This window comes from Gallinula chloropus (genome assembly GCF_964237585.1).
Source record: "Gallinula chloropus genome assembly, chromosome: 2".
NCBI lineage: Eukaryota > Metazoa > Chordata > Aves > Gruiformes > Rallidae > Gallinula > Gallinula chloropus.
In genome coordinates, this window is record NC_140086.1 from 69,048,498 (window position 1) to 69,335,746 (window position 287,249).

General features: G+C 42.7%; 10 protein-coding genes across 10 annotated transcripts in view; 6 read left to right on the plus strand and 4 right to left on the minus strand.

Annotated features, from left to right (window-relative positions):
- Window positions 1-8,593: 8,593 nt before the first annotated feature.
- On the plus strand, window positions 8,594-40,313 carry TERT (telomerase reverse transcriptase; the record flags this gene model as incomplete). Its single annotated transcript, XM_084279747.1, has 16 exons — window positions 8,594-8,821; window positions 10,031-11,930; window positions 14,448-14,643; window positions 17,791-17,980; window positions 21,263-21,445; window positions 22,713-22,874; window positions 23,269-23,364; window positions 25,346-25,431; window positions 28,217-28,330; window positions 30,106-30,177; window positions 31,459-31,644; window positions 32,837-32,963; window positions 33,282-33,343; window positions 35,201-35,325; window positions 35,692-35,829; window positions 40,210-40,313. 16 exons carry the CDS (start codon window positions 8,594-8,596, stop codon window positions 40,311-40,313), a joined length of 3,969 nt encoding a protein of 1,322 aa, XP_084135873.1.
- Window positions 40,314-45,194: 4,881 nt separating this feature from the next.
- LOC311205418 (sodium-dependent neutral amino acid transporter B(0)AT3-like) lies at window positions 45,195-73,558 on the minus strand (the record flags this gene model as incomplete). The annotated part of the gene is made up of 12 exons (XM_084279846.1): window positions 45,195-45,407; window positions 46,473-46,635; window positions 48,484-48,643; window positions 50,240-50,444; window positions 51,385-51,541; window positions 52,151-52,279; window positions 52,569-52,681; window positions 59,037-59,147; window positions 59,382-59,563; window positions 63,480-63,617; window positions 64,868-65,008; window positions 73,402-73,558. 12 exons carry the CDS (start codon window positions 73,556-73,558, stop codon window positions 45,195-45,197), a joined length of 1,869 nt encoding a protein of 622 aa, XP_084135972.1.
- A 2,670-nt stretch (window positions 73,559-76,228) lies between these two features.
- LOC311205416 (sodium-dependent neutral amino acid transporter B(0)AT1-like) lies at window positions 76,229-98,755 on the minus strand (the record flags this gene model as incomplete). The annotated part of the gene is made up of 12 exons (XM_084279844.1): window positions 76,229-76,438; window positions 77,600-77,762; window positions 79,467-79,626; window positions 80,199-80,403; window positions 81,120-81,276; window positions 83,287-83,415; window positions 85,383-85,495; window positions 86,085-86,195; window positions 86,941-87,122; window positions 88,349-88,486; window positions 89,921-90,061; window positions 98,554-98,755. The coding sequence occupies 12 exons, from the start codon at window positions 98,753-98,755 to the stop codon at window positions 76,229-76,231; spliced, it is 1,911 nt and encodes a 636-aa protein (XP_084135970.1).
- Window positions 98,756-113,538: 14,783 nt separating this feature from the next.
- Window positions 113,539-115,530, minus strand: CCDC127 (coiled-coil domain containing 127). Its single transcript, XM_084260089.1, has 3 exons — window positions 115,514-115,530; window positions 114,978-115,106; window positions 113,539-114,335 (listed from the first exon to the last, which is right to left on the minus strand). The coding sequence occupies exons 2-3, from the start codon at window positions 115,096-115,098 to the stop codon at window positions 113,662-113,664; spliced, it is 795 nt and encodes a 264-aa protein (XP_084116215.1). The 5' UTR covers window positions 115,099-115,106; window positions 115,514-115,530; the 3' UTR covers window positions 113,539-113,661.
- A 356-nt stretch (window positions 115,531-115,886) lies between these two features.
- SDHA (succinate dehydrogenase complex flavoprotein subunit A) lies at window positions 115,887-131,066 on the plus strand. The gene is made up of 15 exons (XM_084279934.1): window positions 115,887-115,953; window positions 118,891-118,977; window positions 120,004-120,165; window positions 120,595-120,738; window positions 120,879-121,043; window positions 122,097-122,245; window positions 123,473-123,597; window positions 124,836-125,004; window positions 125,659-125,854; window positions 126,625-126,796; window positions 128,138-128,256; window positions 128,581-128,692; window positions 129,574-129,704; window positions 130,223-130,336; window positions 130,723-131,066. The coding sequence occupies exons 1-15, from the start codon at window positions 115,888-115,890 to the stop codon at window positions 130,807-130,809; spliced, it is 1,998 nt and encodes a 665-aa protein (XP_084136060.1). The 5' UTR covers window position 115,887; the 3' UTR covers window positions 130,810-131,066.
- Window positions 131,067-132,293: 1,227 nt separating this feature from the next.
- Window positions 132,294-150,004, plus strand: FH (fumarate hydratase). The gene is made up of 10 exons (XM_084280189.1): window positions 132,294-132,438; window positions 137,820-137,954; window positions 139,218-139,328; window positions 141,843-142,019; window positions 142,967-143,149; window positions 144,102-144,267; window positions 145,959-146,162; window positions 147,577-147,704; window positions 149,085-149,238; window positions 149,804-150,004. The coding sequence occupies exons 1-10, from the start codon at window positions 132,319-132,321 to the stop codon at window positions 149,944-149,946; spliced, it is 1,521 nt and encodes a 506-aa protein (XP_084136315.1). The 5' UTR covers window positions 132,294-132,318; the 3' UTR covers window positions 149,947-150,004.
- A 1,163-nt stretch (window positions 150,005-151,167) lies between these two features.
- CHMP5 (charged multivesicular body protein 5) lies at window positions 151,168-161,018 on the plus strand. The gene is made up of 8 exons (XM_084280310.1): window positions 151,168-151,292; window positions 155,852-155,956; window positions 156,272-156,318; window positions 157,929-158,022; window positions 158,103-158,174; window positions 159,360-159,468; window positions 159,846-159,958; window positions 160,420-161,018. Exons 1-8 carry the CDS (start codon window positions 151,224-151,226, stop codon window positions 160,468-160,470), a joined length of 660 nt encoding a protein of 219 aa, XP_084136436.1. The 5' UTR covers window positions 151,168-151,223; the 3' UTR covers window positions 160,471-161,018.
- A 635-nt stretch (window positions 161,019-161,653) lies between these two features.
- Window positions 161,654-177,150, plus strand: BAG1 (BAG cochaperone 1). The gene is made up of 7 exons (XM_084280467.1): window positions 161,654-161,702; window positions 164,854-164,982; window positions 165,134-165,216; window positions 165,953-166,066; window positions 166,621-166,728; window positions 174,210-174,272; window positions 176,623-177,150. Exons 1-7 carry the CDS (start codon window positions 161,660-161,662, stop codon window positions 176,710-176,712), a joined length of 630 nt encoding a protein of 209 aa, XP_084136593.1. The 5' UTR covers window positions 161,654-161,659; the 3' UTR covers window positions 176,713-177,150.
- Window positions 177,151-180,514: 3,364 nt separating this feature from the next.
- ZNF830 (zinc finger protein 830) lies at window positions 180,515-191,776 on the plus strand (the record flags this gene model as incomplete). Its single annotated transcript, XM_084280416.1, has 10 exons — window positions 180,515-180,636; window positions 180,774-180,873; window positions 182,015-182,135; window positions 182,683-182,716; window positions 184,038-184,270; window positions 184,613-184,703; window positions 185,346-185,409; window positions 187,744-187,824; window positions 189,194-189,270; window positions 191,123-191,776. The coding sequence occupies 10 exons, from the start codon at window positions 180,515-180,517 to the stop codon at window positions 191,304-191,306; spliced, it is 1,107 nt and encodes a 368-aa protein (XP_084136542.1). The 3' UTR covers window positions 191,307-191,776.
- A 6,896-nt stretch (window positions 191,777-198,672) lies between these two features.
- LOC311205889 (poly(rC)-binding protein 3-like) overlaps window positions 198,673-287,249 on the minus strand; it is a gene marked incomplete at its 3' end in the record, with an annotated part of 138,321 nt that continues 49,744 nt past the window's right edge. Inside the window, exons 2-13 of the mRNA XM_084280415.1 lie at window positions 252,961-253,113; window positions 238,574-238,597; window positions 238,446-238,478; window positions 235,012-235,128; window positions 227,965-228,096; window positions 223,359-223,487; window positions 221,071-221,214; window positions 216,346-216,387; window positions 215,762-215,837; window positions 213,881-213,933; window positions 204,680-204,849; window positions 198,673-199,021 (exon numbers count right to left, since the gene is read on the minus strand). Of these exons, the coding sequence (XP_084136541.1) occupies window positions 198,673-199,021; window positions 204,680-204,849; window positions 213,881-213,933; window positions 215,762-215,837; window positions 216,346-216,387; window positions 221,071-221,214; window positions 223,359-223,487; window positions 227,965-228,096; window positions 235,012-235,128; window positions 238,446-238,478; window positions 238,574-238,597; window positions 252,961-253,038 (1,347 nt within the window). The 5' untranslated portion in view covers window positions 253,039-253,113. The remainder of the gene's footprint in view (window positions 199,022-204,679; window positions 204,850-213,880; window positions 213,934-215,761; window positions 215,838-216,345; window positions 216,388-221,070; window positions 221,215-223,358; window positions 223,488-227,964; window positions 228,097-235,011; window positions 235,129-238,445; window positions 238,479-238,573; window positions 238,598-252,960; window positions 253,114-287,249) is intronic.

Genomic DNA, 287,249 nt, shown 5'->3' on the forward strand with positions numbered 1-287,249 from the left:
GCAAGTCTATGCAAAACCCTGGCTGCGTTTGCTCTGCCTTGTACCTGTTCTGAATTTGTTTGGAAGGAGCTCTTTGCTGGCAGGCAAACTAATTTGGGACTCGTATTTCTTCATGATAGATAAATGTTAAGTGTGTGAAGATTTTTCTTGGTATACATAATGCACATAGCAAACTCCCTTTTTTGTGCCATTTCAAAACAATCAAGTTATTGGTTCTTCTAGAATAGCTTCTGAAAGTCCAGAATACCACATTCAGGTATTTCTAATGTCTCGTCACTCATTTTTGTATGTAGCTGTTGAAGAATCACTCTTGCACCTTTACATACTGTGAGTTTATTGGCCTCCTGTCTTGCTTTTCTGATGACAGTGACCTCATACTGTCATATATGGTAGTCATAAAGAATACAAAATAGAACATTTTAAGTCTTTAAAATGAGCAAGACTTTCCTGTTGGAGTCATTGTTTTATGCATTCCATTTCCAAATAAACGACTTGGCATATGAGATAGAGAGTTACTTTTTATTGTTGGGAAGGTGGTGAAAAGCTACATGAGCAGTGTAACTTTGGAGGTACTAAATGAGGTGGTTTAACTTTCTACTGGTGGAAGAGACATCAGCTGGTTAACACAGAAGAAAAACTTCCTACCTGTCAGATGCTGTTCAGTATTGCAGCTCGTGCAGGATTAGGAGTTCAAGAGCAACTTAAACACTTCCTCACTTCTGCTCTGTACTCCTGAGCGGTTCTTCCAGTTCCAGGCCGTGCTATTTCCTGCTCATCCTCACTTGCTGCCAGCGCTTCTCTGTGACTTTCTGCCCTTACAGCTCGTTTCCCTGGAGTCATAATGCTGAGTGGATCACAGACTGGGCGGCAGCGCCGTTTTTCCGTTACCAGCAGGGTAAGAAGTCTGTTGTGCTCCTGTCGCTGCTAGAGCAGGTGCTGGACGTGTTGCTGATACGGGGGGGGGCTCAGCGCAAATAATGTTCCCTTTCACAGATACATTCCATTGCACTTCAGTAACTGCCAGCCCCAGCACCTACACCTCAGCCCCAGAAGCATTAAGACAGGTAATTCTGTAATTTGTCTGCTTTTCCATTTTTTTTCCAATCAGGGGACGAATCTCATGTTGAGGGAGTGAAGCATCATCATGTGCTAGTGAAGTCAGTCCTCTTTATGACTTCGGGCTTTTCAATACCGTAAGATCAAAAGTAATACAGGTGGGAAGGGACCTCTCAGCATCCTCCCCTGCCCCTTAGGGACTAACCAGGCTTTCCTGATGGTCCTGTGTAGAACCATTTGAGCGAATAGCTCCAGCTGTAGGAGACAGCCAGAAAGAGCCCAACTTTCCCAGATGCCCGATGGTCTGAGTCTGCATCCCCTCTTACCCTAGGAGAGGCTTTCTCTGTACCCATGGGGATCCATGTGCTTTTCCTACAGCTGTGCTCAGTCTGCAATGATCCATTTTTTATAAAATTGTTCATTTCTGTTGGCCTCTGTGTTTCTAGAGGAAGCACAGTCCTTGACCAAAAGTCTCCCTGTGACACACAGAACAGGTACTTCATTCTGCTGAAGCTGTGACAAACGAAAGGAACTGTTCTTAGGTTCAGCTGCCAGCAAGATCATGTATTTTGCTTCTTTCAGATTACCCTTCCCCAGCATCTTTTTGCCAGGTTAAATGTAGTCACATGATTCTTTCTTGGGACCGTATCCCAGCAGTGCTGGAGCAGAGCTCCAGTGGGCTTGGACAAGAAGTGAAGTCTCTAATGAAGTTTCCAGATGATAACTATTTTTTTTAGTCAGGCTGAAAAATTATCTTCAAAATGACCTGTGTTTGAAGTGAGGTAGTAAGACCTAGGTTCTCCAAGGCCAAGAGTAAATGCTGAGCAAGGGGCTTTCTTTATAGGAGCAGAATTAAGACTTTTTAGCACACAGGGCTCCTCTACCACGGGACGATCTCTGGGTACCGTTAAAAAAACCACAGCCCTATGCCAGCTACTATGAAGAAAATTGACTCCACCTCAGCAGCACACACAGAAAATGAGTCTCCTCTCAAACTAATGCTGAAAGGCAGCGTGAAAAAACAAGGAAGAGTGTGCCTGAAGAAGAGCGATGTATGAGGCCCTTGGGCATGGCTGGCTGTTAGCCAAGACACTGAGGAAAGGATCAAAGAGTTTGTGGAGGAAATGCTGGGACTGAGGTGGGAAAAGCAGCACTCAACATTGATTAAACAGAATTGAAAAGTTCAAAGGTCGACTAGCACATGGTGAGTCTGATGCAATGAACACCACGAGCCTGAGGAGGCAAATGGAGAGGGAGAAGGAAGGGGAAACATTTAAGGAGCAACAGGCAAGCCAGGAGAAGATGAATCAAATAGAAGACTTTGGACATGTGTAGGAACAGATACGGCATTTAGGTACCATCAGACACAGCGTGAGAGACACATGGTGGCCTGGAAAAAGCAGTTAAAAGGTGAAGGGACCACTACCACTCTCAGGGAGAGTCCCAGCCCAGAGGATTAGGATGAGGAGAAACAGGAAGAGCCAGACCCATGTAAGTCTGGTAACTGTAATAATAACGGTGCTAGAAAGGGCTTGTTCCCACACACCTCAGAAGATGAGCTCTGTAACTCAGGAAGCTGGCCAGAGAGGCACATGGCACCTCCAGTTGCCAAGACCATTGTAAAGACAACCAAGACTGAAGATGAAGCCTGACAGAGAGGAGAGCAAGTCACAGTCATGGAAGGCTTCATTCCACAGCAGGTGAAAGCCACAACAGGGATGGGTGCCCTAGAAAGGGATTACACTGAGGAGATGGGTAATCTGACTGAGGGATGTCCTTGATTAACAGCGTGTGACTGAATGGATGTAGCCCAGGCAGCAGCTTCCAGCTGAGACTCGAACCAAGATCAGCCAAATCATTGGCTGAAGATGCCTTCTCCAGTCAGGGATGACTCAGGCTGATGGATGTGTCGGAGAGTCTTCAGCCTTACTGTGTGGTAGTACCCGTGATCTCCGTTTGGATCCTTGGTATCACATCAACTATTTTCATGGCCTCTGTGTGTGTAATATTAGAACAGACTTGCATATAGGAGTTGTTCCGTCAGTGAGTCTCCTGGTAAATGCCATCTGATCACAGCGACTCACTAATTTCTGAAAATTTGTTTCCTCTCTAATGAACAAGATAATTTGTAGCACTTAAACATAAGACAGGTCATGCTGTGCACAGTTTTGATACAGGACCTCCCTCGAGTGCCTCACACAATATCCTCAGTGCTGACACAGCTGCCTGAAGCGTTCCTTTTCTGCTGTTAGAGCATGGACTTACTGGCAAGCTGTCCTGCTTCTGATATTTGATGTTTCTTTCAGCTTGGGAAACTTACTCATTAAACTATTCTAATTTTGATTTATTAGGGTTGTTTTTTTACTTTTCTGTTTGAATACAGCCTCAGGTTTTTGAAAGACACCTGTCATCTTCTTATGGTAATTCTTGTAACAGTTTCCTTTCAGAATTCTCAAAGGGAGAGACACAACTGCAGCAAGTTTGCATCTCTGAATAGTCATTACTGAAGCTGGACTGAAACATCTCACTTTCACTTCACTGTTGGATTGCAAAAATGGTCTTTCTTTTTATCACTGCACTATCATCATCCATTCCCAGGGCAACCCCCTTTCACAGGAGCCAGTTGTAAAGCAGGATGGGGTAAGATTACGTCTGCCATGAAGGATAAATTTGGTTGAGGAGAACTATGACCTCATTATTCTTCCAGATCTGGGTTCCCAGTACAACGATGACGTGGATACACTAGAGTTGAGCCCAGTGAACTTACCACAGAGGTTCGCTAAGACGATTAAGGAGCTGGAGCATCTGACATACAAGTGGATGCCGAGAGAGCTGAGACCATTTAACCCCAAGAAGGGAAGGCTCCATGAGGATTGCATCAAACTATATAAATAATGGATGTAAACAAGACAGATCTAACCTCTTCCCTGTATGGAGCTGAGGTTTTGCAGACTCAACTCAGACCAATGTGATCAAATGCTGAGCTTGTTTATTGAAACACACACACAGCTCATATAGGTTTCTGTATCGGTGCACAAGTTACATTACATTGCTATTGGTTAGATGCTCCATTCACCTGCCTTACGTGCGTCTCACTATTGCTAATAGTTGGTTGAGGCTACACAGGCACATTGTTCCTTTTCAAGGCAGTTGTTAACATTCTTGCAGTTTCTTATCTTGTTCTCAGACTTCTGCTCTTCTCCTACTGCATTCCAACTGTGCCTTAACATATCTTCGCTCGACCCCCAGGCCTGAGTTTATGGGAGTCAGAAATAAATCTGGATGGGCCAAAACCCCCATTCCTCTCAAAATGCATTGCTACACTTCCCAGTGGTACCCACTGGCAGGATGAGAGGCAGTGGGCACAAGTTAAAATACAGGAAATTCCACTTAAATGTGGAAAAAACTTTGTATGCTGAAGGTGATAAAACACAGGATCAGGTTGCCCAGGAAGGTGGTGGAGTCTCCGTTCTTGGGGATGTTCAAAACCTGATTCGACTGGGACTGAGCAATCTGCTTTAAGTGACACTGCTGTCAGCAGGGGAGCGGAATAGACACCACCACAGATCTCTTCCAGCCTCTGCTATTTATGACTCTCTGATTCTAATTTTTTCCTAATTAATAAAATTAATAAAAATTATCTTATTCATAAAAAAGTAACCTTACACTTTTTCCATGTCATTTCATTCCCCTATTCCCTCCTGAATTCTCTCCCCAGACCAATGGTAGACACACAGAAAACCATATGGTACCTGTGAAAACCAAAACAAAACAGGAGGAAATAGACCCCCTTACTCTGGCCATAGCAGCCCTTCTCTCCTCCTCCACTGCTGCTGTAGTCATTGCCACCAAGAAGACATCAGCAAGAGGCACAGGTAGGGACTTACTGGGGAACTTTCCGATAGCTGGTGGAAAGGGTCAAGACACCTCTTCAGAAGCAGCAACACCTACAACCCATCTGTGATGAGCATGTCAATCGGCTTTGAGAATATGGATCTGCCACTACCAGAGCTAGGGCCAAGTACCTGCAACCCCACCTGCAACCAGTATGTTCTCAGCTGTGGACAGTTCCTTTGCTACGGCCATAACCCCATGACTTCCTTCTCCACTGGTCCTGAGGCTGCACCTGAGGAAGACCCACTGAGAGAAAGGCATCAACCAATGTCCACCTCTTCAAGGAGACCCTAAGCATCAAGATCTCACTGATGGCACTCCTCACCCTCATGCCCTTGCCTTCTCCAGTGTCAATCCACTGGCTGCTGAGGAGGACTCCTTTGTGGCAGTCTGGTCAGGCTGTCATTTTCAAGATCAATTAACCCCTTTCTCTTCCTCCTCCTCTTTCTTCCTTCCTGGAGACGTTACTCACAGGAAATGGTGAACCTTGTCTTTTCCACACTCCTAGCTGCATTAGTCATCACGGTTGTACTCTTGCCTTGTGGGTGCCATCACCTTTGGAGAAATGGGGGAGGGGAGAAATGCGTGCAAAATAGACCCATCAGAGGTCAGACCAAGGTCATCAACCTTACACTCCCCTAGAAGCAGCTGCTGCTGAATCCATCCCCAACTCCGAAGCCCCTGCCCTTTGGTATGCAGTGGCAGTGCAATATTTCAGTTACAGCTGAGGTCCCATGATGCCTTCTGGCATTATCACGCTTCCTCCTTTGGAAGTGCCATCTGGTGCCTATCACCTGTATCAAGGGGTAAAGGAGTCTGGCAAGCAGGCAGTGCTGAACTGTGAGTGATGTAGGAATGCCTCCACATCAAGGCAAGCCATGACTCCAGCCATGCTGATGTCAGGAGCTCCTTAGCTCCCTGAAAGAGATTAATTGCTTTAGAGGGAAAGTAAGCAAGTTCTCAGTCAGCAGTGGGAGGCTGACCTCACTCCCTAGTCTGTAAAGGCTTCACATGAAGAAGTAAATATTCTACACCTGCTATTGGTGAGAATTACTTGTTGCATGGCATCACTACTACCAGGGACGGGACTGTCCAACGTCTCCCTTCACCTAGTGACACACCAAAAAAAACAGCCAAACCCTTCTCTACGCTGGGAGACATTGGATGATTCCTCACAAAGATGAGGTATTCTCTAATCTTTGGGAAGAAAACTCTGTCATATTCCTGAAGGAGACTCACAACAATCCAGCCAGTAAGCATTGCTAGAAGACACCAATATCCCTGGTAGAGTGATGATTCCATCTTGCCTGGACCTTCACTTAAAGGTCCTGGGTTTGTTTATGCCATGTGACAAGCCACCCTTCTCTGTTCTTAATCATTAGCACATAGAGCCCTCTGGGCCACGAGTGCAGCCTTACAAACAGACACACTTTGCTATTAAGAGCCCCAGAGTCTTCTGCTGCATGAGAGAGATCAGCATGACAGAGCAGCTGGAGCAAGAGTCAGGTTTGGAGAGGAATTTGGGGACCCATGCCTTTGCAGCAAGTTTTGAGTAAGCTGGCCATGCCAGGCCCCAGGGCACCTACCCAACCGCTTCAGGACATGGAGTGTCATGGAGTGCTGCATTTCCCATTCTCCACCCAGTCATCCCTTCTCCAGCTCCAGCCTACCATGTGGGTTCTCATACAGGACTGTCCCACACAGCTGATCGTCCCTCTCTGAATCTCTTCTAATTCCAGTGTACCCTTTTTGAAATAAGGAGACCAGAACTGCTCTCAAAGGTGTAGGCAAACCATGCAATGGCATAATGATGTCCTTTTTATTCTTTCCCAATTGTTCCTAATATGTGATTGCTGCTGAGCACAGTGCCTCTTTGTTTTGTGTAAACTTAGGATCTCACTCCTGAGTGGTACTAATAGCTCAGAACCCAACATTTTATATATGAAGCTAGGAATGCATCTCACCTCTGTGCCATACTTGATTTATCAGCATTAAATTTCCTCTGCCATGTAGTTGCTCACTCAGTCTTTTAAAGTTCTTCTGCAATTTCCTAGTCTGTGTCCTTGCTGCTTCAAGTAATTTAAACCCATCAGCAAGTCTTGCCACTTGATGCTTATTTAGAGTGCTTCAGGTTCATCTGTGAAAGTTACACAGTGCAGACTAATGTGGGACTCTGGTGGGGATCTTCCTCAGTTGAAAGAACTGACCATTTATCCCGACCTCCATCGCTTAAAAATAATATACCTGTACCAGCACCTTCCAATATAGTTTTATTTGTATTGAAAACATTTCCTTGCAAAGGTTTTTGGCAATTCAAATAGAATAGATCAACCAGATCACCATAACTTTCATGTCTTCCCAACCCTTCATAGAACTCAAAGAGTTTTCTAAGGCAGGACTCCCTGTTATGGGAACAGTGTTGAAAAAGCAACTCGTATTTCTCCTGGGATCTACTAAACCCATCTTCTGCTATTTCTACTACTTTACCTGAAATAATCATCAGGCTTAGAGACCTGAATTACCCCAGAATTACACCGAAATCCCTTTTACAGCCTGGAATCACGTTTGCTTCCATGAAGACGTCAGATACCAAGAAAAAAAAATGACTAGGATGTTATACACTACTAAGGGGGGGACCTAATTAAAGTGTATAATTATCTGAAGCAGGGCATGCAGGAGGAATCAGCCAGCCCCTTTTCAGTGGTCTGTGGAGACAGGACAAGGGGCAATGGCTGCAAGCTGGAGCACAGGAAGTTCTGCACCAACATGTGGAAAAACTTTTTCCCAGTGAAGGTGACAGAGCCCTGGCACAGGCTGCCCAGGGAGGTGGTGGAGTCTCCTTCTCTGGAGATATTCAAGACCCGTCTGGACGCCTATCTGAGTGATATGTCCTAGAGAGATGCTTTGGCAGGGGGGTTGGACCCTTCCAACCCCTACGATTCTATGATGATTCTATGATTCTATGATATGCAATTTGGTTTCTTCATTCATGAGTTTCATGAGAAACCCAGGACAGGTCAGTTGGTTATTTTAAGGGTTCATCTCCACCATAACCTCTTCTACGGTTACTCTTATTTCGGACAGATCCTCTATGGAGCACTGATCCTAAGAGGCGTTCCTTGAAAAGGAATCTTCACAGCTTCTTCCAGAGGAAATCTGCCTTAAAAAAACCCAACAACACAACCTAGCAAGATTCACTTAAACACTTCCTTCAAAACGTCCTTCAACACCTTTCTTGACCGCGGTTCCCGCCACCCCGGGTATCCTGAATATACAGAGCATCATCAATCCTGCCACACACACGCTGTGCCCAGCGCTACCGCCCCTCCTCACAGGCCGCCTCGACGGGCGCCCGTAGGAGTGCTGGAGCTGGACAGCGGCCTCCAGCCCCGCCCCGCCCCGCCTCGCTCACCTTCCCGTCGCGGCCGCGCAGAGGTACTGCAGCCAGGGGACGATGTTCTGAGGGCATTTTCTTAATATATATATATATTCTTAAATAGCACTTTTAAAAAGTATATATATATATATACAAAGGTCACCAGCTGCCGGTTGCTCGGCGGTGGCGCGGAGCTTAGCGGTGTGGGACGGAGGGGAGAGCAGCCCGGGGCGGCTCCAGGTGCCGGCGTGCTCCATGCCCGCAAACATGGCGGGCGCGGAGCCCTTTGCGGCAGTGCTGGCTACGCTGCGCGGGTGCTATGCTGAGGCCGCCTCGCTGGAAACCTTCGTCCGGGGGCTGCGGGAAAGCGGCGCCGGGGAGGTTGAGGTGCTGCGGGGCGACGACGCTCCCTGCTACCGGACCTTCGTGGGGCAGTGCCTAGTGTGCGTCCCCCGCGGGGCCCGCGCCATCCCCCGACCCGTCTCCTTCCAGCAGGTAGGAGGCAGGGAGCGAGTGATAGCCCGCTCGCACCTGCATCGGGCCCGGGGCGGCCCCGGCAGCGCAGCCCTCGCCGAACGGCGAGCCCTGCCGGGCGCTCGGGCGAGCGAGCTGCCCCCTCCACGCACCCCCATCCCCGCCGTCCGGGGCTGCAGCTGGCGGCGTGGGGCTTCCCTGGCGGATAGTGCGGGCGGTAACGGCCGCCGCCGGCCCGCGGGGGCTGCGGGGACGGCGTTGTTGCCGGCCGCCCGCCGCGGCCGGCAGCCGTTTCCTGTCCTCCGCGTGGGGTGGGGGTGGTCGGCGGCCCTTCACCCCTCATGGCTGAGGCGGGCCGGACCTCCCCGCCGCGGCTCACCCGTCCCCTCGCTCGGCTATCGGCCGTAGCCAGCGGGGAGAGAGCATCTCCCCTTCCTCCTCTGGGGTTCGGTGCCCGCGGGTGGGTGGTGGGCAACGCAAGTGGTCTGAGCGCCTGGGGCTGGCCGGCTCTCTGCTCGCCTCCCTGCGAGGCAGGAGTGAGCCCAGCACAATGTGCCGGGAGAGCAACTGGGAAGGAAACCGCCGGTTTCCCCTCTCTGAAGGGGACAGAGAAGAGGTGGGGGGAGCTGCTTCAGGGTCGTTGTTCCAGCAGAAGAAACTTTTTCTCGGAGAGAAAAGAGAGAGAGAGAGAGAGAAAAGGCTGCTTTTGGTCAAGCCACGTGTGTGACTAAAACTGCTGCGGTAGGAAAGTTTGAGTTTCCAGGCACCTTGAGTGGGTTGTTGAACTCTGAGCTGGCTTTCAGTGGAACTTCACGTGAAAGGAAATGGAGGCCTCAAGAAAATCAGTGTTATTTCCTGGGAGGTTAGTGCCTGTGCAAGCATGTACCTGTGGGCAGAGCGACCTGGGGGCCTTGGGTTCTGTGTTCCTGAGGGAGCCAAGGGAAGTAGTGTAGGGTGTTCCCTGGGCATGAAAATTGGGATGAAATGTGCAGGCTTTTAAAAAAATATGCTTAAAGTCATAGGCCCCTGTTGCAGTATGTAAACATCTTGTGGTACACTCAGAAAGCTTTCTTTTTGGGTATGGCGCTTGTGAATCATTAGAACTTGAGAGAAATTTGATCAAAAGCTGATGTCTGGGACTGTATGTTGCATGTCTGTTTATTTGAAGCATATATTGTGTTTTATGGTAGAGTCGGTGATAAAAGCTAATTTTCTTCTTTCTTTTTCCAGTTATCTAGTCAGAGTGAAGTCATCACGAGAGTGGTTCAGAGACTGTGTGAAAAAAGAAAGAAGAATGTCCTTGCATACGGGTATTCCTTACTGGATGAGAAGAGTTCTGATTTCCAAATCATGCCATCTTCAAATATATACAGCTACCTGCCCAACACTGCAACAGAAACTATTCGCATCAGCGGCCTCTGGGAAATGCTGCTGAGCAGGATAGGGGATGATGTGATGATGTATTTATTGGAACACTGTGCAGTCTTTATGCTGGTCCCCCCGAATAATTGTTACCAGGTCTGTGGACAACCAGTTTATGAACTTACTTCATATCATGTAGACTCCTCTCCGGTGTTTGTTAAACAAAGGTATGCAAAGCATAAACGTAGTAGCTTGCTTGATTATATGCAAAAAAGGCCTGTGCTTCATAGGCAGTATCTTTCAAGGTCACAATGGTGGAAATACAGACAAAGGCTTGAAGCTAATGACTCCAGCATGGGAAATAAGGTTAACAAGATCCAAAGCTTAGTGCCCAGTTACCGCTGTTCTGCAAAAGCGCTGCCTAAAGCAAGCAAACAGATCGGAATGGTTGCAGTACATGTGGAGAAACGGAGTAGCTCCGGTTTGCGTTTGTCAGCTACAGCACCAGCTTTAAAAAGGAAACTTGATAGGGAACAATGTGAGATTCCAGCTAAGAGAGCAAAAGCAGAGGAGAAGGTGGGAGAGGAAAAGGCTTGTAATCTCGCTCCTGATGTAAACCGAAGTAGTGCCAAGCGATACGACACCGGGCATGTAGCATCGCATTCTGTAAGTCTCATTAAAAAGCACATTTCTCAAAGAAGCAACAGTGATATGTCTCGTCCTTCTTTAATTCACACAGCTGGTAACAGGAAGAAGTTTGTGGCAGGTGAAAGTTCTCTCGTGCAAGGAGTTCAGAGTAGTAAACCCTTAAAGTCCAGCATTGAAATGCAAGCAGAATCCCATAGGAAAAGAGTGGAGATGCATATGTACCACTCTCAGTTGGATTCTGTACAGATCAAACCCGTGGAGGGTGTTTCTTCAAAATGCAGAAGAGGAGAAAGTCCCCTAGCTCATTTGACAAAGAAGATACCAAACACACTCTTGCGTTCTGGGGTGTATGTTAACAGGAAGCTGCTTCTGTATTCCCGCAGGAGTTTCCAAGAATGTTTTCCTAAGTCCTTCATACTGAATCGCTTGCAGGGCTGTGAGGCAGGTGGAAGACGGCTTATAGAAACCATATTCTTAAGCCAAACCCTGTTTGAGCAAAAGCACAGCCACAGTCTGCCACATCACAACTGGAGAAAGAAGAGGTTGCCCAAACGCTACTGGCAAATGAGACACACCTTTCAGAAACTGGTAAAGAACCACGGGAAGTGCCCTTACTTAGTCCTCTTGAAAAAAAATTGCCCTGTCTGGATATCTGAAGCCAGTGTGAGAAAAACTGATCTGCCTTGTCAGGTAGCCTTGCCTGGGGAAGCAGAGGCTCATGAGCGAGCAGAATTGCTTAGGAAAGAGCCTGCTAAGTGTGTGACAAGCAGCAGATGTGAATCTGGTCACACTGACGTACCAGCCATCTTCCGCACTCCTCTTGCAAACCCTGTGAGTGGGGAGTCGCAGAGTGAGGAGCAAAGCCCCGGAGAGGTGTGCGATTCGGCCCTTGGGGAGCTCCTCAAGCAACACAGCAGCCACTGGCAGGTGTACATCTTTGTGAGGGAGTGCCTGGAGCGGGTCATCCCTGCTGAGCTTTGGGGTTCAAACCATAATAAGTGCCGGTTCCTAAAAAATGTGAAAGCATTCATTTCCATGGGGAAGTTTGCTAAGTTTTCATTGCAGGAGTTGATGTGGAAGATGAGAGTGAATGACTGCATGTGGCTTCGTCTAGTCAAAGGTATTTTCTATGAAGTGGTGGGGATGTCAGATGATTGGTGTTCATTTTTAAGGTGGGAAGGGAAGGGTATTGAATTTTGGTTCATGGGTAACAATAATAGGTGAGAGAGCAAGCCTGGCAATGTTTGTAATCGATGGTGGAAGAATACTTAAGCCGGTCTTCCTTCCAGAACTGAAGTTTTCATTGTTTGCATTCACACTTTTTGTGTTTTGTGGGATGACATTTTCACAAACGTCGATTCAGAACCTGGTCTCTTCAACAAAACTCTTTCCCTTCTACCCTTACCCTCCAAATTGCAGCAGCTCTGCAAATCGATTGAAGTATGACCTAAGCATATAAGGAACGAATGCAGCCTGCCTCTTGGTTGCTGTAAGCCTTCACAGGGAATTAAATCAAGGCAGCTGTAGTGGGCACGTGTTCCTCTGCTGTGGCACTGAAGTTACATCCCACAGTGTGGGTTCTCCCCCCCTGCCCCATCAGCCCTGTGAGGAAGAATGTGGGACCCATGCAATACAGGGTACCCCCCACACCATCTGCTGCCTTCCCAGAGCCCTTCTCTAGGAGCAGCAGACCCTTACTGAGCATGGCATCAGGCTGGGTAGCTGGTGGTGCAGAGGTCACCAGACAGAATGGTCCCTGGCTGAAAGCTCTGTGAAGACATCAGCTGACTGCTTCAAATTCCATTCAGATCCCTTCTGTTTGCTCCTCTCTTCAGATTATAATGGGTAAACCTTGCTTTCTTGAAGAAGTCTTTCTTTAGACATTCTCCTGGGACTTAAGTCTAGGCTGATGCTGTGGTCCTCTGGTTGATTGCTGTAGGATCATATTGTCATTTTCCTGTGCTTCCATTTGTACAGTGTGGATTGCACTTCCTTACCTGCTGTGGTTGCAATATTTATTTGTACCTGGTAACGTACTTGGAGCCTACAGTAATGTGAGCTGAAAATGGTATTTGTTTTTAAAAGGTGTGATAAGGTTCTGAAACCACCGAGAGCCGCTTTGTCATGTGGGAGGAAAATATAAAGTCTGATGTCAAAAATACGGGAGGTTGGACTTCTGTAAGGAACTGTTAGTTCTAGCAAGTATATTGATCCTTTGTTCAGAAACTATGGCTCAAACATACACTTTTCAAAATGCTGAGGAGTTACATACTTTAAAAAGCTTTTATTGTTAAATGCACATTTGGTTCATAGACATTTGGAACATCTTATCTTAAAAAAAAAAAAGTAATAACCTCTTATACTCTGGCCTTATTCCAGGCAAAGCAACACATAGGCTTGATTTAAAATTTCCTGAAACTACTACTCCCTTGTGCTTGAAGTTTAAACACACATTTAATTGCTTTGCTCCACTGTAGATGTTTTGTTTGTTTGTTTGTTTGTTTTTCCTAAAAGCAGTAGTAATGGTTTGGTGTCAGTTTTCTGTATTGTAGTCATCATATACAGCTGCTGCCAGGAACTTAAAAAAACAAATTATCTAGTTCCAGGACAGCTGTTTAATAACATTCTAATTTTAATTTGTGTCTTACAACTGCATATTGCAACTCTTCAAGTCAGAGAATTTTCTGACAATCCTTGGGGGTTTTTTTCATTGATGTTATGATGGCTTCTGTTGAAGTGCATACTGGTTTATTTCTTTATGATAGTCTTTTCCTAGGTGCTGTAAATACCTGAAAGTCTCCCTGCCCTGAAGCGCTCAAAAACCAAGTGGGGTAGAGAACTGGAAATGTATTTTTACTTTATAAGCCTCAGCTCTGTGTCAAAACTAAGCTGTTGCTAACATACTTGTGCCATAATCATGCAGCTAAACTAATATTTCTGCATAATTTCTTTAAATTGTCCTGTTTCATTTTGCTAAATTCTACACTTAAATTTAATTGGAAAACGTGTCATTGGAAGGTGGTGAAAATTCAGTATTGGAGCACAGGGCTTCATGCTCTTCTCACTGTCTGAACCAAAGTCTAACCCTGAAATTAATTTTCATGTAATTGGGAAATGTATTATTCTCATCACCAAGTCAGCCCAGTTTAGTTCTGCTACTTTTGCAGTACAACAAAGTATTTTTGGGTTTTTGCTGCCTTTTTAAAATATATATATATATATATATTTATTATAGTAAGCTTATTTCCATTTTAACTTTCCCTTCACAATAATATTGCCGTTGTGCATTGAAGATCTTGCACTACCAACCAATTTTGGAAGAAGTAAGTAAGTCTTTGAGCTACTAATGACATGTATTTGTACCCTGTACGTCAGTCAGTTTGTCACTGCAAATTGATTTCTGTCTTTGTACTTCATGCTTACGTAATGCCAGTGACAACTTGGAGCAGCATCTGTGCAATTGTTTCTATTTGCTTTTGGTTTTAATTTCTCATTTCCATTATCCTCAAGCTAAGAAAAGAGCCTGATGTGTGTGTGTGGGGGGGGGGGGGGGAGGGTTTGCGTTTGCATGGTCTGTTTCTTTACTAACGCAAATAGCTGATGTTTACTGTAACTACCTCTGAATTGTTTATTGAAGGTGATCACTTTGTTCCTGCCTATGAACACTGTTTCCGTGAAGAGCTTTTGGCTAAATTCCTATACTGGCTGATGGATACCTATGTTGTGGAGTTGCTCAGATCATTTTTCTATATCACCGAGACCATGTTCCAGAAAAACATGCTTTTCTACTACCGAAAGTTTATCTGGGGCAAGTTACAGAACATTGGAATTAGGTAACATTAGAAAACTAATCAAACATTATTGGGGTATGTGGAAATCTCATGTTTTCTAGTAGAAAGTTGTAATTCTGATTTCATTTATTGCCCGTTTATCCTCCTTTTTGTTTGCTTAATTTCCCAAAAGAAAATTCAGCCTGTGATTGGAGTATGCACAGCTTGTAAATTCAGAAATATTTTGTGTGAGAGAACTGATTCAAGTTTAGAATTCTTTGCTAGGAGAAGAGAAACCTTTGCACAAATAAAACCCATTATGAAGAAGAATTTGTTTTGATAAGTCTATTTTTTTACACCTCTTAACAATGAAGCATAGTGAGAGAATCCCAAAGTAACCTCAGGAAAGTGGATTTTAAAAATACTCAGTTTGCTTCAGCTGCTTTAATTTTAAAAAGCAGACCTCTGCTAAAATGCTGTAATACTCCATTCATAAATTCAAACAGTAGCACTGTGGGATGGGTTGGGTTTTGGTTTTTTTTTAAAGATGAGGGATTTAAGAGCTGCAGCTTCTTTTCCAGTGTGGCTGTGGAATTCCATGCTGCTTTTGTCTTAAAAAGTGCATGCATGTATTTAAGTTATGGCATTTTTGTTAAGATCAATTTTTAAGCAATTAAGTGAGATAACAGGAAAGATCTGAATGCAATTTTAATGAACAGTGTTGTGCGCACATCTCCACAGTTGCCATCTTTTGGGTTTTCAGTATAAATTGTGTCTGAGAGACTTCTGTAACTGTGTAAAATGAACATTCTTGATGTCTTGTGTTTTCATGGTGAACCTTTTGCTTTCATAGTGGTCTGTTGGTCTAAGATGTTACATATGTGCTTTTTCTCCCCTCCTGCCCTACCTCTCCCTGATTGCAGCATTGGTGTCTCAGGTGCAACTCTTCTGTGTATCTCTTCACACTTCATGGGGGCTTGATCTTCTCTGCAGTTGTAGCACAGAACCTGCAATTTAAATAGTGGTGTAAGGATGTCATTTTCAGTCCTGAGTACTCTGTCTTGTCTTCAAACTAACAGCCTTTGGGTTGCAGTTGGTGTTTTATGTAGTTTTAATGTACTTCAAAGGCTACTTTTTGGCTTAGAGTATCATCAAGTACTAATTTTGACAAATTGGATACATTGGTGGTTTTAGTGGGGTACATGATTCTTTTGTTTGTTTTGTTTTAGCTCTTTTGTCTCTTTTCCCAGTTTCTCAGAAAATCCCAGTGTGTAAGGACAAGGTGCTCTGAACTTGAAAGACCCTAGTCTGGGCTGATCCCATTTCTTTCTGATTCCCTTGCCACATATTTCCCCACCCTGCAGGAAGCCCCCTCCCAATTTGCCTGAGGAAGTCCCTGAACTGCAGATTACTGGACGCTGGGAAGCACCCTGAGGAAGCACTGCTGCGTGCTCGCCAAGGGTGTGCTCTGAGGACAGCTTGTTTGCTCTTGGCTGAGCGATACGTAGCTACGTGTCCGAGCCCAGCAGCTGCACTTCAGCTTCCCTCACAAGCCTAGGGCTTTCAGTACTCTGCTTTTTCGAGTGTACTGTGCAATGTGAGGTCTCATGCTTATCCAGTTTACTGCATTTGTACAGGTGGCAAGCTGTCTGCTTCACATGGGAGGAGTGAAATTGGAATTTAGAGATATTGTGAAGCAGCTGTTTAGGACTTCCTGTGCTTCCTTGGCCATTTCAAGCCTCTCCAGGCACCATTCCCTCTTACCCAGGCAGTGTTTGCAGCTGCTGCTGGTGAATTGGCACCAGAGGCCGTTGAGTTCCTTCCATCTTCCCTGAAGGAAGAGTATCTGGTGGCTTCAGTTGTTGTCCTATTGGTTTTCTGTGGCTGTCCTGGTTCTTCCTCCTCTTCAGCTGGAGCTGCTTATGGCAACCACTCAGAGCTGGCTCGCAAGAAGGCTTTCACAGCCAAGTGTAGCCACTGATGCCTTTCCAGTTCTTTTACATCCTCCTTTGGGAGGAAGAGGATGGATGAAATGGGCAAGACAGAGTGGACCTGCACTTCCCTCATGAGCTAGCCTTTGCACTGTGTTGTCATTAGGGAGTAAATCCCCTCTTGAAGGGCTGTCTGTATGAGCAGGTCTTCCTGTGCGGAATCCCAAGGGTACAGACCACGTGACAGTATAGCCTCCTTTTGCTAAACCAGCCTGTTGGTTGGTGTGGGATGGGAAGAATGTGCATGCAAATTTAGGCTTGCACTCCCTCTTCTGAAGGGATTTATATCGTCTTGCTTCACTTCCCAGGGGAGTATCCTAGCCACTAGGCTCTAGGACATTTTGGAAAGGTACATTTGGTCCTTCTGAAGCAGTGCAGAAGAGTCATCCAGGTCTTTTGTATTGCAAGTAGACCAGTTCAATAATACAATCTTAAGTAAAAGCAAGGGCTTTTAGCACTGCCTCCTTTTCTAGCCTTCCTGCATGAGAAAGTATGGATTTGGACTAAGCTACACCAAGTGGTAAATCCTGACAGGGGGGTATCTGAGGGGAAAACACATTTCCCGGTAAGACGGACTTAGAGAGCTCAGGACCTGTGACTCAGGACCCTTACGTTCTTCATTATTCTCTGCAGTTTGCTTTAGCTGATGCCTGCTCAGCAGATAGGTTCTTTGGAATCATGTTACTGGATACCTAAATGCTCTTTTGTGCTATATGCATCCTAGTATCTCAGTTCACAGCCTTTTGTACGTAGTAGGTCCCCTAAATGTTGGGAGTAGACAGCCCTTTACAGTGCAGAAGTCCTTCCCCCTTTCTTAACATAGTTTTCCAAAGGTTCTTTTCAACTTTTTTAATGCCCTTCAAGCTTTTGAAACAATGAGAAATATCCAAATTCCTTTTGTCTTGCGTAAAAAGTATTTCATAATGTTGAAATATAGTTGGCTGATCTGTGTTTGAATTTTCATTTGTGTTAATTAAGACTTTTTTATTACCTTAATTTGCATCAAGCAGATGTGTGCACTCTTATTATTGTATTACACTGTCGTTAAGATACTGTGAAATTGTTCTGAAATTCAGATTTCCAGGTCGCTTTCTACAGAAATTAGTATTTGTAATTCTCTTCTTAGTAAAATACTTGGCTTCAATTATCGTAAAGATATTAAATGTTTTAACTTACTGTCTTTGCTATCACTTACACTAAGTGTGTGTTTTTGTTTTAGAAACCATTTTGCCAAAGTACATCTACGTGCTTTATCTTCAGAAGAGATCGAAGCTGTCCGTCAGAAAAATTATATTCCTGTGGTGTCAAAGCTCCGGTTCATTCCCAAAGCAAATGGTTTAAGACCCATAGTAAAAGTGAGCGGTGTTGTTGAAGCACGAGCCTCCAGCAGGGAAAGCAGAGAAAAGAAGGTTTTTATTTTCTTTATTGTTTTATGTGGGTTTGATTTGATGTAGGCAGCTAATAAAGTGAGTGTTGGGTTATTTTAATATTCTATAAAACTAGTTTTAACATGGTGAGATGGAACGTTCAGATCAGAGTGTCTGAATGGGTCTACTGTTGCAACTTAGCTTCTCCCTCCCCGGTGCTAAGCCTCTAGTTCCAGAGTCACGTACTTCTGTTTGCAAGTCTGTCTTGAGGAAATGAGTCTAACAGAATGGCATGGACTGTCAGTCAATCTTTCTCTTCAATTTCCATCCCTTTCCCTCAGGCTTGCTCACTCCAGTGTGGTAGGCATTGGCTGTCTGTAGAAGAAGGACAGAAATCTCAAGGATGCTTAACAGGATAGACAATGGGGAATGGACTAAAGCTAAAGGAGGGAAGGTTTAGATTTGATATTAGGGAGAAGTTTTTTTACAGAGAGAGTGGTGAGGTGCTGGAACAGGCTGCCCAGAGAGGTGGTGGATGCCCCGTCCCTGGTGGTGTTCAGGGCCTGGTTGGATGGGGCCCTGGGCAACCTTGTGTAGATCCAGGCCTGGAGGTTGGTGGCCCTGCCTGTGGCAGGGGGGTTGGAACTCTGTGATCCTTGGGGTCTCTTCCAACCCAGACCATTCAATGATTCTATGTTCTGAACTAACATGTCTTACTTGTTCAGCACGTGAGAGGTGAGGAGATGGATGAGTCCAAACTGTTGGGATTTACCTGAATTGCGGCCTTACAGGTTAGATGGGCCAGTCAGCGGTGGTGGGAGGCCAACCTAGGGGCCTGCACAGCGGTGAATTGGGTGTGTTACAGAGGAAGGTCTGAGAAGGGCGAGGAAGCTGGATCAGGCATAGCAGGCAGATAGGAAGGAAGCTGGGAATTACTGCAGTGTGGGAACAGAGACAGAATGCACTGCACAGGATAATCCATTTGACAGGCCAGTTAACCTCAAGACATAGTGGGAACCCAGCTTCCCTGTCTTGCATGACTACATTAATTGTTTTTCCGTACGGCTGAGTCCCATTTAGTGCACAAGATTAAATGTTCCTTAAATGGGTGAGAGGTCAATGGCTTCTTACTACTGTTTGCTATGTAGTCCCAGACCAGATTTATAGGGCATCAACTAAAAGCTGTTCTGAAGTGGTTTTTCATGTGTTTTTCATGTTTTTTTTTCTGTGACAGTCAGACTGTCAGATCCAAGAGTGTGCACAGAGCTAACTGGGAGATAGCTGCAGTGCTTTAAAGGTGCTATTGCCACTGTTACAGATCTGGCATAAAGAATGTCATAAACATACTGAAGAAGATGAAGGTTCAAAGTCAGCTATGGTAGCTGGACAAGTGGTTTGAACTAACCTGGCTGCTTGGGAGTTGAGAGGGAACATCTGTATCTGCTGAAAAGTGCAAGCAACAGACTCCTGCTGGAGAGGCTGACAGGCACCTGAGGACACTAAGTTCTTCATCTCTTAGACCTCATCTGTCTAAATCACAAAGCATAGGTAGTAACTTCCATAATTCCATGAAGCAAAAGGTGATGGTAGTGTTACCTCTCTTCTGAGATAGTAGTCTGAAACAGGGAAGTGCTAGTGCAAAGTGATCATCTTGCTAATGAATTAATGAAAAATACATGGTGGAGTGAGCCCAGTTCTGTGAATTTACCCTCAAATCACTGTAGATTTTACTTTGTTTCAAAGTTTTTATGTATTTGCTTTACATGTTTCTTCTTTTTTCATTTAAACCCTTTTTAATTTTATTCTTTTTTTTATTTGTAATGGGAGGCTGAAAGCACTGGGAGGGAGCAGGGTTCTAAAAGGTAAAGATCTGATTTGCCTGGGAGCTTGTAGTCTTTTACTGCATTCTTCAGTCATTCTAGCAGACCTTTAGGCTTTGCAAAAATGTTAACAACTCTGTGGGTTACACTTGTGTGGGTGATTAAGAGGCTTGAGGGAATTCCTCACAAGGTGAAAATGAGCTATGGTGAATGCTGCAACTCCAGGTCTCTGGGGTTTAGTTCAGACTGGGTTTGAAACCAGTCTAAATTTTCTTGTTATTGACTCACGTTGGCTTTGTGTGCACGTCTCGTGAAAAAGCAACCATCCTAGGGATAGGCTCATTATGAAGGAAAGCAGGAACTTTTCCACGGATGATACTTTGATCTCACTGCTTCTGTTTACCTTTGATCTACATCTCTATACTTTTGACTTTTTCTTAGGAACTTGACCTGTAACAGGGAAGATACCACTGCAGTAATTCAGGAAATCACCTTGATTTTCAGAAATCTTTGTGTTACGAACTGATCAAAACTATTTTGCAGTATGAGCCAACCAATGAACATAATTGCTTACCTCATGTAGAAGTGAAGCTGCATCAAGTTGTTCTGGAGGCAGGAGCCTAAATGTTTTTGGTGTGGTTTAGTTTTGCCAGTTTTTCACTGAAGCCTGTAGTTGATTTTTTTTTTTTTTTTCAGTGCATAAGTAAATGTGCTGAGATTAATTGGAATGCTTCCATAAGTAGCAGTCTCAGTGTATCCGTATCATGATCACAATACTACCGTTGGGAGTAAGAAACCTTTCATGTCCCGTGCATGCTTTCGGGAGGATTTCTCTGAAGTTCTAAACTGATTCATAAGTATGCTACGTGTGGAGTTGGTTTGTTTTATTCGGAAGCATGGCTTGCCCTTTCAACATTCTTTTACTGCCAGGTCTGTCAATATTTATTTTACCTTAAGGTGTTTACAGAGCTAATCAACCTGCACGACTTCGCTGCCACTCTCATGTAATTTGCTGTTCCCATAGCTGAGAGGTAAATCTTTGCTAATGTGTTACATAAAGCACCTCCAGAGACTGATCTGATGGTGCAGCTAGAGTTAGCCTGAAGCCTCGGGGGCACGTGTTCTCTTTGCGGTTCTTGTCCTGGTCAGTATCCAGCAGAGAGTATGAATGATTTTTAAGAAGTTACTTTCTAATTGGTGTCAGTTTTATTTGCTGGAATCAATCTGTTTATCTCCTTAACTATTAAACTTTGATTTCCAAGAATCAAGTGCAGAAAAACACGTTTTCCATAGGATTTAAATGTTAAAAAACCAAATAAATAAAGGCTGTTTTGACGGTTCCAAGTAGCTGCTGCAGCTAGATTAGGGCTTTCTGAAAACCACAGTTGACAAAAATAATACTGTAAATATATAAATTCTGTCTCGTATTTCATCTGAATGCGAAGTCTGTGTAATGAATATGTTTCAGCATACTTCAAGGTGATTCTCTTTGGTCTCTTTTTAGATGCATCACTATAACACTCGACTAAAAAATCTATTTAGTGTATTAAATTATGAACGGACTGTAAACACCAGTTTTATTGGCTCTTCGGTGTTTGGGAAAGATGATATCTACAAGGCATGGAAGAAGTTTGTTATAAAGGTTCTTGAATCAGGTGGAGAAATTCCTCATTTCTACTATGTAAAGGTATCTCTTTTTAATGACATAATCAAACTAACTTTTCAAAGTCAGCCTGTGCAGATACTTTCGTAGCTGTAATAGTTGTGATCTGAGGGCATAATTATTTCTTTCTTAAACATTTGTGCATACCTGACACAAACTGATTTTTCTTGGGGGGGGGGCAGCAGTAGTCCTTCTTTAATGTCCATATTTTTCTGTTGATCTTTCTGTCATGTATCAACTCTTCCTTCTGCTCACACACTGGATTTCTGCAGTTACATTGACTTGGGTATAAAAAATGGGGCAAGAATATAAACTCATATCTGCTTTTAAGGCTGTCTCCCCAAAGGAAAACTTTGCCGTGCATATTTGGATAAAATCATCATCTATTTAAAAATAGGTCTCTTCTATCTCATCATTAGTTTCTGATGGAAACGAATACCTGAACTCTAGTGTCTCCCCAAGAAGCTTCTTCTCCTACCTGAAACAAATGAGTTCTTGTCATATCCCATTCTGTGAAGGAATTTCTTGTTACTGCTTTTGTTTTTCAGTTATGTCAAGCAGGCAACCTTTTGTGTTTGAGCTCAATTCATGGTTTTGAATTGGGGCAATTTATACAGGTGTATATACATTACGTGGGTTCGTATATATTGTACTAAGGCTCATATCCCATGCTCTCATATGTCAGTTGTCATCCTGTTCTGAATGATTTGGGATTTCAGTGATGGTCAGTGATTGTTACCCTGTCTTTCGAGTCAAAGAATCACGTAATTGACGTACTCAAAATTCAACACCTTCTGAAGAAACAATCTTAAAAGAACTATGACAAGTAAAAGCAGCATTAAAATTGCAATATGAGGTCTACAAAAGATAAAACATCTGGGTTTGCTGCTTTCTGGAAGCCTAAGTTGCCACCTGCATGATCATGGAAGGTTTCTTAAAATATTTAAACATATAAATATATCAGCAATAAAATTTACTTAAATGATTGGAGGTTCAGTGTTAGACTTAAGGTTGCATATGGTACTGTCTTCTGTTAGTAACAAAAATTGTGCTAAAATTGGTGGTGTGATTGTCTCTGATAAGGGAAAACTCAATGAGTGAGGAAAGGTTTTGCAAATAATCAAGGGGGGGGTTGTTGTTACAAATGAGGACTGACTGATGCAGTAACTTCATTCTGGTGTGACTCACCCTTCAGCCTTGTTTGCAAATACAACCATATTTTTTTCGTACTACCACAGTGTTTACAGTAGTGCTGATGAATACATAATGGGAGAGATTTCTTCTGTTCCAGGCTGATGTGTCCAGGGCTTATGACACCATTCCTCACAATAAGCTTGTGGAGGTGATTTCACGGATCTTAAACCCTGAGAAAAGAACTGTCTACTGCATACGGCGCTATGCTGTGATTATGACCACCACAAGTGGAAAAGCAAGGAAGTTCTATAGGAGACACGTATGACTTGCTGATTTCTTCTGTTCGCTGTTGTGTATATATATTTTGGTCCAAAGAAATCTTTATGATAGCTTTTTTATTTAAAATCACAATTTAGTAATTGCCTAAATCAGTTTGAATTGGGCAATTACTTCATAAACCCTTTTTTAATAGTGTTGGATATTTTTCAGAGGTGGCAAAGCTGCTTTTTACTCTTTACTCAACATTAGTAAGAATACAAATGAATGGGTTGTGGAAACAGAGATATGTGAGGGAGATATTTCATTTTAACAGTAGCAGAATTGTTGGACTAAAATAATGCAATAAAGCTGGACCTTTGATCTTCACTGAATAAGAGCCTGGTACTGAATTATCTGTTGCTTTTGCCATTTATTTCTTTGCACTCAATATACAGGTGTCTACTTTCAAGGATTTTATGCCAGACATGAAGCAGTTTGTGTCTCACCTTCAGGAGAATTCTTCATTGCAAAATGCAATAATAGTTGAACAGGTAAATATTGGGGGGGGGGAGGGGGAAGAAAGAAATGTTGGCAGGAGGAAAGCTACAGAAAAATTGGAGGAAAATTGAGATTTTTAATTGAATGTGTGTATTACATGGTGACACCACCTCCCTTCTAGTTATCCAGCATCTTCAATAGAAAGATTTTTATCATTCAGTGTGCACCAGGCAAGAAAACTGACAAACTGTCCTTCTGGACTTTCCCCAGATTTTCTCAATGTTGCCTCAGACTTTCATATTAATCAGGTGGATTTTTTCCCAATTCCATTGTTTGTATCAACAGTTCTAAAGTGAGAAATTAACTGTCTAGCAAAGCAGGTCTTCAACACTTGCTATCTCCAAAACGTAAGTAAGAATAAGGAAAATGTATTCTGAGTATCTGAGGGAATAGATGTGGCATCTTGAGTAAAAAATGGCACAGAATAAAAAAATGACTTAAAAAGTTCATTTTAATGATAACTTGTCAAGGTTGCTAGGAACAAACTCTTATTTAGAAGAAATAAAATGCAGCACAAAACAAGATCAGCTCTTGAGTGGTGGGCTTTTGGTTGGTTGGTTGGTTGGTTTGGTTTGAAGTCTCGTTTTGAGTGAATCCAAACGTGGTTACAAGTGGTAGGCATTTTAATTTTACTCCAACTGACACTTCGTTACAAGAAGCAACCGTCATTCTGTTGTTTTAATTCTGATGCTGCAGAGAACAAGTAATTCCAAATGTTTGTTCTCAAGACTTCCTTCTGTGCAAGGGGCATGACAGAGGAAGGCACAGGAGTAAACGACAGGCTCAGTCATTTTTTAAAATACATTTTAGTGCTGAGCATTGTGGTGACCCCTGATAACAGCTTACAAGGTTCCCAGGCATCAGCTGCCCAGACAGGTGTTTCTTCACAGGCTGCTTCCTCTATAACTAAACTTGCTGGTGGAAAATTGTGCTTCTGACATACAAGTAAAATGATCTTGCTGTGTATCTGTGGACAGAGCAGTACACTATACAGTGTGAGTGGTGCACAAATCCGTGATCCCACAAAGAGCCTAATGCGTACATGGATGAAAACGAAAACTAGCTGGATCTCTGATGATGTCTATGGAGGTTTTGTTGAGTTCTTTTTGTTCTTCTATCTGATTTAGATAACTACACAAGACATTATATTAACAGAGGCATGCTGTTTCAAAATATTTTGCATCTGAGGACAATCTGTGTGTGTCATTAATTTAAAAAAAATATTCTGAGAAAAATAACATTCCAGCCTGGGTATCTGTGCCACAAGTGCCTCATTTTAGCTTTTTGGTACAAACAACTATGATGTCTCAGCTCTCTATCAAATGCTGGGTGTATTTGTCTGATGTCTAACCTAAGCAAATTGGAAGTAACTTCGCTTTAGCTCTCACAAAGTCATTGCTAAAGGGATTTAAAACAGTTCTAAATTAATTTTTATTGAGCAGTTTTTAACACAAGAAGCTTCATAAATACTGGGTGAACAGCTGTGCAGGGAAATGGTGGTAATAAGTGGTAAAGAAGGTGTTTTGCAGCAGAACTGGCAAGTGAGTGTATCTATGCTTGAGGAATTATAAAGAACATGACAGTTACAGAAGTTGTCCTGCAGGGAAGAAAGTGGTGAAAAGAGCAAGGTCTCGTACCTGGTAATAATCCAGTATATATACCAGCACTTTAAAAAGTGGTTTTAGGTATTATATTTGACTGTTTTCTCATGTAATGTCAATCAAAACTGCTTTTCTCCCAAAGCAGAACAAAAGACCCAAACAACTGCATAATTCAGTTGTTGGATGTGAGCAGCTTTTTAGTGTGTGTATTCAGATCTTGGTGTTGTGAGTATTGTTTCTACCTTAGGGGGTTTGAATTGCTACAGTCTTAATTTTCCGTAAAGGTTTCTGTGTATCTTTTAAGCTTATATCACATTTTTAGTTTCAGACATCACTAAATTAAAAACCCTGTTTTGTTTTATCCCATTTCTAGAGCTTAACTTTTAATGAGACGAGTTCTAGCCTGTTTAATTTTTTTCTTCAAATGATACATAACAACATCCTGGAGATCGGGAGCAGGTAAAAAAAGAAGTTGGCTTTTCTTTGTATGGTATGTGTAGGGTTTTTTGGTTGGGTTTTGATGGTTTTTTTTTCTGTTAAGCAGGATGCTTTTAATTTGATCAGGGGATTTTGGATAGTTGTCTTTCAAGGACTTTTATTACATGGTAGTTTGAAATCTGTTCTATCAGTTTAAGCTTCATAACAGCATGAAGAGATTGGAATCAAATTTATAGTTGAATAAGATGTCTCTTTGCCACCTGGATCATATGAACTATAGGCAGAATGCATTATTCTGGAGTATGTAACCTTCTTCATTTAAAACTGTGGATGTATTTCAGAAGAAAAATACTTTAACATGTTGGAATGCACAGTGGTGAACAAAAGCAAGGTAACGTCCAAGCAATCATGGGGAAGCCTTGTTAGTCATTTCCCTGTAGTGCAAAATTAAACCTTTTTTGCATGTTCTTGCTCTTTGGCAAGTTGCAATAACTATAACAGGCAATAACAACAGGAATTAAAATTACTGGCAACTCCAAAACTAGGGAGGGTAGTAATGCAGGTTTCTTCTTGTGTTGCTAGAAGTGCTGATCTGGTATTTGCATTTTGCCCTCAGGTGGCAAAAGTGTGTACCATATCTGGAAATGAAGTACTTCTGTGATCTTTCTTTGTAAATTCAGAGTGAGGTATATTGGAATGGACATCTACCTGCTTTTGATAAAATACTTTAATTTGAGAATGCTTAATCTTATGGAGTTGAGAGGGGCGTGGAGGAAAGCCTTCAAGGAGGCAAGTAGAGGAGTGTTTCTAGGTTTTTTCTAGCATTGATGCTTACACTTCCTTTGGCAGGATCATAAGAATGGTGATGTGGCATGTCCTTAATAAGGACTAACCCACTTCAGCATGTTTAATGAAAGTTTAATGTTTTTAAAGAAAACACTCCCTGACAAAGGCAACTTCACACTTGCTTATATTCAGTAACAGCTTCGCTGAAAAATCACTGCTTGTCCTGGAAGGAATTTGCCCTTTTTAAAGAGCTACTTTTCATTAATTAAAAAAAAAAAACCCAAACCAAAACCCAAAGACCCCAAACTGGAAGTAAACTTAGTAAATGAAGACAGTTTTTAACTGATGGTTCTCAAAAAGCCGTCACAGTCAATATTCACTCAATGTTTTGAGAAAAAAATTGATTGTAGAGCTGGGGACCTACCTAGGAGGTGTCTTTTAATGCCATTTGATATATTTACCAGTTGTATGGGAAAGTGTAAAATTACTGCTAGAAAAATTTGCAGATGACTGAAAACATGGATAAGAATACGGCTAGGATGTTGAATGTGGCTCTGACGTCCAGTTGCATAACTTCATCCTCTACAGTTTCACCAAGCCATGCACATAATAATGGTAAAATGGACATTATAATACCACATCTCACTACTTCAAAGGCATGTTCTGAAAATAATTCCCTTGACTTTTGTGGGGGACACTGATTTTGTCACTGCTAGCATAGAGAGGTCCACAGGGAAATGGAGAACTCTGCCTTCAGTAGCCTATCTAGATGTGATACTATTACTATGTGTGGTCTCATTGGCTTTGTACAAATAATAAGGTGGGAGAAGTAGTAATGAACTTTCCCCTGGCCATGTTCATAGGAATTTTTTGAAGCCATGAGAAACAAATTGAGATTTACTCTTTTACAAGCAACAGCTGGCAACTTCAGTGAACTTTTCAAGGGCCAGGACACGGGAGGTTGAGTATAATTACAAATAATAATACAGAAGTAAGACAGCTTCATGCCTCAGCAGTTAAATGAGGAAATAAAATCATAGAATGCTTTGGGTTGGAAGGGACCTCAAAGACCATCTAGTTCCAACCCCCTTTCCATGTCCATCATGGACACCATTCTAAACCTTGTCTATTCAAATGAAGGTTGTAGAAACTTTCACTGGCGGCAAAATAGTAATCTATGATCAAGTGTACACATGGGGTTTTATTTGTGATTTACAGTATAGCTGGGATGTATGGAACCAGATTACGTGCTCTATTTGGTCTGAAGTTTCCCTAAAATTAAAGTGATATTTATTTGTAGAAGACAAATCCCCAAGAAATTATTTCCCTTTGCTAGATTGTGCTGTACATGAAGAATAAACACCTCCATTTAAATGATTTAATAGTTAAATATTCTTACTTTGACCTGGGCAGTCAAAAGAGTTCGGGGTGGGTTTTTTTTTTCCCCAGATTTAATAGTAGTGTCTATATTTGATGTGGATGTCTGCTGTTTCTGATAAAAGTTGGAAGTGTTCAATCTCAAAATGCTCCTGAGTTTAATCCCTGGTGCAGATGTACAATTTGAGCTTCAATCTACAGCTGTTTGGATAATAATTAAAAATAAATAAATTATAGTATGACAGATTTGTCCAGTGCACTTTTTTTTTTTGTACAACACTTGTTTTGAAGCTAAGGAAAATGTAACATAAAGAATTACAAATCTTAAATGAAGGGTGGCTCTGCAGCTGAAGGAGAAAGGAGGCAGTGCCATTTGGGAGCAGTTACAAAATTTCTCTTAATGGCCCTTGTCTACTTAGCTTTTTATTAAGAAAGGAGTATGTGTACTAGTGGGCTTTTTTTCACTGTTAAAACTTTAGGAGCCATATGTAGATTCCTAGTGAAAAGAACAAATTTAAGGCTAAGTAGCAAGCATGTAGTGTATTTCTTAGTGAAACATATGTTATACTTAAAAATTTTTTAAAATTACTTTTGGAGTCTTTTTGTTGCATGTTCTGATTTTTTTCTTCTTCTTCTTTACTAGGTACTACTTACAGTGCTGTGGAATTCCCCAGGGCTCCATTTTGTCAACCTTACTTTGCAGCTTATGCTACGGAGACATGGAAAACAAATTGCTCTGTGGAGTACAGCAGGATGGGTAGGGATGCTTTGTTCTGTGCTTTGTTATAGTAATGCATAATATATATTGTGCATGGTTTTAGCATATACATAATACATGTATTATAGCGTATATAGTTAGTATATATATAACATTTTTTTCTCTGAAGTTAAATTTTGTGTTTCAAGGATTTCCAGCTGTTCATTAGGAAGTGTGGTGCACACAAAGTCCTCTACAACTTCAATGTTACTGTGCTTGTTTTGTGAGGGAATTTCCGTTTGTCATAAGACTGGGAAGAAAATTGCTGAAAAGAAGCAGTCCCAGATCTGTGGGTGGCAGACATGTTCTCACAGAGAGCACAGTATTTAGGGGTGCTGTAAAGAGTATGACAAGCTCTTGTACATGTAAGAAGTTAATGGTTCTCTCACACTCATTACCACAGAATTTGTGGTCTTTGTCTTCAAAAGTGATGTTCGTTACAGGCTTTCTGATACTCCTAGCTTCTGCCTGCGGGATTTCCATTCCATCATCTGTAAACCCTAACATTTTATCAAGGTCACAGCTTTACTGCAGGTTTTTTTTACAAGGCATGTTGGTTCTTATTTGAAGCACTGTGTGGCTCTTTGTACATCTTCTGAGTGTTTGTCTCCTGTACATGCTTGCCTCTTGGGAGCCTGACCAAAAGCTAGCCTGGTAAAAACTCGTACCACGTTATTGGACATGAAAACTTTAGGGTCCCTGTATGAACTGATCCCCAGCAGAGTCCCAGATAAGGGTCTTTAAGCAAGAGCTAGATAGTGGTGAGCACCTTGAAGCTTGTCCGTGTTCCCACATCTTCCTCCATTGCTGTGAATTCTGTCCTAAAAAGGAAGCAAGAGGAGAAGTGTGTAGGAGTACTCCCGATGAGTGCACCTCACTGCTGTCTGCTCTTGGGAGGCTCATGAGGTGATGGATAGTCTTAGAATTTTCAGCATTTCCCTACAAGTAGTAGACAACTTTCTCATCATGCTGTGATGATAGGAATATAAACAACTACCTTTTTGCTGAAATTATGAACCTGATTCAGAAGAATCCACTTTTTTTATGTAGCAGCTAGTTGTATATAGAGCAGATTTTACAGTGTTATGAATTATTTCAATAGCTTCATTTGAACTTTTAGTCAAAAAAATGACCTATTGACTTGGCTAGGCAAGGATGCAGCTGATCTGATCATAGTGATAGCAGTACTTTGAAAAAGGACACGGGGCAGGATAATCTTCAGAACTGCTTCTCTGTGACCTACTAGGCAGGTTTTATCAGAAAAATATGGGCAGGGCCAGAATTCTGTTGAAAAAGAAAATGCCAGCCTTTACAGTGGTAGACTGTAGTCTGTGCAACATTCAAGTTACAGCTTCACAAGCAAGTTATTATATGGTGAAAAAGATAAAGAATTAGAACACATCTGGAATCTGAGATCTGCATGTGTGTCTGGTATTACACCTCCATTCCTTGTGTTGTTTATTAAGATGCTACAAATTCTCCCTTGGAAAAGTGTAAAACCCTGCATCCAAGAAGCTACTGTGGAGTAGTTTGTGTGTTGTAAATTCCTGTCACATTTCAGTAGCAAGTCCCTTTGCTTTCTTATTTTTATTTTTCATTTACTTTTGGGAAAGAAGCAGAACTTAGAATTTCTTCACAAGACTTGATTTGGAGATCATACTGGCCTCTACCTTCTTGTGAATTAAAATGGGCACAATGATGCTCTGAAGAGTATGCCAAAAATATGAAAGAATTACATATCCAAAGATCTAACATCAGTTTCTTCTTGACTACAGAGTCCTAATCCGTCTCATTGACGACTTTTTGCTGGTTACGCCACATTTAACGCAGGCAAGAGCTTTTCTAAGGTATGCTATTGAAGACATGGTCTTCAGAGTAAGGGGCATTAACACCTTTTAGGTCATTCTTCATCTTCATATGTGGCTGTACATATAGGTGTATTTGTCTTATGGGTTAGTAATCAGGGGCTGTTTTGGAGTCATTGCTGGTAGCATGTGGCTGGGAAGAATCCTAATAGCTACATTCTTGATGGCCAGCTAACAATCCTCTGCAGCTCAGATGGTAGGGGATTCCTGCTGAGCTTTAAATTAGGTACCTAGCTACTGAAGCTGATGGAGCTTCTAGCAGCACTTAGTAGTGCACACTTAGTAAAGCAGCTGACAGTTGTCTTTTAAGACCATTAGTCCCTCAAACTTTTGAGGTGATTTAGTTATATTCTTAAAATGTTTTTATCAGGCAGGCATGGTGCTACCTTCTCTTTTTTCTGATCCAGTTTTGCTAAAAATGTTCTGGTCAGTAACACTCTGGGGTGAGTGCTTGAACATACTGGTAGCACAGCAGCATGCAGCCCACACAGAAGTTTTCAAACAGAATTTCTTTAGAATGTTTCAGAACCACCCGTTTTTATTATTTAATTTTAAAATTGGGCCCCAAAAGAGGTTCCTGATTACCGTGGATGTGAATGTGCAGTCAGTCTCCACGAAGAGTCCTGCTGATGGAAAAGCCAGTTGGAAGAATCCAAAGGAGAGATCTTGAAGAAAAGCTTATTGCCTGCAATGCAGTCAGTTGGATCATGTTTTTCAGTAGGCAAAAAGATGCAGCTCTGTAACCCTGGAAGGTGATGGGGAAAGCAATTAAGTACAGTTTGAAGTATAAATTGTACTAAATAGTGGATAGTGTCCATTGAAGACTTCATTTGTTCATTAATTTGGAGGAGACAGCATTATGACTATTACTCCCCAGCAAAATGACCCTACCTTTTCCTCTCCTGGATGAAGCCTGCACATAAATACATGGCCAAGTAAGAGAAACTGCTGCTTGTCCACAAAATGACTCTGCTGATCCAATGAGTAGTGGTGATCAGCAGACGTTCTGGTGATGAAAACATCCTTAGGCAAAAGTTTGTGGAGAAAGTTCAAAGCTTATTAATTTGTTTATTGTAATTATTTTCCTCTAATATCTTCAGTTTTGTTCATTTCTACCTGTGTTCCTTAACCTGAAGAGTTGGCTGTGGTTCCCTCTATGTGGTTTCTGTCCTTTTATGCACAATCTGGTGTGTCTCGTACCATTGGGGGGGTTTGGTTTGCTTTTGGGGGGAGCATTAGGCTAACTGTTTATGTCTGTTTTAGGACTCTAGCAACAGGTATTCCTGAGTATGGCTTTTTAATAAACCCCAACAAGACAGTGGTGAATTTTCCTGTTGATGATATCCCAGGATGTTCCGAATTCAAACAGCTGCCAGATTGTCGTTTGATCCCGTGGTGTGGTTTATTGTTAGATATACAGACGCTGGAGGTTTACTGCGATTACTCCAGGTAAATAGAGTTGTATATTCCAGTGTCAGTTCACAGTGTATCACACACAACGTGAGAAGCACAAGGGTGTCTTGTAAATGGTGTAGTTGAATCAACTGCAAAATAGGTTTTACAGTTCTGTTTGTTACACTGTAATTTAATCATTTTATTCTACTGTTCAGCCAGCTATTTTCTTAACACTCTGCAGTGTGGCACAGGTCACTAGCGATGAGAAACCATACACCATGTGGTGACTACGTGGTTCTGAGAAAGTTTATTCAACCACCTCAGTTCAGCTTCTTTCATCATTCTGCACTTATTGTACCTGATACCACATAACTGCATTTATTGTTCTGAAATGATTAATTGTTTTTGTGCCTTCCCTGAAGAAGCAGTAAGTATTACATGAACTACAGGCTGGGATTAATTTTGTGTAGCCTAGAGGGACTAGTAATCATTTCAACATCAGGGGCGTTCCCTCTGGTACACTTCAGATGGTAGTGTATATATGCCAAGTGTACGTACGCAAAGTCTGAAGCGGGATAGAACTCAGGGCAGGGCAATGTATCCTGCGGGAAAACTCTGCAGACTTTTTACATGGACCTCTAAGATGACATTTGACATTTGCTTAAGGTTAGCAAGAAAGAACTGTGTAAACTGGAGGATGATATTGCTGTGATATTGACCCTATTTAGTATAAACAGCCCATGCACATGATTAAGTGGGAAATTAGGAGGTGGTTTTCCATCACCAGAGTGGCCTTCCAGAACAGAAAAGCTTGGTCATTTTAGGAAAGGAACTTATATTACATGATTTTCTGTAACAACAGAGGACTCAAATAGCCAGCCAAAGGGTTTTATTCACTAGCTCTGTTTCTAAAAGAAACAGTTTAGATTGGTGCGGGCATCAATGCTCCTGGTCTGGGAGACACTAATCAAAACTCTGAGGGGTGGCTTGTTTATTTTTTTAGCAGGATGAATTACTCAGCTCTGAGATACTGAAGTTGTTCCTCAGCTGATTGCCTTAATGCCACAATGTCTGTCTGGTTTTAAATTGAATTTAGTTATAGTCAACTTTTAGCTAGTGGCTCATTGATTAGCAGGCAGTCTCTGTAACATGAGCAGTTAAATGAGGCTTGCATTACAGAATTTAATTAGTCTGATGGCCCATGGGCTTTGTTTAACTACTTTTCTTTTTCTTTTTTTTCCCCTAGCTATACCTGTACGTCTATCAGATCAAGTCTTTCCTTCAATTCGAGTAGAACAGCTGGGAAAAATATGAAATACAAATTGATTACAGTCCTCAAACTGAAATGCCATCATTTATTTCTTGATTTACAGGTGGGAATATGGAAATTAACAGTTGGAAATACTGCAGTTAGTGATAAAGACCACTAACGTTGCTTTGAGTTCTAACGTAAGAGTCGATTTTGAGAGGTGATACACAGAACTTGGAAATATCAACACCAACTAAAACGTGGTGTCTCAGCAGCATCCAGAACTGAGGCTTCACAGTGTCATTGCTTAGGCACGTAATAGAAGTCTTTGAAGTTTAAAGTCAAATATTTTTTCTCGAAATCATCTTATGTTGTTGAACTTGAACAAATTGTATTATGACACTAAAAATATTCCTATAGCTATATTTCTGTTCTGTTGTAGATCAACAGCCTCAGAACAGTTTCCATTAACATCTACAAAATATTTTTACTTCAGGCTTACAGGTAGGTCACCAACTTCTGCAGTAACTGAGTATTTCATTACTCTTTCTTAACACATGGAGGAGCTACAGATAAGGGAAAAGTGTGCCATAAAAATGTGCAGTGTTAAATGTCAAGAATAACTCGGTTTTGTTTCAAAGCTGTTTTTACATAGTACTGTTAGATTTGGGATGTGGGATTGTGTGGATGTGTGTGCTTAAGTGACGCTTCACTAAATAGATTTTCATTTTCTCTGGTATTGACAGCTGACCTCAAGAAAAGCAGTCTGTTTTGCTGCAGGAGGATGACAAGAAGCCTTATCACTCATTAACCAGTTTATATTTAGAACTTTGCATCTATTAAAATCCTATAGAACTTTGACCTGTATAACTTTGCCTTAAGTGAGGTGATCTTCAGAGGTCTTTTCCAACCTTGTGATTCTGTGATTCATTTTACCAAGTTAATTGCAGTTTCTTAGCTGCTGATAATGCTTTAATTGTGCCTTGGCTGGTAATATTTTCCTGTATTTTTGTGAGCTGTTCTTGACCAGCAGAAGTGGAGAATGTTTTAAACAAGGGTAAAGGGAAAGAAATCAAAACTGATAAGCAAGTTGGGAGAAAAATACTAATCTTTGTGCATTGAAAGCTTTGAATGTTTGGCAGCACTGAGTAATTATCTATCATTTCAATGCAAAAAACCAATAAGGTGTAAGAGATGCTTTGCTCTTTACATAAATGAGCTGTTGCTATTTTTTTAGAGTTATATTAGTTAGTAAGTGATATTTTAATTCCTGAAATTCATCTCTGTCCACATTCACCCTGCATCATCCTTGTGTCCAGGAAGTGTAACTGGGTTTATTTGGTACAACACTGACGTGTCCAGCTCAAACTGTGTGTTGCACCTGACTCTACAGTTTTTCTCTGGTGTTGGACATGACTATTAGGTTACTTCTGTATGCTTTTCTAATAACACTCTAACAAAGGTCTTGATGTTAAAGTACCTTTAAAAAACTGTCCACCGTGCTAACAGCATGTCAGGTTAATTCAGCCAGGGCTCTGTAATGTAGTGTGGTAGTCATGTTTATCTGTTAAATATTTCAAAATTTCAATTTCCTGAGGTGATTGTGCTTGTGCTGGGTTAATTTAATAAGTGTATACATTGTTGAGTAATTAAAAATCAGCATTGTAATTGTTGACTATATCCAGCATAAGCAGGATTATGCCAGAGCCTGAAGGAAAAAACTAGGGGTGGAGTAAAGCCAACAGTTTTAAAATATGTGCAGACAGACTTGTGAGGAAGCATACAATGCAAGTAATTTCCATAGAATTGGCTTGCAAATAGACAAAAGAGTGGGCATCCTGGTCTGTTGTCATTTGGAGGTCTCTTCTCTTGAACCACAGAGTTTGTTGTGGGCTTTTCTTTTCAATTTCTCTCGTGCTGTTTCACGTTGGCATTTTCTGGCCACATGGTCTGTGGTATATAATTGTTGAAGATGTGTAGTTTAACTTCCTCTACACATAAGACAGTCATTGCTCTCAGAAGACGATTCTGTTACCATGGCAGATGACTTCAAGATCTTTTTGTAAACTTTGTGCTGCAAGTAAACATCATATATGGCTGATGCTCATCGCTGGTGCTCTAGGAATGTGTATATATAGGAGATGTGGTGTATGGTAACAGTGTTAATACAGCTAAAGGCTGTTGGGTGCTTTCAAATGTTTTATATATATATATAAAAAACATATAACAGCCTTTTATATATATATGTGTGTGTGTCTATGTGTGTCCATACATATATATATATAAACATAGGGTATGAAATCATAGTTTCACTTCAAATTGCAAAATACTTGTGATTAAATAAGCTGATTTTATGAACAGGTTCCATGCCTGTGTTCTCCAACTTCCATTCAACCAGCAAGTTAGAAACAACCCTTATTTCTTCCTAAGGATCATCTCTGATACTGCATCATGCTGCTATGCTATCCTGAAAGCAAAAAATGCAGGTATGGTATGTTGATGGCAGTGTGGAAGTGAGTTTGAGTTCGGTTTGGTTGGTTGTTTTTTTGTTTGGTTGGGGTTTTTTTGACTAATGTCTTGAATGTGCAGTCAGATTGTGTAATTTTGAGGTAAAGATTAAGCATGAAAAATATGGAATACATGATAAAAATCACAATGTGCTTTTTTTTTCTTAAAATCAACTTTCTGAAGATAGTAAAATGTTTCAGGCTTTAGTTTTAGTTCTCTGCTGACATAGGAGACTTCGTTGACTATGTAAATTTTGAGTAAAAGATCATGGAGTGATTTTAGAGAGGTGAGATATACTCCTTAATGCTCATCATTTTTGATGTTATTTTCTGTTCTGTCTTTAGGGATTGCTTTAGGTAACAAAGGTGCATCTGGCCTGTTCCCTTTGGAGGCAGCAGAATGGCTCTGCTACCATGCCTTTACTGTCAAACTAGCAAACCACAAAGTTGTTTACAAATGCCTGCTTAAGCCCCTAAAAATCTGTAAGTATTTGATTATTTTTACAGTTTGAAATATGGTTAATTGTAAATAAACTTGGAATATAATGGAATTTTTTAAGTTCTCTTATCATTAAATGTTATTCTAAAATGTATTTTAATGAGCTTTCTGATTTTAATAGAATTTACTAAGTGTAAGTAGGGAACTTAAAACAGTACATTTTTCAGCATGGCATGTTCTAGAGCTTTGTTCCTATGGGGCAGTTGTTGATACTTGGCACTCAGGAAGTCTGTACAGGTCAGAAACCTCAATAAGATTGAGTTAATCGTGTTGGCTGGCTTCCCCAGCAGGTTTTAACTAAATGAGATAGGAATGATCAGTTTTCTGGTTTTAAAAATGTAGATCAACTGGCAACTAAGTAAGTTCCTGCTGCGATGTAAACTCTTACCAAAAATGTGTCAGGAGGGTCACTGTGAAGCAGAAGCACCTGCTGCGCTGCCTGTGCTGTATTGTAATTGAGTGGTGTTGGCAAATCCCTGACCCTGGTACTCAGTGAAAGAAGCTGGCTGCATACCTGGCCTCTGGGGAGCTCTCTCTTGGACCAGTGCTGTGGTCTGTCCCCAGGCCAGCCACAAAAACAATATCATTTTCAGTTCTAAGATACTGAAAGTGAGCAGCAGTAGGTTTTTCTGGAGCAGTCGGTACCACTGTTGAATTTATCGTCAGCGAAGGCCAGCCTCTCAAAACTGACTCTGTAATTTGCACTGCAAATGAATCATTGCTTGGGCGGTTTTATTATATGGTGCTGAGAAATCCTTCAGTCTAGTTCCAGAATAACCCCTCTTTAATTTGGAATGTACAGCAAGTTTCCTTTGATATCTGTGCTGAGGCCTAATGCCCCAAACAGAGTCATTGTGCTTTTAGAAATATTTTCTTCCCATATCAAAGGCTTGCAGCAACACCTGAGTGCAAACACTTTTTTGATAGTGTGGTCTGAATGTGTCCAAGAAGACACTTAAACATTTACAGGAAACAAGCTTATGGTTGGGATTGCATCAGCCACCTACCTGACAGCCATGGACCTTCTGTGTGGAGCAGCCTTTCCCAGAGAAACTCCTCTTGGTTTCTCACTGACACCAAAACCAGAGTGTGTCAAACCACCACACAGAGGCACCATGTCTGATTGCTGCTGCTGAGAAGCCAGTTCTGCTCTGCCCTCCTGGAAGTACCAGGGGAAGCAGGCCTGCCCTGGGAAGGGAAGAGATGGCTGCTTGCTTCACTTGGAGAGGACAGAAATTGAAGAACTGAGCAGAGAATGCAGTAGTCACACCCAGTAGAATAAAACCTTCTCTGGGAGCTGTGTCACTTCTCTAAGATCCATATGGAGCACATCTGAGTCTTCTTCTGTAATGCTCAAGGTTTTGCTCTTAAGATTTTTGACTGGCAGACCACAGTCCAAACCAAAGGTCTCACATCCTTCTCTGTGCGTGCTTTGCTTTTGAGTCCATCAGTACGTTCAGGGTGGAGGCAGCTTTATTGTTCAGCAGAATCTCACCTTCCATGGGTGTGTCCATCTGTTGTAAAAATGGCCTCTGCTGTCTGCAAAAATCACACTGCCACAGGTACCAGGGAAAATGGGCTACAACGTAGAGGTGGAATTGTTCTGGCCTGAATACTGGCTGTCAGTAGGTTCCTCTTATGTACACATACAGCCCCTTGCCTAACCACAGTACTGACCCGAAACTTGCCCGTGGTCCAGGCTTAACCATAGGCACGGTTTCTGACCCAAGAAGGAAAACTGGCCAGCTATCAGTTACCTTCCTGACAGTGAGATTTGCCCTTGCAGAACTGGAATAACCTTGCTTCCCACATTCCTGGGGAGAACTCTTACTGTGGTGTTGTCTGAGTATTGTTGGGGTAGAGCAGGCAAAGTCCAAAGAAAAACAGAAAATTAGTGTTGACGTTCTCTTGAAAAGAGCAATTTCAGCTCTTCTTTCATAAATCTTACCTTCCCTGAGGCAGAATCTGTTCTTTTGATCCATAACATCAAAACAACTTGGTCTACAGGGCCCGATTAATTTTGAAAATACCTGAGACTTCAGGCACACTGCTGAAAGAGCAAGGGTTGAGACACTTTTGCTTAGTGCCTGCCTAAACAATTAGCAGGCTGCAACTTGGTTTTACTGTGAAACTGATATATCAACAGATCACTGGGGCCCAAATAACTTGAATGCCACCTCTGAGAGATCTCCATTTGCTTATAGCCCCCTGAAATCTCACCTGTGCTTCCACTAGCCCTGTTCCACCTGTGCTACAGGAGTTGATGCAATACATGGTGGAGCACTTCTGTAGTAGCTGTTTTTACAAAAAGCTCCCAGAACATCTTCTAGGTAGTTTGTCAGGAGAGCAGCTGTTTGGGGTTGGCTTGTTATGCTTTAAGATGTGCTTTGACTGCATGTATATTTGCTTCCCACCTGCCTTTCACCTTCCTTTAGGAGTTAGATGAGGTTTTAAAAATCATTTCAGGGTGTTTTTGAAAAGGAACTGAGAAGGCACCAGGTGCCCCAGCTAGGGGCTGAGCAGGAGGGACAGTGAGGCATTGGCGTGCTCGTACTTACAAAGCTGTGTAAGGACATCTTGTCATCTGTAGTGCTAAGTCATAGGCATACCCTTGGTGTCATTGTACATTGGTACCTCCACCAATCACCCCTTCAGTCACCAGGTTGTAAGTGGTGTTTATGTTTGTATTTTCTTCCAAATTTAGTAAGATACTAAGTCTCCCAGTCCTGCGGGAATGCACTAAGATCCATTTGAGGCAACACTGACAGATAGATTTCTATTCAGGCTCATTAGTTTTGTTTCGCCTCCATCAGACTTGTGCCTGGGCAGTGTTCTTGTAAGCCAGACACCCTGCCATAGAGGTGACTGTAGAGCTAAGCATTTTCTAGAGACACCACAGCTAATATTAAACCCTGTCTTTTAAGTTATCTCCTGCTTCTGGAAATCAGGTAGCATGAGTGGATGGATGTCAGAGCAGCTGTGGCAGGGAAGTTGCTGGTTCTCAGGCGCGTTCCTGTCAGGTTGGCTCAGGGTCTCTCTGTGGCACAGCAATCTGTAGCACAGAGGTAACCAAGGCGGGTAATACCGCCTGTGTTGACTTATCGACCACAGTTTTGTTGCTTTGGAGTTTGCATCTGCTGTATAAAACCTATTACCCCTCTAAGATCAAGTTGTTGACAGGAACTGATAGAAACTTGGGTTTTTTCTTGTGTCTCTGCACATGCCTTTCCATTACTCTCCGTGGGAATCGATATCAAGCCCATAGGTTTTGGGGAGGAGGCTCTTCCCACTATCCCAAAACCTGTTAAATATCAACATCAGGGGCTTGTCAGCAGGAGTTGTCGTCATTCTTCGGGGTTAAGTATTTAAAACATAGTTACTGTTTAACACACCCCTATTATTACCAGTGGGGAAAGGAGCAGGAGTCTTTCCTTATCACGATAAGATATAAATACATCATCTGCCTCCTTTTCAAATACAGAGCAAATATTTACTGAGCACTTCTGCCTTTCTGCATCATTGACAACTTTGCCAACTCTGTTTAGGTAACGGACTTAAACTGTTGCTAGGATTTCACATGTTCTTCATAATCTTTAAAAAGTCCTTTTTATTGTCTGTCATTCTGTTGACAATGGACTCTGTGAGCTTCTGTGTTTCAAAACTGTTATGTCCTCCTATAGATACTGAATTCCTGATTTAAGAGCCTCATTTAGCCTCCAAAATTTTCCACCAGCTTTCCAGTTATCCTCTCTTCCCTTACAAGCAAACACAGCAGGGAGAATTGCTGTTGCCAGTTGTTAAAGATGCATTTTCCACATGATTTTTATGTCTTTTTAAATCGTTTTGTAATATGTCAGTTCCAAGCATAGGCTACTTTGATGTCCAACCTGGAGGCAGAGGGGATACCTTCCTGCTCTAGGCACACAATAGCAACCAGAAAAGGACCTGTCCCGGGTCCTTAGCATTGTTTAAACATTGGTCTTTCAAAGGACTTGTGCTTTGACAGAATGCCTCTTTTTGGTGGATATAGATACTGAATAAGTGTTCTTACAATTTAAAAAAAAAAATTAAAATTTTAAAATCCAAAGAAGTGCTATGAGGATGCAGGAGGAGGAATTTGCTCCTTGGATTTCTTAGTTGGTTAATATTTTAACATACCCTTTTTAACCTTTTTGTTTATCAGTCTCATTTAAGGGTGGAAGAATAGAAGCATAATTTATTACAGCTTTTCTATCCCTGTATTCCAGGTGTTCCAACATTTTAATTTGATCCAGTTAGTATGGATTTCATTACCTTATTATTGTTTTCCCTAAACTAGAACTGGTAGTTGCAGTAATAATGAATTGTTTCTGGTATTTTGGTAGGTAAGATGCAGCTATTCAAGAAGATCCCCAAGGATACTATGGCACTACTGAAGACAGTGACAGAACCGTCTCTTTGTCAAGATTTCAAAGCTATCCTGGACTGATAGAAGTTTATTTCATAATTTTTCCAGGTTTGAAAAAAAATAATTAAATGCTGTGCCTTCAGGTGACATTTCTCTGTAGCTTATTTTGGTAGAATGGAACCAAAACCAACTTTACTTGGAAGATTTCCATGTTTGTTTCTCAGATCCCACACAAGGACTTAAAAAGGGCAGAAAATTTTGTTAATACCTTCTTGTTCATGTTTTCATTCATAAATTCACAGGCCGTTTGAAGTAATTGACTTAGTTTTGTTTAGTAATCCCCATCTTTTTGATGGAGGCATCATTAAACTGTGTTCTGTGGGACAGATCTACTTGTTTCATTGTGTTGTTTCTGAAGAACTGTTCTTTGGTTCTCTGTGTTGCACTGTTTTATAATAAATTGTCTGGTTAATTGCAGTAACACGTATTTGTACTTTTATTTTATAGTAAATCTTTCACATCCTGCCCAGCTGGGTTTTGTCCTGAATGACAGCTGCCTGCACAGGGCAAGTGCATTTCAGGACACCGCCTAGTAAGATGTACAGGTTAGAAATGTTATGATTTGGAGACCACAACTGATATATGCCAAAACTTTGGCATCAAAGTTGGCTATGTTCAGTGTATGCTTTATGAATTTTGAATATTTGGTGATATTTTTAATATCGTGGAACGGTGGTGGTGCATTTATACCTACAAACCAAAAGTTCTTGATTAGATAATATGAGTAGATTACTCCTCTGTTTGCATTTCCTGTTCTTTATATAGGCTTTATTTAGGTTTAACTTTGGCTCTGTAATGTTACTGTCTAGCCCTGGTGCCTGCTTGTTGTGCACAGCTGAGTTTTTCCCTGCAGCTGCTCTGAAAAACCTGCCCCTATGGTTTGCTTTCTTTTCTCTTCGGACTTGTGTGTTGAATTGGAATTGCTCCAGTGTAGAGATCTTTTATTAGGATTTACTTAGGTTGCCCAGAAAGGTAGTGGAGGCCCCAGCCCTGCATATATTCAAGGTCAGGCTTGATGGTGCTCTGAGCAACCTGATCTAGTGAAGATGTCCCTGCTTACTGCAGGGGGGGTGGACTAGGTGACCTTTAAAGGTCCCTTCCCACCTAACACATTCTGTGATTCTATGATTTAAAACTGTGTTACTATTTAACTATGGGGTTTTATTAGATTTATTAGATTTTTGTGTCTCTGTTATAGGCTAAATAGCATCTGTTGGGAAGTATTCTCAAAGCAGATGGAGTGTATGTTGGAGAGTGAAACACAGTGTAGGCAGTGTTGCTGAGTGGATGTTCTCAAATGATTGACAGACCACCACCACACAGGGATTGGTAGCAGAGCTCCTAGAAGCAGGTTTGCAGTACTGTAGTCTGTCTGTTAGCATCACAACTCAGTTTAAACTGTCAGAATATACAGAGTCAGTCATACAGTTGTTTTTTCTTTCCTTCTGTGAAGTGGCACTGTTCAAATAATAAAAAATAATCCATAGAACAATTGCTGCTACTAGAGTAGAGAGCAGATGAAGAGCAGTCCAGTTACTCCCCAGCTAGTGGCTTGAACATGTAAACCCCCTGTCCCCACGATGTTCTGCTCTGAGGGAACACTATCACGGACAACATTGCCCAAGAGAGACCTGGTGATGTGGGAAGCTTTATTTTACTGGATCACGAGGCAGTAAGAGGCAGTGAGATGCTCCAACAAGGGCCTTGGTGGGGATGAGGACTTGGAGGACTTCCTACACTTCGGCTGGAGCTGTTCCTGCCTTTTCATCCTTCACCCAGGCTTTTTTTCATCTGTGTGTTCCTTCCTTCCTGCTTCACTTCCCGTCTCCTGCTGCAGAGGTTGTGACTGGTACAAATTCCGGCTCTTCACCACTTGCTGCACAGGCCCTGTGTATTTTGTGTGTCACGTTGAAGAAGGCTGTGCTGGAGGGCAGCTGCAGGGATGAATCTGTGCTTAGTTTGTCCTGGTGGTTGTGTTGTGTTGTGCATGCAGCCTGAAAGGATACCTTGTGAACTAGGAGTCTACACCCCAAATCCGTGCGGGGACGGTGGCTCTCTGGGAAGAGGAAGGACCCTTTCTCCAGCGAACAGCTGTCCCAAGGCAAATTTGCAGGGTGTTCAAAAGAGGGCCCAGGGTGAGTGGGGTAGATAACTGGAGCAAGAGCTGTGCTGAACCAATGGGTGTTTCAAAAAGCATTGCAGATTAGGTGGGCTTGGGATGACTAGAAGAAAACCTCTCTGCTCCCATCCAGGAACAAAGTAGTTATGGATAGATTTGCTTCTAACCCTGTGAGCTCAGATTTTTCCATGTTTTATTTTATAAAGTTTAATGTTAGACGATTTTAATGGCATTGAGCACGCTTGCTTCTAGAAAAGGATGGGGTGGTTTCCACATTAAGGCTCAGAACAATGGGTTCCCCTTCCAGCATCATTGCTTCTTTACGTGGCTTCCACGGGATGCTCTGACATGGAGAATGGAGGGAATGTAAACTTCACTGATGATTTTGGCTAACCTGGTTTTGCTGTGTGTCATACTGGATACTGTGATCCTGTAAACTGCCAATGTGGTCCCAGGTGAAGGTGTAAGCTTTTTAAAATGCACAGTATGTAATGCTTGCAGTTCTCTGAGCTGATGTTTGCCCTTCCCTGGAACTACTTGCCAAGTCATCAGCTTTAACCTAACTGCTGTTTCTGAAGGCTATTCGTAAATGGGTGCAAATACAACTCAGAAATGACTGGAGAAGATCTTGTCATTTTAAAACATCTTCGACTTAAGAAGGCAAGTGGTCGGTACTTGAGCTCCTTCTTTTAGGCCTGTGGAATCTGCTTAGGGCTCAGGATCACCATGCCTGTGTCTGCATCCTTTACAGATCCACCCCCAAAGAATGCAGGCTGTCCTTACAGCCTAGACAGGTCCAGAATTCTTGTCAGTCAGAACAGTATGAGCTCACAGCAGAGTACTACAACAAAGGTGATCTGATAGGGTATGCAATTAAATCATTGGGAGGAGAGTGAGCAGAAGTAGAAAGTGCTTAGTATGTGAGACACTGACACAGATTCAGTTTCATGTTTGCATGCAGATGCCTACCCAAGTAACAAAGTCAGTCGTGCTGTTCAAGTAGAAAAATGCCTGTAAGATGTTTGACATGAATAGGAAGGGGAAGACTGTAGCACTAAGTTTGGAATAAGGCTACAGTTTTGGCATGGGAATTTTAGTAGAGTCCCATCAGGAGTGCCCTGAGGACAGAAAAGAAGTGTTATTGCAGGAGCTGCTCAGTGTGTTTTCTACAGCCAAACAGTAACTTCAGCCAGTGCCTTTCCCTGCCACCAACTGTAGCTCCTGGAGCTGCAAACTGCCTTCCCCTTGAGTCCCGTCCCAGGCTGAACTGGGTGTCTGGTGATCCATGGAGCCTCCCGTCTGGTGAATGGGATGGGGCGGCTCAATAGTCAGGAGTCTGTGAGTGCCATGGCAGTGATCAGAGAAAGATTTATAGATTGAAAACCTTGTATATGTGGTTTTAAGTCTTCTCATCTTCTGCCTGTATTAGATTGTGCTTTTCTCTAAGAGCAGATCTCTGACCAAATGCTTAAACCTGCTGCATATACCTTGCCTATATGACTCCAACGAACCTGTAGCTACCTGTAATCAGACTTGAATATAGAGCATATGCTTCAGCAAATTAAAAAATCTTATCTGTTTACACTTTTATATGAATATATGCTCAGAAACATAATTATTTTTTAACTATTCATGTTTTATGGAATCCTTTTTTCACTTGTAAGCTTCCAAATTTATTTTGCAACAGGCAGAGTAGCAATTTAAATCCTCTGTGTTGTTGCCAAGAGCCTTTATGGCACACAGCTGCGGAACATGAAGAAGTTTCCTTGGACCTTTGTGACATGTGATGTTTCTGCTAACAGAAGTTGTGTGCCCATCCGGCGTACCTGCCCCTCTGTTGGCCTGAAGTGCTGAGGCTGTTGGCAGGCTTTCCACAGGAATGGGTAGGTATCACCAACCAGACCGTTGGCCAAGTCCACAGCTCTCAGAAATCATAGAATCATTAAGGTTGGAAAAGACCCCTAAGATCATCTAGTCCAATCCTCCCCTTACCAGCTGTATTACTCACTGGGTACCTCATCCAACCTTTCCTTACACACCCCGAGGGACGGTGACTCCACCACCTCCCTGAGCAACCTGTTCCAATGCCTGACCACTCTTTCTGAGAAGAAATTTCTCCTAATTTCTAACCTGAACCTCCTTGGCAATAGGGAAAATCTGCTAAGGTAAGAGATGCATGCAAAATTAATTACTGATATTTACTTAATGTGCATTCTTTTAACTGCTGATGCTTTATTTTTCTTCTTGGCAATGCTTGAGAATATGAAACAATCACAAAATAAGTGCTATCTAAATGTGTATGGAGATTAACAAAAAGTAGAGTGTAGTGGACAAGACCTTACTCTTCAAGAGCTTCCATTCTACATCTCTCAGTGGGGGTCAGTGAATGCACTGTAGGTACTCGTGTTTCAATGTTGATGTTGCTGATCCTTAGGAACAGACTGTTTCTTTTCCGAGAGAAGTGAAGGAAGACAGAGGGCACTTGGAATAGCTACCAGGTTTTCCAAGTCTGGCTGGAGAGAGACATGAAATCGGTACACTGGAAAAGGGCTAAAGCAATGGGGCTGGTGCTTGGTTGGTATGAAGGATTCAGGACAGGATGTAAGAGGGACAAGATTATTATAGTTGTTATGAAATTGGTTGAAAATATTTATATAGGGCTAGTGACTGTGAGCTCAGTGACTGCGGAAGCCAGGTCAGTTGGATGACACCATACTACAGCTAACCACGTCTAACAAAGGCTGCCTTATTTTTACTTACAGGCAGGTACAACAGGTATTTATTTATTCCTTTGTATGAGAAGAGTTGCTGTTAGGCCCCTGACATGAAAACACTCCTGGTGGTACAGAGCTGGGGTCCTTGCTTCTGCGCATTCGTTTGATCAGATGGAAGAGTGCTACCAGAGGTACAAACACGCACGGAAGGACAGCTAACAGCACACAGATGGCCAGTACCCAAGGTGGATAAACTTTGTCCTCTTTCATAGGGAAGCCTTCCTATGGTGAGAAAAAAGCAAGAAAAAGAAATAATTGGTAGGTATGCTTACATTTTGCTATGATATCCCTTTGCATTATCTTATGCTGCTACAGTAGGGATAGCAAAGTCTTACTCTTACTTTACAATAAGAATCAGTAGCCATGTCATCTGTCTACCCTTTGTCTGGGTCTAGAGATGGCTGTAAATATTTTACAGTTTCAGATCTCTATAGCTGGAGGTGTGACACATTCCTAGGGATGCATAGGCTGCCCAATGAATTCTCAAGCTTTCATCCTTGCTTGGGTAAAGTTTGTCTGATTTCAGTAATTACTGAGCATACTCTGCCGAATAGGGAAGACCTATATGAGAGCTGTCGAGGGGAAGGTTGATGAGCCGATTTCTGCAAGTCTGTGGCTTTGAGTTTTATTTTGGGATGATGGAGACTTAATGGCATTTGGAGGAGACACTGCTGCTGTGTAACCCTCATGCAGCTGAAGACCAGAATAAATCTTCAACGCCCTATGTGGTGTGTGTTTGAGAGGGACCAAAGAAACTGCAACTGACATGAGACAGTGGCATCCAGACCGGATCTTCTCAGGATGGACACATCTTTGGTGCTGAATTAACTAACGCTGTTCTCAGATCATTGCCTCCTCCCTACCTGCTTGTTACACACTGATACGTTCACCAGGGCAATAGTGACACTGGTAGTTCTCACTGAGAAAGGCTTTAATCTCCAGCTTCTGTTTGTTAGGCAGCTCTAAAGCTCTGCTCACGTTCCACCTCTGAACCCGCTGTTATAGAGTCTCTATGAGACATTTCTCTTCAGCAGTTCTCTGCCTTACACACACCCGTAAGAAATGCAGAGCACAGAGTACGTGGGACTCCTCAAGAAGAGGCTCTGTTTGCAGGGACACATTTCTGCATGTGTAACCTCTGTGTGTACTGGAGCCTTCTCGTTCTGAGCAGTGCATCCCTTCAGGCTACATTCCATAGGCAAGCCATGGATTTTAAGGTATCTGCTAAGGGAGAAAAATATCAACTCTAGCTTGTTTCAGGGGTTTGGGAAATACTCAGGAACATACGTATTCAGGGTTCCAGGCTGCATAGCTTGGTGGCTTCTGTATCTGAAGAATAACAAAGGCCACGAAGACAATTAGCAGGAGCAGAGGGCTAATAAACCTCCATGTGATCTGCCAGTAGAGATTGGGTTTCCGTCCAGTCATCATTTTCACATCTTTGCTGAACCTTTTAAGAGGAGGCATGTTTATGATGTCAGATCTAAGTTGTAACAGTTTCACTTTGTCATATTTTTCTAGAAGTTTTAAACACATGGCACAGCTCCCTAAATCTTTTATATTCCTTACACTTCTTTAATAATTTATTGTAGGCTTAAGTAAATAATAATATTGATAAAGCAGGTCTTTACTGATCCCCACCAGGGATAGGTGATCAGTTTACGTTGTCAGTTTACATTACCCAAGCACCTGGTCTGAGGCTCCTAAGCACAAATGAACGATTATAATATTACAGCAGTTCTGTAAAACTATTCAAACACTTTAAAAAAAAAAGAAAAAAAGGGACAAAATTGCCAAGGGTACAAATACAGATTGTTAGGAAGAAGTCTGAATTAATCAGCACCAAACCAACCAAATCAGGTCATGGACAAAAATATGGCAACCTCAGCCAGCTTCCTCTGCAGTTGGTGGTGACTGTTGTTTGGACATGGAGATGGTGGTTTTACATGTACCTCTCATGGTTTTGTACGTTGAATGGGCAGTGGATGCAAGGGTCTGGGTTTGATAGTTACATGATAACCTGTATCTTATCAAGTTGGAAAGAGTTTTGTGTGATTCGTGAGGGTGTTCAGACACCAGCTTTGTCATCAGTTCCATTAATCTCACTGAAGTTGTTAGAAATTCTCTTGAGAACTAGGAGAAAGCAATTTAACAGTGCTCATACCCCACAGTAACAAAAAGTATATGTATGCACAACAGAGACAGCACAGGTGCTGCAAAGTCCAGTGTTTGTTGCAGTGCATGAAACCAGATTTTATTGCTATTTCTGCATCATGGAAGAGTGGGGCTAGCTGCTTGGGCAGCAAGAGGGGTGTCTGAAATTGTGTATGATGATATAGCCTGGGACCTATCACCATTTAATGGTGTATTGAAACAAATTCAATACAGAGACTTAAGCTGTAATTGAGGAAATTTCTTTGAAATTTTTTTTTTCCAGTTTCTTGTTTTTAGAAGCATAGCCTATGGTAAGACTTAAGTTGGCATGATACTGAAACACTGTAATACACAACAGCACTAGCCAAACTTGAATTATTTGCCCATTCAGTATACAAAGTGGTCCACAAAAAGTCAGGACCTTCATCACCCCCGTGCCAGAGTAAGAATTGGAAAGATAAAGTCCTAACATGAACTCAGGAAATTGCAGAATGGAGAAAGATTAATCTTTATGGGGAATTGGAGAGATTTCTGGACTGGAAGAGCCTTATGTAGAGAAGGCAGGTTTATTCTCAATCAAAATGACATAAGGCTTCTGGCATTTACACTTGTGAAGGATGTAAGAGAGCTTTTAAACTTAAGATTGAATTTAGTTAGTGTCTGTGATTGCACGGAGATTCTCAGCATGCAGGTTGAGCCTTTTCACACGTGGGAGTTAGTGCATGTTGATTCCTGTAAAATCTGAGGTAAAAAAAGATAAAACCCACAAGAGTATACAAAACAAAAGGGCAGTAACAGGAGTATCATAGAATCACAGAATCATAGGGGTTGGAAGGGACCTCGAGAGATCGTCGGGTCCATCAGGTATATTTGAAAGATGGTGTAATTCCTCTTAGCCAAAGAACGACAACAACTGTTGACTTTCTAGTTTCAGATTTAGCAACCCCTCTTCCAGAAGTGCTCTGCAGACATTAGCCTTCCTGTTTTACACATATAAGAGACTTGAAGCAAAGAATGATAACTACATTCACAGGACTGGTAAATGCTACAGAAATAATGTGCACCTCGATGTAACACACATGGATCAAGAGGAAAATGCATTTGACTCTTAGGAGAAAAAAAAGTCTGTCTGTTTCCAACATACCTGTTAATTTTATAGACATAGACAACCCCCATCACTTCGAAGAAAGCGATGACTAGCAGAGGCACCGAGCCTGCATAGCTGTCAAAAATGTCGATCCAGTAACTCCCCGAACCCAGCGTGAAACACAGAGCAACAAGGAAGCAAATTAGACATATTATACCTGGAGAAGAACGTATCTTTGTTACTGGAGTGCTGAACAGAACTTGGTAAGTATATTTTTATTCTAAATTATCGTTGCTCTTGTTCTAGTGACATTCATTCCCTCTCCCTCTGCAGAGCTACCACAAGCTGTTTTTTTCCTTAGGGGGGGCTAACATCACTTCCCAAACTCAGTTTTCCCCTGTGTGTTGGCCCAGCGGCACCGCTGTGCTGCGGGAGGAATCCACTCGTGGGACTCAGCACATCCTTCAGTTGTTGGTGCTCCCAGCCCGTCGCTGGGGCTGTGCTATGCTATTGCCCTGTCTTAATTTGTGACTGACGTAGTGAGGTTCAAGTGGCCTCATTTCCATGCTGTCATAGGCTCAAAGCACAGGCAGCTGGCACCTGAGAAACGTAAGGCCTCGATGGATTTCTGTCCTCCATTTTCTCAAAGGGCCCAGAGCCTCAAATGCATATCTCCCTGATGTCCCAGAGTGTATGGTTTAGGTTTCATCACCTTTCAGTGCAGTCAGTTCCCCTTTAGCCAGCACTGGGATTTGGGGTAGTTAAGAGGAACAAGTGGGAAGGAGGGGAGGCATTGCTGGATGCAGACATGGGCTGCAAGTCAATTTGTATGTCCTTGTGCTGTGTTACCAATTGCTTCTGACAAAAAAAATACCCTAGCAACTCACAGTTGGAAAATCAATTTCATAATAATAATAATGCTACCTCATCAAGCTGTAATTAAATCTTTTTCTACATAAAAAATTGTTACATGAGAAGGATATGGTTTAGATGCCATGGGAAGACTCCGAAAAGGTATGACAGCAATATTCCCCATAAGAATTTAAAAGGGCAGATTGCAGAAGCGTTAATCAAAGAAGTGTTAATCTGGCACTTCAAATTGCCAGATTTTTTTTCTAGGCCAGTTTTTCTAGACTGACATCACAGCAGGATCTCTCAGACCCTCACCGAGTCTGGTTCTTCAGGAGCAGGTTGGGTGTGGTAACTGTCTCTGGTTGAAAACATTCCGGTTTTGGTGCAAGAGCACGATCACACACACTCATTCCTCAGTTTCCAAGTGGTAATTTCCTACTCTGGCATGTTCTCATTAATTGTGAAGTAGTCTATAGCAGCATAAACCTGACTTAAATAAGGGTGAATGACCTACTTTACAGTTGTGGCGATGTGGTAAGTTCACGCAAAGGGAGGTGGCCGTGGCAGACCAGCTGATGTCACCAGTTGCCTTACGGTCACTACTTTAGGTGCCAAAGGCTTACGTGAAGACAAGGATCTTCCTGATGCCTGCAACAGCTCAGAGGGAACCTGATTCCAGGAACAGCAATTTAACAAGCTTTCTCAGGTCAAAACCGCTCTTGTAAGCTAAGAAAAAAAAAACTGGCAAAGGCAATATAACACTGACAGCTTCTGCCATAACTCCTGCCTCATCTATGCACTTATCTTCTGCAAACAAATCCACTGCCTTTACTGACACTCCAAGATAACAAGGTTAATATTACAAATTCTTGATCCCTCTGTGATATTTATTAAGCAGTTGGTAGTTTGTGCATCTATAAAGAAGTTACCTTCTTTAAATGCAGCGAAGCAAATACCTTACCAGATAATAGCTCTTTGGGTATCGATTTAGATATAACTGGAAGTTCTAGAAGAGGAGTGAAGACTCCCTCGATGTTCCCAAACATAGAAGAAAGACCCAAGCAGAACAACATTATGAAAAACAGGATGGCCCAGGCCTGGGAGCCTGGCATTAGAATGATGGCTTGAGTGAAAATGATGAAAGCCAAGCCAGTTCCCGATACGCTCTGCAGAATTCACAAACAGATAAAAACACACGTCGTCAGGGTGCAAATGTGGCTTCTTTTGCATATAGAATTATAACAACCCTTCTGTCCTTTCCTTCAGTCAAGGGTGCTGGTCATCAGCCTGCGGGGCTCTGTGGCAACCAGCAGCTGAGACCGTGGGTAAGTGGGGAATGTTTGTGGGGATTTGAATTTTAAATGGTCTATGGTTGTTCTGTGGGTGATCACAGAGCAGAATTTTAGCTTGTGCAGAGAGATGGGTCCTGAGCATAGAGATCTGAGAGCTGTAATTGAAAGAGTGATTGTTTTGCTAATACCATCTTAAATACGTGTGGGGAAGGAAAGGAATAGGATCATGGTGTATTTTGGCAGGGGGGGAGGGCTGTGAGGAGAGGAGAAATATTGATGCAATCCAGTGCAGAGAGCAAGAAAAATAAAAGCGAGAGGACAAGAGGGAGATGAAGGTAAGAGAGAAGACAATGACAATATACATTCCTGGTGACTGAAGGCAAAAAAAGGAACATTTTAATAGATTCTTTTTCATATTCGCCTCAGTATGGATTTAGGAAACTCCCATTCAGCACCCTTTTTCTATAACCTTTTAGCTAGATGTGTTTCCTCTGCTGCACTTACTCCTGTGAACCAAAGTAGGACTGAGTTTAGTGTTAATGTCAAGCTCCAGGTAGGAGCACCTTGGAAGAACAGTTCTGTGATGATAATAACAACGTGTGATTTTGCATGCTGTACCAGATAGCTCTGAGTTCAGACTATCTTCTGGCAGTGTTGTTATCTCAAATTTAGTAAAATTATTCTGTTTCATGATTAGATGTAATCTATTCATCACAAGCAGAGTGAGGTACGAGTAGTTGTAAGAAAAAGGGAAGACACAGGTCCTTCTGCAGGTTTTCTTACAGGGTTACTCTGCTGAAAGCAGTTATGGTACCTGATCTAGAAATTCTTGAAGGTCACAGCTTTTCAGTTTGAGTCCAGCAATTTTTTCTGGATGTGATGTATTTAGGAAGCTCATCCAGGCTGTATAGTTCTGTCGCATGATGCTTTCTTCCGGCAGATCAAATTCATTGATGATACTGATAATGTTCCTGTCAGAGAAGCCAGCATATCTTTAGTTTAAATGTTTACAGATGATGTGCCATCTACTTAGATGTTCCTAGAAAGCTGTGTTTACTTTCTGTGCTGGTATTTACAGTATAAAGGAAAATACTAAATGAGGACTCACATATAAAATAGTTAGGAGAAGATGTTCAGACTATTTAATGTCCTCTCTTTCAGATACAAACTCTGAATACTTCACGCTGATGCAGTTTCTAAAACATTTCTGGTTTTATTTTTTTTTTCAGCTCTCCAGACCATTTCCACCACTTGTGTTTAATAACTTAGTGAATCTGGTGGAACAGCAAAAGGTGTTGGTGTTTTAGCTGCTTCTACGGTCAGTCTGAGATTTGAGAGTTGATCCTCGATGCATGGCTTGCAACAGATTGTTTTATAATTTGTCTTATTTCTTACAAACACTGCCCTGACCATTTTTCCCTCCATGCCGTAATACTTTCTATTTTTCTATTGGACTTTTCCATACAGATGTTCTTCCTTTTTAGTGAAAGTAAATTCTCTAAATGCACCATTTTTAAGTGACAGGTCACCTAGGTAGGAATTGAAACTGGAGTATAATGCAGGAAACCCAAGTTTCTCACCTGTCCAAGCAGTCCCAGTAGCCTGTGGTTGCTTTAAACCCCAAAACAGAAAAGACGGGGATGGAAGCGTAGAGGGATGTCATGCTGTTCACAAGTGCTACTGTCACAGTATCCTTCTCACAGTCATTTCTAGAAATAGCAGTCAAACATGTGAAGTGACTAAAAAAAGGCAGTATTTTATCCGTGATTCTCTTGGGTATTTCAGCAAACATTTTAGTTTTTTAGACTTTGTTTCTCTTTCACTGTTAGAAAATCTATTTGGCTCTATTTGGCCTTTCAGAAAGAGAACAGCTGTTATGATCCTTTGTGGAGGGGATCATTAATAAATATCCTAAAGAAAGAGTTTTGAAAATTGTAGAAAATTGCCCAAAATGCAGCAAGAATTTAGCCAATTTATAAAGGTTGTAGTTCTACTTACTTTGGTGGATTGTAGCTTGAAAATGCGATAAGCCCTCCAAAAGCCAAAGAGAGAGAGAAGAAAATCTGGGTAGCTGCATCAAGCCATACACGGGGATTTTTCAGAGTGCTCAGCTAAAGAATTGGAATAAATGCATGTATTAGGCTTCAGTTAAAGTTTCTTTTTCCCTCCCAGTGCTCACAGCTTCTCTCTTCTTTCATTTCTGAGAGCATGAGTCGTGTTGCCATCTAAATACGCTGAAAATAGAGATCAGTACAAACCAGGCCAGTAAAGTAGGTGTTTGTGAAGGCATAACTTGGTCTATTTAAATGTCTCTAGTAATTACAGGACCTCTTTCATTGTCCACCTCTTCTGTCTGATGATAAAAATGTGTTTCTAATCAGTAGGCAATACAGACAGTACCTTATGCTTTTCCTCAATTTATTTCTTTCTGTTAATCCATATACTGGGTAACATACAGTTTAAAAATATTATCTGCCTAAAACAAACAACAACAACAACAACAACAACAACAACAACAACAACAACAACAACAACAACAACAACAACAACAACAACAACAACAACAACAACAACAACAACAACAACAACAACAACAACAACAACAACAACAACAACAACAACAACAACAACAACAACAACAACAACAACAACAACAACAACAACAACAACAACAACAACAACAACAACAACAACAACAACAACAAACAACAAACAACAACAACAAACAACAAACAACAACCAACAAACAACAACAACAACAAACAACAAACAACAACAAACAACAACAACAACAACAACAACAACAACAACAACAACAACAACAACAACAACAACAACAACAACAACAACAACAAACAACAACAACAACAACAAACAACAAACAACAACAACAACAACAAACAACAAACAACAAACAACAACAACAACAAACAACAAACAACAACAAACAACAACAACAACAACAACAACAAACAACAAACAACAACAACAACAACAAACAACAACAACAACAACAACAACAACAACAACAACAACAACAACAACAACAAACAACAACAACTTTTTAAAAGCCCAAGCAGATAGGAACAGGGTATTTATTACAAAGAACATTTTGGTTTAAAGTACTGTGAAAACAGAAAAAAAAAGGCCCACAAAAAAGCAAAATAAGGAAAGAGGAGAAAATGTCAGAGTGGAATTGAATTTTGATGTAAGGGCAACATGAAATTGTCAGTGATTGTTGGATTACAGAGAATTTAAATAGTTGACTTTAAATAGCTGCACTAAGAAGGGATCTTACCATTAAAATCAGTCTAAAAGAAAAAGATAAATCATAGGCAAAATGTAAATGTGCTCAATAAGTACAAGTTTCCTGCAGAAACTAAGAAGTGGTGTGGACTGTATTCATGCCCTACCGGGTGAATTACTTCCCAATCTGTTACCAAAAGGAGGGAATAGAAACTGGTATTAGTTAGGAATGAGTGTTTCAGAAACCAGCCCCCCCCGATCGTAACACCCAGGCGGCGCGGTGTTTCGCTCTGTTTCACATCAGCCCAAGTCAAACCCACATCCCAGTCACACTGGGCAGATTGTCTTTTCTGTGTCACATCTTTGTGTCCATGCTGCTGATCCTCGGACGTGACTCGGGGCATTTCTGGGTGTGAGAGGTAAGTATGACAGAAGACCCTTCATAGCATTTTGGGTTTCTCAGAAGCAGGCCTGAGCTCAATGAGTGAGAATCTTAGGGAGGGTTTAGATTAGTTATTAGGGGGAAGCTTTTTTACGGAGAGAGTGGTGAGGTGCTGGAACAGGCTGCCCAGAGAGGTGGTGGATGCCCTGTCCCTGGAGGTGTTCAAGGCCAGGTTGGACGGGGCCCTGGGCAAGCTGATATAGATCGAGGCCTGGAGGTTGGTGGCCCTGCCTGTGGCAGGGGGTTGGAACTCTGATCTTTTGGGGTCCCTTCTAACTCAGGCCATATTATGATTCTATGTGTGAATGGGTGGGGTGAATGGCACTAGCACAGGTGATACCTCCACGGGTGTGCCAGTGCTCTGACCACAGCAGAACCAGTATAACGCTTTGTATGACATGGAGTAGTACGCAGATAAGTGTAACCAGTGCTGACAACAGTGCTTCAGCTCAGGCAAACCTTTCTAGATGTTCACTTTGCAAGATGATAACTGAACCTGCCAGTGCCAGAGTGCTCTGGTAGGACCTCGTGCAGGTCCAGAACTAGATCACTGCTGCAGTGCAGAAGCTGGGTGCTCGCATTGCTCCATGGCCTTCACACTTTGATTCAGTGCTGCCAATCCAGTTGTCAGCACTGATAGATGCAGCTGTCACACGCCTGGCTGGCGGGCTGGCTGGCTGGCTGGGGACTCTGTCAAATGACTCCTGAGATAGTTTAGTTTGACAAGGGATGCGATGCATTTGTTGATTCTAAATGATACTGATCAACCCCCAAACTTGACAAAATAGTGTACGAATCAGCATGCCATAGCAACGTTATTATCTGGTCTTCAGCCAATAATAATGGATCTAAGTGTTATATCTTCAGTAACCTGGCTCACAGACTTCATAAGCATGTCTTCAGAACCAATGAAAGAGCTGAAGCTAGAAACATTAGGATGAAGATACACAGTTAGTGAATGAACTCAGGAGTAACAGAGCATAATTGCTCCCCTCTGGGTGGTGAGATGTTTAGATACTTGAATACATGGAATACAGACAAAAACTTTCTTAAAACAGAATTTTTAAAACTCCTGGGATCTCTGTGATGTGTAATTTTGGTGTAAAAACAGCTATTGCTTTTCTCATAAGCAAGTGGCGAACAAGCAAGGCTGTGTTTAAAGACAGCAGTTCTTTAAGGTAATGCTTTCATTCTCCTTAGTACCAGGAACAACAACATGGACAGTATTCATCATTTCTGCCAGAGTTTAAGGTGTGAAAGCATGTCAGGTGGCAAAAAGCCAGATATGCATTTCTGCATGAAAGTAAAACCTCAGCCTGCCTATATTTGAAATCCAGATGCATGCAGTTATTATCTCTAATATTTATTAATAAGAACTAAAATACAGACTTGGAGAGTAAATAAGCTGAAACAATGGTGGTTTGGAACACAAAGAGGTAAATTCAGTTGGGTGATTATGATGTTGAAACTGGGCAAGACGTGGCTTTTAAGCATTAGGTACTATTTTCTTTCACAGATTTTCAAAAATAACAGGGGTGTAACAGCTACCAGAGGGTGGATGTGGCAGCTATTCCAGAGAAACTACAGCTTCTGCTGCACTTCAAAGTTGAGCAGAGAATGTCAAGAATGTTGAATTATTTTATTTTATTTTAAGCAAGCTGAAACAGGCAGTAGGTGGGGTAACTTAATTTTGCTAGTTTTACAAGCTTCTGGCAAAAAGAAAAAGAGGAAGAAAACAGCATGCACTTATATATTCTTTTGAAAGCTAATGTGGTCTGGGTAATTCTTGGGCCAGGTAAATCCTTGCCAAAAAACCCCCACAAACCAACAACCCCCCTGCAGAGCTTATGTTGGGACATCCCTTGTAAGAAAGCATAACAAGAAAAACTCATGTATTGACTGATGGCAGCAGTGGGAATAGTTCCTCATTCAACAGGCTAACAGGAATGGCAATTTTGATACAGCCCTGGTGGGTTGAGAAAGAAGCCACTGCAGCTCTGTATGCTCACTGCCTTTTTGAAGGCTCTGAAATGCCAAAATCCTCCACAGCAGTTGGTGTGTTAGTTTAACAAAGCCATCTGTCTATCCTACACTGTCACTTCCTACGTAATAGCAACACCCATAGAAGATACCACTTACCAGGCTGTGGCATCAACTTTTCCATGTTTGAAAGACACAGTTTCATCACCAAAAACATCTTCAGGTGACTCTTCGAGGATGTCCCTGGGATCTGCTTCCTCCAGCTGACTGATCACTAACCACAGGTTGATCACAGCTAGATTTTCATTCTGACTTCTGGCACCAGTCTCTACAAAACCATCCAGCTCTTCTTGTATGATGATCCACCCCCCCTCAGCACTGCAATCCCCCCAGGCTTTGTGAACATACACTCATCCAGTTCTTGCGTTAAAACCACCGTGCAGGGATCATCAGTCCTGAAGACACCTGAGCTCTTCCAGAGGAACCCAACAGCTGAGCTGAGGCCAAATGACAACAGGCCAGCAAGCCCCATTGTCCAATCTGTTCCCTTTGTTAAAACTTAGCACCAAGCATTTATTGTCCTGTCTGTGCTCTACAAAAATGCAAGCATGCATCCTGATCTCCTGTAATGACCAAGGTTGTCCATTTTGAGCTCTGACAGCATATAAATGGGTGCCCCTGTGTTGCTGGGCTTGCAGGGGCAGGGATAAAGAGGTGTCTCATCACAGTTTTCTCTTGCTCTTGTCCCTTTCTAGGTTGTCATGTAATGTATTTCTGGCCATCTTGGCTTATGTTTTCCTTAATTCCTGTGTTCCTGTTGTAGGAAGAGGAAGAGAAGTACCCAGTGCTTCTGTGGTGGGAGGTACTGCTGTGGCTGTGGAGGCAGAGGATGCTCTGAGACTATCTGTCAGTGGGTGCTGCTTTTCCTCCTCTGCATTTACCACTTTATGGAGCTTTTTGGCATGAAGGCAGAGCTGTGAGGAGCCTATGGTTATTGGCAACCATGTGGTGGGACAGTTTGGCTTTGTGTTTGGCAAGGCCATTAAGGACAGTGTGAAGAAGTCCTCCTGAAATGGCCATTTCATGGAGGGATCTGGGGCTTCTGACCTCTTGAGAAGGTGAGAAAAAATGGGAGAGGGGTGTTGTCCAGCAGTTCTGTCTTTTAGGGACAGCTATGTGGTAGGGAACACTGCAGATATGGAGAAACAGGGGTAGAAGAAAATTACTTTCAAGTTGTTTGTGAATTTTTAAAAGATTGAAGTTGTGTGAGTTCTGTGGTATTAGCAGGGAAATTCCATCTTCATCATGAGAAGATTCTGTTGGTGAGGTGCATCAGTCCTATTTACACGTCCAAGACTGAGGCACTCCCAACCTACTTGTACTCAATTTTCCAGTGTTTTCTGATTTGCTTATTACTGTACTTCTGTTGTGGTTCTGCATGGCGGGGTTCTGGTGCAGGAGGTGGGGCTGCAGGGGTGGCTTCTGCAAGAAGCAGCCAGAAGCTCTCTGCAGGCCCCACACAGCAAACACCAGCCGGCTCAAGGCCGGAGTCACTGCTGACCAAGGCCGAGCCCATCAGTGGCGGTCACAGTGCCTCTGGGAATCACATTTAGGAGAAAAAAACCAGAAGCAGCTGCTTTTTGCCACCAGAGAAGGGAGTGAGAAGATGTAAGAAACTGTGCAGGCACCAAGGCCAGGGAAGGGGGGCAAGGAGATGCCCCTGGTGCTAGAGAGAGAGATGCCCCTGCAGCCCGTGGAGAAACCCATGGTGGAGCAGGTGTCCCCCCGCAGCCCATGGAAAAGGCCAAGACCCCACCTGCAGCCCGCGGAGAGGCCCCAGGCTGGAGCAGGTGGAGACATACAGGAGATGCTGTGACCTGTGTTGGAGCAAGCCCCTGCCAGTACTTGCAGCCCATGGAGAGAGACAGAGAGAGAGAGACCCACGCCAGAGCAGGTTTTCTGGGGTAGCTTGTGCTCCCAGCTTGTGCTTGTGCTGGTCCTCCTCCATGGAGGACCAGGCTGGAGCAGTCTGGACTTGAGAGACTGAGAGACGTTCTGTGATTTATGACTGCACCCCATAGAAGTGACCCACACTGGGGCAGCTGGTGAAGAGCTGAAGCCCCATGGGAAAGGACTCAACCTGGAGAAGTTCATGAAGGACTGTCCCCAGTGGGTGGGACCCCATGGTGCAGCAGGGGAAGGGTGTGAGGAATGCCCCTCCCCAGCTAAGAAGGAAACCCACGTGTGAGGAACTAACAAGAAACCCTCATTCCCCCAGTTCCTGCTCCTCCCTGCGCCACAATAGGGGGGAAGAAGGGAGCAAAATCATGACTAAAGTGAAGTCTGATAAAGAAGGGAAGGGTGGGGGGAGGTACTTTTAGATCTGGTCACACTGCTCATTACCCTGGTGTCACTGTGTGTGCAGTGCAGTGTAATAAATTAGAGAGTTTTCTTTGCTTTATTCTGTGCTGAGTCTGTTTTGCCTGTGACACTGATTGCAGAATGATCTCTCCCTGTCCTTATCCCAACTCCTAAGCTTCTCAATCTAAATTTTCTGCCCTATCCAGCTGAAAAAGGGAGTGATAGAGCAGCTTTGGTGGGTGTCTGGCCTCCAGCCAGGGTCAAACCACCACAACTTCACTGCTCTTTTTTTTCGTAAAGTACATTAAAATACTAAATCACTTCATCTCAGGAAAAAGAGCTTAAATTAGGAGCTGCTGGAAAATGAACATACAGTATGAGATCTCTGAGGGAGAAAGAGGGAAAATAATATATGTGAGTACAGCAGCAGTGCTTACGTTTGGGGTGAAGAGGTAAGCCAGACCGTCGGTGGCTCCTGGTAGAGTGAGTCCATGAATAAGGAATATAGTTAGGACCAGGTAAGGAAATATTGCTGTGACGTAAATTGCCTGAAGAAAGAAGACAGACAGTAAAAATAACATCCATAAATCCTATTTTAAGATATTGCAACATACAGTCCTGATAATACTAGGTAAGACAGCTACAGATGAACGTGGCCATCCTTAAATGAAGCAGAATGTGCTATTGCAGAACATATTTGTAACAAAATTGCTCTTAAAACTCGTTGTCTGGAGAGGAAGGCCCAAAGTGTGGGGTAACGCACTTCTCTGTCCTTCCTTCACCTTTCCTGTGGTTTCAATTCCACGGATGGTGCAGAGATAGACAATTGCCCAGCAGGTTGCTAAGCACAAAATGAGCCACCACTGTAAGGCGCCAGTCTCGGTGACGTCGGGTGTTATGTTCAGAGTTTTCCTGTACCAAAAGTAATTCACCGCCGTGCTTTCGTAACATTCTTCATCGAGCCCTGGGGGGGAAATACAAATAAAGGCAAGTGCAAGAATAAATTTTAACATTGGTAATATTTTTTCCTGCTCACTGCGTGGTCCTGAGGCAATACTTTACCATAAAGAAGAGCAGGAGGATGGTCTCTTGCAGGCTGCCGAATCAAGCACAGAGATAAGCTGAACTGGCCTTGCTGTAATGTGCAGCAAGACAAACTCTGTCACAGCAGGCTGGGACTTACATGGGAACTTCACCAGAACATCACCAGCATCCTACAGGTGATAATTTTCTAGATAGAAAAGGTGTCCAGGTAAAATCTAAACAGTAATTACAGTGGAGACTGAAATTTTTGGCTGCATGCCTTCAAGTTGGTGGAGACGTAACAAAACCCAGGCACCTGAGGACATGTCTAAATCCAGGCTTCTCTGGTTCTCCCATAGCCCTGGAGTTTGGCATGACTCTTCAGATCACATTCCCACGACTTCTGTGAGCAGGAACCTCAGGCACCTGCTCCTGGGAGGAGTGGGCACTCCCCAGCCAGGGTCTGCTTCTGGAGAAGGAACCAGAAGCATGAGGTACACAATCACCCGTGCTCAGCCCTCTGCCTATGTGCAACCTAAATGCCTGAGGAGGTGGTTGACAGAGGATCTTGAGGAAACCCTCTGTCTTTAGCTAGAAACTGAACTTCTCTGGGTGCTACAGCTCCTACCTTTGCTCCCAGCCAGAACCAGGTGTCTCCCCAGTTTCGAGTCCTGTTAGCTTTGGCTATCGTCTCCCACTTGGATTGCCTAATGCCCTGAGCTGGGTAGCTCACACAGGGCAGTTTGCCACTCTCCTGCCGTGAACAGCAACAGCCCTGGCTATTGAGAAAGGATGGGGCTCATTCTGCTTGCATGGAAGGTAAGTAAGTCAGACATCCCATGAGCTGCCCCCATGCTGTGGTGCTCCCGGCTGGCAGCTGGTTCACTTTTTTGCCTCAATACATTCCTTCTAGGGAGCCTCTTGTTATGCAATAGATGTTAATTCAATTATTTTCATCTAGGGAGAAGAATGCTGTCGCTCTTCGATCCTTGCCTCACAGCCCTCCAGCCTCTGGAAGAGACAGTGGCTGAGGGCTCTTTTGCTGTGGTTTGAGACAAAGGGCTGACTGAGGAGCCTGGAGAGGTTTGTGGAGCAGTGCCTCAATGGCAGGAGACACCCCTCCCCACCACCTGACCCTGGGATGTAGAGCCATCATCCCCAGCTCAGTTAAAGAGAACAGGAAGCTCTTTTAAAACAGCAAAAGAAACCTTGACAGAGACATCATAAAATGGTTGTTTCTAATGTGAAAAAGGTAATATTGGCTTATCAACATTTTGCTCTTATTCTGGAAAATAGAGCCATAACAGGACTGCCAAGTAGTGAAAGTGGAGCAGAAAATGCAGATTACATTAGAAATAACCTACAAATGATGCATTTTGAAATGGACAGGAAATCCCAGCAGAGAGAGCAAAGGAGAATCCTGTTTTACAAGTCTTGAAATACTACAGAAATTCCAGCAAGGGGTGCCTACATTTGAACAGCAAGACAAAGGACCTGAATGGCAAGATCTTAACCTGAACTCCAGGCTAAATTTTGGGAAAGCTGGCTTAGCTGGCAAAGGAGTAATCACGGGGTGATCATGTGAAACTTCACAAACGAGACTTGCTGTGGTGAGATTGCAAGGTGTGTGATGTACTGAGTGAGCCAAGTGACTTTCCAGCTTCAAATTTATGCTTGGAAGTGTGGTTGACACTGAATTGTTATTGTACCTGGCAATCCAATCTTAGTGTATGAGGACGCTCATGCTCTTAGACTTGTTGGTGTCCTTTCCTCAGCACTGAATTAAAAGAATCAGGCATGGACCTCACCTGGAATGGTGTGTCCAGTTTTGGAGGCCTCAACACAAGGACATAGACCTGGTGGAATGTGTCCAGAGGAGGGCCACAAAAATGATCAAAGGGCTGGAGCACCTCTCCTATGAAGACAGGCTGAGACAGTTGAGGTGGTTCAGCCTGGAGAAGAGAAGGCTCTGGGGGGACCTTAGAGCAGGCCTCCAGTACCTGAAAGGTGCCTATATGAAAGCTGGGGTAGAACTGTTCACAAGGACATGTAGCAGCAGGATGAGGGGCAATGGTTTTGAACTAGAAAAGGGGAGATTTAGGTTGGGTATTAGGAAAAAGTTCTTTAATATGAGGCTGGTAGATCACTGGAATAGGTTGCCCAGAGAGGTGGTGGAGGCCCCATGCCTGGAGATATTACAGGTCAGGCTTGATGGGGCTCTGAGTGTCCTGATCTAGTGAAGATGTCCCTGCTTACTGCAGGGAGGCTGGACTAGATGACCTTTAAAGGTCCCTTACAACCTACACATGCTGTGATTCCAATTCCCAGACATAAATTGACTAGTATATCCCAGTTACCTCTGAAGACACGGTCTCTGGCTGTTGAATTAAAGCATGTGAGTTGTAGCAGGGTGTATGAGTAATGAGATATGTAGTAAAAAGCTTTGCTGCTCTTGTCCCTTTAGAATCAGCTTAGGTACTTGAGCCTGAGATAATGTCATGTCAGTCTATGTCCAGCTAAACTTGGTGGGTGGGAATAGCTGCTGCTTGCATCACTTAGGAAGCAGCTCTCTGGAGAGAGCACTGCAATCGTGATGGAGAAGTGCAGGTTCTTCCTATCTTGGCATTGGTACTGAAAAATCCATCCTTAAAGGATTACTTCAGCATTTTCTAAAAGATGCAGGCATTTGTGTACCAAACTAGTTGATTAAATTGCTGATCTCTAAAGTGTGCTTGGAAAACATTTCTTTAGCTCGTTAGTTGGGACATCTGTATCCTGAGAAATTAAAGAATCTTATTCCTTAAGCCCAAATAGTTTTCTCTACTTATGTAGCAAAGATGGGTGATGACTGATTGTCTTCCTACTCTGGAATTGTCCCAAGGTCTCCAAAAGAAAGTTGACTTCTGCCATGTTTTGCCTTTTTTCTTTGCTTCCTACTCAGACTATGTTTCTTACTCTGCCCTGGAAACTTGTTGTGTCTCATGCTATGAGTGAAAATGCAAAGCTGAAAAATAATGTTAGCAAGCTGAGAGCAGTCATCTTTATCCTGCTTTGGTACACTGCCTGTCTTTGGTTTTACTGAAATATTCTAATGGGTAGTGTGAATTTAGTCTGAGCCTCAAAGATTCCCTCTTAAGTAGTTTCTCTTTTTTGCTTGTTTAGTGTTTTGCTTATTGCTTTTTTTTTTTTTTTTTTTGCTTTCTTTTTGTTCCCCTTCATGTTCTTAAAGACTGTTATTTTGTTTCACATTTTGAAGTCAAGCAAAAGGGGTCATGGACTTCCTGGGTTTTGTAGTTTCTGTGAGGATGATGAGTTTGAGTAGGATATCATCACTCTCATAGCTTTTTACAGGAAAACAAACCAGGTCTTGTGCCCAACTGAGGGCCAAATCAAATGTGACTTCTCTTCTCAGGAGTTTCTTGGTTAGCTGCTCTGGAAAGTTGTCTTGTTGGATCTGTTAAAAGTAGCCTCAGCAATCTACAGGCAGAAACTAAAGTTCTGCAGTAGGGTTGTGTTTCCTGCTCTGGGAACTCAAATAGTCTTGCTCAACACATCATGGAAATGATCTGAAAAGTTTTTGTGTAAGAGCTTGTTCTGAGTCATAGCCATAAATTTGGTTCTTAATTATGTTAACAACCTCACGTGTCTTGATACCAAGTTTATAACAGCCACGTGTGTCCTGGTACAAGACTATTTCTCCATAGTCAAGAAGCAGAGGATGCACTTTCACACTGGTGTTTGGGTCATAGCACAGGCATAAAAAATAAACAAAACTTCCCTTTTCCCCTCACTAGCCCCTTGAATCTGACCTTTGTGATCACCCTTTAGCTAGTGGTGATGCTCAAAGTGGTACTTGCCTGTTCTGTTTTCGTTTAGAGGACAAACACTCCAAGGAAGAGGTTCTTGGAAGGAGTTTATGAAATACCACATCACCCAGGTTAAAACAGTGTTGTAGTATAAGCTCACCAGCACCGACACCATCCACGAACCAACCCCTGCAGAAAGCACAAGATCTTGGCTTAGAAAAATCACAGCACTTGTTCTCAGAAGCTCACGTTTCCTAATACCTTGGGATTTTCTGGTTCCTCCCCTGCCCCCCAGGATTTTAATCTGAAAGGTGAGCAGCCAAACACTGGTGTGCAGTCCCCCAGCTCACCAGCCTCCATGAAGGCTGACAGTTGCTACTTCCACAGAAGATTGGAGTTGAACTCTTTGCCTCAGAATACAATACATTGTTTTCTGAAACATGGAACAACTTTAGTAGTGGAGACCAAGAGTGACTGAAGCTTCACAACATGCTGTAGCTGCATGAGAGCACTCTTTCATCCCAAATCATACACTTGCACCCTGGTAACCTTTTGCTCCTTCGATAAGGAAGGCAGGCTAGCAGGACCATGGTTTCTGCATGCTTGCATTTTTGCAAAGGAAGGATGGACATGGCTAATTGTAGGAGACGGGTCTAGCTGGAGACACCACCCTGCTGCTTGGCATTTCTTCCTGGCTGCCCTCTGGCCCTTAGATATCTCCTCTTACCCACCCTTCAACTCCCACACACGCCCAGAGGCATGGCTGTCACTGTCCCATTTTCAGCATGCTACTTAAAGCAGGACATGACCCAGCAGTGCCGGATGGAGTGTCCAAGGGTTTCTCCTTTTCGCTGCAGACAGCAGCGTGCAATCTCAAACCCGGCAGAGCTTTCACTTTTGGCAGCCTAGCAGTGCACACCCAACACAAGGCCTTTCAGTCTGTGTGAAACTAAATTTAAACCAAAATGCTGGTACAGGACTGCACACCAGGCTGATGCACGCTGCCGTGTCCCTCCTGCCCAGACATGTTAATTAGCTCCCTGCAGTAGCCCTGCTGTGTCTCTCCTGAATGGGAACTCTCACGGGTGCTTTTAGGATCTCTAAGAGGTGCAAGGCGCCAGTTCCTGATTTTGTATCTTTCCATTCCCTCTCCAATCTGACTGTCTCTGGAAGGAGAGGGTTGACTCCTGGAGGGGCTGTAAGGTAGGAGGAAGAAGCTCTGTGGGTAGGTAGCTCTTGTGTAAGCTCCCAGATAGGGTAGGAACTGGGACCTGTTTTCTAGCAGGGCTCACAATTGTTACGCTTCCCATGGCAAAGGTTATGAGGTTATATGCCCAGGGAGTGATGACCTAGTGAGCATCAGGCATGGGTCTGTAGGAAGGGAGTGCTGGGTTGGAGTTCAGCTATGGTTCCTTGAGCTGGGATAAGGCAAGACATACCAACTCCTCCGAGGTAAGGTGAGATGCTGTTCCAGGCACCAATGCTGCCTTTCCTCAGGCATTGTCCTAGGGCCAGCTCGAGATGCAACAGTGGGATTCCTTCGCAGAGAAGAGCGATGGTGTATGGGATCAGGAATGCCCCTGAAAACACAATTAATTGCTACATGACTACCTGCATCTCACTGAAATTACTGTTCTGTAGTTTGTCCCTGTGGGAGAAGCTGAAGGAGCATGGTTAGGGGTACCTGCCAAGCAACACCTGTTACAGGTAGTTTTGTTGAAGATGGAGGAGGAAGGACTGGGATACTTAGTGCTGCAGAATGCTTCCCCTCAGGCACTGCTACAGCCTGTTATAAATAACCTCACTCTTTCCTCCATTTCCCTTTCTTTCAAGCACCTTTTCTTCTGCTCATAAAGCACAAGGATTTGCCTCTCTGCTTTACCATCTGTTTTCCTTCCAGACCATCGGTTTCTCCCCGCTAAAGCTCTTAGGCCTGTGCTCCTCCATCCTCCTGGTAAAGCAGGATGTTGTGCTGGAGACCCAAGAGACCAGGTTACTCTACTGCATGAAGTTCTGCTTAAAGCACACAGACTGGCTAAGGACAATCTGAAAGCAAGACTAAAATTGTTCTGTGGGAGGTGGAAACAATAAAACCTGATTTGCACAAATACTGAGACTAGAAGCTTCATCATTACGTTTAAATGTCCAGTTAAATTCAAATGGACCAAAGGATTGAAGTCTATTGTCATGACCAACCAACACTGACCATAAAGCCTCTTTTTTTGGGGGAAACAAAGACAGAAGTCCTGCCTCAGCCCTTTCCCAATCCTACCAAGTCATACCTACCCTACTCTCCTTATTGCATTCTCAGTAAATCTGTGCCGTATTATACCATTTTAATTTTGCCTCCAGATATCATATCTGAGTCTGCCCAGCTCTGCTCTTCCGGCTCTGGAAGCCTTCTCCCCTCCCTCCAGGCTGGCAGGAAGAGCAGCTCCACCAGCACCACCTGAAAGAGGAGAGCGGAGCAGCATAGCTCTCCTCTCCATCTTCAGCCCAGAGAGGGAGAAATGCTCAAGGATTTATGGTCTCTTCTTTGATTGGATCCTGTGTTTTGCAATCATTGACTGTTTAGAAAGGTTGGGCAGATAAATCAAATTGCTCAGGCTAGGTATTACAATAATAATAATTATTTTTTCTTTACCTATTGCTAGCTGCTGCAGTAACTACAAACAACACCCAGAGAAGGTGTATTGTTTAATAGTTTAGCCCTTGGCAAGAGATACATAGGAACAAAAAATGTCAAGTCTCTTCTCAATGAAGGACTGCTCATAATTTGCCATAGGTGGAAATAAATGTCTTTCCTTATAATCTGATTTCTTAAGAGGATTTTAGCTGCTAAGAAGCAGATTTGGAAAAGGAGTGTGGCAGTTAAATCCCGGTATGGGAAATTCTCAGTTTGGATCCTTGGTACCCCTGCTCAGTAGAGCCCTTGCTTGGAGGAAGCTCTGAAGTGGCTGCTATAGACAGCCCTGAGAGAGACCCTTACAGAGACAGTGAAGGACCACAATATTTTTATAGAATCACAAGGTTGGAAGAGACCTTTGAAGATCATCAAGTCCAACCATTCCCATCCTATGCTAAACCACATCCCTAAGTACTTCATCAACCCTTTCTTTGAACACATCCAGGGATGGTGACTCAACCACCTCCCTGGGCAGCCTGTTCCAGGCCCTGACAACTCTTTCAGTAAAAATTTTTTTTCTAATATGCAATCTAAACCTGCCCTGGCACAGCTTCATGACATTTCCCCTTGTCCTATCTCCTGTCACCTGGCTGAAGAGACCATCGCCCACCTCTCTACAACCTCCCTTCAGGTAGTTGTAGGTGGTGATAAGGTCTCCCCTCAGCCTCCTCTTCTCTTCTGATAGATGTTGGAAAGGGGTTTGGCTAGCACATCTGTCAGTTCTCTCTGCACCCTTGAGTGAATCTCATCTGGCCCCATTGACTTGTTAGTATCTAACTGGCCAAGTAGGTTGCTAATCATTTCCTCCTTAACCATGGGAATTTTGCTATTCCTCCTATTTAGCTATTTTGCTTATTTTGAAGTGTTTTACCACCTGATGAAATCTCACCTGGAGCTACTTATGGCAGCTCCCACATAAATACTAAGGGATGTGCAGGTCTCTGCCACGAGAACTCACTAACCTCTTCCCACGCTCAGTCCCGCGCTCAGTCCCTTCAAACCCGCTGCAATATCCCCTTCCACAGCACACCTGAGGGTGCCCACCCAGCCCTCCCTGCAGCCCAGTGCCTTGGGCTGACTCCTGGGAAGAGCAAGATCTTCAGGCCAGTGACCAGAGCACCGTGGTGTGGAGCGCTCCGCTACTTCACCTGGCTGCCAGGCCACACACCAGCTCCGGCAGCAGCTCTGTGCGATGCAGCGCTCTTGCTAGCAGAACACTTCCTAAGGGACCAACCAACCTATCTCCCATATCATATCTGCCTGGAAATAACTGTGTATTAATTAGTGCAAACTGTCCTCTGTTATCTCTCTCCCCTTTTCTGTTTGCCAGTCAAACCACTGACAGCAGAGAATGTTTAGATACTCTGCTGATAAAAGCCTTGTTTACCTTGTGCTGCTTTGGACGTATCTGCGGCCGTGTTCACAGCACAGCAGAACATAACGTCACACTTGGAGTGAGAACACTGGTTTCTCAGCAGAACGGCACCAGAACTATGCTGTCTGTGAATGCACAACCGTGGCAGAAGGCTGGGCTGAGAAGAAATAGTGTAGCTAACCTTTCTCCAACCTAATTCAAATAAATGGCTTATAGTATAAAAGTACTTCTGCAGTTACCCGTCCCTTTGCCTTACAGTATTTTTAGGCTTTTTTGACTAAAAATAGTTTGGAAAAGCCTTGTCAGTCTGCTCAAGCACTTGAAGCTTACTCTTTTCCACAATAAAATCCCCTCCCCGCAGAAAGATCATAGAATCATAGGGGTTGGAAGGGACCTCAAGAGATCATCCGGTTCAACTCCCCTGCCAAAGCAGCTCCCTAGCTCATATTGCACAGGTCGGCATCCAGATGACAGGTTGGCCATGAGCCAGCAGTGTGCCCTGGTCGCTAAGAGAGCCAATGGGATCCTGGGGTGCATCAGGAGGAGTGTGGCAAACAGGTCAAAGGAGGTGATCCTCCCCCTCTGCTCTGCCCTGGTCAGGCCCCATGTGGAGTGTTGTGTCCAGTTCTGGGCTCCCTGGTAAAAAAAGACAGGGATCTCCTGGAGAGAGTCCAGAAAAGGGCTACAAAGATGATTAAGGGCCTGGAGCATCTGCCCTACGAGGAAAGGCTGAGTGAGCTGGGACGGTTCAGCCTTGAGAAAAGAAGACTAAGGGGGGACCTTACTAATGTTTATAAATATCTTAAGAAGTATGGGATTCAGGGGGAGATGGCCAGCCTCTTCTCAGTGGTCTGTGGAGATAGGACAAGGGGCAGTGGCTGCAAGTTGGAGCACAGGAAGTTCCGCACTAACATGCAGAAGAATTTTTTCACAGGGAGGTGGTGGAGTCCCCATTTCTGGAGATATTCAAGACCCGTCTGGACGCCTATCTGTGCAATATGTGCTAGGGAGCTGCTTTGGCAGGGGGGTTGGACCCCATGATCTCTTGAGGTCCCTTCCAAAGATATCAGATACCTAATGGTGAGTAGGAATCCTCTAGCGCTAGCACTCTGCAGCCAAGGGCTCCATTTAATAGACAGAGGAGGATGTCTCAGAAGACAGAATTTAAATACTTGTTTGGTTTTTTGTTCTTTTTTCTTTTAAATGCCTTGAGAAACCTGACCGTGGGAAAGGCAAGAAGAAACTCAAAGAAGCAGGTACCTCACACACAGCACCTATTGCAGAAAGCCAATCACATCCTGCCATCAGCCAGGTGACCTCCTAGTCAAGAAGTACCAAGGCCAGCAGAAATTACTGACCCTTAGTGAGAAGCAGAGAAGAAAACCCATTGGCTGTGCTTGATGTTGGGGTGCCAGTGAAGGCTTCCTTGAAGGAGAATGACTTAGAGGAAGAAGAATGAAGGAGAAAAACTTAGAGGAACCAATCCACGTGCTCGGTATTGCATCTTACCAGCACCTGCAGATCAGCTAGCAGATGTAAGGCAAGTAACTCGAAATTATGATCTAAAGACAGAACCGTGTTTGAAGGGGCAGAACGTGAGCAATACATTTCCTCCAGATCAGAGATTTTGGAATGGGAAAAAAATATTTTAACGAAGACTGGAGTATTTATGATGACAGGACACGTTGCATGTCTTACAGACTGAAAATTCACAGGGTTGAGTTTCCCATGTAAATGACTAGATCTCCTCAAACAACCATGAAGGAGCTAAAGCTGTGCCCAGAAAAGCAAGGGGGCAATATCCATTTCAAACGAAGATGGGTAACACCCATTGGTAGACTTAAAAAATAACCTTGGTGGATTTCCCTGTGCGGTACTCGTGACTGCAAGTGATGCATTCACTGACCTAAGCTGTAAAGGGCATAAAATACAAGCAGTTATGAAAGGATCAACCCCAAATACCACAGCTTTTCACCAAGGACTTGAGCAGAACATGGTAAAGATCCAGAAAATTAAGTTTGTTGTTTGTTGTGATATAATGAATTTTTCTATCTGAGCGCGAACTGTTCTACTCCTGACAACATAGTGGTGTTGGGGTGGGGTTTTTTTTACAGTATCTTTCAGGGATTTCTGTTGTTCCTCTCGGATTTTATTTTCCTTCTGAGGACAGAATGAGCCAGGAAACTGAGTTTCATAGCAAGATGTGATTCAAATTCTTGCAAAAGGTCAGCTAGGCCACAGGTTATAAAAGTCTGTAAATCATTGCCCTGGGAGTAAACAGTTATCCCTTTTTAGCAGGACTGTAGTGTTTATGTGTATTTATTTTCCTAGAAAGAAATTGTGTTTGGCATTAAAGATATTTTTCTGTCATTCTATGGGCTCAGATACTATGCACAGTTTTAATACCCATGGGTTAGACAAGTGTACACATGCGAGCTGTAACCAAAAGTACAACACTGCAGTAAGTTCCAGCTAGAACTGGAGGGGTGGGGGGCTGAACTGCACTCAGATGAATGTACGTGTACATATACAGCTATATTACTTGTTTGAGTGTCGGTTTTAAGTGATAAACTATATACTGAGCCATTTAGAGACTTCTTTCCAATCCCAGTTGCCTGGGAACCTTTGCGTTTGCCTCCACTTACTGTGGCAAACAACCTTCATGTCCATTAGTCACGAAAAGTAAATAACTAACTTAACTCAGGCAATAAATCCAAATAATCAGTAACGACAGCAAGTGATAAATGTCAGCAAAACTGATATTATATTAGATCTGAGTTACTGAGTAACACTAATGTGCTATGAATAAGGTCCAGAGGTCTGATGAGAACAGCTGACATGAGACAAATATGCAAGCACTTATTTTTATCTCTTGTTTTTTAGAAGATCTAGAAATGAGGAAAAGTGTATTGCCTAACTGTTAAGTACTTGGGTATCACCTGAACCAGTTGTGAAACTGTGGTCTGTAGCCATCAATCCTCAGAGCAAATCTATTCCATTTCCCTACCAGGTTTCGTTGTGCCTGTGGCTGCAGGGACAGAGCCACTGTACCAGTTGGGGCACCTGGTTAACCACAGTGCTGCTGGTCTACTCCATGTTTACTTCTTCAGATGCACATGAGCAGCATTTATGCTTCGGTACCCCTGAAAAACCTACTGGGCTTTTGCATCCGAGCTGTTTGCTTTCAAAATGCAACAGCAAATCACACTACTGCCTCAAATCAGCAGAAGAAAAATGCAACTACATTATACTCTGGTGTAAACCCAGCAGTTCTGTGGTCTTGGTGGTCATCACGACTCAAACTCTGGCAATTTCAAGTTTCTGGGATAAATTGCACACAAATCCCACAGCACTTAGTTACGGAGCCCATCCTGCTGCTGAGGTCTCTGAGCCCTTTGTTAAAAAACGGTGACCAAACACTGGCTATACATCCATACATTGACCTTTACCCACCACTGTGTTGTGCTGCTTTTTGTAGTGACGTGAAGTAGCTGTACGCTGTTACTGAGTCCAGTAGCTATTTTAAATTGATTTTCCACTGGCAAAATTACAACTCATAGAGCAAAGGAACAACTCAACCTTTGTCCCTGCAGTATTTTTCTATTTTTATTGTCTTTAATCCTGCTCTAAGCCCTGTCTTTTCTGTTCCTAGCATCTCCTGTGGGATATATCAGTGCTTAGCAGCTGGATACACAAGCAAACAGACTTTCTGAGCACTGTGCTGTTTGTAAGACTGTTTGCCCTGGGTCTCCATGAACTTGGACTCATGCTTCTCCTGAGGTGCTAGAGGATGTGGGGGACCCTGGGTGGGAGGGGTGGAGGGGAAAGATCACACCTTCATTGAGGTGAGTGTTGCTGATCTTCTGAAGCAAGGGGAGGCTCTGAAAAGGTTGAAAAACAGCTGGCCACAGCTGGTACCCTGCCTCCAATATGGAGAAGCAACCCTTGGTGCTTCATGTGAAGGCTTGAGAGTCTTTTTATGGTCAGTAAGGCAATATCTCATCTTAATCCATAACAGAGATTTGCAGGAAACCCTGACGCACAAAGCTGATGGTGCCTCATGCAGCCGGTGGCCCCAGAGGCAGCTCTGTGTGGTGAGAGGTGCGGAGGAGCTGCGGTTTCCTATGGTACCGTCTGTGAGTTTCAGAACTACCACTCACCGCTTTGAGCTGGCTGTGCATAACATTACAAAAACACCACATTATGTTAGTTTTCTTATGCTGTTTGTTGTTACTGAATGCTTCTTCCCTTTCTCCAAGATAGCGAGGCCTCCTGAGATGCTGTAGGGTCTCACCTAAAACTCCTGCTCCCAAAGAACATTTTCCTTGCAGGCCCCAGACCACTTCTGATATGAGGATGTGTCTCTCGAGGTGTTTATCACGACTTATTAATGCACATATCATTAACTGAAGTGATGGGCTTTTTGTAGTCATTCTCGTGGGCAAATGCTGAGAAACAGCGTGCTTGCACCGATGGCTTTCCAACTGCCCCGTTATGGCACTCCCCTGAGAGAGTTCCACACCTTGTAAATAGATAATGGAACATGTCAAGTCTCCTAGGAAGAATCTGACCTACTGTTGCTTCTCTTTTCTGAATTTGTGTAGTCGTAGCTTTCAGCTGTTACATGTTCAACGTCAAAGAGCTCATTGCCACCCAGCTCATTGCCACCAAAATTATTTCCATTTGCTGGTTTATAGACTATGATAAAAACACTCATTTTTGATTTCATGACCTACATAGATTGGAGTCTTAAGTCATTCCTTGGCCCAAAAGTTTTTCAGACCTTGAATAATTGTTGGGGTTTTGCTTCATTTTGTCTAATTTTTCAAGTTGACTTTGAAAGGTGGACATTCAGAAGAAGTCAGAAGTTGACAGAAGTTGACTTAGTATCAGTAGCAGTATCTACTTACTTATATAAGCCAAAATTCTTTTTGTTGATAAGACCTGCTGTATCTCATTCATTCAGCTGCTTACCAGAGTCCCTAAGTGGATAATTGTTTTTAAAAGACATCCTGCCACTGAAGACAGCATCCATTCTTGGTTCCTTGGTTGATTCAGATATAAGTAGTTCACCAAGTAATACAGATACCTTGGTAATACAGATACCTTCTCCAGGTTTGACTTTTAAGTTAATGGGAAGATAACAAATAATGCTGGACTGAAACAATTTGCTTTATCACTCTGCTATAGACAACTGACCATGGCAGATCTCAAAAGCTACTGTAAAAGTGGGGATTTATCAGTTCCTCTTTTCTGATCTGTTCATATTTCCTAAATTGTCTGCTTCTAAAGCACTTCTTTTTGGGAATGGTGACCAGGGACAGGCTTGGGCAGCTGTCTGCACCGTGTGGCAGGCTCTTGGGACGGGGTGCGTTTTAAACAGCTTCACAGCCATCAAAAAGTGCAATTCAATTTTGTGCAGGGGCTGTTCCAGATGATGAGGTAGCTCCTAAGAGCATCAGTGAAGGGAGAAGAACGACTTGGTCACCTTCCTAAAGGAAAGTACAGCAACCATTTGCCTGGGGTAGGGGAGCAAGGGAGGTGGGCAGGGAGGGGTGGGGGGCAGTTAACTCAGGCCTCCCCTGGGACTTCTCACTTTTCCTTAAGGCCTTGAGCTGCAGGTTCAGTTTCCTCCTCCAATCAGGACTTTAACATCAGTTTTGCTGAAAGCTAGTATAGATTTTGTCTTATTTCCTAAGGAAACACATAATTTTAAAATGAAATATGCTTCTACAGGAGAAGCTGATTTAACTGCTAGAAAACACTTATGAGCATTAGACAGTCAAAACAAAACAAAAAAAAAGAGAAAGGGAAAGTGATGCAGGTATATAACTTCCAAGCCCACCATAACTTAGTATAGATACATTAGAATTGTAGTTTATTATTCCAGCAAAGCCCCGTTTCAATCTTACCGCCTCCATGTATCTGGCACAGGTACGGGAATCGCCACACGTTCCCCAGGCCAACAGCAAATCCGATACAGCTTAAAATATACTGGAACTTATTGTCCCACTTGGGTCTGCCATCATCTTTAGGGGTTTCAGGTGGCACTGACAATTCTTTTGGCATTGTTACGAAATATCCTTAGCTCCCTACAAAAGGGAAGATGCTTCAAAACCTGTTTCTCCTGCAGGTTTTATGTGAGGTGACTGAAAGATCCTGGACAGAGAGGTGGAGCTTCCTTTTTAATGTAATGCAAAGGAACGTGCCATTGCAAAAGCTGCAGTTTAAAGACAAAACCAGGAATTATTATATAGACAGTTACCACTCTCAACTTCTTTTTGGTTCCTTCTATAGTTGGAGAACTTGGGAATATGTTGTTAATGGGTAACTTGGGATCAAACAGGTTTTTATTTTCTGTTCTCCTGCTTTCAGATACTTTCAGAGAAGTGTGACAGCGAATTTAATTAAAAATAAACCTTTACAGCAGACATTAAAACTGTAAAATACATGGGAAAATCTGTGAATAAAGTAGGTGTTGCCTTTTCCTCTTTTAGCTTGCTAACATAGTTCAATGATTGAGGACAAAAGTAATGCTCATTTTCAAGTACAAAAAGGAAATAACAAAAAGCAAGAAAAATTAGATGCTGTGTATGTTCAGACATGAGGACCCGGTCCATTTTCACAATAACTGCGAGAGGTTAATTGCTTCCCACCTGTCAATGAATCCCAAGTGACTATTTTTATTGTTCATTAAAACGTTACTGATGAATGTGAGAGCTGGGTGCTTTCCTCCTGCGTGAGAACATTTGTTCTGTTGCCTTTTGGTTGTAGTAGGGTCTTGCTGTTGTGCAAATCAGTTCAGTCCACACTGTAGAGATGAGCTAGACAGCTTCACTAAAGCAACACTTTATGCTTCTGTTCCCCTTTTCAAAATGGGAAGAGTATCCAACTGAAGATGGATTTTTTTTTCCCCCCTAAAAACATAGAAAAAGATGCATCACTGGCCTGCAGCTAAGCCTATAAACACGGTTGGCTGGCAGAAGCCAGATTCATATCCAGACTACACAAGTGTCCCTGGGTAAGCACAGGTCACCTGCTTGCAGCTCTGCAAACATCCAGATCCTCAGGTGAAGCAGCTCTGTTTCCCAGTTCCTTATCAGGATGTCTCACAGGGCATGCACGAGTCAGTGCACGCCACGTGCTTTGGCAGCGCTTACACAGTATCACCGATGCCAGGGCACTCACCACCATCACCCCTGCTGCTGCTGCTCTACAGACTGGGAGATGCACAGGGGGTGTGCCAGCATCACATTCCATTTCCACACCTGCCACCTGCAGCTGCCCACTTCAAATTCAGTTTTACTCATTCTCGTGGCTGAGTTTTTTCCCATGTGGAAAAATCTGACAAAAATTGGTTTTCTCATTGCAGAAGAGCATATTTAAGTACTTTAAATAGTTACTCACATTCAAAGAATAAAAAAACCCCCAAACCTTGAATTTGAAATGCAAATTAATTTAATTAATACACACACAATGCCTGGTACTTCACTCTGTATTTAGAACAGGAATACTATTCTAATGATACTAACTAGAGTAGATCACAGAATCACAGAATTGTGGGGGGTTGGAAGGGACATCAAGAGATCATCGAGTCCAACCCCCTGCCAAAGCAGGTTCCTTTGGACAGACTGGACATATATCCTAAACAGCCTTTTTTCTTGTAAGAGAGTCTCAGGGTGTAAATTGGATCAATTCTTGTCTTAAAAGGTGTGTATAGGAAGTGATACGAATGGGCTGCCTGTGTACAGGGACAGTTGGGTGAAAGCAGCACCCTTCCAGAGGGGACATCTGCACTATCGGCTCCTGGTGCTCAGCCTGGGTACTATAACAGTGCCCCTTTCTCTCTCCAGTGGCCACATAAGGAATGGGACTCCTGACTGGGCTCTTCTGGATCACGTGGAAGTTGTTAGAAGCTTCCAATAGTTGTAAGGTAGGTGTCCGTGTGCACATGTCCGTGTGTCCGTGAACTAAAGATACCTGGGTTGCGACAGATCAGGGCAAGAGACTTTGGACCACCTGGGTGCCTTGGATACCCCCATCAGCATGGACCTCCCAGGCAAGGGGTGCACCCCTTGCTCATGGGTGCCTGAGAAGGCCAATTTGGTCATTTCCTGAACTGCTGCCACCCCGTTGCAAGTTTACCTCATCTGTCATCAGCAAAAGCAGAGCTGTCTGCTGGGAACTTGGAAGTAACAGGCAATTAATAAAATATCCAGAATTATAAATGAACCAAACTGTCAATCTCTTACTTAGAAATGTTTTTATTAAATATTTTACACTTCTTCATGAGACAAAAAATACCAGTGGCTTTGTGCAACATAGTGGCATGTAAAGTAAAAACAATTTAACGTGCAAGAGAAGTCAGTATTAAGTTACCCTTCACATTGGCCACCCAACGAGAATGATAGCAGGTGGAAGAGTCACTTATGGCATGCCAAGCGCGGTGCATCCCTGAACAGGGAACTGCAAGCCAGTTTCAAACAAGCTGGATTCAAAACCAGAAGGAGGACAACTGATTTGGCCTGGTGCCCCAATCACTTGCAAATGTGGCTGTTTTGCTTCCAGGATCCAAGTCATCGACTCTTCACAGCGCATTGCATTGTTAGGTACAAAAACATTTACCTGGAAATGGCACATAGTTATCCTGCTAGGAAAACTAACTCTGGATTCTTCAAAAAAAAAAAAAAATTAACTTTTCTCACTGACAAAGCATTCCTCCACGTTTTCAAAAATGGTTTATGCTGAATTTTTTATGTTTCCATTAACATAAGTTTCAGATGTGGAGATCATAAGGCCCGTGTCGTCATTTTTTTTCTGACAGCAATTTCTGATGGCTTTGTAGATGGCAAAGGCAGGGATGACCAAACTAGGCACTCCAGCGAGGATTACAATAATGGCATACACCCAACTGGGATATTCAACCTTCTGTGTTTTGGGGAACCCCTCCTGAAAGAGCAAACAGAAAGTCACGAGGAGCAAATACCTGGAAACACGTGCACATTCAATAACTCAACAGATGTAAAATATAATCAGAACAGCAGCTAGCCACGATGGTGCAATCATTTGCCAATTCCATGGCAGTTTCCAGCTCAAGGGTTTCCACTCTCAGCTGTTTGGAACTTACTTTTACTTAAAAGAGATCGGGGGAAACGACATGAAAGAGGTGAGAGCCATGAAGGGAGGTGGGACTGTGCCTGGCACACTGAGGGTTGGTGGCCAAACCGCCTTTGGGTGAGAAGGCTGAAGTCAAAGGGCGTGGGAGGGCTGCAACATTATTAAGAAGGAAGTGAGGGTGCCGAAGAGGAGAAAAGAAAGCAGCCCTGTATTTCCCCTTCATTTCTCTCCCCTTCTGTCTCTGCCTTATGAAAACAGAACTCATCTTTACAAAAGCGGTGTGCTGCAGGAATGTCTCTGCTTGAAGGACAGTGACTGGTATAAGGCTGGAGAAGAACAAGCAGAGGTAGTCAGGCAGGGAAGTGATGGGGTGATGGAGAAAATGGTGGGAGCCACATTTTTTCTAACATGCCCTTCTCCATGTCATATACAGCTTTTTATTCTGCAAGGGGAGGAAAGGGAAAGTAGGTAACTAATAGCTGCAGTTGCAATTTAAATCATATATTTGGAAGAGGAAAGAAGAAGTTTGGATATTAATATTAATTAATATTAATTTCTTCTGGCAGTGATGAGTAACCAGCACTACTGCAGTTCTGTGATTTTAAATGCACACAGAAACAAATGCAATATCAAAAGGGTTCCACAGGTGTGTCCTCTGTCAACATAGAAAGGTTGTGACACCGCTGGCTCTTCTACAGTCCCTGTCAGGGAACTGTCAGTTGTTGCAGTCTGGCAGACAACTGGGCTAAAGTTTTGGTTTTTGTCCACTTTGGAAAAGCTGCTCCGGTGTCACTCTGCACCAGTTGCAGCCAGCACAGCTGAGTTTAGGACCTCTTTTTTCTGAGTGTTTCTTTTGAATAGTACTTTATATCTTGTAGTAAGGTGGGGTTTGTTTATTGGAAAACTGCTTCAGATGGTAGACGAATAAAAATGATTGTTAAAAAAGAGTACATAAAGTGATTAAAAATAAATATTTTGGGTTTATACACTCACATAGCTAGGGTCCCAAACGCTGTAGAGCAGTTCTTCGTTCACTTTCACCACAAAATAGAAGAAGAAGATAACTAACATAATGAGAGGACTGATAACCCTCCAGGTGACCTGCCAGAAAATGTTGGGCTTGTGTCCAATCATGAACTCAATATCCTTGTTAAACCTAGAAACAAAACCAGGAAGTTCAGGTCAGTAAACACTGGTCAGGATCAAAGGCTGCCCGCTCACAGACCAGGCGGCCTAAACTACTCCTGGCTGTGCTTCCTGGGACTTTGCTAATGTCAGCGCGACATGAGGACCGATGACAACGTGGGGAGTTAGACATGAGTAGCTCCCACTCAGGCAGGTATCTTTGCAGCTCTGTTAGAAGCTGGTAACACATCGTTCCCATGAGTCACTGGGGAAAGTTATTCTGGGAAACGCACTTTCTTCTAGAAGCCTGTGAAGCGCATCAAAATAGTTTGGACAGGACTCAGTGCAGACGGGCTTCCCCTACAGCAGAATCATTTCATGATTTGGGGGCAAACATCTCAGGGCTGCATAAATGAAAAGGAATGACACAATATGAAAAAAAAAAGCATAAAAGGAAATCTAATCTCAGTAATTAAAAAAAAACCCTAAGATGCTATGTGTGACGATTGCCTGACTTGGATTCCTGTCAGTTTTCTCAGGTTGAGTACTGAAACAATATTTAATGTGTACATGATTAAGAACATCTAAAAATGTGTTATTTGGGCTGTCTGAGAGTATGCAGTGGGCAAGGGGGCAAAAGTGTCTCCACAGAAGAAAAATTGCTGGCATCAAGAGTGATACTGTCTGCATCTGTCCTGAACCAATTTATGACCTCTACATACAATGCAGCACCATGTACATATGCTTCTCAAAAAAAATTATTTGGAAGTTTGCAGCTCCTGTTGTTAGCCTTCTTTCTCTAGGGTCCTCCCTCTGCTCCTCTAATTTACCTGAGTTGGTTTGTGCCTCCTCAGCTAATACAAATCTCTAATTTTGGGAAAATGGGCCACGAGTGTTCACCCCATTGCCAGGAGCAGCAGAAGTGGAGGGTCTGGCACAGGTTCAAGTAAAACCTATGGGTGACTGAAGTCCCCACACTTTTTTTTCCATTTTTCTTACATATTAATTAGAAACAGAAAGATCATGACATTTGATTTATTGCATGTCTAGAAAGTTGATAGGATAGGTACTCGCTGCTACAGCTGATAAATCCCTGAATGTATCAGCTAAGAATGTATCTCAATAGCCCTGGATCCATATCCTGTTGTAAAACAATATCTGCAGCCTGCTTTGGACAGTATCTCCTGGGATATACCTCTGATTTAAACTTTCAGCTCAGTGCCAACATGCCTGCCCTTTGCTTCTGCTAATTAAAGATTTGATGCAATTATCCTGAAGAGCACTTATTGCAAGTGCCACCATATTTAGAATGTAAATGTGCCATGGTGGCATTTTGTAACTGTTGCAAATTACTTTACAAATAATTAATTTGCATTCATACTATCATACTCTGGGTCACTTGATAATGCTAATGCTTAATGATTTCTTGCAATACCTTAGGGATGTGTTTATTTTACCTGGTTTTTATGGAGTGTTATCTATTAGCATGAGTTAACAGAAAACTAGAGAGATTCCATGTACAAATAAAAATTCCCACCACACTCTTGGCAAAGCATTATTTTTTTTGAGAAATGTTTGAGAAACCTAAATCAATAAGCAACCCTAAAGCAATTTTGCACAATTTCAGTGATTTCTATAACAGAAATTATGTGCACTGAGGTGCAGCAAGGTTGCAGCTATAAAACTCATCATTTTTTGCAGCGGTTTCAAGTAACGTTGAAGTTGTATTGCATACCTGTCTATTCCATAAATGTAGACGACTGAAAACATCTCAAAAAATGCAATTATTAGCAAGGGAATAGAGCCAGCAAAACCGTCAAATAGAGCCAGCCAGTAATTGCCAGATTTCAGCACAAAAATAAAAGCGATCAAGTAAGACCCTGCACAAATGAGACCTGTGGGAAAAAAACAAAGCAACAGCACATTTAGGCAAGAAAGAAAAAAACCCCACTCCCCAAAATCCCCCCACATTTTCCCAGTAGCTATAAAGCTTTATAAGTAACTTTTATTCCAGTTGGAGCCTGAAGGTAACCGCTTTGTTTTGTAACGGTCCTCGGAGAAGGCAGGCCAACAAAACCCTCATAACATTGTACAGGTGGGAAATGCTGCAAACAGAACAGGAGAAGCTTGAGGAGAGAAAACAGGTCCTCTTCCTCCTAGTCCATGTGGGACAATGTTGCACTGAGACAAATCCTGCCTGGGTGAAGGACTCGGGTCCTCCAGCTTCCCAGTGGAGGCAATTAAGCACCATGAGCAGGCTGACGGGCAAGCCATGGTATGAGCATCTCTCTGCAAGCTCAGAAGGAATCTCACAGGAGCTGGGGCACATGAGAAAATCTTCAGTGGATTCTCTGGGAGTCTTAGGATCGTATCAGATCAGAAGCTGATGGGTGGTGAGTTGACATTACAGTATGTAAGCTATTCCCTGAGATGGGGGAAGGTCACTGGTCTCTAAAAAAGCACTTACCCGTAACAAGTTCCTTGGGCACTCTGGGGGATATGATCTTAAGATCTTGTAAAGGTACAAGCACACCTTCCATATTTCCAAACATAGATGACAAACCCAAGCAGAAGAGCATGATGAAGAAGAGAATGGACCACAAAGGTGAGACAGGCATTTTGGTGATAGCTTCAGTGAAGACAATGAAGGCTAGGCCAGTTCCTTCAACTCCCTGTTGAAAGATTTCAGAGGCTCCAATATTAGGTTCTCCACATCGTGCAACTCTGAAATCTACATCAGTATTCACCAGACTTGGTGTATGCTACACCATATGACACCACCTATGCTTGTTTCCTCAAGAACATCAGTTCCTAATACAGCAATATGTTTACTGTAACTATAATGCAAATTTAGTTCATGGGATTTTATGGACCCCTATTTTCATCTGTAATTCACCAACATTTTAGCTGGGAAAAAAAAAGTTACACACATTTCATTCTTCTTGTAACTTTTTTCACCCTGGTGTCACAGTCCTTTCTGTGTTGTGACCAACTCAGACTGACTGTGACAGGGTTCGCTCCAGTTGCTTCCTTGTACTGGTCATCTTGTCCCACCATGGCTGCAAGCTGTGAGCTCCAGAGAAAATGCCTGCAGCTATTTTGCCAGCTAAATACAGCCAGACTAGAACACTTGTGGGTTTAGCTACTAGTCTGACAGAAAGCCAGTACTTTTAAGACAAATTTAACAGTTCATTTCTTCAAAAGCCAAATGGAGTAAATTAAAATAATTCTTCAGTCCAAGGACATGCCAAGCCAATTGCAACCAATCAGGGGCAATATAACCCCCCTCCCCAAGCAACTCAGAAGGAAAAGCACTAGGCAATTTCAAAATTGCTCTGTGTTCCTGCTGTATTTATGGTATTGATATGAATGGGGGTGTTGAACTTACATCATTCAGGAAACTTTCCAGGTTACAGGTTTCAAACGTCAGGGTTGAAAAGAGCGTTGGGTCGGTCATGTTGCACAGCTGCTGCATTTGCTCGAAGTTGTCTTGGGTGACATTGCCCTCTGGCAAATCGAATGCATTCATCAGGGTCAGAATATTTCTGGAGGAGTGAAATACAAGTAGTTGGAAATTATTTATTGCTAAGCATCTTTGGGGTTCATTTTCATCATCCCCAAAGCAGGTTACTAAGAGCACCATGTCTGCTACTACAAAGATACAAAGGAAGCTGCGCTTCTGTTGCTCAGGGTGAGATTTCAAAACTGGCAAGTCTGGCAGCTTTGTGCACATGCAGTTCATCCGTTCTTTCTTCTTCCAAGGTGAGTCTGGTAGTGTCTTTCAAGGCACAGATGACAGCTAAATGGACGGGCACTCTAGGGACCCATGCAGAAGATCAGTGCCCATCATTACACTGCACACTGGGCACCCGTTCCTAAGCTGGGCAGCTTCTGGGAATGTATAAGGTGTTCGCTGTTACGTATCAGGCACTTTTATAGCTGATGTGGAGGAGCTTGACCACAACCTGCAGGGACTGGCAGCCCCTGTTGGGAAGGAGCCTGGAGTGCTCTGGTACAGTTAGGTACCTCTGACCAGACCTGAGCATTTAAACACTCCGGTGGGCAACCTGTGGTGTTTCAGCCTCAAGCAGCGGCTTAGCACCACACCCTACTCACTCATTCCCAGAGGAGAAACAGACAGAGCCTCTGTGGGGGTGGGATAAGGACAGTTTGTTGACAAAAGCACCATGAAAGGGGAACAATAATAGCCCATGGCAAATTACACTCACACCTGGTGATAATAGGGACACCTCAGCCACACTCAGACTGTCCTGGAGGCACCCCAGAGCACCCCTCCCTGACCAGCCCCTTTTATGGGGGCGTGGAAACAACCTGGGCTGACTCAGGTCACCTGGGCTGGCTGTTTGGGGGCTTAGCTCTGGCCTGGCCAGAACCAGGACACAACCTAAATACAGAGCCAACCCAGGGACTGGGGTATGTTACATTCATGTCATGTCAGCTTGGCAGGCGTCAGTTATTGTCAATTCTGAAGGGTTTTTTGGCTGAGTTTTTGGACAGTTTTTGAGTGGTCAGTAGAGATTCATCTAATCATTTTAAAGGATAATTTAGTGAATTAATTTAGATAATTTGCCAATGTAGCACGCAGAGTCGCTAGCAGTGCCTGAGGTGCCTGCATTGTGATCCACATGTGGCCAGGACTCTGCAGGACTCCCAGAAAGACACAGGGACCTTTCTTAACATGAGCAGAGCTTTCAGTGGCTCATTGCAAGTGATTGCCAAAGTAGAATGACACAGTTTGGCCAAGAATGTCAGGAGAACTTAGGGGTTTTGACATCCTTAGTAGTCACAGCAGCAGCAGCCTAATATCATCCTATTTTTAAAGTATGTGATGCAAACCCCATTTTTATGGGATTTTTTTTCCCTACCCAGTTAAATACATTTCTTCAGAACATGGTGTTTCATACCTGTTGTTTGCAAATGATGAATTTTCCAGGGTTACCTCTAAAACTATGGCTATTCTGTCACATTTCGTTGAAATGATGTATCACAAACTGCATCTACTTTTATGTAGGTAGACGTTGTTACATAAGCAACAACTTTCAAACTGCAGTTTGAAAGAACTGTTTAAAAAATCAGATTAAAACACAGAATATCTCCTTCCTCTTGTTATTTCTTGGGAACATCAGTGAATCATTTAAAACATGGATGGTAATGCAACATCTTCAATCTTAATTTCTTCAATATGAGAGTGGTCAATCACTGGAACAGGCTGCCCAGAGGCCCCATCCCTGGAGACATTCAAGGCCAGGCTTGATGGGCCTCTGAGCAACCTGATCTAGTGAAGATGTCCCTGCTGGCTGCAGGGGGGTTGGACTAGATGACTTCTAAAGGTCTCTTCCAACCTAACACATTCTATGATCACTACCTATGGGTTGATATCACGTGATTTAAATCTTTTGAAGTAATGAGTGGGCTGATTCCACGTGGGTCAGGAGCTGCAATTGTTCAGAAATAATAAGCCCATTTTCAGAACAGCCAAAAGAACTGCCTCAGCCAAAAAGCCACCTGTATATTCTGTATTGTCAGTAACTTACCTGTCAAAACAGTCATCATATCTTTCTGTGGCTCTAAATCCAATGATGGAGTAGATGACAGTGGCTGCATAGATGGATGTGAAACCATTGATCACTGAGATAATCAGGGCATCTTTCTCACAGTTATTGCTGCAATTCAAAGAGAAGAGACAATAGATTTCAAACACATTACACCCCAAAATATTCAAAACTGTCTATCAATACTAGCAAAAAAGTACTCTACAGATACATAGGTGCATCAGTATGCTCTGTAAGACCATACAAGACAGATTTAGTGAATTAAAACCTGGTGCCTTAAGCAGTTAACAGCTATATCTTTGTCTTTTTCTTTTTCTTTCCTCCTGAAATAATTCTATTCATAAGGAACAGTTGTCTGAGTTGGTTCCATGTCTGGCTCATGGAAAACAAAACATGAGGGGCAAAAAAATATATCTCCTCCTTTTCATGCCTGACACGTATGTGCATGGACATGCATTGACATAGGCTGTATCTTAGCTGCTGGGGTGTTCTGCTGCAGGGTAAAGGATTTGGGTTTGAACTCAGACAGTCAGAAGGGAAATGTCACCACAAATTTCCATAGCACTTCAGTACAGTGAAGGTGCAGTAGCCAAGAGGACTTGGGAATAGATTTGTTTGATTGTTGGAAAGAAATTGGTTCAAAATGTGAAAGTTAAACTGCTTTGTAAAGACTTCTGTGCTGTGGGCACTTGCCAGTGTATCCGTGCTAAGATGAAAAAATAGCAGAGCCAGAAAGAGACTTTCATGTGAGACAGCAGATAAAGGATCGATATTAAATTAGGTAATGGTTTTATGAGAAGGCTGTAAAGCTGTATATATTGTATTTCTCTTAGGCAAGAGAGGACTATTGAGATTAACTTGATGTTGTCATATTTAATTTTCTGATCACCTTCAAGAGGAGAGGAAAGACAAGCCTGTCCAGCCAACATCTATGACATTGTGATCTTTTCTCTTTCCTAGCATTGCAAATAAAATAGGTCTCTAGTGGGTGGCAGACATTGAACAGAAATTCCGTGCTCTACTTTCCTATCATTTTTTTCACTGTAACATGAGATTCCCAATGACAGCCTTGATAAAAAGATTTCTTCCCTTCAGGGGAAGTAAGACACTCAAGATCCTCCTTGTTATGAGTGAGCAAATCCCCAGTGGCGTTGAAACCTCATGGTATTTCCTGAGATGTTCATACTCCCAAACTGTCTGGGAGCAGAGCCATTCACACCTGGCCCAGCTAGTGCCAGTCTGCAGGTGGCCAGATATTGTCTTATATCTCCATGGGCAGGCATCAAAATTTGAAAAGCATCTGAAATCAAGATTTGCAGCAGGGAATTACATGAGCGACTGAAATGCTGGTGTGGTCGAACCCAAGTCAAAACTGAAACACAGATTTCTGAACACATGATCAACCCCCATAACCAAAACTTAATTTGGAGACATTTATCAAAAATACTAGGTTCAGATAATGCTGCACAGTTTGTCTTCCAAGAGGACAGTGCTGAAATGATGGAAGGCACGAAGAGGCATTGGTGGTGGCTGCGACATTTTGGGAGGGTGAGTGTAGAACAGAGCAATTTGCTGACAGGATCATTCTCTGAGTGATGGGAGTTTGTATACCAACTCTTCCCTGGCCCTGTTGCCTACATAAAGGAAAGAACTAAATTTGAATTTCAAAACTGCTAGATATGTCTTCTGATCTCTAAGATAAAGGTTTAAACAGTGGTCTGAAAATTGCTTTGATATGTGTGTACCACCACCCGGCTCCAACAGTGTGGAGACAAGAGCAGCACCATGTGTTGAGAACTCCCACCAAGCCAGGTCCTGCTCATCAGCCGGTGGTGGGCAGCCTGTCCCCTTCTTTCTAGCCTGCATCACCAATTCCTTCTGCAGGAAATCAGCCAGCACTTGGACCTAAAAGCCTGGCTCTGGAGAGCTAGGATCAGTCAGTGGTGTGCCTTACATGCCTGAGCGGATCATGCCCCAGTCCCAGATGACTATTGTGTAACAGTAGGGCAGAAGTGGACACGCTTCACTTGAAAGAATTAAATTTTCACGTAAAATTTGGCTTTTGCCTGGCTACTTACTGAACAGAGTTGTAACTGGAGAATGAAATAAGGCCTCCAAAGGCCAGGGAGAAAGAATAAAACACCTGAGCACCCGCATCCAGCCACGTCACTGGGTTAGCCAGTTCTGTAACCTGAAGCATCAGAAATACCAATTTAAGCATATGCAACATTCCTTTTTAGACTGAATGTAAAGGACTTAGAACAAAATTTAACTCAAAAGGATTAACCATGCAGAACTCACCATTTCTGAAGAATGTTAAAAAATAGGTTGATACTCTCCCCCCCCAAAAAGGTAAATTATGTGGTTTTCTACACATATTTTGAAAATTGATAAACAGATTACTTTCTACAGCCTGTTTCCAGAAAAGGTGTTTATTTTTTATCATTAATAATGATGATTCAGAGGTCTTCACATGGCAAATGAAACCCCTTTAAATTTTGTTTAAAAACTGTTGTATGATTAAACCTCTCTCCTAGGCCTTTTGTCCACATAGCCATACAGATTAGCTGGGTTTTACTCCCAACTGGATGATTAGTTTTTATCAGAGATTTTGATGGGAAGGGAGCAGAGAGAGAGTGAGAGAATACGTATATGTCTATTTTACATCTGATGCAAAGGATTCACCTGCCAGAACCAAGATTTTAAGGGTGTTTGAGGGGACTAATTTTCAATCAGTTTATTACAGAGAGAACTACATCACATTTCACTAAGTGACTTACATTAGGGGTGAAGAGATACACAATTCCGTTGGTTGATCCTTTCAGCGTCAAACCACGGATTAGGAAAATGGTAAGCACGAGGTATGGAAGAGTTGATGTTACGTACACGGCCTGCAGAAAAAGAATGTAAATAAAACACTTAAATAAAGGAGAATGCATGAATAAAACCAGCTCTGTGGGGAAGAAACAAGGTAATGTGACTAACTGTAATGGCACGTTTCAAGCAAGTCACAATTAACATGCTACAGGAAATTATGTTCAAGGGAAACAGTATGTGCAGTAGATTTTTGTAACAAATATTTTTTACAGTTATATAGTCATCTGTTTAAGACAAATTGTCATCACTGAAATTCAACTCAGACCATGCAAAAGTAGCATAAAAAATAACCTACACCCTGAGATCAGCTTGATGCTGCCAACGCAAGGATAGGCTCTTAGGGCTTCACTAGGAAGCTGAATATTGGTCAGCCTTTTAGAGAGATAATATGAAGGACTAGCACAAACTCAAATAAACCTGTTCATGTATGTTTTGAAGAGAATGGTCACAGCAAAAGAGACAGAATCCCTTGATCCTTTATTGAAGTTTAATATTAATACCTAAGGAGTTTTTTACTGGGATGTGTGAGGACAAGGAAGTTGAATTGCTCACAAAAATCTCCACAGAAATCAAATCAAATTCCGTTTCATTCCACTCAGCTCCCTTATTCAAAAAGCAGCCCCAGTGATGACACACGAAGCTTTAGATGTGCTTCTACTCAAGGAAGAGGCAGCTTCTACTGTACGATTAAGTCTGTATGAATAAGGAATCACAACAGCATAATGAATAGCATCTCATAAAAATAAAAAAGGAGAGTACCTTCCCTGTTGTTTCGATGCCTCTGATGGTGCACACGTACAGTACACCCCATGCGCATGTCAGACACAACAAAAGCCACCACTGGATCGTGCCGGAATCGTCAATGGAAGTGGAGATGTTTAAAGTTTCTCTGTACCAGAAATAATCTACAGGAGAGCTCTTGGCACACTCGTCTATGTAATCTGTAACCACAGGATTGTTGTCATTCTGTAGGTCGTTTACATACCAGATAAAAGGCAGTTAAATAGTAAACACCGGCGCTCTAAGTTATACCAACTACTGCAAATGAACTTGCTGTTGGCAAATCTCAGATTCTGGTTTCATGGAAAAATGAGAGATTTAAAAGAGAAGTGTTTAACAGAGATTTCACTGTTCTTTCTATTAAAGCCACCATGCAGGTAAAGTCTTTGAAGCTCACCCAAAGACTCCTCTATCATTATAATTTTTCTTTTTCCCTATAAAAATGTGAGGTTAGAAGCCTCTTATGACAACAAAAGTGTGTGTGGGGGTGGATTTCTGAGCATAAATACATGTACATTGCACAGATTATTATTTTTTTAAGTAGAAGCAGTTAAGCAGATGTTTTTCAATGATTGTATGCTGCCTATCTCATCTTAAAAAAAATAATCCAAACACCTTTGGACTTTCCACATGTGTCCTGCTCTTTATTGCTTGATGGAGTGTGAGCACGTGCCCAGAGCTTCCTGGAGCCAGGCAGCTCTTCCCCTTCCACACCTCCTTCAGAACAGCAATACTTTGTCTTTCTGTTTTGTGGAGCATTGTTCAAGGTCTTGCCAGCTCAGGTTGGATTCTCAGCTCCCTGAAATGTGCTGACCTGTGTAGTATTCTGCCCTGGTCTGCCCTTATATGAGGCTCTTTATATTTATTCTGAAAAGCTGTTCACTGACACAGCAGAAAAACCATTTTTGTACAGTTTCATGCAAGTTTGACTATGGAAAACAAAGCTGCTGTCACCAAGCAATGTCCCAGGGGCTAGAGACTGTTGTCATACTGAGAGACAGAGGTATTTTGTACGAATTATGCATTACTCTTATCTTTTTTTCCTTTCTTTTCAATATGCTAATGGTGGGCTGTTGGTGAAGAGATGGATGGAACACACTGCCTAGGTCTGGAGAACGTTAATGTTTATGCCTGACTTGTGCTTTGTAAATATTTGACAGATGTGTTCTGTCAAAATCAGCCCCGAAGTTTCATGTATAAAGTCAAAGTTTGTCTCAAAGATTAAGCATTGATCGTTTTATATAATGTGAATTTTTACAAAACACAAGTATTAAAAAAGGCAGCACAGGGCTGCCATGCCTTGCTGTTGTTTCACAGAAAGACACTCAATTAGGCTAATTGCTAGAAAAAGGAAAAAACAATAGATACAGTATTTCATAAAATATACCTGTTCTGTTGTCATTGAGAGGACAGCTACTCCATGGCAGGGGCTCTTGGAAGGAGTTGAAGAAATACCACATCACCCAGGCAATAATAGTATTGTAGTATAAACCCACCAGGAAGGATACGAACATTGCCGCTATGCCTGAGAGAAAGTAAAAGCAGAACACAATGTAAATTTCAATCCTCTTGAGTTCAAGACATATCAAAATATATGGCATGAGCCTCGACCTTTCCCTACTCTCCTCCCTACCACAGTTCAATGGTTTATAGCTTTCCCCTTCTCCCCTCTTTATTTTGGATGTAGGTTTAACTACTGTGAATTCATCACATGGAGGTTGGACAGATTGAGTCCTACATAGATATCCAGCCTAAAACTGCTCTGTGACCGAAGGTGACACCTGCTTAGAAGCCAACATTATAGATTGACTAACTCATTACAGATGCTACACAATCCTGTTCACAGGCTTGCCCGCTGATATCGATGGTGTTTCGGATGCTGGGTAAGTGCAAAGCCCAAGCTACCTTGGGATTTTGCTTAAATGACACCCAGATTGTCTTCCCCTTCCACAATGTCACCGCAGAGGTCAGCAGATACATTTGGCTAATGTTTGTTGTATCAGATGGATAGCTGCCAGGAGGCAGAGTCTGTGAAAAGGTGCAAGATTCCAGTTGATATCTCTCCTTCTCCACTTGCTCCCAAGTAACCTCTGACAAATTCTCTGGCAGATAGGAAATGCTAATGATTAGCTCCAGAGGGCTCTTAGGTTCTGAAGGAGTTTGAAATATTCCAGATGCTATGTACAAATATCTTTTGTAACTGATTTACAGGTGCAGTGGATGCCAACAGCTGCCCTTATGGGCTGTGTTTCTTCCCTTTCAAGAGAGAATCACAGAACATCTGAGGTTGGAAGGGACCTCGGGAGGTCATCTTGTCCCTGCTCAAGCAGGGCCACCTACAGCTGGTTCCCCAGGACTATGTCCAGGCAGACTTTTTAGTATCTCTAAGGATAAAGATTCCACAACCTCTGGGCAACCTGTGCCAGTCCATGGTCACCCTCCCAATGTTTCCTGATGTTCAGATGACACGTCTTATGTTTCCCATGTCATGAGGTTTCTATAGAGTTTTAATGCTGTGTGCATCATGCTGCTTTTGTTATGCTGTCAGATAGTGTCTGACAAAAGTCTAATACAGATGTGAAGAAGTATTTTCTGCAAAATCCTGTCTCTTTCAGATGTAAGAAAGTAAGATTACATGGAGTTGGAGTCTGGTGAACCAGCTTAGATAACATTCATCCTATACAGAAAATATCTCTGAAACCTAAAATTGGTCTCAAATTAGAGAAAGGCTTTTGATGGGCCAATAGTATATGGAATGCAGACACAAAATTGTCATAGTACCTTATCATGATTACATTGATGAGGTCTGTCAATGAAGAGTTAGTGATATGGGAAAAGAAATACGTTCTGGACTCTCTTACGGCACACCAGAATAAAAACCTGAAGCTTTGCTCCTAAAGTTCTCAGTTCAGAGACCTGTTCTTTCTCAAGTGGCTTTTTGTACCCTCTCCAAACTTACCAACCCCTTTCAGAGTAGGGTGGATAGAGCTCCAGACACCCACACTGCCTTTCCTCAGCCTTTGACCAATGGCAAACTCAAGATGAAGCAGGGGGATACCCTCCAGGACCAGCAAAATCAGGAAAGGGATCATGAAGGCTCCTGAAACGCATAAGAAAAACAAACAATCCCATCAGTGAATTACCACAGTAAAGTACAAACACCAGTTTTGTGAGCTTTTGACACAGTAAGTGACTTGTACACGTATTTGTGGGAACCCTTCTCCAGTTTCTGAGCAATGCTTTTGCCTGATTGCCCAGGCAGGGGACTTGATTACGTATGTGATTTCAGGTAGTAATTACAGTTCTTCTCAAGTGACAAACATAAACACACATTATACCCTCCTGTAGTTAAATTTTGAGGAAGCTACCTTTGAAATGCAAGTGGAGGGAGGGAAAGTAGTCACTTTCCTGGAATCACCTCTTCTTTTTTTTTCTTTTTTGCCCCCAAAACATTATGGTTTTACAATTGTGAATCATGCAAATTATTGTGAATCACAATCCAAATTATAGAAGTAGGTCAATGAACTAAGCTTTGAAAGATTATGCAGGAGCCTGGGGCTGTCAACATAAAATGATAAATAACTTCCTGCCATCTGCATTCCACAGCGTTTATGTCTGAATAGAACAGATCTGAAGTTCAGGGTTCAAACACGGGCAACTCTGAAAAGGCTGGTTAGTACTGGAAAAGTTTTTTAAAGTAGTATTTTCCTGAATAATGTGTAACAGACGTGGGAGAGATTAACATATAACACCACACTGGAATAGCAAAATGCAGAGTCAAACGCCTGAACATTGCGACATATTAGAATTAGGGTTACCTGTCATTACAAAAGGTCTTTAACTTCCTAACCATAGGCAGTAAATTATCTAAGTACATTAAAAAAAATTCCAAACCAGTATGTGAATGCTTCAGGTTTGGGTTTTTGCTGACTTTTCTGCTGTGTGTGCAATGAAAATGAGTCAGTGAGTGAAAGGAAATGCAAAGAAAGGAATCTATAGCTTTGAATTTGAGTCGGGGTTTTTTTGGAAGAGCAGAACTGCATCCTCGTCTGCTCCATGAAGTATCTTCTTCATGTTGTCTACACCAGAGTTTTAGAAATGATCATTACTGCAGTCTTCATTTTCTGTGTGCTTCAGTACAGACTGCTGAAAGCAGTACTGTTCCATCGAGTGCCCCCTATCACAACAACTCCAGATGACTTTTGCTTTCTGCTCCCGTGGAATTCAAGTAATGCTAGTTACTTATTTGTCTTTCATTGACATTTTTAAAATTTGATGATCATAATCAGTAGTTTTGAATACCTAAAATGCTATTAAAAATGCTAAGCACACTGAAAATGTACGTGCCACAGATCAAATTGAATGACTAATCACTGATCCACCAGAGATTAGATTTTTTTGTTGTGGGAACCAGTTGCCAAAGGTAGCTGTATAGACATATTTTCAGACTTCTTCAAAGCATGCAATTTAGGAATGCAAAAACTTCTTACTAAAAATGTAACACTCTTCAAAGCCAGCATAGCCCATTCTGCACACGTTAAAAGCTATCTATTGTTGGAAAAATGGAGACTGACAAACTGAAAAGGTCTCAAAGGAGAGACAGAAGAATAACTGACTTGGGACGTATTTTTTATTAGTGAAAAGCTGAAGGGCTCATGAATTACTTGTAGAGAAGTTTGCTAAACTTCCAGATCTGATCACTTTTCTTCTCTTTCTTCTGTGTCAGTCTATCACCTTGGGAAATGGATAATATGAGGATCACCACCAAGGAGGACAGTATCCAATCTGGTTTCTTCTCCACTTCTCACTTCTCGGCTACATTCCCTTTTCCAAAGACCATGTAGCTCTTGCAAGAACAAAAGCCATGCATCTGTGGGGAGCAGCTACCTTTAAGATCAGAGAGCCTCAGGCTGGACTCTCTCACCATGGAAGAAAGTGGAATGCCAGAAAGGAAAGAATGACAGTGGTTCACCCTAGATTTGAGGAAAATGAACCACTCTAGTTGCAAACACAAATTTATCATAGAATCATAGAATGGCATGGGTTGGAAGGGACCCCAAGGATCATAGAGCTCCAACCCCCCTGCCACAGCCAGGGCCACCAACCTCCAGGCCTGGATCTACACAAGGCTGCCCAAGGCCCCATCCAACCTGGCCTTGAACACTTCCAGGGATGGGGCATCCAGCACCTCTCTGGAGAGCCTGTTCCAGGACATCACCACTCTTTCTGTAAAAAACTTCCCCCTAATACCTAATTTAAACCTTCCTTCATTTAGCTTTAATCCAAAGGAAGGAAGGTTTAAATTAGATATTAGGGGGAAGTGGTCTCAGCTGAGATATCATTACCAATTATATCAGTGCCAAAGCAATCACTTCCTGACTTGTCTCTTTCTGAATACATATTTCATATCGCGTATGTGCGAAACTTATAGGACATATTTCCATTTTAGAGGGATGCGGATCACTTCCAAAACAAGGTTCTTCCCTTCTGTCTCCCCACCACTCCAGGGACTTCTACAGAGCTGCTGATGTCAGATGTAACAGGGCAGTCCTCTCTCCATGCCTTGTTGACTGACTGCTGAAAGGCAGCTATGCCAGAAAAGGTGATGTACTCTTCACTTGCCTGTTCCCCAGCTCTGCTGTTGACAATGCAAAAGTTTTACTCAACTCTGGCAGAGGTTCTGTGATTTGTTCAAAGTGTGACAGACTTGGTCACTGAAATGAACTGCCTCCCTCTGTCCTTTCAGACAGTTTCTGGCATTTCTAAAGGTTTGCCCCATTTTGTCTGTATGGATTTACTTATCTGTGCTGTGCACATGAGGACCCCTCTTCACCTGATTAGACATGCAGCACATGCAGATTTGACTTCAAAGGGTTTGTTCTCTACTGATACCCCACCCTAGTTCTGTGAAGAATACTTCTCCCAACTATTTTTTTCTTGCTTTCATAGAAAATAGTACTTTTGCAGAGTACGTGATGTGCCACAACCGCACGTCTCCCTGGTAAAGCCTCTCCTCAGCAGCAGTAGTAATTAAGTCCACAGGATGCATCTGTACAGCTACCTGATCCAAATGCACCTGTTTGCACTCAAGGTGAGCTCTTGTCACCCTTTGAAACTCAACTTGCAGTGATTTTAGATTATCTTTTGAAACTTAAGAATGGGCTGGCAGTTAGTTCTGCTAAGGTGCATGGCTTCAACATCTTTGGTCCTAATAGAGACACGCCACTTTTTTTTCATCAGGTCACAGTGAGATCACTTAAGGACTTGATTAAAAATTCTCCCCTCCACCCCATCCCAAAAGATCTTGTTGCATAAGGAAATGCGTAAGGCACAGCCTTTATTCTCCTTTTTTATGTCCTAGATATGGCCACTTGTTTCTTATCATACCTGTCAAGGAAAGTATTTATTATTTGTTTGGTAGTTTCTATCTCTGTCAGCAGAAGGGAGGGAAGATCAGACTTTTTCCTATGAAGCAGTAGAAGCATTTCCTTCAGAAAGCATTCAAAGGTAGTCCCAACTTTTCACTTTCAGTAGAAAAGCAGGTGGACTCCATTTTTCCATGCTTGAGACATTCTTACAAACCTTAAATGCAAAGTTCACCTCCTCTCACACAGCTCTAGTAGTCTGGGTGGGCATCGTGTCTCATCCTCCAAGCTAACTAGATGTGGCAATAGCACTGTCTGTGCCCCATAAGTCTCCCCGTGGACAACACAGTCCATCAGTTGTGTTGCAAGGCTCTCAGAATGGAACAACCTTCTGTGGTGGACATGCCATGAGCACCCTATCAATCTCAGAGGATTTCCTGAAGTCTCAAGATACTTACAGAGGGACCCTTATTAAAATATCATAAAAGAAGTCTTTAGACTCATCTTTAACAGGGCAGTGAGCTAAAGGACACCATGGCCTTCCTTTTGTAGCCACAAAAAGGGGAATGGATGCCCTTTGTGGAGCCACACTAAGTGTGTGCTCACTGGTCCCTGCCTTCCTCACCACCTTGGAATCACTAGGAGATAAATTTCAAGTTCTGGGACAGACATAGATGGAGAAAGTGGGTCTCTGTCCACCCCTCCTGTTACCACACACATAAAGTACATCATGTGCGTATACGCCCGCACTACAGAATCGATACCCCTATGCAAACAGATGCAACTAAAATATTTCTAGCTTCAAGGGCTACCCATGCATTGTGTGGTTACTCTGATGAATTAAAAATGCAGGATGTCCCATGTCAGAACTGGACAAGTAAATAAAACTACCTGTACTTAGCTGGAGGAATATTGGTATATTTTAAAGTAAAGTAAAATGGCACTTCTCAATTATATACACCACTTTTTTTCTCTTTCTTGGGTTCTTCTCTTTCCAGGACTCGGTTATAATGGCCAGCTCAGAAATCCATCTCTGTCTGCTCTATTTTCCACTTCTCTCAATTCCCGCCCTGCCCCTTTCTGAAAGAAGCTATAATGGAAAAACAAGCGGTAACGACTCTGCAGAGCTGTTGCATAAGACATAAAAGAATATAAATCAATACTTTTTAAGCTGTCACAATTTTATAAACCTAACAAATAAACCAACAATCTGAAAGTAAATGCTGCATAGATGTATATAAACAACAATTAATCTTTCCAGTCTGAACACCATACAGCTGAGATACTAGATTCTCATCCCGTGTTTCAGCAATGTGTTTCAGAACACATAATATTTGGATTGAATATCTGTATAGCCATTACTCTCTCTTTAATCTAGGGGTTTCTAAAGTGAAATTGAAAAGATGGCTATTGCTTTCTCATAATTCCCCATAAAGGCAAGACTTCAGATGGAGATGTTTTCCTATACTATCATATCCTTAGACCTCAAATGTTGTGAAGGTGCCATTACCACCAAGGAACTGCCAATGTCATTCCTGTCACTTCATTCAGCATGGCATGCAGAGAGATGAAGAAGTTCTCCCTCACACAGTGCTAAGGTTTACTGCAGACCTATGCGAGCTGCGGACATAAAGACTTTCCTTTTTTCTTTCTAATCAATGGTTTAAACACTAAATATACATCATCTTTTTTCTGATACTCATCAAGGATGAAACAAAAATATTTAACAGTTGACTAAATGACATGTTGCTCAATAAAGATTAAACAGGAGCTATGTGTAATGTCAGACATAGCGACCAAATGAAAGGAAATTTCATTCTCATTCAGCTGGGGAGAGCGCCAAGGCAAACGCTGTAGCTTTTACGCTGTGTCTATACTGAAACCCAGCTTGCCTGTGATAGCAATATATTTTACAACTTTCAAGACATGAAAGGAATAAAATGCACAATACTCCACTAAAATTTACTGGGACAGATATTTTATTTTTTAAATGATAACCCCATAATCTGTGACAACCAAAGTAAATGATGTAATGACCAATTTCTTTACACATGTTTGGGCGTTGCAGTGTTACACCACTATCACAGTGATGTGCACAGGAAGAAGCACCACTCAAATAATCCTAGATTTATGTTCAAACACTGAAAATAGGAGTTACCTTCACAAATCAGTGTTCCTAACTGTCCCACGTGCAGTCATTTCACAGAGAAAAAGCTCCAAGTACTGCAAGGGTAAATTTTATACTTGGCTATAGTCTGTTTACATTTCATGAGGGGTCTAAAATGTGCAAACACTGATTCACAAAGTAGGTGGACATGCAATCTCATGTGGGAATGCCCCTGTTGAAATGCTGTCTACACCCTCGCACCCAGACCTCGCCCATGCAGAATGACTCCAAACACTCACCCATTTAACTCAGATTCCAAAAGGAAAGAAATTAAGAAAGCAAACCCAGCCCTCGGAAATTAGAAACTGTTTTCATAAGGTAATCTATGCAACCTTGACTCTGCATTCATCTTATGAAATTACCTCTAATTATATGATCCCATAAGACTTTTTCTCATCCTCTCCAGCAATTTACTGTGTGGTAAATGGCTGGGTTTTTTTTTTTCTATCTCTTAATACACAGCCATAATCTAACATCATATCCAAAGTGAGCTTTAGGGCTCTGATGAAATCATGCCAGTGTCAGCCACGGTCAGGGACAGACTGAGGAGCAGCATAATCCTCGTCTCCAGTGAGAGAGAACAACAACAGGGGTTCCTGCCACCCGGCACCTAAGGTTCAGTGGAGACATACCTTGAAGATACAAAGTGTGAAGATATACCCCATCCAGGGTAAAGGCACTGGACAGACTAGGGGGAAATGGAGCTTTCTGCAGCGCACTCATGAGTATGGTGTATGCTTTGTATTAATTAACCTGGAAGGAAGTGCATAACACTGCACTTTTCCCCTTCTCTGTTACAGAGGCGTGTTTGTGTACCGGAGTACCCAAGAGTCACACAAACGCAAAGATCAACTAATCATGTTGACTACCACGTTGGGTGGCAAACTCTAGGGTGAAACTTGTCCAAAATGTCTAGTAAATACGGATTTTCAGCCAGAGGTAGGTGAAGTCAGACTTAGGAGTGTCTGTGCAGTCAAAGATGATGCAGCGTGCTGCATCTGCTTGAGAGTTTGCCATGCTGTGAACGTGGCTGAGTGTGAATTAGAGCAGCAGGAGCCAGAAAGTCTTGCTAGGTCTCCACACTAAAATGTCTTCAGGAATAAGAACCTCAAGACCTGTTTTTACAATATGGACAGTCACAAGTCCAAATTCAAAGCCATCCATCCAAAGAACAGCCAGACTTCTTCTTCTTTTTTTTTTTTTTTTTTTTTTTTTTTCTCTGGCTGAAGGGAGAAGTTGGAGAACAGGAACTGTAATGAGAGGATGCCAGTGGTGGCAGGAGTTGTATTGAGACCTGGGAAAAGAGACTGCGGTGCACTTTACAGCAGGGAAGGAAGAGGAATTGTGCAACGGTTCTCCACCCTCATGAGTGCTGAAGTTAAGGAGTCCTTTCTACAAAGCCATGCACTGATAAGAGTTGCAGCATTTGGGGTTCTGCAGGAGAACTGATACAGAAAGTAGCAAGTCTAGCAACAAGAACACCTCTACTGCAGCTCTAAGCCAAGAGCCTGCTACGTCCTTTCTTTGTTTTGTGCTGCCTTTTGCCTTTCAACTTCAGGTGAAAACTTGAGTGAGAGGGTCCCAGGGAAGCAAGAAGCTGGGGATGAGTGTTCCCAGCAGGGACAAGCCACAGGATGATGAGAAGGGAAAATAATTGCTGCCAAAGGATAAATTAAAACACAGTACTGTCAGACACATGCAATTCATAAATCTTCAGTGACATCTGTCAGAAATCCATGATTCACACCAAGTTATTTGTGTTTGTTGTATGTTCATTTTTCAGCTAAATTTCATTCTACTAGAATAAAAGGGAAATGAAAGATGGACAGAAAAAAAGGCAGGGAAATGCCTATAAATCAACCTTGGGAAACAGGGTGTATCCATTTTCCAATACTAAGCAGAAGAACCCAAGAAACCAATGAGTGACATGAATTTTGGAGATACTCATCTACTTTCTTAAATTAAAATTGCCACATGTAGAAAAAGGCAGTTATGATTTTGTCTCTGTATGTGTGTGAGTCTTGTACAGTTTTTGTTACAAGAGCTGGGTGTGCTGCAAATAACCTTCAGTTTGAACTGCAAACTGTAAACACTGGACCATGCTAGAAAAATCTCAATGTTAAAAGCATCCCTTCTTGCAACCGAATCATCTGTAGTTAAATGTGCCTGAGTTTGTACCAGCAACTCCCCACAGAGCCCTCCCTGGTCCCTACTCTAAGAACAATTTTTAAACATCTCATTGTGTACACTTAATGAAAACTACTTCGAAATACTGATTATTAGGCAAAAGGGTTTCTTTCAAGATCAAACATCACAAAGGAGCAAACACTTTTAAACATATCCCAGAGTGAAATGCAGATGAGTAGATGGTGGGCAGAAAAAGACTGTCAGAAATGAGAAATTTATGCTGTCATGGTTCAGCTCAAGATTATCTTTAAAAACAAAAATCAATACAGTGAGACAAAACTTTTAATATGGTCATTCAATCCTAACCTGAACCCTAAGGAGTCACAGTAGATTATATGGGAAATTTGGATTTTCAATGACTTAATAACACCATGTGCTAAAACCATATTCTCAATGTTAACTACTTTCACACTGTTACTCCTGTCATAAGTCACACGCACGCTGCCACTAGCATCAGTACATTCATGAGTCTAAATCCAGTGAAAACTCTAGTATGAAAAGATGATTTGGGGTCATGATCAGAACCATACTCCCAAGTAATTTGTTGATATTTAAAATATAAATTATATATACATGCATGTATGTAAATTAACATTATTTCTATATTGTACAGATGACAGTGCAAAACTGGTTTGATCAATCCTGTGTCCTGAAATAAAACCACTGCTTTCCTTTCCATCCATCACTCACATGTTTCCAGTAGGTGTTCATAACCTATGAAACAACCTCATCCATTAGACAGTCTTCTAGATATGAACATCACCACTCTTACAGGAACTGACTAGTTTTAAACTTACTCCATTATTTGTTTCCCAAAAGAGAGATCAAACCCAGTTTACAGTCAAAGTTAGTTAAGATAGATTAAAGACATACCTCCTCCGTGGCTCTGACAGAGATACGGAAACCGCCACACATTTCCTAAGCCCACACAAAACCCTACACACGTCAGCATATACTGAGCCTTGTTATCCCATTTTGGTCTGGAGTCTGCCTCTTCTTTCTCAAGGACCTCAAGTTCTGCATGGGAAGGTATCCTGTCTTCCAGGCCAGGATTGGGCAACTGTAGCTTCACCATATTTTAAATTTCCTGACTGAAAACGCTGCCACAGTGAGGAGTTGATGAAACAGGCAGCTAGTTAGAAATCTGTGCAAAAAGAGAACATCTATTTGCTGCCTTCAGCTATATATAGCGAACCTTTGGCACTAAACTTGACAGTGCAGGCTTGCGGTAAAAAGAAGCGTCAGCAAATCATTCGATTGACCAAGTCAGCTCTGACACTTATTAATGCTTTATCTGTCAAGGTTTTATGGAACGGTCTGTTCATCTACTAGAAGACATTGATTTCAGCTAATGTAATTCAGGAGATAATTTGGCTATAAACTGTAATCGCCTATAAGGTTATGAAATATCCCTTGCCACTCCTTTGTTTAAACTCACTTAAATACATATATAGCCCTAGCAAATATGGAGCAAAAAGATTCCACGGGCCTCAGACTAAATATAGAGGTTTCATGCCATTTGTTTATCAGGATGATAAACTGCTTGTGAATCACCATCACATTCGGTTTCCCACAGTGTATGCTTACAAAATCATATGTTTCACGATGATTACCAGAACATGTTCTTCCTCCTTCTTGGAGATCTTACTCTACTAAAAGCTATGGCAAAAAGGATGGAGAATGAAAGGGATTATAAAAATCTGACCTTTAAAATCAAAAGCATAATCTGCTTACCCTAATGCCTCCAATCATTACAGAACAAGGTCTGAAGAACATAACATCTTTCTTGTAAACAGGCTTGAAATCAAAGTTCCCCTCACCTTTTCAATGAGCCTATGGTACACTGGTCAAAAATAAGAAGGAGAACCTGGTTAACAACAATCACATGTACTACTCATATCCTCATTCTTTCACTGCAATCATAACAAGGCTGTTCAGTTTGTGCCTCAGTGTTTTCAAGAGGTAAGTACTTGCCACTGAAAACTATATATAAAATCTAGGACAGTATATGTCATAAGAAAGAATTTTGCCAGCTAAGCCTTACAGGCCTATGGCATACAATGATACAGGGTGGTCAAAATAAAGAACCAGAAAGGATCTTGTAAGTCCAGCCCCTGCCACAGAAGAGCAACACATCACAGCATCTCTTTGCAAACTTATTATGTTGATTCAATTATTTTTTTTTTGTACTCCCTATTTTTTAAAAGGCTGGCCTAGACTTTTGTCATGTTATGCCCCAAGAATGCCGCTCTTTATCTCTTGGATTAAAAAGTTATCAAAAAAGTCTTCATTGTTGACACTGACAGCTGAATACAGTAGCCCAGATGGATTTTCCCTGTTCCTTGTATTAATATTTCCCCAACTTATCCTTTGGTGGTTCCAACTAAGGATTTTCTATCTTGCAGCAGAGCTTTTTCTGTTACAAAAATCGTATTATGAATTTCACCCACTTTCTCCTACTTTCCGCTACTCCAGCACATTGAGTTACTCAGCCCTTCCTGAGTGATACTTTTCCAGCATTCGTAATGCTCCTGAGATTGTGTCATGAATACTTCTCTAACATGCTATCATTTTTTGTCCTTAGTCATCAGTAGAAGAATGACAAGACCTTTCCTAAACCAATCCTTGAGGAACTGCATTAGTAACCCCCCCCATTGACCACCACCTGCTTTGGCAGGGGGGTTGGACCCGATGATCTCTTGAGGTCCCTTCCAACCCCTACAATTCTATGATTCTATGATTTCTGCTTTCAGCACAGCTTACCACCATAACCAGATCTCTACCTAGTTATTCGTTCACATTATATTTCCTATTCAGCTCACCTAATATATTCACTTGTGGTCAGCTGCCAACCGGTCTACTGAAGTCCAGAAAGACTACATTTACTGTACCTCCCTTCTCTATAAAAAATCAATTTTCACTTATAAGTGGCAATAGACAACTTTAAAATTGAAGCTCTCCAAGTTTCACAGAAAGACACTGATCTATTGCTCAACAGCAAGAAACTGCATGATCCAGGAGCTCACAGCTCCTTTGAGTTATTGTCCTGCTTCCTGAATCACAGGAAGATAACCCTAATAGGGAACATGAGGAAGTAATAAAGGATAGAAGACAAACAGGAAAACCCAACATCCTCCCCATAATATTTCTACATTCCCTGACTTGGTCTTTCAATAACTGAATCACTTTCAAAAACATGATTATGCACTGTCCACACAAGAAAAACTTACAGCTACAATCTAATGACTCTATGTAATCAGAAATCTTTGACAATCAAGATTCTGTATCAAATGGATTGAACCTAAAATAGCATGTTTTTCTTAAAGTATGGTGCAATCTGATATGGAAGGAATGAATGTAGCTTCCTTTGGGAACCAAATTTTGTAAGAAATTGATAGGATATGAAATAAATTCCCACTTGTGTTAATATGATCTGAAAATTTCTCTCTCTGCTAAGTTTCATGTGCAATCAGGATCCAACAATACACTCCAGGTTGTTTTGTACTGAATAAATCCAAAATGTCTTTCAGGAGAAGTTTATCTTCCTTCGGTAATGCCAGGTTCCAGTGGTTGTTAGTTATCTACCAGCTGTTAAATATTTGCAGAAGCAAATATGCTTGTATAGCATCTAGCTCAAATTTCTTTATCTGTGTAATTGCATATGGCTAATTATCTTGGAAAGCCAGTGCCTGTTTCTGAAGGACCTGCGGCAGCAGTGCCACCAGCCCCAGCATGACCTCGCCTGAAGGCAGGGGTTGTCTATATTGCCACCCTGTGGATTTCAACAAACGAGCTGGGGCTGCTCTGCGACAGTCACGATGACTGGCAGAGTTGACGGGAGCCCTTTCCTTTGCTCCAAGGTAAACTTCTCCTTCAAGTAACACACGGTTCAGGCCTGGCCCATCCCCAGGGGTTTGTTATTGCTAGTAAACCTCTACAAAAGCAACCCTTTCGCAATACAGGCTGCTACACAAGGCACGTTTTGCAACTTGTCAATTATAAACACAGGAGAAAACGGATCTTACATTAAGATTGGATTATTTGTTTTAAAACGGTTTTAATGACACATTTGCCTTTTTGTTTACTACCCTTGTGTTTTTATGTACTTTATGTACTACTACTATTTTATGTACTACTTTTTTTTTTAATTTAAAAAAGACTATACAAAAAAGTAAGCCAACTTGTCCCTAAGTAACTCATAATTAATTTACAAGAACTTGATTAAAAGGGAAGCATTCCCTCTCTACAGTCACATATTTTACTGGAATACACCCATGTACACATTTGTGGAAGAATATGGGCATAATCTTTTTTTTAGATGGAAATGTCTTTCATAGAATCACAGAACAGTTTGGGTTGGAAAGGGACCTCAAAAACCATCTAGTTCCAACCCCCTGCCATGGGCAGAGACACCCCCCACTAGACCAAGTTGCCCAAAGCCCCATCCAGCCTGGCCTTGAACACTGCCAGGGAGGGGGCAGCCACAGCTTCTCTGGGCAGCCTGTGCCAGGGCCTCACCACCCTCACAGGGAAGTATTTCTTCCTAATAGCTCACTAAATCTATCCTCTCTTAGTTTAAACCCATTACTCCTTGTGCTATCACTACACTGCCTGATAAGGAGTCCCTTTCCAGCTTTCCTGTAGGCCCCTTCAGGTACGGCAAGGTCACTATAAGGTCTCCACAGAGCCTTCTCTTCTCTGGGCTGAACAACCTCAATTCTCTCAGCACGTCTTCATAGGAGAGGTGCTGCAGTTCTCTGATCATGTTTATGACCTTCCTCTGAACTCACTCCAACAGCTCCATGTCCTTCTTATGTCAGGAGCCCCAGAGCAGCAAGGATGGAGCTGTTTACTTCTACTCTTTGGGGCCAGGACTGTGTATGGTGCAGTACCACTTAGGTTGAGAGGCTCCTGGCTACAGGCAGCCCCCAACATGTCTGTGGTAGCCTGGGCTCCTTGGGAACTGTCCCTGTCTGGGAAACAAGCCCTCTTGGGGCCTGGCATAGTCTCCCAGCCTGACCACCTACTAGTGGCTCCTGCTTCTTACATTGTGGGAGTCTCTCTTCATGGTGCTGTGGTCACTCCTGGTCCAGCACAGGTCATTCATCCTGCAGGAAGCCATCCTCTCATAGAGAAGGATGGGAATGAATTGAGCTGACTGACTGAAGGATCTGTCTGAAGAACCTGTCTTCTTCTGTCCTCCACTATTGGCTGGAGGGGACTGCACTGAGGAAAACTGTTCTGGCTGGATCCTGTGAAGGGGAGGAAAGGAGCAACCAGAGAGACAGGGCAGCAGCCTGTTCTTTAAGAAACCAAATTCCTTTCATTTAAATCCATTGAGAAAAGCAGAGTGTAGCAACAATACATGTGATTTGCACTCAGTCATAGTTTCAGGAATGAAATACAATCCTTATATTTGCATAGGAAGTTTCATGTGAATATATGGAGGAATTTTTTCACTGTGAGGGTGACAGAGCACTGGCACAGGCTGCCCAGAGAGGTTGTGGAGTCTCCTTCTCTGGAGACATTCAAAACCCACCTGGATGAATTCCTGTGTGATTTAGTCTGGGTAATCTGGGTGATCCTGCAGGGGGGTTGGACTAGATGATATTTTGTGTCCCCTTCCAACTCCTAACATTCTGTGATTCTGTGATTTTGTGATTCTTTCTTTGTGATCCCTTCATCCCTGGTATGACACAGGACAAGTCTGTTACTCTCCAAATATTTTCAGAGTGACAGCCTTCAGCTGCAACATAAACACCAAGTTTATTCTCTAATCTTGCCTTACAATACACCATTCTGTCCCGTTTTAGTACTGTAGCAGACACTGGTGTGAAATCTCTTTTTCTAGTGATTCTACAGCAATATCTCAGCAGCATTATTTTTTTTTTCAGTCAACTTCTATTTTGTATACAGAAATCACAGTTACTCTTGGTTGTGTGATAAGTTGGCAACGGGAAAAGATGGAAATGTACAGATGGTGGTAACTGTACAGCCTAAATCACAGTGTTTTCACTTGGAAGTGTAAAATGATAAAAAGGTAATAAAAGATGAGAAGGGGAAGGGGGAGAGGAAGGGGAAGAAGAACAAAAAGAAAATTCAGAGATTAAATTAAATGCTCTCTCTGTCAGCCTAATCCTGGCAAAATCTGTTGGACCATCTTTTAAAATATGCAGGGAAAACACAAAATTATTTTATATGCTGCCAAGAGGTAAAAGCCTTAACCAGGTCCTCATTTGAGAACACTGAGAGTTCCTTAGTTTTAAGGCTAACAATAAATGGCAGGTGGTTACGGAGTTTACTTTGCTTAGAAATGTTCTGTAGATCTTTAACTTGATTTAAGTTTTATGCTCTGTTATTCTGAAACTCTACCTCATAAGTAACCAAATGACACAGCTCCTCAGCTGACGTGATTTGATTTCCCATGTGTAAACTTCAGGGCTGCTGTGTTCATCCCAGAGCTGTTAGAGCAGGGATACCTTGAGAGCTTTGGAGAAGTCTAATAAACTTTGGAGGCTAGAACTCTTCCCATGCAATTGTGAACTTATCCGTATGGGGGAGAAGTCCTTTTGTACCAGCAAGTATCACTGCAGGGGAGAAACAGGACAGCACTGAATTGTCATTGAAACTCTGTCTTAGATTATTGGGAAGGCAACAGAGGTAGGATGTCATATACAATGATTTCCAGCATCCCCTTCTGGAATGTTTTTATGGTGTCAAGGAATTTCCTTCAGCAATCTGATATGGCTAGAAATTGCCAGTCTGTGTTTATTAGCCACAAAGAATTAAAGGGACCAAGCTATGAACATCGTGTCTGCTGTAGTTCATCCAAAACTGAGCTGGAACTGATGTCTGTGTGGCACTTTTCTCCTTTTTATCCTCCAGAAATAGACATGATCTTTATTTTTTTTTAATACACTGGTGGTTTGCATAGTACTTACTTCCGGTTTATACATAAATATTTCACAGAAGTAACATAGGCTGCAGCAGCATCATCCTTCTTTGTTTTCTTCAAAGGACAATGTGTTGTCCTTAATGTCACACTGCATACATTCAAAAGACCCCCAAAACACTGCTTTCATCTTTGAAAAATACATTTTAGCCTTTGAGGGGAGGGTGGGGGTGGGGTATGTCTGTGTGTGTGTGGTGGAATACAGGTAAGGTGCATAGCTGTAGAAATGCTTCTGTGAACAGCGTCAAATTATCTGATCTCATGGTGGCCAGCGTTGTCCTAAATTTCTCGGCCAAGTGCTAAGAAAGATCCAAGTGCTATTGCTTGGATCTCACCACAACCATCTTTTTCCTAGCAGGCAGCAACTCAGTTGTAGGCTGTTGCTTGTTGATTAAGCAATGAGCAGTGCTTTTTAAACAAGGCTGCTGGGGTTTTGTTTTCCAGTGCTGTGGTATACAACAAGATGTTGATCTACATCCAACTCTCACATGCCACCTTTGCATAGAGGTCTACCACAATACCCACTTTGGCAGAGACAAGCTCATTCTGTCTTGGTCAACAAACACCACGAAGGTTTTTTTTCCCTCATCTTTCTTGTTACTATGCTCCGGACCAGAGAGCTCTGACCACGTAGCGTTGGAGATGCGCTCCAGAGGAGCTCATGGGAACAGAAAGTGCCGCTGAGGCTGCTTGCTAGAAGAGCCCTTAGCCACAAGGTGGAGGTAGTATTTAATAATACGAAGCACCATCGGCTTTAGCTGAAGATTTTGTTCTGGTCGTGTAAATCAAGTTTAGAAGTGAGGTGTCTCAGTAATACAAACTCGCAGGAGCAGTGGTAAAGAGAAGGGTGAGGAAGTGTCTTTACAGCTGCTGGATGGTTCGGGCTGGGATCAGCCTGGAGCATGGGGATGTCTGAAGTGTGTGCCAGCAAACAGCCACCACGGCAGGTCTCACAATCCCTCTGTGCTGCGAGTTCCCATGTCCAAAATCCAGATCTTGGGAAATAATTTATATCCAGGAGCTCTGGAAGTGCAGAGCGGCACTAGGAAGAGACCACACACCAATATGGTTAAAAGTAATCAGTTCACTTTATTCAAGCCGGTAGCTGCTTATATACCTCTGAGGGTGACATAACTAGGGGCCAGAATAGGGGGGGAAAGGCCATCTGCACCGTATCAGGTCTCTATTACCACAATGGAATTTCGAAGTACCATGAGATCTCGTTACAGGTTCTCATTCCCAAGCTTTTTAGCCCCTTGTTAGTGAATTCTTAAGGCTGTTTTGCAAGCACAAGTAGCTGTGGCCTTGATCAGCTAGCCAGGCTCCCACACCTCTGCACTCTTCAAACACTTCCACAGACTCTTTGTTTCCAGAGGCACCCTGCACTCTCAGTTGTTTGGTTGATGCCATTAGTATTATACACAGCACCTAGCACTTCTGGGGCTATTTTGCCAGTAATGTTCCTTCTTTTCACTTTCTCTGAAACCTATCCATAATCTGCCTGTAATCAGTCATTTTGCACAACTCCTTCCACAGTAATTTCTCAGACAGTGCTACCTTGTGAGTAGGATATGCTATGACTGCGCTTGTCCACTTGAAATAAAACTTGCCACATGGGTGACCTGTTGGCCACGACCCTCAGTGATGTACAGTAGGCAATCCTGTGTGGTGTGACCGTTTTTTAACAGCCCTTCTGATGTTGAAGTCCAGCTGCACCCCTCATGTCTACAAGGTTCACCAAGTATGTGAGTCTTGGGACTGTGCAGGTTTTCAAAGTTGTGAGCTTTCTGTAAAGGTTTTGGCAGTTTTTCCCATGTTAGAAAACCAAGAACCAATTTTCAGAGTTCAGATTGAGATGTCTGTACCCAGTGGTAAATTTTCAACTCAGTGTATTTTTCAGAGTCTCCTGGAATAATTGTGTTCGGTTTATATTGAACACCTTCCAGTGGCTGGAGTCAATGATCATGTAAGAGTTATGGTGGGGCTCTGATGCAAAAGCCATGACATCTTTCCCTCCTCAGTTTTAGATCAGAGGCACAGAAATGTTTCTACAAGAGAGATGTGTTTTGAATCCTCTTCCATGTGTTGCTTGGCAGGAGCAAGTCATCAGCAAAGGCCAAGGTAGTAACCTGTTTTGGCCACATCATGACATTTCTTCTGGTGGAATCTATAACCACTTTTTTCTAAGTTGCAGAGCAATGCATTTACTGGGTGACATCAGATCCCCGTATTTGGGTCTGACCTTACTGGCCAGTATGATCCAATCGGATCAGTATGATCCAATTCCAGATGAGTGGTAGCATTTCCAGGTCAAGTTTCATCAGACCACATGCTCAGATAATTCTTTCTTCTTCAGAACCAGAGGGGTATGTTCATGTGTGTATGTTCACACAAAGCTGCCTGACAGGGAAGGACCTGGGGGTGTTGGTTGACTGCCGACTGAACATTAGTCAGCAGTGTGCCCAGGTGGCCAAGAAGGCTAATGGCATCTTGGCTTGTATCAGTGTGGCCAGCAGGTCCAGGGACGTGATTGTGCCCCTGTACTTGGCATTAATGAGGCTGCACCTCAAATACTGTGTTCAGTTTTGGGTCCCACACTTCAAGAAAGACATCGAGGTCCTAGAGCATGTCCAGAGAAGGGCAGCCAGGCTGGTGAACAAACCTGAGGGAACTGGGGTTGTTTAGCCTGGAGAAGAGAAGGCTGAGGGGAGACCTTCTCACCACCTACAATTACCTGAAGGAGGTTGAGAGATGGGTGTTGGTCTCTTTGCCCAAGTGACAGGTGACAGGATGAGGGGGAATGGCCTCAAGCTGCACCAGGGCAGGTTCAGATCAGACATTAGGAAAAAGTTCTTCACCAAAAGGGTTATTGGGCATTTGAACAGGCTGCCCGGGGAGGTGGCTGAGTCACCATTCCTGCATGTATTTAAAAGATAAGTAGACAAGGTGCTTAGGGATATGGTTCAGTAGAGGGCAGGTATGGTTGGACTCCCACCTGGAGCATTGTGTCCAGTTCTGGGCTCCCTGGTATAAAAAAGATGGGGATCTCCTGGAGAGAGTCCAGCAGAGGCTACGAAGATAATTAAGGGCCTGGAGCATCTCCCCTGCGAAAAAAGGCTGAGTGAACTGGGGCTGTTCAGCCTGGAGAAAAAAAGACTAAGAGGACATCTTAATAATATTTATAAATATCTCAAGTGTGGGAGACAGAGGGAAACAGACAGCCTCTTTTCAGTGGTCTGTGGGGACAGGACAAGAGGCAATGGCTGCAAGTTGGAGCACAGGAAGTTCCACACCAATATGCAGAAAAACTTTTTACAGTGAGGGTGACAGAGTACTGGAATGGGCTGCTTAGGGGTGGAGTCTCAAAACCAGCCCATACACAGCACACCCATAATCTGCCCAAGCAACTTCCTTATTTTGGTTTTAGAGAGTGATCAACAGGTTTGCCTGTGTTGGGCTGATTTTGTTTCAGTGTGTCTTATATAAAGAATTGGCTTCTGCCTTATCTAATGTGCTTGACTGATTTTTTTTTTTTCTCCAATATGCAAATCTTGCAATACCACACAATAAACATACTATTTTTCAGCTGGTCAAAATCAGTATTCTGTATCATAAATTTTATAGCATGACATGCTACAAATATGGTATTTTATCAATTTTTTGAAACTCCTTACTAGCCACTATGGGAGAAAATGTAATTGTTTTTTAAAACCTCACCACCCTTACTTCTGAGGAATTTGTAGTTAATTATTCCAAGCCCATGTTAACTATGAGCAAACAGCCCCATGTGCCCGTTCTTGGATAGGCAGGAACAATTTCCGCTGCCTGTATTAAATTATGAGTGGCTTGGTCAATTCCTTAACAAGAGGACTTGCCTGAGAAAACCCCTGGATGTGCACTCAGTCCTTCACACCAAATGGTTAAACATACGGACAGTGTCTTTCATCTTACAGGGCAGAGCTCCTATGGATCAGCAGGAGCTCCCTGGGGAAATCTCTGGTGTCACCCCAGCTGCTGGGAGAGCTCCTGCAGCATTCAATGAGTTGCTTTGTTGTGCAGTGGCTGACCTATCAGTTGATCTCCTCATTGCCAAGTATTTTAAATTTCAGTGAGTTACTTTGCAGATCTGTCTGATGTCACAGCTATGCAGTGATTAGCTGGATAGCTCCCAGACTGGGCAATCAGTTAATGACTATGTGTCCTTGGCATGCACACAGGCAAAACCTTCATATCCAGCTGCTCCATGACCATAACTAAATTTGAGTTTCATCCTTTTACACACCTGTAACTTAAATCCTTTTTCTTTTGCCACACCACCTGAGCCATTGACAAGTTTCTGCCTTGTATCCTCCAGAGAAACTCTCATTATTTTCTCATGCTCATGCAGGAGTACTCAAAAAGATGAGGAAGAGTTAAAGGGGAGCGTGAATAGAGCTGTCACTTCCAGGGTGCAGCATCGCTTTGAGCAAGAAGGCATGTTGCGTCAGCAGTCTTCTGACAGCTCCTGTTGAGGCAAAACGAACAAGGGGCACCCAGATCCCTGCACTGCTCCTCTTTACCCACCCCCCTTCAGGAGCATTTTCTAAGGATGATTTCTACCACTGGGTCCCAGTACCGTGAGGTCCAGAGTGCGTTTTGTGTTTCTCTGAGCGTTGCACACACCCAGGACAGCAGCTGTTACCACACAACCACACACCAAATAGAACACCACTTCTGCTTGTATTGAAAGCACGAGATGTCTCAGGGCAGATTAACACAGCTACTGCCCTGGGGAACCCCACTGGTGACTGGCCATCAGCCAGATGTAACCCCATTTACCAACACCCTCTGGGCCCAACCCTTCAGCCCATTGCCCACCCAACGCATTATGGCTTTCTCTAGTACGCTGGGCATTTTGTCCAGCAAGGCACTGCGAGACACAGCATCGAAAGCCTTACTGAAATACATCAACTGGGTTCCCTTGGTCACCCAGCTGGGTGACCTTGTCGTAAAATGAAATCGGACTGAATAGGCAGGACCTTCCTCTTCTGAACCAGTGTTGGCTGTGACCAGTGGCTGCATTGTCCTTTCGGTGTTTTTCAGTAACTCCCAGCATGATTTTCTCCATAATTTTACCAGGCACTGAGGTGAGACTGACAGGCCTGAAATTACCAGGGTCTTCTTTCTTACCTTTCTTGAAAATTGCGATGTTTCCTAGCTTCCAGTCAACTGGGACCCCTCCAGATTCCCAAGATAGTTAAAAAATAATTGAGAGAGGTCTCGCAATGACATCAGACAGCTCCTTGACTACCTTGGGATGAATCCCATCAGGACCCATGGATTTACAGCATTCAACAACTCAACATCACACACCACCACTCCCGCCCTGAGAGACTGTTATAACAAGCTGAACCTGGACTAAATGAACTCACTCAACATTTTAGAGGGATGGGATGGCCCACGGACTGAAGGAATGACATCTGTCTGTGTATCTCAAAGGCTGGGAAATGGTAGTGATTAACTGAAAATATAGGATCCAGGCATTTAATCACCCATCTTTACTTCAAGCTGGTGCACTTAACCGTTTAATGATGATATTCTTTCCTAAGAAACCCCCCACAACTTTCCAACATATTCTCATCACAAACACATGCCAATTAAAAAAAAATCCAATTTGTAAAACCTTAAAACTGTGCAATTTGCTTCAAAAGTTGGAAGAAAATCACAAATTCCACTCCTCCCACCCACCTTGCTCATGTTACAAAACAGTGCAAAAACACGTAAGGGCTTTTATTGTTGTTGTTTAACAGGTGAACAGCCATTTTCATAACCAAAAAAAGTTAGGTAATTTGAAAACTAATTATTTTTGCATTGTGTGTATGTGTGTGTTTATATATACATCTATGGGCATTTCCAAACAAATAACCAATCCAGAACAATAGTTGTTGTGCAAGACCAAAGCTCGCAATAGAACTTTCCATGTAACAACCTACAAAGGGGGAATGTTTAAAAAATTACATAACACACCAACAAACGTGAGTTTTGGCAGAAACTAACAGGATCAGTGCTTCCAAATCAGTTACACACTTCTAAAACTATCCCTCATAATGCTTCAGTCTTAATATACTGATCTGCAAAGTGCTCATGAGCAGCAGTTCAAGTTAGTTGTACAAATAACTGACACTGCTAAAGAAGTGAAAGCAAGTATCAAACATTTATTAATTACATTGCATCCAACCTTGTACAATCGAGCATATGATGCTTCAACTTACACATTTACACTGAAAAAAGGGGTTTACCCTTTTCTCTATATTTTTTTCTTACATTTTCTTTAAACCTGTCGAGTGATGTCAGTGACAAACTATGAAAAAAAAAAGCCTGGGCAAAAAGCATAAAACATTTGATCTTTTAGTATTAAGCACTAATGAACATGTACAAAATCAAGGCATGAGTTTTAAACACACTGGCATTGATTCACTGGCTGCTGTTTGTCAGCAGAGCTGCCCACCTGCCAGTAGGTGCACATGAAATGCGCTGTGGCTGTGTGGTTATTAGACACTTCCCGCTTCCTAGAGGAATTACACACAGGCTAATTAGTTCCCCAAACTAATCTGTTCTACTGGGCAATTAGGACACGTGCATATAGCCAGCTACAGCAGCTTGGCCCAGGCTGCCACACGAGTAGTAAGTCAATTCTTGTCTCCCAGGTTGCACACACATAGCACCCAAATTTTGGCCTCCCTGGTGTTTGTGACAGTCTTTCCCCTCCCAGGTCTGTCTACCACAACTTTATTAAACAAAAATTTAAATCAGTACATAAGAGACCAAAAGATCAACAGGACAGTATAACTGGCACCACTAAGGTGAGCAAAATCACAGCTGGAGAACTGAGCTGGCTGGGAAACATGTTCTGCTTAAAATCCTAGGTATTTTTACCAAGTGAGTAGTCTAGGTTGCACACGCTACTTTGGAAGATCTAGCTGTCCTCTCTGTGCCCAGACTGAAATGAAGCCAGAAGGAAATAAGAGAAAGCCCCACATCTGTTGGAGTTCTCTGTTAAACTTGGACATGCATTCACTTAGCTGGATTGCTTCTGGGCCACGCAGCAGTTGAATGTCTAGAGCAAACGTGTTTATATGTTTGTCATTAGTCCTCAGTAAATAAAGAGCTGCTAATTAGAGAACTGACAACCTACCAACTCTAATCCAAATCAAGGAACAGAAGACTAGATGTTATGAACAAAAGGGCAAGCACTGCCCCTTTGAGGGCTAAGGTTGGATTAGAAAGGAGGAAGAAAAAAGTTACTCTCCAAAATGATGCATCTGAAAATGAAGGTAGCTCCTACTGCTACAATGATCCAAAGAATACTCAAAAGTTTTAAGGGATTTCCAGCATGGAAATGCACTGGGGTTTGGGGGGGGATGTTGTTTTTGTGGTTTGTGTTTGGTTTTGTTTTTCTTTTAAATATGTAGGTCTGCTTATTTTACCATGCTAACTAACTAGAGTAAAAAGCCTCTTTTCTTAAAAGTTTACAAAGCTTACACATCACCATAAAAGCCTACAGATGTACAAGTGAAGCGATGCACCATGAGCTCAAAATTTAAGTGTTGTGGAAAAGCACTTTTGAGTTTGGGGAGGACTGAGGCAGTCAAGAAGGGAGGTAGTAGCTACCAGTGCAGGCTGCATTTAGGTTCCTACCTGTGAATAACACATGGGACCTGCAGAAGGAACAGAGCCGGGTGCGATGGCTGCAACCCACGGAGGTTCCTGCAAACTAACTGGGCAGCAGCCAGCGGGCTGGGGTGCAGAGGCAGCAGCACAGTGACACGATAACAGAGGCACACTGTTGGGTTACAGCTGAGAGCCTGACTGGGAGAAAACTCGAAGACAGGTGGAGAGAGTTGGGCTTGTTCAGCCTGGAGAAAAGAAAGCTCCAGGGAGACCCAATTGCAGTGTACCAATACTTAAAGGGGTCCTACAGGAAAGTGGGACAGGGATGGTTCATCAGGGAGTGTAGTGAAAGGACAAGGGGTAATGGCTTTAAGCTGAAAGAGGGCAGGTTTAGGTTAGATGTTAGGAAGACATTCTTTACTACAAGGGTGGTGAGACACTGGCACAGGCTGCCCAGAGAAGCTGTGTCTTCCCCCTCCCTGTCAGTGTTCAAGGCCAGGCTGGATGGGGTGTTGGGCAACCTAGTCTAGTGGAAGGCATCTCTGCCCATGGCAGGGGGGTTCAGAACTAGCTGGTCTTTGAGATAGCTTTCCAACCCAAACCATTCTGTGATTCTATGATCTCCAGTATGATGAGAATGTAACTTGGCTTTTATAGTCTCTAATATTCAAACATGGATTCCAAAATTCATTGATACATTCATCAGTCTGTTTCTTTGTGATGCTTCCTTCTTTGTGATGCTTCCTTCATAAAGTACTACTTGTATACTAAGGTGGAAGACAATGCAAGACTGATTAATTTGAAACATGATCATGCTAATATATACATTTATATACACACATTTACACATACATGTATGTATATAAATGTGTATATACATATACACACACATGACCTGTGTAACAAGCACCTTGCTAAAACACCATCTCTTCCAAACATCTGTCTCAAAAAATCAGTCTTGCAAAAAAGAAAGCACTGAGACACTGTAAAACGTCAGGGATACAGAGCACGATGTGCTACCCCACTTAGGGAGGCAAATCACACTTCTCTGTTGATGGAGTTACCATCAACTAGGTGTATCGCCCAAAACAGAGCTCCATTTTGCTGCTCCTGATACCTATGGAAACTGGCACATCTCTATACTACACTGCAGTTTGCAATACAAACACACTCACAGAGTTTAAGAGCATGCATAGCTCACTGGAGCATTTACTGTTAGTGAAAGGAAAGGCACTGACACAGCATGTGTCCCATGCAAATACAAGTGCAACAAGGAAGAGAAACAGAAACACAGTAGGAGATTGTAACAGCCTGAGACTACAACTGTGATTGTCCCTACTATTCGTGGTGGGTCACATGAAACCCATTGCCTCCCCCACTTACTGTTTCCCTAACATGGCCTTTTCTGCCCTCTTGAACTTTTGTAGTTCAATAGCTAGTTCCCAATATCTCAAATACAGCCACATAAGTCTGCCATTTTGACTTTTGTTTCTGTTCAGCAGATTGCCACAGTAGTTATCATGTTTGAAAATATCTTTTAAGCCACTTTCCATATGTACAGACATAGCAACAGGATCAGTTGCTGCTTTAACTAGCAGATTTTTCTCTATTTCCAGTCTCTGGCTTCTGGGTACAACAAGGCTGCAGTAGATGTCCTGTCTTTCTTTAAGTCCTTCTTCAAATTCCTTTAGTAAAGTATTGGCTCTCTTTTGCCACTCTTCTTCCTTTGCCAGACAACTCTGGTACAAGCTACCTGCTGCTCCTGAGTGCAAAAGGACTTGTTTTTCTCGCTCTAACTTCTCCTGCTCCTGCTCTAGGATCCTTCTTTCTTCCACTAGTTTGCGACTCTGGGACACGAGGGCTTCGCGGTAACTCAGGGTTCTGTTGCGTTCCTTTTCCAGCTCCAACTCCAAGTGAGCGACTCTGCGACGATTTTCTGTGATTATATCCCGGTACTTGGCTTCCAGGTCTTTTTGTAAAGATGAATGTCTTTTATAATACTCTTTTTTTTCTCTTTCTATTTCTTTTTGACATTCCCTGGTCCAGATCCAACCTATCATATATAAATGAGACTTCAGATGTGAGTATAATCATACCCATCCATGTCATGGGTGTTAATTAGCTATGCCTCCAAAGAAGCTATTAAGTGGTAAAAAAAAATATCTCCTGCCCTCCCCAGTGATATACATTCCACTCACATCCCACAAAACATCTTTCTGTGGGTCCATGCTTCCCGATTAGTGACTTTAAATGATCGTGCTTCCTTTTCAGTAAAATCTCCCCATGTCATTTATTGCTAATACACACAGTTCTTGGAGGAAAGAAGGAAAATGAAGTTATGGGGAAACAAACTGGAGGTTTCCAATATAGGAACTGCACTGAGAAATTCTTAGGTCCAGTAAATAAACACACATGAGCAGCTCCTTGGGCTGCTACCTCTGGGCTTTCTAGTATATCATATGTTCACTCCTCTGAGGGAGCTTTGTGAATTAGAACTTATTAAACACGGATTCAATTCCATGTGTGAAAAAACAAAAGCCTTTGCCCTAGTATAAGCAGCATTTACATTGCAAAACATCAGAAGCGAGAGGAAATCCCTAAATGGGGCATTACTTTATCCCTGTACAGCTTCAGAGGCGCCCCTCTGGCTTGCAGGCCAGATGCCTGGGCACAGCCACTTGCTCCATCTACTTACGGAAGGCAGCCAAGCCCAGCATGGGGACCAGCAAGGCGTAGTTCCATCTGCTGCCTTCATCCCCGGGCTCCCGTTGATTCGGCAGGATGTTCCAGTTAGGAGGGTCATTTAAGTTATTCATGAAGGCACCTTGGATTTACAGGAGAGAAGCACACGGCCTTAGCAACACGCAGGGGAGGAAGCACCGCCGCTGGTGCCGCTGCAGCCACCCTCCTGCCCAGACCACGGCTGACTGCGGGACAGGTATCCCCGCCCAAGACCCTCAAACGGCGGCCTCGTCCCCTGGGAACGCTGCGCGGGGGAGCGTTCGCTCGGTAACAGTCAGTCTGGGCGCGGCCGCCCCGGGGCCTCAGCCCTGCCGCTGACACCACCCGCCCCCTCCCCCGGCTGGCGGCACGTTAGCAGCTATCGCCGCCATCCTCGAGGCCTCCAGGCTCCCCTGCGCTGCAGGCCCTAGCCCAACCACCACCCCAGCACCAAGCCCGGGCGGGAGCTCAGGCCCGGCCCGCTAGACCCAGAGCAAGACAGACACCCACCTGCCTGGGAGCGCGGAGCCGGAGCGGGCAGTTATCCCTGTCCCTTACCTGCTGGCCCCGCCCCCTCCCGGGCCGGCCCATTAGCCTGAAGAAAAGGGGGGAGAGACGGTGGAATAATAAACAGAGGCGCCCGAGTCCTAGAGACTCTCAGTCGTCTGTCCCAGTCTCAGCCCTCTCAGAAGACGAAACGAGGAGGGGGCTTTCGCGGGAGGAGGGCACGCATCCCACATACAAGCGCACCCGCCTTCAGCCCGGGATTTCGGACCCTCCCCCCCACCGTTTCCCAGTCTCTCCCGCCGAGCCTTGCGGGCAGCGGCGCCGTTAGCGGCGGGCTTGCGCCTGCGCTGTTGCTCGTTCCTCTGAGTCCGTGCGAAATGGCGGCGACGGTAGCGGCTTCGCGGAGCTTGGCGAAGCGCTGGCTGCGGCCGGCGGCGCGGGCGGTGAGTGCCTGTCCTCACCCCGCCCCGCACTGCCCTTCCGTCGGCGTCTCGGTTGGAGGCACAGGGGTCAGGCCGCGGGGTCGGCGTGGAGAGCTCGCTCGGGAGGGAGGCGGGCCGGCTGGGCCGAGGGACCCCGCGTCTCCTGCCCCTCCCCTCGGCCGTGCCGGGGGATCGCGCTTGGCCCCGTCTCTGCCCACCCCGCCCCGCGGCGTGGTGCCCGGCGGCCTGTGCCGGCCCGGCCCTGCTGTCTCCTCCGTGACCTTGGCGGGGAAGTACCCGCCCCGTAGCGGGGAGCCGCAGCTGGGCTGCGGGAGCAGGGCAGTCAGGGCTGTGCGGGGCCGAGTGTTCGCTCGGCAGGCTCCCTCCCCCCGGTTCTTTTTTCGGAGCGGGGCCGTCTTTCGTACTGGGCTCCTGGGGCAGGTTGCTGGGAGGGAGCTGGCGGTGGATATGGCCAGGCCGCTCCTCCTGGCTTGGGAAGCGAGCGCCGTACGTAGCCTTAGGCTGTGAGCAGCCTCCCCGAGGGACGGAGGAAGGCCGCGGGTACGGGGTGTGCTGGGGAAAGGCCCTGGCAGGTGCAGCGCCTTCCAGCCCCATCACCTGGGTAGAAAGCTTGCTGCTGGCTCCTTCTGGAAGGAGGGAAGGTAGTGTGTATAAGCCTTCTTTAGATGTGGCTGCAGTGGTTTCCAGGAAATGCTGCCTAAAGGTTTGGTAGTTTTGGTTCAGTTGATCAGTGAGCTTTCCTCGGTGAAGGCTTGGTTTTTCGTTTCATTCCACTGTTCTCACAGTGTGAGATGAGGAGCTGATCTCTGGGTTTGGGATTGCATAACATGAACGCATAGTAAATGTAGCTGTAGTTGTCCCTGGTAGTAAATGTAGCTGTAGTTGTCCCTGTCTTACAAAGCTTGCCGAAAAGGCAGTCTGCAGAGAGGGAGGAAGGCGTAAGGAATGTCATTATGGTTTAGGTGGCGGTGATCTGGCCCTAGTGGGACCTTTAATTTTGTAAGCATAACAATTGACTTCACTGTGATCAGCGTTTTCTTCAAATTTATCGTAACACTTTTTTTTTTTCTGCTTTGTGGACTTTTGTCTACTTTCTGGCAGTAGAAATTCTGATGTATAGCTTTAACCAAAAAGTGGACGTGGATGGGAATAGCAATTCTGAAACCCTTTTTTTTTGAAAATATAGATGTGAACAGTAATCTACTTTTATTTGGTGGATTTTATTTATTGAGTATAATACATTTCAAGTGTCCTCTGATGCAAAATATATTTCATTAAGTGTTTATAATGACTTCAGAAAATAATAAAGTTTTTTAAAAGGAAGTGAGTTGCAAAGCATTGTGACAGAATTCCGACTGGAGATTGCAGCAGGCTGTTGTCTCTGAGGGGAGAAAAAATGGGTCAGGTCCTTTTGGGATGTTATGGCATCACCACAGTTTATAGCCCTGGGGGTTGTTTCTGTTGAGTTTTTTTCCCCCTCAGTCATTTGCACTTTCTTTGAGTTTGTAAGTATGTACAACCTGTTTGTTGTGTGCTGTCTTTACCTACGGGGAAGTTTTTGTTTGATTAGCTTTATAGCTGATATTTAATGTTTCATCCCTATGTGAAATATTAATTAAGGCGATTAGTACAGGGCTTAAGATGAGCATGGAATTGTCCAAAGTGTGATAACACAGCAGGGTGGAATGGGAAGACTTAACTGCCTGGAGGGGACTGCCCCTAGAACTCAGAGGTGTTGAGACGGGTCTTAATTAAAGATGGCTGTAAAAACCAGAAGTGTGTTAGCAAATCTGATGACACATTAGATTCACTGTTATGCAAGAAGATGATTTGAGGAAACTAGTGTAAGAGTTGATAAAACTAGGTCGAGGAAAGTGTAGTGCAGTTTGCTTTAGGGATGGGGAAAGGACAGACATGTGGAAGTGGTAGGATGGGAAGACCTGCTTGTTAGCGTATTGTAGGGTTATTGAACCATGAATAGGGCAGTTACTGGAAAAGGCAAATATCACTCCTGTGCATGTTAGGATATACTTCAAAAGGGGAAGTGCTGATGTTACTGAGGTCACTGGTATGGCTCTGTGCTGCTCTTCTTATCCATCATATGTGCTCAGTTAGGCATGTTTTTCTGTATGGTGTAAAGAAGCGATGTCAGGTTCCGAGAAGATGGATGTTTATACTGTGGGGGCTGAAATTCTGGTTGTTTTAGCCTCTTAAAGCAAAGACTGGATACTGGGTAGGTTTGCGTGGTGGGGTTTTTCATGTTGGTTTTGGTTTTGAACAGGGGGAGAGGGAATAACATTACAGAAGTGGGGAGAGGAGCGGGAACTGTGCCCTTGTGCTTCACTTAGGTATTAAAAAATAGTTCTACTTTGGCCGCTAATTAATAGAGAATGAGACAAAGAGAAGTATTTCTGACATTTGCAGCAATGGTGAGCTGAAACAACTTTTCATACCACCTAATATTTTAATCTTCATTGCTCTTGACCACCTGGAATAATTGAAATTCTGAGGATTGCTTGACATGAGAGGTATTTTCCATTAACTCCTGCCGTTACCATATTTGTTTACTTATGGAAAAAAAAAGTAAGACTACTACAGCATTAATTGCAAACATACTCTTCTGTCAGTGCAGCCTCAGATATTCTGAGAGACTGGTTAGTTGTAGTGACATATGTATCAGATAGTCCACAATACTCTGATCTTGTTCTCTCATCCAGATAAAGCTTTTCCTTTTTAAAAATTTTTTTTCTGGGTATGAATTTAGAAAAGTCAGAACTTCATTGCATGTAACTCTGAAATACGTGGGTACAGTACTCCCATATGTGTGATATGGGTGGTAAATAGCAATTTGTTACAAGTGGAGGGCAGCTGAGACTGCCAGAAGTCCTCTTTGTGGAAACACTTGTTCCATAACAGCTGTCTGCCTTCTCTCCGTAGTGGCCAGCGGCCTGCCAGACCCTGGCACGCAACTTGCACTTCACAGTCTATGGGAAGAAAAATGCTTCTACGAAGGTTTCTGATTCGGTATGTTTGTACTTCTTTTATCTAACCTGTTACTTAAGATACACAGAGACAGGAAGCAACCAGGTACTTGGCTTTCAGTGGAGTGTTATGTTCAAACACAGTGAGGTGGTGTTGCTGAAATGCGTTGCTTTAATGATAGTTTCCACACAGAAGAGTACACGATGGATGTAACATTAGCTGCAAGAGCCTGTTAAGAACATTTAACCTGTACTGCTTGTGTCCCTGTGAAATTTAAGTTTGACCAAGCTGGTGAGGGAGAAATATTCCTAGAGAGGAATAATAACCCCAAGCCACCAGTACTGTGGAAAAAGATCTGGGATTGCCGGTGGACATCAGATTAACCATGAGCCAGCAATGTGCTCTCGTGGCCAAGAAGGCCAGTGGCATCCTGGGGTGTATTAAGAAAGGTGTGGCCAGCAGGTGGAGGGAGGTTCTCCTCCCCCTCTACTCTGCCCTGGCGAGGTCTCATCTGGAATATCATGTCTAGTTCTGAGCTCCCCGGTTCAATGATAGGGAGCTACTGGAGAAGATACAAAAAAGGGTTATGAAGATGATTAGGGGACTAGAACATCTCTTTTTCGAAGAGAGACTGAGGGACTTGGGACTTTTTAGCCTAGAGAAGACTGAGGGGGTATCTTATCAAGACTTAAAAATATTTAAGGGTTGGGTGTCAGGAGGATGGGGTCAGTCTTTTATCAGTGGTGCCCAGTGACAGGATGAGAGGCAATGGGCATAAACTTGAATATAGGAAGTTCTACTTAAACATGAGAAGGAACTTCTTTACTGTGAGGGTGGCAGAGCACCGGCACAGGCTACCCAGAGAGGCCGTGGAGTCTTTTTTGGAAATATTGAGAACCATCCTGGATGCTGTGCTGTGCAGCCTGCTGGTGGTATTCCTGCTCTAGCAGAAGGGTTGGACTAGATGATTTCTAGAGATCTCTGCCAATCCCTGCCCTTTCTGTTTTTCTGTGAAATATTTGTAATAAAATAATAAATTTGAAATAACAAGCCAATTTATTTCTCCAGATTTCTACACAGTATCCAGTAGTGGACCATGAATTCGATGCGGTGGTTGTGGGTGCAGGAGGAGCAGGTCTGCGGGCTGCATTTGGTTTGTCAGAGGCTGGATTTAATACAGCCTGTGTAACAAAGCTGTTCCCCACCAGATCTCATACTGTTGCAGCACAGGTAAGAAAGGAGGTAGAAAAAAATGTTTCAGAATCCTTGCTGTCAGAAAAGCTGATTTGGATATGGACATGAAAAGCACGTTTCAAGGCCATGCTTCCTTTTATAAATACTGCATATTTAGTCAAAACTGTTTTGGAGGGCACTGTATGTTTAGATTATATTTAGTGCTTTTTCACTGTGTTCAGTGTGACTTTGCAATTCATTGTGTTACACGAAGGAGAACAAGATAAGAGCCATTGTGAAACTGCTAAATTGCACAGGTTTTTCACAGCCATGTGAAACCTGACTTTACTGTATTTCTTGCACACAGAGGCATAAGTGGTATGTGGTTTATTTGTTTATTTTTTAACAGAAATGAGGAAAACCTGCTAAATCTTTCCTTTAGTCATATAATTCCAAGAACATTTGGGTTTTTTTTTTTGTTTTCAGGGAGGGATCAATGCTGCTCTGGGAAACATGGAAGATGATAACTGGAGGTGGCATTTCTACGACACAGTGAAGGGGTCTGATTGGCTGGGCGACCAGGATGCCATACACTACATGACTGAGCAAGCCCCGGCTGCCGTGATAGAGGTGAGGCTCGCTGTGTCACCTATCAGTATTTCTAACACAGACTAGTTTCCCATAACAGCTCCTGACAAGAAACACAGTAAAATAACTTGTTGGATTGATATGCACAAGTGTTTCTGATGCTTTTAATCTGGGTTCAACAGCTGGAAAATTATGGGATGCCGTTCAGCAGAACTGAAGAAGGAAAAATCTATCAGCGTGCGTTTGGTGGACAGAGTCTTCAGTTTGGAAAGGGAGGTCAGGCTCACAGATGCTGCTGTGTTGCAGACAGGACAGGACACTCACTGTTACATACTCTGTATGGCAGGGTAAGAAGCTGTGATGGAAACTTGGTTTGGGTTTTTGTCTTTGCAATTAATGATTTTTTAAATTCCTTTTTTTCTCCCTGGAATTTGAAACAAAATAAAATGTGTAGCTGCTCACATATGACTGAGGAATCCAGGGGAATGACTGATAACAATTCTAGATTTCCTTCTTCCCTCAAGTGGTGTGGGGTGATGTAGCCTGGGTGATGCTGGTGGGTTGGGTTTTTTGGTTGGGTTTTTTTTTTGGGGGGTATGCAGAAATAGAATACGTTGAAAATCCATAATTATAGCAGATTTAGTGAAGAGAACAGATGTTAGTTAGTGTTATGGTCTGCTAGCTTTGTTGTCTGTAGCATTGGGGAACTCTGAGAAGAGGCACAAGGCAGTGTTTTCTTACCCTCATCTTTAAACAGGGAGTGGGGGAAATGAGGTGTAAATGCATGAAGGCTACTATGCATTTCTGAGCTTGCTCTATGGCAAGTAAATAATTAAGTGTTCCATCATCTATTCCTATCTGTTCTACACAGTATAATTGAAGAAAGATTTGGTCATTTTAAAATGTGAATAAGCTACTTGACACCTGAAATTAAGTAGCTAGTGGGTATTTTCTTTCTTTATTTACTTAGTAGCTAGCTAATTGCTGTCATTCAGGTTTGTACTGCTGCAATACAAATGCTCTGTGTTGCCAAACGCTGGTCTGAGCCTTGAGGGCATGAGGAATGTTTGACTTGCTGCCCGCTGCTTCTACTGGCAGTACTGGGCATGTGTCAAGCACTGCTGCTGACTAAAGTCTTGCCAAATGCAGAGGGAAATAAAAAGACTTGCTGAGTAGCTATGACTTCTCAGAACTAAGTGGTTTGGTAGCTACTTATGTCTTTAAGCTAGAATAGATTCATTAGCAAATTTTTATAAAAAATTGGGTGGAAACTGGCTTCCCTGAGAGTGAGTGGTGGGGGTGGGTTTTATCCTGATACAGCCCATATACGTTGACAACTTTGGAGATACTACTTTTGTTTCTGGATTTTTCTTAAAAGTTCCTTTTTTATTTTCCCCCAGTCTCTAAGATATGATACAAGCTACTTTGTTGAATATTTTGCCTTGGACTTACTTATGGAAAACGGAGAATGTCGTGGTGTTATTGCCCTTTGCATAGAAGATGGCACCATACATCGTTTTAGAGCCAAGAACACCGTCATTGCCACTGGGTAATATAATGCTTATGATGGACAGAAACTTGAGAGTGCTACTAGTTGGAAGCCTTTGTGTTTGTACAAGTACTTGAATCCTTACTGTAGAGATGACATTGAGTTACATGTTCACCCCCCCACCCCCCCCCGATCGAAAGCCATATAACTGAATTCAGTCATTCCCTTGAAAGGAGGCACCTATTAGTTTTGTGACCAAGTATAAATTTAATGTGAGGTCTAATTTGAATTCTAGAACAATGACATAACGATGAAACAGGTAAGAGCAGTGTGTGTGGTCCAAATAGTGTCAGATTTTTAAAATGAGCTGTTTAAAGTAGACATTTTTGCAGTGCTACCAACGTGTGCATGTACCTGTAGGGTCCCGAGTTTCCTGTAGGAAACAAGGCTTTTCAGAATTTGGGAGAATCTGTTACATTAGGATATCAAATTGTAAGTCTTAATCTCATCCTGCAGCAATTATCGCATGAGTGTAACTTAACATTACTTTGTTGCAAATGTTTGTATAACTTTTATTAGAATGCTGTATGCATTGGACAGAGATGAACAGCGATGAACAGCGATAGTCTGTTAGCTGCTTCAGTAGGACATACACACTTAAAATATTTTGCATAGCAAAATAATTGAGTTTGGTTGTCTATATAAATTTGGCTTTATTACATTTGAGGCTGGTTTTGTACTGGAGTACTTTGAGGTACGTAAAGTATTTACATTATTATTTCTTCTGAGAGTTTGTGCTGAAATTGTCCTGGAAGCTTGCAACAGTTGTTTTAGGCATAAGAATTCATTTTTAATACTTAATATTGGGCAACTGGGTTTTGAAATCTTAGGAGTATAAAATCAGGACCATGTTGAGGATGTAAACCATTGTTACGTACTGCTTTTGTTAAAACTGCTAGTAATAGTTCAAATAGAGTCTAATGCTATTTGATTGTAGTGAGAACTTTCTGAAGTAACTTTTTGGTAAAAAGGCTTCTGATACTAACCTCACTATGCTGCTTTGGAATTGGTTTTCTTTTTCTTGGACCTTCTGTTACCAGCTATTCTACAAATATGGTTGAGTGTAACAGGAAAATACCAGTTTAGTACAGGCAGTAGCAAAACTTAAGTATTTTGCAAATTAACACTTTACTCTTATTTCCACTGTTATGCAAAGAGCACAGTAGAGTGATGGGGTGTTCTGGTGACTTTCTTGGCTGCTGATTCTGTTCACTTTGTGTCCTGCAGTGGGTACGGCCGCACTTACTTCAGTTGTACGTCTGCTCATACTAGTACGGGTGACGGCACTGCTATGGTCACACGAGCTGGTCTTCCTTGCCAGGACTTAGAATTTGTACAGTTCCACCCTACAGGTACAGAATATGAAATAATACTCATGCTGGTTTTAATGATTCAAATGGATTCTTTTTTGTTTTGAACTGTGCTCGGGTCAGTTTGCGCTTCCCTGCAGCACCTGGTTAGTTGCTTGTGACAGGTGTCCAGACTTGCCTGCCACTGCTGTGGAACACAGCTCTGAGATAGAATACAAATGTGAGAGGTGTCTCAGCTGTTGTAATTTGAAGGCCAGTGTTAAATATTATAAGAGGATGTCTTTACCATACAGGTTTTATGAATCTGAAGTTGAAACCACTTCACCTCTTGAAGTTACGTTTCTTCTTGCCTTTAAAATATTAAAGGGCTTGATATTAGGCACAGGAGCAACAAGAGATGCAAATGCTGGGGAGTTGTGTATTAGAATCTTTTGTGGAAGTGGGGTAGTTAAGTAAAGTTATATATTTAGGACTGTGGGTTTATAGCACAGGATCAGTACCTAAACTGTGAACAACAATGGTCATGGACTAAGAATTGAAGTTTTTTTTGTTGTAGCTAAATATTTGCTTTTAACTTGTGATACATGGTGATTTTGTTCATTTTGCTTAATTTTACAATGTTACCCTTGTTATAGTATAGAGGTCCAATGTTCATTTGACTTAGCTAAGATTTTTCTAGTCAAAGAAGCTTCACTGCTTGTCTAATAATTCCATAGCTTTTAATATGATTATCAAGTCCATGAGTTGGCATTCTTGTTTTCTGTGGCGACCGTTGCTGGAGGCGAAGGGATAGCCCTTCCTGCTTTACAGGAAAAGTAGACTTAACTGAGAAGGCTTTCACATTCCACACAATTTCAAGCCATCCTTTACTGCCTTAGCACGGGAGAAGAGGGAACAGAGATGAACAAAGTGGCCTTGAGAAAATCAGCTTGTGGTTTACTCACAAATCTTGAACAAATTGCTGAATGTCTACAAAAGCTTTGTAAAAGTCTCCTTACATATTGCTGGTGCAGATCTCTTATAGTTCAAATATTGTAGATACCATGGGTGTTAAAAATCAACTTGCTCGCCTTCCAGGAAGAGTGTCTGAAAGGAATAACAGTATGTGTTTCTGAGCAGTCTTGGGGGGACAATTTCTAGTGGCATAATTAGGGTGGGATAACATCTCACCCCTGTGACTTGTTTGTGCTATTTTAAGTCCTTGTTTATTTAATCCTGGTCATCCTGATTACGGAGCTTGAGAGAATGTCTCATTCGATCATTATTTTCTGTCTTGACAGGTATATATGGGGCTGGATGCCTTATAACAGAAGGATGTCGTGGAGAGGGAGGGATTCTGATTAACAGTCAAGGTGAAAGATTTATGGAGAGATACGCACCTGTTGCAAAGGATCTGGCTTCCAGGGATGTAGTATCTCGTTCTATGACCATAGAAATCCGTGAAGGAAGGTTAGTTAAATATTTTAATGAACCTGCAGAATAAATACTTCATCATAGTAGACTGTGTGTGGTACAATAATTAATTTTATAAACACCTGATAATTTATGGGTGTGAGCTTTAGTAACTGTTAGCTGAACACTGCATGTAGGGCAAAATTTAATTTGTTAATCCCTAATGGTACTAAAAACCAGAGTGTGAAGTGTTAGGAATATCCTGTTTGAATTTGATGTGTGAATTTGATGTGTCTAGATACAGTTGCTAAGACAAGTCTAATCTATATGCTTTTAATGTGAACAGTGAAAATAATTTGGTGTCACGTTAATTATTGTATTAGTGATCTTAAATTCTAAAATATTTCTTCAGTGGCATAGTATAGTGGGTTAAAGTCTTAAATACTGTGATTTATTTTGAAAAGAAAGCTTAGAGGTGAAAACTACATGTAAATTCTGCCAGGTTCAACAGTCCTCTGAAATACGCTAGATACTCATTTGTGTCATATAACCTTTGAAAAGATAAAAAGTTATTTTTTTCACAAATGAAACAAACTTGATTAGAAATATTACTGTTGTTCGCAGAATTCTTGTTATGTGTTCCAATGCTGACGTGTCTTTTTGTGGTGTTTTTTTTTGTTTTGATTTTTTTTCTTGGGTTATTTTCTGTAGGGGCTGTGGTCCTGAAAAAGACCACGTGTACTTGCAGTTACACCATTTACCACCACAGCAGTTAGCAACCCGTCTTCCAGGAATTTCAGAAACAGCTATGATATTTGCTGGAGTTGATGTCACTAAAGAGCCTATTCCTGTTTTACCTACTGTGCATTATAACATGGGAGGCATCCCTACTAACTACAAGGGACAGGTAAGAGAGAGATGACTTTTAAGAAGTTTTTTTCCCCAGTGTGATAATAGGAAATTTTTTCCAAATATAAAAACGTGAACAATGTTTTTCATAAATGTAAGGGTGCTAAATAACATTAGCTTAATATTATTATAACAGTGCCAGAGTACTTAAAACACAGTCTGCTTTGTTTTTCTAAATAACCTGATAGCTGTGTTCCAGCCTGTCTGGAGGTGGGAGTTCCAAGAAACATCTAAAAATAAAGTTGTTGTCAGATATGACAGTATTTCTCTGTTTATCAAGCTGATGATATATAGTCAAACAGGGATCAAAACAGTGCTCTATTACAGTTAGTATCTCAAGTTAATGTATATTAAATCTCTGTACCTTGTGTAATCTCTACACTAAAGCAGATTCCTTCAATTTATAGTAGTTAATGGTCTGTGATGGTGTCACACTGAAAGAGAAAAATTCAGCTGTTGCGCTTGTTAATCTTTCAATGTAAACTTTTGCCTTGGGAATGTGTGCAGATGAGGCTTTCTTCTTGTGCTTTTCTGACTTGCTGCAGAATTGTGATGAAGCATACATTGTTGTTTCATAAGCATAATTAAAGAAATCTTTGATTTTTAGTTCACATAGCAGTACTACTTACCCTTTGGAACTAGGGTTTTTATAGTTTTAGAGTTGGAGAAAACTCGAGATTGTTGTATTTTGCCTTTACATGGCCCTGTAAATAAGGAGGTTTGTACTGTTGCAAACTGAGAGTAGTAATGGCCTGTGTGAAATGCTAGGTGATCACCCACGTGAATGGTGAGGATAAAGTGGTACCTGGTTTGTACGCTTGTGGGGAAGCAGCCTCTGCGTCTGTCCACGGCGCAAATCGACTCGGAGCAAACTCACTTCTGGATCTGGTGGTCTTTGGCCGTGCTTGTGCCCTTACCATTGCAGAGACATGCAAGCCTGGTAAGTCTCTCAGCTTGTCTCACTCTTTTAGAGATGTTTCCCTTTATAATTACACTTCTACCCAACAAAAACAGTTGTTGCTACCCAGTTGGAATTCAGGATGCTAGATGCAGACTCCTGCTTGTTAGAAAAGGCAGAAATCAGTGTTTGCACTTTTTCATAAACATGTTCTTTGAAATGCAAATGCTTGTCATTAATGTTTGCTTTGTGAGTTGATCTTAAAATTGGAATTGGGTCAGTGCTATTTGCAAAAACAGTTGAGATTTTTCACAGACTGGCAAACCAGAGTATTGAATACAAAGACTGACTTCTCCACATGCTGCACTGCAACTTTACATCAAAATGTAGTCTGTCTTACCCTTGGCACTTAATTATAGTGGAATTTGCTGCCACCTTGTTGATTTATAAGGTGGACTGCATACGCAAATCATGATATACTAAAAATCATACCATCTCACACTGTATATGTGGGTTTTCACTACTGAATATTATTTTTAAATAATCGGGTTCAGCAACAGTTGCTGAGCTGAAAAAGACCAACTAAAAAAATACTGTAAGAGGCAGTTATTGCCAGAGCAGGTCAAGTCTAACAGTAGTCATATGTCCAAATTAAAAAGACTTGGGTTTTTTTTCAGTCTGACTCTGCACAAAGTGCAGAGAGTAATGATTCCTGCTGGAATCAGATCTGATCTAGCAATGCCTGTTTGCTCTGGTTTCATGCAAACATTTACTTGGATCAGTCTTTCTGTGGCTCCTTTGAATTTAAAATTGCAAGAGGGTTTTTATTAATCTGAAAGCAAAGGTACATGAAGAGATGAAGTGTGCTGGTAAGGTGCTGTGTTTGGTTTGTAACCCAGTAACAGATGGGCTCTGGTGTTAGAGCTGTGCCGACCTGATGTGTAACTGTCAAGCTTATTGACTGGTCCCTGGTCCCTTAACAGGTCCAAGAGAAGGTTGGGAGGTTTAGGGGTGAGGAATCAAGGGAAGTATAGGAGAAGGTAGTAATGAGACAGCGCTTATTCCACAATCTAGAAGAATCTGCATCAAGTGCTGTTTTTAAGGAATTAACAGCAGAATTCCTTAAAATTTAGCAGAATTTAGCCAAACCTATAAATTCCCTATGAACTGTCACAAGAAAGAATGTGATTCATATACTCCACTGAGAACTCTGTTTTTAGTGTAGGGGCACTACTGGTGGGAGTTCAAGGAATATATAGTTAACCTGTACCTCAGAAGAGGAAAACAGATTTTGTTTTAGTCAAATCTGACTTTTAGCAGTTGATAGTCTATGAAACTGTCAAAACCAGTCACCTAGTAAACTTGATGAATCTTTCTTACTAGGAGAGACAGTTCCCTCCATTAAACCAAATGCTGGAGAAGAGTCAGTTGCTAATCTTGACAAACTGAGGTTTGCTGATGGAACCATAAGAACTTCGGAAGTGCGACTTAACATGCAGAAGGTAAGCCTGGTGAAGCTGCAAACAACAGAGGGTTTGGTCACTTTCAAAATACACTCTAGGATTTGCTTTGCAGAAGGAAAAAGCAGAGTGAGGAGGCTGTATCAGTTTTGTTGCTTCTTTTCCCTCCCTTTGGTAGTTTACACTGTAATAGCGTGGGGGTTCCTCTCTTTGTGGTGAACAGAAGAATTTGTTTTTCTTCAGGCTGCAGACATGTCTGAAGTTGGAACAGCTCTGTATCAAGCTCTGTTGGAAATAATGAAGTGATGTGGGATATTGTGGATATGCAGCAGATGAAATTGATTCTTTATTTTTACTGTCTTGCAGACAATGCAAAACCATGCTGCTGTGTTCCGTACTGGTTCGGTACTCCAGGAAGGCTGTGAAAAACTCAGCAAAATTTATGGTGATCTGGCTCATCTAAAGACATTTGACAGAGGTAATTTGATAGCAAAGTGTACAGCTTTGCCAGGCTGCTTTCTGGAGAAAGTGGACTTTGGTGGGGGGGTGTTTGGTTGGGGTTTTTTTCCCTTTCTAAACCTGCTTATGTGTTTCTTGAGACTTTGGCTAGAGACTGACCATTATGAATGTTAAAATATTTTGTGGAGATAAACATGGTAATCAGTGAAGTACTTGAACTTCCTAGCCATTTTCTGGTTGCATGCTCTTTGAAAGAAGCAGAAACTGAAATCAGATTTAACTGTATAAGGTACTAACTGCTGTTCTCTCAGAACATGAAGTTGTTTAGGTGCTAAGGTGAAAAGGAAAAGATACCTGTCTGTCTTGGACAGCTCTCATTGAGCATGAAGAGTAGTGTTGGGATAGCTTAGAATGCAGGGATCTCTTAGAATGTAAGTATCTCCACCTTGGAGATACTTAAGTGAAGAATTGGCTTGAATAACTAGCAGTTGTGGGTTTTGGGGTGGTTGTTTTCTCCCTCTCTCGGGGTGGGAGGGAAAGGAAAGTCCTGTTGTCTGGCTCTGTTAGGAATCTACATAGAGCTACCATCTAGTCAGATTTTGAGATCTGAAATGAGGTATGGGGACTGACTTGTAAGGTATGATACAAAGCAGGTGGGACTCTGTGGTCTAATGTTGTCTCAGCAGTATGTGTACAACAGGGACACTGCTAGAACTACAAGAATTAATTGCAATTGTTATGGTGTAGGAATAGTTTCTGAGCCTTGCAGGCAATAGGAATTCAGTGTTGCAGAGTACTGTGACTGCAGTTCCATTCTAGGTGTCAGCAATAGGACAGAAGTAAACTGGGGAACAGCTTCTTTTGTAGAACACCTTCCACAGTATTTTAATATTTTACCAGGCATTGTGTGGAACACTGACTTGGTGGAGACCCTTGAACTGCAGAACCTGATGCTTTGTGCTCTACAAACCATTTATGGTGCTGAGGCTCGCAAGGAGTCCCGGGGTGCTCATGCCAGGGAGGACTATAAGGTATAAATATTTTCTGTGATCTGGCTGTAGGATTGAATCTCCTTGCTGTGTGTTCTTGGATGGATTATTTTAAATGTTGTAATTTCTTCAGAGAACAGTCTTCAGAGTCAAGATAAGATTACTGTAGTATTTGGGTTCCCCTCTGCTCTGTTTTATCTGTTCTTACTTGTTTTGTATAAAATGACCAGTGCATGCAACACTGTGTAGTGATCTTGAGAGAAGACTTCCATGTGCATATCCAAATGAATGGAGAGGTCTAAAGCAGGACTACAGTAATAATTAGTTTATGAATGCATAAACAGGATTTGAAGCAGAATAATGGTTCTATGTGAGGAAAATTACCTTAAATACCAAGGCTTACCAAGGGCTTTAAAATTTGACACAGGCAGTGTTAGATAAAACTTGCTGGCTATTAGGAGAGACTGCATTACAGTTGTAATTGGAATGCAACTAACCGTGTGGTGATAGCAATTTGCAGATGCAATTTCTGATCTATCCTAACCTAATTTTATCCTTAGTCACGGATAGATGAATTTGACTATTCTAAGCCACTCCAAGGCCAGCAGCGGAAGCCTTTTGAAGAGCACTGGAGAAAACACACCCTTTCGTATGTGGACGTCCCATCTGGGAAGGTATGTTGAGAGTCTGATACTTGAGGGTCTTTCTCACTGTCAGCAGACAGCTGGTCTCATTTACAGCTGTTCTGAGAATACAGGTGATTGTCACTGTCTCAGGTACTGATACAGTCTAATGTACTTAGTGTTGATCTTTATTTGTTTTCTCAGTGTTTCTTGTAAGTTCCTACTCATTTTGTACAAGTAGTTACAAGTTACTCTTGTAACTACTCTTGTAACTACTCATTTTCTGTGGAAGGAGAAGAATGATGGAGAAATTAACTGAGTGATGTCATTGATGTTAAGCTCTCCAAGTTATTCAGTGATTCCTGCTAGCTAGGGTGTCTTGTTTAGATATGGGAGTTTTGTTTGTCTTAAAATTTCTTTGTTCTGTTTTACTTCAGGTTACCTTGAAATACAGACCTGTGATCGACAGAACTTTGAATGAAGAAGACTGCTCAACTGTCCCGCCTGCTATTCGCTCATACTAGTAACTTATATCCGACTTGCAGTCCTCTCCCAAAGGGGGTTGGTGTATATAAGCATAGCACAAGCAAATCAGAATAGTGTTGTTACTATCAATTAATGGAAAATGCTGACTAAAGTTTTCTCCAGCTTGTATTCTGCTGTGGCGTACTGTACAATTACCAAAATGGAATGCCAAACAGCTTATGTTCTTTCACCCATCTGTTGAAACTGACAGGGAAAACACAGCACGTGTCTAAATAAAGTGATGAGAAGTCTTGTATTTGTTTGAATATGCTGTTATGTATATAATTACAATGCTTTTATTTTGAATGTATAGTTATTTCCGTATTTTAAGAACAAGAAGTGCATTGCAGTAGTTAAAGACAGGATTGAGATGGAGGTGCTGAGTTTTACAATATGGGGAGTCACAATTGCTGATTGCAAGTAACCTAAAAGAAAATGATGCATTAGTAATTATAACTTTGTTTTTTCTAAAGTTAAAATTGTAAAAAATTATCATGCTGTTGTTTCACTCCTTTCTTCAAAAATATATAATGAACGGAATATAATCTCACGAGCCAAACTCTGGTGCTTTCTGAAGGTGTTTTTGTAATGTGTGCCCTCTGTGTTTCCTACACTGTCTTTTCTCTCAGAGGACCCAAGGGCCAGTTTTAATGCAATTGTATCTAAATATGAAAGCTTACTGGACTGTGCTTTAGTGCCAGGATGTAACTTGGGAGGCACCAAGAGAGCAAATTGCAGCACTTCTGTGCGTAAGTCCCAGTTCTGAAGAGGACTCAAGTGTAGCTTATGCAGAGCATAACTAAATGGAGCATTTCTTCATTTCTGACATGCTTTTTTTCTTCAACTGCTGAATGTTGGTTGTTGGGAAAACTGGAAAGTTGGAGTGATGGTGTTTGGGAAAATGGAATATACCCCCTTTCCCTCGTGTTTTTGTACCTTGGGCTGGGGGCTGAAACTGGACTTGGAGAACTGCAGCACATCAAAGTACTACCCTGGCCGGGCAGGAAGGGAACCGGGAACGTATCCCGAGGGGGCTTTTTTAATAGAAGGATCCTTGCCTGTTGTTGAGGGGTGAGGAAGTTGTGTTTCATCTTTAAAAAGATTGCAATAAATAGTATACGCTGCTCCCTTCTCGCTGTCGTCTGGAAATTGCCGTCCCGGAGGCTCCCCCCACCCGCGCCCTTGGCGGAGCGCTGGCAGGGGCCGTGCGGGCGGGGAGACGGGTTTCCCCACAGCTGGGCGGAACCCACGCTGCGGGCGCGGGAAGGGCTGGCGGAGTCGCGCTCGGCCCTGCGCTGCGCAGGCGCCAGCCCAGCCCCGCCTCGCAACCGCGGCTGGCTCGACGGAGCCCGGCTCCCACCTCCCGCCCCGCCTGCGGTAGCCGATTGGCGCGGCAGAGCCTCCGGCGTGATGGACGCCCCGGCTTCCTTGACGCTCGTCCGGGGCGGGCCCGCTCTCTCTCCCCTCCCCGCGGCCGGCCCCCGGCGTTGCTCCCAGCCGCCGTCACGATGCACTGCTCACTCCGCGCCTGCCGCCGCCTGGGCTGCTCTGCCGGCTTCCTCGTCCGACAGCCGCCCCCGAGCGCGGCCGCCGCCGTCCGTTGGGGCCCGCCGCTGCGCGCCGCCATGGTGAGCACTCCGGCGGCGGGGCGGGGCGGGGGAGCGGTGACCTCTAACTGCCACTGCCAGCCGCTGCTGCCCTGGCTGCTGCCGCCCTGGCTCCTCCCCCTGCGCCCGCCGGCGCTTGCGACCCTCCGGGGACTCTCCTCGCCGCCTGAGGGAACGGCGGCTGCCGGCAGGGCCGCGGCGGGCTCGGGGGGATGCAGCCCGGCGTGCTCCCCCGTGGGGAGGGCAGCGGCACTGGGAACGCGTTGCCACCGTTCCCCGTCGAGCTTGTGCGGCCGTATCTCTCTTCCGGCGGGGAGGCTGCGGGTCTTGGCCCCCTCCCGGCACTGTGCGGCCTACGGCGGGGTACGGGGGTAGCGCCGGGGCCCGGTTCGGCCCGCGCTGGGCAGCGCTGGCGCACCCGAATCTGCAGCTCCGGGGCGGTGTTTTCTGCAGCGCGCAGCTGCCCCGGGGACGGGATTTCTGTCGTGAGCTGTCACGGCATGGCCCGGGAGCGGGGGTGAGGTGAAGTGAGGTGCGGGCTGGCATCGGGCCGGGTAGCCAGGAACCCTGTTACCGCCCGACCTGCTGGGACGGAGCTGCGGCACGCAGCGGCCTCCTCCGCCGGAACGCCAGGCCGTTTCTTAACGCTGTTGAGGTACAAGGAAGAAAAAGCCGTGTTCTCCCAGGAGCGGGGGTATCGGGAAAATCTCTGGGGCTGCCTGGGAACTAGAGAGCTGAGAGCTGCCAGTGACCTCTAGCAGGCATCCTCAGTTATCGTTCAGGTGAAATCAGTTGGCTGTCAGGCTGAAACGTGAGTGGGACTTTTTTTTATCACGTGCGGTTCAATGTTGAAATTAAAATGCTATTTTAATAAGGATCTCAGCATTAACAGCTAGGTGGTTGTGTGAAAACCATAGTACCACGTGCATCTCTTCACTCCACTCCTTAAAACAAGGAGGTAACTCCAGGCTGTTAGAATTCCAGCAGGAAGAGATATTTAGGTTGTGATTAATTAATAACTTTATTACTTTGTTTACTAAAATAGTTAAGAAGTTTAACATTAGTTCCCGGTCTGTGCCACTTATTATGGAATAGGAAAGGGCATTAAAAAAGCGAGCTTCCGAATGACTGAATCAACCTCACGGTGAATGAAACATCCCTGTGTAAGGAAAACCTGTGTCAGAGCAGGCTGTGTAACTCATGAGCTATTAGCCTGACAGGTAGTTCCCTCTTTCATTTTTCTGTTTGGCATCATCCAAGAAAAACATTCTAGATCATGGTCTTCATTTACTTGCCGAAGACCCAGTGTTTGTGAAAGACGGCGGTCTTACGTGAAGTGTGTGCCTGTGATCTCTGCTGCTCAGAAATATGGCCTGTCCTGTAAATAGAAATCATTTCTTGGGCTAAGTAACACCAGAAGTTACACCAAAGTGCCTCTCAGCAAATTTGGAACTCGAGCAGCTCTTGAATTATTACAGCACTTTTTGTATGTTGTTTCCAGGAGGACCACCAAAAATGTACCAGTGAGTATTTAAATGAAAAAAATCCCCTACAAACCCAGCAAAACAACACAACGCTCCTTTTTGATGCTTGTGGAGATTTTTCAGTAGCAAGGGCTGTTTTGGAACATCTCATGTAGCTACAACCAAATGTGCACGTTGTCCTGCTGCACGAGTATGGTGTTGCCTTGACTTGGAGCTAAATTGCACAAGATGTTTTTTAAATGGAATTGTGGTCAAAATATTAGTTCTTAAGCTGAACATTGTAAATATTTGGGTTTGGTTTCTAAAGAGTAAGTTTTAGGAAATTTTACTCAATTGATAGTATGAAGGAGAAATAAAAATGGCTTCTTCATCTGCAAAAGGTGCTTCTGTTATCTTTCAAAAATTGATGGCGGTTCTTTGGCTTGAAATACACCAAAAAGTTGCAGTATTCTAAATCAGAATGTAATTTTCCACAGGAAACGTTATTGCAGCAGTCCTGCTGTTTGAGTATCTCCAGTGTGTTATGGTGCAATCAGTTCTAGTGGATTAGTTCCCTGCTACAAGGCAAAAGTACAGTTATGTTTGCCTTACTGTGTAAGCTTTGGACTATAGATTCTTGGGGTTTTGGGAGGAAAAGCACACCTTGATAGGCCTTTTTAAAAAAAAAACAAAAAAACCAACCCAAACAAAAAAACAACCCCACAAACTCACAAAAGTTTTGTAAAGATGAGGAACGTTCTGTGATTCTGTGAATAGTGGTTCGGAGCTGAGACTTGCTGTAGTGGTGATAGAAGCTACGTGAGCACAGGAGTTTTGCCTTGGCTTTTGGCAGAGTTGCTGGGTCTCCTTTTGGCATCGCCTGTGCCTGTTGGTGGGGGAGTAGAGGGATGACACAAGTTTCACAGCAGGTTCCCTAGGGCAGGACGCTAGGGGGGGTCAGCTCATGAAGCCACTCCAGAGGGTGAATTCTGCCTAGAGGAGGGGAAGCTCTTTGGTTTTTAACGTAAAACTTCAGTCAGTGAGTTCAGCAGGCTGCTACGTTAGTCTGAAGGTAACACTGGAGTTCAAGTTACTTTGGTATGTGTGGAGAATGTCACTTTGCTTTTTTACCTGATGTTACTTTCTTAATCAGCAAATGACATTTATCTTAAAGCACCTTACCTGCTTAACTTCATTGGAGCCTGTGAATGTGTGCGACATGGAATTGGCTTGGGAAATAATTTTTTCAATAACAGGATTTCATTGTCAAAAGGTATTTGTGCAAGGAGGTACTGATCCTATTTATCTTTGTTTCACCATTGTTGACATTGGAATTATGTAAGTTTGAGGAAACAATTGTGCAACTGCTAGCTTTTTTGTCTGAAAGGTTACAGGTAATTTTAACTTTTTTCATATCATTCAAGCTTGGATACTTGTGGCGATTGAACCAGTGGTGATAGCAGGAGCTGAGCTTGAAACTGAACTGGTTCTGCTTATCCATCTCTAGAAAGAGCTTAATGTTGTGTGCTTACACAAGGTGTCCAGATCTCAAAAGCAAGGATGTCAGGTGCATCAGTGATAACCTGCAACAGCAGGTATTAACACTTGGATATGTGTAGAGTATTAACACTTGGGCATGCATGTACAGTAAAACCTTCAAGCATCCCTAGTAAACATTTTTGGTAGTAAGATGCTAAATAAGTATTGGCTATGTTCTGTTTCTTGTTAGCATGCAGATAAATGCTAAGCGATTTAAGTAGGATAAAGAGGATTAAAGGACACAGAAATGTCATATTGGTTCACACTAGGCTTTGTATTCTTGTGGGGTCAGTGTCTGGGAGAGCATCAGCCAAAACAAGGTGCAGGGAGTGGGACAGTGGTGTAGGAGCTTGCCCTTGCTGTTTGTGGGCTGGGCTGCAGTTTCTGCTGGGTTGCAAACACAACCTGCTTTGCAGAGAGTGCCCTAAGCGACTCTGGCACACGACTGCTGGAGTACCTGATGGCAGAGCATCTCTGTTTGGGTGGGAATGCTGCTTAGGACAGTAAAAGGCTGTAGCACCGCCCCCCCCCACCCCCTCCCCCACACACACTACTACCACCTGCAGCCATCTGTGGTGGTGCAGACCTGGAGTGGCTGCTGCAGGAAGCCAGTGTTGCTGGAGAGGCTCAGAAGACTGAGACCCACCAAGCAAGAATCCCATAAAACGGACTGAGCGAGGACCGGTCTGACTTCAGAAGTGGATACCTAGGGAAGAGTAAGAACTGTGCAGACATACAGGATGTTTCCCTCTTATTCAGACCCAGACTCTTCTCTTTGACACCAGAGGATTTCCTGAGTCTGTGGTAACCCAATTTACATATTCTCCTGAGTGCTTATCTTGTCTTCTCTGAACTCATAGAGACTTGCATCCATAGCATCAGCTGGCAAGGAGTGTCATCAGTGCTACGTGTGTGCAGAGCTGCTTTCTTTTCCTTGCTTTGAACCTGGCTCCTAACCTGACCTTATGGCTCCTGTTGCTTGTATAGGAAAAGACAGGGAGCAGCACTGCCATTCTACCAATGCTTTTATTGACCTCAGTTTTTCTTCAAACCCCAACTTGTCTCTTTTCTGATTGAAAAAGTCAGTTGTCTTAAGAAAGCTGTTCCCTACCCTTTATCAGCCATATTGCTTTTCTTTGTATGGTTTCCAATAATATGCTTTTTGAGATAAAGAACCAAATCTGCACAGAGACTTTGGCCATGCAGATGAACCATGGTGGTGGGACAGCAATGTTTCTTCTTGTATCCTCTGCTTTTCTTAATAGTTTCTAACATTTGCTTTTCTGTATTCAGTGTTCTGTAACGCTGACTTGATACTTTAGTACAGCTGTCCCAAGGACTCACCCCTGAGGGGTCACGGATATATCAGGGTCTGGCATTGTACATACCCTACGGAAGGAACTGGGATTGTTTTATTTCATCTATGATTAAGAATTAAGAATTACTTCTTCCTCTTCCTGAAGGCTCTGCAAGGAGGTAATCTCATCATCTGAGGATGGATGAACACCTTTCTCACAGAAAATTGGGACTTCACTGGCCAAAGCATGAGAAGAAGTTTAAACTGCTCTTGCTTCCTCCAGTCCCATAATCTTTCTAGAGCTGCATATGGATGTGATCACATCATCACAAATGAATGGGTTGTTTCAGAAATAGTAAAAAAACCCTCCAACTTCTAGTTTGTCAGCTAAAATTAATTTACCTCTAGCTGTGTTAGATAACAGTGCATGTTAGGTGTATATGATACAGAAATATTGCCTTACATAAATATTGCACAGAATAGTCCAAGATGCAGTTTCTTTGTGTTGCACAGCTGCTTTGGTTAGGGCAACTGTGTTCCTGGTCTATGAGGCTTAAGAAGATAGTTCATTGTCAGTAACTCGTGACTGAGCTGATGAGTTGTTCCTTTCCAGTATTTTTCTTCTGTCTCATGTGCAGCATGGATTTGAAATTGGGATTGTGTTGCTATTATGTTGCCTGGGTGGGCAGCACCTAAATTCTTACTGTGCTAGTTCCTCAGTTTGGTTTTAACAAAATGCCACTCCTGCAAATTGTAAGATCAGTTACCAGTTCTTCAGAAAGTGGAAACTGAGGTTTTTGTCAGGATGAGGTGTTTTGTACAGTGGGCAGCCAAGGTCTTTAAGTTTTGTAATGCTCCCTGTCACCAGTGGGTCTGCTAGGCTACATGATGTTTGTAGTTACAACTTTTAGTGAGCCAGGTGCTCAAACTAGAAACATGTCTTAACTTTGAAGACACTTAGAAAAACACCTGTGACTAGCTCTGTGTGTGTCTTTTTTTTCCCCCTCCTTGCACATTTTTTCTTACCTGCCTCTGCTTTCGAAGAGAATGTTTTTTTTGTCAGTGTTTTAAATACTTGTTCAATACTTTTGTTTTTTCCATAGTCTACTCAAGAGGCTTTTAGGATAGAATATGATACCTTTGGGGAACTGAAGGTCCCAAGTGACAAATACTATGGTGCCCAGACTGTCAGATCTACGATGAACTTCAAGATTGGGGGCGTTTCAGAACGAATGCCAGTAAGTAATTTAAAGCTGAGTTCATTTATTCCCTTTATTTTTTTTTTTTTGGATGTATGAGTATGAGTAACCTTGCTTTTTACTGAAGTGAGACATTCCTGGCAAGGCAGCTCTGTGGTAGAGATACTTTTGTAGCATTTAAATAAATTGAATGTTGCTTTTCAGTAATTATTTTATTGTGTTGCTTAATTTTTTTAATAAACAGGATAAATAGAAATCTCTTTTTCTGAAGACAAAAGATGAAATAATTTATTTACTGTAGTGTTTTGTAATTTGTTACTGAAGATGTTTAGTGTAGCATGAGTTGGTATGAACTCACTTTGTCACGTGTAGCTGTGTGTGGAGCCTCAGTGTGCACCCGCTTTGTCATGCGCCGGTTTTGCAGGTACTGACACAAATGTCAGTTTGCCCTCAGAAAGGCTATTTCTGAAATAGAACCAGTTGTTCTTCTCTGTTCATTTTAGTGCATGTAATCTTTTTTGATATGCAAAGCACAGCTGGACTTAGCAAGTGTACTGTGCTGGTGTACTGGACTGGACTGGTAATGGGAGCATAGGTCATGTGACCTGGTTGCTCTCTGGTTGGGTTGATCACAGAATCACAGACTGGTTTGGGTTGGAAAGGGACCCCAGAGACCATCTAGCTCCAGCCCCCCTGCCATGGGCAGGGACATCCCGCACCACACCAGGTTGCCCAAAGCCCCATCCAAACTGGCCTTGAACACTGCCGGGGAGGGGGCAGCCACAGCTTCTCTGGGAAACCTGTGCCAGGGCCTCACTGCTCTCATAGTGAAAGACTTCCTAACATCTAACCTAAATCTACCCTCCTTCAGTTTAAACCCATTACCCCTTGTCCTTGTAAACAGCCCCTTCCCAGCTTTCCTGCAGGCCCCTTTAGGTACTGGAAGGCTGCAACAAGGTCTCCCTGGAGCCCTCTCTTCTCCAGGCTGAACAAGTCCAACTCTCTCAGCCTGTCCTCACAGGAGAGGTGCTGCAGCACTCTTGCTATCTTTGTGGCTCTCCTCTGGACTCACTCTAACAGCTCCATGCCCTTCTTATGTCAGAGGCCCCAGAGCTGGATGCAGTACTCTAGGTGAGGTCTCATGAGAATGGAGTAGAGAGGGAGAATCACTTCCTTCCATGAATTACTGCTGGATTTAAGTTGAGAAGGAGCTTGGTTGAGAATGAGATTTGCACTATACATTTCTAAAATGTCCTCTGGGGAAAAAGTAATTACATGTTTAAACTTCCTTTTGTGTTTCAGGTTCAAGTTATAAGGGCTTTTGGCATCTTGAAGAGAGCAGCTGCAGAAGTAAATCAAGATTATGGTCTTGACCCAAAGATTGCTAGTGCTATTGTAAAGGCAGCAAATGAGGTAGGAACAAACTGTTCAAAATATTAGAACTGTAATGTCACTTTTCTTAAGCTTTTCACAGGAAGTTTGGAGGCTGGTAGAAGACCTCTTGTATTTCTCAAATTGTAAGATGAAGACATTTACTGTTTGTAAGTTTTGTTCTCCAGATTGAGAAACCATTTACTCAGTGTTTTACTTCTTACAATTACAGAAATGCTAGAATGGTCAAATAATTTTTGATATTAAAGTTATAATGACAATGTAATTTTCCCCCTCTATTAATATTACTCATTCCTTGCATAGTGTTTACTTTTGCCAGACAAACAGTATCAAAAAGCCTAGGAGGGGAATGGAATCTCAGTTCTTTCAGCTAATGTGAAGTCTGACAATGCTTTGTTTTGGAAGTCTTCAACCTCTTAAGCCATTGCATCTTGGTAGCAGGAAGACCATCTGCAATCTGGATAGTTTCTTTGTTACTAGTCTATTTCTTTTTTCAGATTTAAGCTTACCAGTAAATCTGTGCTTTTTAAGTATCACTTTTATAGCTAAAGAGGACATGATGTGACACAGAGGCATCTCCTCTTTCTCAGGATAAATGCCACCCAAGTGCAGAGTTGTGAATGATCATTATCTGAGGTATGGTAATACCAGGTGTGTTGCTTTGTGTAAATCAACAGATAGATTTACCTAGAGACATTGTTTGCCTTATATGAATGGCCTTATCCATTCTCTTTCTACCAGCTTCAGTACCGTAAACCCTGAGGCCCAAGAGCTTTGGAGAACTCCAGAATATCTCCTGTCTCTTCTTGTGGTTTCTAGGGTTCTCTTTATTAAGGGTGGTTTGGAAGTTTTGGTGGCTAAAGGCTACATAGTTTAGATTCATGAGTTCTGAAAGTTCTTTGGGGGTTGGGGTTTTTTGGTTTATTTTAAAAACACCCTTGTGATAGACTTTCCCTTACCCCTAAAATAAATTTCTAATATAAGTTAAAGAAATGCAGCAAAGAGTTATTTTTGGAGGTGGGAACTTTGCCCCTGCATATGATGGGAAATACATAAGACCCTTTCCTGAAAAACATGACTGCAGGAGGACTGAGATATCCTGATAATCTGGAGATAGTTATCTAGCCTGAGGATTGTGATGAGATCCTTTGCTTTGCATTCTTAACTTTTCTGAGGCCAGGATGCATGGGGGTGATACTTTTGAGCACAGATTTTTATACTATCAGAAGCACATTTAGAAAAATCTGTAAATGTATATGTATGTAAATGCTCAAAAAAAAATTTGTCTATCAAACAGGAGAGTATTTGTACCTGTTCTTTTTTGATTTGAGATGGTAGCTGTCATAGCCTGCCTACAGCAGATATAAGTTGGTGTAGCCATTTCTGGTCGGGCCCTTGTTCCCATGGGTAATCAGCAAGTCAGTGCATACAAGTCTCTTTAATCCATGTGATCCTTGTACTTGTTTGTATGTGTGACATACTCAGTTACAGCTGAGGTACAGTGAAGAGACTCACGAGTCCTTTTTAGGCACCTCTCAATTTAAAGCCATGCAGGTCTAGGGCAGTATTAGGGAAAGCATGCCTTACAGGAAGAAGGTAAGCCTTCTTTGATACCAGCAACCATCTGCTGGCTCATTTTGTTGATGCAAAATCTGGTGTCTGTAGGTGTGGGAGATGTGGAACTTTCCTGTATGAAATGTATTTCTTGAGAAATTTCAGCATCCAGTTATACCAATACCTTATACCACTTGTGCATGACAGATGGCCTATGGCAAAACCACCTCTTCTGGGGGACTATTTCCCAGAAGTAATGGAATTCTGAATGCCTCTAATTCACATTGTAGTATAGTTGTGATCAATGTTCATGATGAAACTGCAGCTGTTGCCCTTGATTTCATAGGAGAAAGCAGTACATCCTTGCTGATGAGGAAATTTCTTAATGCTGTCTGGAAACTGATGTTTCTGGCACCCAGAGGATGGTCATGACCCAGGAAAGACACAACCTTCAGTCTGCACCCTGAAGCACCTTACGTGCTCTAATTGAGAAACTACTTAAGATATTTATTTCACCTGAGAGACCTTACTAAAAGAGTAAATAACAGTGGAAGGGAGAATCAGCATGGACTACCTCTAGTCCTACCCAGGAAGATTAGAATCCACATCTCTTTAAAATATGTGAAGGATGGGATGTTTCCAGACATATAAAATCATGTGCATTGAAGACAGAACATAAAAGACCTGCTTAAAATTTTTTCTTTCCCTGACTGTTGAACATGAAATAACATTACAGATTTCTCTGTATTTCAAAATTCAGCATCTTCAAAAAGCAGAGTGAAAGTTTGTTGCCCTTTTAGTATCTAATGTTACATCAAACTCCCTTAGTTGTTCTGGTATAAATTCACAGCTGTTATATGTAGATATATAAATGCAATGGAGAACATCATTTGAATTATAGCTATAAAATAATCTGGTTTATGATTTTATATTTTTTTTTTCTTTCAGTAGAACAACTTTTCTCTCCTTTTTTCCTTGTAGGTAGCTGAAGGAAAACTAAATGATCACTTTCCATTGGTGGTGTGGCAGACTGGGTCTGGAACTCAAACCAATATGAATGTCAATGAAGTCATCAGCAACAGAGCTATTGAGATAATGGGTGGCCAACTGGGGAGCAAAAAACCAGTACATCCAAATGATCATGTTAACAAAAGCCAGGTCATTATGCTTGTGTTATGCTTCTTTTACTAACAGAAGTTGTTGTTTGGGGGGTTTAATTGTGAATTTTAAATTATCTCATAGACACTGTTTAGCTTTAGAAGGAAAAAAAAAAAAGAATCTTGTGTAGCTTTGGCAGCAGTTTCCCAGGGTTTCCAGTTTTAAAATGTTGGTCAGTGACAGAATGAGATTGAGATAAAAAATTTTGAACTCATTCATGGTAGATGAACTCACATGTGATACAGTTGGCAGAGGTGGCCTGGTGACAACCCCTGTTACTGCAAACAATCTTCAAGTAGTTGAGTATAGGTTCAGTTTCTAAAGGATGGATACTTAGAGCTGTTACCTCCATAATGCATTACATAAAGCATGTTGAAAGAATAGTAAGATGGCTAAAAGGCTTGTAACGGGTAAATGAAATGCCCATTTATTTTTTCTTTCCCCCCAGGGACCATGGTAGGCATTTTATTACACTTCCCTCCATATTTTCCTCAGGTTGGCTGAAGTTTAAAGCACTTGCTTGGTTGTATCCCTTCATCTATTGTGCTTGTTCAGTGTCCTTGGAAGCAACACCTAGGTGTTTTTTAGAGACACCTATAATTCCTTTAAAATAATCCAGCCATTTGTTTACCTGCCTCGGTTAATTACTTTAGCAGTTTTTAATTTTTTTTGTCCCAAAGTTGTTGTGAACAATCTACTGATGCAGTTAACTTTATGTGGGCATAGTTATTATAGTTATATATAAAAGTTGACTTTATGAATAAGATGCTGGACCAGAGTTTAGAAGGTTGGATTATTTCTGCAGATTGACTGGTGGGATACTTCTAAATTGCTACTCTTGCTTTCTTCTTGTTTATAAAACAAAGAGACTAAAGCCATAAATGTGTATCCTACAGCATGAAGGGTGAGAAAAGCTTGTAAATAAAGTTCTTGAACTTCCTTCACAGAGTTCAAACGACACTTTTCCCACAGCAATGCATATTGCTGCTGCCCAGGAGGTTAACGAGGTGTTGTTACCTGGACTAAAGAAGCTACAGAATGCACTTGAAGCAAAATCCAAAGAGTTTTCCCAAATCATAAAAATAGGGCGCACTCATACGCAAGATGCTGTTCCACTTACGCTTGGACAGGTAAAAAAAAAGCTTTTTTTAAAAAAAACATTAACCTTGGAAATATATTGGAGCAAACTGATGCAAAATTGAGGCCTAAATTAAATTGATAGCTTAAGAGAAATAATAGGGAACTGCCTGAATCTCAGTCAGAATATTTTCAACTGTATTGGAATTTGCTGGATACTGTGCTCTACAGCATCATTAATTCTCTGAATTTTTTCCATGGGTGTTTTACTTCTCACAGTAGTAAGATTTTTACATCATGTTCCATTAACAAATAGCATGTGATATTTCTATTGCCCTGACATTGGAAGGAAGGAAGTAGTTACTGTGTAACCTGTTATAAATGTGGTTTTGCCAACACACAAAGCCACTAAGTATTTTAAATTAAAATCTTTATTATGTATATGATCAGGTGAGTATATATACATATATATGATAGCAAATCTCTGTTGTCTTATTGTCAAGAATGGCTTATATTACACTAATTTGGTAATGAATTGGCTTAAACTGAACTGATAAAAAGTCCATGTAAAATTTGTGGGTTTTTCCAAGAATGCATTGGTGAGCTTTGTATTGATTAAAATTAAGTTTAAAAAGCCCAGGATCTGTTTCTCTAATTGTACCTTGAGAACATTAATTTAATCTGAGACCTGATTTGCCTTGGATTCAGATTCTCTGAAGTATGTGACTGAAGTAAAAGGCAAGAGAAAGATGCTATGTGAATTAATTTTTATATAGGCATATTGTTTTCATGTATAATTGCTCAGACTGTGAGAGCAGCCTTCTCATATAGGTATGTGTATTTCCTTTTAGAGAAAACATCCTAAGGTTTTGCAACTGTGTGGAGTTCAGTGCCTTCAGTTTTTAGAATAACTTAGTCCAATCATGTTAAAAATCTAAATAATTCTACATGCTTATTCTTGGTTATTGTCTTTGCTCCTTTATTTTGTCCCCCTTTCTTCCAAAGGAATTCAGTGGCTATGTGCAACAAATTAAATACGGTGTGGCTCGGATTGAGTCAACCATGCCCAGAGTGTATCAGCTGGCAGCTGGTGGCACTGCTGTTGGTACAGGATTAAACACAAGAATTGGCTTTGCTGAGAAAGTTGCTGCTAAAGTGGCTGAACTGACAGGTGAGCAGTGGTATTTGTGATACTGTGTAACAGTAAGTAAAGCAGTGTAACACACAGTCCAATTTTCAGTTTCCGTGTTTCTCATAAGATCAAATTGTACTTATATTTTAATAGGAAACTCTCTGTTAATGCCATATGTGGTACACTTTACACTTAAGATTTTGCAGGCAATGTATTTTTATAATTACACTCAGTGCATTGAAAGTGACTGAAATTATCATGTTCTTCTGGGCAAGGCCTATTGGAGATGGATTCAGTTTCAGGATTCTATTATTAGCCCAGCTATAATACTTCTAACTTGATCTTTGCTCCTCTGGCTCTCTTGATCTACAGTGACTTTGTACAAAAGAAGGGAAAAAAAACCCTCCCCACCACTGTATTTTTTTTTTCATGTGAAGGAGTAGAAGTTAACTGTCTGATTTTTGATGCTGTCTTTATAAATATCAAAACTTATTTTACAGAGCCATTGAGTTTTTTTGATCTTTAAACCAGTTGTTCTGTGTCACAGTATCAGTTTTTAAAATGCCCCCCAAGTGAATGCATATATTTTTTCATTTAAATTTGCTGTAAAATCTGAAACTGCTTATCAACAGTATTTTTGTTTTAATGGAACTATTATTCGGTGTCTTCTGGAGGCTCAAGGCTTCCTTGCACTCTGAGGAGGGGAAGAAGTGACTTGTCATAAAGAACAGCTGCTGAGAAGCAGGTTTTTGGTACTTGAAGAAGCCATCAGTGGTGTTGGGAAGCTCTCCCCTCTTGACACTTGTTAGGTGTACTGTATGGGCAGGTTGTATGAGCTTAAAACAAGTAGGGCAGACTTTTGAAGTCCCACATGTTTTTACAGGGGAACTTTATTGGCAAAGGCAAAATGGAAAGTGTGGAATGATCTTAGAAAGTGAGAAGGCAGCTATGTGATTCAGAACGCTGTTTAGGTGGGATTTGGTGTTTGGCAGCAACTGCAAAAGACAGCAGAAAGTCTGGTAGCAAACTCTGCTTTGCTGCTCTTGTTTAAACTGTCAAGGTAAGCTCAGGCCAGAGGTTTTGTGAGTAGTAGTCCAGCCTACAGTCAGCACCCCTACACACATCCCTAGTTATGTCCACTACCACTAATAACATTCTGCCTTGATTCTCAGGCATTTAATTAATGGGAATGGAGCTGCTGCTTCCACTGTTCCTGTGCTCTTGCTGTTGGCAGCAGTTTCAGGCATCCTCCTAAGTCTCTGACTCAGCTTTCACATGTTCTGTCTGGTTTGTTGATACTCAGCTGCACTTTTTTCTTTAAGCAGCTAACTCCATTGTGATGACTTTTTATTTATCCCAATGTCTGCACTGTGCTGCAAAACCTTCTATTTCTACAACAGACAGAAAGCAGCTCTGCAATTGACAATTTAAAGAATCTAACTTGATTTAATGGAAGAAATACATAGGCAAGGCATTCACAAAATCTTATGGTGCCAAAGCAATGCTTAGTGTGCAACAGTATGAAGCCTTAAAATTTGTGCCATGGTGAGTAGATGCTCAAATTTGACCTATTTAAGAAATGTCTTGGTGAGGAAAGGTCTAGAGAAGAGAAATGATCTTACAGTGTTGTTGGGGAAGGGGGTTGTTATGCTAATCATGTATTTGGTTATCTGGTTTGTTCCTGCAAGGAAGTGCCTCACAAGGTTAATATTTCCCCTACCTCCCTGCAGGTTTGCCTTTTGTCACTGCTCCAAATAAGTTTGAGGCTCTGGCGGCTCACGATGCTCTGGTTGAACTCAGTGGCGCTATGAACACAGTGGCCTGTAGTCTGATGAAAATAGCCAATGACATTCGGTTCCTGGGCTCTGGACCACGCTCTGGACTAGGAGAGCTCATCCTGCCTGAGAATGAACCAGGAAGCAGCATCATGCCAGGTACAGAGAAAACATAAAGAGAAAAATTGCCTGTTTCTTTTGTTTTGGACCACAAACTCGTAACAGGTATTTACCAAACACCCCCACAACTGTCACTATGTCCATAATTCAATACTTTTCTCAGGTTTTTACAAATTTTACAAAAATTTGTGTTCATAAAAAAATACTTGCCAATGCACAGTTGTGCAGGCAGGTGTGTGAGGGAGAGTAGTATGCATATGTATACGACTCCATTAATGCAAGCATTTCTCAAAACCTCTTGGAATTAGAAATTTTAGAACTTCTGTACAGTTTTTATGTATATCTGTTCTATAAATTGTAGCAACATTGTGATGTAAATCAATTTCTCTCCTTACTTCCTAGAATGATTGGCATTATGTACTCACATTTTCCCTTCTGCAATGATCCCATTGTATGGGAGGATAAGAAATGAAGGAGTAACGTTATTATTTGTTCCTTGCCTCTCATAAAAAACCTATGTGTGTATGAATATTGTACATCCAAAACTATTCAGAACATGACCGTATCTGCTTTTAATAAAAGCAGATAATGGATTTTCTTATTAGAATTATTTCTAGAAATGCAATTAAGCATAAGACTTCCTTGTTAGGAGGCCGCTTTAATTTGTTTTGGTTTGGTTTCTTCCCTTGACAAGGTAAGAAGTGTTAATTTCACTATTTACAAAGTAATTCTAACAAATTTTTTTTCTTAAGTTGACTGAGATTTGGGGGTGATTTACCAGGAATGCCTACTTTCATGACTAGAGACAGGTTTTAATCTTTTGACTATTAAGAACTGTGGCAATTAACAGTTATGTTCAGCTCATGCGCATTTGATCCAGCTCTTGGTTTTGGTAGATTGCTAAAGCACCCATAGCTATTTAAAATCCTAGCTGAATTGTTGGAGTAGTGCAGTCAATTTCTTATCATTTATGGAAACTACTTCTGTAGTGCACAGATAGAGATGGGTGTGACATGTTACCTCCTAGAAACATCTCCTGTTGAAAGTGATTTGGTAAACAGTTTCCTTGTTTAACAAATCTGTCTGTGGAGACAGGACAAGGGGCAATGGCTGCAAGTTGGAGCACAGGAAGTTCTGCACCAACATGCAGAAGAACTATTTCCCAGTGAGGGTGACAGAGCCCTGGCACAGGCTGCCCAGGGGGGTTGTGGAGTCTCCTTCTCTGGAGATATTCAAGACCCATCTGGACACCTATCTGTGCAATATGAGCTAGGGAGCCGCTTTGGCAGGGGGGTTGGACCAGATGATCTCTCCAGGTCCCTTCCAACCCCTGTGATTCTATGATTCTGTGAAACTAATGGATTTTGGTTGGCTGGGTTTTTTATCTGTGGGTTGGGTTTTAAATTTTTTCCTTTTTCCTCCTCCTTTGATAACCCTCCTCTCCCACAACCAGGAAAAGTAAACCCTACCCAGTGTGAAGCTGTAACCATGGTGGCAGCCCAAGTTATGGGAAACCATGTTGCTGTTACTGTAGGAGGTAGCAATGGACACTTCGAACTGAATGTTTTTAAGCCCATGATGGTAAGTTCATAAAGATTTACATTTACATCTTAAATAATTGCTTGTGCAATGAAATAACTTGTGGAGAAAAAACTTGGTGAATATTTTGTCAATACAAGCAGCAGAGAAGCCAATAAGTCGTGAGAACAAGTTTTATTCTTTTGTAGGATAAGTCCTTGTTACTTTGACAGGGAGCTGGCAATCATTTTTACTTTAAACTCTCTTGTGTAGATAAGCTTTTACCTTAACAATATCTGCTGATCATCACACTAAGGAAGTAGGGAGAGCGGAACTCGAACTGTTGACAAAATTTTGTCCAAAGCCAAAGAGAACTTGGCATTTTAACTAAAAATGAGGATTTCTTTTTTCTTTAGCAATTGTGTTTCTCTTATTGCTGAATACTAAAGGATTGCATGCTTTTTGCAAGTGAACAACTGCCTTCTATAGTGTGAGCAGGATACACCATATTTCTGTACATTTAATTTTTAAAAAGTCAAGCTAATTGGGTGTTACAAATCACCTTGTATTGAAATCTGGATGTTTTGACACCAAGTCATAGTTCTTATTTTCATCTTTGGGCTATCTATCCCCTCTCCCCCCCCTCCCCCCCCCCACCCCCCCGCCCCTGTTAACACCAAGAAGGAAAAAAACCAGGAGAAATTGAGGATTATAAATAGAAACATCAATTCAGAAGATTGTGGAGAACTGTGTATTAGAAGTTGAAGGAATAGCATAGGGTAGGGATGATAGTTTTGAAAAGAATTAAGGTGACTTGCAGAAAAGATCTTCGTGCTAAATACAAATAAAAGGAAATGTTTTGGGGTTTTGTTGTCTTGTTAGAAATAAGAGGCACAAAAGAAGCAGCATGTCACGTGCTATTTTTCTGTCCAGCCTATACTTACTGATACTGCTTTTTTATTATGCTAGCTAGAAATGATTGAAAGAAAGTTGAAATTTTATAGTAAAATCAGTATTTGTCTCTTTCTTACTGTGTCTACTTAGGGTAATGTTTTGAGGTTTTCTGCTGATCTGAATGTTTATCTTCTGCGAGATTTGGGTTTTCCCACCCACCTCTTCTAAAGCAGATGCTATATGCTTAGAAGAAGGAGGCAATGATGATGAACCAAATGCTTTCACATCATTTTTTTTTTACTTGGCTTTTTTTGTGAACTGTTGTAACAATGTCTGTACGTACTGCGATGCTTCTCACAAAGTTCTAAATAGGAGTGGCCAAGCTTATACCCTGCTGGAGGAGGAGGGTGTGCTATTTGCTGTACTCCTTTTCCACAGATAGCCCGTTACAGAGCTGGATATTGCAGGGGGGAACCAGGATATGAAAAAAAAGGTAGCTATTTATGTCTGAATGTAATAGTTGATTTTTTTCTTTTTTTTTTTTGTTAGATTAAAAATGTTTTAAACTCTGCAAGGCTTCTTGGAGATGTTTGTGTTTCTTTCACTGACAACTGTGTCGTTGGAATCCAAGCCAACACAGACAGGATCAACAAACTCATGAGTGAATCTCTGATGCTGGTAACAGCACTCAACCCACATATCGGTAGGTTTATGGCTCAGAAACTTCTGAAAACATTGTACTGAAATATTCTGTGATAATGTTATTCTGCATGCGCTATTTGTATTGTCACAACGTTTATGAGACCAAGTCATGGCTCAGGCCTCAGGTTAATTTACTTTAACATCACTAACTGCTACTACTGTTGGAAAAGATGTGTCGTCCTTGCAGTGGCCAGGGCAGTGTCTTATAAAAATAATTCTGACTAGAGTTTAAAAAAAAAAAAGGGGGAGATTGAGGGAATTTGTGTACCTGTCATCCTGACCACTAATAATAATGAAAAATGAAAGATTACAAAAAGACCATTCTTTTAAAAGGAGAAAGCCATGTACAACTTAGATCAAAGTGCATTAAGACCAGAATAACAGTAAGAGAATTTACCTTTGCTGTAAGTAAGGAATTGCTGTAAACATTTGGTCCACATCTACTGCAAGTTAAGCAGTGATGGCAGTATCTAGGAAGTCACATCTCCAGAGGCCAAGGTCTTTCTTGCCTCTAGCGAATTTCTGAACTTACAAACGTCTGACCTGCTCGCTTTGGTTTGTTCCAGGGTATGACAAAGCAGCCAAGATTGCCAAAACAGCACACAAAGAAGGGACAACGTTGAAAGAAGCTGCTATAAAGCTGGGATTCCTTACGTCAGATCAGTTTGATCAGTGGGTGAAGCCCAAGGATATGTTAGGTCCTCAGTAACTACTGTATGCAAAAACCCCCCAGTGTTCTTAAAAAATAAATAAAACAAGTAACGGTGTGTTTTCGGCTCGCTTCTCGTGCCCCTGTTTCCATGTTACAGATTCTAACAGCTCCCTGGACTGATCTTGTGGGGAGGATTCTGCGATGTGTTTTTTACTACAGAAATACTGACATCAGCATTGATGTAACTCGGAAGGCATTTTCCTAGGGTGTGTCAGCAATTTTGAAGAGGTGCTGCCGGCCCAGCAGCCTTTACTCGGTGCGTGTTGAGGCGGAAAGCGCCACCGTGTGCTGTGTTGTTGCATCAGACCTCCTGTGGCCCCAGGTACCGTGGATCGATGGGCAGAGGCTGAGGGGATGAAGTTCAGCATGGCAAAGTCTTGCACTTTGGCCATAGCAACCCCAGGCAATGCTACAGGCCTGGGGCCGGGTGGCTGTAAAGCTGCATGGAGGAAAAGGATCTGGGGTGTTGGTTGACACTCTCCTGAAAGCGAGCTGGCAGTGTGCCCAGGTGGCCAAGAAGGTTGGTGGCATCCTGGCTTGTGTCAGGAATAGCATAGCCAGCAGGACCAGGTGATCTTACCCTGTGCTCAGTTCTGGTGAGGCCGCACCTCAAGTACTGCGTTCAGTTTTGGGCCCCTCACTACAAGAAAGACATCGAGGTCCCGGAGCATGTCCAGAGAAGGGCAACCAGGCTGGTGAAGGGTCTGGAACACAAGTGTTAGGAGTGTCTGAGGAAACTGGGACTGTTTAGTCTGGAGGAGGCTCTGGGGAGACCTTATTGCTCTCTACAGCTACCTGAAAGGAGGTTGTGGTGAGCTGGGGGGTCAGCCTCTTCTCTCAGACAACTAGCGATAGGACAAGAGGGAATGGCTGCAAGTTGGGCCAGGGGAGGTTCAGGATAGAAATTAAGAGATTTCCTCTCAGAAAGAGCGGTCAGGCATTGGAACGGGTTGCCCAGGGAGGCGGTGGAGTCACCGTCCCTCGGGCTGTGTCCGGAAAGGTTGGATGGAGCACTCGGAGCCAAGGGTTCCTCAGTAATACAGGTGGCGGGGGACCGGGTGACCTCGGAGGTCTCTTCCCCGCTGAATGAGCCTGTGCGGCTGTGGCCAATCACAGCTCGCCGCCGGGGAGGGCCGGGGTGCGGGGCGTGTCCGCACAAGCACTTCCGCCTCCGCCGCGGCTCCGCCCTAGGGGAGGCTCTCGGTGGGCTTCCGGGTCGGCGGGACAGCTGCTGCCGTTGCCGGTACCGGGAGCGACACCGACGCGCCGCCGCCATGAACCGCTTCTTCGGCAAAGCGAAGCCGAAGGCGCCTCCGCCCAGCCTCACCGACTGCATCGGGACGGTGAGTGCCCAGCCCGGGGAACCTGACGCGCGCTCCTGCCCGCGAACCCCGCTGAGGGTCGGGCCCGGCCGGGGCGCTGCCCCGCCCGGCCGACACCGCGGGAGGGACGAGGGGAGCGGCGGCGGCGGCGGCCCGGCCAGCCCGCACTGTGGGTTGCGCTCGGCCGGGTGAGGCCGCCTTCCCTGCGTCAGTTTCGGGGGCCCGGGGCTGAGGGCTCGCAGGCCGCGCGTCCGCATGTGAAGCCGCCTCTCCGTGCGTCCCCAGGGGTGTTCGCAGTGTTCCCGTCTGAGGATCCCGCCGCTCTGGTATCCCGGGCTCGCTCCTGCTGTGCCAGGCGGTGGGAGGGCAGGGGCAGGGAGGGGCAGGAGCAGGGGAACCTGCTCCTCCGCGAGGGTTATGAAGATCGGTCCATCTCCAGCCGAGCTTGCTTGTAGGGCCCATGGTGAAGATGTGTGCAGGTGGACAGTCAAACAATCGGAGACTGAGTAAGAAGTGATGAGGAAATAAACAATGGAGGGCTTCACAGGTGTTGTAAGGTTGGTCTGTCTGAAAAGAAGGCTAAGGAAAAATTGTAAGAAGGCTGATTTTGTAATTTTTGTTAGTCTGTTTGGGTTTGTGGTTTTTGTTTTTGGCTTTTAAGCTTTTGAAGAAAACTTTTGGTATGTTTTTACAGGTCCTTCTGTTGTAAACTAATTTTAAAGGGTAGGAAAAAACCCACCCCACAGATGGCTTCAGTATTTGAATGGTTAGCAAAGTCCCCAGACAGGTCAGTCGTTAAAGGCTGTGGTGTGAATAGAGGTTAACTAAAGCAATGGAAGCATCCTCCCTGGAACCTCAGGACAAAAAGTTTCTATGGAAAACTGCAGCTGTCCTTCCAGAAGAGTTATTTTGCTACTCAGTGGAGAGGCTCTCTGAAGTTAAATGCCTGATGCTTGTCAGTGCTGCTTACACAACCCCCTGCCCTTCAGTCTGTCGCACGTGCCAGTGGCTGTGGTGGGGAAACGAGTGGTCGTAGTGTTTTTCCCAGTATGTTATTTTTTGGCAAAGAATCTGTATTGCTCCAAGTGTGTTTAGTCTGAATAGTAAATGAAGCATGTGCTTGAAAATCAGGATTAGCTTTCCCATCCTAACCAGTAAATCCTCTGGTGGATGGCTAGATCTCCAACATCCATCTGAGATACTGTTACCAATACTTGTTCAGTGCCACAAGCAGGACAGGAAATGTCCTCATAGCACCAACCTCTGTATAAGCCAGTTGGGTTTTTGAGGGCTGGTTTTGACAATTCCTATGCGTTTTCTGACATTGAGGCAAATCATAACAAAAACAGTCAGATCTAGATATGTCAGCAGGCTGTCTGCCTGTAGGAGCTTGTTTAATCCCAGTGGATTTTTGGAGTACATAAAAGTGTAATTTGAACAGTTGCTTTGGCTGGAAACACCAGGAATTTAGGGTTTTTTTCCCAAAAAGAGTAGTGTTCATCACCACCCCCCAGGAGCTGCATGCAGTTTTGATCCTCTTCTCGTTGTTTGTAATTACATCACCTGAAAACATGGTTATAAATGGTAACAGGTTATCTGAAAAGCAGGGTTTCAGTTTTATTTTATGTATGTGATGACTTGACAACTGATTATGAGTTGCAGGATGGTTTTTAAGATAGAAAAATCAAGAACCTGTGTTGGTCAGCTGTTAAAAGATGAAGGGCTGGCTCCAAGCACAGCTCTTTGGTGTGAGGAAGTCTATAAACCACTGTTATGGAGCTCCGTGTTAGTTTTTTGAGAACTTTCTGTGGATGGGACTAAAACAAAAAAAAAAAAATTAGACAGTTCTGTATACTTTTGTATAGTGTTGGGAGAAACATGCTGGTTTTTACATGTTTGAAGGTTATTTCATGTAACTTGGCACATAAACAATCTGATTTGTGAAGGACTTGTGGTGTTTTCAGGTCATTCTCACAACAGTGAGGGTCCCAGTAAGGGATTAAAGCTATTGTCAGACTTTTTTTAGGCTTTTTTTTTTTCTTCATCTTCTTAAATTGCATGTGAATTATTGAAGAGAGTTGTGTGAGGTACTGAAAAACAGGCACTGTTTCTTTAGCATGCTGACAGCTTGGAAACTCAAGTAGTGTCACTTCTGTGTTGTTTTCAGCCTTAGACACGTTTACACATTTCATTGTGCCTTGTGAAAGTGTCACACTGCTTTGTAAGGTCTCTCACCGTGTTACTTCAGTGGTAGCTACCATTTCATGACTAATTAGGTGTTACAGTATTTGGTGAGCAATGACTGATGCTCATAGTTACCATGTTTTAAAATATGTAGGCAACCCTCAGGCAGTAATGACTCCTAGGTTTTGGATGTTCTTCCTGTGTATGCAGTAGTAGTATTGTCCAGCCCCATAAGATGAGCACACAGTACACTTTTTTTGGTGGCAAGACAACAAGCATCACCTTAAGATACCAAAACAAGTAAGGATTTTTGCATTTAAAGGGCTGGTTCTGTGGGATCACTGATCTGAAGTGTTTACTGAAGCCTGGGATGAAGGCTGGTTACTCCTGAGCGTGTTGTTTGGCCATGTGATGTGATGCCCTCCCTTCTCCCACGCTTGCTCCCCATGAGTGCGTTCCTGCTCTCCCACTCTCCCTTGCAGCTCCTGTTGGCCCCTCTCTCTGTGCTTGCCTCCACTTTGCACTAAGTGGAGGATGATTTTTTTTTTTTATCCTTGCTGGCTGATCACAGTCAGATGACTCAAAGCTGTCATGAGGCTGGTGGGAGGAAGGATGCATCAGAGCTGTGGCTTCGGCATTGTTTTTACTTTTTCTTCTTTGAAAAAGCATCAGAATTTATTTCTTTAGGGTAGTAAGTAGGAAATGTGAGAACAAAAGGCTAATAGTTGTGACAACAATGTTAAAATTCAGTTTTGTCTGTGATGTTATTTTTAATGGCAATAAGCTGTGACTTTGCTCATATAGGCATTTGGGATAGCACAGTCACTTTCTTTTCTTTAGATTGGAGCCCTTCTAACAGCAAGGAAAGGTACCTTGGAATGCCTCATTTGTGAATAATTAAAACCATCTCTTCGAGTCCTAAAACGCAGTCTGGTTTTCTTTTGGATAATTTAGATGCTTTCCCCTCTCTTCTGTCCCTTCTCATTTTTAAAAGCTGAGGTTCTTTGTAATGTGTGTGTGATATGTTGGGTGGTCGGTCTTCACTTCCTTCTAGCACTGCCTAAAGGAATCATTGTATAAATAAACCTCGTAACTGTTTTTCCCTGTGAAGGTGGCTGACCTCAAAGATGCATTTAGCTGATGAAGATCATGAGGAGGTGCTACACTTTGAACCTACAAGAGTGCTAAAATCACAAATACATCTTTTTCTTGCAATTAGTAAAATATGTGGTGTAATAGACAGCTCAGTGCATTTTTTTCAGTGCCAGCTGTGCCGGAGTGTTCCTATCAAACGTTCTGCTCAGGATGCCTCTGGCAAATGCATATTGCTGTCATAGAGCAGAGATACAAAAGTATCATTGAGACACCAAAATGAAAATCTGCATAATTACCCGTGTTTAGCCACACTGTTAGCGAGTCAGAATGGGAAATTTGCAGTGATTGGTCTCGCGCTGTAATTGGGTTGTCATTATATTTGAATCCCCTGAGAGGATCCTTGGAGTGGGAAGTTAATAAGCTTTATTTTGTTGTTGCCAGAGAAATGCTCTGATAGCTGGCTGATGCTAAGGAGGCTTGCTTTGTTTTTTTTATGAATTTGTATGTGCTGTTAGAACGATCTATACCCATTCTTGATTATGTAATTATCATCTTTAACTTTCTTAGGCAGTAGAGTTAAAATGTTCCCATAACGACAGCTCTGTGATTTGCTTTGCACCAGGGCTGTTAGGACTGACTGCTGGAGGTCTCTGAGTTAGGCAGCTGCTGCAGGGATTTGGAGCAAAAGCACAGTAAGGATTCAGAATAGCTGCCAGGTGGAACTGCTGTGTCCTGCCTCCTTCCGTGGGAAAAGTGTCCCTCTGAAAAAGTTAGGCTCCTTTGGAAAAATGGTGGTTAAGTCTGGGCTTCTTAAATGTCACCAGTAATCCGTGTGTCATTCTGAAAGGTTAATGTCCTCTGCCCACCAGAAGTAAACCTCTAGCCTTGCTGAACATATATCCCTGTCCCTGTGGCGTGGCTCTCTTATTTGCCAGCATGGTGCTCCTGTTTTCCTTTCTGGTTCTAGTTTAGTCCCTGGCACTGTAAGTTACCCGAAACACCCGAACAGAGACTGTGACTGAGCGGGTGTGCAAGGAGGCATCTCAGAACAATGAGAGTGTGTTACGATGGCAGAGCTTCCTGCAACCTCTGCATGTTTCTTGTGCTCCTTGTGGAAAGGGTTTCACTTGGTGCTGGTTTTGGCTTCTCTACAAACATCAAGCTGTTTGTAAAACACACTGAGTGAAGAAACAGTTCCGTAACGCAACAGCCTCAGTTCTATTATGCTGTTTTATTGTCCAATACCTGAGTAAAACTGAATGGTGGGTTTTTTTGCTTGTTTTTCCTGTCACACATTAAAGGTGGATAGCAGAGCTGAGTCAATTGACAAGAAAATCGCCAGGCTTGATGCAGAACTAGTGAAGTACAAGGATCAAATGAAGAAGATGAGAGAGGGGCCTGCAAAGGTAAGAGTCTTCTGTGGGATTTAAGCATGAGAGGATGTGACTCACACTTCTTGTCACATACTGTCTGTCAGATTCTTAGAATGGCATCTTGCCCTACTGATGGGATATAAGAATCTTCAGGATTATTTTATTTCTGAAGTGTCTTAGGCATGCATCTTTAAACAGTGTTTTCATTGAATGTGACTCCTGGTTAACTTCTTGCATTAGGAACAGAGGAATCTTTGGAAAGCTTAAATGTGATACGTTAGATCTAAGCAGTATAATCCAGAGTAAAGTCGAGTGCTTCTCCTAACGTAATAACTCTGTGTCTTTCAGAATACAGTAAAGCAGAAAGCACTGAGAGTGTTGAAGCAGAAGCGAATGTAAGTTTAAACCCTTATTGGTTTGGAATTAATGAAATCCTGTTTCTTTAAGGGGGGGGTGGCACACTTTCCAGTACTCCTGAGCATCCTTAAAATTTAAAATGCTGAACAAGCTAGCCAGCCTTTTGGAAGCATCCCCTTACAAAATGTGCCTCAGCATGTTTGTGCCTTATTTCTGTCTGAGTATATAAATTTGGACTGGGACAAGCTGACCTAAATCTGCTCATCACTGGAGCTGTGCTTTGCTCCTGAACTTTGGAGAGAGAGTGTGCCTCGTTTTATATCATTAATTGGTTACTGTAAATTGTGTTCTTCGTGATCATCTTCTGGTTTACTGGAAATGAGCTTGTTCTCTGTGGACACCCTTGCACACATGTAGTGCAGGCAATTCTATCTATGCAGAAAAAACAGAATGGATATGGTATGTGATCCCATGGTCTGTTCTGGACTGGTGTACTGTCTGGGGAAAGCGTCCAGCAACAAGCACTCAGGGAAGCATGTCAGAACATGGTGCAGGGAATATCTTGCAGTCCCTGAACTGCCCATCTCCTAGGTGCTGCCTGAGCCAAAGCTTTTATCATCTTGCATTTCATGTCACTCAGAGGAATTGCACCTCTACAGACTTGGTTCAATTGTTAAGTATTTGTAAACTCTTACAATCCATGGTATTCTGTGGTAAGGAATGTGATAGTTTAGTTAGATGTGAGAAGAACTGCTTTCCCTTTGAGTTTTGGGTTTGTGTTGGGGTTTTTTTGTTTGGATTGGGGTTTTTTGTTTGATTTGGGGGTTTTTTGTTGGTTTGTTTTTTGGTTTTTTTTTTTTTTTTTTTTACTCTGCATAGTAATCTTATTAGTTGTTCCCTTATTTACAGTCACTGAGCCCCTCAAGAGACCACCATCATATCCCTCAGTCATCTCCTCCATCTTGTTAAACAATACTATATTCATTCCTTGTCCAGAAGCAGTGTTTGTATTTGGATCATCCTTGTCTTGCAGACCTCCTGCCCTGGATGTTTTAAGAGATATTGTTCATTTTTATGCTTTCAGTTTTATGTTCAACCTGACATATTTTACATTCTTGATTGGATACAAGTTTAGCTTTGAGAAGTGTGGTTTCCTGATTTTTAAAGTCCTCCCTTCTTTTTGGTTAGCTATAACAGTTCCCTGTCTCCTCCTCTCCCTGCTCCTTGCTCTGAAAAGCTCTGGTGTGGAACCACTGTGATTGGATAACCTGCATCTCTTCCATTCAGGTTACAGCATTAGTGAGCAGTGCCATGCATCTTTAGCTTACCATGAAGATGACCTTTGCTATAGCATTACCTACTGTGCAAGCCTATACAAATCTGGTATTGCTGTCAGTTAAATCAGAAGCTTAGTTCAGAAATAGCCTTGTCAACCTTCAATACGTAGAAACCCAGATATTCATGAGCTTTTCATTCTCATGTGATTGGTTAGAAGAAATTGAAAAAAAGCCAAAACCCTGTTCTCATCTTCATAGGACTGCTGCTGTTTTGGTTGGGGGTTTCTTGTTTGTTTCCATTTAAAAAAAAAAAGGTTTTTTGTGTCAATAAGTAGCAATGTTTTAAAACCTCTGTTTGCATTTTTTAACAGGTATGAACAGCAGCGGGATAATCTATCACAGCAGTCTTTTAATATGGAACAAGCTAATTACACTATTCAGGCGCTGAAGGATACAAAGACAACGGTACCAGTGTATTAATCTCACATCTCTTTAACTTGTGTGTGCTGCGTGGGATGCAAACGTTTTGTTTGACTCTCTTCTAGGTCGATGCAATGAAACTGGGGGTCAAAGAAATGAAGAAAGCTTACAAGCAAGTCAAAATTGATCAAATTGAGGTGAGCTTTATTGCTTAAATCAGTAAAGAACAGCAACAAGGTACTGAAATAGTGACGGGTGGGCTGTGTAACTTAAAGGTAAGCTGGCAGTTCTAGTTCACATGAGTTTGCCTCCCATTTTTATGGGGAAGACCACTGTCATAATTCCTTCCTGATTTCTCTGGTACTGCATAATTGGTTGTTGGCATTCTTTTGCTGGCTGTCGTTTCCTTGTTGTGCTCATCTTTAAGCTCTCCCTTTTTTCAGCACTTCATTATGAATGTGGGGGGTTGGAGCTCTATGATCCTTGGGGTCCCTTCCAACCCATACCATTCTATGAATGTCAGTGAATACCTTCCACTGTGGCTTTTTCTGTCATCCTTTTCCTCTGTTGCTGCTCTTAAACGCAGATTCATCCTTTGCTCCCCTAGTTCATGGTAGTGCCAGACTGGAAAACAAAACAAGAAAAAAAAAAACCCAAAAAACCCAAACAAGCAACAAAAAAATCCCACAAACAGCACCAAAAAAAAAAAAAAAAAAAAGCCCCAAACGATCAAATTAATTATTTCAAGAGGTCTTCAAGGCCTGGCCCTGTCTTGAGAAAATGCACTTTTAAAATGTAAGAACTCTCAAGTATGCTGCACACACTCCTATCAAATGTCAGTGCTGAATTCCTTTAAGTTCTCCTTCCTGTGCTGTTTTGATATATGGCCTGTGTTGTGAGCCTTCAGGCAAGAACTGTCTCTGTACCGGGGTACAGGTGCAGCGCCAGTAGGTACGCTGACGCAGCTCGTAAATCTTGCTGCAGCACAGCTCAGGCCAGTGCTGCTCCTCCAGGCAGTAGTTTAATTGCTCTGAATTTCATACTCTCCTGCTTTGCAAGATGATAATGCTGAACTGTGGGTAATTTATTAGAGACTTTCGATTTACCCTGAAGAATAGTTAAAAAAACAGAGTTCTGCAGAGATGTTGTTTCAAGGTTCCTCTATTTCTACCTCATACATTTGCTATGATTTTAATAGTAGGTGAAGCCACACTGAATGCACGTGTCTCCACTTGTATTACTGGCCCTTCAAAAAATGGCTCATGCATTACAAAAATTGAGTGCCTTGTATGTTGGAATTAGTAAACTGAATTTGATTAAGCTCTGATAAATGTAACTAAAACTGTTTAATATGGACCAGTTGAAACTCTTTCTTGCTCCAGGACATACAAGACCAGTTAGAGGATATGATGGAAGAAGCCAATGAAGTCCAGGAAGCACTGAGTCGTAGCTATGGAACACCAGAGATTGATGAAGATGACTTGGAAGCAGGTTAGTAAGGTTACTGAATGTAAAAATCATCATGCAATCATACAGTGATCTTTTAATTTCATTAGTCATTCAAGTGTGTTGGGAGGAAAAAAAAGTTAAAAGTTCTATTCACTTTTTAAACATAGAAACTGCATTTTCTTTAAAAGCAGTAAGGAGAGCATGAGGTAGACATGAGCGAGACACTAATTGAGTGCTGCTGTGGAGGGAAGAAGCTTCTCTCTACTCTGTGTGCATGTATTCCTGACTAGTGGCTAAGTAATGCTGAGTGAGCGTGAATGTCAGCGTGCAGTATGAGCCCTGTTTCGCCAGAAGAGCAACTTTTCTTTTGCAAAAGGAATTTTTTGCATATTTATTCATCCAACATAATTCAATTCCAGAACTGGATGCATTAGGTGATGAGCTTTTAGCTGATGAAGACAATTCCTACTTAGATGAAGCCGCATCTGTTCCAGCAATACCAGAGGTCACTCCTACTGACACAAAAAACAAAGTGAGTCATTTCCTCCTTAAAAGCAAAATACTCCTTTTGTTCACTTGGTTTAATCACACTTGCATTGGCTGCTTTACATGTGGAATCCTTACGATTTTGAACACGTTAACATGCTTAATGTTGTACATATTTTGGATGCTATACAGGAGAGAATGCAGTGTACTGAATGCTCTGTATTATGCTTTAAATAGCAAAAATGGGACTTTGTAATTCATATCTAGGACTGACAGGCTGCAAGTAGAATTTAAGAGTACCATTACAGCTCCTAGTGTAGTTAGTCTTAACGTGAGCTAGTTTTCTGTACGTTTGCTTTTGGGGCTTCCCAGTGGGGAGGGACACCGATGCTCTTATTCTGATCCCAGCTGTCACAGAGTGACAGTTATATTACTTTACAGAAATTGTAAGCAAAGTTTTGTGTCTGGTTGGTGGAGAGTTGTTAACCTGGTGCTCCTTTCTTACAGGATGGTGTATTGGTGGATGAATTTGGATTGCCAAAGATCCCTGCGACATAAATGTTTCAAAAGCACAATGGATATAATGAACTATACTTTACCAATCAAGTTGAGATGATTTTTTTTTCAAGCCTGGAGAACTTCTCCTTCCAGCGTAACCTTAATATCACTACATCCTAGAATGCAGCATCAGTGGCTGGTGGTGGTCTTTCTTTGAAGAAAGTTGTTCTACTACTGACTTTTCTATTCATGGAAAATTGGGCAGAGTTCTCTTTGGTGGAAGCAGTCAGTCTAATAGGTTTCGATTTCCGTGTCTTAAGGACAAAGTAGTATGTGAATACTAGTGGTGGCTGTGGATAGCTGAGGTTTATTTTGACTTGGTATTACGTTTCCCTTTCTTGAAACTAAGACTGTATGTTGCTGTTTACTCTCTGTAAAATAGCTCCCTTATTACTGCGCTTATTTGATAAAAGAATTGAAAGCAATTTTTAAACTACTGCAGTCTGGAGACTTTTATGCTATTGTACCCTTCCTGAAGCTGTAATAAAATAGGGTTATCGTTAACTTTATGTATTCTGTGGAGACATAAAATCACGTAGTTTAGTTGATCCTTTTGTGTGCTGTTTTTGGTCACTGCTTTGAGCTGTACCCCTCTGCGCCCCCCTCCCTGGTTCTTATCAGCGTCGGGTGCTGCTCCAGCACCGGCTCTGCTGGAGGTGAGGCCTGGTTCTGACCCCGAAAGCACCTGGTGCGGGGCCTCGCTTAGATCGAAGCAGGCTCTGGTTGTGTGGCTCCTCCAGGCAGGAGCTGCTGGGAGCCGCCGTGAAAGCCAACGCGACAAGCGGCGTCCTAGCGAAAAGCGGGCCGCGAAGAGCTGCCGCCGCCTGGTCCCCAGCCGCCGCGCCCAGGCTGCTGCTGCTGCCGAGGCTTCGCCGTACCCAGGAGCGGCTCCCGGGCCTGCTGGGTGACGGAGAAGCGAGGCCGCGGGCAGCGCCGCCGGGCGGCAGCGCCTGGAGCGCCCGTCTCCGCCCTGGGACACACGCCCAGCGCTGCCGCCGCCATCGCGTAGGTGGCGCCGCCAGACGACGGGGCTCCGGCAACAGCAACGCGGCCGCCGGATGGCGTCACGTCCCCGGGGCGGAGCCGCGCTCCGTGCCGGCTGGAGAGGCGGGGCTCGGGGCGGAGGTGACGCGCTACCAGCGCGCCACGGGAGGCGCCCGCAGAACGGTTCCCTTGTGGCGGGGGCGAGATGGCGGCGCCCGGAGCCCCGGTTACCGTCACCGTCACCTACAGTAAGCGCTGCCGGCGGGAGGGAAGGGAAGGTGGTGGGTGGGTGACCCACCTGCCGAGCCGAGAGCGGCCCGCGCCGCCTTTCCCGGCGCCGCTTACCCCGGGTGGGACTCGGTGCGGATCGAATCTCGGCCGCGCGGGGCTCCGCCCGGCCCTGGGGCCGCCCTTCTGTAACGCTTCCCGCGAACCTCGCCTCGGCCGTTAACGGTAGCCCGGCCGTATGGGGCTGGCCCGTGTCAGGCCCCGTGGCGCCGGGGGTGAGCGGGAATCGCGCGGGCCGCGGCCCGAAGCGGCGGGTGTGTGAGCGCCCGAGGCTGCGGCTCCGCAAAGCCTCGAGGAGATGGGAAATGCGGGAGCTGCGGGGGGCTGCGGGTGTCGGCTGGATGGCGGCAGGGGACCCGGTGTCGCTAGGCCAGCGGCCGGGCCTGCCTTGACCTCGGGGCGGGGGAATAGGGGGGAGTGGGCATGGCTCACCCACCTCTTAGCCCGGCCTCCGTGCCGGCTGCTGCCGTAAGGTTTTGCTCCTCCTTCGCTCTTCTGCCGTCTTCCCGCTGTCTCTCTTAAGCCGATCCAAAAAATGGGGGAAAACATGCCGTCTGCATCAGCAAGATGATCAGGCTTGTCACACAAGGGTAGGTCTCTAAGGATGATGGTGGGCGCAGGTGACAGGGCTCTCCTTGCCAGAGAGCACAGAGCAGAGCTCACTTCTTTGCTAGGGATCTTCGTTTAGGATGAAATATATCACTGGAGTAAGGGCTGTATGTTGAAAGCAGGTGCTGCCCGATGGGCTGTCATCTCGTTGAATGTTTGAGGTTAGTGAGGTACCAGATTGGAGCAGAAAGTGGGGGTTTCTTCAGTGTGATGGCTGGGTGCTGACCGTTTCGTCAGATGGGTTCCTCAAAGGCCGGCTGACAGGACTGAGGCTTGCTTTCCCTCCAGAAGAGAAACAGGAGGAGGGAGAAAGTGGAAAGGAAGATGTGGTTAAGTCTGCAAATAAATAATAAAAAAAGTTAGTATGAAGGGACTAAGATTAATCTGTAAGAACTCTACAGTTCTTACAAATGAGATTGGAGATACTGTGTTTACATTTTCATGAAGTGGATCCAGGTGAGGCAGTAGAACCAAGCTATTCAGCAGCTCAGTTTTGTTAATAATACGTGCAAATTTTTTAGTGGATTATTTTTTCTTAATGAAAATTACAGTCTGTTTCTGTTCCTTTTGCACAATGGTTGTGAGATTCTTTCCACCTTTAGATCTTGTTTCTGCTTGTTCATTCATATTTTCAAGGTTGTACTGTTGTATTTGACACATTGTTCTGTGAAAATGTTTCCTTTATCACCTAGCAGTTTTATTTAAGAGTCTGTGGTGAGGAACTTTGTGGAATACTCTGAGTCTTCATGCTCCGTGTGCCTTCAGAGAACTCCCATTTGATCTGAGGGGTTTTCATTTGCAAAGATGGCAGTGACGATCCTGATGTATTCATAATTCCAACATCCTGCAGTTTGCCAACAGCTGTCTTATCCAAGAACCTTTTTATCCCTCCACTTGTTTTCTTATTTGATAATGACTTTGCCATTAACAAGTAGCAAATAGAAGGCATCCTTCATCTTGGACTTCAGCTGCCTGGTTTATACCTGTGCCTATCGGCTGCTGGATTACCAAGGGAAAGATGAAAATAAGGTGAAGAATGAGAATGGCAGTAGACCCACATGTGTCACTTGACAATCTTAAAAAAAATAAATTGACCTCTTTTTAAAATGTATTTAAGCTTTAAAAAGTATGGAATTTTGCACTAGTGGTTACTTAAAATTAGTATTGTCATTCATGGAAGCAAACTGATAAGCTACGATGCTGTGAATTTGCAGCAAATTTTCTGTTACAGCCTGCTCAAAATGGTACTCAGTATTTGCCATTAAAACTGTTGATTCTGCTCAGCAAACTTCTGCTGTTCTCCTCCCCATTCGCTATTTGTTTCTTTGTTTTTTCTCCCAACTGCCTCATGCAAAGCGATTTTATATATTAAAACAACCTTTTGAAGTATGTTGAGGTTAGGACCATGTTTTTTTTCTCCTAAAACAAATTGGGAAGAAGGTGTGGTTATGGAAAGTGCTTGGGTGAGAGTGTGTATGATGTGATTTTTAGCTTAAAACCATTTTGAATTAAGAAATACTTGGACCTTGCAGGTTTTGATGCCATAATGTTACTTACCTTGTCACTCTGGGAGGCTGGATCGTCTTAAAATCAATGTTTCTAACACTCTTCTTTGTAAAAGATACCTTCTCTTCAAATTAGTGGCATGAGACTAGTTTTCTTTCTGGTATTTGTTAAGGACTTCTCTCCTTCTGCAAAATAAAAAAAGTCTGTTTTGATCTTCTCTGCAGTTGGTGGTGGCTGGTTCCTGAGGGTGCTTAAAAATTGACAGGCTTTAAGTGTGTGGGAGCAGAGGGTTAGAGGAAGGGTCTATACCGAGTTTAATAGACAAAGTAGAGTTTAATAGACATGCTCCTTTTTTTTCCTAAGAACTTCCTGCTGTTTGCATGCTAACAGTCGTAGGGATTCTAAATAGGATGCTCCATAAGCAGATACAGGCTGAGACTTCTCAAAGTGGTTAAGGCTGCATGTGAGCGGTACTATGGGGTGAAATAACTTTTGGACGGTGAGAATTCTCTCAGGTGGCTGGTGGAGGGGAGGCTGGGTAGGCATTGATCTCTTGCTTCTCATCTATGAGGAGCAGGGAGCAAAGGAAGTGATAAATTGTCTCTGATTCCCCAAGGCTCATGCCAATAAAAGTTCCTACAAGTAGGAAGTGGCATACATCACCAAGCTTTCATGCTTAGCTTCTGGGGTGTCTGGGCGCCATCTGCGCTCGTAGAAACAGGTGGGGAATTGTATTTAGCAGGAGCATTGTGCCAGTAGAACAAACCCGGTCCAGCTCTTCAGGTTATTAGAGTGTGAACCAGAATTATCAGCTGAGGTTAAGGCATTCCAAGAGGGAGGAAATGGAATCGATTCCTTTGATTGAAAATTATGATTCTACATGAGAATCTGTGATTTGATAATTTTCTGCATTGGTGGAAACAAATGTTAGGCACGCATCCCCCATAATATTCTCTAGGTAACAACAAGTATTACTGTTTCTCTGGGTTTTGTTAGGTAATGAAAAACACAGTATTCAGGTTGCATCTCAGCAAGAAGATGGTGAACCTACACTACAAGACATGGCTGTGCTTATTGAACAAGTCACTGGAGTTCCAGTACCTTTTCAGAAATTGATATACAAAGGTAATTTATAAATCTGTCAATGTTTCTTATAGAGGATACCTTTAATCTTAGTAACTTTTAGGTGTCCTTGTTATGAATGTTTTCAAAAAGGCATCCTTGTGCCACCAACTATATTGTAACTGTTTTGTTTCCTCTCTCTTCTTCCATTTAGGGAAGTCTCTGAAAGAATTGGAACAGCCATTGTCAGCACTTGGTGTTAAAAACGGTTGCAAAGTCATGTTGATTGGGAAAAGGGTAAGTGTTGGCTTCAAACCTTTTTTTTGCTTCTCTTAAATTACCATAATTTCTGTCAGGGATTCAGCTGCTGAGCACTGAAACGCGTTACAAATGACATAAACCTAATCTTGTACACCTACCCACAAAGTCAAGTTTAACCTTCACACTGTGCTGCAGATAACTCTGCAGTTTGTACATTCCTGAAATTACATTATTGGCTGACTTCTGGCTTACATTATTGACAAACTTCTTCCTGATCAATTGCTTGTCAGTGCTCATGGACCTTCTGTGCACTGACAAACTTCTCTGCCTGTCTTATTTTTCTGGTTTAACAAAAGAACCCAAAAAACCCCCAAACAAGCCCAACAAAAAAAGCACTGTGGCTGCTCAGTCTGCAGTGTTTTTTCCTGATGAAAGGGCTTGTGGCTGGCTTTGCCAAGTAGAGGACAAGGTAGTATCTAGTGATGTAGATGTTACCTCTGCTGTAAAGATGCTAAGCTAACAAAAAATATTGTTCATGCTTTTCCTTTTTTTCCTCAAACTAACCTCATTTAACTTGTTTATGTACATTACCACTTTGTAATTAAGCTTTGGAAGGTGCTTATTTGATAGGTATTAAAATGCAGAAAGAGTAAAAGTAGGTGTTTTAAATCAGCAAACCCTTTATCCCCGGTTCACCACTGTTGTTGCTTTTTAGCTGCATAGTGACTCTATTTGTGCCATAGTTGTGAATGTTGTACTTTTGAATACACAGAACAGTCCAGAAGAAGAGGCTGAATTAAAGAAGTTAAAAGATTTGGAGAAGTCAGTGGAGCAAATAGCTAATAAGTTAGAGGAAGTTAATAAAGAGTTCACAGGTATCCAGAAGGTATGCTAATTTTATATTGGTTTATATCTTTGCAAAACAGTTTTGTAGATATATATTTTTTAAAAACCCACCTGTTTTAAGGTTTTGTGTAGTCAGTAATAGAATGCCCCTCCTAACTTTCCAGGGGTGCCTGTAAAATGTTTATTGAATTTCAAATGCTACTTATTATATATATTTGCAAAACGGAGACACTTTTTTTTCCTAAGAACTGTTTGGAAAACAGGTCAATTTATTTTTTTTACCTTTGGTAAAAGGTAAATAATGTTACATATTGAATAAATTATATTCTTTAGATCTAGCAAAACACAAAGAATTCTCTCAAAGTCCCAAGGAGAATGCCTGTTACTTGTTTAGCCTTTTAAGTAAGGCTAGCAGATCTTACATTTACCATTTCAAGGACTGATAGAAGAGGGATGGAGACTGCAGTCCCTGTCACACTTGGAACTACAAAAATAGGAAAAGATGTTTTCTGCTGCAGTGGTTTGGCAGATTTTCTAAGTATTCTGTAGGCTATGGTATAATTCTATCTTTCCTTCCCTCTTTTCCTTCCTCAGGGTTTTTTAGCAAAGGATCTTCAAGCAGAAGCGCTGAAACAGCTGGACAAGAGGATAAAAGGAACTGCAGAGCAGTTCATGAAGATCCTGGAACAGATCGATGCCATTGTAAGTAAATAACCACAGAAGAGCGTCAAATCCCAACCTAAACCCGCTGCTAAGAACACATCTTTCTTTTAATGTATTTTATATTTTAAATACTAAAAATATTATTTTTTGCTTTGAAAATTAGTTAATTGGTCTGCTCATTTTTTCTTTAATATCCAGCTCTTGCCCCTCTATGTCTCCAAGAGACTACTTGGCAGCATCTATTTCTAAATGGTGACATTAATGCCTGTGTATGCATCCCCATTCTACAGAAGAGCTTCATTTGGGGCAGCAGCCTGCTAAGACTACATGAAATGGGTATCCTTTACTCAAGTTTTACCCTTTTAGTTTGTCTTGGCAAACTTGCCTGTTAATCTTCATGGTAACAGTAAAGATCTGAGGGGAAAAAAAACCCAAACAACAAAACCCAAACATACACATTGTATGCTATATTGCATAAGAACAAGTAGGTCCTGAAGAATTTTCTGGTTGGTCTTATGTGGACTGACAGGACTTCATTTGAGATTGCCTGCATATTGAGGACTGGATTCTTTCTTTGGAAGGTACTGGCACATATCCAAGAGCTTCACAGTCATTAATGGATCATAACCTTACAGCATATTTCCAGAGTCTAATACACCTTTTCCTGTATCGTGTAGCAGCTGAGAGCTGGGTGAGAATACAGGGCTTGTGTAGATATCAGTGGAAGATTAAGGCAGCTTGGGTATTTGCTGTTCAGTTCTCTGTCTGCTGGGTCATTATACCTGAACTTCATTATATAATTGCGTTGTTTCTAAATTGTGATACGCTCAGTATTTTAAAGTCTTAACTTTATTTTCTGCCTCATTTAGAGGAAGATATTTTGCTGACAGATCTCCAGTGCTGTTAGACATACAGACTCAGTGTAACTGACTGCCCGTTTGAAGTGGCAGATTTACTGTGTTATCGGGGGAAATAGGTATAAGGTGACAACTGTTTCATTTGGATGGGATTAAAGCTTATTTCTCATCCTTTCAATTTCTGAGACTAAGTCCTATTTAGAAAAAAATCAGCACTTATATGCTGATGTACAGTTCTGGAACCCAGCAGGCAGCCTTGAAAAACCCTTCTCAGTGCTTCCTAATTAACCCAAACTGAGTTTCCCAAGTTTACTTTTGATTCTGGTACTTTTTGCGTGGCTTATGTAATAGCATGCTTTCTGTTTATCTCCTTATCCAAAATGCTCTAAATAGTACCAAACAAGGGATTTTTTAGGTTTAGGACAAGATTTTAGAAGTATTACAACCTGCTGACTTCATGTTTTGGTTTAGGTTGCCTCAGTTCTGTCTTGTGCAGAAGCGGAGCAGCCAGAGCTAAAAATAATTATAACTAGTGTTTTTTAATATTTGTAATGGTTTTCTGTTACTTTGTTGTGTAACAGCTGATGACATTTGATGATCCTTATGGTTTTTAAAGCAAGAAATAAGTGAGGGGTTTTAATACCAGTGATTGAAGTTACTTTATACATACCAAAGTCCATATTTATTTGCTTTAATATACAAAGGTGGCTGTGGGTTTTGTCATGAAAACTGAATGTTTGTTAAACTTCTGTGAAGTCTTGCAGATGAGATACATGTAGTTGGATGGAATCTTTCCATAAATGTACCTGTTCTTGTGTGATGGTGTTATACCAAATCAGGTGGACAGGCTGTACTGTAGTTGTGCAGCATACAGAGGTAGCTACACAGAATGGTGATGAGGTATGTTTGTGAACAATGAATGAGTTCTACTGAAGTAAAGAATAGTAAATAAAGAAGGAAAGCAGAGAAAATATTTTATCTGTATCTCAGAATTCTTTTATACAGTATTTTGGGGTTTTTTTTGTTAACCAAGTAAAAAAACAAGTTCTGAGAAATCTCTTGAGTTCTATTGATCATATAGACATCTATTGATTCAATCAGCAGCATGCTAAAAAAAAGATAAGAAAAAAAAGTGACTGGGTGAGCTCTTTTCTGCTAAGACAGAAGAATCGATGCATTGTAGAAGTGAAGCGTACCAGCAAGCTCACACTATGAATGTTCCAGTTTGTTTCTTTGGTGGAATTGTTGTGAAAGTTGTGTAAAGTGTCTTGGCTGTCATACATTCTTTGGTTCAAAACCACCTAGCTCAATACAAACAAAGGTTTTTATGGTTATAGAGTACTAAGGGCAAAGAGTCTTCATCTTGTTTTCTGCCTGTTCTAGGGGTCTCCCACTCTTGCTTTAAACAGTCAAGTTCATTACTTGGAGGAGCTGAGTTTGGAACCAATACTCCTTTTTACTAGACTCCATGTGTTCAACAACTGTGAATTTTAAAGAAGAAGTTTAGAAAGCAGAGAAGTAGGACAGTAGTCATGCAGTGTTGGGAGGGAGAAAACACAGTGTTGTCACTGCCCAAGGTGTGAAAGGAAAATCTTGTGCGATGCTTTTGGGTAGTGTAACTTAAATATTTTAACCTTAAATGTGTTTAGCTACTGCTTCTACAGGTGGAAGGGCAGCTGGAAGGGTGGAGGGAATTACTGAGTATCTTTCAAGTTTTTCAATGCTGTGACACAGTCAGACATTCCCATAAGGCTTTGAAGTTTTCTTCAAGAGGGATATAAGTTGAGTGTACGAATACAAGTTGAGGAATACAACAGTTGAAGATTTGTGTGTGTGCATCACCAGAAATGCGATGTATTTCAGAAGTTAAAATATTTGGTCCAGGAGTAAAAGTCAAAGAGCACTACTTAACTACAAATCTCAGTGAGCATAATGCAGAAAATCTTTCCCTTGGTAAGCTGACACAGTTTGTTAAATAATGGAAAGGTGTTTTCAAGGAAAAATGAAAGCTTTTCTGAGACCTGCAGGCAAATTTGAATTGACATGCATGACACTATGTACCTCTTGTGAGCCTGCTTGGATTTACATGAAGTCTGTCACCAGTCTTGCAGTCTGAACAATTACTTTGTTCTCACAATGACTTCATACTAAATGGCAGATTTGTAATCTAGAAAGACAATATTGCAAAGAACAGATTGCTCTAACAACTGAAAAATAAAAAGAAAGCCTTCTTTTCTGAAATACCAGTCACTGATTTTGTTTACAGAAATTCACTACAAAGTCATCTGTCAAATTGTATGTGTCAGTATTGAGGGTATTGATAGACTCATAATTCTGTTCTGGTGGTTCGTCCTCCTTTCCTTGTGTGCAGCTGATAAGCATTGGTGCCCTGTGTAGCACAGGTACTTTTTCTTTTTTAAAAAAGCAATATGATAACAACCCAACAATGTCTGTAGCTGTTACTGCTAGTGTAGGGCATCGACTGTCCATTCGGTTCTGATAAAATAGTCATAAATAATAACTTTGACTATCATTTGTTTATTAAGTAACTACACTGGATTGAAGTAGATTCAGGTATCAGGTATTACCTATGGTGTGCTCTATGGTTTGGGAAATAAGAAGTAACCAAGGAGCAGAACAAAGATGTGGTGGTAACAGTAAGCTTAAAAATCATTACTCAAAGCACTTCTGAAACAAATGGAGCTTGAACTGAGCTGGAGGTGATGTTCAGCAGCAAAGGGAGGTGGTTTTACTAGGAGATCAGCTGGGAGAGGGGAAAGAAGTGACGAAAGAGCGCATTCCATTAGCAGTGGTGCTCAGGGGAGAGGGTGCTGGGTCCATTGTTAGAAGCACTCAAGGGTAGAGAGGATTTAGAGGCAAGAAAACACACGATTTATTTCTGTGTACATGGTGATAGGTTTTAAGGAATTGAGTGTTGTGGGTACAAAAAGATGAGTCTTTGAGGATGTAACTGTGTGTCTCCACAGTGCATCCCGTCATTGTGTCTGCAGGGTGAAAGCTCTTGAAGAGATGCTGGGGTGGGAGATAGCCTCTGGTAACAGGGGCCTCGGGTGCTGTTTCTGGGTGGATGGGGGAGCATAAAGAGCCTGTGCCCCAGAGTACTGCAGAAGCTGCTGGGATGAAGCCAGTGCTACAGCACTTCAAAGTGTTTAAAGCATCCAGAGCAAAGCTGTGAGACTTGAGCAGCGTTTTGTCACAGAGGAGATTTGCTATAAAAGTAAGAATATGCTGTGCAGTAGAAGACCACATACTAATCCAAACTACTGCTCTGCAAGCAATGGTAGCACCAAAATGTAGATTTGGCAAGAGTTTTGCATAAGCACTGCCTAGGCTTAAGCTACTTCTTTAATTAAATTTCATTTTAATTAAATATTGAAATGTTATTGTGACTTAAGGTTTATTGCCAGCTTCACCTGTTAAACCCTGAATAGTTGGACAACGTATTCCTGGAGAGGAGACGTAAGCTGACTAAGGTAAAACAGAGAGACTGTGAGATTTAATTTAATGTTAAGATTTGTAAACTTTACTAATTTGATTGCAAAATATCTTTTAAACAGCTTGATAAGTTAGTACCTTTAGCCCTTCCAGTTACTTGTCTCTGCCAAGGGGATCAGAAGGTGTGATTGAAAAGGAAAAAAAAATCTCTGTGGGTGTGCAAGCAAACACAGGAGTTTGCATGCACAGTTGTAATTAAAAACAGTTTTGAAAAATATTGTCAAAACCAGAAACAGCCTGAATATCTTCTCTACACTGAGATTTCAAATTTTCCTCCAGTTACCAGTCTCTGTTCTAGAAACAGACTTTGTGTGGTAAGCCCAGCTGGAGTTCCTGTCTGCTATTGAAAGCTGACTCAGGCCTGTTCTGATGATAGAAAATTGTTTGTTAATTTGCTTTTCCAGGTTGGTAGGAATCCTTGGATAGGCCAGAATCTCCCTCAGAAAGTACAGCCTCCAATAAGCACTCAGCAAAGGGAGATGGGCAGTGTAACTGAGCTAGTGCATAACTCCAGTTTTAATTTGGTTATTAAGAAACTTCAGGTCATGTAAAACTTGAAGGCATAGAAGAATTTTTCTGACAGTGAGATAACATCTTCATTTTCTGGTGCGAATGAGCCACTAATATTTAGGTCTAACTGATCTTTGTTGTTTCAGGCAATTAAATGTATGAAGTCACAATAGGACACATCAAATAGTCTTTATGTTAAATGTTTCTTGTCGTATTTTGTTCATTTATGGTGTTGTTGAAAACCAACATTAAAACAGGAATATTTTCATGTGGGATTACAGGCTCCTACGTCTAAGATCTCTTAAAATACGTAGCTCTATAATGGGGTTTTTTAACTTCTTTTTCCCCGTGACAGCTAAAAATACTCTGAAGGCTGCCTTTTAATTTGTGAACCAGCACTGGTGTTTGAAGATAATTTACCCACAGCTTTAAAGTAAATTCTCAATTACTTTGTAATGTCTTTGGAGCATTCAGTTTCTGAAAGAAAAGCATGTAATACAATCTCTTCACAGTGCCCTGCTTATTGGGAGGAGACGTGGGTTTAGCATGCTACAGTGAGCAAGGGCTTATGTCAGTACACAGGACTAGAAAATATACTTTGTAAAGAGCAAAGTAGCTTCCAAAACAAACAACTGGGGAAAAAAAAAAAAAGCAGCTCTGCTTTGGAAAATGGGAGTAAAAAAGGAGTTTTCATTTTAGGCAGATCATTGTTGAGCAGTGTAATAACAGCTTCTGAAGCGATGGTGTAAATCCAAGGACACAAGGTGATGTTACATAAATGTAGAAGGTGACCAGCATAGAACAGGCTCCTGTAGGAGGATTTACATTGTGCATGACACACATTCCTGGAGCTAATCTGGCAATTTAATTTCAAATCTACTTCACCTCCACTTTCTTGCAAAATATAAGGAGTTGGAAAGCATAGGCAGGTGATGGAATGCATCTTTGGACACACTGAAGGGTGGTTTTGGTATTAAGAGGATTAAAAGAAATTTAAAAAGACAAAAAAACCCCCCAAACAAACCCCAAACAAACAACAAACAAAATGTAACTCTTAGGTTTTAGATATTTCTTTCCCTATTTATAAGCTAACACTGCACCAGTTTACACAAGGGCTATCTCCCTTAATCTCTGTGTGCCTTTGCACCTCTGATACTGATGGTCATTTTTCCACCTGCAAGAAGTGTGCCCGGTTTTTGGTTCTGTTTCAGGAGGTGCAGCCTGACGTAAGAGCCCTCTGCAAGGGAGATACACTTCCCTTCATGGCCAGAAAAGGTTAAGCGTCGTCAGCTGTTTTATCCAGCTGAACCAGGGAAACTGGTACTGGAGCAGCACAAATGGAAACTGGAACGACAGGAGCAGAAGATTCTTTCTCCTAACCTTCTTCCCAAGGCAAACCAACAAAATAAACAAAAAACCTCTGACCCCGGATAGGGGTCGGTGTAGTAGTAGTTAATCCCACTTCAAACTTCTGTACTCTTCTAGGAGCCAAGAAGCAGCGTTGTGCATTTCTTCTTCCAGCTGAGCATAGAAGAAGTGAGGGGGATTCTAAACCTGAAGTTTTATACAGAAATAAAATGGGAGAATGTGTCCCAGCTCGCTCTGCTGCGTACCTATTTTCTCCTCACCTATGGTCCTGGGACAGTATGCAAAGCCTGGTGATTATTATCTCTTTGTCTGATATCACTTACAGTGTGCTAATTACTGCGAAATATGGGAGCAATGTGAGTCCTGAACTTCCTGGGATCTCAGTGATACGTAGTTTTACTTCCCTTGATTGTTTGGTGAGGAGTCTCGTGTATTTTTAAATGCTGTATTAGGTTATGTGGAAGGCTCCTTCACTAAAGACCTTTTATGCTTGGCTGGACACTAAAAGAAAATACTTTTAAAAATTCTTATCAAAGATGATGTATCAAAGCCACTCAGCAGGGCTTGGCATTTTAGCTGAAACAAAACATGGGGCAGAATAGGGAAACCTCTGTTCTTGATACAGGGTTGGGGCAGAAGATAAAAGGTATGCTTGTGAAAAACTCCCAAAGTTTTTATGTGATTTCAACAATGAGAGCATGGTGCTTTTAACAATGTTCACATAAACTTTATGTGATACTGATAGTCTGGTTTACCTGTTTAAAAAAACACACATCATAAACCTGAGCTCCATTCCCAACCAACACCCCAGTTTCACACTGCTCCAAGACAACAAGGCATAGAACATTTGCTGGGATGACACACATCATAGATCAGGTGGTAGGAGTATGGAAACTGAGGCAGTTTGAAGTAAAGTAAAAGCTGTCAGCATGTAACACTTCACATCTGTTACCTTCCATGAGTAGATTGCGGAGAAGATCCGATGTACACTTCAGACTGGCTGTGCTGCCAACATTACTGATTGTATGTTCTAATGATGGCAAGTGATTGAGTTAATGTGTTGTAAGAAAGTAATTGATCTTTTAGTCTCTTTACTGAATTTATGATTTCTAAATTCTTTCTTGTGCGGTCACCCTTCCTGAGCAGGCATGGCATTATCAGGGTGCCTGTACTTTACAGGGGATCTTTGCTGCATTCACTTTTTGCTGTAATTTCATATGTTAATTTCAACATTAATCTGCATCAACTTGTTTGTTTATTTTACTACAGAATCTGCCAGAGAATTTCAGTGATTGCAAACTGAAAAAGAAGGGGTTGGTCAAAAGGGTTCAGGTGAGGTTTGGTTTTCTTGGGTTTTTTTGTTGTTGTTGTTTTACATTAATGCTGGGCACTTGTATTCCAGGAGTTTGTGCAAATGGGAACTGCTTACAGCTTAGATTTTTTTTTTCAATGTCTGTTTTTACACTTCTTATGACCTCCCTTGGAGAGGTTTCTAATAGCTTTATAAAACAATATACAGAAATACAGATATTCATAGTTAATGTTGTTTTCAGGTAATGTTTGTAATTTACATGTGATTGGTCTCATGACTGCCTGATGATGTAGAGCAATTCTGATAACTTGTAGAGAAAACAGAATGATTCCTCCTTTCCCATACATCAGTGGGCTGGAGTAATGATTGAAGTCTGGGCACAAAGATGCCGTTAGCTCTTAACTCCTGCTGGACCTTGCCTAGAGGCAATTTTAGAAAATTCAGCTTCTATTGCAATGTACCAGCTTTCTGTGAGTCTTTTCAAGTAAAATCTCCAGAGAAGAGCAGCTGTGCTGGGGGTGGGTTTCTTAATCACTTTGCCATTGTGTGATGCTTACAAATGTGTTGTTTCTGTAGAGTCTTTGAGCTGAAGGTTTGCTACTAAATACTGGAATTCGTCCTTCCTCCCCCCTCTCCCAAAAGCCAAACTTCTATAAATGAAGAGTAATGCTGCTCTTATTACTGCTTTTGTTTGTATTATGCTAGCTTTGGTCACAGGTTAGACTGCTGAAAATTATTTGTGGAAGTACCTTGGATTCATATATGGAGTTTAAAGGTTTTGTTTTTTTCCTGTAACCTTAGCAAAGCCTTTTTCTAGAGTGTTTCACAGTTTTTTTGTTTTGTTTTTTTTTTTGTTAAAAGGCTGCCTGTTTTAGAGGAAACCTTACCAAGAAGTACTCCAGAGTAGAATGTTTTTTGCTGTAGCTTTAGGGACAAAGCTGTTTGATGCAGAGGGAAGTTCACAGATAAATTGAAATGAAGATGGCTGCTGGCGTAGCTATGTTATATGGGACTCTGAACATGCTCTTGATTCCATGTGCCTGATCAAAGTAGCACAACTCTGTAATAGAGGCATGCCTGTAACCCTCGTTGCTAAATGCTAATGCTCCACTCTTGGGAGAAGTTATTGCTGAAATAACTGGGGCTTTGTATAAGAACTGCTGTTAAAGCATAAAGCAGACTTTCCTGAGCATAGATCAGAGTTATGGACGTGCATTTATAGGCACAGTGTTCTGCAGCTGTAGGTTATGAACCCTTTGAGAACTGCAGAAGAATCTAAGGGGTTTCACACCAGAGCAATCAGCCACAGTTTGTTTTTTCAGAGCAAGAAAACAATGGAAAGTTATGGACACTCTTAAGTGTCCATGAAAGCAAGGAGGAACTAGTAACTGCCTTCTGTTGCTGGCAGCCACGTACCTTCCAGAATAGGGAAATGGATACCAAACAGTTGCAGCTGGCAACTGCAGCTGTTCCCACCATGACCCTCTCATCCCTCAAGTGCTTACAGAAGTGACTTGATGCTGGCTCCAAGGGGTTGTTTGAGACATATAATTCAGAACAGTATGATGGCTGAGAAACGTTCACCAGGCACAACAGTTTGCTGCTCCAGAGGGAAGGAAGCTTCTTAGTGTCATTTTAATGGAAATAACATTAAATATCTGGTTTAACTGTTAAAAGTCTAGTGCAGGCATAGCAAAACTGAGTATAAGGTGTGTATGGATACAGGGAGGGTCTGCTTGGAAACTGTTGTATTCACATACTTTGGAATTGGCCTAAAGGAATGTATTGGCTCAAAGTGCTGGCATGTTCTGCTCTGCAGAGTGCAGGCAAAGTGACTAGTGGCTGCTGGCTCTTAACTGCTGTGTGTGGGTTGCTATACATGTAAGAACTTGTAAGCAGGTTCCAAGAAAGCTGAAGGTGCTGCAGATTTCCCTTTTTGGAAAAGAGCCTTCTGTGTTTTGAGGCACAGCAGGTACTCACTGATAAAGATGGGGGTTCGTGTTGCCCTGTATTCCTGAGGAGTACAAGAGGTCACGGTTTAATGGAAGCCTCTTGTAGATTTGACTGAGTAGGTTTGTCGCTTCTACCCTTGGCTATTTTAGAAGGGAGTTGAAAAGTCATGGTCCAAACTGAAGCACTAACTTACCTGAATCTTTGTGATCCTTCTTCTTGCTTATGAACTTTATATCAACTCAGAATTTGTTTTTGTAAACTAAATTGTGAGCAAGCCCTATCAAAACTGAACTGGAAGGTGGTTGTTGGGTTGGCTGCTTCAAATTCATAATGGAAACTGCATTTTCTGTTCTTAAGAAGCATCTACTGTTGCTGTAAGTGCTTTGCTAGTAACATTCATTCATTTCTCATTCTCAGGTTTTTCTTGCCCAGTGTGATACCATCGAAGGAAATATTGGTCAAGAAATGGACAAGCTACAGTCAAAGAATTTGGCACTGGCAGAATGAGGCATTGCCCCACGTAATTAGGAAACATAATTGCTCTGTGAGCAAGAAGAAAAGTTTGCTCTTTGTTTTGGAGCACTTATTCAGCTTTTTTTTTTCCTTTTTTTTTTTCTTTTTTAAAGCCCGGTCTGTTAGACTGGTACTAGTCAATCATTTCTTGCTGGTTGTCTTGTTTGCCGCTTGGTTAGACCCATTATTTTGAAAAGAAAAATCCTACCTGAAGAATTGCAGAAATAATCTTTGTTGTGAATTACTATGTATCTTCTGGATGAATGTTTAGTTAACTAAGCTACAAAGCTTGCAGTGATGGGCGATTTTGCCTGATACGTCTTGGAATTCATTTGCAGCTCAAATCAAAGAAGGTCTCTGATCGTACAAGTGCCACGTTGCACTTGTTGTAGGACTTGGGCTTGGTTGAAAAAGGCAAACTTGAGACAACACCTGGGAAAGCTGAACATTCTGGTAGACAGTTCAGAGCAATAAAACAAACCCCGACACATTTGTATCTAATGTTTGTATGCATTTATAAATATGGGAAAGCTTGACTATGAGGGAGTCGTACCTATTTTAGCCTTAAATTGTCATAATAAATGGCATGTACTGTAACATGTATGGTACTTAATTTTGACTGGTGCTTTAAGTTGTTACTGAGCTCCTTGATACAGACGTGTGTTTTTTACATAGATTTCTGATATACTGTGGTTTTTATAGATTGTTCTTATTTTTGTTTGTGTTCTGCCTCGAGTTATGGTGGGAAATGAAATGAGATTTCTCATGCTGCTCATGTGCCAAGGGTTCACTTCAAGCAAGGTATAAAACTAAGGAGCTGTTTTGAAAGGTGGAGTTGGTTTTTTTTATGCTTTCTTCTGATTTCACTGAATTCATGGTGTTTATGTTTAATGGGAAATTGCAGTGATTGTTTCTAGTCAGTTATGGTAACCAGTGAATTTTTGTAACATTACAAACTGGTGCAGCTTTATTTTAGCAATGTCGTGCAACTGAGGGTTACGACTGATTCTGGTGGTCAGATACGTGCCACGCTTGGCCGCCTTCATTAGGTGTAAAAGAAACTTGTGCAGGAAACAGGAACTGTCATCAGGTGCAACCAGCTTTGCAGCTGCGGGTCAGAGCGTGTAGCTCATGTACCTGGAGTGGGAGTTGCTTTTTCACTGATGCCTCTGGTCGGTAGGTCAGTCGTATCCACAGTGGCTGATGAAGTGTAGTGAGCCTTTATTCATAGATGTTTTAAGTTTAGCTGTTCTTTCAAGATAAAAATAGGAAACGTGGGAAAAAACCCAAATCCTGTTAACTTCTAGTAAGTTAAAGTATTGTCTTTGAGGTTGTGATTGGAGGAATGCTTCTTTAGTGAAAAATGCCCCTAGACAGATGCATTGGTAGCCATGCGTTGGAAAGGATCACGTAAAACCTAAAAATGCTTATTGACCATAGGAAGATTGGAGCTACTTTATTTTTTTTTACTTCAAAATTGCATTTTTTCCATATAAAACAGTCATCTCAGTAACTGTGGAGGATTTTAAGGTCTGAACTCCTAGAAAATGTGTCTATCCTAAGTTAGGAAATGGTAAGTTCAGTAGGACTGTGGTTATTTTTTCCTAGGCTAGTAATCTGGTCTTGCTGCATTTTCCTAGCACTTTACAGTTAGGAAGAAGAGTTGGTTGTTGGTTTTTTGGGGTTTTTTTGTGAAGCCCTGCCAAGCTTAGTGCTGCATCTGGAGCAGATTCAGCTGACTTTTAAGCTACCAGCAACACTGTTGCTTAATTCAGGGGATGGAAGATTATCCAATTTCCTGTGATGGCAATGATCCTTACCTTCCAAATGCAGGTCCTTGAATGCATTGGACTTTCACTGGGGCATGTGTAATAAGCAAAAATATCCTTTTTTGCCTATGAAAAGAACTGGGAGCTGTGGCCATGGCTTGGACTGTGGCCATGTCTCCTACTCCTTCGTATTTTTCTCTCCTGGGCAAGAACACTAAGGCTATAGTCAGGCATCATCTTTTGGATCTTTCAGTTGGTGGAAAAGGCAGTTAACTTTAGCCACTTCCCAGACCTCCTTCCCAAGAATTTCTGTTCCTTGAGACGTGCTTGTGGGAGTACATGCTCAGCCTGTCTTGAAGCTTGGTGGATTAATTTGAAGATCTTCCATACTTTGAGGCAAAGAGAGTGATGATGAACCTCTCCCAGCACCAGCACTTCTGGATTCAGCAAAGGGTGGGTGTCCTGAGCTGAAGTTACTTTACAATGGTAACTCCTGGTATTGGAGTATTTCATGTCTAGGGCAAAAGTTGAAGTGTATGAAGAAAAATGTTTGCAATATAGAAATTATTTTACCTCCAAATATAAAGACAATTTGGTTTGTTTTGGAAAATGTATGGTTGTCGTTAGTGTTATGCAAGACCACTTAGAATGGATTGACTTTTATACTTAGTTTTGAAAGAGGAGCCCCACACTTTACTTTTTCATAATAGCCATACATTTCAGGAAAAGCAAACTTCTCTGCTTTTGAAAAGTGCAGCAGACTACAATTGTGGGAGGAAGGGGAAGGAAAAGGAGATTTTAAATATTCTTCACAATTTGTAATGTTAAACATAGATCTCAGTTGAGCTTAAGCTGTATTCTCACTGATTCTGTAATTTAGGTGTACTGCGACCTCATTTCCTCACCCCGGCCACCTGCCCTGATAATGTCAAAAGAGAAGCGATTCCCTTTTGCCACAGTTGCACTCACCCCATCATCTTCCTTCACTCATGTTGCTCTGGCTGTGTTTACACACCTTGGATTTGCCATCTAGGCAAAAAGTGTCTTACAGGAAAGTTTGTCATTTATGAAATGGAATCACACGCTTCCTTGGCCCCCCTTTCTCCCCATGCTCCTGTGGGCTGGAATAAGATGAATTAAACCTGGGAGGTGTGGAATGACTTCCTCTCCGGGAACAGTGTAGAATACGCTGCTTGTAGTGGGTTTCTCTGACCAGGTCCTCCTGAAGGCGATGTCTGTGTAAACCTGGAGTAACACTTCTTTTTTTGGTCTTTTAACGGTTCCTTGTGGTCTGGAATGGAGTACTTGATTGACACCGTGAAACTTGAGGCTAGATTTTATTTTTTTTTTTTAAGTTAACTTATTTTATTGTACTACCATAAATGAAAAGGTAAAAATAAAACACGGAAAGTTCTCTGCTGCCCTTGGTCATGATGTGGTTACTAAATGCTGGAGATGGGGCTGTATTTTAGTGGGGAGAATGCGAGCTGCTCCATGTTGCAGCATGCTTGGCGCAGGCAGGAAGAAGTGTTTGGGAGCAGTGGCTGCCTGGAGCGGGCTGCCCGGAGCTGTGTGGGGAACCCAGGCCTCAAACTGTGACTGGCAACAGGCTGAGGAAAAACTGGTGTGTGGGCGATCAGGGATTTGGGGTACTTCTGAAAAGTACTTTCCACACTTGCGTTGCATACTGAGGGTTTCTGGACCTGGGTGCATGGGATGCATTGCGGTTTTTAATTAATTTTGGGCACTTTTTGGGGAGTTTATTCAGAGACACGGCCCACAACTGGATGACGGTGCCTGTTTAGTCATGGCGGTGCGCCAGCGGCTTGGCGCTTCAAACACCCCACCACGCTGGGCAACGCGTTCCTGCTCCACAAGGCGGGAAGGGGGCCGGGCCCGAGGCGCTCGCCTCCGTACCGCCCCGGTCCCGCCCTAGGCCGAGGAGGGCAGGGCTCGCTCGCATCCCCGCCCAGCCGGCGTGCGTGACACCGCCTGCTCCGCCTCTCCGCTGTGCTAGCTGGGAGAAGATGGCGGCGGCCGGGGTGGGCTCGGGGCGGAAGCAGGTGCGGCAGGAGGAGCTGCGCCGCCTCATGCGGGAGAAGCAGCGGCAGAACGCGGGAAAGAAGCGGATCGACTCGCCTTTCGCCAAATATCCTCGGCACGGGGCTCCCCGGACCTCTCCTCGGGGGCTGGCCCGGCGCGGCCGGTCGGTTGGGGGGTGGGAGGGGATGGCCGGTGAGGGGCGGGTGTCCCACGCTCCCTGCTTCCCTTAACTCCGGCCGCTACGTACAACAGCCTGGGACACCTGAGCTGCACGCTGTGCAACGCGCCCGTGAAGAGCGAGCTGCTGTGGCAGACCCACGTCCTGGGCAAGCAGCACCGTGAGGTGAGGTGAGGGGCCGCTGGCTTCCCGCCACGGCTGCCGGCGCTGCCCGTGCTGTGCTGGTCCTGGCTGCCCGCTGTCGGGGGCGGGGCGGGGCGGGGGTGGGGGGAGTGGTGGGGATGGTGGGGGCTTCAGCTCGGCGCCGACGGGGTGTGCGGTGTTGGGATGTAACTGGACGCCGGGTGAGAGGGGGGGGGAGGATGGGGGAAGATACCCCGCGCGGAGGGGGGCTCAGGGGTTGCTGGTTTTTGAGGTGCAGCCTTGGTAGGTAAGTGTCTGCTGGAGCCGAGTAGCGCGAAGCGAAGCGAAGCCTGACTGCTTTGTTTGCTTACAACCCACGCACCGGCCGTAAGGCTTGAGGATGAGTTGTCCCGTGGCTTTCAAGGGGAGCGCTGTCCTTAAGGTGAAGTTGTGCTCAAATTAGTCGCAGCTCTTGACTGTCGCTTGTTTGCAGCTCGGAGTTGGAGACCCTCCTCGGGACGCCTTTGGTACCTCTATGTTAGCAAGTGACAGCTTACACGGCATTCAGAAAATAGGCTTTTTTTTTCCTCCTTTATGATTTAACAGTAAAGATTTTGTAAAACAGTTTCAGGGACCTTGTAACTCGGCTGCAACCTTAGAAAGGATTTTTTTTAATCCTTCTAAATTCTGCAGAAACCAGAAGATTGCATTTAATCTTACAAGTACTGAGGAGAAGACCAAAAGAACTGAGGGGTTCCTAGTTTACTGCCTGCGTTATCCTGAGTAGGTTGTCATGGCAAGGCACATAGTGACGTGCCTTTTAAAACTACTGTTGTGTGTTGTAATTTTAAAACAATACTCCAGGACCTTAAGATGAGTCCAGCCTTCCTGCTCCTTCCTCCTGTGCCTTGCTGCTGTAAGCATCACTGGTCTTAGCTTTTTCTTTCTTACTCGTGCAGCCTCCCTTGTGCAAGTGTCAGTTCCTCTGTCCCTGTGTTACATCATTCAAGAGGCTGACAGAAGCATTGGTCTTGGTTTCAGTGTCTGTGATGTCTAGATCAGTGACATTGTTCTAGAAAGATAGTAGCTCACTTAATTAAACTGTTGTAGAACTGCTGTGTTTTAAGCTGTGATCCAGAAGTTCCTGCTAGGAACACTTCCTGAGCTCTGTATTTCTTTACAGAGAGTTGCAGAATTAAAAAGCACAAAGCAGACAGCAACTGCTCCAGCTGCCAGCACATCGTCTCATCCTGTCAAGAGGAAAACTGTTGACACAGAAACCACAGAGTTAAAGAGAGTAAAAGGTAAGGAAAGAAGAATACTTATCAAGCACTTGACAGAACCTAGCCAGTGTGCATCTTCAGTGTGTCTTTTGTCCCCGTGTGAATTAGAATATATAAGACTGTTGAGTTAATGTCAGCCTGTTGCTGATGAGGAGGGAAAAAGAAAGCTGTCTTGCTCTTGCTCTTTGAGCTCAGTGAGGAGGAGAAAACTTTGCTTTTGGTGGTTTACCTAGTTTTCTTCTGGGTTGTTGGGTTAAGTCAGGTCATGGGTCTGCAGGGCCTGGTCCAAACAGAACCAGAAACAGTATAAGCTGAACAGTAGATGTGCTTGCCCAGAAGTGCTGTCATTCCTTTCCAGCGGGATCAAGCCACTGGTTTACCTCAAACTGTGGATAATATTTTGTGGGAAAGGTAGTTTATTTTCTTCCCCGGGTGCTACTAAATATATTGATATAAGAAATATATACAAGCTTGCATTTGTGAACTTCCTGCTGTAGTAGGAGTGAGTCTGAGGCCTGTTTCTTTTAAAAGCATGGGTTGTAAGAAGTGACTCTTGGCTGTTACACAGGTATAGATGAAAAGGCACACACGTCTACGTCCGGGTGAGTAGATCGTACTGCTTATGGTTTTTTTGGTAACTGTTCCAACTGCTGCGTTCTCACCCTTTTCTTCCTCGCCACTCCCTCCTAACCAAGGGTAAAGATCAGAGAGTTAGCAGGTCCCTCCTGGTGTGTAATGTGGGGGTGTGTTCCCGAACATGGCAGCATCTTCCTCAGTGCAGCTGAGGAAGTTACGGTGTTGACTCCAGAGTCTGTGGCTAGACAGGAGTTCTTTTACTGTCACTGTCAGACCCTGGAGGATTAACATGCGGTAGTGTTACCGCCGTCTGCTGCAATGAAAATAAGCAGATTGTGGAGTGTGCTTTAATCTTTAATGCTAACCTGCCCCAGAGGAGATGGTAGTCTGAAGTTAAGGCTAATTTTAAATGTGTATTTAAATGTACTTTCAAATTGTATTTATGCACAAAAAATTGTAGCAAGCGTCAGACACAGATCTTCACTAAGGCATTTTCATCACTTTAAATGTAAATGCCTATCATGTACTTGAACTCTCACAAAGGCAGGAGTGTATTTGACTTCAGGGGTTGGGTTAAGCATCTTACTGCCACTAAGGATTTCTGATGGAATTTGGACATCTTTGTGGGGCTGGTAGATGTCACGTGAAGCCCGTGGTTTTCCTGTGCACTTCTTCACAGGATAAATTATTATATCTTGCATGGATACTGCGTGCTGTTGTCTCGACAGTAGAAGACTGCCTTGTAGAAATTTTGAGTGTGTGTGCAAAACTAACAGTGGAGAGGTTTGTTCATTATTAATTTCATTGTCGTGATTATTTTAAAACATAACCTGGGAAAACATTTGGCTTGGAGACCTGCAGCTACTCCTAAGTAAATCTGGGTTTTCTCATTGCTGAGCCTGTGTCTCTCGTCTGAGCTGCAGTGCTGAGCAGCAGTAGGTGCTCACAGTAAGTAGTTGTGAGATCAGTGTGAGGGCTGAACCCTGAGTTTTGTATTTCACGTGCTCACAGCAGGTGCACTGATGCAAATAGTTCTATGGCCGCATTCAAAGCTATCTAAGCTGCCGTAATGCACCTTGTTATGGGGTGTTTTTATTGATGTTTCTGATACTGAATATTCAGACACAAAAGTGGAACTGAAATGTCCTTTCAGAATTACCCTGAGCATTCCTGGGGAGCTTCAAATGGAAGCAACAAGTGTGTGCTGCCTTTCAGGAGGTGGTTGCGTCGGTAGCCAGGCAGGTTAGGGTATTGCACAGTACCTGAAGGAGGGACCAGTCTTTGGGCGCTGGGCTGTACCTGGTTTTTGTGAAGCTTGGGATAGTTACTTTGTCTGTTCTTTACTAGGCTGCCAGCAGATTTTTTTGATGAAGCGGAGCAAGGTAGTGCCAATGAACAGCTTTCAAAGGGTCCAGGTCCCAGTTTATTGTCAGGAGATTATGATGATGAGGAGGAGGAAGAGGAGGAGGAAGAAGAAGAAGAGTCAGAGAAGCAGGATCAATCAAACAAATCTTCTGTTACACATAAAACTGAAATTCCACCTCCGCCCCAAGAAGGAATACCTGATTCTCTGCCCGCAGGTAATGCTGACTGAAATAGTGACTCAGTAAGGAGAAACTGAGTTTTAACTGATGATGGAAGGGTTTTAATTATGTTTTTCTAATTATTGCTATTAGCTGAGCGGAATGTGTAACATTTGAAGTAGAGAAGGGAGATTCTTTGCTAGTTTGTTACTCTGTGATGGTTTTTTAGCATCCTTATTGATTTTATGTTCTAATTGCTTGTGGCTGTCAAGTGAAATAATGCCTGGCTGTTCTCTTGATTCAGTAAGGTATTAATTAAAATTCCTGTCGAGTCAGAATTTTATAAAGAAGTCTGAACAGTTGTTCTTTCTGTTCATAGGCTTCTGTCCTTTCTTACAGACTTCTTTGACAGCAAAACTACAGCTGCTCCTATAGTTTCCCATTCAGGATCCATACAGAAAGCAGAGATACAGGAGAAGGTAGTGGAAAGGTAAGCAGTCAAATCTAATATCGAAAGGTTGGGGAGTTGTAAATAAACATTATTCTTCCAGGAAATGCAGACTGTGATGACTTAAGGGAACAATTTGTATGTGTGCCAGCCTCCAGCATTTTGGACAGGTATTGTGCACCTTGAGTAGGGGGCAGGATAAGAGAGGGAGCAATGCCAGGCAGTGTCTGTTAGACATCTCTGTTTGCAAACTTCAACATGGGGAACTTTGGGAGCTTAATGTCAGCCACTGCCTTTAACCGTTTAAAGAAAACCATTTGCTTGTTTGGTAGTAACAGTTCAGCTCATTTGAGCTCTTTTTTTGGACTCTGGTTTAGGTTTTCCAGAGTAGAGACTGTGCTGTTGAAATGTTTGGGTGCTGAGCACACTGGAAAGAATAGTTCAAGAAGCCTAAGCTCTTTTTTGTTTGTTTGTTTTGATGGATTTAAACCTATCTGTGCGGTTCCATATAACTTAGGTAAGACCCAGGAAGCAAGTGTATGTAAAACTATGGGCGTAAAAAGCTTTGCTCCATTTCTAGGTCCTTTTATAAAAGGTTACAGATTTTATTCTTGTTATTTTTAACTCTACACTGAAGCAGGTTGTAAAGTGTCAACTTGGGATAATGGTAATCAATCATTTCAGGAAAGAAAACACTGCTGAGGCTTTGCCAGAAGGTTTCTTTGATGATCCTGAAGTGGATGCAAAAGTGAGTGAACTGCTCTCTTTTTTTTTTTTTTTTTTAAGATGTTGGATTTTTTTTTTTTTTTGCTAGTTGTAATGATTTTCTGAGCAATAAGGATGTTTTTCCAGGTGGTTGGTGATACCAGAATATAAGAAAATGACAGAGCCATTTAGACTGTTTGAGTTGGAAGTGTCTGGTCCAACTGCCTAAGCAGGTCAGGACTGGTCACTTTGATCAAAATCATTCATACTTCCCTTAGCTCACATAGTGCCAAATGATGACCAAAATAAGCATTGGCATTTGAAATATAAACCTTTTGTTGTTGTTTTGTATATTTTGCCACAGATTTGGCGTCTTTCAAGTTTTCTGTATTGAAATAAGACTGTTGAAGGCTCAAAGCCTTGTTTATTTTCCTTGGTTGTATTTCCCTGTTGTTCACACAGTTGTGGATGGCTGCTGGTGTATTTAAATTGGATCATGAGGTCAAGCCATGATTTCTGATTTGGAGACCTTCCAAATAATGCTGCTTTATGTTCAGTTAGTCCCACTGTCCCAATTACAAGTTTAGGTGTCTCTTGTTTTCTCTGGCAAGATTGTTTTAGCACCACTCATGCCCACAAGTTGACATATGGAAATAGTTTTGAATATTGAAATATGTAGCTGAAAAAGCCACAGGATTTTTGTTTGCTGGGGTTTTTTTTTTGTTTGTTTGGGGTTTTCTTTTATATGACTAATTGGAGTCTTAGATTTTTGAAATGCTTAGTTACACCATGAGTTGGGAAGCTTGTACAAAGTGGGAATGCCTGGCAGGCAGAGGAGAATCTGCTTCTAGCTGTGAGGACACTGGTCAGTGGTTTTTATTCTGGTTATTGCCTCAGCTGGTAAAAGTTGCAAGTGGATAAATGTCCCAAGAGGCTCTTCATTGAACTGCTTGAAGGTGCTCGTGTCTTAATCAGCCCTCTCTAAGTTTTAGTTAATATAAAGGGGAAGGAAGATGTTTGTGGTGTTGCTTACGTTGAGATAGCTGCAGTGGTTCTGTGTTGGAATCGTTCACAAAATAATTATTGTCAGAATTAGCAGTGAGCATTTGGAAGGGAGATTGTGGGCTTGAAAAATGTTGTCTCTTTACGTCAGGAATTTATAAAGCATGTAAGTTCTGTATTAGATAAATATTTCAAGAAAAAAATAGTATCTTTAGTGTTTAAATTTATTGTAAGAAATACAAATAATTATGAATTACAAAAGACAACCACAATGCATAATAACACAGTACATACACATGATAGAAATAATCACAGAACAGAAAAATGAAATGATGACTATTTACTTCCCAGTATGTAGTTTCCTTGGAAGCTTCTAATTTACTCTATAAACTCAACTCATACTACTGGATTTCCTATAATCATTCAGGAACAAAACATACCAAACTTTTGTCTTTACCATGATGACGACTGATGCGTTTACCAAAAGAGACAAAAGAATAAAGGAAAAATAAAGCTAATGTAAAAAAGATGGTGTAATGAATCAGTCTGTTCAAACTGCTTAGCTCTCCTAGCTATATAATCTCCACTCAGTCCAGAGCCAGGCATAATTTGTCATCTAACATTTGTTATACACCACACCTCCCAGTCTTGAACTGCGGAAGCTTTGGGTACGTGGGCAGGTTATCTTGTTTAGTTGCTTGTATGGAAAGCACAGTCAAGTTTTGATTTACCTCAGTTGTGGATCTCAAACTTACTCTTTAAGCTGCTACTACTTCTGCAGTCTTTGTGCCTTAGTAATTAACGCCATCTACCACAGCAGATAAGAAAGCTTTGCATCTCCTTAAAATTGGTTTGCAGCTGTATCATTTCTTCTGTTAGCCAACAAAATTAGACTAGATTTGAAGTACAGTCAGACTCTCTAACACTGGTCAGCCTCAGGACTGAACCATTTGATGGTTTAGGTTATACCAGAGGCAAATAATTCACTGTTCTGGCTTGTGAGATAGTTACTGCGTACGACTGAACAGGTATCCTACAGAGGGGTTTAAAAGTTATCACCTGAAATTAGAGACTGTCAAATTAACAGATTTAGTCACTTTCGTTACTCCAGACGTTCCATACCATCCATTCTTAGTCAATTATTCTTTAATGCTGCAGTCAAGGATGTTGTTTTAGTCTAGGAGTTAGATTGTTTTCCTTCAAAGCCACCGTGCGGCTGCACTCTCTTACTCATAAGCATTGCTGACACCGAAGCACGTCAACCAGACTTTTCTGGGAATGCAGGAAAATTTATCCTATTTCTCCACGTGTTACGGTGCCCAAAAGAATCACTAGACAAAAATCATTAATAAGCCTATTTTTTCATCTTCCTTAGGTGCGAAAAGTTGATGCTCCAAAGGATCAGATGGACAAAGAATGGGATGAATTTCAAAAGGCAATGCGACAGGTCAACACAGTAAGTAATGGAATCTATTTTTATTGATACTAAATCCTATACACAATAAGGAAAACAACAGTTTCATGCAGCTCTGCGGAATGACTGACGTCTGCATTTGTCAGCTGTTTGTTGCAATGCAGTGTGTGGTTAAATGCACTTTATAAATGAGCAAAAGGTTCCTCCCGCTTTCCACTTAAGGGAAATTAGGTTGAAAAAAAAATTTGGATCAGAATCCAGTCATCAATACATTATCTAGTTACATGTGTTAACTTGTATTTAAATGAGGTACCATATATACCTAAGATCAGCATTCTGTACAGAAACAGGATGTAATTATAGGCTCTTCTTTAGATGAGATCTATCTTAACCTTGAAAAACACAGAACAAAATGTCACCTGTTTGTCTTTTTTTTGGAAAAGGATCTATAAAGTGTAAGTAACCTGGCTTTTATGGTTAATTTAAATGTACTGGAAAGGAACCCCAAAATTTGGGAAAGTGATAAAAGAGTTTGTGTGTGACACACATAAGTCGGCCACAATTTTTCTGTACTCCATTTTTTACCATTTAGCTCTTTTTGTTGTTGTTTTTTTAACTATTCAGAGTCTTTCCAAAACAGGTTTTTATCTGCCCTTTTGTACAACATAAAATTGTCATTAGAGATACCTGGTGCTATTGATCTTCCCCTAGACTATTTGCTAATGGTTAAATTTTAGTTGTAAATAATTGCTCACAGGTCAACTGCTAAGAAAAGTGGTGCAAAAAAACTCGTCTCATTGCTCATTTTAAAGCGGTCAGCACTATTAACAGAGCGAATGTTCATACAAAAGCAGTGGTGGATACATTTTGCTAGCTTTAGCCATTCAGATAATTTCTTCAGCTTTAGAAGGAATCTTCTCAGTTATGCGTGGACCATTGATTGCATAGCATCTCCCAGACATTCAGATTTGAGAAAGTATATGCTGAAAAAAATAACAGGTTAGAAACACTTGGGGATCTAGTGGGAATACTTCACCAGTACTTTCATTAAGCGTGTGTAACTACGCCCCAGGCACTGGGATATAGCTCCTAGTTCAGCCTCTCATAGTTCATTTAAGCTCAGCTTCAAATAACAGTGTATTTGAAAAATTCAAAAGGTTAACCCCAAAGCAGCTAAACCACTTTTAGGAAAAAAATACCAACCCATTTCCATTTCAAATTAAATCGGATCAGACTACTTTTTTTTTTTCCTGTTGTTTGCCTCCAGAGTCTTTTGTGAAGGTGGGAGTATACGATAGGAGATTGACACTGACTTGAGGTAGAGGGGAGGAAGGGAAGACACAGACATCAAAAAGGAACAACAGTGGAGTTCGGGATGAAGGTGACTTTTCTTAGTGCTTTTCTGGTTTAGATTTCAGAAGCGATAGTGGCGGAAGAGGATGAGGAGGTACGACTAGATCGTCAGATTGGAGAAATTGACGAGCAGATGTAAGTAGATCAATTTTTCCTCAAACTTTCTGTTCTCCAGCGGGAATGGATCACTAATTGACTAGAGTGACAAAAACATTTTTAACTTTAATTGTCTGTGATGCTACCTTTCGTTAATCACCCTAAATATTTGAAGGACTGAGACTCCCTCAGATTGCAGAATGATACCTAATAAAACCATGAATTTTGGTGCAAAGTCGTGTAATTATTTGCAAAGAGAGAATGCATTAGAATCACTGAGAGTACAGCAAGCAGCCAGGGGTAAGAAATAAAGCAATAGAAATCAAATTATGTGAATAAACTGTCCCTCTCCCCCTGTCAGAATGTCTCAATTTGTATTTCTCTGTGAATTCTGATCGATGCCGAATTCATGGGAACATTTTTTTAAGAGAAAAAGGTCTGATACTACATGCTGCAACTGAAGTTTCAGTAACGAGATTTGTGTTTTGGCCACCTGTTTGCTGTACTGAAAATGTCCTGTTCTCTGACCAGCGCTCCTTGTTTCTAGCAAAAGTTTGCTTAAAGGTTTTGTTGAGTGATGCATTTCCTTAGGTGAAGTGCGGTTTTTGTTTTGTTGAAATGGCAGGGGTAGTGGTTGGGTAAGCATTAGCTTAAACTCTTAAGTAACCTCAAAATACAGCTTAGTGGAACAAATTGTTACTGTTACATAGCTTAACAGGTTGATTAACAGCACTTATGGTGAGGATAGCGATTGAAAAGAAAGATAAATGCTGATTTTAATGGACCTTGCAACAAAAAGAAGACACTAAAAATTAAAATAGAAGTTAAGCCATCAGGACACACTTACATGCTACAGATAACCAGCATAGAGTTACAATGGCACTGGCTTCCAACAGCTTGGGTAGTACAGGAATGTACTCTCATGTGTTTTTGGAGAGGGCTTGAGCTAAACCTGGCTGTCTTTGAGCAGCCAAGGTTGCTGTACTATGTAGAACCAAATTCAGAACTTTGTAGAGAATTTCAAGCTTGTTACTGTAATTATTGTTCCTCAAAATAAAATTTCCAAATAGATTTTTAAAGACTGTTTTTGCAGCTTTGTCTTCTGAGCACATTTAAATGTGGGCTATCTCAAATTAACGGCATTGGAATTAATTTGATTTTGAATGTAATGTTTTCCTTGGCCTTCAAGTGACTGGCTGTAAGTAATGGTATCAGGATACAGAAGGAGAAACAGCTTCCTGATGATAATCTTTCCTTGTCAAGTCTTCCTAGCAAATAGGAATGAAAGGAGCAAAGGTGTATTGATGCTACTTGCTATTTTGACAGGGTTTTGTTGAAAATGGCTGTACTGCTGTACAAGAGATTTCAAGGACATGACTCTTTCAGTAAATGGGAAAACTGAAGCTCGTGGTTTGTGCTTACTTGAACAGTTCTGCTGTAGCACACGGTTAGCAGATAAGGAATCTGAATGCTTGTGCTGCATTCTTAATTTCAGAGGTGCCACCACGAAGTTACCAAAAGTGATAGCCAGTTGAGATCTCGCCTTCCCACCATACATAAAAACCATGCGTGGAGCAAAGAACGGTGCCTCTTCCTGTGTGGAAGTGGGTATTGGCCCTGTGCCTTTTGAAAAATGAGTTGTGGTGGTCTTGGAGTAACAACTGGGTTAGATCTCATTGCTAGAGGATCGACCACATTTCCCCTCTGGTCTCTTTCCACTGGGTCAACACAGAGAAGGTGCACTAGCATAATGAAAGCTGATTTCTTTACTTGATGGGAAACTCTGGAGCTTCCTTTTATCCAAAGCTGGAGATACAAAATCCACCACTGTAGGAAATCTAATTAATGTGGAAAGGCCATGGGTGTTAATAGCTGTTTTACTTCTCAACAGTGAATGCTACCGCCGTGTTGAGCTCTTGCGCAACCGCCAGGAGGTGATGAAGGAGAAGCTCAAGGAAGCCATGAGATTAAGAGCAGCGCAGCAGCGAGACGAGGAGGCTGTCGGCAGCGAAGATGAAGAAGAGTTGCAGGATTTGCTGTCTCAAGACTGGCGGGTGAAAGGAGCTTTGTTGTAGCGTTTCTGCAGCGTGGTTGCTACTCTCTTTACCCCTGATGTTACTTCCATTGTTAGAAGTGAGATGCTCTTGTTAAATATTTATTTAAAGAAAATTGTGGGATGGTAAAGAGCCAAGTGTGTTTAAAAAAAAAATCGTTGTAGATCTACAATGGTGTATTACTTGCTGTAAAAACTGTATATTACAAATGTTTTACAATATTCGATGCACCTTTCCTATTAAAATTACTGATTTCCTACCAGAAATGTTTTAATGGGATTAATAAGTAACTGAAGAATCTTTGGAAGCATTAGATATCTCTGGTAAGTTTGAGACTCGGGTTATTATTGTGTATAGAAGTAAAGGACTTGCACTGGGGTTTTCCCAGACTGAGGGGAAAGTATTATTCATTTATGTTATCTTAAATTTTGTAAGCCCTTTTCCAGCTATTGCCCCAGCTCCCAATAAAATACGTACATTTTTTTTCAGGATCTGTTATGGTTTCCTGGTGTATGTAAGGACCAAGTTCAGAGATGCTGAGCTACAGCTTCTCCACAGTGTATATATACTCTGATGTGCTCAGCGTTTTTGTTTGGCGTAGTGCAGCCATAGGGTAGCGTACCTCACATTTCTTGGGCCGGAGGGATGAAAGCACGAAGGTTATGTATTTGCATGACTAAATGAAGGGGTGGCAAAATCACAGAGAGGAAGGTACTGCACTCAAAACTGATGAGGTAAAATCATTTAGTGTTCATTCCTGGAAAATTCCTTAGGATATTCCAGAGATAATCTAAAATTTATTTCTGTTCTGCTAAACACAGCTGAAATAAAGTTGAGGACCAACAAACTTGACAAGACTGGGACTTGAAACTGCCTTAAGCTTTGGTAAGTGTTTTTTTTTATTTTTTTAAATGAAGCATTCGCTGTCTCAGTGGTTTTTGAACTGGTGAGTGACTTCCAGGGTCAGACTGTGTGTGCATGTCAGAAATGGAGTTCCAGGTAGGAGCTCTGCAGGGAGCAGCTGGCTGCAGCCACGACTGCCAGTTGTTGGTTGTTAGCTCTTCCCTGGCAAATGCCATCAGTCGCGAATGGTGACCTGTGCGCTAACTCCCCTCCGGCTGCGGAAGGAACAAGCAGCCACTGTTGTGACTGAGATGTGGAGGAAGGGTTGTCTGTGGTACAGAGGAGCCCAAAGTGATTGTGCAAAACCAGCTGAACCAAAATAACAACAACAAACAAAACAACTTTCTCATTTGCCAACGTGATTGCTTGTTGTTCCTGCACTAAAGCATGTCCTTTTAATATTTGCTTTGGAATCACAAATGCTGGTTAAAAAGAACATTAACATGAGCTCTGGTCAGGCCCCCTGCTGATAAATTCAATTTGAAGAGAGACGGATTTTGCTGTTTATATGCTACAGTAATTAAACTCTGTGCATTTTATCATCATAAAAAAAAGAACCACTGGGCTAGAAATAACTGATGAGAAAAGTCGTATGCTCAAATGTTTTCATCACTCAGATATACTTTCTTTTTTTCCTATAGTTAAGCTTGTACTAGGAAATCAGACATTCAGACACCAGGGATCATGCTGTAGCTGTCATTAGAAACAATAATGTAAGCATATAAATGTTTCAGAAATTCTTTCTTGTTAGGTACCATCAGATGAATTCAATATTTCTCTTTCAGTTGTTGTCTGGAGACACATGCAGTGTGTCGTGACAGGGGCCACGCACTGATGCAGAAACTGATGTCATCAGCATTACTGCATTCCTTCCCGTTCTGGGAAACGAAAGAGTAAGCACAGCGTGGTGGCAAGACAGGTGGCAGGTACTTGCATCCCTACAAAGCGCCACTCAGGCCAAGAGGTTGATGGTTTTCTGCTGCCAAGCAGTTTTTTCTGGTATGTGCCTTCATTTAGTCTTTGGTTCATCACTTGACTTGCAACTATCCTGGCCTCTTTGCTGGGAAAAGAAATGCAAGAGCTGCCCTTATGTAGACCTCTAAACGAGGTTGGTCTTCCAGAAATACAGTGGAGGAACTGACGCCTTGTGTAGTTGTTGGTTACAGCAGTTAGAGAGGAGCTCTCTGATCAGATCTCTTCTCTCTGTGCTACCTTTGAACATACTGTTCATAGATGTTCCTGTCATCTAGCTGAGCTGCCAAAGAATTTCTGCCTTTCCTGTGGAGGTGCTTCACTGTAACAGGACTGGCTTAGCATGCATGCCTTTCGTGTTCCACAGCAGTGAGGCTCACCTGGGAAGGGGAAGGTCCTGTCCCAAGTGCATAAAAACCAAGGGCCACTTCCATTTCTGCCTAGTTCAGGTGGGGAAGGTTCAGCGCAAGCCTTAAAACTGTCTTGTGAAACCTCAGAGAAACAACTTGCCCACGCAGCCCGGTGAGGCTGAGGCACTTGCCAGGTGCCTGCATTCATGGCACCAGAGAGACTGATGCTGTGAGCTTCCCAGGAGCAGTGCCTGGCACAAATGCATGCCTTGGGGCCCATAGGTGCCTTCTGGCTGTGTCCAAGAACAGAAGGAATGGCAGTAGCTCTACCTTTGTTTTTTCCTTCTGGCTGACTATTCCAGCCAGCATTCATGCTTTCTATTTATTTCCACTTGAGGAACACAGCAGAGCTGCTTGAATTCATCCGAGATGTTTGCCAGAGCTTTCCATGCCAATTTGATGATGTGAAAGCTGCGGAGCTTGTGCTGTCTTCCGTTTGGAAACTCACGGTTGCGTGGGCAGTGACCTTTTCGTATTGGGTGCCTGCTTTCTCTTATCTACCTTTGGGCATGAGTGATTTAGTTTCCTAGCTTGGATAACACTGGTTTATAATTTTCCCCCCTTCTCTCCACCATCCCCCTCCCCAAGATGTACCTCCTTGCTGTTTTGTTTGCCTGGTTTGTATATTAAAGCTATCCAGGAACTTTTTCTTGCCATACAGAAATCTTTTCCAACCAAAATACTCAAATTGAGTCCTAAATTAGCCTAGATTTCATCACATTTCTGCCTGGATTTGTTGCAAAAGCCCTCTCAAAAGACTTACTATTTTTCTTTCTTTTTTTCTCCTTTTCCTTTGTCCATGTGTCTTTATTTTACCTCTCCTCATTCTGCAACAAATGTCCTGTCCATTTAAACCTTGGTCTTTTCTAGCCAGTTCTGCACAGCACATGGGCATTATTTATGTGAAAGATGACAGAAGTGCTGCTGCCCTTCACCTAGCAGCTTTGCTGGAAGAGCAAAGCCTTGACCTACTTAGTGTTGAGCTGCAGTAATGTTCTCTCTTTTTTTTCTTCATTTTTTTTTTCTTTCCCCATTTACACTCACCAGGCCAGCCTGAGAAACAGCTTTTGCAGTTGAGGGAACGAAGAGTATGAGTTTAAGAAATGTATGGAGGTCTCTGCTGCGAAAGCAGTGTCAGCTCTCCTTCCATGAGCAAGTAGTTAAAAATATTTTAAGTAATATACATTTATTTTAATAATAACAAAGCAGAATTTTATCAAGGTTGGTACTAGAGCCTGTAGTTCTTCCCACCTAAGCGTTGGAATAGCTAATTCAGTGTTGGGTAAGGCTTCCTGGGTGCTGGGTGGGGCATTTTGTAATCCCCCTCAGCAGCCTTTGCCGTCAAGGGTTGCTCTGTGGCTGCATCTCTGTGGAACAAAGCTATTTACTTCTGCAGGTCCCCAAGCCTGTGAGCACCTTGTGGTCGTCAAGATGCAGACACGTAGGAGCTCTCTGTACCCTGGAGTCCTCAGGAAATAACAGCAATACACCCCTCTAGTACTCAGCAGGGGTAGTGGGGGGAACCGGGACCCCAGGCTAAATACCTGGAGACAAGGATGGACCTTAGCAGAGTAGGGGTGGAGGTTGTAGAATTAATCTCAGGTCACCAAAGATGCTACTCAGTTGCACTACCAAAAACTCTGCTTCCTCATGAGGTTAGAGCAGTAGATGTGAAAGTATCGCTTGTGCCCTGGGAGGAGAGGAGTGGAGAGCGCTGCTGGAGCACCGTGTGCCGCAGCACCGCTGGGACAGCCCCTTCCTTCCACTTTTGCGTGAAGAGGCTGCGACTGCAGTGCTTGGCAGAGCCGGAGGAGGGGGTGAATGGCTCAAGCCGTGTGTCAGGGCAGGAGGAGACACCTCCCTGGGCCAGTTCTCCCTTCTCCCTTTTTAAGGTAAGCCCTCACGCTCCTCCCAGCTGCTGGGCTGGTTTCCTGATGGGGTGCAAGCTTCTGTTTAGAAGCTCTGTCACTCAGCAGTGCTGCTGGGAATGGGAAAACCTGCGGGGTCTTAGCAATCATGTACTCGGTACCCAAGTTGGTTCTGTTGTCCTTTCCCCAGTATCTCATCTTAAGGTCAGTAGGGGGAAACACAAAGGATACAAACCAACGGCTTCTTGTAGCAAGGAGCCAAATTCTGCCTCTCCTATGAAGTCTGAGAAGTTCTTGTTAAAAACCAAGTAAGGTTTTGCAGATAGGCTGCTTACTGCACTAGTTTACATGATCTGGCTCCGTCCAGCTGTGACAAGACTCATCATCCCTGACAATGGGCTAAGGTACTTTCTAAGGTTGCCAGCATTGCACAGTTGTTACACTCTTTCCCAATGAGCACTGGGACCTGAAGCAGGATGATATGAAACCTTTAATCATTAATGAAAACAAGCAGTTTCTCTATGACCTTAGTTTGACAATCCATAAAATAGTGTTTCTCAAATGACAAATTAGCAACTTGGTTACAAAGAACAAAGTTTAAACAACACAACAGTTGTATGCACAAAGCTACCACGTCGTCTTTTTTTGTTGTTTTTTTTTCTTCTTTTTTTTTTTAAATCAGGAAAAAGATTTATTTATAAAAATGTCTCAGTTTACTGTCGAGTCTCTAGCTGAATACAGTGGTTCAGAACACTACCAGCCCATGCTTTCATACAGATTAGCCAAAGCATGAACAGCGATGAAGATTAACCCCCGAAAGTAACTTTGCTTTATGTTATGAGCCACAACAGTGTTAAAACTGGAACAGTAATGAAAGCAACACAAGAGTTAGGAAGCAACAGTTGCTTAAAGAGTAAAGGAAGTGTTTTCTTTTGATGTCTCAGAATAATAAGAAAGTTAGAAATGGCAGAAACTCCTCTGTAGATTAGTCCATAGAAAGCATTGTCTCATGGGGCTTTGGAAAAGTCCTGTCTGGTGGCTAATGCACTAGGGCATGATGAGATACATTACAGAGCCCCCAAGCCAGTAACTTCTGAAGACAGCCTAAAATGTAGGAACAAAAACGAGGAAAAGGAGAAAAAAGAAAAAGAGGCAAAAAAAAAAAAAAGAAAGAAAAAAAAAAGAAAAAAAAAATCTTCTCACTATTAAAAAAGTAACACTCAAGTACAACCAGCATAGAACAGCATTTCAGTGCAGGCAGGTTTTGTCACACAGAGGTTGGTGGTTTGGTTTGTTTGCTTTTGTTTTTAAATGTCAGTTATTGAAACAGTTACAGTAAGTCCAGCACAATTTTACAGCAGTTTTCTAGAGCTGTTAAATAGCTGAGGTACCTTGATGTTATTTCCAGTTTTTCCTTCGGTATATTAAAAAAAAAAAAAAAAAAAAAAAAAAAAAAAGTAAAAGAAAAAAGAAAAGAAAAGAGAAAAAAAGAGAAAAACCCAAAACAACAGCCAAAGAGCCCAACCAAACAACAAAACCAACCAAAAACCCCATTCTTGGATAAGTGCAGCTGTAACAGTGGCAGTTCTACAAACGCTTACAGCGACAAAACGCAGTGCAGAGGTGCTGAGGTGAAGAGAAGCCCACAGAGTACAGAAATGACACAGAATACTGAGAATAGTGCTTAGCCCTGTACAATAATAATAACAACACACTCTGAAATACCATGTTTTAAAAAGTATTGCATTTGCATTGTGTTTTTAGTTTATATTAAAATGCACTGGATACAGTTCGATTGTTAAAGCTTTGTGTCCAAGGAGTGCAAAGTGGATGAACATGGTGGGCTAAATGGGGCTCTGGATTCGGAGGCGGTGAGGAAAACAATATTGCATTACTGAGCTATGCAACGGAAATTAAAAAGAAGGAGGGTGGACAAACGGAAAATGAGGTTAAAAAACTAGTTCCAACAGTTAGCAACCAGCCATTACATCGCCCAGCTCTCTGCGGTTTGGCTGCAACTGGGTGGGGTAGGGGGAGGTCTGGATTTAGCTAATCTGAGCATCATGAGGGTCTCGTTAAAGGGATGTTACCTGTCCAGCCAGCGACCTCTGAATCTCCTTTGGTAAGTGCTAGATTATGTTCTCCTGTAGCTAGAGTACAGCCTGAGTGGGCAGTTGGGGCGAGTTGGGTAGGAATGGGATTAGAGATGGAACAAAAGGGGAAAAAAAAGGCATTTTGGCTGAACAAAGTACACGTGGCGTGCCAGAACAGCGCCTGTCTGCAGCTGATTTGTACCTACGATTAAGCACTTAGAGAAGGGAGTACTTTGTCAGGGTGTAGAGGAGTAAAACACCTGAGTGCAGCAGAAAGGAGCCTGCTCTCGCTCCTCAATGGGGGAGCTCTTGAAATTGCTTTTTCCCAAACTGGAGAAAAGCTGCTGCTCCCTTTAAAAGAGCGGAGTGGAAAGTCACAGGTGCCTGATTTTTATTTTTCTTTTCATGTGGTCTTCCAGTCATTTTAATTTAGGAGGTTTTTTTCCTCAGACCACAAAGTATCATTGTTGTACAGGGAAGTACCTGAGGTTTTGGACTTTCTGTCGCCCATCTCCTGCTCGAAGGCAGGTGTCAGGGCAAGGAAGACAGGAGTCTTCAGCCCTGTTGGGAGCAGCAGAATGAGATGGGGTGGGGGGGGGAGGGGAGGGCAACGCTTCAGATGGGATTTCAGTGGCACTAGCAGTCACCAGAAGTGCAGGCTCTAGCAGTGCAGAATACTGTCAGAGGTGCCAATTTGCCATAGACAGTTGTCCTGCGGTCGGAGGGGGTCCCTTCAAAATGCTATACCTGTGTTTATGTGCCAGGCAGTGTTGCCACAGCAGGACTCGGCTATCAAAATTTGGCCAGATTTCGGTCTTTTTTCCTTTCTCCTTGCCGGGGAGGGGGTACCCTGCTGTGCTGCCGGACTGCCAGAGGGCCAGCCCGGGCTGTGGCCCCCAGCAGAGGGAGGGCATGGTAGGGAGAAGAGCCCGCGGGCTGGCGCCCGACCTGCTGTTGGAACTAGTTGGTAGGTGGTGCCTGGGTGTTAGTCGTTATGGAGAGCGGAAGACGACTTGAGTCGGCAACAGGTAACACTAGCAATTTAACAGAAAATAAAAGATGCCGTACTGTTTCCTTGATAACTAGGATCTACCACAGACTCTTGGTAGAGCTGGCAAAGCTTGCATTGTGTCTCATCCCTTCAATATGGAGCAAACTTCTGGCGGTCAGATTTCTTAACCCCGCTCGTCGAAGGAATTTTGGCAGTGTAAGCGGACAAACTCCCCGTGGCCCCCGCGGCGGCCGCGGCATTTAGTGCCAGGAGCGGGACAGTTTTCATGCCAAGCAGACTGGAGACAGGAACGGCATAGTGGGTGGTTGGCAGAGTTGGTAGGGGAGGGGGGGTACTGACGGTAACGGCGGAGGCAGCCGCCAGCACGGCCATGGAGGTGGGGGTGGAGGTAGGGGTGGCAGACTGAGAGAGGTTCATGTTGAGGTCAACAGGGGTCGTGACGGAAGCGGTCTGGGTGCTGACTTTAGCCATCTCTAAGCTGCAAACGAAGAGAGGAAGAGGAACAAACAGGTTGGGAGGGTCCAGCCAGGGTGGTGGGGCCGGGAGGAAGAGGAGGAGGAGGAGGAGGAGGAAGGGACGGAGGGAAGGGCGGAGGGACAGCAACCACGAAAGGGCAGGATTAGATCGGTGGACAGGGGGACAGACGAGAGGGAGGGAGAGGAAGGGGGGGGGGGGGAGAGAGAGAAAAAAAGGGAAAATGAGGGTCAAAGGAGGAACATGTTATGTGTTAAAGAAGAGAAATAACAAAAGGGTTTTTCATGAATTGATGGTGAAAACATTACTGAGATTCTAAAGTTGTTTCAAAAAATAAATAAATTAAAAAAGAGGTTGGGGGGGGTTGCTAGTTCATTTTACGTATGAAAAAAGAAATCTAAGGAATGCAGGTAATGGCAAAAAGATGGAGAAAAACGGAACTTAAAAGAAAACTTAAAATAATTATGAAGTTTACTCCCCAGCACTGATATGGTGAATTTTACTTTTCAAAATTACGGTATTTTTTAAAGGGGGGGCGCGGGGGGTTTTAGTAATTTTGTTTTTTTTTTCAATTTGTCAATTTTGTGGCATAAATAGTACCCTTTGCCATTTTGCTAGGACGAGAGGAGACTGAGCAATGATTTGCTGCTGCCATCTAAGGTATGAAGGTTTGGTTTGGGTTTTTTGTTGGTTTTTTTTTTTTTTTTGAAAGTTTTTAATTTCATTTGTTGTGAAGTCAATGTGCATTTTTCATATAAAACCAACCTGATTAGCCAGCGTGTTCACTTCAATTTGTACTTTCCCCAGGGTTTTGTTTTGTTTTTTTTTTAAACCACAGCAAAATATTTTTGCAATCTAATTATAAGGAAATTAGTAAAAAAAGTAAAATGCCCCGGTTTTCACAGCAGCGGTATCCTTCCTGAGCTTGTGGCCATGGTGACAGCGAACACAGAACAGCTTACCAGCTGATAGACAAGGTACTACTTGGTTACAACATACGCATCCTCAGATGCAGCCTGCCAGCATGAGGAAGTTCAGATTGATCCAACCTCCGAGCCCGAGGCAGTGCCAGGCGCTTTGGAGAAGTTCAGATTGATCTGACCTCCGAGCCCGAGGCAGTGCTGGGCACTTCGGAGGATATCGGTATCAAACCACCTTCACTTTAGTCTAACTGCTCTCGTGTCCTTAGGCTTTTCTGTACAGGTTAAAGTACAGCAATTCCAAGGACATGTTAGGTGGCGGGGTCTTTTCAGATGACGAAGCGTTTACCTAGATAAACCCTGCCATTGGGTGCGTTTGTTGCAGCCTGTGCACTGCGCCTTGGGCTGGCAAACAGCCTGAATGCTGGTTTGGGGGGGTGCGGTTTGCATGTGACCAGCGGGGAGGTATGGTACAGCAGCCTAGCGTATGAAGGGGGTTAGCAAAGCTTTGCCAGATACTGTTATGTGTGTCTTAATTCCAAATTTGGGTGGGGTTTGGGTGTGCTCCCCCACCCCCAGTAATTCCTGAGGTGTCAGGCTCCTGGGCTTTCTCCTGAGGTGATCTGAGGCGCTGTCGCAGCTTCCCGCCCAGAGCCATGCACCCTGAGGGAGTGACTGGCCGGCTGCACCACAGGCCTGTGTGTCGGAAGGCCTGCAGGCCTGGGGGAACCTTCCACACTCATAGTTTGCACTGGTCCCCGTTGGCTCGAGGGTCTGGGTGTGCGGGGTTAGAGAGCAGCCGTGGACAGGCTCTTTGCCCAGGACAAGGGAGTATTAACTCCTGTCTGATTTTGCTGGGAAGGAACTGGGAAGGCAGACGGCTTCTCCGAGGGGCTGGGAGGGGAGGAGGGGGAGTGCATGAAATGCAGTTTGTTTTCCCTACCCGCTGGTGTTTATCTGTCCCCATGGATGAGCAGCTTGGAACTTTTCTAACCCCTGCAGCAGAGTAGCTCTTTGCAGAGAGAAAAGCATCCTCGGGCTGTCAGCTGTGCTACTTGCAGACTACTCGCATGGCAGGATTTACATTAAGATTCCTTCTTTCTGTCCACTGAAATGGTGGATCCAACTGCGGGGTGCATCCTCGACTTAGGGGAGTGGGGGTTACATGGTGATACCTCAGTAGGTTTGGAAAAAATCAGTTTATACAGTCGGATTTTTTTTTTTTTAATTCTCACTCCTTATGCTGGGAGGAAAGTGTATAGAAAGGCAGTGCAGGACTTCACTGACTCCACGTTTGCCTGCCTTGCATTTAACTAAACCAAACAAAAATCCTTACTGATATGAGGGAGAGGGTGTTCGTATTTGAGCCTGAGCTTTTTTCCTGTGCCGGCAGGGAGAACAGATCCCGCAGGCTAAATGCTGGTGTTGACAGGAGCCACTCAAACTCCCTGTCTCTGGTATGCTCGCACAGATAGGATTAAAACACCAATTGTTTGCCCTGTTTCACATTTATTACTGGTGGTAACACATAAGGTAAAAGTATGGCAGGTTAGCTGGCAGCTGTCCTGTGACAGCAGCCCTTTCCCAAACCAGCTGTAGGTGCAACAAAATGGAATGCCAAGAGCGGCTGAGGCAGCCTTCACACAGTTTCCTGCTGCCGATTTTACACTGTCCCTTCACAGACCTACACTTTATGAGTATCTCCACTGGAGGCCACATTCCTGCATTACCCAAAAACTGGTTAAAGGAATAAAGATCAAGTGTGGCCCTGTCAGCTCCCTGAATGAGCCTCTCCTCAAAATGACAGTAAAAAACCCAAAGCATCTTCAGGGAACTGCCCTTCAGCGAGGAGCAAGTGCTACTGGCTGCAGTTCATTTGCAATCCAAAATCAAATATTGCACAGGAAACCTAAACTGTCGTTCATTTGTAATGAAAGCTGGGAGATGGAATTGGATCATGAAAATCTGGTTACTACAGTGGAGACCAGTTAGGAGACGGAAGATTTTACAGAAGAAAAAAAGACACTGGTACTGCAAACAAGCTAGGACATGTTCTACTTGTACAGAGGTCAGCGCTCGGGTAATCAGTACAGAATCAAAACAATACTTCAGAAAGGTTTAAATCTCTTGTCTTCTTATTGTAGCAATGTATTTATAGGTCTATAATTTAGAGTATATTATGCACATGTTCGACACCAGATTGCATTAAAAGTCTTAAAGCGATTTGATAAATTGTTCTATAGATGGCAACTTTGGTTTAAAGATACACACAGAATGTTTCAGGAATACACTGGATAGATTTATTTTGTTTACATCCTATGCTGCTGCGAGACACTGATTTATGCGGAAACACTGGCCCTGGAAACCAAATCCAGGAAAACGACAGATCATGGGGTAGGGGGAGAGAGGAGTAAAAAGAAAAAAAGAGTCCACCTTACCCTGAATGCTTATATGGCTTTTATTTATTATAACCACTGTTTTGACACACCAGACTGCTCCTTGGGTGGCCTAGGTGCTGTGCTTAGCTTTGCCCAACACTGTTTACTTGATGCCAAGGTCTCTTAGAGACGGCAATGCCTGTGGCAAGCTTAGGGCTGACAAGGGCTGAAACTGACTCCCGCTGTGTGCAGGCCGAGATCTGCCTCTTGGAAACCCACCCCATCACTGAAACCCCAGCTAGAGCAGACCTCCCTCTTGCCTGAGAGTTTCTGGGTTCCTCCTCCGGTGTGCCTGCGAGCTAGCGCTGCAGCTGCTGCTGGGGTGGCACCTAACTGGAGGGGAATTTCTCTTGGGGAAGGAGAAAACAAACAGTGCCGCTTTTTAAAATGAAAAAGCCACCTTAATGTCCTACGTTACCTTAGAGCTTAATTTATTATACATTACTTTAAGAGTCTTCATTTACAAATGAAGTCACTTCGTCTAAATACAGTTTCAACACATGGTACATAATTAATTATAATAATAATAATAGATGATGGTTTATTGTAGATGATGGTAACAAATGTCTTCTATCTAGAAATTCAACAGGAAGAAAATACTTTGTTTCTGGTTTCACAGGGTATATAGACAGAGTATCCGTTGTATATGACTGCTGAGAAGTTTTCTTCTTTGCAAAAGTATGTTAAAAGACCTCAGACATATCCCATGCCGTCAAAAGAATCCTTAAACAGCAATGAACAGAGGTATGAGAGTTCACAGGCTTTTCTAAAGTGAGTCAAACAGAGGTTTGTTCACTAGAGTTTCTGTCTCTGGTGAGCAGCTCACTGCAACGCCATTAATAAGTGCATTATTTTTATTTGCATGCTTTAGCTGTCTTGAAGATCTTAAATTGTTATCTTCTGAGATCCAGGTGCATGCCATATGGTGTTTGTGCAACTAAAAATGAAGGGGTCTATTCTCGTCTCGATGTGTGGGGAATCCCTGAACACCAAGAGAAGAACATATCCTTAAGGGTTAAAGGAGGGAACACATTTTTATTTGATTACAGGGCTTATGGACGTGACTTATATTTGCTACAAAGCATATAAATCAAAAGAGCTGTAGGCTGTTTCAGGATTCTGGAAACAGCTTATCTTAGGCTTCACGACGCCACCCCACAGTTTATCTTTCCCTAGGAAACTACTTCCAGACTGCATCGTCCAAAGTATTATTTTTGTTTGCTGTAACATGGAGCTGCACAAACACCCCTTCCCTCCCTTCAGGCATTGACAGCGGCTTGCAGTGGCGTGCTGCAGACCTGGACTGGAGAGGAGGTTGCACCATAGGAAGCTGTACAACTGCTATGACTACAGCCCTCTCCCCCCACCCCTCCCTCCCAGCTTCCCATGTAAATCACATGCTTTCTACTACCTTAACAGCAAACATAGTTAAACACAAAGCTCCGTTCATATCACAGTATTTTGGAAAGGGGGGTGAAGATGAAAAAAACCAAACCCCAAACCCCAAACCAACAGTAAAATCCATGGATAGTCACCCCTCCCCACACTGTATCGCCTCGGTCTATCATTTACAAGTAGCTCTACGAGACAGCACTACATCCATTCCACTTTCTTCTCAGGATAATTGTAAATAAAGGTGGCATTAATTTAATTTTTTTTTTTTCTAAGCAATCATGTCAAGGCTGATTGAGACTTAAGCCCTCGCAATGGCTTAGAAAAGCAGCCGGGGCTTTCATTAATTCCGGCATGGAGAAGTGGAGAAGCAGGTAGTCTCACCCCCCTGTCTCGTTAGGGAAGGCTTTTTACAAGTTTGTGATGCCACCTCTGAAAGAATAAATCCCATGCCTCTTTAGCAACCAAATCTCAGTTCAACGTCAACGCCAAGTGGCAATTTCCAGGTTAGTAAGTTAAATCTGTTTTGCAAACTGGTTCACTATATTTGCCATTTAGGACAGTAAAATGGGTCTGCAGAAAGTATCTTACTCTAAAGAATTCGTGATTGTCATTTCATTTCATTTATCTGCCTGTATTTTAGGTGGGCACTAGCATGAGCATCCAGATTGCTCAGCTTTTGTCATTCCAACCTGTACCTGGAACTGCACCGAATCAAGCTCCTCTCCGTATAAACCAACAGCAAACACAGTTTCTAGCGACACAGGCTTTACAAACCATCAGGAACTGAGTAACACCGAGCAAAATGGACACTGCGAAGCAACTTTCTGGATCTATCCAGGACAGACATTTGCTGGAGAGCAGACAGAACAATCTGGCAGAAGCATTATCACTTTTACAAAGGGAACTTACCTTGCGTTAATGAGGTACTGTGCTAAGCTGATGTTTGCAGGGGATCCTGTGATTGTAACTTGTCGTTCTGCGGAGCCTTCTGTGGCATTAGCAATCTTGATCTGCGCTCCTGACATCTGCCTGATTTCATTTATCTTACTGCCTTGTCTGCCAATAATGCAGCCTATTAACTGGAGTGGGACAAAGACCAAGATTAGTGCCACAGACACAAGCAAAACCCACTTAACTGCAGTTTGTAGCATTGCTAAAAGATTGGTTATGAAAAGCTCAGTGCCCAAACAGGAGATTGTTGCTGTGCTGTCTGGAAGGAGTAGCCAGCACAGTCTGCTGGCTCTGCGGGCACGTGTCTCTGAATCAGGTTTTGCTGCTACACGGTTACCGACTCGGTGTGGGATTATTTGGCTGTCCTCCATGGCAGAGAACGGCAGTGTGCCATGGTGCCGAGGGGTACTAAACACAGCCCAGCCAGACTTGCCAGTGGTGGCAGCCAGCTGAGAATGACAGCTGGAAGTCAGACTGAGCAGCCAAAGCTGGTGCCGTGAGGCTTTGCGCCCTTCTGGTGCGCTGCTTGTCCAAGGCCTCCCTGGGCACACACAGGCCTCGCCTGGCCAGGTACTGCACCAGTAAAGTCAGTGGGGTTTACAGATTTGTGACTGCAGGCAGAAGCAGGTGGAGGAAGACACTGAAAATTTGTTTACAGTGTAGCTGTGGTCCTTTACAGGAACTTAACCAAGCACTTCTTTTGTGAAAAAAACCCAAAAAATAAAACCCAACCCTGAGCCAGGGGGGCGTGGGTGGGTGTGTGGGTGTGTGGGTGTGTCTAGATCCCCTCAATTTTAATTCTATTTAATTGCATTGGTGTTATTTTGCATTATCAGGGTTTAAAAGGTTGCTTACAAGCTCCTGGTGGAGCCGCAAGCTTTCGGAAGCTGTGTGCAAGGCTTCAAGAAGGTGCAGCTGGGGGAAGGGAGTGTGGTAGCTGTACCAGGGGCCTGCTCATCTCCTACAAGTAGCCCCCAAAAGCAACTGGGCACCAAACTGTCAGCAGAGTCTGAGATGGTTTGGCTTCTGTAATGGAGTGTGTGGGGGTGTGGGGGCTTTTGTTTTGTGGAAACCCAGTAACACCCCGAACCAGTAGGAAATGGAAACTGCCCCCTGCAGTCACTGTTGGCACTGGGACAATGTCACCAGTTTGGCAGAACAATGTGCCAAGATGCAGGAGTTGCCTTCCTCTTTCCTCTTCCCCCTTCCCGCTGCTGCAGGCCCTGATGTGTTACCATCTCTGTTACTGTCGCATTTGGAGCATCTTGCTGAGACAGATTCACCTTGCCCAGACTGTTTACCAGAAGAGGAATCCCCCGCCCGCTCCCAGGGTAAGCCTGGCTGCATTTGTGATCAGTGTCAACCAAAAGCCACAGTGGGTACCATGGCAGCCAAAATGGAGACCGAGCACAAGAGGAGCACCTACGAGGGGAAACCCGGGGCTTCAGGAAGTGCAGGCAGGATTTCATGTCCTGTTCAAACAGGAGGGCCTGGCCGAGCTCGCTGTCCTTACCCCAAGGACACACGTTGGCGTATGACTGCAATCGCCAGTGCAGAGGCCTTCGCAGGCTTCACCTAAAGGGAAGCCTTTAGCCTGTCTCTCGTGCAGGCAAACGTGCACACTCTGGCTGCTGGCAGCACAGGGATCCCTAAGCACCAGCTCCCTGCACCTCAGTCTCACTGGCCTCCATGGTCCGCAGGTCATAAAGGTGAAGCAGGAGAAGAGCACCCAGAGGACAGGTGTCAGCAGCAGTGCCAGACAGTGGTGGGGTTCTGCTCTTGTCAGTGTGTGACATCAGTGTGAGGAAAACAAAGGCAGCCCTACCAGAGCATCATTGTACAGCAAAGCTGGCAGCACTAGATACACTCCTATCTGTTAAAACCTAGTGGTGGACTTCCATAATTTTGATCCTCTGAATCATTTACCTATGATACTGTAGCTGTAATTTACCCAGAAACATTCACTGCTCTACAAGCAGAATGGAGAACGGTGTGAAAAGCCTTGGGTCATCATGCCTTTACTGCTAGCCAGTTGTTCACTGAGATATAGAGGAATGGCTTGGGATGGCCACCAGGAGTGGAGGCCATCAGTAGTTCCTTCTGCCACAGCTATCTTTTTTGTGATGATGACCTTGAAGTGACTGCTCAAGAATCTGACAGTTGCTACTGATGATCTTACAAAGCAGTGACCCGGCTCTGTGAAGTGGCCGTTACAGTGCTTGGCATGTCTTCAGATTCCTTTGATACTTTTCACTCAGTGTGCAGATCTGAATATGTTTCAGGTTGCTTCAATAATTACATCCTAAGTGCCAGCAGGAAATTGTAGCCTGCACGTATTCCCTCCGTCTGTCCAAAGCAGAAGGGAAAATCTGGTGAAATTTCTTGGTGTAAAATACATAAAAATATATCATGTAGGAGACTTTACAGGCATAGTTGTCACTGTGCCATTCAAAGTAGAGGAACTGCATGGGATCACTGATTATTCAGGCGTGCTTTGAGATGTAACCTTACATGTCTGGTTCACCAGCTCTGAGAAGGCACTTGCCAGGTTACGCAGGAGGCTGCCACTTCTATGTGCTGGGGCTCCTCCAAAAAGCTGCGTGACCCACGTGGGTCAGTATCAACTGTTTGCCATCTCCAAGCTGACTTTGAGTTAGGTAGTGAGGATTCAGTTCAGACTGGTCAAGAATGTTGCTCATGGTGAGTATCTGCAAGTAGAGGTTTGTTAACCCTCAATCTGAAGCTCTCCAAAGTCACCCTTTGTTGCTGTGACAGTGGGCTGCTTGAAGATGCTCTGGCAGCTCTGACATGACGTGCAGCTCGTGCAGAATTCACTTCTCCATTTACCATGCAGGGAGGACAGTAGTGCTGGGGTGCTTGGGCTGCCTCTGGGGTGCCTTTCCCACCATACATTACTTAACACTGAGATTTGTGCAGCATCTGAGTATTGGAGAGCTGACAGATTCTGGAAGAAGTTCAAGGGACTGGTTTTCCTCTACAAAATGTTGCTCAGTCAGCCATGGACATTTGGTTTTACATAAATCCACCTGCCCTGCATTGCTTTGAGACGACTCCGTGACAAATGGCATCTAAACATGCATCTCTTTTCAAAACTGACCTTTCTAATGCCATCAGCTGTCCCTCTGTCGTTCTGTAGCTGGCCGTTCCATGAGATTTGGGAGGCTGTGAATAGTTCTGTCCCACAAAAGACCCTCACCACAAACACAAGCTTCCCCAGATTTTGAAAGCTGCTCCCTTGCATGGAATGCTGCCTGTTTCACAGATAGGGGTTCACTGCTTTTCCAAGCTTGACAGATGGAATTAGGGACCATGGAGGAAATTACATATCTAACTTTTCTGAATGACTGCATTATTTTTGATGCTCACCTCCTTGCTCAATATACAGTGATCTCTACTCTTACTTATGGAAGAAGAAATTCTGAAGAAAGCACGTGATAAAATAGGAGCCAAGCCTACTATGCACTATCACAGAGTCACAGAACGTTAGGGATTGCAAGGGACTGCTGGAGATCATCTAGTCCAACCTTCCCAGCAGAGCAGGATCACCTACATTAAGTCACATAGTAACATGTCCAGGCAGGTTTTGAATGTCTCCAGAGAAGGAGACTCCACAGCTTCTCTGGGCGGCCTGTGCCAGGGCTCTGTCACCCTCACAGTGAAAAAGTTTTTCCTTATGTTCATGTGGAACCTCCTATGCTCCAGCTTGCACCCATTGCCCCTTGTCCTATTGCTGGTCATCAATGGGAAGAGCCTGGCTCCGTCCTCTCGACACTCACCCTTTACATATTTATAGACATTTATGAGGTTCTGTTTATATGGATAATATGTATAACATACACATACATACAAACACACTCGTGCATATATTTTTTTATATATATGAATGTATGTGCACATATTAATTCTCCCGAGCCTTGCTCAGAGCAGCCCAAGTCAGCCTGTTGCTGACTGCAGACGCATGCAGACGGAGGGTAACACCAGTGTGAGGTACAGTGCACACAGTTTCCTCTCACTGGGATCCCAAATTGCCACCTGTGGATCACAGGCTGCCTGCACAGCAGGCAGCATCTCCACCTTTATGCTCCACAGCCCACGTGCCTGAGACATTCTTTTTGGACCCATTTCTCCTCTTGCTGCAGAGCCACCGCAGTGGCCAGCAGAGCTTGCTCGTGTGCGTGGTGCGTGTGCATCACGTTTGTCCTTACACCTCAGAGTTTCACCTGATGCACCTTCCTTGAACTGTGAACACCAGGGGAGACCTGTTTCCCTTTCCCTACACAGTGTCTGATCTGCCTTCCCCTACCTCAGCATACCTCCCTTCTTCTCATGCCAACCCCCCACAAACAAGCCAGTCCTAAAACAGGGATTCTGCTTTGTTTCCAGTTTTACTCTGTCCTTCAGTAAAGTTCTGCTGATAGCAACAGACAGGGATTGAGACTGGGAAGTCAACTCTGGACCTTGCCTCTTGATAGTTCCACCTGATGTGCCACACAGGTGGCCATTTCAGGATGGCCCCTCTCTGCCATTTACTTTCTTCCCCACAAAGCTAAATATAAGTGTTAAATGTATGTGATTATTTTTCCATAACACTAAAGTCACTGCCAGCACCCGGTAATAACAGGTTCCTGCTGGGTGTTTTCCCCTGGCTTGTTCCTCTGCGTCCGTCACACCGCGTTACTCTTGTGCAGCACTGGGAGCAATCAGACCTCTAGTTCATTATCCCAGCCCAACGCTGCGATTGCCTGTCACAGGAAGCAGTACTTTAAAATACTGGTACAAAAGTCAGATTCCTTTCTTACAATGAATGTAGTACTGGTAGAAAAGCATGTGGAAGTAGCTTCTGCAGCTCTGGATATCTGCTGTCCAAAGCGGACGGCTTGACCGTACCTGTCTGCAGGTACACATGGCTCCCCACTGCCAGACCTGGAGCTAGCCCCCTTGACGTTGGCAAAGCCTCTGTGTTGGCTGAGCAAGCAGGTGCTCGCTGTGAAGGTGACTCGAAAAGCTATGGGCTTTCTTACTTCGAGGTTTGGGTTGGGCTGGGGTTTTGTAGTTAGAAATGCCAGGGCAGAGTACGCTACAGGAAGAACTGACGTCCTGAGGTGTGAGCGCGGCTCTTTACAGAATGACTGCAGGGCCTAGGAAGAGTTGCTTAAGTACTCTGTGCCTCTTAAAAAACAATAATAATTGACAACAACAGTGATAAATTTCTCTTTCCTTGACAGGATAATGCAAAATCCAGACTATAATTATTTCATAGGCTTTGCAAGAAAGCATACAGGGAACTGAGAGAACGCTTTCAGAAATGAGCCTTCGCATTACTACTTCTGTAACCCAAACAACCCTGCAGGTTTATGTGCATTTCAGTTTATCAAGGGTGCAGCATCAGTTCCCATCCAGTTCCCCAAAGTGAGCAGTTAGTTGTTCCAGAGGAATTACTTTTTGTGCTCAAAAGTGCCTCTTTCCAGCAAAGGTCTCTCATTGCTGCTGATGGATACTAAGCTTGTGAGATCTCTCTACTGATTCTTGACCACATCTGGACAAGTCTACCTGAGGAATCAATTGCCATTTTCCAAGATGAATGGGAGAGAAATTTCAGGTCATCCACAAACATCCGCCCAAAAAGGACTTGTTTTTATAACACATCCTCTTAAACATGCCTATTTGGCAAAATGTGATTAATTCTGTATTTTTGTTTCTGTGTTACATGGAGGTTCTCAGCAGCAAGGTAGTTTTATCGTGGTTGAATCCACAGGTCCCTTGCCTTCAGTAGAAGTGTTTTGACTGAACCACTGCAGGACCTTTCCCAGCATGTCTGGCATGGATTATTAACTCTTTGCCTAACTGCTGCTTTTAAACCCTCTCTCACAACTGGAAAGTTTCTGAGCCAAGGGTGGACTTGGGCAGCAGCTTGGTTTTATAGGAGCGCGGCACTTGTTCTCGGGACTTTTCTGGAAGATGGCTGTAAGGAGGGTGAGGTGCATCTCCTGTAATGGGTGGGTGGTAGGTGGCCTTGCTGGCAACCACAGTTTAGGGCTGCTTCCCACTCTTGTGTACTTCTTAAGGGCTTGTGACAATTCTTCCCAACCCCTGCCCGCAGGCGGTGTTTTGGGGATCTGCCAAAAGGTGATCTCAGTCCTCCCAGTGACTGCTGATGGAAGAGGCAGCGCTGCATGGACATCCTTGGAGCACCACGTGGAGCCAAAGCCAAGTTTCACAGTGGGCTACTCCAAAAGCATTTGGCACACGTGGGTCCCTCTCCATTCTTTGAGGGGAAGTACATCTGGCTCCATGGGGAAATAGAGGCAGTTCTTCAGCATACCATTTCCAACTTGGATGGACTGACATTCCTGTTTCTATGGAGTATTTATCAGATTTATAGGGTTCTTAAAATATTCTTGATGCTTTCTGAGGGGAAGTTGTTTGCCTGTTATTGCCTCTCTCTCCCACATCTATGCAAAATATGCATAATTGTTAATGAGACAGATTATTTTTTTTAACTTGTTACTGTTTTTTTTCATTTACTCTCAGTGGGCTTTTTGGGGGACTGGATCATGAAATCTGAAGATGTCTGTTATCTGTGCCAAATCATCTACACCCAGGGATACCATCCCTTCGGTTCCCCTTGGGACCCATCACTGTTACATCACTTCATTCTGGGATTTGTGTGAAGCACACTTACACTGGGCAACTTGGGAAGCAGCAGAGGGCCAGGAAAGATCCCATCAAGGAAAGAAAAGCAACAAAATGTCCTTGCAAGAGGTTTGATGAGGAAAAGGGGGACCAAAGTGACTTCTGAGAGGGACCTGGAGAAGAATCCTCTTTGTGAAGATACCCAGGAGTTACGAAGACACCTAGAAAGTCCTATCTTCTGAGTTCATCACTAGGAAAGGAACCCTCAGCTTTTAGCACGTGGAAGGTAACTTTCTGTAAAACGCATTTCTTGGTTCTCCAGTATCTCTTTGTTACTGAGCAACGGCTTAGTTGCAGGTATCAGCGGGCTGAATGGAGAAGGCAGCATGGTCCTGTCACAGGAATTATTAGTAACAGGAAAAAAATATTCTATTGCTGCCTAAATGTCAGAGGGAGTGAGGAAAATTTAATTTAATACAAAGCTATGCAAATTGTAAAAGGCTATTCATATGCACTTTCTGTAGCCTAGGCTAAAGTCTGAGCTCCTTACTCTCTTTATATCTGATTTTGCTCCAGCAGTTCCTTACTGAGGCTTTGTCTTTACATACTTATCTAGGTTAAACAGAAATAAGCATGGCACAGGTAGATATACACTGACTTCTCTGGTGGTTGCAGAGCCTGTAGGTATCTACACGCCTCATGTTGTCCTTGAGCGTGCTGGACTTTTGCACATGTAAGCACACACGCTAAGAAAGCCAGGGGACTCGTGCAGCACGGGGAGCCACGGAGTTGGGGCAGGCAGGGGCTGTGTGGCCTTGGGGAGACGGCACACAGGGAAACTGTTTTATCCCTGCAAAATTCCCAAGCAGCCCCTGATGCCCAAGGGATGGGAAAGCCCTTCCTCCCCTCTGCAATGGTGCTACAGCACCGGGTGCACGCACATGCAGACGCGCAGACACAAACACACACGCAGTGCACTGGGCAGCGCTAAGGCCCGTCGGTTCCTTCACGCACACCTCAATGCTGCAGGAACAGCAGAACTCCCTTTCACCACCTGCAGACCCCCCCCGGGCTGTCGCTCAGCCTAACTTCATGTCGCTGAGCCTAAGCCCATGTCGCTGAGCCTAACCCCATCTCGGCCTTGGCTTTGCCCCTTCAGCAGAAGAGCGAGACAATGCACCTTGTAGCCAGAAAAATTTTCTATTGGAAACGGCACACGGATGCATGTTTGCTCCTCGGCACGTCCTGCTGGGCCAGGACATTTCCCACCTCCTAGACAAGAAACTGATGTGGAGTTTGGTGGGCTTTTTAAAAATTTTCTATTGCCCTACAAGACACAAGGCCAACTTTCTCCCTCTCTTTTTCTGCTACAAGCCCTGAAAGAAGAGAATTTGGAAGAGTTACCTTGCTCTTGTATCACTGACAGCAAGAACAATACCTGCCTGAAAGTGAGATTAAAAAACTTGCACTGTAAGGGTAAATACGGCGCTCCCATAAACCTCTCAATGTTCAATAAATTGGGTTATCAAGCAGGTGCTGACGAATCAGCAGGACACCTTTTAAGTAACAGAAAGCTCACAAAATTGCAGCACTCATGAAAGATTTACCTTCGCTTCTCTTGTTATTCGGTATTTTTGCCTTACTGTAAATCATTGCCACTGAGTTTAATAGGGCTTACACAATAGTGCAAGCATCTCTTAAGTAATATAATTGCTATTTGTGATCCCACTCATGCTTGAAAGCTTTTTTTACTGGAGGGGAAATCTTCCATTTTCCAAGTGACTCATTTGTAATGAAAACTGAAAAAAAAAAAACCCCAACCCCATTTGCAACGGAAGTGGGTAACATGGAAAGACATTTCTGTATGACACACAGCGTATCAGTTGGGCATTTTGAATTGGGCTTTAAGATTCAGCACTGTATTGCTCATGGAAACCGGGCCTACTGATCACATCTGGTCCAGAGTTGCTGGAGCAGGAGTGGTTTTAGCCCTTGTTTTTGACATAAAGCCTTATATTGCACTTTTATATAACCACAGGAGCTTTTTTTCCCTCAGAAAAAATGAGGTCTTGGATGAGCGTGGGGTGCAGCGGAGCACAGCATGGCACAAGCCGTTTGCTCCAGCTCGTGGGGCTGCACGGTTTTCCAGCCCCCTTTAGCCCTTCTACTCAGGCTGCCTGTGCTAGCGTCTCCCCAGAGATGAACCCCAATTACTCTTCTAAGTAGGCACCCAGCCTTTAACGAAGCCAGTGAAGCACTGTCGTGCCACTAAACCAGCAGCGCTGGAGACATGACAAGAGAGGGGACAGTCACTTCTGCTGCTTCTATCCATCATTTCAAGCACCCCTACGACCACCCTCCCCTCCCCGCTCCCCAGCAGACTGGGCACCGTACAGTTTATTCTGGACACTAGCGTTTACAGATCAGCCAAAAGTAAGAGGTTCCCCCCTCCAGTGTCAGAGGAGCGAGAGAAGAGAAAGCGATACTGACTATTGGTCCACTTACATCATTGGGAATAGTAAGTTCATGGGAACTGGTTGGAGTAGTGGCATCCAGTCCTATGCAGGGGACAGAGGGAAAATGTTACGCCGGTTGTTTGGAAGAAGGGCAAGACACAACAAATGATATTTTTAAAGAAGGAAATATACAGAAGGAAGATTTAGGAAAAAGAAAGAAAGAAAGATAAAGTAAAAGAAAGAGAAGAAGGAAGAGAGGAGCGAAAAAAATAGAGAACTGCGAGCGAAACGGAAAAGAAAGCGAGAGATGCAAAACTCAGAGGGCTGGACTAATTTTAAATGAGTCTTATTTTAATTAACCTTTAACCCACCAAAGCAACAAATGTCACATGAGATTCCACAGTGTCATAAAAAAACTTCTAGAAAATGAAAGGTTCCCCCCTAAAAACAGTCTCTGAAGTTTGTTCTAAACACATCAGTTGAGAATTCAATGGATGGCTGAGATTTAACCTGTCTACTGGGGGTTCCAGCATACGGAAAATGAAAGTGGAAGTCGAACGAACAATTAGCAGAACAAAATACATAGATATTGAAAAGAAAAATTAATACATTAAAATAAGGATGAGGAAATTAACCTAGGGAAATTTGGAAATTATATGTGGGATTAGTTGCTGAAGAGAGGTTGGGAAGGGTGATTTTGGAAGGGGAATGTAAAAGATACTCTAAGCTGCATACATTTGTTTGTAAATTGGGTGGACAAAAGGAAAATGCTCAGGAAGAATGGAATTACTGCTCTAACACACAGCAACGTTACAGAAACGCACATCTCACACATATAACTGGGAAAAGGTTAAGGAGCAGCGTGTTAATGACAAGAATAAGGAAAATGTAAAGCTAGGAAAGGCAATTTAGTACTACTTGTCGATATTTTATCAGATACATCGCAGAGAAACAAAAGGATATTTTGGATCTCATGTTTTTTCCCTTTTCTCTCTTTTTTTTGGTGTTAATTGTAATTACTATCTGTAAAGACGTGCCAAAACCACTCATTCCCAACTAGAAAAGATGGGAAAAAATGTACTCAAGAAAAATTGACCCATCTACATTTTGCTTGAATTTAGATTCAACTAAGAGTTGCGTATGCTTGTTTTACAGTGAATATAAACCAACCAGGATGCTCACAGAATTTGATGTATGTGATAAAATGTTATTTGCCATACAAAGCATGTACCGGCACATACGTACTTCTGCTTTGCCAAGTTTTTAGATGTCAAGCAGGTATGTAGTGAAGTACAGCAACAATGACTTATTGCAGGGTGAACTGACTCCCCGCTCTTCAATCAGCTTCAGCTTTCATAAGTATGGACCAAATCCGCAGCCCTTAATTTTACTAAATCCCCATTGCATTTTGCAGCTATATCTGCACATCTAGCAGAGGGACTTATCCCAGCAGCGGTGATTACGGATGCTCTTAAGGAATTTGAGTTTCAGCATGCTGTAATTTCTGTGACCAGCATTTCTGTACTATGATTGCCTGCTCTTTTCCTACATTTGCTTCTTTCCAAACCACATTACCGAGCTGGAAATTTGATGAGAAGCATGCCCAAGGACTTGATTTAGGACTACCAGGCACATGCTGTATGGGCTATAATAACTTCAGAAGGACCGAACAAAAATAAACTCAGAGCTTTTAGTCAATGGCACAAAGGAAGTGGTTTGGATTAAATAAATGTAACAAACAAACAAAGCATGTTTAGTAACGGTGAAAGGAAGCGTAACGGAGGAACAGGAGGGGAGAACAGAGATTAATGTGTGTAAAAACAGAAGGATTGCTGGTCATTGACCACATTTATTATTAAAATGATGTAATGACCACGGGAAACAAAGCTGTTAAGAAGAAGGACATCCCCAGGGGGTCATGGGTACGTACCAGGGAAACCAGGGGTGGTCTGCCCAAGGGGAGTAAAGGGGGGATGCTGCATAGCCAACTGGTGAAGCTTGGTCAACTGCAGGGCAGGATGGGAAATTAGAACTAACCAATCAAATGGAATTATTTCAGAGCAGAGAAACCATCTTACATGTTCTAAAATAGGATTAATTAAAATTATATTAAAAAAGGAAAAAAAAAGGGTTTAATCATTCATTCTAATCTACTGTAGAGAAAAAAAACCACCCAAACCGGTTATAAATGACATCTTGACTGTTATTACATGTAATGGCTATTGTTAATATTAACTAATTACTGTAGAATTACATATTAAAAGAACTCAAATATATCACGTGCAAAAAAAAGACCAAGGTAACTGTCATTTGTTCCTGGGCCATTGTGCTTTCTAGCAATTATTACACAAGGTAAGAGATGCAGCTGAGCTAGCACTTGGCTATACAGTGTGTTGCTCTGGAAAGGTGTCCTTAGGCCATGTCTTTGTTGCTAACCGCAGAAAGCAAATGCTGCCCAGAACAAATAAGAGGGAGAGGAAGAAAAAGGGAGTAATTTACATGCGCTGGACTCACGTCTGGATGAGGGATGGCATACTGCCCCTGAATCGTGAACGCCTGAAAACAACAAGCACAGTTAAGAGGCAGGTCAGTCAGGTGGGACAAGCAGTGTTCTTGTTGGCATCAGAGGAGCTCCTCCTGCCTCCCCTGCATCACTTTCAATGCTGAGTGTAGCTTAATTGTCTTGTGCTGCTCAGTAATGCTTGGCATCGTATGGAAAGGTCTCTGCCGTGCTGCCCACGCACCCCTCGCAAGCAGGGGACACCACTGTCTGAGCTCTGATGATCTTGGTGCTCAGGACCTCTCTTTAGTCCAGCTCTGTCTGCTGGGAGCAGAGGTGGCAACTTCTCCTCCCTCAGCCCAGTGCCATACAGGGAAATGCTGATACTGAAGCAGCAAGAGGGACACACGAGGATGGGGAGGCCTGCCTGGGGATGCCCTGCCCTGCCATCCAGATGGTGACTGCTGTGTGCAGGGACTCACGCCAGATGACTCCGAGCCACCTCAACTGGCTATTGACAACCAGAGACACTATGTGCCAGCAAATGTGTGTCGTGGTGCACCTCATGGGGCTCATGCCCCAGGTTGCCACGCCAGCAGGCCTGTTCTGCCATGCCTAGGCATGGGACCAGCATGCCAGTTTGGAGACAGGGGCATGATGGAGATCCCCCCAGCGTGGTGGTCTTATCTTCAGCAAGAAGCTGACTATCCCTTCCCAAGATCCAGCCTCTCTGCGGCACAGAGCATAGTTTCTGGCCTCACTTTTGGCAGCACTGGGCTGAGGTGGGGGAGGGAAAAAAAAAGCATGTGAGCAAGGAGAGATACAGTGGCATGCCTGGCACCCGTTAGTGCAGCCCTTTGTCTCTCCCACTGGCTCTGTTCAACCCTCTGTAATGGCCTACAAAGAAAAACTATGGAGAGTTTCTAATTTTCTGTTCTATCCCGTAGGGCTTTTCTGAAAGGAGTGGCACGTCAGGAACATTCTAATGTGGTTGTGCTTAGACAGGCAGGAAAGCAGAAGGACAAATTATGGTGTATAAATGTTTGTAGTGGGAGAATGATAAACAGGAACAGAGCTGATTAGCTCAGTTTGCAAAATGTGTGTTTGACAAAAGGCCTCTTAGAAAGCAATGAATCCTCTGCAAATGATAAACCAATTCATTTAATGGAGTTCAGATATTAAAACCCTTAGTGCCTGAACTGCTTGATGCACATTTCTGCAGCAGATTTTCCCTTCTGGAGAAGAAATGTTCCATTTAGTTTTTAAAATCAGGTATAATGCAAGGCCTCAATCCGGCAGGTGTCACAGGCACGCGAGCGGTTGTCAGGCAGAAGCGCGTGCGACTGGGCCCAAAGGCCTGCTCACCGGCAAACACGCCCTCCTGCACCCACAGGGCATGGCCGGTGCTGACAGCTTATATGCGGCAAGGAAAGGCTCCAGTCTGCCAAAAGAGATGATCGTTGCTGTCAGTGGGTCTTAAGCATTCAAGCAAGCAAAGCCTGCGTTGAAGTGTTTTACCAGATGAGGACAACCTTAAGGAGATGTTACGCTCCTTTACTGGGTGGGGGTTCCATGCGTAGCCAAGCACAGGAGCAGCCTCGGGGAGGGCATAGATGGAAGTGGTGGTGGGTGGGGGCTTACGTCCATGAGCAAAGAGTGGGTTTAGGACCGGTGATTTGGTTTCTGAGCCTCTGTGATGGACCACAAATGTCCTTTCTGACACTGGCTTTACTTCAAAGCATCTTTTACATGAGTGCTTCCCAAGCAGTGGTCTGCAAACCAGCAAGGAACCACAGCAAAAAAATCACCTGCAAACCTAATAAAAGTTATCTCTTTCTTCACCACTTCAATACTCCCTGATACTTCCATGTACACTTACAAGGAAGCAAACAAAGTGGATAAATAATGATTCTGAGCTCAGACTGGATTTTATTTGGTTGTCAATGAAAACCATCAAAGCAGTATGGACAAGATGGTCTTGAATTTTCTTTTGCAGTAAAAAAACCCAACAATTCTTCATTTCTTAGGCTCCCCAAAAGCCATTTGATTGATTTAGGTCGAGAAAAACTGTCTTTGACTGCTTTACCCCCTGGCAGAGGAACTGTGACCTTCCACAGCTGAGGCAAGCCAAGAACAAGCCTGGTAGAGGCTACTGAGACATCTGTACCCTAATATTTCACTAAGGACATGAGCGAAGGGTCTGCTTCCATCAAAGCCATGCACAACTTTCCTGCTGACATAGCAACATTAGTGACAGCAGGAATGATCTGGTCTATAAATCTTCCTCAGTTTAAACTGCTATGAAACCTAACACAAAGCTGTGCCCCGTGAGTACCCACCTAAACAGCAATGTAGCACAAGTGGGTAGGAATTTACAAATTGTTTCCATCAGGTAGGAGAGATGGATTTATTTATTTTGTGACCACTGCTAAATGTTGGCAAGGGGCAGAGCGGGCAGGACAGCGTTCAGCATCCTTTCAGTCCTGTCATACAATGCAGTATTGAAGCAGCACAAGAAAATTTAAAACAATACTTAAAGCAGGAGAACAAAGACTTTTTAAGGAAAACTAGAAGTTTGATTTTGCTAGTGTTGCTTGATATGTGTGTATTAAAAAAATCCAAACATTTTGAGTTACCCGTGATGTAATTTGGAACAGGAAATGATATCTGATAGCCTAGCCAAAAGGTTGGGTGGAATTAACGCTGCTGATAAAGTTTTATTTTCAGTATCAATTTCCACTTCTGGAATCTGGTTAAAGTGTCCTTTCATACTGACTCCCAAACACTCCTTAAGCATTTTATTAAAAAATTTTTCTTAGTCAGAGACTGAATTCAGAGTACACAGAAATTGTCTGTCTCTTACGCTCTTTCTCACACCCACAAGTTTGCATTAGTAAAGTGAGAACACTTTTTTAACTGATAAAACTGAAGATGACAAGCGCTATTAGACCTTAAAATAGGAAACCTTCAATTAGTTATACCAACTGCTCAGAGCACTCTAGCAAACAGTTTCGGTATTTCTGAGTAATCATGAACAGAGACAGTCTTTGAAGGTGGTGGCAATTACAATCCTGTTAACATGGGCTGCTGCACATAGATAGACACACACACACACACGTATTTCTTAAAGGGAAGCACTGCAGTGTAAACTTAATATATATGTGGACTAAGTTATTATTAACTTTCAGTTGTAGACCAGTTTCTGGAAAATTATTTTAAATTTCAATTCCAATTTGGTCACTAAAGAACAAGTTTTCATATTTTGAAGACAACTAAGAGTGGCAGGCTTGAAAGCTATGTACAGATTATGAAAATCTGGATATACACCACAGTGTATCATTACAGCGTAGAAGGTAAAACTCAGACAAAAATTCAGAGAAGGCTCATTCCAAAGGCCTGTCGGAAGCTCTGATGCCTGCTTCAGATGTTCAGGAGCTTCCTTACAAAGGTGAAGATTGGGGAGGTGGGGGTCACCACACCAAGGACAATAGCAGCAGTTCTTTGTGACCTCTGCCCCACCAGAAGCCCTCTGTCCAGGTTCTCATATGACCCCCAGATTGTCTACTGGGTTGAGGCACAGTCTCTAGGGCTGCTGATATCATGACAGAGTGGTGACCTTGGGCTGGGCTAATGGGAAATGAGATGTGACTTGCCTGCAGATGCTCCACCGTGCAGGTGAGTGGCTCTTCCCACTGGGTCACTGTCCTGCCATCATCTAGGGGAAAAGATTCAGGGTGCCTTTCTGTCAGAGAGGTTTCAGATACATGAATCCCAAGTAGAGAACTGGCCACCTTTCTCTAGGCTGGACTCAGGAGATCAGTTTCCCCTTGATCTGAGCAGAGATCGCAGCACCTTGCTCCTCCACCTTTGCAGGTATGTGGGCAGTGCTGCCCTTAGGCTGTTGGCTACACCGGTGAGCCTCCTGTAGTATTTTTTGGGTTCCTATCAGCCATGCCCATTGATGGCTTATCACTAAACCAGCAACGGAGCAGATTCCCACTATGTCTCAGAAGACCCATTGCAGACCCATTTCTGAGTGTTACCAAAAGACAAGGAAGAGCCACGTTGCATACAGGGATTTAAAGGCAGGTGAGAGCCCTGGCTGATACAGTTTAAGATGAAGGAAGAATCTTTGAGACTTCAATATATTAAAAAGAAAGAAGAAAGCTCTGTGTTGTCAATATGCCAAGGTTGGGAAGGTCTGTGCTCACATGTCTGTAGTTCCTGTAACCTCAGACCATCATTGCTATTTGGTCGAGAGGGGCTGTAAGTAGTAAAAATTACATGTGTGTAATTCTTACTGTAAAGTGCAAGATTTTGCATTTACAAAAATGTAAATGTAAAATGCAATATCCCCCTGAAATTTAGGGAAACTATGAGAGAAAAATAATGCCTCTAATGATCGTGACATCCTGCTGTTTGGCCAACTCTGGAAAGCTGACAAAACTCCTTATGCTGCTTGTGGAGCTACAAGTTAAGAGTGATAAAACCGATCCCTACAATAAGATGTTTTGTCCCACTCAGAGGACATCTGGTTTGGACACTTGTCAATTTGCAGAAGGTCAAGCTTTTCTTAATTACATCAGTTAATTTTAAATCTTGGTAGAATACCAATCATGACAATTTTGAGTCAAGTTTGCAATGCAGTGTTCTCCTTCCCTGCAAACCATAAGCACACGGAGTAGACAAAGCACATCAATACTATACCAGGCAAAAAAGAGTAAAAGTTGAAAACTAACAGGCGCTGGCTGAGGTTGGGCCAAGACGGTGTGGTTTCCAGCTGAAGCCAAAATGGTGTCTGCTCTTACCTGGCCACCTGCAAAAATGATAGGTGCAGAGGCAGGTTTGGGACGGTAGGGGATGGTGGCACCTTTGGGTGGGGACTGCAGACAAAAAGAAAAAGAGATCAAAATGCAGAATGAAGCAGAGCTCTCATTAACAAAATCACGCCTTATCTCAGTCACCTCAGACAACAAGATGTGCCGCCAACCCAGCCCACCCCACACCTCCTTGTCCTCCACCCCATAAGCACAAAGGTAAGCCAGAAGCTGGTTGTCTGGGTTTTGAGGGGAACAGTAAAGGTCACAAGTGCACAGCCAAAACAGGCAGTGCTGGCACTTGTGGCTTCATCATCAGATGAATCTTCATTAAAGCATAATTAAGGCATTCAGGAAACATAGGCACAATTTTGGAATCTGTTGGTGTTTTGGAAGAATCCAGCCTGTGCTCTTGCTTTGTTAGCACAGGGCACATCTCCTGCCTATTGATCTTTCCTACACTGCTACACATCTTGTTTTACCAACTCAATTAAGTCAGCTGGTCAATCGCAAATGACCCGTCTGATCCTGCCTTTTGTCTGACTGAGCTGGAAGGTTGGAGGAAAATTCTCAAGGCTTCTGCAGGAGCACAAACCACGGCTTTTGTAATGCATGGGAAGAGGGGCTGTTCCCTGTGGGCCAAGGCAGGAGGCCAAAGGGAAAGCTCCCAACCAATGCTGCCTTTCTCCCCATAAATGAAGCATAAACACCTGTCTGTTAAAAGGCTTCGGATTGTGCAACACCCAGCAATGGCGCCCTGGTTTCAGTGCATTGACTACAACTAAAGAAGGCAACAATTTCACCACTGATTAATATAATGTAATTAGCTATTTCACGTCAATGGAAGTGTTTGTTGCCAAATTAAATATGTTCTGAAAATCAGAACACGGTCATTTTCTGAGCTATTTAAGCAGCTGAAGAAGCAAACTGGGTAAGCTGGTGTCTCCTCTGTGCAGCTTGCAATTTGACTTACATAAAAGTTAAGTACTTCTGATGTCAAAACTGGTTATTTAAAAACTGGCTCTACCTGCAGGGAAATAGGACCATGTCTCTCAGATTTTGCAAAGTGGCTTCTCTCATCTTCTTTAGCAAATAATTCTTTATTCTGTGAATGTCACTTGGACAATAGGCTATACACTATTCACAGAGCTGATGACTATTGCGATGACGTACTCTGAGATCTCTAACAAACTAAAATGCTCTTTAAATATTTTCTTTCTGATCTCTTGCAATTTTATAGAGGAATTCTTTCATTTAATCAGGATTTTTTTTTTTAATCAAGTCAGTCTTCCCCACTAAAAATCACTGGGGATTTTTCAGGTTTTATGCTTTTATTTGCATTAGGCTGTATGACATTTTGATGCAAAGTCTGCATGTTGTTTTGATCCATTCAGTACTTCTGAAGAGCCAAAAGCCATAGAGCTGTCTCAAACACTCTGCTGTCTCTCCCCTCTTTAAAGAATAACAGAGCAGTGGGGTGTCAGAAATTGTCATGACACAGCCCTTGACTAGACTTAGGTAAAAAACACGAACGAGAAAAAAAAGAAACCACATAAAACTTTCTAACAGAAGTGTGATAAAAGCAGGGATATTTTATGTTCCTTGTAAAAATCTGTGGTTACTAGGTCAAAATATTTCATTTTGCTTTGCTGATTTTTTTTCTGCCCAAGCTTCTATTCAATTTAATCAGATGAGAAATGTTCTTACATGAAATTATGGGAATTTTCCTCAAGAGTTAAAATACCCAGATTCTTATATAAACTGTTTTTGTATCATTTAACCTAAGAGCTAAAAAACTGGTGTCAAAAGGAAACTTTCTGGCCTTATTCAATCACCTGACCCTAAGGAAACAAAAAGTCCAGATAAATCTAAATTACACTAGTGAGAATCATTCCTATTTTAAACAATTGGCTTTCTGCCATATTCTGCATCAGAACAAAAAGCTTCTCTCTTAGAATGGGCTGCAGCTCCATGCTAGAGCTGGTTTGTTGTTCAACAGTGGCATGAAAGCCCTGGGTCTCTGATTGCCAAACCCTGCTGTGAGACACTCTCAACCACCAGGCAGGGCACTGTCTAAGAGAGTCCTCTTGAAACCCCTGGCATGGGAAGGGCAGGCAGCACCCCTGGGCGACCCAGGGCACTTGAGACAAAATGAACAGTGTGTTTGAGCATCTCCCAAGTGAGGGGTGAGAGGCCAAGCGCTCACTTACCTCCAGCATAACCACGCATATTTGTTTCACGCACTGGATGATGGCGTCGGGAGTGCCCGATATAGTCACTGCGCGCTCCGTCGAGTTTGGCAACATGTCCCCCGCCACCTGCACCTGGGCCCCTGTGGACTTGAGCAGAGACAAAGCAAAGAGAGTGTCACCCCCAGGGAAGCTAACAGCGCCTCTCAAAAGCCAGAGACTCAGCCATGTGATGGAGGGGTGCACCTCTAAAAATTTATAGGTCTTTTTCTTCTTTGCTAGATACATGATGTGCAAACTCCTGCCCAGACGGGGCAATTGGGGTCTGGCAGGACATGGGCTTGCCTGTCCAAGCCAATTTGCAAACTCTCCAGCCCTAGGAAGATGTGTCTTAAGTAGCTGTTAACCAATCAAACTGCGACCTGAATGTTAGGACAAGCCTTTTAACCCCTTCAAAGACAGACAGTTGCAATGCTGACTTCAAAAAGGAAAAGGTGAAATGAAGAACTGACAAAAATGAAAGACAAGGAGAAAAGAAAAAAGGAAAAAAAAATGCTGATAACTGAAGAAGGTCTTCTAATCAAATGAATTGCAGATAAATGGTTTTTTAATCCACTAATGGCTGAGTTCTGTCTCTGGATGAAATTTGGGGCTGCCTTACTCTCTGAAATGTCTCAGGATGATACAGAAGCACTTCTACATTATAATTAGTGTTGATTAAATATATGCATATCATCAACTTTTAGCTCATTAATGAACCCAAGGAGGTAATGAGCCTTTTTTTTATTTTTTTTTTTTATTTGATCTTGGCACTAATGTGTCTTAGCTAACACAACCCCCCAACACCCTGCCCCCCCCCAAACCCCCCCCACCCAACAAACCAAAAGAAATTAAAAAATACATGAGGCCAAAACAATCCCTTGCATTCACAAACACCCTGAAAGGCCTTTTCAGCCAACAGAAAAAACCCAGGCATTTCACATCTTACAAAGATTCCTGACCATTCCTGCAATGCAGTATTCTGGGCTTCTTAAAAAGAGCATTTTCAGTAACCATTGACTTTGTGTCAGTCAGCAAGGAGTTAATTTGTTTTCCTGCTGGTTACATACAACACATGTTATTCTTCTTTCCAAGGACTGATTAAATTACTGATTGCATCTTCTGTTCACCAGCGCTGTTTAAGGCCAGAATATCAATTCCCCGCTCTATAATAGGCTTTGGAATTTCACCATAATTTGATCAATCACTCATGCTTTTTTTGTTGTTGTTGTTGTGGGTTTTTTTGGTAATCATGTCTTGAAAATAGCACAGCAACCCTACGTGTTGTTCGTGGATACAGATTGAGTAAAAAAGACCATCCCTTACTACGTGGGGTGATGATGCAATTAGTCCTATCTCGCGATGGATGCTGCTTTTTCTGTTTGATGGTATTTGCTGTTTAACGTAGAGTTCTGGGTATCCACACATCAGGCACAAGACACTCTGTGTCTTGTACTGCAGTCATCTAGGCATTTTGCTCCAATGCCAATCTTGTTTGTTCTTTGACTTGATGTTACCCTTATGCTTAAGAAAGTGTGCAGTGTGACTTCTCACACGTTAGCTTTATCAAAACACCCATTTGGCCAAACATTATCCTCTTGCTTCCTTCTACTAGACTCGTAGGCAAGTGCTTCTGAAACAATGCTCACTGGAATCATCACTTCTGACATCAAATGAGCACAGACCAACAGACCAACCTCACCTTTAAAAATCCTAAAAGCATGCTCTGGATGAGGTTACTGGTATTTAAAATAAAATCCGAAGCCCTGACAGCTGCAATACCTTGAAGTAAGCACTCACCAGTACATGGTTCACACTTAGGCCTGCTCTGTTTTGACACAACTAAGAAATCAGCTGGACTGCTGCTGCCTGACAGTTCTCCTGGACACCTAAGAGATCCAGAAGACCAAGAGAAATCATGTGTCATGGCTGATGTTGCCTGTGACCGTGTGCTCCGACAGCAGCTGTGCCTTCTCCAGCAGCAAGGCTTTAGCCTGGCTTTGCCTGCTGCCTGCCAGGGCAAGAGCACACATCTGCTTGGTGGGATTTCTGACTCACCCAGGCAGGAACTACTGCAAACACCAACATGGTGGTGGCCATCCAGAATCTGAGCCAGGCCAACTGAATGCCTTCATTCCACCCAGGAAATGTGCTTCAACACACTAGGATCTTCTATGTTCTATGCCAAGTTCCTCGACAAAGCTTTTTTTGGGACCCCATGTTCTTAACATCTGCACAGAAATAACATTTTCTTTCCCTCAGTGTCATCAGTTTGTTGGAGAGGAGCTCTGACAAGAAGGACCTGGGGGTCCTGGTGGACAGAAGCTTGGCCATGAGCCAGCAGTGTGTCCTGGTGCCCAAGAAGGCCAATGGGATCCTGGGGTGCATTAAAAAGAGCGCAGTCAGCAGGTCAAAGGAGGTGATCCTTCCTCTCTACTCTGCCCTGGTCAGGCCCCACCTGGAGTATTGTGTCCAGTTCTGGGCTCCCTGGTATAAAAAAGACAGGGATCTCCTGGAGAGAGTCCAGAGAAGGGATACAAAGATGATTGAGGGCCTGGAGCATCTCTCCTACAAAGAAAGGCTGAGTGAGCCGGGACTGTTCAGCCTAGAGAAAAGAAGACTGAGAGGGGTCTTATTAATGTCTATAAATATCTCAAGTGTGGGACACAGGGGGAAATCTCCAGCCCCTTTTCAGTGGTCTGTGGAGACAGGACAAGGGGCAATGGCTGCAAGTTGGAGCACAGGAAGTTCCTCAAGAACATGCAGAAGAACTTTTTCACAGTGAGGGTGACAGAGCTCTGGCACAGGCTGCCCAGGGGGGTTGTGGAGTCCCCATCTCTGGAGATATTCAAGACCCATCTGGATGCCTCCCTGTGCAACCTGTCCTAGAGAAGCTGCTTTGGCGGGGGCGGGGGGTGGACTCGATGATCTCTCGAGGTCCCTTCCAAGCCCTACAATTCTGTGATTCTGTGAGCAGGAGACTCCTTTCTCCCACGTCTCAACAGCTGGTTTGACAATAAGGACTACTGAGAGGCACAGCTCCCAGACTCTTTTTGGAGAAATAAAGTAACAGCATAGCAAGGAAAAAAAAATAAACCTGACTTCTAAGTGCCTTTTATCTGCAGGTCTCAGCAAGCACAGAGATTCCTTCGAATGACATGGCTCTGAATTGTTTCTCTGTGAGCTTGCAGCAGACAACCTAGGCATGTTTTCATGAACACAGCTTACAAAGCAAGAGGCACGTGGAGGACGAACATGCCATTTGCTTGGCAAACTCTGAAACAGCTTTTGGCAGCTCTGACAGTTAATGGAAGCGACACACGCTGCTTTTACTTCCCTGTACTCAAGAAGAGAAAAAAACAGCATCCTTCAGAAGGAACTTTCTTAGAAGCTCCTGTGACAATAAAATTCCAATCCAAATGAAACAATTTGGAAGAACTTGAAAGTCAACAGGATGAGACCCTGAACTGTCCTCTGGGATCACCTCTCCTTCCAAGGCTACCATAAATTAACACTTCACAGCAAATGATGGTCATATAATTTTGATCAAAGCATTTTCCACTCCTCCTTGATGTTTGACCAAATTTTCTTTGATAGAAAAGCAAAATTCTTTTTTTTCACATTTGAAGTGAAAGTTAAAGGTTGATTAAGCCTACTGTCTTGAATCTACATTTTAGATAAAGACCTCAAAACATTTCAATTTGGTAGAACCTACAAAAGCTTTTGTTTTGATGTACTCAAATGAGAAAAATAGATCAGTGTGTTATCTTGGTACCCAACACCTCATTCCATATTGGGATGAATGCAAATGTAGAAGGAGTACTGCCACTTTCCCCAGTATAAAAATCTGAAGTGTCCTATTCCCATTTTCTCTACATAACTGAACATGTACCTAATTTCCTTGCTTGACTGATTGCAAACATTAGATCCTTGGGTTGTTACAGTCATTCATGGAAGAGTTAAAACTGGCACTATATGATAAATTTTGCGGGTTTTTGTTGGAGGAAAAAGTGGCTCCTAGCACAGCACTTTGAATGAATACTTCCAGATAACATCTGGATTAAAAACAAACCCCAATATCTATTTGGAATACATGAAATCAAGTCACCTGTGGCACAGTGAGATTAGGGAGAAGCAGGACAGGAGTATGAAAATAAAACTTTTTCCAGAAAGAGCATCAAGCATTTGATCCACTAACCTGGTCTCCCCATTGCTACTTGGTCCTTTCTCTGCCTGCAAGGGTGGTAACTGATTTGGAAATGCCTGTGGTGCTCCAACTTGGGAACACCGGAGTCTTTCTGAGAAAGGGCTGTGCCTCAAGAGAAACTGGGGGAGCCATTTCTGTTGCTAACTTGTTGCTTTGCTAAACTGTGCATCAAAGGCTAATATGTTGGAAAGCTGCTGCTTCATTGAAGTCTTTAGCTTCCCTTGGAGCAAGGCTTTTCTGGGCTTTTCCAGCACATGCTCACACACACGTTTGTGCAATGAACAAATGCCAGCAGAGGATGCTGACTGTGCACGCTCTTTAAATTAGTGCAGTAGGAGGCTGAGCCAGCCAGCGTTCCCAGCAGACATTCCCAAGACTTACCTCCCTGATTTCTTTGATTTTGGAACCTCCTTTTCCTATAAGGGATCCACACTGACTTGCCGGGACGACGAGCCGCAGTGTTACAGGGGGTTTGCTCGTCACCGTGCTGTTTGTCATTGAAGCGTTTATGTCCTGTAATCACAATGACACTGAGAATTAGGGGAGGATTTATCATCCCTGGTAAGCACAGAGGAGCTCAGAACAGATGCCCAGGGGGAGCATGCAGCCGGTGATGGTTTGTTTCTGTGGCAGGTAACAGCTCCGGCTCTGCCAGTGACAGACCCGAAGTGTGAACTGCGTGAGCATTTGTGCTGGAGAGGTCCTTTTGCTGTCTGCTGCTGAAGATCCACGCTGCAGGACCAGAGGACCATCTCTGAGGCAAGACTAGGAGGAGGAGGAGGTGATACCTGTCATTAAATCAGTCACCGTCCCTGGGTGTATTTAAAATACATGAGGTGCTTAGGGATATGGTTTAGCATAGGACCAGAACGGTTGGACTTGGTGATCTTAAAGGTCTTTTCCAACCTTGTGATTCTGTGAAAACAAATGGAAAGGACAAAGAGGCTTTTGAGTTCACAGCCCCCCCAAATTCTGATCTGGTCTCTTTCCCATTGTCTCATTTATACTGTTTGATGTCTCTAGACATCACACAAGTTCTTGTCAGGTTTGATACAAAATAAAAAGGTTAAAAATGGAATGATAAAGAATCTGTGAGCAATCTGAAGTGGAGAAAATAAGATTATTTTGATAAACATTTTGCTGCTCCCCCCTGTTCAATTTCTTGTTTGTAGCAGACCCACAAGTATTTGTAATGCTACATAATTCCTCAAATATTTTCCATCACAGCTATGTGACCAGAGCACAAAGAGCTCAGCAGAACAGCAATTACCTGTATCCAAGCACTGTAACCTATATCCCTGTATCTCATTACACAGTGAGAGTACACACTGTGTTCTCACGAGCATTTCAGTATACGACTTGTTGCAAGGTTTACATTGCTTCAAAATATTTTGTTTGTTCAAAATCTTCCAGACAAGACAAAACAATCCCTTTAAAGTCTTTATCACAGAGGAAAAAAAAAAAAAGCTTATCTTCCCACTGATTGACAGGATGCTGCTGAGAGCACTTAGGATCCCCCCAAAAAGCACCACAAGCTGTATGGCACCTGTCCAAAAACTCGTGAGAATTTCAATGTGTTTTGCTAATGCTAGTTGTGAGCTGAAAAGACCATTTCATTCATCTGTGAGATGGCACAGCACAGCTATTCCACCCTTCACAGAAATGCTACCCAAAAGATTAGGACAGGAATGACAGATAAACATGCATTTCATATTCATTTAACTAATTTATGATGCAACAAGAGTTTCAGAAGACAGAACCCCATCAAGACTACCACTTCTTGAAAAAAAAAAGAAAAAAAGGTGCCTATACTGTGTGATCCCCCAAATTAAAAAAGAAAAAAGTACTTTAAACAACTCTGCATGCCTCATTGAGCTTGTGTGGGAGCCCAGTGACACCAGCATTGATTCCTACAGTACCTCCACATTGGTAATGGCAGTGTTCTTCCACCCAAGAAATGGCTTGGTGTGACCTTGCTTAGTTTAAAAGAGAAGAAAAAAAGTCTTGAATGGAATAAGGCATTGCTGCATGCCACAAGACAGCCATCAACTCATTCCTCTGCCAGCCAGTAACTCACATTTTGTTCAGTGCCTGTGTCAGTAAGAGACTGCAATCCAAAATAAAGTGAGAGGGACTGCAGAATTTTGCAGTGCCCATGTATCTGAAATAAAGCTGGAAGATGCCATCTCACTGTGTCATGTTTGTGTCAAGTGGAGGCACACAATCCTCCAGATGTAGGTAAATAACCCTCGTCAGCCACCCAGCGCGACCCTGATGATGTCTCCCACTTCCATATCACACCCGGCCTCACCTCAAAGCCTCCACCACACTTAGTGCTTTCAAAAGCGGTTCACAAAAATTGGAAGCTGCTATCCCTCTTTCTTTCCTGCTCATCCTTTAAAAAGAACTAAACCTAAACATGCAGGCTCAGCAGCGTGCTCATGAAGGTATCCATCCAGCCTAAGAACTCAACAAAAGGGAAATGAACAGAAAAAAATACCCTCCAAAACTGCAGGATCCCAAGTCAGGTTGGCTGGAAAATTTCTCACAAAACGGCTGTCTTTCAAGCTGGGAGATTCCTATTTCTTTAATCTCTTACTTCCTGTGGCACTTCCTTAGGGTTCTGGAGGATGCTCAAACTGGACCTTGTGTGGCTTTCTGCCTGCTTGTCTGGGCTGCTCCTCACCCAGGATCCACTAACTGTGAGCCTGGAAGTGGTGGGAGAGCCAGCTCCCACTGTTGAAGCCTCACATCATCCCTAGCTCTTGTCATCCTGGAGTCACAGTGTCTGAGGCTTCCCAAGACAGCAAACTTGGCAGTCCAGAAATCTACCAAACCTCCAGAGAAAAGCGTATCAGAATTCTTCTTTCCTGGTTTCTAAATGAAATGTTAAACCTGCCAGTCTTCACATCAAGCATGAGGCTGTGAGGCGGCTCATCGCTTGGCAATGACCACCACAGGACACACTGTAGTTGCAACAGCAAGAGTTAATGTTTGTCAAGAAGGCATCATCTCAACTGCTTTGGTCACCTTCCTTGCCTCTCCCCCTTCTTCCTAGAGCTGAGAAAATTCTTCATAAATGTTTGGAGATGAACAAAGAAGCCTCCAAACCTTTTCTTCTTTACAGCTCGGAAGGCCAATGGTGTTCTGGGCTCCATCAGAAGAGGGGTGGCCAGCAGGGACAGGGAGGTGATTGTCCCTCTCTACTCTGCCCTCATGAGGCCCCATCTGGAGTCCAGATATGGGGTCCCAATACAAGAAAGATGTGGAACTGTTGGAGAGGGTTCAGAGGAGGGCCACAGAGATGATTAGAGGGCTGGAGCACCTGCCCTGCTAAGAGAGGCTGGGGGACCTGGGCTTGTTCAGCCTGGAGAAGAGAAGGCTGTGGGGGGACCTCATTGCAGCCTTCCAGTACTGGAAGGGAACATACAAACAGGAGAGGAATAAACTTTTTAAAAGGGTAGACAATGGCAGGACAAGGGGGAATGGATTAAAACTAAAGGAAGGAAGGTTTAAAGTAGATATTAGCGGGAAGTTTTTTACAGAGTGGTGAGGTGCTGGAAGAGGCTGACCAGAGACATGGTGGATGCCCCGTCCCTGGAGGTGTTCAAGGCCAGGTTGGATGGGGCCCTGGGCAGCCTTGTGTAGATCCAGGCCTGGAGGTTGGTGTTCCTGCCTGTGGTAGGGGGTTGGAACACTGTGATCCTTGGGGTCCCTTCCGACCCAGTCCATTCTTTATTTGGAGAAGGTCTGACCACTGAGTCCTGCCTGCTGGTTATTCCAGCGCTTAACTACCATACGCTTCCCGTGGATTACGCAGATTTATATCCACAGCAAGAACTGCCCCACTCACTGGTGAACTTACAGCTGCAGTCTGGCAGTGACTGCTCTACAATGTCCTCGCTCACATCTCCAGTGGTCTGCCCGGCCTAGTGCCATTTTTTAATAACTCTCTTTTTCCTCTGCAGTGAACACTTCAGTTGTTTGTGTAATTACCTACCTAGCTTGTAAATTCATCATCAGGCTGCTAGAAAATCAACTTTTATTAGGAAGGTTGTCAAAGCAGAGTGATATAAGGTTGCAGAGCAACTGCAGAGAGAGCAGTCCTTTGGATCTTTCTTTTTTTTTCTATCTATCTGATACATTTTGAGTTCTTTTGCTGACATTGGAAAAGTATTCCAGGGCTCTTAGCTCTTTCTAGACCTGCTTATCCCCAGCTATACAGCTGTAGGGCTGAAATTAAGGGTTCAAGGGCTTCATGTCAAAATGCTTCATAGGGGCATGCGTAACAAATGCCAAAAGATCTTTGAGCACAGCAGTCTCACACATGCATCTCTGCTCTGTTTGAAGGTGGCTGCAATAACCAGAGCTGGGACAGGCACTGTCTGTCGGGGGTTCTCAATTGGTAAGATGGCAGAAGATATCTCCAACAAAAAGATATGCATGAAAAATAACATTTGGTAGCTAGCTCATTTATAGTTTCAGAAACAATACTTTATTTTGCCTCCAAAGTGTTACAGTTACCTCATTTTATTGACAGGAATAATTACAGGAAACCTAACTGATTACATGAGACATTTTTCTTTACCACCATTCTTTTAAATATATCAGAAGCCAATTATAGTAAAACTAAATGCAGATATTTCAGAATATATATAAACACAGTACTGAGTGTCAGGGGTTGCCAATACCTCTTCACTAATATCCACGAGGGTAGTCTACCTCTAGTACCTACAAGGGTAAACAGGCATACAATCCAACCAGAAGCCCAAGTTTCCAATTCCTTTGCCTATTGCTGCGAGCTGAAGCACTTTCAAAGGCAACATCTCATTGGGTGGTGGGGTGGGGATCTGAAGCTGCACGGCGTTCAATGTTTTTGTGAGAAATGCAGCGTTATTCCCACTGGTTACTCGCTTTGGTGGGAACTGGCAGGGATTGCCTCTGTTACTGACCCCCTTGGCATTTCCCAGGATAAGACCCTGAGCATAACATGGTTTTTGTGTAGAGAGCAGGCAGACTGCTCTCTCCAGGTCTCCGTGGATCGGATGGTATGTTGCTGTACACAAAGCTGCCTCTGGAGCTGGAAGGAACAGGATCGGTAGAAGATGGGTAGGACATAAAACTGAGAAAGAAATGACAACAGGTGGCTTTAAAATCGGGCTGGACAGAATTACCTGTGAGAAAAGAAGACTGAGAGGGGATCTTATTAATGTTTATAAATATCTTAAGTATGGGACACAGGGGGAAAAGGCCAGCCCCTTTTCAGTGGTCTGTGGGGATAGGACAAGGGGCAATGGCTGCAAGTTGGAGCACAGGAAGTTCCGCACCAACATGTGGAAGAACTTTTACACAGTGAGGGTGACAGAGCCCTGGCACAGGCTGCCCAGGGGGGTTGTGTAGTCTCCTTCTCTGGAGATATTCAAGACCTGTCTGTACACCTCCCTGTGTGATCTGTCCCAGAAAGTCTGCTTTGGCGAGGGGGTGGACTTGATGATCTTTTGAGGTCTTTTCCAACCCCTGCAATTCTGTGATTCAACCTCAAAATCAAATTATCTCATTAATAACTGGTCTGGGGGGAAAAAAAAGGCATTCTTATAAAATGTACCATGTCACAGAGCCAGGGTACTTTCTCAGCATCTTGAAATAACTGGAATGTCACACAGGACAATCTGGAAACGCATGAAGGATTGGAGAAATATAAATGGGATTCACATTTGCAGTACGAAAAAAGGGGTAATTTGTCTGGGGACTGACAGGAATGTCTCCTGAGACTGAACAGGTTCCCTCCCAAGGCACCTGAGCAGGAGCTGGGGATACCTGCCAGGCACAGCACAGATGTGTGCAACACATCGCACTAGTAGGAGGCGAGGCATATCCAGCAGTGGTTGGGCTATGTTAGCATGGTAACTAGGACAGGGGATGGCTAGCACCACTAAATAAGCCTTTGTGGAACTTCATTTGCCACCTGTCCACAATTAACACACACACACTTAACAGGAACTGTAACTGGGAAAAGGTAGAAAGGGACTACTGGGGTCACAAGAGGGGTGGGGATTTGCATCCTCTGAAAGACAGAGCTTGGCTTGCTCAAGACCACGCAAGGGAGTGAGGGGATAAAACTGTTTTGTAAAAAAATATGTCTAAGAGGGGAATGCTCAGGAATGGCAAGGAATTAATTATTTAAACTAATAGCTAGTGCTGGCACAGAAACAAAGGTGGAGAAATTCTTTGTGAGTAAGTTCAGGTGAGGAGCAATAAGAAGTTGTCCATTATCAGAGAACTAAGGTTTTGGATCCAATATCAAGAAACAAAACCAAAACTAACTAGCTTTTGCTCATGCTGTGAAGTTGCAAGATGCAAGACACACTGCTTATGTTAGAAGACAACTGCATCTGGTAACCCACAAGCTCTCTTCTAGTCTGGCTGCTCTACATGTGAGCAATCACCATGGGTAGATAAAGGCACACACTGACATTTCCCATCAGTGGCAGCATCTCCCAGTGCTACGGAGAGGTGTGGAGGCTCACTGACTTGGGGAAATAATGGGACTCTTAAGAAAGGGATTCACATTCCTTTAGTTTAATCATCAATGTAGAGACACAACCACTTTCTCCTGCTGCAGGTGATTCAATCTACCTGTCTGCAGGCTCTTCCTTTAGGAGAAGGTGAATTGACTTCTGCAGGGGTCGCTGTCTCCCCAGAGAGGAGAGATGTCTGGGCTGGACTTGTGATTTTGAAAGTAGAGGGCATTAAATCCTCTAGTCTGCTGGCTTTTCTGTGAGGTTTCTACTTGAAGTAGTAACCATATCTAACTGTAGTTGGTCTGTGAAACCTGAGGAGATCCCAGCACTTTAGATATCTGCACAGAATGGCTATTCTACAGTAACATAAGCTCTCGCCTCACTTACTCCTAGTGCCCTTATTTTAATTAATTTTAAAAGACAAGCTTTAACTATGGTAATTGGCAATTAGTAATCATATAGCTTGTTTTTAAAATAATTTTTTTCTAGTTAAATGAGATCTATATTCATTTTGACGTATATAAAATTTACATCAATACCAAATGGAATCCTATAAAAACAGAGCTAAAAGTTAGGCAATTATTCTTTTCAAATCAAACCCACAATGGGACCAGAAATTTTCCAGGACATTTTTCCTGCCATTAGTGCACATTACTAGAAGCAATTGCTTTTCCCTGAAGCCTCCAAAAAGCAAAAGAAATGATCAAACAGCTTGTAAATTGACCCATTATTTTTCTTCACCGTTACTGCCAAAAGCATTTATAAAAATACAACCACTTGCACTGCTATTAAATAGAACATTAAACAAATCATATTTAACATTAAAGCAAACACGAGGAAATTCAGTGTTTGTATTTTAACTTGAAGAGAGAAAAAAAAAACCCACCCCTGTATTTTATTTGCTTACCTCTTCAAATTTTAGTGCAATCATAGAAAAAGCTTTAAAAATGGCATCTGTTGGGCCTGTTATTGTCACAATTCTCTCTGGACAGGAGCCTTCCGAAATATTGATTCGAGCACCACTCTGTCAAAAAGAATAAATATTTTTCAAATGTATACCTCCCAGGGAGCAAACTAAGTAGGATCAGGGATGCAGTTTGGGAAGGGATATCTTGAGGCATCTAATTCCCTCCCCTACATCTGCAGCCCCAACATCATATGATTTCAACACAAACCGATGGCACTCCAAACATTCATCTAACCGCAGGAAGCCGGATTCTGTCTGGGTAAATGCTTCTGCAGCCTTCATCACAGTATGCAAATAGCACCTCTGTAACTCCAAGCTGCAAATAATTGCATAATCAAGTCTTCTCCCTTCCCTCTTGCAGGGTTGAGTAGGCCCGGAGCTGCGGAATGTCAGACAAGATGCACCTCTCTGGTTTGCAGGCCTAAAGGCAGGGCTCGGCTTGTCTAGCTGGGGTGGTGCTTTGCACTGTGGAGAAGGTCCCTTATAGATGTGTCTCATGTGAAGACAGTCCACTAATATGCACTGAACAACCCTTTAAAGGAGTCTGAACAACCCTTTAAAGGACTAGTGGCAGGACAGGTAACCGTAATGGTGGTACCTCCGTAAAGCAAGGAGCCCATTAGAAGGAGTTAAAGAACAAGCCAGGATGTCTGTCAGGTATACTTAGTCCCCTTTATGCCACCGTTGCAGTGCAGAGAAAGCCTCTAAACCAGATGTAAATATATTTAAGAGGATCTCAGTGTAGATAATGACCAAATCCAGTTCAGGTAAGACCTACCCTATGCCTTCCCTGAGGTTTTGGCCATGGAAATGTGTTAATACAGGCTGAAAAAAAGAACCACTGGAGCCTCAACTCATCCAAAGGTAATTATCTTCTTGAGGAACTGGGCTTGAGCAAACATGAGATAACCTGTGTTAGTTTGCCCCTTTGCCTTCAGGGTTACCACAAATCAGCTGGTGTGCTGTGTCTCTGAGCCCTTATTCACATGCATGCTGCTGCACAACAGCAGTTTCCCCATATGACAGCAACCAACTGATAGAAAAATCTTGCTGCTGTGGACTTGGCTGGCAAATGTACTCAGCACTCATAGATTAGAAAGGTAAGCTGGCACATCTGACAGGCCAACCTGAGTGGGACTTGCCCTCATCAAACACCAACACTAGATCAGGAAGGAGATCAGAGCCCAGGGTTCCTTCATGACAGTGGCAACATCTGGCTGCCACCATCACATGTCAACCTGGGGCCATGGGACTCAGCCTGGAGCAGAGCAGGCTATGTGCACAAAGCACGTCTCTTCCTTTGAAAATGGAGCCATGGGAGCTTGTCTGAAAGAATGCTCCACTGTGGATCAGTGGCAGCCAAAATTCACAGATGTTACTCCTCCAAAAGATGACTGGTCAAAGCAGAGCTACAGCAATTATGCTGTCATGTGGTGGCATCCCTATTTGTGTAGGAAGTCAGCAGCTGCAGGCCAGGTAATGGAGGATTTTATATTTTTCTTGAGGTCTGCAGTTGTCTCTGACATTTCCCCAGTGACAGAGCAAGACAGAATTGCATTTCATTCCGCAAGCACGGCATGCAACCTGCCATATCTGTCAGAAAAGCCAAAATAAAGATGCATTTGTCTTTTAAAGAAGTAATGAAGAAAGTAGTCATCTAAACAAGGACCAAGTTATCATCATGTGGAAACATAGCTTCTTTGGCCTTTGCTGATAGAAAGATGCATATAATTCATTTATTTTAAAAGAAACCAACCAAGAAAGTCTCTTGTGACCACATGTATGTGACAGTAGGTTTTCTAGGACTGGAAGAAGAACATCTGATATTTATCTTGAAAAACTAACCAGGGATCATAACTCTTCTGTAAGATGTTTAACTCAAAAGTCAGGAGCACTCTCCAATGACAGCTTCCCTTTTATGCATGGTATTTATATATAAAGATATCTGCCCACGATCTTAATTAAAAATTAAATTAAAATGTGTTTAATCAACTGTCAGGATTACCTAGTATACTGGAAATATTTTTTCTTGTATTTTTTAAAGTCTTAGCAAATGTACTTATGTTTGACAACATGGCTGGAGACTCTTATCATCAATAAAACTGACTGAGCTCTGAACTCAGTCAGCCTGACAATGAACTCCCTGATGCGTATATTTAAAGATGGATCTCAGCAATTTTCTTTGCTGCAAATACTTTGAGATTTCCCTGCCACAGACCTTCTATCTGTGTATGAAACAGCAAAGCAGCTGACACAGTAATGTACTGCAGCTTTACCAGAACCACAGTGCCTTTTCTTGAGGCTTTCTCTACACACGTTGTGCTCCTCAAGTTCTAAACAGTAAGGATCTGATTTTTGACTAACGCTTTTGGTGCTTGCTTCAAAGAAGGAAAAGTACATGGATCTCCAGGTAAGATGTGCTGCTCTGCAGGACAAGCCATGGGTCTGTAACCTCCACCTGGTGCAATCCTCTGAAGACAGTGCAGCTTGCTCTGCGGCAGGGAAAGAATCCTGCTGACACCGTGTCACGTTTTAGTGCTGAGCTTCTTTGTGCCTACAACCTTCTCAAAGGGTGTGAATGGTGGGTGTGCAGGTCTACCCTGTCCACATCCTACTCACAGCTGGAAGGTGGTGAAAAGTTAAGGCTTTGCCAGGACATGGTGGGGGGATTATTTGGCCTGTGCAAGTCTAGCTCCAGCCCTGCTGAAATTTGTGTCTACTCTCAAACTTTACGGAGCATCACTCTAATGAGTGGGTTCAGATATTGGAAGCCATGTGCAGGAGCAATGTCTGTATGCTAAAGAAAAATACAGTGGTTTTGATGCACAGCATCATCTGGCTAAGCCTTCCCTGAGATATAACAGCAGCAGGTATACTGCTACCTGCACAAAAGACTCCTGACTGCTGCGGTGATAAGGAGATTACATCAACAACAGTGTTTAATTTAGGCCAGCACATTTCAATGCCACCACTTGCAAATAATGGTGATTGATGTCCACGGGGCAACAGGTGCAAGCTGGACTGCAGGAGGTTCCATGTTAACATAAGCAGAAACTTTTTCACTGTGAGTGTGATGGAACACTGGAACAAGGCTGCGCAGAGGGGTTGTGGAGTCTCCTCTGTCCAAAACCCACCTGGACATGTTTCTGTGTGATTTAGTCTAGGTGATCCTGCTCTGGCAGGTGTGTGTGTCTGTGTACTAGATGATCATCAGAATTTCCTAACCAACCCCCTAGCATTCTGTGATTCTGATTCTGTGATTCTGTGATTAAATTAACTGCCCACTTGATGGCAGTGTCGGTCCGCACACGTTGCTTTTCCCTGTTCTCTGAGCTGGAAAGAAAGGCAAGTAAAGACATCAAGACTTGTCTTACCTCCTCCCTCATCTTCTTAACTGTCTCACCTTTCTGTTAAAAGAAACAGAAAAAATAGTTAGCCTGGGCTGATGAACTGATATACAATATTTTGACATGAAAATAAAGAGAGAAAGTAATTTCCTGACCTTTCCGATAATGCTTCCAACCTCCTGAAACAGAAGAAAAAAAGACAGTGTGAATGACACGATTCTCTACAGAGGAGCATTTGCTCTGCTCCTAAGCTACTTCACTGTCACTTGTAGCCCCTTCCACTGCAGCTGTATACAAACATGCCGTGTTAGATACAAAGGGGCAGGCTGAGAATGCGGCTTTGCAGCTTACTGAGGGCGTGGGGGAAAAATACCTTTAGCAGAGACTGATCTTGAGGTTACAGATCAGTCCTGCTGCTACCAACACAGATAAACACCTATCAGAGAATGGAAAGGTAAAAAATAATAGAACAGCACAACCTGCAAGAGAAAATTGGATATAGTACAAGCATCAAAATAATTGCTGATCTCCCTGAGGGCAGGCTTTTACCCTCTTTACATCACCTACTATCTAGAGCTGAATTTCCATGCTACTTCCATGAGTGAACCACCTGGTGGCCTGTCTTAATCCCCCTATTAAGCACTTAGAGGACAATGATGGCTAATCACTTTTTAGGGATTTGGAAATCACTACTGGGCTCCCATGATATTCTATGAAGGCACAGAAGATAACTAAGAAATGTCACTTTGAACATACAATAGGGGAATGATTTGGTGGTTCTGGTAACATTCCAGGGGTTAGAAACTTGGAGCATAAAACTGACAGGTAGAAAAAAATGAAACTAATGACTCTAAAATGAATAGTCTAGACATGTTGCACAAATCACACATGTGTGACATCAGTCTAGAAATCATCTGATGGAGAGGAGACCAGTTAAAGGAAAAAAAATCCCCCTCCTATATTCAGATTTTGAAATCTACTTCCATACTATATTTCCGTGACACACAGTGTTTATACTTGTCTGACCCACCCTGAAACACAGTTCCAATAATAAGACTTTAAAAACCGTCCTCCACTGCCCTATTCAATGATGGACTCGTGATAAAGTAGTACTAACTTCACCTGCAGTGATCTTGAAAGCCATTTCTCCCCACAAAGTTGTATGTGAGCTCATAATATGAAGCTTCTCGTGCTTGTGGCTTGTCACAGCCCGTTCACAAGATGTAAGATTTCTCAGCAAGAAGACAACCTATCTCAGTGAAGAACTTTGGTGTATGGTTTCTTTGCACTGTCTGCAAGTCTGCAGATAACACCAGACTGAGTCAATACACTGCTGGACAAGGATGCTGTGTGCAGTCACCCAGACAGGCTGGAGAAATGAGAGAAACCTTGGGGAGCATCACAAAATCAAACACAGAGTCCCACATCTGGGATGGAACAAGCCCGTGCAGCAGGACAAGCTGGGCAAAAACTTGCTACATGAAACTGGCTGGTCTGTATTAGCAGGAGTGTAGCCAGCAGGCTGGGGCAGATGGTTATAGCCTTTGCCTTGTGTTTGTGAGACTGTGCCTGGAGAATTGGGTCCTGTTTTGGGCTCCTAGTACAAGACGGGCAAGGACACACTGAAGTGAATCCAATGCAGGGACACCAACTTGGTTAGGTGGCCAGACCACAGGATGCCTAAGGAGAGGCTGAGAAAACTGTGTTTGCCTTTATGAAAACAAGACTTGGGAACAATCTTAGCTCAGAGCACAATAAGGAAAGAAGTTGCAGCATCAGGTTCCTACTCAATACAAGGAAAAAGCTTTTTACTATGGCTGTACATTGGAACAAGCACCCAGAGAAGTTTTGGAGCCTCCATCCATACAGGTGTCCAAACGCAGGCTGGGGCCCTAAGCAACCTGCTCCAATAGGATATGATTGATCCAGGAGGTCAGACTGGAGACCTCTGGGGGTTTCTTTCAGCCTTCATAGGTCTGTGATTCTTCAAGCATGGCCTTATATCCACTGAAGTCAGTGCCTAACTGGCTACAAAGTTCCTCAAACCCAATCTGGCCTCTTGTCAGGTTTGTTTTCAAGCTTTAGTTTTTTCTGTTTCTCATTTTCCATTTTTATTTCCCTTTCTAATTATCTTCCAAGATGGGGTTCTACTGTCTTGCACATGATGACCACAGACCAGGTGTTGTCTAGGCAGACATTGTACATGTTCCGTAGGTATCTGCCTTGCATTGCAAACCTATAGTTCTGCTGGCTGATGCATGGCAGACCTTTACACAACACACAGCTGTGCTACTGTTCTTGATAAAGCTTCCTCTGTCTGTCTGGGACCGTAAGACATCTGTACATCTGTGCATACAATGCAAAGAAGCAGCTCTGCGAGAAGAGGAATGGATGAAGTGGACTTGCTGCAGTTTTGTGTCTTGTGACCAAATTATCCCACATCTTGTTATATGTGCGTTTAGGTCACTCCTTTTCCTGTGGCTGAGATGGCCTTACCAGTATGCTGTGTAGGCTCTTCAGTGAGGTGCAGCTTTTTTGGTAGCAGTGACACAGATCTGGGACACCCATTCCACAACATTTTTAAGATTTGGTTTGTTTTTTATGTATTATCACTACCTGTCAACCTGCCTGTAACTTTGAATGGAATTAAACAATACAGGGAGTAAGAGTCTCAGTGATGAGAAGCCTTGACAATCCTTCATGTCTGGTAGTTCCTATCTGCCCACTCAGCACATTCAGCTGCTTTACCTTGGAAACTTTTTCCATTCTTCTCAATGCCAGCTTTTAGACCTAATTTCTTTTGGAAAACAGACTGTTAGGAGACAGAAGGACCTTTTGTGATGGGTGAAAGTATTTTATACCAATCACTATGGGCAAACAACCATATTTCAGTCTGTGGTGTAATTTCACTTTTTGTATATCTGAAGTCTCTTTAGAAGCTATAGGCCTGACCTTGAACCTCCAAAGCTCTTCCAGAATACACTTTGTAAGAAATGTATCCCAATACATTTGATCATCCTGGGTCTTCATGAGAGATGCTGTTCTCTCAGAAATGTATGGATGGGCTATGGCCAATAAGAACAAAGATACGTTCCTTGGAAATAGGAAAAGATACTTTCTCTTTGGACACAGAAAAGCAACATACTTTTTGTATCCCTAGTAAAAAAGACGTTCTGTTTCAGACAAGGTTAATTGGAATATTTAAACAAGCAGAGAAGAGCACAAAATATTAGGATTCTCAAGCTGCTTGTTCCACTGAAGTCTGTGGGAGTTTTGCTATTGATTTCAGTGGGGACAGGAATTAGACCTGACTGATTATCACCTTGTTATTACCAAAGAGTACAAGCTGCCAAAGAACTGAGCGAGCAAACAGTGTGAATCCCACTGAGAGAAAAACATTTCAGTGCAACTGGTGACCAGTTCCTTGGAACATAATAGCAAATGTCACTGTAATGCTACAGACCATTTCAAACCACCCCCTAAGTTTAAAACTTATTCTGCAAGGATCCAGCTTCAAAATATCGAAGCAAACGCCACCTCTCCTGCACTGGGAGTTGGGATTCTGCTTGGAAATGTGAGGGAAGGGAAACAGTTAGTTGTTCCTAATTTCTCCAGAATTTTGATCCATACAAATTACTTCCAAAAAGAGACAAAATCTAAAACTGTTCTAAATGGGTCACTTTAATAATTTTTGGGCTTTAGCTGTTTCTAGAAAAGCTCCCATAAGCACTGGGAGCAGATCATGTCTTTAGGGTGAGAAACCTACCTCTGCCATGTATTAAATAAGAAGATTCTTTACGCCTCATTCTCCAATCGATCAATGCTATTTCATCAAACCTTTAATGTTTCTTTATACAGCCCAGTATTTGTCTCATAGAGATTCTTATATGACTCTAAATTAAGTATAGTGCTTAATGAGATAACTAAAATAATTTTTATGAAACTCAAATTTTCTCAATATTTTTAGCCAAGTTTACTTTGGGGGCTTTATCTTCTTCTTCAGATGTTTCTAAACCTGCCAGATGCCAAACTGTGCTCTAGGTGATTGCATGAGACTGCAGGGATTGGGCGTCCATCACCTATATCAGTTTATTAAAAATTAGGAGTCTAGTGTAATCCAGGCACACAGCCGCCTCTGCATCCCAGGGAGAAGGATCACAGGGGATGTCTTGTTCCTAAAAGAAGATGGAAGAAATGTATTCCAGAGGGTTTTGCCTTTCTCTATCCGCAGAAGAACCCTAGATTTACACTAACATACCTGAAGTGAGAGGAATTCTATGCTCAATGTCAAATTCAGCCTCAGTAAAGGTCAGACAGGAGTTTGATTTGCTGTCCCAGCAAATAATTGCCTCCTAGAATATACTAATAACTCTTGAACTGTTTGCTGTTTTCCAATGCTCAGGAATATAAACTAAAGATAAGCCTTTATGATCAATTTCAGATTGATTCACTGACTAACCATCTACTCATAAACATGATGTGAAATGTGTTATATGGAAACAGTTACTGAGTTTCAGATAATCACAATTTGATAGCTGACTGAAAAGCAGTGAGTAAAGATAAAAAGGGAAAGCTATGAATGGGGGAACAAAAACTCAGGAGGAGGAAGACAAGTCAGTCCAAGGTAGCCCTTCAGACTGATGCCAGAACTGAAAGTTCTACCCAAACCAAACTCCTTGGCCTCAACATACAAACACCCTCCTGTCAGAAGCAGACATGCCACAGCAACCATCCTGGATGAATAGGATGCCTCCAAAAAGCTACAAGTATGTGCTTGCCTACTGATATGTATCCACAAATACATAAGCATACATTGCATTTATATATTTGTGTGTGAAGTCAATACAGACACACAGGCACCAAAGAGAGAGATATGAATTTTCCTTTGAGAAATGACAGCAGTTTGGGTTGTCTATCCTGACAGGGGCCTGAGTTTCAGACCGTGTGGATCCTAGGTAAGGCTTTCCAAAGGACCTATCTTCAGGTGGCAGTATCTCAAGCAGGACAGCTTCACACTTGGACTCCAACAGTGTCACTTGGGAAAAACTCAGGAAAAATTTGAAATGCACGTGCTGATTTCTAATAGCCTGAAAATAATTCTTCAGCTTGGGGTACTGAGATGATTTGTGTTTATGATTCTCTTTAGTATGCCATTTCTAATAAAACAGATAAGCTGACAAGAGGTGAACCTCAAAACCAAGCACTGGAAGATTGCTCAGTGTCAGCAAAGCATATTGCTAGTCAACCACCTAAGGAAAAGCAATGGTAAAAATCAGGGAATGCTTCCTTTCCTACTGAAATGAAGCACATGATATTATTTGTACATCTCATTCACATGGATGGGATGAGTTTTACTGTTGATGGACACCTGGGGAGTGGTGGGTCCATTACCGAGCAGAAAGCTATTTCTGCAGTTTTTGCATCACCTGTGGTCACCTGAGGACAAGGCGGCACCTGCAGAACAAAAGGTGGCAGCAGAGAAGTCTGTGAGCCAAGGCTTGTGCTTGGCTCTTGCAAATGACTAAACAAAGGTATAAAATAGGCTGTAGGAGAAAGCTATTTACTAATCAATTATCTGCTGTGCCTTTTGAATAAAATATTAAATTAGTCATGTTAAGAAAGCAAGAGGCTTAACAAACGGTAACGAACCTTATTTAAAGATTAACCTTTGATCTGTAAACATAATACTTGGAAGTCTGTCATTTTTCTAAGTGTGAGGCTGGTTTAATAGTTACTGTTTCCCAAGAAATCAAAACAAAACAAGTAGCCTTTCTGAGAGGACATAAAAGCACAGGGGCACTATGGGGCGAGCAGAACACTAACCTCTCAGGTGCCCTGACATAAAGCCACATCTAAAAGGAAAATGCATTTAAGAAATAATGTAAGAATAAATACTTTCACCCCAAAGCATCTTACAAAGCACAGGCCGCATCGTAAGGCCTGAATTTGTTCCATTCAATTTCAATTGCATACATCTACCTGCTTTCTATGAGCATAGAACCAGTAGGACTGGACTCTACAAACAAAAAAGCCTGCTGGAAAAGCATTGAAAGGAAAGAAATGCAGCCTTCCACAGTGGGGAAGCACATCCATCATAGGACAAGGAGGGATCCTGGCAACAGCAAACAACATCTGTTCTGATAAAGTTTTCTAGATCAGCACCAGCTGTCTTTCCCCCAGCCATAAAGAGGCCTGACGTAACCCAACTCTCTCTCTTTGCCTTGTTCTGAGGTTAGATGTGCCAGTACTTCTATGAGCTCCTGAAGACACTTGCATGGAAGACCTCGGGTACCTGTTCCATGAAGATGTTCTGAACAATGTGTTTGTAGGGCATCAATATCTTTCAAAGGCTGGGAAAAAAAGCCTTAGTCAGTTTTGGGAAACATGATGTTTCCCAAACATCTACCTCAGGGAACAAACGGCTGCCTCAGGGAAACTGAGAGTCTGATTTGTGTTCTGGGATTATGTGGGATTAGCCTCACTGACACGGGAGATCTCATGTTCCTAGGTGATGCTTCAGTGGCCCCTGCCTGATACTAACAGCCCTAATTTAGCAAGACACGGCAGTCCAAAGGCCTTACTAAGACAGATCTCGTGCTAACAAATTTGGTCGTATATTAGGAAACCTTCAAATTATGGTCTTTCTGATGGAGATGCCAGTGTTATGAGCCTGCCACAAGTCCATCTAGCACTTTTGAGGGTGGCTGTGCCAATGGGTATTTGTCATTTGCTTTTTGACAGTAGATGGGTAACCAATTTACATTCAATTTCACACCGAACTTCCCAGCCTTCTCCCCCCGAAAAAATACCAAAACCAAGTTCTGCCCCTTTGGTTATCCCTCCACCTGTGATGCTGAAGCAGCAACACTGACTAAGGTGTGTGCCTTCTGCAATCCTAGTTAATTACAGCTGTGGACCAATGAGGAGATTCTGTTTGACAGAAGTGGGAAAATTTAGCTACAGAGATTGGTTTTGGGGACATACAGGTCCCAGGGGCTGAGGGAAAAGACTAGTGTCCTTTCCATTGATTTTTTTTTTTGGCTAGTGAGAAACTCTCAGCTGTTACTACAAACACACTAGCAGGAGATCCATCTTGTGGCATGTATTTGCACGCAGAGTTTTGTTCCATGACTAGAGCTCTCTGGTACCACAGTAATGCAAGCAAACAAAACAAGAACTATAATAGCAATAGGCAGGACAGTCAATCCTCATAATACCCTGACAATGTTCGTGGAAACTAGAAAGAACAGAACATTGGCTTGGTTGGTATTATACGGCTTGGATTGAATTACTGAAAAGGTGACTCTTAAAGCCACTTTGTTGTATGCTGTATTTTAACAATATAATAGGGGAGGAGAAGGGCATTACCTTCAAGATGGGGAAAAATATTCCTGTGCTAGCTGTACAATATTTCAGGGGGCAATTAGACACAAAAAAGTGGCCACTAATAGAAATGCTAAAACTATATTATCTATATTGATGAAAACAGCGTTTTCTCCATTATTTTATTCTGTCTGTATTTGAGCCATTAAGTGTGAACAATCACCATAATGTGTCTAAATTGTCTTTTTCTTGGAAAAAATTCTATATGTAACATCATCAAGTAATCACCAACATGTCTGAAAGTCACCACTGAAGCTGGATATAAGTCTGCTATAACCAGTCCTTCCAGCGCCACAAGGCACCCACTCAAAACTGCTGAAACCGCTGGGAGACAGAGTTCCTCAGGGCATCCAAAATTAAGCTCTAAGTACTGGAAGTTTAGTTCCTAAAAATCAAGACAGAGAGTTCTGTCCAAACCTGACTGCAGGTGCATTTTCTAATTCACTGCTGCAAAAACCATGAGAAATCTATCATTGTGCAAATGTTATCAGGGAAGGAAAAGCTCCACTCAGTTATATCTTTCCTCCATCAGTGGACATTATACATTCTACACAGTGCATGTACAGATGTGTTTAAAAACCACTTAGGAGAATTCCAGAACCTCATAAAAATCTCACTACTAGGAATTTCTCTTGGGAATTCCCTTATTAGGACTTACTTTAAAAAATACATTTTATCCCAATATACACATAGGATACCATATATATTATATCACTCAAAATTACGACACTCCATTACATTCATAGTTATTGTTTCTGGGTATTTATGAGAATGTCTGAAGAAAGCTAAACCCAGTCTCCTCAGCCTCCTAAAACGTTATTATTTCTCTGTGAATTCCCTCTTTGCTCAGTTCTCAACATCACTCAGGCACGTGGCACCTGCTGCTCACCACTGAGCTGCAGGTGTGATTTGGCCAGAAGAAGGGTGAGGTAGTTACTGTCTCTTTGCCCCATGATGCACTGACACCATACATCCAAGATTGCATATGCTGTTGCTACAGTAGCTTTTCTTTCCAACCCGGCATATCCCAAATGTGCCACTCTCCAGACGCTGCCACTTCTAATGCCTTTCAGCCATTTATGCTTCCCAGCTTTCCTTCTCTCACTGAACAGGTATCTTCTAAATTACCTTCTCCAGTTAATTGCCTCAACTCTCCAATTTAAACCTCTCACTATTTGGCAAGAGTCTTACTTCCCTACCAGTTTTCCCTTCCCTCTTTCATCTTACCTGTAAATTATTTCCTTGTTCTTCCTAACCATCTGACTTTATTAACACATTTTGTTTTCTATTTCTGAACTCCTTCTCCTCTCTCTAAAAGATTCCTCAGGCTCAGTATGCTACTACATTCTACTTTGGTTTCTTGCAGACTTCACTGCACCCACTCTGGTTTAAAGGACGCACACCTTCACGGAGTGCCTTTGGAGATGATGCATCTTTTCTTCTGCGGGTTTGTACGGGATGGAGGAAGCAGAGACTCCCGCGCCGCCTCTAGGAGATGGAGAGCAAAGTGGATTCATGACCCTGCTGCCTTTTCCATGCTGGCACACTAGCATTTTCTCATCTTCCACCTCTCAGACTCGAATTTTAAATCTCCATTAAGCAGCTTTCCTAAAATTTAACACCTTTCTACCAGCACAGCCTTTTTACTACCCACATCTAATATTAACCTTCAATGGTGAGTCTCTAGGGTCTTAATCAGCCTGTTAACACTGGCTGTGTACAAATCCAAACCAGGCGTTACCCCGTGTAATCATTATCCAGTATAGCCGAAGTAGGTTTCTTTTTCAAGAGTTATTTCTTTCTGGGAATGAACTGACCAAAACTAGAACAAGAGCACTGCAGATGTCAAGTGCTGAGATATGTTGGCAGAGACCTGCAGGCAAAGCTATGATTTTCTACAATCCTCCAACCTCATTACCTGTGGCAGTAAGCAAGAAAAATAGCCACGGGAATAAAAAAAAAACCAGAAGCAGCAAAAGGTGGGGAAGGAATGGTAAGAGAGAAGCATCGAGCTCCATCAAAGACCCTACAGCACACAGGCAGGCAAAAGAAGTTTCATTTTGACATAAACTAAAGAAGGAAGAAAAAGCAAAAGGCAGGTTTCTCTTGGAACCTGAGCTCTGCCTTTCCTTACGGGGAGCTCTGATAGCTGGGAAGTGTTTGCCCATGAATGTTCACACACTCGGTTTGTGTTCTGTAAGTCCTTCAAAAATGTCAATCCAGTCTGAGTAAACGCTGCCAATTTTGACTTCATGGGAAGCAGAGATTTTGTAATCGCTGCAATATTTTAATACTACCCAGAAACTCTACTTTTACAGTAGACAAAGGTAATAAAATCTCCATTATCTGCTGCCCTATACAGTGATTTTACTTACGTTACTCCAAGAAACAGCAGGAATTTGATGGAAAATACAGAAGTAGGGCAATGTAAATAGCTCCTGCATATTCCCTGTTCTTTGCTACTGAAATGCATGGAGCAGCTTTATCCCTTAATGTGATGTGTTTTTCTCATTAATAAAAGATGAAAATAATGCATCTCTGCATTATTTAATATGTATGTATCCAGCTCCTGCCCATGCTTCAGAAGGTTCTTCTGTTCCTGCCCTCTCCATAGCAGCATTCAGGTAACTCAGCCAAAAAGGCCCTGGGTTGCAGAGGCTACATTGCCATGGCAGCTTTATGGGATGTGTTTGTTTTTGTCTAACTTGTCCTTAAAAACCTCCAGTGATGAATGCTGTGGCATGCCCGGGCAGCCTCTTCCCCTCCTCACACATTTGCATAAGACGTTTTTCTTAATTTTGCTTTTAAATTTCATTGGAAACAGAGACAGTTGTTTCTCTGTGGATGCAAGGAACATCTGAGCACTGCCCTTGTAGCGTACTCCCTAGCACCTGCCCTCTAATTCTTTGCAGGAAAGCATGAGAAATGTTTTGTGTAGCTCCTGGTTTCTCTTCAGGGCTGTCACACCATCATAACTTTTTTACTGATGTAACATGGTGCAAGATGAAAATTAGACCTTTCATTTTACACTATCACACGGCCTCTGAAGTCCCGGCTTAGGAGGACACCTTTCATATCAGGCCCTGGAAACATTTGCCCTGAGGTTAACCTTTCATACCTTGCAGTGGTTGGCTTTTTGCTGGGTCTGCACAAGCCTTTCTGCTGCTTCCACTGAGAAAAAAAAAAGGGTTGCCTTCCCCTAACATCCCATTTTCTGCCCTGAGAAAAAATCAAGGCTGTGCCTTGCCTTGTTGCCTGTCAACTGCTCCCAAATCTTGCTAAGCTGTGGAGCTGGTCTTACAAGTGGCCACATCAGCCTCTTCTGTAGGAGTCTGCACAGAGCCCTGAAGGAGGTCACCTCGACCCAGAGCTCCTCTTTCTCCACAGCAAGATAAAATAACAGAGATGATGAGCACAGTGTCCTACCTGCATTATGGGGAGCTCAGGACCATTCCTACCTGTTTTCCTTTCACCAGACGCTAATGTCATCTTTGACTTTTGCTATCTGTTTTGTTTGTTGTTGTTAAAAATGCTCTTTTACTCCATACCCTCTGGCAGAGGCCTGCCCATTTGTTCAAGTCCTGATTTTTCTGTCTGCAGGTAGAGAATTTAACTTAATTGCATAATTAAGATGTCCATCCTTGACTTAAAGCTCCTATACAATTCACATGAAAAGCACATGCTGAAAACTTCCCAGCTTTGCAGGATTTGCAGCCTAGATAACGAAGCATAGTAGCTCAAGTCATGGACTTTCAATCAAAATGAACGCAAATACCACAAAGCTCATAGACCTTCACTATGCCAAGGAATCCTGGTAACAAAGGTTTAGAGATAGAGTTAAAGATAGTGGGAACAGGCCCTCACATTTCTATGAAGTACATTAATAAATATAACTTTAAAATAAATATAACTTGAAATCTTACTCTAAAATTATCCAACTGAATCCAGTTTGCTACCACTATTCTTAAAACAACCTGTTAGTTCCCTTCTTCTCTTCCAAGTTATGACCAGTTATTTACAGCACAAACTCTGCTTCAGTTAATTGTTGTATCTAGAAATACTAATTAGAAATCAGCGATTTCCACTGATGGCATTAACACAACAAATCTTAAGGAAGAGCCTAGAAACACGTTTCTTCTTCTTTTTCAGAAGCTCTTGCAGCTTTCAGAGTGACGTTCTCACACTGAGTTCATAGAGACTCAGACATCCTTCGTTCCTCTATATTAACATTCACAGAACTGACATCAAAGAAGCCATAAGGGACTGACTTTTATCACCAAAATAAATTTTGATTTAATGTACTCTTTGCAGTACTTAGGCACAATAGGATACACGATTAGAGCATAGTAGAGTTAACAGTATGCCCATTGTGCCTTGTTAACTGAGGATGCATGGTATACTCCCACTTAAAATTTGAACTTTGTAGCTTTTACGGGTTTAATTTAGACTCTTGGGGCTTCATAGGAATTGAAGATTCAACACGTAACATCCATTATTGTTAAAAGTGGTTGCACATACAGTCATTTATGTTTAACACAGAAAATTAGTGCTTTCTAATTTAATTTCTGATTACTATAACTTTTGTCTAAAACCACCCCTAGTCCAAAGTTTAACTAAAATGTCTTGGAAATGATAAATACTTAATTTTTGCTTTAATCGCATGATTCTGAAAGAAGCAGAGTGAAGCACACCTAAGAACATGGGATTTTGACTGAAACCAGTAGGGTTACTTAAACCCACCAGAATAAGGATGTGTTCAAATGGTTTTCTGGATTGGGACCAGAATCCAGTAGAACCAAACCCTAAGACTCAAGTTTCACTGCTGACATGCGCACAGATTTTAGGTGGGTTTGGTAAGAGAGACTGTTATTAAATTTGTTTGACGGATCCCTATTTAAGATGCAGATTTTACACACCAGATGCCTGCCTGAAGTTGAATATTTCAGTGGTGAAAAAAAAATCAAACAAAATGGTTCAATCATTTCAGAGAAAATTCATAATTTGATCTGACATGGCCTAATTTGTGAGGTTTTTAATTTGCAAACTTAATCTGTACTCCTGTATACTTCTTACTAGCTCTATCAGTAAAATAGAGAGATACCTTAGTCTCCTATTTGTGCTATGGGTATGTCATATGCGTGTTCCTGCCACAGGTCAAAGCATGCTCTGTTTTAAAATGTAAATTTATTTGTAACTAGAATTAAATTTCAGGAGTAAAACTACTTCTTTTTAGAAGATCTACATATACAAATTTGATCTCCAGAATTAAAGGCAGTGGATGTTGTCTACCTGGGCTTTAATAATGCCTTTGACATTGTTTCCCATGGCATTTCCCTGGCTGCTCATGGCCTGGACAGGCATACTCTTTGCTGGGTAAAACACTGTCTGGATGGACGGTATATATATGGCCGGGCCTAAAGAGTTGTGGTGAACAGAGTTAAATCCAGTCAGCAGCCGGTCACAGGTGGTGTTCCCCAGGGCTCTCTGCTGGGGCCTGTTCTCTCTAATATCTTTATCACAGTCTGGATGGGGGGATTGAGTGAGTGTGTCCTCAGTAAGTTTGCAGATGACACTAAACTGGGTGGGAGTGTCCATCTGCTTGAGGGTAGGAAGGCTCTACAGAGGGACAGGCTGGATCAATGGGCTGAGTCAACTCTATTAGGTTTAACAAGGCCAACTGTGGGTCCCTGCAACTGGATCACAACCACCCCATGCAGCGCTACAGCTGGAAAGCCGCCTGGCAGAAAAGGACCTGAGGGTGCTGGTTGACAGCCCCCTGGGAAAATGAACAGGCAGTGTGTCCAGGTGGCCAAAGTAGCCAACAGCATCCTGGCCTGTATCAGGAATTGTGGGGCCAGCAGCAGTTGGGAAGCGGTCATGCCCCTGTACTCGGCTCTGGTGAGGCCACACTTCAAATGCTGTGTTCAGTTTTGAGCCCCTCAGTACAAGAAGGACTTTGAGCTGCTGGAGCGTGTCCAGAGAAGGGCAATGACACTAGTACGGGGTGTGGTGTGCAAGGCTTATGAGGAGTAGCTGAGGGAGCTGGGTTTGTTTACTCTGCAGAAGAGTAAGGGGAGACCTTACCACTCTCTGCCACTACCTCAAAGGAGGTTGTAATGAGGTGTGTGATGGTCTCTCCTAACAAGTGATAGGACAAGAGGAAGTGGCCTTAAATTGCTCTGAGGAAGTTTAAATTGGATATCAGGAAAAATGTCTTCACAGAAATCATTATCAAGCACTGGAACCTGAAGGTATTTAAAAGGTGCTTAGATGTGGTACTTCAGGACATGGTTTAGTGGTGGGCATGGCAGTGCTAGGTTATGGTTGGACTCAATGATTTTAAAGGTTTTTTTTGTCCAACCTAAATGATTCTATGCTATATACTTACTGCCCCTTGTCAAGAGCCAGACCCATTTCCTTCAATAAGGCATTCACTCATTAAGCTTAAAAATGCCTGGTGTTGCCTGATGTTAATAATACAAAACAACCTACAAAACGTGGTTTTTAAGTCCATTCTGTGATCTGGAAATGTGAAATAAACAGCTATCAGACTGTAAAGTTTGACAACACCGAATTGGCACTTCATCCGTGGCACAGATTTCACACTTATCTGCATGCTTAAGTGCTGCACTGGACAGAAATGAAATGACAGTCAACCTTTCAAAAAAACCCCAAAACCCCACAGGGGACCCAGATGAATGCTTGATATATCAGGGAGTTTGTTCTAAGATGCTACATTGGAGTAACAAAAAATCTGTGGCAATTATTTCACACACTTTGATGTTCTTGTATCTTAACCCTCCCCTGCAAAATCCAGCAAATGATGAGGAAGGCTGTATGTGGGTCAGCTTTAGTTAGGGCCCGCCTAATTTGGCTAAGCATTAATGAAAGAACTCTTTTTTTTGCTGCTGGATCTGCTCAAAATGGGTCTGTTCCAAGCAGGGTTTGTTCTCAATGAACTCGGACTGCAGTGTAAACTTAAGCACGATGCCTTGAAAGGCAGGGGGTGGTTTTTCGGTCACGACAACAGTGTTTTTGATTCAAATCGAAGGGGGAAGAGGAGCAGACCCTCTGCCAATGCCACCGCGAGGCTGTGATGGTAACTGCACACACTCACTCAGTACACAGGTAACTGCTGTAGCAACAGTAAGTGCTTCACCTTGCCGTGCATGAGAAGGCGTATGGTAAGCGTGACATTGAGACCTCCTTCAGTCATTTTTGTGTCCTTCGTGTTCATCCTGGCCTTGTGTCTTCAATACTTGAAAGCAGCTTCGTTTTTCTTCTTTTTTTTTTCTTTTTCTATTCACTTAACCTATGAAGACAGAGAAAAAGAGTACCATTGAGTGGCTGAAGCTACTCTGAACTGAGAATATCATGTTGTACAAACCAATTAACATTCCTGCCTTTGATTTTCTCGACTAGAGTTTAGTCCTGAAAAGGCTCCTTTGATTATTATCCCTCCCAACCAACTCTTTAGCCCTTCACCAATTACAAATAAATTCCCTTTTGAAACCTTGAAAATTCTTTTAACATCCTGTATTTCAAAGCTGAAGGTACAGAGCACAACAGAGTGAAATATGAGGTTTTCTTCTAAACAGCACTTTCTGTCTGTTAACCTTTGCAGTATGGATAGGCAATACACACACACACATATATATATGCATTTTCATATGTGCCTGGTGCTGTTTTGATTTCTCTCCCTGCTACTACCTCTTTTGCTCTTTTTTTTTCTCTCTTGCAGAAGAGATATTTTTGTTTTCTCTCCAGCTAGAGAGAAATTAATTCTGAGCCTAAACACTGATCCCTGCCAGCAACAGCGGATGACACATTATCAAAGACATCTGAGTAACGAAAAGCCACTTGCTGCTGTAAATCTGGGCACTGTCTGTCTTTGTTGTTGTCTACCAGGCCCAGAGGTGGCTCAGACCCTCAAAGGCCAGAGCTGTGCTCCAGCCCCACATAGAGGGAAGAATTTTCTTAATTCCTAATGACAAATTGCAGATTTTCAGTCATTTACAAAGTCATAAATATCCTAAAATATTCATGAAACCTGCAAGGACTACCTTTGAAGGGATAAATAAGATGCATTATGAGTTTATTAATGCAAGGACATTTAGCAGTGCAAACAAAAATGGGAACAGGAAGGAATTTTACCAAAGGCCATCAAATTCCACAGTAGAAAAGGCTTATGGACTCCTTTAGTTTGTCCTTTTCAAGACTATATTATAAAGCATCAATCCTTTAAACAGACATCACAACTCTAAGTAACTCCCTCATATTAATGACACACCTCTTAGCTTTGCATCTTGGAGCTTCCCAAATATTTTGCTGCCTTGGGGCACTGGCTAATAAGCATACCCAAGGACAAACATTTTGTGGTTCAGAGTATACGAAGTGTCCCATCAGGGTAACAGGCTGCTGTCTCCTTGTGGAGACTTCCCAAGCACGGGTCCAACTACTTCAGGGACCTATGAGATGACTTCCCTGAAAATGTAGGCAGTAGCATCGCACAGACTGTTTTATCAACTGATTAAACTCAATCTTAAGAGCCACAAAGCTGAACATGTTATCTGTGAGAGATGTCAACAGCAGTGCTTAAAGAAAGAGCACAAAACCATGGATTGAGTCATCCCAGACAGACTGGTTTAGCTGCCAGCAAACAGCAATTCGGGGTCTTCTGACAGACTGCATCCAGATCACTATTTCAACAGCCAATGATGGACCACTCCTCCATGACCCATGGACCTGATGATCTCTTGAGGTCCCTTCCAACCCCTACAATTCTATGATTCTATGATTCTATGAATTGGTCTAATCCCTTCTTGAATCCATATTTCTGGCCTCCAAAAGTTCTGATCACATGATTAACTATTAGTGCAGAGAAAAAGTGCCTTAAACCTGCTGAATGTATATTATATGAAGACCACCCCAGAAAGTCACTTCTCTCATGGCTGATGCTTCCCACTCAGCCAAAGCTCCTGATGTTTTTGCCACTGGGAAATAAAGTGGAAGATGTAGACTTTTGTCTTAAGTCTCTGCAGGAGTACTTAGGACCACAGAGAGCTTCTGTGCCTCTGATGACTGTGAGAACAGGAGGCAGACTACTTGAGGAGTAGAGTTGAAAAGAAAGAGGGAGAAAGAGCAGTTTAAACTCTTCCTTCCTAAAATTCATGAGTCATGACCACAGAGCAGCTCCCATCTACCTGATCCATCACCTGAGCTCATTTTTCCTAGCCCAGCATGGACTTAGTGTATTTCATACCATATGTTCTATCACCCAGGCCATAGCCACTAAAATAAATCCCATTTATTCCACATCAGTAGGCTTACACTTGTATTGCACATCACCTATCTGTGTGGAAAAAGCAGGCAAGAAGTCTAACGGTGCCTGGGCGAGAAGGAAGAGAACTGAAGCAGCCTAGCCATGCCTCTGATGTGCCATGCATGCAAAGAGGCTGAGAGGGAAATGTCCCAAGGCAGCTGGTAGCAAATGACACAGACAGGTATTGGGCTGCATTATGCTTCTTTAAGGTCACTCCAGAACTCACAGTAAAATCTGCAAGTGGGTGACCATGACGGTCTCTACTGACAAGTGCAAAGGGAGGAGCAAATCTGGGACTGATTTCCAGACTAAAGAAAGAAATGGTCCCATGGTGCTCACCTGCTCCTTGCTGCTTGCTGAGGGAAATGCTCTGGCTCTGACAGCTCAAGCTCTGATCACCCCCCCCCCCCCCAAACCCAAATCAACACAAAACAACAAACAGGAGCACTTTGGTACATAAACGGTAGAATACATTTTGGCATTCAGACTCCTGGACCAATACAGGCCACGTGAGATCTCCAGAAAGCCATGGTAGTTTGGGGTTGGAAGATTTCACATAATGGATGTGTTTCAAGTACAAGCAAGGTATTTCAGACCACCTGTGGACCAAAATTTAGTGATGAAGGTATGGCTGTATATCTGATGAAATATATTCCCACATAGCAAAAATAATCCCTGACTGGACGCAGGTTTATAGTTGCCATGGCCTTTTCTTGCTGTGATGCTAAAGCACTACAGTCACTGTAGGAAAAAAGTTTGGAGAAAAGCCTACTCTCAGGCAACAAGACCACCCCCACCCAAACCTGACCTTTTCCAGATAAATCCTGAAGAAAAATCTGTATTTTTAGCTAACGCCTTTTAGGGTTTTTTGTGGATTTTTTGTTTGTTTTTAAAAAGAGGTTAAAAATAGAATTCTATCACAAATATTGTTAAAATACCACTACCATCTAATTTTTTTTGCAGCATTTTGTCTCTGCCCCTCCTCCCGACAAGCTCAAACTCTAGCACCTGGTACTGAGAAGCTGAACAGATGTCTGGGGGAGGTCTGAGAGTGTGTGTGCCTGCAAGGAGTTAGGCAGCTGTGTGAGATACAAAGGGAAGGAATTAAAAAAGGCAGCCTCACATGATAAGGAAGAATACGTGAACACTATACATATGTCATGAAGAGAGAGGAGTTTTTACTATGCCAGGTTATTTACAACTGCCTCAGTTGTCCCGAGAGTCTACATATTCTGGTAAAATATTTACAGCTACTAACTCCAGGACTATTAATTACCTGAGTGTTTCAGTTTTGAAGACAGATTAAAATAAAATGCATTGCTGTACTTTATTATTTTTAACTAATTAAAGCAGTTTTTTCAACAGGCATCATCACACACGTGCTGCTCTAGAACTCTGCGTGTCTGGGAGTGGCAGATGATGGCAGAATTAAAAAAAAATGCTTTCCTCTACAAAGCTTCCTACCAGTCAGCAATATATCCATGTATTTCTAAAACTGCTGCTGTAATATATGACCAGATCATGAATATTTAATCAGAAAAATAATTTCCCTCTGCTTTGCAATATCAGCATTTTGAACAATTTACTATGTCCCTGGCTTATGCTTGTCCCTCTGTGAGCAAACAAGGCTTGGTGAATAAGCTTTTCCTTTCTCAGGATGCCTGTGATGAGGTCCCATGGCTGCTCTGAGGGCTGGGGGAGCTGAGTTTCAGACTGTGAAAAAAAATAAAATCAACGTGTCACACTTTTTCTGAGACCAGAGGAAAGTCAGGGGACTCCACAGGTGATCAGACTGCAGGAGCTACAGTCAAGGGCACGGCTGAATATTGAGAGTGAGGGTTCATGCATTTTACCCTGCCTTCAAGAGGCAGCTGGCAATGACAGGACAGCCGGACAGCATCTTTCCTCTGACCTCAGGACTCAGGACTAGAATGCACAAAATCTAACATCCAAGGCTCTCCAGCTCCAGGTAAGAAGAAAAGAAAGTCATGCCCAGGGAACAAATGAAAGTAGATCGCATCAGACAAGTCCCAGTAAATAGCAGGGCTTTGCCTCTTCTGGGGCTGAGCATAAATTTTTGAAGGCATTTCCACTGCTGTTTATCATGTAAAAGGTAAAAATTTCTCTTGAGCTAGAAAGAAGCATCCAAAGGCATTAAAAGAAAAAAAATGGATAGGCTTATGGAAATGCATTTCATCTACAAGTCTGTGTTTCTACACATTTTTAATATTAGCTATCCCAAGCTGATATAAACCAGTATGTCCTATATGCTCAATATTCACTACCTGAGAAAAATCATTATTCTAACATGGCCGTTCAATAATTGTTGGTAGATTAAGTGACTAAAACAACAAGAAGCTAAGCCACGTGTTCATCAGACGGCTAGAAAGAACAGTGCAGCTCCTCAAGGATTTCATTGAATTGATGTATGTTACAAGATGAACTGCACAGCCAAAGGGCAGTGACACAACCCACACGCATGCACACATCCACATGGCTGAGGGGGCAGTGTGAGATGGCTGCCTGAGGCCTGAGACATGAAAAGTCAACCCTATAACCCTCTTTCATCCTACCCCTCCAGCCTACTAATCCCCTCCCAAGAAAATAAGCAGACCGTTGCAGACAACATGGCTATAGAGTGCTGAAATACATCTATCTATATGTATCTATATCTATATATCTAGATAGATATATCTTTGTGTGTGTGTTTTCAATCTCTAAGGTCACCACTTCAGGCATGAAGGATAAGACTCCACAGCAGGCTGGGATGCCAAAGATGAATAAAATCAACATAGTACCAAGGTAGACATCAGGCTATTGATCTCCGAGTTTAAAGCCACAATAAATTATTTGACATCTGTGAATCTGCCAAGAAAGCTACTCATCTGGAAGATCCAGAGGAATGAGAGGGAGGAGGGAGAAGAAAGAGCGTGCATGGGGTGAAATGGGACATAGCTGCACAGGCAGAGAGGTGAGCTGGAGAGGAAAGAGCTGCAGAGAGGAGAGAAGGAGAAAGGTAGAGAGAGAGCAGTTCAGATGGCTGATACAGGAATAATGTGAAAAGAATCAATGTGGAAGTGAAGTAAGGATTGCCTGAAAATATTCAAGGAGGTGTGTGCTCTGGTGTGTGAAATCTTGATGGAATGGTTGTTATATCTGAATCTGCCAGGAAAGGAACCTGGTCAGAGCACCCAGCACATCATTCCCTGCACTTGAGCCTTAAAAGGGACTCTTGACTAATTATGGTGCTTCATCACCATCAACAGAAAGATATAATTATGAATAAAGCAAGGAAGATAAAATTCAAAAGACCAAATTTCAGTTGTTCCACTGGGGAAAAAAGAAAGAAGAATATAAGAAAGAAAAAAGAAAGAGGGAAATTATAGTGACATTTAGCAGAAGTCATGTCTAAATGATGACATTTAAACTCAGCCAGCTAATTCCTATGTATCTGTAAGTTTAGAAAAATAAAGCTTCAAGAAGGGAAACTTAAGAACATCCAGTCTCTCACAGTAAATCTGTCATTTCCATAACATACGGAAACATCCCAGGGGACGTGTAGCTAAGCAGATGATCAAGCTGGATGGGGACCGGAAAAGGCAGAGGCTGAACAAGGAGACCAAGACATGAGCAGAGTAACCTAAAGTAAAAGAATTATTATCATGAGTTAGGAAGAGTTGGAAGTTGGACAGTAACACTGATGTTATAAGGAAATAGTTCAGAGTATAGTTTATTTAGCAGGAACTCTCTCTCTCTCTCTCAAAAAAAAAAAAAAGATAGTAAGAGTGAACAAAAATGAATGGAAAAAAACTGAAACATGGGAAGACATGAAAAGGCTGTAGCTAAGTCCTCTTGATCAGAATTCTCCAGGTGGAGGGACACCTCCTGGGAATTTGAAGAAAATTGCCAGGGATCATGATGAGAAGAAGGGACCTGTGGTTTCAGCAGAGCCGAGTTCTTGGGGGACAGATTTATGCTACTTAGACAATTTTAGTGTTTCATTTAAACCAGAGAGAATATAGAAAAGCAGAAGGACACTGAAAAGAACATAAGAAAAGTACTACAGGACAAGAACTGATAACACTATCAATTGAAATCAAAACGTTCTGCCATATATGTAAGGCTTTAAATTAAAAATAAGCTGTCTGCCACAGAAAGGTTTATGTTATCAAATGAAGAAATGACTGCTTTGCTTTCAAGTTTTTTGATAAGCTAAGCAATTATTATCTATGGCTTTTCACTTGAAAGCAACATCTCCGGATGTCAAAGGACTAAACAATGTAATTATACAGAAAATCACTGTCAGATTTTAAAAAAACCCCAACAACCTAACCTAAAGTGAAATAAAAAGCAAACCCTGCTCCACTTATTTTGCTTCGAGGAACTTCTTTTCAGAAATGGTGAAGAGTTATAACAATCAGCAGCTATTTATGGTCTCAGCTGAAGCGAAAGGCTGGACATTTGCTAAACATGCAGCTCCTTGGGTTTTGTGCCAACTGAAGGATGAAGACATCTAAACCGTATAGTTGTGAGGTTACTAAGAAGAAAAAAAGGTCACAGGATGCTCACAGAACAGTAATAACAACAACTCTTCAACGGACTTCTCTCCCAGTTACAATTATTTGGACAAGGAGAAATCATGGGTTTGAAGCACTCCAGCTTTATACAGATGCCTCACCAGGAGAATCTGATTAATGAACAATAGCTAAGGAAGCAGGTGCAATATTAACCTCTCTGCTTTAGCAGTGCCATCTCCCAGATTGCTAGAGAGGACTGTACACAAAGGAATGAGATTATACATTTTACTCACATCCTTATAATTTATATCCCAAAATAGATTTAATGTTAATCTCTAATACTTTAATGAAGTGAACAAGACCTGCTGAACCTGGCTTCATTAAATCATTGTAATCATGGCCAATTTTAAGGAAGCTGATAGGTGGGATGGATCAAAAAATACAGAAATGAAAATATAATTCTTTGTGTTAGCAGAACAAAAGGAGGTGTGGGGGTGTGTGTGTCTATGTATTCTGTCAGTTGTTAAAATGGATTTTCTCTTAAAAGATAAAATGAGATAAAGGAATAGCTCAAGAATGAAATTTAGAAGCTCTAGAGAGAACAAGGTTTCATAAATTCATACATCACATGCTCAGAGAGATCCAAGTAACAACTAACTAATAGGAAAGTAAGCTGAATACGGGACACTTAAAGAGCATCAGTTGAGTATACAGATACACAAAATATGTTTTACAAAAAAAAAAGGGGGCAAAATATAAACTTAAAAGCCAAAGGGGATCAAAGAACAGCACGTTATTTCATCAGTTAACAGCTACCAACACGACAGTTGCACACCGTAGCCAGCCATGTGCTCCTTTTACTAATTATTGTGGAATTCTCTGAGTCTCTGATATGCTAAGCTCTGTAGTTACTACAGATATCTGGAAGTAACAGGTTTGCCAAAGACCTGAAACTGATAAGGAAATGACAGACTGAAAAAAATAGCAGAACAACTTTTAAAGGCAATAGCAAGTACAACACCAGCCAGGAGTGCTGCCTTTGAATTGTAATTTCATGAAGTATGTAAAGTGGTACTAGTTTTTCCATGAGGGATATGGTTAATGTTATTTTGTCAGAGGAAGAGCCTATCCCTTTTGTAGAAGCAGCTGGTTTTGGGTTCTCCCTAAAACAAGAAATGCTGCTACCCTAACAGATAGTATAGTTATATCTGATTTGCCAGAGATCACTAGATGTCAAATAAACTTTGAAGAGAACAGCAGAAGAGTTGAGACTATTTTTTCTATTCTCAACTGATGGATGTTTAGCTGCTGAACTTGATGTATATGAGCCCCATTCTTCAACTGGACCACTTTTTCTCATGATGGCCAAAAAACATATGCTTCAGCCAATGCCACTGGTTGTTCCCTCTCTGATTTACTGAAGGAAATGAACAGCAATGTATCTGTTGACTCTTCTACTTAAAACATTTTTTGTAAAGCCTTTTGAGTAAACAGTGTGGCATCATGTATTTAGTACAGGAAGAAAACTCACAGAAGCACAATAAAGACTATTATCTCATTGTCCACAAAACTATTTCCTAATATGACCATTCAGTAATGAATTACTAGTCTAATACAAATTAATATCAAAATGTAATGCCGTGTGTGAGTGAGATAGTTACACACTTTGCCAAAAAACAGAAACTTGCCCAATCAGAAAACACCTTGTGGCAAACAAGTAATAAACAGCTGGAAATGAAGTCTCAGGAAATCTAGAAAAATTGCATAAAGGCCTTCAGCAAATGCCAAACAGATCTGGGATCCTGAGGGAAGTAAGTGATTTCCAGGCTGTGGAAAACACATTGATTCTTTTGCCAGTGATACCTTCCATCTTTCTAACTCTTTTTTTTTAAAATTCCTTTCTGTAACTATTCCAGAAAGAATTACCTTGGCAAGAATGTAGAGACCATCTTGACAATTTGCCATGAACAAAAAAAAGCACCAGAGTGTGCCTGTCAATACTTTGTGCAGATCCACTGGCCAACTAACTCTCCCACATATGTGAAAAAGCCAGGCAGCTAAAAGCTCTTGTAGATGGAAGCTGCTTTGTTAGTCTAATGAAACATAAATCCCTCCACAAATAAGAAAGTTGTGGCAGCCCACCATAAATTACTCTGTACAAATACTCTCTAGGAGTATTCAATGACAAGTTGAGGATGGACCAGAAGATGTTTTCTTTCCTTTCCAAATGGCATCCCATGCAATTAATTGTAGGCCTTACCATGGGCCTTGCAGTTTTCAAGATCAGGGAAGACAACACATGCATATGGTAGACCAGTTATTTAACAAAGAATGATTTCTATTATCTGTCATAGCTTTGACCACAAAACCAGCTTTACTTGTCACTTTATCCTGTGGCTCCAAACCCCTCAAGTTGAGCACTGTGTTTCTCAAGTCCTTCTTTGCTTTTATGTTAAGTTTTAAATTAAAACTTTGCTTTACTTGCTTATGTTCAACTAAGAAACAGACACTCCAACTAACTTGCATTAATCATTCCATATGGTCTGAGATAATAAATCTAATAAAGAAATGTACATATAAGTCACAGTGAAGGCAGAGAAAAAATTGAACAGAGCGCCAACAGCAGGGTAGTGGTCTCTCCAGCACAAAGAAGCTTACAAGAATGGCCTACCATACAAAAAACCACCTGTTCCTGAAAATAACCCTACTTTCTGGTCACCTAAATATTGTGAATGAATGTTAAATTATTTCTGCCCCAAAAGACATATGTATGACTTGGACATTCCATCAGTGAAATCTTTTTATTTTGAAATAATGTTTCACATGTAAATTTACCTCACTTTAACTCAAAGCAACTAAAAATGTTTTGGTGCTAATAAACTTGTCTTACTGATTTTTAAATAAATGAACTTGCACCAAAACAAAAGACTCGAGCCTAAGCAGATGTTCCTTTTTTCCATTTTTTTATATTGCTGAAAGACTACAGAAATTATTCGTATGGTCTATTTCCAAGTTATTTTAAGTGAACAAAATGTATATATGTATTTATTAAAATATATATATTTTATTATGGTATGCATATATGCATAGAATATGGCTAAATGATGGAAACTAAGCAAAATATATTTTTTACATGATAGATGTGAACAAATGTTAAAATATTACTGGAGCATGATGTACTAAGCAAGAATTAAGAATAGCATGATTTTTAAAAACATTTTAGAAAAATAGTCTCAGAAGTGAAGAATTATCATTTTGTTTGCCAGCACACTCAAGAGCACAGATAGCTTCTTACTGATCAAAGGAAAAAAATGCCCCAACCGAGTAGAGTGGTTCAAGAAATACGGGAGGCTCTTTAATGGGTAACACTAACCCCTCAAGTATGTTCTCACTGAGCACAGACGAATAAGATGCTTAAATATATCTGTTTCATCAATGTTGAAATGACATCTGGATTGGAATGGGTATTCATCCAACTGTTTTGTAAATGAAATATTTTGTAGACATACCTAGTTTGATAAACATGAGCCAGTTGATTCACTCAATCCAGTACACAACACGGAGAAGATGCTAACAATAATACTACATTTCACCTTATTAAACAGAAAAATATTATATATTGATATAATTGAATCTCAGACACAAACAAGCATAAATATCACTTTCATAATCACCCTAATTACGTTATTTACAAGGCTGCGATATGAAAATCCATTCAAGCTCCCTAGCTGAATAAAATAAATCTTTATGCAAAACCAGGAAATTCATACATCATCTAAAGGAGGTAAAAGGATGAGCTTCCATCCTTCTGTCACAAGGGAATTTGTACCAGTCCCTGGAATGTGAGCCACAGGTTCCCTTCTGGGACACCAAGCTCCTGCTCACGCTCAAGGCAAGGAAGGATTGGAAATCCTCTAAGAAAGCAGCCCAAGAGCAGCACAGTTCTAACTGCTGTGACTATGGCCGCGTACTGCAAGGACTTCCATCATTCATGGGGATAAAAGGAAAACCAGGAAGCAGTGTTGCAATGCCATGACAGATCACTGGAATTGTTGCCTCAAAAGTCATGCTCACAAGATAAGTATTTAAGTACTCAATCACTGGTGGTTAGTAAAAACCACAACATTGTAAGAAATTCACCGTGAAACCCAGGACTATCAAGTGAGTGTGGACACTCAGTAAGTTCCTAGAACTTAATCTGAACCTAAATTTAACCAAAAAAACCCAAACTCCAAACCCAAGCCCCACCAAAACCCCAAGAACCAGACCACAATAAATGACTTTCTTATGGGCAGTCAATACTCATAGTAGAGAGCCAAACATGTACCAAGATTTAAGCCACTTAAATCAATATTTTTGTCACTGTTTTAAACCAGGAGAATCTTTAAACCTCAAAAGTAAGTCTAATTAATGAACTACTCAAAACCGAAGAAAAATCAAATAGTTTATTTATTAATGACTTCAAAGTGCCAGCTGTAGAGCAGATCACTGTGTTTTGCTTTAGCACTGGGAAAAAACAGCACTAAGGCTATGGATTTGCTACTTCTATGCAACTTTTATGAAAAAAACCCAAACAAACCAACACAAAAGCACCTATTTTTTTTGCATCAACTCATTTGCTTCACAACTTAACTGAAACAGTGCATATTTCATAGCAAATTCCACCTTTTGAAGTTTACTTTCCAAATTGGACCAAAACATCAATTTTTGAAACCATTCAGAGTGTGTGTGTGTGTGTGTGTGTTCGTGCATGCTGTAATATATTGGGTCAATGCAAAGAATTTACTTTTTGACTGCTAAATTTTTCTACAGATTTCAACTTGCTGGTTCTATATTCTGTTACATATAATGTAACTCAAAGTAAAAATATCTCAATGAAATGGAAAAACAAAATGAGACAATTCTGCAATCTTGTGAAAGCAGTATGGACAGTCCTCATTATTTTTTTTTCATTTTTTAAAATATGGAAATCAATACATTCCCACAAAACATTTAGATATTGGCAATCAGAGGAAATAAAGGTTGAAAAATTTCTAGCTTCTCTTTTATAGACTCACTTTGTAATAGAAAGGAAACAGTCAAGTGAACTAATGAAGTCTTTTTAATCTCCAGTTTCCAAGACTTTGTACATTTTCTGTCTCTTTTCCATTTTCACAGGAGCCCCGGCATTATCTTTATCGAGGTTAGGGAGAGGAGGGATGTTTTAAAGATTTATTTTTTTTGCTATTATTTAGTTAATGAGTAAGTTAACTTGGTAAGAGAAAAAGGAGGTCATATAGTATTCAAAAAGATACAATACTTGTTTTCTTTTTTTCCCCTCCAGTACTCTGCATTGAAATCTGAAAAGCCCTGTTTCAGATTCTGCACTTTGCTATTGCACACGTAATAATAGGACACAGTGGCCTTTGATACAATTCTCTTCAGGGAACAAAAGCTTCCTTTGGCACAACTACAGCCACTGCTTGTTGTAGGTTACACATGTCTTTCCAGTCAAGCATGATTAATAACTGTTAAAAAAAAAATGCTCATGACCCATGGCAAGTATTCTTTCAACTATAATACCAGCATTATGGGCTCTGAATCTCAGTAATTTTAAAATGTGCTTCTACAATGGAACTATAATTTAATTACTTTTTCTGCAGCCTGTTCCATTTTGTTTCATCACTTTGATTGCACCATGCGCTTGGCAGCTTATGGAAGACTGCATCTGCCTCCAGGATTATTTCACTGGGCTCTTTCGACATCTGTTTCTGAAAATGACTTTATTTGCAGTGGCATAAAGAATAATCAGAGACTTGTTTAATCCAGATAAATTGGAAAAGAGAGAGACACAGAGAGAGTCGGAGGGAGGGAAGAGGCAGGGGGGAACAGGGAAAGCAAATCTATGCTGCGTGCTGCAGAAGACAAAAATAATCTGACCTGTCCCTGTCCTTCTGAAAAGGCTGTTATCTGATGGATGATATGATACATGAAAAGATGAGTCACCAAGTCAGTTCTTTTTAGTGTTTGGGTGGAGTTCACTGCTGCGATACGTCAGACATTTTAGCTAAAGCTTCATGTCGTGCTTGATCAGTTTAATATAATTTTCATGAACTACATTTGCAACCTCATCCCTTGAGAATCCCAGAGCAGTCTGAAACGATCTGTAGCAGTTGACAAAAGTCCCTATAATGAACCAGCTAAACGTGGACTTTGGCATGACCTGACATCCTTCCAAGCACGGCTGCGGCCAGCACCTGTTGCAGGGAGCCATAGCATGGGCTGCCAAGCCCACGGTTCAGCGATCACCCTGATGGATAACTTCCCACATATTAGCAGACGTGAACTAGGTCACCTGTGTATCAGATGAACAAGTGCAAGGCATCTATAACATTCCCGTGCCTGTATCAGCTTGTGTTCAACACAATGGAAATCACCATTGGCAACTGCAGTTTATTTTTGTGTTGGGGGGTGGGGGGAGAGAAAGAGCAGGGGGTTGTTAACCCTCAAAACCCCAAACCATCATAAGCATTTAAAGAAGTTCTCTCTAAGAGATTACAAGTGTTGGTCAGGTTTTGTTTTGTTCTTTATTCTTTGTTTGTTTGTTTGTTTTCAGGGGGTGAACAGGTATTTCATAGAATCATAGAACGGTCTGGGTTGGAAGGGACCCCAAGGATCACAGAGTTCCAACCCCCCTGCCACAGGCAGGGCCACCAACCTCCAGGCCTGGATCTACACAAGGTTGCCCAGGGCCCCATCCAACCTGGCCTTGAACATCTCCAGGGATGGGGCATCCACCACCTCTCTGGGCAGCCTGTTCCAGCACCTTACCACTCTCTCTGTACAAAACTTCCCCCCAATATCTAATCTAAACCTTCCCTCCTTTAGCTTTAATCCATGCCCCCATGGATGAAACCATTCATACCCCATATTTGTCAAAAACCATTCAGTGCCACAATAAGGAAGCGCTGCAGGAAGGCGCCTCTGGCAACAGAAGAGTGGTAATGCCTGAACAAGCCATACAATGTGGCTTTAGGGACCCGGGCTGATACTGTTCAAAGCACCAGCCCTGGCAAACCATAATGATAACAAGCTAAAGCAACCCCAACACACTCCGATGTTTTGACAGGTTGGAATCTTTTTGCTCCTTCTCTTTTGGGCATTTTTCTTCTGTGTTCTATCTCTGCAGCAAGCACATCAGGAACTGTCGCACTGAACAGATTTTCCCATCTGGTCTGGACATGTGTATTTTGCTAGGAATTACTTAAGGACAATCCAAAGTGAAGCCACACAATTTTCAGAGTAATAATGCAGTAAAAATCTTTCTCCCCAAGATAGATATCATGCAAAAACACAATAGCTGGGCCTGCACAACTTGGTAATAGCTGGATTCCCATAGTTGTGTAGCCTTAATTAGCTGCCACAAGCATTTGGGCTTTCCTGTTTGATCTGGCCAGACTGACTCTTGTCTCAGTCCTGGCTTCCTTTTGGGACTTCATCCATCAAGGGCATGGAACTTCCTGCACCCCCAAAGCTCTACTTTTAGAGGTGCCCATGCACTATCTTGCTGTCCCCATGGGAAGGACACAAAAAAAGAAAGAAAAAAATAAAATCCTCCCCTTCTATATTTTACCTCCTCATTTTTTCTGAGCAAAATACAGAAGGTGAGTTGAGGGTGGACCATGAAAAGCTGATTAGTTACCACATTACTGATTTACTTACAGGCAGTATGAGAAGCAGAACTCCTCTGGCAACCTGCATGTCTACTAACTTGCCAAGCTTGACAAACTGCATTTGGAAGCCAGGTTATTTTCATAAAAGACATAATCCCAAAGCAAGCATCTCAAATGTTTCAAAGGAAACAGAGAAAAAGAAAAATACACAGCTAATGACAAGAGTCATCAGTGTGGAGTATTGCACTGAAGAACTCTCTGAAACCCAAGAGAACAAGGCTTTCTCCCCTTCTTCCTAACCAACCCTCTCTTATCTCTTGGGGTCTGAAGAAGATGTCAGGGTTTGATAGAAGTTACCACCTATTCACACAAGGCTTCTATTTGACTGAAACAGGTGGGGAAGCTGTCCTGAAGAGAAAGATTTTCCAGTTCTACCTTCCTTTTTTTTTATCTTTTTTTTTTTTTTAAATTTAGATAAATTAGCTTCCTACCCTCATTTTCCACCTCACAAGCATGGACTGTAACACAGCAGTTGCGTAGAGCTAATGGCTATGCAAAGAAGTTACTCATTGCTCTTCTAGAGCTTCAAAGTAAACTGCACACAGTGTAAGACAGGCAGAGGGCTATTACAATTTCACAAAGGTTTGTCATCTTGTCAGTATTACCAAAGAACTAAAGCTATCATGCTTAATTAGAAATTCTCCCTGAAGAATTTATAAGAATTTATTGCTCAACAGCCAAGGTGACAATATGCTTGTCCCTCAAGTACCAGCTGGTGCCCACTGTTGGGCAGTGAGTTGGTGTCAGTGCTGTACTGCTGGTCTGGTGTGGCTCCGTAGCACCTTTGTCCCCAGAATGTTTCAAAAAGTGTCTTTAAAGACAGAAGTGTTAGAAGGTATGGATGTTTACCTTAGCTTACACACATGAACTTGAGATGTTTTCAGACTGCTAGTAGCAATTGAAGATACAGAAGACAATGTAACTCCTTAAGCAATGATAATAAAGTCAGGTTGTAAGGTCAGGGTCAGGTCGGGACAGGGCAGCATGGGGGAAGCAGCTCTTTACTCAGGTTACTTAAGAGTGCAACCCAGGTGTAAATTTTTGTCCATGCTGTTGCCAGTTTGGATGCAGGTGCTAGCATCTGCTCAGAGGTTGGGTGCGTGCTTCATCAAGCAACTGAGCCAGGGTTGGACAGTCTGCTGCCAGCAGGATGCAGAGAGGGAAGGCTGAATGAGGGATGTAGTGATTTGGCCTTGTCCAAAGTCACCAAAGTCACTCTATCACTCCCCTTTTCAGATGGACAGGGGAGAAAATATATATTGAGAGGCTCAGGAGTCAAGATAAGGGCAGGGAGAGATCATTCTGCAATCAGTGTCACAGGCAAAATAGACTCAGCACAGAATAAAGGACAGAAAACTCTCCAATTTATGACACTGCACTGCACACTCAGTGACACCAGAGTCAGGTAATGAGAAGTGTGACCAGCTCTTAAAGCACCTCCCCTCACCCCTCCCTTCATTGCAGACTTCGCTTTAGTCATGATTTCGCTCCCTTCTGCCCCCACTGTGGCCCCGGGAGGGGCAGGGACTGGGGGAATGGGGGTTTCAGTCAGCTCCTCACGAGTCGTTTTCCTTCTTACTGGAGTGTGGGGGGGGGGGCATTCCTCACACCCTTCCCCTGCTGCAGGGTGTGGGGTCCCACCCATGGGAGACAGTCCTTCATGAACTTCTCCAATGACAAAACCCAAGCCAAAGCTGTTCTGTCACTGCAGGCTCACTCACAAGCCCATGAGACCCATCTCAAGAAGTGGCAGGAAGAACAGTTCATACTCTGTACAAGACAAATCCACAGTAAGAGAACTCCAGCAGGAAGAGTAATTCATTCATGAAAAAGCACAACATGCTTTTCACTCACCACCCTACCTTAGGCAGAGGACAGAAAACTCTTTGAGGACACTTTAAAGGCTACACTGGTAGCAGGAAGTATTTCCTCTCAAAGTGAAAACAATGTGTGTCAGCAGAAACAGCAGAGAAGCCCAAGAAGTGTCCAGACATTGGCAGGTCATTTAAGTGCAGCTGACTATATTACTGGATGAGTTACACCACCTTAATTCAAGCACCTGAAGAATCCCAGAACCTGCTCAGTGTAGGCACAGCTGTAGCCAAACCACCATGCCACCAAATCCTGCCACCATGAAACAAATGATGCCTGCAGTCATGCCATCCTTAAAAAAAACCAAAAAGCCTTAAGTGTTGGAAAATTATTCCCCAGCAGCTACACAAGCTACCTACTGTCCAAGACTGCCTGGAATCAACTAGCTATACCCAATAATGCATCTGAAGAACTAACCTGCTCAATAGAATTGTTCTTAGGTCAGCAAAGGAGGACCATGCTACTGGGTCTTAGGTGTTCCTCTTCCTTTACCTCGACACGATCTATACAAATTCACCATTCTCCTTGCAACTTTTAAGGAAATCTACTTATAAAATGCTTTCTGATGCTCCATTTCTCAACTATGTAATTGATTTTCAGCTACAGCTTATATATACATCCCTGAAGTGATATCAATTCAGAGTGGCTGAAACGAAATTGGACCCTGTTTGTAATGGGCGCATCTAGTTCCCATCTGTAGTTCTTCTCCACTTCAACTGGGGAAGTGATAATATACAGATGGAAAATAATCCGTGTGGGAGGCTGCACTGTGCTCTGTCGAGGTAACCACTGCTGGGTATGTGGAACACACAGCAGCGTGCACCTTCGTGTCCACGCATGTACTTAGATATAAAACCAGCATGCACCTGTAGCAGGGCTGATATATTTTCTATAAACCAGTATATGGCACCAAACCATTGGCAAGGAGAACTAGGCTGCATTAGTTTGTAAGATAAATCAAGATTTTCCCAGACTGCCACAGCTCCGTGCCTGTTTAATGCTGAGTTCGTGAGCAAGGTCTTTATCTTCAGAATCTAAATCTTCAATTGCTATCATAAAGGAGAAGCTCAGTCTCTGCAACAGCGTTCAATCAAGCTATCTAGAGTCTTCCCAACCTGTACTGTAATAAAAAATCAAGACAATTGAGAGATCAGCCATGCAATACACACACATATATATTTCCATTCTGATGGAGTCTTACACACATAAAACTGCCTGTGTTAGCTCCAGTGCTCCCTTGGTGCTCAGAGATAATATTCTGATCACATAAAATGCAGCAGCAACCACTGTTTTATCACACAGTCGTTCCATACACAAATGTCAGATTATGTATTGTTCTTGCCAATGCAAATGTCAGTTTGGATCGTTCATAGGCTACAGCCGTGCTCCTGGTTACCCTGGGTCCCCTGCGGAGCCGAGGCATAAATTCTCAGCACCTCCCAGGATGAAAAGCCTTTGGCACAGTGACAGGCAAGGGTACATCGGTCCTGCCTTTCTGGCATGGAGGAGGCCCAAATAAAATGTTGTGTCCGTGCACTTCTTACTCCTAAAATGTATCATCAAAGAAAAGCAGGGCAGGAAAACTGTGGATATGTGAAATTAATGACTAGAGAGCTTCTGAGCTGTGAGCACAAGTGGACAGGGAGTGGAAGGTGAAAGGCAGTGCTCTTCTGGGCACAAACTAGACTTTTAAGGAGGGAGGTCAGGCATCTAAAAACCACGGACAACAGTGCAAGGCTTGGTGGGTGACTTCTACAGATAACCACTCCTTTACTGTTCCTACAGCAACCTGTTGATTATAAAAGACTACTGCTGGATGCCTGTAATAAGGTAAGAGGGTGAAAAAGAGGGCCTCTTAGGTAAAGGAAATATCAGACATACACGGCATGTTAAATGTTTCCCTCTGTTTGTCCTGACTTCTCTGTGCTCTGAATAGGAAGGGTGGTGAGCTACTCTGAAGGGTTTCCTGGGCTTCATCAATAGCCTCCAAATGGCTCTACTTCACTATTTCTCATCATGTCAGATTTGGTTAATGGCAAAATTGAGGAAAATAGGTGTAGACAGTCTGAGAATGTTGAACCTAATCATTCTCTGTGCTTGGGTTTTTTTCTTTTTTTTCTTTTTTTCTTTTTTTTTTTTTAAAGTCTGAGAAACATAAATTTTGTTGAAGTATTAGGACCTTGGAGAAGAATTACACAGGTAATTTGTTATTATGGCTAGCTGAATAAAAACACCAAAACCCTCCAACAACACATCATTGCCTCGCAGAGTATATCTTCAAAGATGAAGTTTCAAATGCTACATAAAGCCTGAGGCATCATGTTTTATATGAGGTACGTATGTGTTAATAGAGGGATATCTGTGATGATATCCCCAAGCCCTAGGCAAACTAACAGCACCTCTCCTCCCTGCAAGCCACACTGCCTGCTTCCTTCCCTGCACCAGGTCTCTCTGCCAGCTAATTCAAGAGACTCAAAGCCAAATATTCTTCAATTCTGCAAGCTATTTTGTTAGGAATTCATAAATGAGAAACTGGTCTAAGGAGTACTGTTTCTGTTACCTAAACAATTGACAAATATCATCTATTCGCAGGCATTTTTGCTATTAAAAAAACAGTGGAAGTTAGCTCTCCTGGGAGTACAGATAACCACAACCACAGTACTGAAATGGTAGTGTATTTTAATAGTGCTTGAGAAGACTAGCAGAAATAATAGCAAAAAACCCTCCAGAAAAGTTATAAGTATGAAATGCAAAGATGACTAAACACTTAAGAAGTACCTTTCAGGTCATGGAAATACGTAACACAAGTCACTCCCTTTCTGTTTCATGACTCACAGAAGCACAGAAGCTGATGTAGAGGGATAGCTACAGCTACATGTTCCCCCTTCAGTTGCTGACATCTTCTAAAAGCAAATGTTTTACCATCCAGTTTTTGGAAATGCATAACTCAGTGGGTCTTATCTCCTCCTTGCTGATGGACTGTTAACGCAACCTGGCTTGACTTTACATACAGACTGAATATACTAAGAGCTGCGTTCTTTCACAAAATGAGAGACAAGCATTATTAATTTTGCCACCAAAGTCATCAGACCAGAATTTCTTACTCATGCCCATGAAATCCAGATGACATACTTAAAAAAAATAAATTAAGAATCCATGGAGAGGAGGCTAATATGACTCATATATTCTAGCAAAACATAGGCTTGCCATTCCGAGACATGTAGGTTTGGCAGGAAGCAAATTTGTACACAGCCTATTACAAAAAAACATCTTGTTGGTTTCTCCCATAAATTCATGAGTAACTGGCAGGCTACTTGAAAAACTAATGAAAACAGCTTTTTCATGGAAAACTGAGTTGTTCTGTTGTTTTGGGGTTTGTTTTTTTCTTTTTGTAATTTTAAACAGAGTCTTATTTTTTGTATGAAGGACATTCCAAATTCCCTTTCCAACTTCAGTCACAAAAATATGCTTGTGGCACGTATTAGAACAACAACGGCTCTTCAGAGGGAGAAGTCATCGCTGGATGAACTGGCAGTTAGCAGATACTGGGTAGCTGCTAGAATACCAAAATGTGAATCCACCAGCCAGGCTCTTCCCCTTTCCACTTTTCAGACCTTGTCAAAAGCAACTTCAGTCTGAGCTTTGAGAGAAAACTCCCTTTCCTCACCCTGTTCTCCCCTGTTCCAACACAAATGTGCTGCTCCGGACTGGGACCAGGAACGAGACTTCTGTCTTGGTATGGAAAGGAGGCTCCCTGGCGTCCCCTATCCCCTTGCTCCACAGAGCAGCAGCTCAGCATGAGCGGTGAAATGCAAGTATGGAGGGATGGCTGGAGTGAAAATGCTAGCAATACCAAAAGATAGACAGGAAGCCCTACACCAACAGCACACACAGTACAGAAAATGTCAGGGTTACACTGAAATCCAGGTTCAGTGGGGTCAAATTCCTCCCCAAGTCCCTGCACCCAGTTTTTCTTACTGAGTATGTGCAGACATAATATTCAGAACCTGGGTCTCAGGTCTCAGGTACAGGTGAAGCCACCTGACTCCATCCACCTATGCCATTCCCTACAGCCTACCAGTCTCCTAACTCCTGCAGGAATTCTGGCCAAGCACAGCCTCCCTATTTAGACTTCTAAACCCTGGGGTTTCAACCTCAAGACGCAAACTCAAAGCTCTGTTTTCACTGTCAAAATGGTGTTGCAAACTCTGCAGAGCATTTAAGACAATAACATCCTGTGGACTTACCTAGCTCAGGGCAAGGGGACAAGAGTCCTCCCCACTCATTGCGAGTTGGTAATAACTGTAACAGCGACGCATGACCCAAGCAAATGGGAATACCACCAAGCTTTACATGTTGCCTTACCTGTGAAACCACTAGTCTGAACCATGTGCTTTCTAGTAAGGGCTAACCACATCTATGCTGCAAGTTTCTGCTGGTGCTGGCTATCAAGGGACAGGAAGAAGCAATTTTTGGGTGCTAAAGCTCTCACGACACAACCTTCCAGTCAAAACCCAGCAGTTTACCATGCTTGGAGGTTGTGCACATGCTGTAATGTTCGCTAGTATCCAAGGTGTATCCACACAAGGACTGCACTGGTGGTATGCTACTACAGGTTTACAAAGCCAACCCAGTATTTATGTCACCAGAGCACGTGGTGGGACTGGTGAAGTGACCAAAGCTATACAGGAGTGGCCTTAGCATTATACTGGTAACATTACCTTGAACTCTGCAAGGTGAACAGCCATTTACATCCTTAAGAGATTAAAAGTGTTGGCTTCATTTGAGTTTGCTTTTCAAGTAAATTTAATTTGCAGGAATTTATGTCCCTTTTGTTTCTGGTATGTAGAAAGCTAATCCACTTATTTGTACACATCCCTGCTTTAAGATGCTTTATGACTACATGCTTTTTGTGATACATTTACAACTTATCATATTCTGGCACTGAAGGAGATTAAATCCAAAATCTTGCAATACTGTGGCAGTTAAGTGATCAGTATGAACACTGGAGCTAGTTCATCCACTGCTTGTCAACAGATTGATAAATATAATGTTTTTATCCCGCTGGTAAATTGTCTGTAAAGAAAATAAAGTTTTTATAAGTGTGTTTGCCATCCAACACAAAATGGGATTGATGTATCTGACTACAGGTTTATCCTGAGCTGTACACAGTGAATAACAAAGTGACTGGTTGTGGTGTTTTCACCCTGGCTGGAGGCCAGATGCCCACTAAAGTGACAGCATCACTCCCCTTTTCAGCTGGACAGTGGAGAAAATATTTATTGAGAGGCTTAGGAGTCAAGATAAGGACAGGGAGAGATCATTAAGCAATTAACATCACGGGCAAAACAGACTCAACACAGAATAAAAATGAAAGAAAAGCATCTACACTTACACTACACACAAGAGAAATCAGTGAGATAATAAGTGACCAGATTTTAAAACACCTTCCCCCCATCACTCCCTTCTTCATAGACTCAACTTTATTCATGATTTCTTTCCCTTCCTCCCGAGGTGTCACAGGAGAAGATGGAGATAGGGGTATTGGTCAGTTCCTCACAAGTTGGGTGGGGAGGCATTCTTCACACCCATCCCCTGCTCCAGCATGGGATCCTACCCATGGAAGACAGTCCTCCATGGACTTCCCCAACATCAGTCCTTTCTGTCAGCACTTCAGCTCTTCACCAGCTGCACCAGCATGGGTCACGTCTATGGGGTGCAGTCATAAATCATAGAATGTCTCAGTCTCTCAGGCCCAGACTGCTCCAGCCTGGTCCTCCACAGAGTCACAAGTCCCCAGGCAAACCTGCTCCAGCATGGGCCTGTCTCTCCACAGGCTGCAGGTCCTGCCAGGAGCTTGCTCCAACGCGGGTCACTGTCTTCTGTCTCCACCTGCTCCAGCATGGGGCCTCTCCACAGGCTGCAGGTGGGGTGTCTGCTTCCCATTACCTTCCATGGGATGCTCCACTATGGTCGTCTCCATGGGAATGCAGGGACATCTCTCTCTCTGGCACCTGGGGTGCCTCCTCCCCCTCTTCCCTGTCCTTGATGTCTGCACAGTTTGTTACATCTTCTCACTCCCTTCTCTGGTGGCAAAAAGCAGCTGCTTGTGTTTTTTTTTCTCCTAAATGTGATTCCCAGAGGCACTGTGACCATCACTGATGGGCTCGGCCTTGGTCAGTAGTGACTCCGGCCTTGAGCCAGCTGGTGTTTGCTGTGTGGGGCCTGCAGAGAGCTTCTGGCTGCTTCTTGCAGAAGCCACCCCTGCAGCCCCCCTCCTCCACCAGAACCCAGCCACACAGAACTACAACACTGGACAACATACTGAATTTTGTATTCAACAACAGCTGAACGTGCAACAAAATTGTTTTATTCCATCATGGGGCAATATGGCTCTAATTAAAAATCACCAAATAAAATATATTATTCAATTTAATATGCCTGATTTATAAACACCTTCAGAAAGTACTGGTAGATCCACATAAGTGCATTTTCTAATCTAAGAGTTTGTTCAGAGATCCTTAGTTTCTGACTCTTTGGTTTCATGCAAATATAACTAGCCAAAAGTAACTAGACTTCCAAGACACTCAGGGGTCTTTAAATAATTGCTTGAAGCTGAAAAAAAATTTCCATCGTCATGGAATTAAAAAAAATTCATCAAACTTTCTCCTTCTATCTATACATATATGTATTTAAGAACTGTAAGTGACCCTGAACCAGTTCAGCTGACTCCCAGACTCCTGGTATCATGACAGGTCATTCTAGATGGACACAGCACATCCTTATCTCCAGCATACATGGTATTATAGTCACATCCCTGGCAGCTCCCCAGGTAATCTGGCAGATTATGAGGAACATTTCAGTAGATGATATTGAAATTGCTTTGTTTCCACAAAATATTTGGGTGGTGGCAGATAATGCTATTTTTGACAATTCTCCTTTATCTTTGTTTCATTAGGAAACTCCTGAGAAAGTGCAGCTGCATGAGAAAAGTGGCAGTGCACACCCTCACCCTGAAAAAAGGAAAGCAGAGTTACAGAAATAGTTTATGTGATGACAAGCACAGCTTAAAGAAGTCTCCATCCTCTTTTTTTCTTTATATTTGCTTCTTTTCCGCAGTTCTCTATCCCCTCAGTCACGCTGATGCCACCATAAACTGAACAGAATTGCACTGAAGTGATTTGACTTGAAAACCAAACCAAAAAAATAACCCCCAAATATGGATGTGGTTTATAGCACAACCCTACAAATAATCACCTGGCACAACATGGAGCTGGGTGAAGAGCAGTACAGGAGTGGTGATTCATGAAACTGGCTTTGCTGACTGAGAAAATGTTTGTATATCCATATACCTGGCTGTACAAAATGGATGGTGCTGAAGATTCAGATGTTGCATGGTTGGGTTTTTTTTTTTCCTCTCTCTAGAGTTTTGCCCATTTCTAGTTGGTCAGAGTTAACATTTTCTGCTGTTTCTCAGGGACCACAAGACACTTCAGTATCTCTGCAATTCCTTGTTGCTTCTCAATCACACTGTCTCAGTTTTGGGGAGGGACGTCTTTGTGGAGCTGGATTTCTCAGCAATGTGCAGTGTAACTGCCTTTGTACCAGCAAAACGAGAGGAGGGGTCATTTCTTGCTGTTGCTGCCTTCATCAATCATAGAGCTGCAGTGCTGGTAGTTCACCAAATTGGAAAGATGCGTCAAATCTGGAGGCTAAATTAATCTGAAAATTTTCTTCAACGATTTACACATCAAATCACAGGTGTGATCTTTGCCTTTTGAAAAGAGCAGCCTGCATTGTTTTCCAGTTAGCTGTGACAACTTAATGCTCAATAAAGACTGACAAGTAAAAATAAAAAGTATCAGGCTTTCTTATATATTAATTACAGCGTTTTAAGAAAATGAAAGTCTTGTTGCAAACACATTTTGATCAGTGAATGAAAATGTTCTTTCACATTTCCAAAATATTTTGAGATCCCCAGAGAGAAAATATTGTGTAAGCCTTACTGTTAAAATTATCATCTCCTCATCCTTCAAGACACAGTACGCAAAACGCTTACGGTGAATTCTAATGCAGCAGAAATGCAGACATTATTTCTCCATGACAATTTCTCTTTTTTTTTTTCTTCCCCAATTTAGAAAAGTACTTGGGCCCAGATGTTATCAGGTGAAATTCAACAGCAGGTGTCCTGTCAAAGGCATGCCAAGCAAGCTGAATTTATTTTAGCGATCTGCTGGCACTCCAGTGTAAATGGCTCAGCGTTGCTAACTGAATTCTCCCTGCTCACCTGAAGTGGATTTAAACTCATTTTTGTCTTGCAGAAAGAACCACACAAGAGTAATCTGATTAGAGTAGAAGCTGCTAGGATCATTAAAAAAGGATGCTTAAACCGAAGTCTGTGGCAAGGACAGACCAGCAGGTTTCTTGCTTTTCACATGAAAGACCCAGGAGCAAACTTTACCATTCCATTTCTACGCCAGCATGCCGGTGTGTCTTTGTACAACCATCTTGTTCTGACAGTTTTGCAAATGTGGGTTTTTTTGGAGGTGGATTGAAACCAAGACCTGAGGAGAGAATGCCAAACTGTGAAGTGGCCCTTCTTTCTAACTCTACACAAGTGTTTCCACCAAGCCCAAATAGATCTAACCTTCAAAACAAGGCTTTATTTCTTTTCTCCCTGCCCCGCCCGCCTCCCCAATATAATTCCCTATGTTATATTTTAATATCTGCAGCATCTCATCCAATGAAAATAAGGCTCTGCAAAATGTCTCCATTTCCTCATTACGTCCTTCCATATCAGGAAAGGATTCTGGTTAGGTGAACAGTACATGCCAGTGACCACTACATCACAAAGATCTAAGCAGCTAAGTGTTACATGCTCCTGACATCTCCCCAGAGATCCTGCTGTCCTCAGTAACTCACCAGTTCAAGCTCATGACCCTCATCCTGCTTACTAAAACCACTCCTGCATTGACATGTATGGTTGGCTCTTGGCTCCAAACTTTCCTTTGCTGTCTTCTACAGGCCTGGCAGCCTGGTAGCTTCCTGCCAACACCATCTTTGGACCAACCTGAATTCTCCAAACCTGGTCAGATATCTCCTCTCCCTGCATCACAAACCACAGAGAGTAACCATTTCTCACCATTGGCTTGCACACTTCAGGCTTGGGATGGCAACAGGTCCAAAGCTCAGGCAGTCCTATCGCAGCAGCACATGCTGTGTTGGGAATGTTGGGGGGCAGATTAGCCCAGCTTGCCCATGGCAGGCAGCCAAGAGAAAATAATAAACCTGGCTGGACTTCTCCCTTCCCACATTGCCCAGAGCCAATTCCTAATCCCAACGCTTTCCTATTCCCTGCCACCTTGGGCCAGTGCCAGCAGAGAAGCCTCCTGCCTCAAGTTCATCTGATTTAAACACAAGACGGTCATTTCCTTTCCTGAAGTCATCCTCTCTCTTCATTACACAACTGTCAATTCCTAAATTAACTTCTACAACATCCTCATTCATTACACCAAACTGATTCATGCCCTGAACACTGCTCATCTCATGCCCAAAGAGAATGATGCTCCTCTGAAAAAAATGGCTGCAATGATGTCATTCATGACTGTAACACAATGTGTGTGTATAACAAGGCCAAATTGAAGGCACAGAAGAAACCACACATCTGGCTTTTCCTAACTTCCAAGAGCTTGTTTCTGCCACTTCAAAGTTCTTTTCACGTTGTTTTTCAGTGCAACGCCACCTACGTTTTCTTAGGCACGACAGTGGGGTTAGAGCCACAGTGGCAACACGTAAAGAGAGCATCTCTCTGGAGGAACATCCTGTCAGGGAAAAGAGAGAAAGGCCTGAACCCCCTTGGCCTCACAGAACATCATGACCTTCATTTCCCCCTGCCAGTGAAGTGGAACCTACAGGCACTGCAGCCTTGCGCCACCACGAGGGGACACAGAGGAATTCCTTCAGCTAGAAAGAAAAGCAGAACACAACCTAAGTCTGTGCTGTCACCAGTCTACAGTTGAGCAACGTTCTCAAGGAGATACAAGATCCACAGTGTCCCACCAACTGTGATTCACAAAACACAGTCCTGTTGGGTTTTTGTTTGGGGTTTTTTTTTTACAAACAACTTGCACTTTGAGCCTCCTCAGTATGGAGGCTGTGCTTTTACAATTACTTCATTAAGCTTCATTGTTCTAACCAATACCACATCCACTTTTGCTCTGGTTTACAATTAGTGTCACATAATGCACAAGAGCTGAATTGCATGCAAGCAACCAACCCCAAGAAAAAGCAACACTACCTTTGGGGCTGCGCTCTCTTTCCTTGCAAGCCAGCGTTCTCTCCTTGTTCTGCTCAGTCTGTTTCCATTTCTAAAAAGTGCAATTTTAATATGCCAAGAATTTTAGGCACTCCAACAATTTGTAGACACGTTTGAGCTTCTGAATATAAAGGGTCACTCTATGCTAAATTAAAAAGGACTGAATAATCATTTATTTTAAACAAAGGCTCTTTTGTTCCCTGAAGTTGTTGCTATGCACATTGATGTGGGAATATAACTTGATCACAGAAAACAACAGATCTTTGTAGTTTGCATTTTTCTGGCTTACAAACGCAGTCCTGTTCACAGTGGTCACAAAGACATCACTTGATTTTTCACCAGTATTAGTAATGAAACAACCTTTTCTTGTTAACTTTTAGTACTGCACGATTAATGCACAACTGCAATACAACAGACCTGTCTTTCCAGGTTTTTGGGGCTGGAAAGTGTGGGTTTTGCACAGCCTTTCTTAGTGTTTCAGACACTGAATGATACCAGTGATGGGAGATGGCTTAATGGTCAGTCCAGCCATGTCCTTTCATAGCTGGCTCACACATGGTGCAAAACAGATCCCAGACCTGCTCACGTTTCCCCCATAGCCTTTTGCTTTCTGTTTTGGATGTGCCATGAGGTTTTTCCATAGCATAAGGCAGGGCTGTCCCAGAAACAATCCCCTTGGAGCAGATTTGTGCAAGGGGTGATAAAGCTCCCGGAGGCAGAGAATACCTACCCAGACTCTGGAAACCATCAAAGTCTGCTGCTGCTGTGCAATTGTGAGCATGGACAGGCAGTCAAAGAAGATCTCTGACCTTAGACCAGACCTGGGACAGCTCTGGGAATTTCAATAGCACGAGATGTATTCATTTGTGGTCAGGTAGGTTTAAGTGCTCACTTGGACATAGGCCTTTAGCTAAGGAAAATGAGCTTATTTCATTTAAGAACAAATGAAGCAGAGCCATGGGTATGTGAAATGACTTCAGGAGCCAAGGCAAAGACAACCCCAGACATTCCTTGCTTTCTTCAGCAGGAGACTCAAAGCCTGAGTTTCTCTGTTATTCAACAGCAGCAAACTGCTAGCAAACCCTAGCATCAGAGAAAATCAGCTATCACTGTCCCTTCTCCAGTTACAGCTGAATCACTCTTGGCTCTGCAAGAAGGGCAAGGCTGGGAACTTGAAGGTGGAGAGGCAGGAAAACTTGCCCAGTTCCCTTCCCAAAGAATAGCTATGCTAAGAGTCTGCTTTAAGACTGCCAGGATGTGAAGGTATTGTCCTCTGCTGGAGCATGAGCATATATGAAGTGAGGCACTGAGCATGGCTTCGCAACTCAGGAACAGCAAGCAGTGCAGATCATTTCATAAAGCAGCACGTAAGGAGACAGTCTTTTCAGCCCCTGTGTGATATCAGTGACGATTTGGACAGATCACTTGTCATCTGTCACTGATCTATAATTCTCTTGATTTTGTCACATAGCTATCAAAAGGTCTTACACTGAAAGCAACAGTTACCCTCACCTGACAGGGAGAAACCATAATATACATTTTACATGAAAGAAAATAGGATATCTGTTCAAAAAATTGGGACAGACCGCCTGTCTTAAGGACTTTTCTAATGAAATGAGTTAGCTGTGCTTTTCTGGCACTGCTAATACTAATTTTCACTGAGTGAACATATTTAGTGATGTTCCCTATCAGGAGATGTCGGAATGCACCTGATCTGTGATCTGTTCACAATGATCCTGCAAAACCATTAAAACAGGCAGCCAGCAACAACCATCGTTAGTTCAGTGGCAAAATAGCATCCACTCACTTGACCCTGAAGCACTTCCAGGCGTGTCCTGGACACGGTGTTAGGTGAGCATTCACACACGAGTTTGCTAAGGCAGTGGGATTAGTGAAGGACGAGAGAGAGCACTCTGTTGCCACCACATGATGCCATTACCCTAGAGAGGCTCGCCTTCCTTCTTATATTCCCCGCAATGAAAATCTAGCTGTCAAGTGTCAGTCTGAACCCAGACTAAAGCTTCGATAAGATTTCAACAACATAAAAGCATCTTGTTCATTTCCGAGCTTTGCAGCAGCTAGAAATAATCTTGAAAAAACAGAAGTACTTACAACATACAGAAGCTTTAATTAAAATCAACACTTCACAATTTTCTGCCCTCTACACTAACGTATGGGGACTAGAACAAAGTATAAAGTCAAATTCTCAGGATGTGGAAAAAAAACCCCCAACTCGCCAACAACAGAGCTCTTGCTTGCTTGGGGTTTTTTTTTTTGGCTCTTTAGTTGGGTTCTGCTCTGTTAAGCTAGGATGAAATCACAGCAAACACTACACTAACGCTTCTGTTAATTAACAACCTGCTTCGCAACTGCACTTTTCACTCCCACAAAAAGTGCTGCATTTTCACAAAGTATCACTTGTAGAAAGGCATTCGAACATGCTAATCGCAGCTTTGCCTCCCAGGGAGATCTATGGGCTTGCTTTGCATTAGTTGAAAGCTTCTGAGTTGATTTCCTTTTATTACCGTTATAGTAACTATTTGGAAAAGAAACAAAAAAAATTGTTTTGTTTTTGCAAACATGCACAAATCCAGATCAAGAACAGATTAAAAAGATACATCGATATGCTTTACAAAAGCACAGATCACCCAGCAAAGGTTTACAACTGCTGTCAAAGAAATGCAGGCAGAAGGGGGGCTGGGAGGAAAAATTCTTCAGACACCTCTGGGTTTGTCCCCATCCGTTACTCTGCACTGGCTATGATGGGAACGGAAGAGAGAAGCGACTGCAGACCGTGCAAAGCAGATGCAACTGTAAATTGCAACGTATGCAAATTGTTCAGGGTAGCTTCCTATCAACGTTGCATATTCATTTTCCTTTATGGTCTTGACTTGTATTGTTATCGAGAATTTCAGGCTTCATTCCTCTGCTTTATTTTTATCCGGTTGCTGGGTAGTAATAACAAAAGATGGAAAAGTTTAGTCACAAGACAACAGGATCCAGCAGTTGGTTAGTGCAGATTCCTGTTTACTGCAAACACTGACGTATGTGAATTAAGAATCTGGGTCAAAAAAGCACAACAGAGGATGCTACCTGTCTTTGTACTGAATAGCAGGCAGCTGGGAAATTGGCACGCTGTAGCACAAAACCAGTAGGAAACTGCTTCCATGAGATGATTTATTTTTTTTATAAGGGCATTTTAAATGTTCAGCCAAGGTAAGAAAAGTTGATGTTTCCTGATGAATTCATGCTTTGCTTTCCAACAGATCTAGGCATCTGTGGCTCCTGTTTCTGTGTCTGCGCAGCAGTGAAATTCATCTTGCTAGGGGCAGCAGCGCTGATTGCGTTGCTAAACAAACGAGCAGGGGACTGGATCTGTGGGTCTGGGGTGAAACTCTTCAGAATGGTTGTCCACTGCCAGGTAGGGAAAGACAGATAAGAGCTTCCTCCAAGTAAGTCTCAGCAGGAAGCTTCCTGGGAAGAGAAGCCCCAGGGATCTTGCCCTGTTTTAAAAGCAGCTGCTATATCAACAACATATGACAATCCTCCTGGAAGATTCTAGCGTAATGTCCTAACTAGAATAAAATTGATGATGCAATTTCTGCCCATGTGTATGTGGTGGGAGATTGTACGATATTAAGAAAAAGACAAAACCCAGGCCACTGCATGAAAAGAATGTCTGGAGTGCATCAGGGGTAAGTTAACAGGGCACGGAGAAATCAACACAATGGGGCCAGAAAGCCCCAGACCAATTTACAATGAGTCATGATGCTCCAAAAAAACAAATCAACATAGACAACATATCCAGTCTTCACCCAAACAATACAGCGCTTTCTGAACCAGATCTGGAAAAGAATAATATGTCCCTTGAAAGTGAGCATTAGGAGACTTTTTTTTCAATGATATATCTAACTAATACCTTTGTTTTTTTGGGTTTTTTTTTGGGGGGGGGGGGGTGTTGTTTTGGTTGTTGGTTTGTATTCAGAAGACAAACACATCTGATTATATAGATGCCACTTGTTGAACATATAGCCCTATTTGAAAATGTCATGTTGAAGGCTTTTCTGAAGTCCACAGGCAGAACGCATTATGCAGTTGGCATTCTAGTTGTATTTGTACACAGATTGGGTCAAAACTAGCCATTGCTTTTTCTTAAAATCCCATTTCTGAAAATATATATGCAAATCACATATACAAAGCCTTTGCTACCTAGATCTCCATTAATGGTGTTTTCAGTAAGACTGCTAAAAGTCTAAAGCAAATTAATTTAGTTTGTCAGTGTAACTATGTAAGGAAGGGCAAGACAGATTAGTCTCCAATCTACAACACTAAAATTAGATGCAATCATTGTAGGTGTTTTAAAAATAGCTTATTTACCAATAAAAGAAATAATTGTAGAAGTTCCTCTAAATCCATACTTACTTGCAAAAATTAAGTTCCTGAAAACTAAAATTAAAAGCCTAAGACGACACCTCTCATGGAAACCTCCAGGAGCTCTGCCGTGAGAATAAATGGCAATCACATCCATGGCAGAGGAAAAGGTAGATTAATTAATTGTCTACAAGCACATCTTTATTTAAAAAAACCCAAAACAGAAGCATAAGATTAATTTGTAATAATGTTGATGTTAGGTGCTACGGTCAATTAGTGCAATGAAAAGTTAGGGTAAATCCATCACTGCCAATTAAGATGTATTAAAGATAATATCGTCTCTTTCATTTCCTTCCAAATTTAAAGTCATTTGCCCCTTAGGCTATTGTTATTCAGCGTCTGTATGTAAGCATTAGCCTGTGCCTTAATGATGCTCAATAATATATACACTTTAATGGGTTGTTTTCTTCATTTAAAGATGAACTGCCAAGCAGAAAGACCACATTCCTACTGTTGCTTTAGGACGTGTTAAATATCTCAGTAGCAGGACTGAGTGTTTTGCTTAAACATTGTGTGCTGATATCTTTTGTCTTGCTTTCTCTTACAGCTCCTTCCTCAGGGAGGGGCTCCCAGCAATGCGGCATCTTGCTTTGTTAAAGTCTCATTATTTGCTTCTTTTGAAATACACAAGCTGCTTTATCTTAGTGAAGGTTTTGAACTTGTGCCCTGTCTGGATCTGGGCGTTTCCCGCACCTCCAAAAAGGGAGCAGTTGGCACTCCCACACAGCCCCCTGAAGAGGGGAGGTGTGAGCTCAGGCTGCTAAGCGAAGCACCACATTGTTGCACTTGAAGGCAGGTGTGCTGCCAAACTGGGAGGAAGAGGGAAGTCCCACAGCCACCCCAGCCCTGTTTCCATGACAGGTTGCACCAAGGAGGAATCAGCTCAGGTAGGGCATGCTGGAGGGAAGCGGGACCCTGACCTGCTGTTGCATGTGATACACTTTGAAAAGACCCTGAAACGTTTTTAGATCGCTTTGTTCATGTACTGTTCTCAAGAATCCCCCTCCTAGGTGACAGGCAGACTGCTCCCAATGCGTGATGGAATAGATGCAGGAGCAGAAAGTAAAGAGCAAGAACCCACGTTCTTCCTTAGGAAGGCAGGGTGCATTAGGTGTACTAGCAGCGATGCAGACAGATACTCCATTGAATGGTTAAAATGTTCAAGGTGAATGACAGGGCTTGGTCTTCCAAGATAACACCCCACAAAAAGTGTCAGCTCCTTGACTGGGGACTTTGTTGTTCAGATAGAGAAAGCCTTTGACCTAAGCTCTGTCCTAGTACGCTCCAAGAAGACTTTGTATTGCACTGACTGGCTGGGGAAAAATTAAGAGCAATGGTGTCCTTTGCCTCTATGTAGTGAAACGAGGAGCGATACTCACCCTGCACAGGGCAGGCTTTGTCCTCTGAGGACATGGCGGAGGGGCTGTCCTAGGCCTTAGCATTTACAGGAGGCAGGTGAAAAAGACAGTTGTCAATCTTTCATGCCTTGTCTGTCGTATAAAATGCACTATGTTAGAACGAAGTTGCACTGGTAATGAAATCATATTGTTAAATGAAGCCATTTAACATGGACAAGCATTAATCAAACCCATTTCTTAACACTGTCCATGTTAAAAATAGAAGACTATTGAACTCTGTCTTTGTTGAGAAAACACAGTTGCTGCAAGACAATACTCTCACTCCCATTATAGGCATCACCAAGCTTACACTGGGGAAGACAACTGACACTGTGGAGAAAAAGACGTTTTTTCCTCTAAATGCCACCCTGCTGTCTTCTCTCATCCCCGCCCACCAGCTTTAAAGAGGGCAAAGAACAGCTCTCCGCTGATTCACTGGGCAAGGCTTCAGCCATCTCAGTGAATGAATCTGAAGGTAGAAAAAAAAAGAATCATAACATTTTGTTCTACACACTGAACCTCAAAGGCCTTGGCCTTAAAATGTCATTGGTCAGAGACGTCCAAATAAATATGCTTCAGCCAGAATTGTACCTTTTTATTAAAGGTTACAAGCACTTTCTAACAATATATGTCTTTAGCGCAAATACAATGTATACAAAAAAAACCCAAATCCAACACCCCATCTGGTCCTTAATGACACTTAATTTCCATACCTCCCCCCCCCCATTAAGTGTTTATGGAAGTGGCAGAAGATTGAGAAGATGGTTTCACCTTCAAACTGCTACTAAAAAAAGCCCCTGTTCCATAGATGCTTCCCAATGCATTATCATGTCAGTAACGAGTACCAGGAGAAACAATCGCAGACGGGCGCTCACTGAAATACAAAACTACAGCCAGCTGCTCTTTCAGGCAGCGAAATTCACCTCTGAGTAATTTCCCTTTTTGTAGAGGACCAGCAATCTTTAAGACCCTTGTGAACTTTCAAACTAGGGTTTGAATAGGGTTTAGGGGAGGTGCAGTTAGTGTGTTGACCACCTGCCTGAATGCTTAACTTAGGTGTGAAGTAGATCGTACAGCACATGAGGCAACAAGCCTCCTGATCAATGCTGTCAAAGACTGGCAATATATCTAATGAAAATCAGCACAGGCACCTCTATATTTATCACCCATTGCTAGGAGTCAATTATCTACCATCTGTGCAAGTGCATTTGAAGTCACCCTTGTGTCACTTGCACATAAAATTGCACCAGGTCAGTTTAAAAGTCTGAAGTTAGCATTCACAGAACTCAAAATTCCATGGGACCAGTTTTATTGAGGTTTGGCATCAGCGACTCTATCCAACCTTTCCCTTCTACCACAAAAAGGAAGTTCCCAACCATACTTCCACTCCATCAACCCAAGGCCAAGCTTTTAAGAACATCTGATCCTCAAGTGCTCTGCTACAGTCCTCATTTTCAAACTGTTGATGTCTGCCATCAACCCTAGTGAGTCCAGGACTGCCAACATGTGAGCTCCAGACCAGGAAGCACTAAGTGAACTGCTTTAGAAGCATTTTCAGCAGGCTGGCATCCAGGTTTCTTCTCATCTCTTCAGTTTCAATACTCTCACTCTGGTATTATTTCTCAGCTTTTCTCTTTGTATCCATTTAGATCATATAAATGGCTTTTCCTTTCAACTGCTAATAAGCTGATCTGCTGCATCACTCTCAGAAATTAATGTCCCACATAGAAAATGGTCACAATTACATTACTAAAAAGTTTAATATTTCTACAATGACAAAAAAACCCAAGATAAGAACTACTTTGTAAAGACAAAATTGGCACTACTATTTACAAGAGTGTGTGTCCAAAGGGCAATTTTCTAACACCCAATTTTATTCAGT

What these genes read in the sequence shown, in the direction of transcription:
- CCDC127 (XM_084260089.1), bottom strand. Translation starts at nt 115,098, where the DNA reads ATGAATAACTTAAATGACCCTCCTAACTGGAACATCCTGCCGAATCAA. An exon ending in GCTGGGCTTGGCTGCCTTCC is followed by an intron (nt 114,336 to 114,977) that starts GTAAGTAGATGG and finishes TATATATGATAG; the next exon opens with GTTGGATCTGGACCAGGGAA.
- SDHA (XM_084279934.1), top strand. Translation starts at nt 115,888, where the DNA reads ATGGCGGCGACGGTAGCGGCTTCGCGGAGCTTGGCGAAGCGCTGGCTG. An exon ending in TACATACTCTGTATGGCAGG is followed by an intron (nt 121,044 to 122,096) that starts GTAAGAAGCTGT and finishes ATTTTCCCCCAG; the next exon opens with TCTCTAAGATATGATACAAG. An exon ending in CTACTAACTACAAGGGACAG is followed by an intron (nt 125,855 to 126,624) that starts GTAAGAGAGAGA and finishes GTGAAATGCTAG; the next exon opens with GTGATCACCCACGTGAATGG.
- FH (XM_084280189.1), top strand. Translation starts at nt 132,319, where the DNA reads ATGCACTGCTCACTCCGCGCCTGCCGCCGCCTGGGCTGCTCTGCCGGC. An exon ending in ATGTTTTTAAGCCCATGATG is followed by an intron (nt 147,705 to 149,084) that starts GTAAGTTCATAA and finishes TTTTTTTGTTAG; the next exon opens with ATTAAAAATGTTTTAAACTC. An exon ending in AGCACTCAACCCACATATCG is followed by an intron (nt 149,239 to 149,803) that starts GTAGGTTTATGG and finishes GGTTTGTTCCAG; the next exon opens with GGTATGACAAAGCAGCCAAG.
- CHMP5 (XM_084280310.1), top strand. Translation starts at nt 151,224, where the DNA reads ATGAACCGCTTCTTCGGCAAAGCGAAGCCGAAGGCGCCTCCGCCCAGC. An exon ending in GTGTTGAAGCAGAAGCGAAT is followed by an intron (nt 156,319 to 157,928) that starts GTAAGTTTAAAC and finishes ATTTTTTAACAG; the next exon opens with GTATGAACAGCAGCGGGATA. An exon ending in TCAAAATTGATCAAATTGAG is followed by an intron (nt 158,175 to 159,359) that starts GTGAGCTTTATT and finishes TTCTTGCTCCAG; the next exon opens with GACATACAAGACCAGTTAGA.
- BAG1 (XM_084280467.1), top strand. Translation starts at nt 161,660, where the DNA reads ATGGCGGCGCCCGGAGCCCCGGTTACCGTCACCGTCACCTACA. An exon ending in TCAGAAATTGATATACAAAG is followed by an intron (nt 164,983 to 165,133) that starts GTAATTTATAAA and finishes TCTTCCATTTAG; the next exon opens with GGAAGTCTCTGAAAGAATTG. An exon ending in GGTTGGTCAAAAGGGTTCAG is followed by an intron (nt 174,273 to 176,622) that starts GTGAGGTTTGGT and finishes TCTCATTCTCAG; the next exon opens with GTTTTTCTTGCCCAGTGTGA.